The sequence below is a fragment of the Gopherus evgoodei genome, chromosome 4, assembly GCF_007399415.2.
Source record: "Gopherus evgoodei ecotype Sinaloan lineage chromosome 4, rGopEvg1_v1.p, whole genome shotgun sequence".
Taxonomy (NCBI): Eukaryota; Metazoa; Chordata; order Testudines; family Testudinidae; genus Gopherus; species Gopherus evgoodei.
Window position 1 is genome coordinate 65417041 of NC_044325.1, and position 230054 is coordinate 65647094.

The 230054-nt window shown below is 45.6% G+C and overlaps 3 protein-coding genes across 7 annotated transcripts; all 3 read left to right on the forward strand.

Annotated features, from left to right (window-relative positions):
• Positions 1-30421: 30421 nt before the first annotated feature.
• On the forward strand, positions 30422-174177 carry MAPKBP1 (mitogen-activated protein kinase binding protein 1). 4 transcript variants are annotated; one of them, XM_030559546.1, is made up of 32 exons: positions 30422-31000; positions 32181-32542; positions 80514-80605; positions 119311-119373; positions 120179-120236; positions 123617-123787; positions 127251-127388; positions 128254-128436; positions 129181-129198; positions 129728-129888; positions 132531-132720; positions 133408-133554; positions 134507-134691; positions 134817-134908; positions 135318-135443; positions 137322-137392; positions 137838-137959; positions 138688-138763; positions 143247-143358; positions 143980-144043; positions 146181-146306; positions 152371-152519; positions 153069-153118; positions 154223-154459; positions 155969-156138; positions 157752-157897; positions 158392-158571; positions 161056-161134; positions 162654-162964; positions 164044-164922; positions 167955-168040; positions 168661-174177. In XM_030559546.1, exons 2-32 carry the CDS (start codon positions 32426-32428, stop codon positions 168952-168954), a joined length of 4893 nt encoding a protein of 1630 aa, XP_030415406.1. In that variant the 5' UTR covers positions 30422-31000; positions 32181-32425; the 3' UTR covers positions 168955-174177. The 4 variants fall into 4 exon arrangements, with proteins under 4 accessions (XP_030415406.1, XP_030415407.1, XP_030415408.1 ...); XM_030559547.1 differs by lacking the exon at positions 129181-129198; XM_030559548.1 differs by lacking the exons at positions 128254-128436; positions 129181-129198.
• Positions 174178-182271: 8094 nt separating this feature from the next.
• Positions 182272-197121, forward strand: JMJD7 (jumonji domain containing 7). 2 transcript variants are annotated; one of them, XM_030559552.1, is made up of 8 exons: positions 182272-182374; positions 185954-186107; positions 186928-187181; positions 188214-188270; positions 189342-189437; positions 190910-190986; positions 194337-194496; positions 195756-197121. In XM_030559552.1, exons 1-8 carry the CDS (start codon positions 182287-182289, stop codon positions 195842-195844), a joined length of 975 nt encoding a protein of 324 aa, XP_030415412.1. In that variant the 5' UTR covers positions 182272-182286; the 3' UTR covers positions 195845-197121. The 2 variants fall into 2 exon arrangements, with proteins under 2 accessions (XP_030415412.1, XP_030415413.1); XM_030559553.1 differs by having other exon boundaries at positions 182290-182406.
• Positions 197122-198767: 1646 nt separating this feature from the next.
• On the forward strand, positions 198768-211961 carry LOC115650118 (acyl-coenzyme A thioesterase 5-like). Its single transcript, XM_030559554.1, is given in 4 exon segments — positions 198768-198812; positions 198814-199002; positions 199004-199220; positions 211753-211961. Coding segments are annotated over 4 exon segments (660 nt in total).
• Positions 211962-230054: the final 18093 nt, after the last annotated feature.

Genomic DNA, 230054 nt, shown 5'->3' on the forward strand with positions numbered 1-230054 from the left:
CTGCTCAGGGTTTCACCACTATCCATGCTTCTTCTTCGAGTGATTGCTCATATCCATTCCAGTTAGGTGTACGCGCCGCGCGTGCACATTCGTCGGAAAACTTTTACCCTAGCAACTCAGTGGGCCGGCAGGTCGCCCCCTAGAGTGGCGCCACCATGGCGCTCCATATATACTCCTGCCGGCCCACCCGCTCCTCAGTTCCTTCTTACCGCCCGTGTCGGTCGTTGGAACAGTGGAGCGCGGCTTAGCTGACCTCCACTTCCCTAGCTACTCGTTTTCTCGTTATAATTATGCAGTTATAACACTTTTATATATATAGATTTGTATAGTTATACGTGTTTCCTTTGCTAACATGGTTAATTTAGTTAGCGGGGTTCAGGAAGTAGCCCCTTCCATGAGCCCAGTGCCGGAGCCATGCATGGCTCACCGGGTTTTAAGAGGGGCCCGGCTTGCCAGAAGCCGCGGCCGAAGAGAGATCTACATGACTCCTGTTTGAAGTGCCTCAGGGAATCACACTTGACAGATAAGTGCCCCATTTGCAAGGCTTTTAAGCCGAGAACAAAAAGGTGCGGGACTTTCACTTACCCCTCCACCTTGGGCGCCGAGCGATGTTCAAGCGGCGGGCAGAAGCGCCTCCTCGGCACCGGACCCCGCCGGTACCACCAAGGCCTTTCGGCACCGACCGATCGCTGGCACCGATGTCGACTCGGCACCGCTCCCTTCTTCCGAGGTCGAGAGAGTCTACGATTCCTGCTGGTGCCTGGCGGCTCCCCGGCACGCGCCGCGGTTGAGCCCCCTGCTCCCGCTACTTCCGTGCCACCTGCATCGCAGCCAGAGAGCTCGCCTAAGTTGCGTATCCGGCACCGTCACCTGCAGAGGCACCGATGACTTCGGCTCCGTCGATTCCAGTCCCCCAGGACCATAGAATCCGGTGCCTGGCAGCTCCCCGGCTCGCGCCGTGGTAGAGCTTACTGCTACTGCTGCTTCTGTGCCAGCTGCACCACAGCTAGACAGCTCGTCTAAGATGGTTCGCCCGGCACCGACGACGTCGGCACCGTCGATCCCGGTCCCACGAGGGCCGTAGAATCCGGTGCCTGACGGCTCCCCGGCGTGCGCCGTGGTTGAGCTACTGCTCCTGCTGCTTCCGTGCCAGCGGCACCGCAGCCAGAGAGCTCGTCTAAGTCTGATTGCCCGGCGCCGACACCTGCTACGGCACCGATGACGTCGTCACCGTCGATCCCGGTCCCACAAGGGCCGTAGAATCCGGTGCCTGACGGCTCCCCGGCACGCGCCGTGGTTGAGCGTATTGCTCCTGCTGCTTCCGTGCCTGCGGCACCGCAGCCAGAGAGCTCGTCTAAGTCGGATCGCCCGGCGCCGACACCTGCTACGGCACCGATGACGTCGTCACCGTCGATCCCGGTCCCACAAGGGCCGTAGAATCCGGTGCCTGACGGCTCCCCGGCACGCGCCGTGGTTGAGCGTATTGCTCCTGTTGCTTCCGTGCCAGCGGCACCCCAGCCAGAGAGCTCGTCTAAGTCGGATCGCCCGGCGCCGACACCTGTTACGGCACCGATGACGTCGTCACCGTCGATCCCGGTCCCACAAGGGCCGTAGAATCCGGTGCCTGACGGCTCCCCGGCACGCGCCGTGGTTGAGCGTATTGCTCCTGCTGCTTCCGTGCCAGCGGCACCGCAGCCAGAGGGCTCGTCTATGTCGGATCGCCCGGCACCGACACCTGCTGCGGCACCGATGACGTCGGCACCGTCGATCCCCGGTCCCGCAAGGGCCGTAGGATCCGGTGCCTGGCGGCTCCCCGGCACGCGCCGTGGTCGAGCTAAGGCTCCGGCTGCTTCCGTGCCAACGGCACCGCAGCCGGAGGGCTAGTCTAAATCGGAGCGCACGGCACCGACACCTGCTGCGGCACCGATGACGTCGGCACCGTCGATCCCGGTCCCGTAAGGGCCGTAGAATCCGGTGCCTGACGGCTCCCCGGCACGCGCCGTGGTTGAGCTCCTGCTCCGGCTGCTTCCATGCCAACCGAAGCCTCTGAGGCACCGACAACATCGACACCGTCGATTCCAGTCCCACAAGGGCTATCGAATCCGGTGCCCGACGGCTCCCCGGCACGCGCCGTGGTTGAGCGTATTACTCCCGCTGCTTCAGTGCTGACGGCACCGCAGCCAGACAGCTTATCTAACTCGGTTCGCCCGACACCGACACCTACCGAAGCTCTGATGACCTCGGTACCGTGGATCCCGGCCCCACGAGGGCCGTCGAATCCGGTGCCTGACAGCTCCCCAGTACGCACTGTGGTTGAGCCTGCTGTTCCCTGCACGCCGGAGATGTTACCAACGGCGAGGGCTCTCAGTGCCATGACAGAGTCAGTGCTGCCTGACCCGGGCACCGCCGGTACGGGTAATACAGTCTCTTCAAGGGACTGTCCCCTGTCAGTATAGCAAAGCGGCACCGTTCATGATCACGGTCCCGCAGACACTCCAAGTCCTGTCGGCACGCCGGACACCACTGGCAGTCCCGGTGCTGTTTTCCTCGGTACTGGTCACACTCGCTGCACCGGTCGGTATCCCGTTCGCCGACCCGCTATCGGCACCGTTCCGACATCTGGCACCGGGGCAGGTACCTTGACTCCTGTAGCTCTTCTCCGAGCCTCGAGATCTCGGTCGACCTCCCGACACCGTTCTGGTTGCGGGTCTGGATCTCGTTCCAGGTACCGATACGCCTCCTGATGCCGGTCCCCGGTGCCGAGTTGGGCAAGGTCCGAGTGAGTCAGAGACTCGGCCCGTGCCTTCTTTTAGTACCTCCATGGCCGTCCGGACGCGCATCCGTGTCATCCCATAGGCGCAGATTTTATGCTCAGGACCACGATCCTGATATGATGGCCAGCGGGCGCCAGCCCCGACGCAGAAAGAGCCTTGGCGAATGCAAGGTGTACTCTGCAGGGGCCCTGCAGCTCTGGGTAGCAAAGCAACAAGCCTTGCTTAGCTGTGATAGTTATAGCACCTGGGTGAGGGAGTTTCTCCCTCAAACCTCCCACCTGGAGTTCGCTGCCGTCTTGGAGGACGGGGGAAAGAATTTACCCTTTGTTGGTAAAGGCATCTTTGCGGCAGAGACAGCCCCAGACTGCGAAGCCTGCTGGTCAATAAGGTCCTAATGCGTCTTAGCATGTATACGCCAGCGACCAAACGCAGGCCTTTATGGCCCCAGCCGCCATACTCTGTGCCTAGCCAGAGACAGAACTCTGGAAAACGGCAAGGCCAAGGTGGTCGCAGACAAACGTCAGGCCCCCTAAAAAGCCAAAGTCAAGGTCCCTCGCAATTACCACTGGGACCAAAGACGGACCTTCCAAGGTTCGCCGGAGGGCGGCGTACCAGTCGCAGGACGGGATCCCGATCCCGCTTTCTCCTGGCATGGCCCCAGTTACTTTTAGATCGCTGGGCCCTGCGCACGATGGAGCATAGGTACCACCTTTAAATTGCTCCAGCCCTGTCCCCCTTCAGCGGACGAAAGGGGCTAGGGGTTTTACTCCCGTTATGCCCTAGTCCCCCACTCGAACACAGGTCTCAGACCTCCCTGGTTCTGCATGGGCTCAACCGGTTTGGGATAAGGTTGAAGTTCTGCAGGGTATCCCTGGGAACCATTATTCCATCCTTGCCTCCTGGGGGCTACTCTGCCGCCCTGGATAGGAAGGACGCGTACTTTCGCAATGCCATCTTCCCTCCGCACGGGAGATGCCTTCGCTTTATAGCCAGCGGTGAATACTCCCGGTTTACGGCCATAGTCGCCGCCTACCGTAGCTATGTCGGATATGCGTTTTTCCGTATTGGGACGATTCGCTTATCCGAGGAGACTCTGAGACACAAACCACTTAGCCCGTGGGCATCGTCACGGTCTTATTCACAGATCAAGGCCTGATGATTACTATAGAGCAATCCACTCTGGTTCCCACGCAGAGGTTGGGCTTCCTAGGGGCTATCTTGGTCTCCTACCTAGCCGGAGCCTGCTTATCACAACTGCGGTTTTAGGCGATGGCAACAATCATCTAAGGTCTGAAGGCTTTCCCAACGACCTCAGCTCGTTCTTGTCTCAGTCTCCTGGGTCCATGGTTGCCCGCAAGTTTGTAACCAAACACGCCAAGCTCCGCCTCCGTCCTCTCCAAGTCCGGCCCACCTCGGCGTACCGCTTGGACAGGGAGCCAATGGTCATGGTAGTCACCGTTCCCTCGAACGCCTTAGGCTCCCTAGAGTGGTGACTAACTCCCTCCTTGGTGTGGACAGGGATGCGGTTTTATCCGCCCCAGCCCTCACTGCCCCTGACGGCGGACGCATCATCTCTCTGCTCGAGCGCTCATGGTCACCTCCGAGCTTAAGGCCTTCGGTCTTCTAGGGAGCTGGCATTCCTCATTAATGCCCCAAAAATGAGAGTAGTCCGCCTGGCATGCCAGGGGTTCCAGCGGCAGCTGCGAGGCCGTTGTATCTCGGTGTTTACAGCCAACACAATGGCCAGGTGCTTCATAAGCATTCAAGGGGGGACATAGTCCTCCCCCCTTTTTTGTCAGGAGGCCATCCATTTCCGGGTCTTTTGCATGGCCCACTCGATGGAGCTGGCGACGTCCTTTCTTCCAGGCGTTCGGAACGTCTTAACTCTTTGACTCAGCAGGTCTTTCATGTCTTACGAGTCATCACTCTGCCCCATGTGAGGCGTCCCGCTTTCCGGAAGTGGAGTTGGTTCCTCACACAGACCTATTCGCTCACCGCGAGAGCAGGAAATGCCAGGTGTTCTGCTCCTTCCAAGGTCTCTCCTCGGAATCAATCTTGGACGCATTCCTGAGGCCGTGGAACGGCCAACTGCATTATGCCTTCCCACTGTTCCCACTGGTTCGTTAGGTCCTGCTTAAACTCCGCAGGGGCAGAGTGCGCATCATCATGATCACTCCAGAGTGGTACAGGCAGCACTGGCATACCACGTTGCTCGGCCTGTCAGCCCAGACCCCATCACTCAGGGCAATGACAGGCTTCGTCACTCGGACCTGCAGCCTCTTCGCCTCACGGTGGCTCCTGCGTACCTGAGTCGGGGTGACAGGCAGCCTTCCACCTGGTCAACGTACCGGGCCAGGTGGAAGCGTTTCCTTTACAGCTGCAGTACGCTCGATCTTGCTCCTGCTGAGGTCTCGATCCCTCTATTTGGCCTGCCTCTGGCCTTCAGCGGCAGGATCTGGCGGTATCATCGCTGAGGATACTCTCAGCAGCCATCCCTACCTTCCAGCAGGCTAAAATGGACGTTCAGTGTCCCACGCTCTATGGGTTCGAGGTCCCTCAAGGGCTTGGAGCGCTTGCAACCTCGGGTGCGCCGCCCAGCCCCGCCCTGGGACCTCAACCTAGTCTTGGCCAGACGAGTCTCTGAGATCAGAGCTCTTACGAAGGTTCCGCAAAGACAAGGTGCAGTTATGACCGCACCCGGCTTTCCTCCCTAAGGTGTTTTGGCCTTTCATGTTACCCACAGCTCAACGCAATGGGCATAACCGTTGCACTCCTTGAACATCTGTGGAGTGCTCGCATTATATTGTGCTGACAGAATCATTTCCTAAGGTGCCCCAGCTCTGCCCCGGTAGCGGGCCAGAGGGAAGGCTTGCTTGTTTTCCTCTCAGAGGATCTCATCTGGGGTGATGGCGGACATCCCCACTTGTTATGATTTGGCTCATATTCCCCCAAGCCACATCACCGTGCATTCTACCAGGGCTCAGGCTTCATCTGCCGTCTTGCTGGCTCGTGTTTCTACCCACGAGATCTGTCGCGAAGCTCCATTGGTCCTCGGTCCATACCTTTGCTTCGCAGTATGCCCTGGTTCAGCAGTCAAGAGAGGCTGTAGCCTCTGGCTCAGCAGTTTTATTCTGCCACTTTTCACTCCGACCCCACCGCCTTTGTAAGGCTTGGGATTCACCTAACTGGAATGGATATGAGCAATCACTCGAAGAAGAAAAGACGGTTACTCACCTTTGTAACTGTTGTTCTTCGAGATGTGTTGCTCATATCCATTCCGCACCCGCCCTCCTTCCCCACTGTCGGAGTAGCCGGCAAGAAGGAACTGAGGAGCGGGTGGGCCGGCAGGAGTATATATGGAGCGCCATGGTGGCGCCACTCTAGGGGGCGACCTGCCGGCCCACTGAGTTGCTAGGGTAAAAGTTTTCCGACGAATGTGCACGCGCGGCGCGTACACCTAACTGGAATGGATATGAGCAACACATCTCGAAGAACAACAGTTACAAAGGTGAGTAACCGTCTTTTTTTCTTTGTAGCCCTGGGTAAACGAGCTTAGTTTGAGGTGTTCTGTTGCAGTGGTTTTCCAGTGAAATGAATGGTGCTTTCTGTCAATGACACTCCTTTCTGCAACTGGCCAGCACCAACTGCGTTGTGCATTCCTGTGTTAGCAATACATTGAGATGACTGCTTTCTGAATGGGACTACATGCATTTTCATCATCTTGCAGAGAGAGACTGGGGTGGATTGCAGGTGGGAAAGTACAGCAAGAGAATTTTCCTAACCCAGCCAACAAGGGAAACCCAGAACTGTAGTAATATGTACCCAGAGGAATCCTCATGACAGCCTCTTTCAATCCACTATCACATAGAGGCATCCTCTGGATACTGGGTGTCCCTGTCCTATTCCAAATGACCTAGTAAAGGCTCCTTATTTATTTGTCCATCTTGTTGCTAATGGATCTTGTTGCACCCATGTACATTCTTCCCAGTTCCCAGCAATGGGAAGAGTCATTTTAGCCTTTCCACAGCAGGGCTCATAGCAGTGCTAGAAACGGTTGTCAACCACAATGAAAGCCTTGGGCCCTGACTACACTGAGATTTAAAACTTCATTAGCACCTTTCTAGGCACATGGTTCATGCTAGCACGAGGCCATAGGCTTAGAAATGCTGAGCATCTCCTGTGATTCATTTCCCTAGGCTGTGTAGATGTAACTTTAGCGCCCTCGTGGCCAAGATGGAGTCTGCTCCGCAGGCAGCTCTGGCCAAGAGAGAGCGCACACAGGAACGCAGCAGGAAAAATCCCTTCCACCCCAGGGGCACCTGTTCCAAACCCCCTAGAGCGAACATCCCCCTACAGGAGAAGTACAATGGATATAACAAAGGGAGGTATTTATTTACAGAGGGATGAGAGGAGAAAAATAACAAGGGGAAATATAGGGGGAGCAGTAAAACAGGGCTGCATCCGAGCCAAGGCCCCACGGGCCCAGTGGGAGCACAGTCTGGAAGGGCAGACACCGAGCAATGTGTCTGCACATAGAGTTCAGGAGTCCTGAGCAAAGTTCCAGTCCAGTGGGGAGTCTTGGGTGCTCCTGGTCATCTTCAGCACCAGTGAACTTTCCCCCAGCAAACCCCTCCAGTGCCCTCTTCTGCTGCTCCCTGCAAAGCCACACAGAGTGACCACCTCCCCACTTAACTAGCTAGCAGCCTCCCTTCTTGTTCCCAGTGCAGAGTCACAAGCCCCAGTGCTCTCAGCCCCATGCAGCTCTGGGCAGCAGTGATACTGGGTCCAGCTCTGGCCTGTCCTTCTCGGGCGATTTCTCCCTGGCACAGGACTCCTCCTGGCTCCTGTCCTGGGCTGTCCCCGATCAGCCGCCCTGGCCTTCCCAGGCTTCAGGCAGGTTCTCTGCTGCTTCCTTTGTAAGGGCCTGCAGGCTGCTGCCTCTCTCTCTCTCCCAGCTCCAGAGCCACCCCCCACCCTGAGTTTCCCTCCTTTTTCCTAGGGGGAGGGGGAGAGAGAGGAAAAAAGATTCAAAGGGGCCATGCTCTCTAAACCCCAAAGGGTTTACATAGATGTAAGCAAGGTTTGAATGAGCTTTCCCTTGACAGCTAGTGACAGGGTGACCAGACAGCAAATGTAAAAAATCAGGACGGGGTGGGGGCATAATTGGCGCCTATATAAGAAAAAGACCCAAAAGTCAGGACTGTCCTTATAAAATCAGGACATCTGGTCACCCTAGCTAGTGATGAGCTGGGGGTGGGGAAAGCTTCAGAACCAGACTGTATTTACATGAACACACCCACTCTGCCTAGGTATGAGCAGACTGAGCTGTGTTGCCAAAGTAACCAGTTTTGTCTGGTGTTGGGTTACAAACCACTTTTTGAGTGCGGGGGTCATGAAATGTTATCCTTATTGTATGGGTAAAGGGAAGCATAACTGTACATAGCCTGTCCTGATTAAGGGGGTCACCCTTAGCTGAATTGAGCTCGTGAAGCAGGGGACTCAGATGCCAGACGCTTGTGAAAGGTAAGAGGGGGTGGGGATAGGTGTTCCTGCCTGGAGGTGTGGGCTCTGCTTAATGCTATGTCTACACTAGAGACCTGACAGTGGCACAGCTGTACCCCTGTAAGATCTGTTGTGTAGCCACTTTATGCTCTCCTGCTGGCATAATTAAACCAGCCCCACCAAGTAGCAGTAGCTATGTCAGCAGGAAAAGCTCTTCTGCTGACATAGCTCTGTGCACACTACCACTTATGCTGGTGAAACTTGCGTTGCTCAGAGGGGCAGAATATTCACACCCCTGAGCCACATACATTTTGCCAACATAAGTAGTAGTGTAGATATGGCCTAAGAGTCCTGCTCCTCCCCACTGTTCAAAGATAGAGAAAATTAAGGCTCCATTAGGAATCTTTTTGCTTTAAGTGATCACGAGAGCTGAAATCATCTGCTGTGGGGCAGGGTTTCTACCCAGCCTGCGTCAGCAGTGAGATTCCCCCACAAGAGCTGAAAATCACTGAGAGCTGGGTAGAACTTCAAGAAACCAACCCACTGAGGTCACAGTAGAGCAGCAGGTGGCAGCGGAAGGGGATGGTGTGCATTGGTGATGGCCGATGGAGCGGAGAGGCAAGCGGTCAGTGAGGAGGCTGATGTCCAGGTGCTTGTTCTGACAGCAGAGCGAGCAAGGTGCCTTTCCCCCCACCCCGCCAGGGTGGGGGGTGAACTCTGAACTCTGGGACTTCACTGACCAAGGACAATAACGGTGAGTGGGGTGTGGTGTAGGGAAAAGGGAGGGGCACATTAAAGGAATTTTTGGTGGTCAAACTCAAGAACCTGAGGCAAAAGACACTGCTGAATGTACTCTGGGGAGGGTGTTTTGCCCATGGTTTTATGGGCATGAATCCTGCTTGTGGTTGTGGTGTTTTCCTGAATTAAGGCCGAGTTACTTCCTTCCTCCTATTAAAAGTCTCTTTTCTGCACTCAGACTCTGTGTTTGTGAGAGGGGCAGCATTGCCTCTTAGAGGTGCCCAGGGGGTGGTGTGTAATTTTCCCAGATCTTGTTTTGAGTCTTCCATTTTGTGTGCCAACTTGCCAGTTTGTATTCTGTGCTGTAAAACCAGCCTGGCCCTGCCAAGACTGTCTATTCCAGACACAGCCCTATCCAGAAGGGGAGTGGGACACCTCAGAGAAGATTTGCAATGAAAGAGCCATTGACCCTGATTGTCTCTCAGCTACCTACTGTTAGGGGGCTTATTCCTTCACCCTCCCACTTCCCTGGTCGTTCTCGTGTGAACAGAGAGCAGCAATACCCAAAGTCCAAAGGCGCAAACAATTCGATGTTTATTGGGGTGAACGTCCAGCAAGCAGCATTCCAGTTTCCTTCCTCAGTGTCCCCTTCCCAGCTCTGACACCACAGAGCCTTGCCTGTTCCTGTTCCCATCCCCTGTTCCCATTTCCCCCTTTAGCAAATCATAATTTTAATTCCCCCATCCCCGGTCCCTGTTCACATTCCCTGCCCCCCCACACTTCCTGATTGACTTCAGACTATATAGCAAATCCTGAGTTTTGCTTAGCTGTTCCTTAACCAATCATTTTACTGAAATTTAACTAACCAATTCTAACATATTGTAACAAGGTTATTTAATCAATTATACCCCACCACCTTAATTGGTTTACATTCAACAAAATTAATTATACAGTAGACAGAAACAATTACAGAATCAGACAGAGACCATGCAAATAAATATACAAAACAATACAGAAGTGAGGATTTCACAACTACATCTATACAGACATAAGGGTTCTCTAGCTATGTCTATTGATAAGTGAGTTCTTGCCAGACAGGATGCGATCAAACTAAGTTTCCTTTTACATCTTCTAGGCTCTTCCCTTTCTCTGGAGGTGATAGGAATATCAGGACAGGATTGTATTCCTAGTAGCCCAATAGCACCTTATTTCAATGTGACTAGTTTGGAATGTGAGGATGTGACCATACACTTCCCAGCTTATGGTTGCCTAACTACATCTTAGCTGAAGGCCTTAGCCTGTCACAGTAAGAGAAGGTCATTACACAGACAGTGATCTTTGATTCTTTCTTTTATACCTCTATAGCTAAGTGATAAGAATACACTTACATTCTTAAAGTATAGGCCTTTGCAGACAGGCCTGAATATCTATATCCTAACACCTATGCCAAGGTTCCTTCCCCACTCTGAACTTTAGGGTACAAATGTGGGGACCTGCATGGACACTTCTAAGCTTATTTACTAGCTTAGATCTGGTAACTCTGCCACCATCCAGAAATTTTAGTGTCTGGAGCACTTCCTGTCCCCCCAAAACTCTCCCTTCCCTGGATGGCCTTGAGGGACTTCACCAGTTCCCTAGTGAACACAGATCCAAACCCCTTGGATCTTAAAACAAGGAGAAATTAACCATCCCCCCTCCTTTCCCCCATCAATCCCTGGTGAGTCCAGATCCAGTCCCCTTAGATCTTAAAACAAGGAAAAATCTATCAGGTTCTTAAAAAGAAAGGTAAAAATCATCTCTGTAAAATCAGGATGGAAAATACTTTACAGGGTAATCAAATTCGTATAGCCCAGAGGAACCCCCTCTAGCCTTAGGTTCAAAGTTACAGCAAACAGAGGTAAAATCCTCTCAGCAAAAAAAAGGACATTTACAAGTTGAGAAAACAAAATTAAGACTAACACGCCTTGCCTGGCTATACTTACAAGTTTGAAACATGAGAGACTGATTCAGAAAGATTTGGAGAGCCTGGATGCACGTCTGGTCCCTCTTAGTCCCAAGAGCGAACAACCCCCAAAACAAAGAGCACAAACAAAGACTTCCCTCCACCAAGATTTTGAAAGTATCTTGTCCCCCTATTGGTCCTCTGGTCAGGTGTCAGCCTGGTTTACTGAGCTTCTTAACCCTTTACAGGTAAAAGAGACATTAACCCTTAACCATCTGTTTATGACAACCTACCTGTGCACAGAAGAATGAGCTCTGTGCACAGAAGTCTGCCTGGGAGAAGGGGCGGGAGTTTCTCTGCCTGGGAACATGGCCAGTGGGGCCGGAAACTAGGTTTAAGGGCAAATGCTCTCTCTGAAGGGAAGCCATTCACTGCCACATGCCAGGATAGCAGGTAGGAGAGAGACAAGGCAGGAGAAACTCTGCCTAGCCTGAAATGCTGACCAGATCTTAGACTCATGATTCAGTGAAGGGGGGTTGCCTCTTAGGACTGTTATTTTGCAAAGACCTGTAACTCTGGTGATTTCAAGAGTAAAGTGACTGTGGTTAAGGAAGTCCCTGGATAAGCATGTGCTCCTTGCTTGCCTGTCTTCTTGTCCCTGAAGGGGGGGTTAGGCAAGAAGCTCAGAGTGCCCACAGGGAGATGGACTTCTGAGTAAGTGTGTATAAGCAACTAGGGGCTTGGGAGGACCCAGGCACTGGATCTGGGGATTAAGGTAGCTGGGCTGCAGCACCTCATGTCCCACGGCAGACATGAGATCTGTACTTGGGCATGTGCCTTAGGGTAGGTCTACATTTGAGCTGGGAGGTGTGATTCCCATCTTGTATAGGTATGCCCATTCTATCTCTGCTGGAGCTAGTATCTAAACATAGCAATGTGTAGGCAGTGGCATGGGCGGCGGCTTGGGCTAGTTGCCTGAATATGTACCCAGGGGGATGGGCAGGATTGTACTTAGGGTGGCGGCTAGTCCAAGCAGCAGCTAGTGCTGCTGCAGACATACTGCTATTTTGCTAGTGTGGGCATGTCTATGTGAGCTGGGAATCCTCCTCCCAGCTCAAATGTAGATGTACCCTTAGGGTATGTCTACACAGTACAGAAAAATCTAGCAGCTGGACTTGGGCTTGCAGGACTCAGGCTGTTTCGCTGCTGTGTAGACTTCCAGGCTCGGGTTGCAGCCTGAGCTCTGGGACTCTCCCACCTCGCACAGTTCGATAACCCAGGTTCCAGCCTGAGCCTCAAAGTCTACACAGCAATGAAACAGTCCCACAGCCCGAGCCCTCTGAGCCCGCATTGGCTGGCACGGGCCAGCCATGAGTGTCTAGTTGCTGTGTAGATGTACCCTTAGAGGCCCAGGTCTTGGCACAGTGACCTGGCTCTACCTAGACCCAGTTGGCTTAGGATCAAGTGGGATCTAGTGATTGGTTCCACTTACAACTGGTGCTGTCTAGAGATGGGCCCTGGGCCGGGTTGAGACAGGCCAATCTAAGCTTGAATAGGCCGGTGTTGGCACAGTTCAAACACAGGTTCATATATATTTATAAGATGATTTAACTGTTTGCAGGGGGAGAGGACCTGCATTCCAAATGGATTCTCTGATGCAGAGTGTTGTAATATAGACAGGATCTAACACTGTTGTAATCTGAGTAGAAATAGGCTTTTGCTGCCAGGTATGTAGGATAGGGGTAGCATATAGCAAGGGTTTTGCAATAATCATAATAATTAATAATGTATAATACCTATCTTTTATACAATGCTTCCCGTCAGTAGATCTCAAAGCACTTTGCAAAGGAGAGCAGTATGCCTATATTAAGGAAAGCAAAACAACAACTAAAAGCCTCCCTCTCCTCCACGGGTGATCAGACCGTGCTTTAAAGCTGCTGCCCAACTTGACTGTAACTAGCATAATTCAAATTTTATGGGGGAAAAGGATTAAGGCTCTCTGCTGTACCCAGGCCCTCTAGATTTTGTATATCCCAGCGCTGAGATATGTGCCAATCAATTCCAACCAGTCACTGTTTACCTTAGTCTACACTAGGGAAGTTTAGATTATAATTCCCACCAGACCAGCTGAGTTAGTGGGAGCACCGGTGGGAATTGTTTTACTCCAGTTCCTTAGTGTAGACAAGGCCTCATTGTCTGACTCTGACAGGGAAAATGTCCAACTTCACAAACTTTGCTGACTAAGAGGGACAATAATTACACTGAAAACTACCATACAATGGGCACATTCATGATGGAATGAGAAGCTGATTTTCATGCAGCTGGGATGGGCAGAAGGTCAGCAGCAGCAATCAGCGCCCAAAAGCAATAACCTTGGAACAAGCTGTATCACTCGCTGAGGCTACAGTCTGGGGTCAGCATCTTGGCTGTGGAGCACCCGGTGCAGGCTGAAAGGTGTGTGTGTGTGTGTGTGTGTGTGTGTGTGTATGTACAGCTGGTCTCAAGGCATGAGATAGTAGCAGAAATGCAGCTCAGACAGCAGGGGCTAAGCCTAACTGGGTCACTCATTGCCACAGGAACAATGAGAGACACACACACTGCACCAGCAATCTGGTCAGGCTCCAAGGCTCTTATGCCTAGGAATTCACTAACTGGAGCATTTGCCGTAGCAGCCACCTGCATCACCACAATGCCATTGGCTGGAGGCATGCCAGGGTCTGTCTACACTGTAGCTGGAAGGAAATTTCCCAGCTGGGTCCACAGATTTGTGCTTAACAGGGCTTAAAAAACTCTGAAAATAGCTACATAGATGGTGCTTCGATGTCATGGCTTGGGCTGGAGCTTGGGCTCTCAAGCTCACCCCCAGACTTCGGAGCCCCATCCCCATCCCCAACATCTACACAGCTAGTGTGAGTGTGCACTAGCCTGGGAGGCTCGCTGTCTGGTGCAGTGTAGTCACACTGTCCGGAGCGGCTCAAGAACTGAGTGCCAAACTCAGGGCACATGGCTACAGATCAGGGCACAAACCCCCAAATGGCTGTGAGCTCTATACTTAGATTTCACCAACACAGTATCAAGTGTGAACTCCTCAAGCACTGTAACAGCCTTGACATAGTGTCACAGACAGTCCACTTGGGCACTCCGGTCTATCTTGCCACCCAAGCAAGCCTGCCTTTGTGATAGAGGGTCCCTTACACCAAAAATCACAATATTCAGATTATGCCCAGTCCTAAAGGACCAGCCACGTACCCTTGGTCAGTTGTACCCTAGATCTCTCACCAAAGACAAAGCCTGTAGCCAAGCCTGTAATAAACTAACTAAAGATTTATTAACCAGGATAAAGACATGAGAGTTATTTACAAGGTTAAAGCAGAAAAACGCACACACACAAATAAGCTACATCTTATGTTTCAAAAAGTAATAGAAGCTGCTGTAATGAGCAAACACTGTAACTACTTCAGGGCTAACCCAGGTGAAGCAGCTCGGGGATCCCTTGCATATGCTTAGAAATATTTGCCGTCTCTGAATTCTGAGCAGCACAGTGATACAGTGCCTTCTGGTCAGGGATTTTTATTCCCTTCTCCCAGAGTTCAAACTGGGATGGGATGAGGGTTTGTCCCTGCTTCCTAGGTGTGGGAGGAGCAATCAACAAGGTCTTTTGTCCACCGATGTTCCACAATGGCTCATCTGGTGTTTATGGGCGTTTGTTTGTTGGGCAGGAGATGACACCTCGTGTAGTAAGCTAGTGTTTCAGACTTAGTAATGCTTCTCTCCTGACTGGGTGGGTGGGTTTCCAGTCTCATAGCAAGCCCTTTCATAGTTACAAAGCAAACACTTAAATAGTACCTTATAACACAGGCTGCAGATATTATAAGTCAAATTAATGCAGGCTGCAACTCACAAGCATTTCCTAAAGTCCAAGTGCTCAACACATTCTTACAAACCTAATGTCTATTTTCACAATGCTAACACATAGGTGAACCAGACTGGTTTCCAGCTATGCAGTTGTCAGTGTTCAGTTAGACCTAGGGGCCTTGGTATGACCTGACACCAGGCCTGGCAGGCTCACAAGCATGTCCAGGGTCCTGTCCTCAAGCCCCCAAGTACTTCTTGGTTAGTATGAGAGGGAGTGGCTGCAAGAGGTGCTATAGTTCTCAAAGAATCACCAGCACCAACAGAATCCAACTCCCTCCCTGTATGCTTCTTACTCTGGCAAATGGCAGCAGCAGAATGTACAGTTCAGAGCTGGGTGAAGTATTCTTGGGGAAGAGATGCACTGTTAGAAGTTGCCTGGTTTCGAACTCAAGCTGGCAGCAGTTTTGTGACATTTCCACAATATCTGAGCTAAATGTTGGCAATGTTTGTGTCATACTTTTTCACTTATTAAAACAAGGGTGCAAACGTTTGAGTTATGTGTTTTAACTTAGAGCTGGGTTGATTGATTGTGATTGGTCACAGAGTATTGGTCCTCATCCTCTGATTGGCTGAACATAGCTCATGTTGTTCTGAGGGTTAATGGAAGCCATTTTGACTGTGTTTCCTTGAGGATGTAGTTCCTCTTCTTTTGCAAGATACTGGGGAAAATTGCAATGGAAAAAAAAAAGTAAAGAGCAGTGGGAACTAACTGATCTCTTTTTTCCATCAAATCTAAAACTGAGTTAGAATATATGAGTCTGCTAAATCTCGCTCGTTTTGTGAGCATTCCTGTCTGTCGACGTCCTCACTAGCACATTGGCAGTAAGCAGAGATGACGGAAGCAAACAGAATGTTTGATTTGAGCGATTATTCCTAGATGTTTATTAATCTATTAGCCGAGTTCTAAACCCGTCTCTTTGTGCTCCTTCTTAGGCCACTGTTACCGACCAGCTGGCCTTCCTTATGTCATGTCAACCCTTCCAGAAATAGTCTGGGTGCCTCTCCGCTGGCTTTGTTATTTATTTGCTGTGCCCCTTGTTTTTATTTTTCATCTCTTCCATTTGTGTGTATCCTTGTCCCAAGGGCAGCCAGCCTTCCACTTAGATTTTTTGCCTCGCTTCTGAAATGTTAGCAGAGGCCGCTCTGCCTTGCAGAATTCCGTCTTATCAATCTAGTTTTTATGCTCAACACCATGGTGCCTGAGGAGTTCCTCCCCATGAGCAGAGGATCTGGCTGCAGTGTCCTGTCTACCCTTCCTTTGATAAGTCCTCCAGTCGGATGACTACCTGACTACGTTTTCTTGAATTTGGCCTTTATTTGCTGCCTGCCTTGGTCCCAATTCTGGAAAATGTCCCCAGTCCAAACAGCACAGTAGCAATGGCAACAAGCACATGCCTGAAGTTAAGCATGTGCTTGAGTGCTGTAGGGATAGACACATGGAAAGTCCTGTCCTGGATCTGACCCTGGGTTTTGTCACCAGACTCACAAAGGGCACTGTCCTGAGGTGTGTGTCTGTGTCCTCGTCTGGAAGGGCACCCACCTGTTCTGACAGGACCGTACGGTGTTCCATGTTTCAGTCTTCTCCTGCTTGGACCAGATTTGGTATATTGTGTCCTACTGGCAATTGTTCTCCAAGATCTCTCCTGTTCTACTGAAAGGTGGCTGCCAGGGCTAAGCAAAGGTGATGTTTCATGCTGGTAGGGAGTTTTGCAAGCCAGTATAAGATAGGATTGTCTGGGTTTTGAGCATTTTCAAGGAGGAAAAAACAAAAAGGCAGAGGATGAACTGGTGAAAAAATGAGGTGGGATTTCCCCAGAGGCCTCCAGTAATTAGATGCTCAGCTCCCACAGAAAGGTAATAGGAGGTGGGCCCTGCCTCCCTTTAAATTCTTTGAAAATCCCTGTCCCACTGCAAAATAACAGTGCTCTTATAGTGACTATCTCCAAGCCTGGCTCAGGTCCTGGTCTCCTCCGGGACAGATTCATGCTTTGCCTCCCTGGAACTCCTTCTCTTTCTTATGGCTCAATGAGGAGCTGGGGTTTTCCTGGAAGCAGCGGGACAAATTTTATCAGCACTGTTGCAGTACACACTTGTCCCGGATGGTACTGAGGGTATGTCTACACTGCAGTTAAACACCCATTGCTGGCCTGGGCTCATGGGCTCAGGCTGCAGGGCTGAAAACTGCAGTGTAGATGTTCAGGCTGGTCTGGAGCCCAAGCTCTGAGACCCCACAAGGGGGATGGATCCCACAGCCCAGGTTCCAGCCTGAACGTTTACACCACACTTTTACAGCCCTGAAGCCTGCGCCCTGTGAGCCCAAGTCAGCTGACATGGGCTAGCCATGGGTGTTTAACTGCAGTGTAGATGTACTGTGAGAGTCTGACTGTGATGCCTGGCTAGAAAGGGTTAAACATCTTGCAAAATAAATAACCCTCAAAAGACGTGTGGGAGATCATGTTTGCGTTTTTGTGTATTTATATGTGTATGAGTAGGGTGGACAATGCAATCAGCAGTCCCCTTCTATGCTGTATTCTTATAATTCAGAGGTCAAAAGAACATCCTATCCTTTAAATTAATTGTAAACTCGGGATATCTCTGTATTCATCTCTCTCTGAAATGTATAGCAAATGATCTGTGAATGGTGGAGGAACAAGCAAATTGCTTTATGTTAATTCTAAGGCTAAGCACCAGTGATGGACCTCCTTCAAAGTCATGCTAATTACCTTTTGAACTACAACTTGTCAAAAGACATGAAATTGTATAAAAGATCCTTGGGTCCTGATTCTGTCATCTCAGATCTGCTTAAGCTTCATCAGGGGAAGTTTGAGTTGCAAGACTGAGGTCCCAGTTATGCTGGTACACCCTGAATATGAGATTTGGACATTGGACTATAACCTAAGAACTAAAGGAACTCTTTGCAACTATGAAGCTCATCATCTCTGCTATGAATCTGAACCTCAGTGGATTGAACTCATGTCTGTATGTATATTGATCTTTTAACCATACTCTTTTTCTCTTTTGTTTTTTAATAAATTTTAGTTTAGTTAATAAGAATTGGCTGTAGCGTGTATTTGGGTAAGATCTGAAACGTTCATTTACCTGCGAGGTAATGTGTGCGATCCTTTGGGATTGGTAGAACCTTCTCTTTTATATGATGAAATAAGATTTTCAGAAATCATCATATTTGACGTAGGTAGCTGGATGGAGGCCTGAGGCTGGATCAACTCTAAGGGAACTGTGTTGTTTGGACTTCTGAGTAACCCGAAAGGTAATAAAGAAGCTGTTTTATGCTGGCCTGGTAAATCTAAGTATTGGAATATCCACCAGCTTTATGGGGATTGTCTGCCCCATTCTTTGCAGATCTCCTTAATTGAGTGACCACAGCTGGCCCCCACCAGGACCTCAGTCACGCTGACACTGGCGAATAGTGTGCAGGGAAACAAACAGTCCTTGAACGTTATAAGAACCCATTTGTTCTGTATGGCTTGTCCCCACAAATGCAATGGGGGCTTGTGACAGGACTCTGCTTCTGGAGGACACGCACATATCAGTGCATCTGTTCCAAGTCTAGCCCGTTAAGGATGGTGCCTCATTTAGCTTCCACTGAGGTAGTGGGAGTGAGACTCAGATGTCTTACAGGGCTACAGATTATAAAGTGCCTGCAGGCTCAGGCAGGTTGCATGAGTTTGGGGGAGTGCAAGCCTGTGGGGAGCAGGCAGCAGCTACCCAGGGTGGATGGGGAAGAGCAGGTGTCCAGGAGGAAAGCCTCAGCTGGGACCCTGTAAGAGCCCTATGCTGGGGTTTGTGATCCAGCAGAAGGCTGGGGGGAAGACCTGTTATATTTACAACTTGATGCCACTAAACCAAACTCTGAAAACGCCATGTGGAGGTTGATTATGTGCAGAAGAAGGGGAAACTGAGGCAGTGGCAGGGTCCAAAGCCAGCTCAGGTAAGCCCTGCTCTAGTGTGATCTAGGAAACATCACAAATATAAGTTGCCTGCTTTCAACCATTTGATTTTCAGATGTCTGTGTTGGAGCCGTATTACTGGAGCGTGAGATTCTGATGACATTTGTGGTAATTCAGCAAATCAGCACTCAGCTAACTTTGGCTCCTGTGGCTATTGCAATCCTGGTTAATATATTGTGAAAAGTGATTCGAACAAATGTGCTTCAGCTAGTGCAACGTAAACCTCTGATGACACCGCTGTCATGAGCGGTGCCTTGTTTTTGCTTGCCAGCAGTAGGGTTTGTGCAATACTCATTCAAGACATGTTCCAAATGGAGGCAGGGCTGCCGATGGCAATTCAGGTAAGTGAAGTGATAGACAGGCCTTTTATTTTGCTGGCACTAGCTCATAACAACTAAAAGCATTTGGGTGGCTGGAAGCCGCGTAACTTTACAGCCTAAGTAACGAGCTCATAGATTGTCAGTGTCGCAGGGCAGGGCTGGAGTCTCACTCTGCGCTGTGTGGCAGTGCGAAGCACACTGCCGGTGCCAAACAACTAAAGAGGAAGACAATCCAGAACTCCAGCAGCCAGTGCATTGTGTAGTTGGGGTTTATAGCAGTTACGTATGTGCCATTGTTCTCCGTAATTACTGTTCCCTAGACCTGGAAAGCACATGATGAAGGAAAATGGAGTAAACACATTTATTAAGGTCAATTACAAAACTATGGGCTAAGTAGGTACTAGAAACATGCATGACTAGACTGCACTCATAGGAAAACAATGTATGCTATGGCCAACATCCTCCTAGCATGGGCTGGCAAGCAAGGGGTGGTGGAAAATGAGCACACACAAGAAAGCATGTGTCCTGTGGGCTAATGTCCCCATGAAAGCAGGCAGCAAACACTGCAGTATCTCTGTCTAAAGCTGGAGTCCCTTGGAGCCCAGTGTGCCCAGACCTGGCAAGGGGAAATTGCCATGGCAATATCTGAAAAGTTCCGGCTTCTGCTACTGCAGGCCCAGCCGCCCCATTCACTGCAAGAAAATATGCATTTGCCAAGATACTTAGTTGTATAGCTGGGTGCAATGCACCTGCTGGCAGGGCAGAGAATTGGCAGAATAGCAGCAATAGGGTTCAAACCCTATATCTACTATACTCACCAGAGCACAGCTGGCTGCAGTCTGTTCTGACATAGGATATAGTGGGTGTTGTGTTCCGACTACAACCAACACTGAGGGCAAAGGCACATGGTTCAGTGGCTAGCAAGAATGTGGTGGAAGGCAAGAAGGCATAGGTGCTGGTCAAAGGGCTCACACTGCATGATGGACTGAAATAGCAGCATACTCAGGTGTGAGATGGTATTCCTGTGTGCTGGGTGATGAACAGGCATTATGTGTTACACAACCAGTCCACTTTACATACCTCAGCATCAGTCAGAGACCTGCACATCCCCTTCCCTTCAGTTACCATGTGCCGGGGCCAGCCTGTGTGTTTTGAAGCTACCTCTGCCAGCGTGAGGAGCTTTTAAATGCCTGTGCAGCATGCATATAAGTGGGAGAAACACGTCCCGCTGGGCGTTCCTAAGATCTCCACACTTACGATTCAGCTGCCCACCTCCCAGAGGACTCAAGTGAGGCCACGGCTATGGGCTGGCTTTCTGCACAGGGGTAGTTTCACCTTGTAACACAGCTGCAGCACACCCAGGTTCACAGCCCCTGGAAGAGAGCAGAACCCCACTTTCCACACGGGATATCTTCACTGGGACAAAAATTGCATCGCTTTCCCATTTTTCCTGGGATGGACCAACTGCAGACAAGTGGGACAATGAGTTTGTTTGCAGTTGATGCAACCCAGGAAAAAGGAGGAAAAATAAATGTTATTAAATAGCACTGTTAAGTGGTCCTTATGTGCACCTATGAGAAGTTGTCTCCAACACCTCTCACTTAGGGAACAGCTTCTGGCTCTTGAACCACACTGGATAATTTCCTTTCCTTTCCCCAAAGTGCCTGACAAAGGACAGCTCAGCCATAGACCTCCAGCTTGGGGCTGGTATTCAGGAAGCTTCCCTTCTCCCTTACTCAGATGTTATCTCCAGGAGTTCAATTAAACTGCCCTAGAGGCAGTTTTCAGCTCAGGACTCCCCCAGTCGAGCTGGAGACCTTCCCACCCCAGCCCCAGCCTTTCTGTGTGCTTTCCAGCCCTGGCCTCCTTGTCAATGACTCAGTGACCACCTCACCTTAAGCACCACTATTTTGGTCAGTGTCCAATGTCTAAGGTCCCAAATAACCACACTATAAAAACAAATGAGCTTAAGTCCTTAGCCCGAATCCTGAGAGCCCTAGTCAGCTGGCACAGGCCGGCTGCAGGCGTCTAATTGCAGTGTAGGCATACCCTTCATAAATATGGATGTAGGAGCCACATTTTGGGCTCCCACTGTTGAAAATCTTGGCCTTATTTTCTTATAGAAAATGTAAATCTTGCCCCCGCTTGATCATTCTTGTTTTAATGAGCATCACACAGCTGGGGGGAAAGGTAGCACCCATTAGAGTAAACAGGAGTTGCTAGTGCTCAGCAACTCTGACAATCACACCACAAGTGCTTTCATGAGCAAATAGCCAGGGGGAGCTGTGCTCTCACATCCCTTACATGGTTCATGGTGTGGAGGGGCATTTTGGGTGTGTAAGGGCTGTAAGTTCAAGGAGAAAGCTTTCATGTCATCGTATTGATATGAAGTATGTATAGACTTAACCCTGTTGGCCTGTGTTCTCTCTTGAATTATGCCTTGATCAGGATATTTCAATGAGAAAAACATGTTTTGCTTAAAATCATTTACAAAATGCCCCTTTGCCTTCAGTCCTCCTGTGAGTTTACTGAATTATTGGCATGATATTGTTTAGTAGAAAAGCAGGGAGGTTGGGGGCCAATTTACTTACCATTTAAAAAATAATCAAGCATTTTGTTTCCATGGCATCTGTTCTTCCGCATTTATGGTTCTCTGCATTAAACATGCCATTAAAGCAACCACAGAACCCAAGAATAAAATTGCAGAGAGGAAAGAGAGACTCTCATCAGAGTGCAATGTCTGATCTGAAAGGGCTGAATCTGTGACCCCATAGCAAAACTGAAAATTCCACTGCCTCTCATAGTTGTTATCATTTGTATTATTCTAGCAGCCAGTGCCCTCAATCAAGATTGGTGACCCATTGTGCTGGGCTCTGGACAAACATATTGTAAAAGAACCAGGCTCTGTCCTGGAGAGTGCACAGCCCAGATAAAAACAAGATGTAGCACATGGGCATAGCACACAATGGGTGGTGTTAGAAGAAGCGGAGGGTAAAAATCATAGGCTCATGTGGTTTCACAAGCTACACATGTTTATAATTTACAGGCTTTTATATGAGAGATAATTAATCAGTCCCCAACACGCCACCTACTTGATCACTGTCATTAGGCAGTTTACTGTAAGCACCATGGCAGAAATGCATCATAAGGAGCAATTTGATTGAGTGGTGGCTTTGCCAACTGATCCTGGGTGTTCCAAAAGTATAGACCCATTTCACTTAATATCGAGAGAGTTATGCACAGTTATTGGATGGCAGGATTGTGACATCAGAAGTAATGCTCAGACCCTTGACTTTACTTCTGTTTGTTAAAATGCGTGCAACAGTTCTGCATTAGTCTTATATTTTCATACTCTCATTTCACAGTTTTTATGTTAGAACCAGGAAATCCGTATGACACACTAGTTGTGAAATACACCTTTCACTTCAGTCCCTTAAAGACTAACAAGAAGTTGGTGATTCTACTTGTTTCCCTGCAGTAATCCAGGAGTAAGGCTGGTATCCCAGCTGTTTGATATGCTGTTATATTACCAAAACCGGAGGGGGGGGGGAAGAGAGGGGGAGGAACCCTTTAAAAATTAATTTCAAAATTTCAGCAAAATTCTTGTACTTATGATGAATTGGCAAAACCTTGTTAAATTTCACATTGGCTGTTTGTTTACATTTGGGAAAGATCTGCCTTTTTCGGCAAAATATTTGCAAAGCACATATCAGAAATTTCAGCACTCTCCACTCACCAGTCTCTTTTCAATGGACTTAAAACTCCACTACTATTGGAGAGGCAATTCACCTTTAAAAAAAAATCATTTTACAAACACATGCCAGGAGGGTCAATCACAAATTGCATTTTGCATGTGCTCAGCGTTCAAATAAAAGAAGAAAATAGTCTTAATTACATTTGAACAAATTCTCCCAAACAAATATTTCAGCTGTTGCCCATTTTGAAGACATCAGTCAACCTAGTCCCAAACTTGCATATGTTCCACACAAACTGGGCACCCCCACCTCTTTTACTGTTGGAAATTATTTACATCAGAAATAAAGACTCGTGGAATTGAGGTCCTAGAAAAGCATTATGGTGGTAGATGCAATAGCAGGCTCCAGTCCTGCAAAGATTGATGCACATGTTTAATTTTATACTCCCATTGAAATCAGTGGGAGTTGGGTACCTTAATTGCTTTCAGGGTCTGGACCATCGTAAGTAGTCCCATTCACTGCAACAGAATTATTCACAGGGGATAAAGTTAAGCAGATGCATACATCTTTGCAGGACTGAGGCTTTAATTGGTTGCAGCAGCTCTGGTCTTTATTATTAATCTTTTCCTATCCTGTGCAGTCAGGCGCTGTTACTCATACACAGCACAATTATTTACACTAAGGTGAGGAGTTCCACAGCATTTTAAGTTTCCTGCACAAGTCATATTGTGTGTTCCTCATTCTCGATTTTATCACATGTTGTGGGCTACGTTTGGGCCTTTGAAAGTTGAAAGGTATGTTCCCTACCTCCCACTGTGGTACTTTTATATGATTAAAAAAATACTGTCCTATTGCTTCCTTAGCTCTCGTCCCTTAATGCCCCCTCTCTACTTGCGCTACATTGGTGACATCTTTATCATCTGGACCCATGGAGAAGCAGCCCATGAGGAATTCCACGGTGATTTCAACAATTTCCATCCCACCATCAGCCTCAGCCTACACCAATCCACACAAGTGGTCCATTTCCTTGACACTACTGTGCTAATAAGCGATGGTCACATAAACACTACCCTATACCGGAAACCTACTGACCGCTATACTTACCTACATGCCTCCAGCTTCTATTCAGGACACACCACATAATCCATCGTCTACAGCCAAGCTCTAAGATACAACCGCATTTGCTCCAATCCCTGAGGCAGAGACAAACACCTACAAGATCTCTATCAAGCATTCTTAAAACTACAATACTCACCTGCTGAAGTGAAAAAAACATATTGACAGAGCCAGAAGAGTACCCAGAAGTCACCTACTACAAGACAGGCCCAACAAAGAAAATAAGGGAACGCCACTAGCCATTACTTTCAGCCCCCAACTAAAACCTCTCCAGCGCATCATCAGAGATCTACAATCTATCCTGAAAGATGATCCCTCACTCTCCCAGATTTTGGGAGACAGACCTGTCCTCGCTTACAGACAGCCCCCTCAACCTGAAGCAAATACTCACCACTAACCACACACCACAGAACAAAAACACTAACCTAGGAACCTATCCTTGCAACAAAGCTCGATGCCAACTCTGTCCACATATCTATTCAAGTGACACCATCATAGGACCTAATCGAATCAGCCACACCATCGGGCTCATTCACCTGCACATCTACCAATGTGATATATGCCATCATATGCCAGCAATACCCCCTCTGCCATGTACATTGGCCAAAGCGGACAGTCTCTGTGCAAAAGAATAAATGGGCACAAATCTGACTTCAAGAATCATAACATTCAAAAACCAGTAGGAGAATACTTCAACCTCTCTGGCCATTCAGTTACAGATGTAAAGGTGGCAATCTTGCAACAGAAAAGCTTCAAAAACAGACTCCAAGGATAAACTGCTGAACTTGAATTGATATGCAAACTAGATACTATCAACTTAGGCTTAAATAGAGACTGGAAATGGCTGAGCCATTACACCCATTGAATCTATTTCCCCATGTTAAATATCCTCACACCTTCTTGTCAAACTGTCTTAAATGGCCTATCTTGATTATCACTACGAAAGTTTTTTTTTCTCCTGCTGACAACAGTTCATCTTAATTCATTAGCCTCTGAGGGCTTGTCTACATCAGAAAGTTGCAGCGCTGGTGAGGGAGTTACAGCGCTGCAACTTTGAAGGTGTACACATCTGCAGGGCATCACCAGCGCTGCAACTCCCTGTTTGCAGCGCTGGCCGTACTCCCGTTTTGTCTCGGGTGTAGAGGATCCAGCGCTGGTGATCCAGCGCTGGTAATCCAATGTAGACAGTTACCAGCGCTTTTCTTGACCTCCGTGGAAGGAGGAAGCCTCTGGTAATCAAGCTGGTCTCCTTCTCTGCGGTTTGCTGGGTGGCTCCGGGAACGCGAGAGCAAACCGCGGCGAAGCTGGTCTCCTTCCCCGGTTTGCTCTCTCGTTCCCGGAACCCCGAGCAAGCAGGTCTCCTTCCCTGCGGTTTGCTGGCTGGCTCCGGGAACGCGAGAGCAAACCGCGGCGAAGCTGGTCTCCTTCCCCGGTTTGCTCTCTCGTTCCCGGAACCCCGAGCAAGCAGGTCTCCTTCCCTGCGGTTTGCTGGGTGGCTCCGGGAACGCGAGAGCAAACCGCGGCGAAGCTGGTCGCCTTTCCCGGTTTGCTCTCGCATTCCCGGAACCCCCCTTGAAGCCGCCCAACAGCGCTGCAGTGTGGCCACATCTAACACCACTTGCAGCGCTGGTTGCTGTAAGTGTGGCCACTCTGCAGCGCTGGCCCTATACAGCTGTACTAATACAGCTGTAACAACCAGCGCTGCAAAATTTTAGATGTAGACATGGCCTTAGAGTTGGTTGGGCAACTCCCACCTTTTCATATTCTCTGTATGTATATATATCTCCTCACTATATGTTCCATTCTATATGTCCAATGAAGTGGGCTGTAGCCCATGAAAGCTTATTCTCAAATAAATATGTTAGTCTCTAAAGTGTTGCAGAGATATAGGAAGAGGGGGACACACATCAGGGCCCAAATGGGGCTTTGGGTGATCGCTACTTCCCACTAGCCAACATAGATGTAATGAAGTTAAGTGGTGTTCCTATAAAGAAATTAAAACTACTGATTATTTTTTAAGATAAGCCTTTAATGACTTACAGCTATAAATGCAACACAGACAGAATAGAAAAAGGAAAATTAAAGACCAGCATTGAATAAGGATTAATATAAATGACTAATTATATTGCAAACAAGCACAAGTACAGGTAATGTTATGCATTAGCTACTTATTACTCTAAAAGCGTGTTTTTAACATTGCCAGTTTTTACTGATGACAGGCACGAGTACATGCAAAGCTATTACTTATTAACTATTAACTTTACTAGTTTTATTTTTGCCCTTAATAATTATAAGTACAAACAAAGATACTATAAATTGATTAACAACTTTTTAGTATTTTTAAACAATTTAACACTAGTATTAAACCTTTACTACTATTTTTAATAGTGCAGCACTAATATAATTTCAGATTAAATTATTTCAACACTATTATTTTTTAATACTATAATGTTAGTACAATTTGAGATTAAAACAGCTTGAGCAACCCAGACTTTTTTACTTTACCTTATTTTGCATGCAACCAGACTATTTTACTTTAAAACCTTACCCTGCCGAGAATACGTTACCCTTTAGTCAACCGCTCTTTGCACTGGCCAGGTACAGATAGTCGGTGTGATTCACGTTTTCTCGGTTCAGGGGGTGTTTTGAGACGGTCAAAGAGAACAACATCCTAGACCAAGACGCACACACACACCCACCTGAGGTTCTACACATTCAATTTTATTTGTCTGCCATGTTTTGAAGCAGGTTAACCAATTCGGTTAGACCAAATTTAGTGTTATTGCGTTGGCTATATAATTTGTGCTTACTTATTTTTTTGCAGCCAATTATTGTTTTAGTTTATAAGTTATACTTAAGGAGATAGCTTACTTTTAGATAGCCCACTGTCTTGACTGTGTTTTTTCTTAGTTTTTTGGGTAACTTACCTCTAAAGGGGCTATTGGCTTGATTGTGGGTAAGGTTATCTTGATGACCTATGCCTAAATGCCTAGCCCATCAAACCCACATAGGAATCAGTTTTTTGGCTGCCACGTCTTTTAACCACAATTTCCAAAGGTGGTTTTAATAAGCTGTACCCGGGGTTATTACCTATTATACCATATAAGAGTCAACATAAAATGTTGTTTGGTCGTAGGTGTCTTTTGACCACAATTACACCTTAATTTTGCAAAGCTTGTTTTTTTGGTTGTTTGTTTTAAAGATTATTTTGCAAAGCTTACTTTATAAAGCTTCCAGAAGTTTTAGGCCTAACACTGGCAATACTGTTGTTCAGCTTAAGCTTGACAACACTCTTGCTTAAATTAATCACTGGTGCCACAAGTACTCCTGTTCTTTTTGTGGATACAGACTAACACGGCTGCTACTCTGAAACCTGCCCAATTGCAGTTACAAAGTTTCATGCCATGGTAGTCTTGTTTCATCTTACAAAATAATGACAATCTATCATGGTTTTGGGGGGAATGAAAATACAGTAGAAGTCTCCCCCCGATTTCAAAGGCAGAGCTCAGATACAGTGCTCGTCTGTGTATCGTTCACAATCCCCAGTGCACGCACACCTTTACCAGTAGGTCAGGCTGTTATACAAGTGTTCCACCAAAGGAGATGGAAGTAGGGCTGGTTTAAAACTTCCAACTGAATGTGTTTTTCTGGGGGAAAATTGTTTTTTTCAACAATTTCCCCCCATAAAGTGACTGCATTCTGTGGAAAATGTAGATTTTTTTTTGTCAAACTGACCACCCCAAAACTGAAATATTTAATCCAAACTGTAAAATATTTAGATTTAGACATGCTGCTGCAGTGCGGCCTGCCCTCACCAAGGGGGGAAACCAAGGTTCATCATGGAAGATGTAGTCTATCCAGGAAACCCGACCTACACGGGCAAATGGGAACATGAGACATCCACAGTATAACTCCAGTGTGGAGCATTCCCCAATGAAAATATTTAATTCTTTAGATATTTATTTATTTATTTAATTGAAAAAAATAAACTTTTACATGAAAACAGACCTCCATTTCCAACCAGCTTTAGCTGGAAGACTATTATGAGCACTTCTTTGGCTCGCTCTGTTTCAGTAGAAATGAATCTTTCATTAAATAAACAGAGTCTAGCTCTTCTGCTTGTGTAGAAAACATTCTGAATGATACAGGAGTGTGTTTCTTAGTCTGTAGAGACTGAAGCTGCAGCTCTATGATATATGAAGTTCATGGGCTATTCACACTGAAATCTAATGATGGTTAAAAACTTTGTAACTCTTTTATTTTGTGGTTTTGTTCTCTTCAAGTTCTTATACCACATTCATCACTCTAGAATCAGAGCAACTTCCAGTACTGCATTAAGCAATATGACTACACATCTGTCACCCATTGTTTGTTCTCTCATCCACTTCCTAGGGAGAGAGGAATGTGCAGTGGAGTGTGTTGTATTGGTAGGTTTTAGGGTTTTGTTTTGGTTTAAAATATACCTGTTGCTGTGTTTATATTAGAGAAGACAGATCGAGGAAACATGCCTTGGAGTAGAAGATGAGGTGCCTTGTAATGGTCCAGATTTGCTGGAGGAGTTCATTCCACAGTCTCAAACAGGCTCCCAAGAAAGTTCTGTCTCCTGCACAGTAGAGCTTTACCCTTGGGGTAGAGCATTCCATTGTGCCAGAAAGGTTTGTTGTTGACCACAGTCTTTATGCCACAGCTTTAGGTGATCTTTTAGCTGTCATAAGCCCAGGCCATGGCACACTTTGAAGTTAAGGACTGAGACCAGGAACTCAATTCAATATTCTATAGGAAGCCAGTGTAGAGAGTGGAAGACAGGGTTGATGTGTTAAACACAGAAGACACATACGGTCATTATAGCAGAAACGTCCAGCTAATTTGCTTATCCAATGTGGTTGAATATCATAGAAATTAGAGATGGAAAAGATATATTACATTATTTCACTGGGGTCAATGCAGGACTCTTTCCTAAAGTAGGGACAGAGTTTTGACCAGTCCATCTTTAAGACCCTGATCCTGCAAACACTTTTATACATGCATAACTTTACAAGTGTGAGTAATCCCAGGGACTTCACCAAACTGTCACTATTTTTTTTCAGTGACCAGCTATAATTCCCATTAACACCCAGGGTTGGACAGGAGCCACCAAAGATGGGACAAAGCAGTCATCAAGCAAGAGAAAAGGAAGGCAGCCATCAAAGGAGATGGGGAGGGAGAAGGGTGTGGAGGAGCAGCTCCCAAGAGATACGGTGGGGGTATGGCAGGGGGAGGGGTATAGCCATGGTAAACGGGACATTAGTAGAGTTTTATTTTTCCCCTGCTTTCATCACAGGTAATGTAAATTCCCAGGCTTTTAGCTACAGCCCTGAATTGGGAGCAGTCTGGAGGTGCACAGGAGGAGTGAATCCACTGCTATATCTTAAGTATCACATGCTGCAAACAGGAGCTGTAGGAGTGCATTAAAGAGCCACTTGCTGCTACTAAGCCTGAGTCTGAGTATCACTGCCCTAGGTCCACCTCCTTTCATTGCCACTCCTGCAGGCCAGTGCTGGTGGGAGGGACTACGGCTCTCCTGCCTTCCCACCCACTTTTAGGTGATTAGTGCCCCTAGTGCCACCAGCAGGGACTGGAACATTGGCCATGCTCCCTTGCGTACCTGTACAACATGGGTGATGGGTGCAGCCCCCCTGGGAAAGGCTAGCCCCTAGCTCCATCCCTTCTGCCTATGCTGCACAGGCACCAACTACCATCTGGCTCCAGCCCTTATTTTGTGCCGGGCTGAGCCCCGGCACCTCTAGGCTTGGCAGTTCATAACCCCAGCACCTCTAGGCTTGTCACTTCAGTTATGAAAATACAAAACTAGCTTGAGCCCCAGCACCAATTTCATTACAAATGAAGCACTGACTGGTCTAATATTGAGCCTCTTGGCTGCGGCTGGGGCAGCATGATACCCAGTCGGGTGGAATCCCTTCTCTCAGACAACAGCCCAAGCTCCACGGTTAGTTCAGTCCTGCTCAGCTCAATGGGAGGCAGGGAGGAGGCTGGCTGCTGCAACAAAGGTCAGGGTCTGGGACACTGGAGGTAAATAACCACCAGTGACAGATGCACTGCATAGTGCCCTACTGGAAGGTGCTCAGGTACCCTGGGGGTAAACCTTGGTATAAGACCCTATAGAGAACACAACAGACCAGGTTCACTGGCCTGCAAAGGCATCATCAGGCACCCCCAGGGTGAAGGGCAGATTGCTTCTCCCTTGGAAATGTAACAATCGCTCGCTAATTCCTCCTCTGCCAATCCCAGCCCGCTGCTCCCTCCCCCAGCTCTGCAGCCCGCCAATCTCTGCACCAGGGTTTGCTTTTGCGGGGTTTCCCAGCCCTCCCTCTCTGCAATTTCAACCCACTCCTTTTTTTTCGGTCTGTCAGTTTCGCGTTTTGATCTGCCTGAGCCACCATAGCCTAGCGAAGCCGCCTGCTGGGGCTGTGTGTGTGAGCGCTGAGAGGCTGCTGCAGGCACAGTCGGATTCCGCACAGGCTGGGGCTGCCGCGGGGGGTTGCGAGCGGGAGCCAGCCTGGAACTCCGAGAGCGGAAACAGCTGAGCGCGCAGGCGATACACTGTAGCCAGCCGGGGAAGGCGAGCGGCCCCGAGGGGGAAGAATACGGAGCAGGGGGTTGGGGGCACTGGTCAGTTTCAGCCCCGTTACAGGCTGCGGGGAAGTTCACCAGCGGAGCCGCAGATCTTTCTCCCCCATCCCCTCCCCGCACTTCTCTTCCCGCAATTTTAAAAACCTCTCCGAAGTGGTGACGAACTCCGGATTCTCGCTGCAGTTCGGTTCTCGCTCCTCCTCTGCCCGGGTACCAGTGCCGATGCCTGCAAAGCTGTGACACCAGGAGGCGGAGGAGGAGGAGTACGCTGACTTCGGAACTGGGTTTTCTTTCAGGGAAGGTTGGCTGGATGGACAGAGAATTGGATAAATCCTTCTTAATCGCACGTCCCTGCTACCCCCCCGCCCCTTCCAGCAGACACCGCTCCTGCTGCACCAAGGTAATGGAAATCGGCCCGGGCAAGCGCCTGCTTGAAAAGTTCGTTTTATTTTTGGAGTGGAAACGTTCTGATTTAATTAAAACGAACCAAATTACCCGTCCCCAGAATCTCATTTCTGCAAAATGAGTGGGCAATGCTCTGAAAAGGGCTCGCAATCTTGCTGACTCTAGCATTCTTTCCCTTCCTTCCCCCCATCTTGTATGAAAGCGAGGAGGATATTTTAGTGCAAACTACTTCAGTTAGAAACCTGACTTGATTCTCTCCCCCACCCCCTCCAGCTCAGTGGCTTGGGCAAAGGTATAGAAGGTTTGGCTCGAGATCTCTAATCCTTGCCAGCGGTCACGATTCCTTGCTGATCTCCTTTATAAATAGAGGGGTGTGTGTGTAACATTGTATGACTTTATATTTAGATAATGTACAATATTTAAAAAGCAGAGGTAAATTTATGAGAGCTTTAGAAACACCAGCAGTCTGTCTCTTATTTACTCTCTGTACCTTAGTGTGACTTATATTTTGTATTTGTTATTGTTTATTTAAATACCAACAATGTGCTCTGCATCCTGTAAAGCACAGAAAATGAAATGGTCCCTGGCCTCTGCACTAGACTGTGGCACTGATTTCGTAATTGGAGCCTGCTGACTGTAATGGGCTCCGTGTGAAAAGCGACAAGGAGTCCTGTGACACCTTACAGACTAACAGAGGTATTGCAGCAAGAGCTTTTGTGGGTGCGTCTGACGAAGTGGGTATTCACCCATGAAAGCTCATGCGCCAATACTTCTGTTAGTCTATATAAGGTGCCACAGGACTCCTTGTTGCTTTTTACAGATCTGCACTAACCCGGCTACCCCTCTGATACTGTCTCCATGTGGGTTCCAAAGGGCTGCTTGCCTGGTTCCAACTTCTAGATCAGAGTATCTGTGTTTAAAACTTAAATCCTGAAAATTCTCTCATCAAGCACATCAAAATTATGTCTCTCTAGATTTGTAAATTACTAATAAATACAAAATTGTCATTTGCAACTTCTAAAAAACTTCTTTGCCACCACGAATGAATGATACCCCAGCCATCCAAATCCCAGAAAGACTTAGATGGTATCCATTTTTCACTCTGTATTCCCTAGAAATACAAAGGTACAATCTATTGGGAATGGTTTTTTGACCCATGAATCCTTGTTTTTTAGATTACAGCTGGTCTGATGCTCTAGCGTCTGCAAAGGAGAAATCTGAAAACGTGCTCGAGCACCTTGGCCCAGAAGCCCACGAGTTCTGGTGAAGCAGATTGGGGAGTCCGCAGAAAACGGAGTCAGTGAGAGACATGTGAAGGAGTGTGAATTGGCCCTGAGCTCGTGGGTGTGCTGGCCACAAAGCTGGGCTGATTTACTGACGTTTGTTTTTGAGTGGGGTGATACTCTGCCTTCACCCAGGTATGGTGTCGGTTGAAGGATCTACGATAACAAGCAGGATAAAAAACCTTCTTCGCTCCCCATCCATTAAACTGAGGAGGAGCAAGCCTAGAGGCAAGCGAGAGGACATCAGCAGTAAGGTGAGTGAGCGAGGTGTTGGCATCACATTTAACTGTGTTTCCTAAGGCCCTGTCTGTGCTAAAAATACAGCCATATTGGGATGCCTGGCCTACAACGACAGTATCCCCAAGTAGAACTAGAGCATAGCTTTGTTTTGTGTTAAACAGGACCTTAACTGTGTCTCTGAACCTCACTGAAGTCCAAGGCAAGCCCCTCCTACAGAAGCACTGTATTTGCACAGCTTAGATGTAACTGATGTAGCAGCTTCACAATAAGTCATGTTAAGAATGTTTACTTTGGAGAGAATATTAAACGGATCCAGTAGTGCCTACACTCTGGTCAATGGGCTCTTGCTGGCCATTCACCGAGAGCTGCCTGGTTTCCATTAGGCTGGCTCTTCAGTATTTATGAAATAAGGAGAATACCAGGGCTTTGGAACGGAGCTGGAGCGTGGAGCAGCTCTGGAGCAGTGGAGCTGCAGGTTTTTGCCTAGAGCTGGAGCGGAGCCGGAGCACAGCTCCAAAGCCCTGAAAAATACGAATGGAATTGCTATAGGTGCCATAGGGCTTTATGTGATTGCGAATTGGAGGGGGACCGTTTGTAAGATGACAGATCAGAGAAGAGGTGTCCGTGGAATTATTCTCTACTCAGATGTGATCCACGTGCTAGAGAAGTGTGAGAGCCCTTGAACTAACTCTCCCTACTTTGTGTGGTTTTCATAATTAACAGGAGTAGCAAGAATAGTTTTCAGGGATGTTTTAGCTTATAAACAAGTGGGGGGGGGGGGAATGGAGTTTTTCCACATGGCCCATCCTCCTCTTGGTGTCACTAAAGTCAGGAGACTGAATTCGTGACAGAAACAAGCATTCCTCTGAAATTGACTGATGTCATTAAAAGAGGATGATAACTTAATTGCATGGTCAAACAGAAGGCGAAACCAGGCTGGGAGGTATTGCCCAGTGGCTAGAGCAGGGGACTGTGAGTCAGAGGACTGACATTTATTCCTGACTCTGTCACTGAATGACCTTGGGAAAATCACTTAGGCTTCACATACCTCAGCTTCCCCATCTATGAAGTGAGGCCACTTATTCCTCATTATTGTCAGGCATCACTAATAAATGTGAAATTCATTGGATGAAAAGTGTTGTGTTTGTTTAAAAGCAACAGCTTCAAAATGTAGCCACAGAAGTGAAGAAGGCACATACAACTGCAGGTGAAGTAAATTAGTTTAAATGTTTTCTCTCTGTCAAGTTTTTTCCCCAGTTTGAAATCTTGCTCTTAAAAGTGTGGATCAGGGATGGGCTTTCTCTGGGTAGCTGCTGAATACCAATAAGCCCAATTCTGATCTCTCCCCCGCCCCATCCCTATAGGATAAACAGTACTCTTTCCCCTCATCCCTATAGGATAAACAGTAGTCTTCCCCCCAAACACTTTGGAGAAAGTAGAGTCCTCTCTGTTTCTGTATAAGATGCATGTGCTGCATTCAGGACAGCCCAACTGGACTCTGATGCCTGCCAATGATCCACACTTTTTATCTGCTGATGATGAGTTTTTGGTTGGTCTGTGTCCACTGCTAATTTTTCAAACCATAAAAAAGGACACACGTGCTGTACCACATTGGGATTCAATTTCAGTAAATGGAAAAGGTATCCAGGCTCTGCTGAGCACTGCCTGCTCCTTTTCAGAGCCTGAAGCAGCTGCTAGGTAAACCCCTGGCCACGCCCTTGTACCAGTTCAGCCCTTTCAGAAGAGCTTCATTGTATCTGTCTGAATTGAGTATTGTGAGGTACTTTTGCCAATGCACTTGCACTGCAAGTTTTCTGATCCCTGCAGGGAATGACAGATTCATCCCACACCATTAAATTAAGTTTTCATATCTCATTAACAAGTGCATCAATGCAGTAGGTCAGTGAGATGCAGAGAAACAACTGTGTGAGGCAGTAGGGGCTGCTTCTTGTGGCATCTCCTCGATCCGTCCTTGTTCTGGGGAGAACGTGGGTGGAGGCAATTTATTGTCCTGAAATGCTACGTGTTAGTGCTCTGGGAAAATGGCATAGGTGTGTCTGCCCTCTGGTATAATTGAGTTCAAAATCAGATTAATCTCCTTGCCTGACTTCAGTGGGACTGCTGGTACACAGGTAAACAGGATGTAGTCCCTTATCAGAGGTCCAGTAGGAAATGCTTTCCTATATGTATCACTGGAGATGCCTTCTCTTGCCACATACATGTTCTTATGCCTTCCTGAGGTAACTAGCAGCTTCTATCACCATAAAGCTGTATGAGGCACCTTTCTTCTATTGGAAGGCGCAACTAGCATTGAATGATGGTGTTAAACATGTAACTCCTGAATGGGTTCCTGGTTTGTTCACTGTCCAGTGAGTGCCCCCAGATAACAGGCGAGGTTGATCCCAGGCGATCGTTAACTCTCTGCACTTGTATGTTGGGCAGTCTGGAAAGTGTCAGCATTCAAAGGGTTACATGCCATGTGATCATGTGCTTTGTTGCAAAGCTGTAAGTAGCGCCAGAGTATGGTGGCATATGGGCTTTATGGCAGTGATTGGCCATCTCTTTCTGGTGAATGCTGTATGCTTATGTAGGAGGGAGCAGGACTGATGTTCTGGACGCATACCTGAAAGGAGAGACCACACCTTGTATGCTAAGTGTACTATTAGTAGTATCAGGGTGGGTGGGTGAAGGGCTGCCCTTCTCTGGTAAGAGGGCAGAACCATTGAGCCCACGCTACTAGTGATTTCTGGGGACAACAAAAGAGTGAGGTCAAAGCTTAATAATGTGGGATCCAGAGGGGGACACGGAGCAGAGAACCCCTGACAGCGCCCACCGCTCCTCAAAGGCATCCAGGGACTCCATGGATGCTGCCCAGAGGAACTCTGCCTGGAGACATGAATTGACAAGGGAGTGGAAATAGACCCCACGGTCACAGAGCACCCCCCTATCAGTGATGAATGGTGAGGAGGTCCCGTGACTTTGGGGGGCCAGGGAGGGATGTGCATAGAGCAGGAAGTGCAGGGAAAAGTGTAGCCAGACCCTCATAAGAGGTTCTGGAGGAGCTGCAAGAGGGGCTGTAACCTGACGCACTCTATGTAGATGTGCGTCAGGGTCTCCCTCTCACCACAAAAGGGACAGGTTCTCAGGGGAGTTTGTGAACCTGCCAGGTACATGCCTGTACTCATAGTCCCGTGAAAGAGCTATCAACCAATATCCCCGAAGGGCCATGGGACCACCATAGTAGGCGTAGGGAAAAAGTGTGATCCCTTCAGCTCCGCATCTCCTCTGCTGAGTCCTTAAAGCCCATGTCACCTCCAGCAGCTCGCTTTAGAATTGGTTAAAAACCTGCAGCAAAGGGCTGCCTTGATATGCAAGTGCTGTGATCTGCCCTATGAGGGGAGGCTGTACCATCTGCTGAGGATAGCTAGGGCTGTGGGTGAGGCCTCCCAGGCTGGTGTGGGACCTTCTTTGTCTCCAGGGCTTGGGAAGGTGATTAGAGATGCCTGTGCAAGGGGTTTGAATAGGTCAGGGGAGGAGAAGGAGAAGCATTGTGCCAGCTGGCTTCAGTCTGTGGTACAGACCTATAATCCTGTGCTGAAAGCGGGCAGGCTATGAGAGGACTGCTCTGCTGAAACCTGTATTGCTCTGAGAGGAGGAGTGGGTGCAAATACAAATAAACATTTGCAGGAGGGCTATGAACAACCTGCAGAGCTCATTGGGAACTGCAAAAAGAAAAAACTGGATTTGTGACCTTGTTTTGTTTCTTTATGAATGCCTGAAAGGTGTGTGTGGGGGTGTTGTGAAAGGTTGCGTGCACTCTTCTTACATTATATGGTTGTCTATGCTGTATTTTGTGGAAAATTTTATGGACAGCTATCAGAGTAGCAGCCATGTTAGTTTGTATCTGCAAAAAGAACAGGAGTACTTGTGGCATGTTAGAAACCAACAAATTTATTTGAGCATAAGCTTTCGTGGGCCACAGCCCACTTCATTGGGTGCATAGATTGGAACATATAGTAGGGAGAGATGTATACACGTACAGAGAACGTGAAAAGGTGGGAGTTGCCCTACCAACTCTAAGAGGCTAATTAATTAAGATGAGGTATATGTGATGGTACTTATTAGGTTTTATGGGAATCTGACATAACTGGAATATGTTTTGTGCTGCCTGTGCCATGTAACATATCTCTGTAAAGGTTATGGTCTACTATATCTGTTCACCCTATTTGTACACATATCATTTTGTACTTGAGGTTAAGAATATTGGCTGTATACTTGCTTGATTTCTAAGTAAGCTTTGTGAGGCATTTGATCAGCTTCTTTAGGGAGGAATACTTGGGGAACAATGCATCTTGGAATGCTCCAATCCACATAAGAAGTCTTCCTGGAGACATACAAGATACCATGTGAACAATGACTTCTGCCTGTAAAGACTGAGAGTCATGCGTGGACACGTGACTTGCCCAGATGACTCCAGAACTCCATCTTGGAGTTGAACTTTGCTTAGGAGTGAGGAGAGGAGCCATAATGAAGAATCCCCTAGCTACCACCTGAGCTGGAACAAGAGCTGTACCAGGGGAAAGAATTGTGCCCAGGCCTGGAAAGGGTCCAGTCTGAGAAAAAACGTATTGAAGCCTCTCTAAGGGTGAGGCTCTTATCTGTGTTCAGTTTGATTACAGAGGGGGAGGGCTGGCTCAGTGGTTTGAGCATTGGCCTGCTAAACCCAGGGTTATGAGTTCAGTCCATGAGGGGGCCAGTTAGGGATCTGGGGCAAAATCAGTACTTGGTCCTGCTAGTGAAGGCAGGGGCTGGACTCAATGACCCTTCAGGATCCCTTCTAGTTCTAGGAGATGGGTATATCTCCATTATTATTTATTTATTATAGATTTGCACATTTTTTTTATTTTGCTTGGTGACTTACTTTGTTCTGTCTGTTACTACTTGGAACCATTTAAATCCTACTTTCTGTATTTTATAAAATCACTTTTTACTTATTAATTAACTCAGAGTATGTATTAATACCTGGAGGAGCAAACAACTGTACATCTCTCTCTCTCTCAGTGTTATAGAGGGTGAACAATTTATGAGTTTACCCTGCATAAGCTTTATACAGGGTAAAACAGATTTATTTCGGTTTAGACCCCATTGGGAGTTGGACATCTGAGTGTTAAAGACAAACACACTTCTGTGAGCTGCTTTCAGGTAAACCTGCAGCTTTGAGGCAAGTAATTCCAACCCTGGGTCTGTGTTGGAGCAGACAGGAGTGTCTGGCTCAGCAAGACAAGGTGCTGGAGTCCTGAGCTGGCAGGGAAAACAGGAGCAGAGGTAGTCTTGGCACATCAGTTGGCAGTTCCCAGGGGGGTTTCTGTGATCCAACCCGTCACAGTATTATCGGCAGGAGGAAAAAAACTTTTGTAGAGATAATCAGGATGGCCCATTTCAGACAGTTTGACAAGAAGGTGTGAGGATATTTAACATGGGGAAATAGATTCAATGTGTCATGGTTCAGCCATTCCCAGTCTCTATTCAAGCCTAAATTGATGGTATCTAGTTTGCATATTAATTCAAGATCAGCAGTTTCTTGTTGGAGTCTGTTTTTGAAGGTTTTCTGTTGCAGGATTGCCACCTTTAAGTCTGTTACTGAGTGACCAGAGAGGTTGAAGTGTTCTCCTACTGGTTTTTGAATGTTACGATTCCTGATGTCAGATTTGTGTCCATTTATTCTTTTGCGTAGAGACTGTCCGGTTTGGCCAGTGTACATGGTAGAGGGGCATTGCTGGCACATGATGGCATATATCACATTGGTAGATGTGCAGGTGAATAAGCCCCTGATGGCGCGGCTGATGTGATTCGGTCCGATGATGATATCGCTTGAATAGATATGTGGACAGAGTTGGCATTGGCCTTTGTTGCAAGGATAGGTTCCTGGGTTAGCGTTTTTGTTCTGTGGTTGCTGGTGAGTATATTTGCTTCAGGTTGAGGGGGCTGTCTGTAAGTGAGGACAAGTCTGTCTCCCAAGATCTGGGAGAGTGAGGGATCATCTTTCAGAATAGGTTGTAGATCTTTGATGCAGTGGAGAGGTTTTACTTGGGGGCTGTAGGTGATGGCTAGTGGCAGTCTGTTATTTTCTTCGTTTGGCCTGTCCTGTAGTAGGTTACTTCTGGATACTCTTCTGGCTCTGTCAATCTGTTTTTTTCACTTCAGCAGGTGGGTATTATAGTTTTATGAATGCTTGATAGAGATCTTATAAGTGTTTGTCTCTGTCTGAGGGATTGGAGCAAATGCAATTGTATCTTAGAGCTTGGCTGTAGAGAATGGATTGTGTGGTGTGTCCTGAATGGAAGCTGGAGGCATGTAGGTAAGTAGAGCAGTCAGCAGATTTCTGGTATGGGGTGATGTTTATGTGACCATTGCTTATTAGCACAGTAGTGTCCAGGAAATGGACCGCTTGTGTGGATTAGTCTCAGCTGAGGTTGATGGTGGGATGGAAATTGTTGAAATCACGGTGGAATTCCTTATGGGCTGCTTCTCCATGGGCCCAGATGATGAAGATGTCATCAATATAGTGCAAGTAGAGTGGAGGTGTTAGGGGACAAGAGCTAAGGAAGCGTTGTTCTAAGTCAGCCATAAAAATGTTGGCATACTATGGGGCCATGCGGGTACCCATAGCAGTGCCGCTGACTTGAAGGTATATATAGTCCCCAAATGTAAAATAGTTGTGGGTGAGGACAAAGTCACAAAGTTCAGCCACCAGGTTTGCTGTGACATTATCGGGGATACTGTTCCTGATAGCTTGTAGTCTATCTTTGTGTGGAATGTTGGTGTAGAGGGCTTCTACATCCATACTGGCCAGGATGGTGTTTTCTGGAAGATCATCAATGGATTGTAGTTTCCTCAGGAAGTCAGTGGTGTCTTGAAAATAGCTGGAGGTGCTGGTAGCGTAAGGCCTGAGAAAAGAGTCCACATAGCCAGCCAATTTTATCTTGCTGATAATTGCTCATCTTAATTAATTAGCCTCTTAGAGTTGGTAGGGCAACTCTCACCTTTTCGTGTTCTCTGTATGTGTGTGTGTGTATGTATATATATATATCTCCATACTATATGTTCCATACTATGCATCCGATGAAGTGGGCTGTAGTCCATGAAAGCTTGTGCTCAGATAAATTTGTTAGTCTCTAAAGTGCCACAAGTACTCCTGTTCTTTTTATGGACAGCTAGTGAACTATTGGGATTTTGACATCACAGGTACCAAGGGAAGCAAAATCTGAGCCGTTGGGAGAGAGGATATTTTTGTTGGAATGTTAATGAAACACAAATAGCTTGATAACTTTTAAAACTCGAGTGCCTGGCAAACAAGTAGGAGAAGACTTATTTTTTAAATCTGTAGCTCCCTTGTCTTTTCTGTAAAGAGGAAGTGGTTGTACTCTGGTCCCCCAAGGAGACTTCCCACAGAAACAGAGAAGACTGACTGCTAGTCCTGATACGTGTAAGATTAGAAAAATAAAGAGCAACTGTAAAACAACAGAAAACTATTTCAGGCAGAGCTGGTTGAAAAATGGGATGTAGATTTTTTTTTTCCTCTCCAAAACTGTTTGTAAACAAAACCAGAACAGCAGCAAAAACAAAACACCAAACCCTCATTTGTCAAAATCACGAATTTAACATTTAAAATTTTTTTACTAACTCTACTTTTCCGCCTTCTTTCCCATTTCTCCTCCCCTGCTTCCATTTTAGATCCCTTCATTGAGTTCCTTCTTTGAGATTAACAAGCCCAGACCTGGAATATGTAGGATTTCATCTCCAGGTCACTGAGTATAGTAACTGCAAGTCTTTTTATTGCTGGCTGGCTAGTAAGTTATTGGAAATGAGTGCATTGGTCTTACTCCAGTTTCTAGTGGCTGGCTGTCCGCAAGACCTCGCCTGCAGTTGGCACCCTTGTTAGAAATTTCAGCAGAGAGGCTCAGCACTGAATGGGCCTGGGGGTTGAACTCCCACATGTCTCCACTGATGATCCCTGAGAAAAGCATTGGCAGAGCAGTGAGGAAACCTATTAGTTGAACAGGATTTCATTTAGGTCTCTAGGGCTGTAAGAACAGAAGTACATTCTGTCTCTGTGCTATAATGCACTGATCACTGTGGTATCTTAGGGCTGGTCTACACAGTTCTTATACCAATGTATGTGTATCTGTTTAGAAACCAATATAATTAAATTTGGTGAAATCCTAAGTGTGGCTGCAGTTAAACCAATGTGTAAAAGTACTTAAATGGATGGGAATAAGCTATACCAGGATAAGCACGTTTATACTGCTATAGTGGTGTCCACCCTGGGCAAGGAGGGAGTTTCATCTTTTGAATTAGAGCTATTTCTAAACTAATATTTGTAAATTGGTACAAAAATTGCATGTAGGCCAGACCCTGGAAAGTGAAATGCTTAAAAATGTAATCCTTTTTCCAATGATTGAAGTTCAGCTAAGTTCTGGTGGGGGTTTATTTGGGGACAGGACTCCTCTTAAATACTGAGAGACAGCCTTGATCCTGCAGCAGCCCACACTGACTTCTCTATTCACAGTATTTTAGAAAGCACATTGGACGTTGGGGTTGGTCTCTAGTGGCTCTGTGGGTGGCATTGTGTCTTGCAACAGAAGAGAGCTTGTTCGAGACAATCCTGAGCTCTTGTTCCTGGCAGGCATCTGGAGTGACACTGAGCCTGGGTCTGTACATAAAATTTAGATCGATCTAGTGATGTTGCTCAGGGCTGTGAAAAATTCACACTCCTGAGTGCTATAGTTAAACCAATCTAACATAACAACAGCCATACTGAGTCAGATCAAAGGTCCATCAAGTCCAGTATCCTGTCCTCTGACAGTGACCAGTGGCAGGTGCCCCAAAGGGAATGAACAGACAGATTATCATCAAGTGATCCATGCCCTGTCACCCAGTCCCAGCTTCTGGCAAACAGAGGCTAGGGACATCATCCCTGCCCATCCTGGCTAATAGGTCCATCAATAGATTCATGGAAGATAGCCATCTAGCTCCCTTTTGAACCCCATTATAGTATTGGCCTTCATAACACCCTCTGGCAAGGAGTTCCAGAGGTTGACAGTGCGTTGTGTGAAAAAATACTTTCTTGTGTCTGTTTTAAATCTGCTACCTATTTTCATTTGGTGGTCCCTTGTTCTTGTATTGTGATAAGGAGTAAATACAACTTCCTTATTTACTTTCTCTATACCACTCATGATTTTATAGACCTCTATCATATCCCCCCTTAGTCGCCTCTTTTCCAAGGTGAAAAGTCCCAGTCTTATTAATCTCTCCTCATACGGAAGCTGTTCTATACTTCTAATGATTTTTATTGCCCTTTTTTGAACATTTTCCAATTCCGATATATCTTTTTTGAGATGGGGCTACCACATCTGCACAAAGTATTCGAGGTATGGGCGTACCATGGATTTATATAGAGGCAATATGATATTTTTTGTCTTATTATCTATTCCTTTCCTGATGATTCCCAACATTCTGTTTGCTTTTTTGACTGCTGCTGCACATTGAGTGGATATTTTCAGAGAACTATCCACAGTGACTCCAAGATCTCTTTCTTGAGTGGTAAAAGCTAACTTAGACTCCATCACTGGAAAATGTAATCCTAACTATACATATACAGCGTGCATTACTTTGCATTTATCAACATTAAATTTCATCTGCTGTTTTGTTGCCCAGTCACCCAGTTTTGTGAGATCCTTTTGTAGCTCTTCGCAGTCTGCCTGGGACTTAACTGTCTTGAGTAGTTTTGTATCATCTGCAAATTTTGCTACCTCACTGTTTACACCTTTTTTCCAGATCTTTTATGAATAAGTTAAATAGGAGTGGGCCCAGGACAGATCCCTGGGGGATACCACTGTTTACCGCTCTCCATTCTGAAAACTGACCATTTATTCCTACCCTTTGTTTCCTATCTTTTAACCAGTTGCCAGTCCATGAGAGGAACTTCCATCTTATCCTATGACAGCTTATGTTGCTTAAGAGCTTTTGTTCCTGGCAGGCATCTGGAGCTTTCTGAAAATCTAAATACACTATGTCCACTGGATCTCCTTTGTTCACATGCTTGTTGATCCCCTCAAAGAATTCTAGTAGATTGGTGAGGCATGATTTCCCTTTACAAAAATCATCTTGACTATTTCCCAACAAATTATGTTAAGCCCTAGTATAAATGCAGCTACCTCGACAGAAGAATTCCTCTGACCTAACTACTGCTGCTTGGTGAGCTGGGTTACTTACAGTGATGGATGAGGGTTTTCTGTCAATGTAAGAAGCACCTACACTACAATGCTATAGTGATATAGTTGCAGCTGTGCCACTGTAGTGCCCATGATGTAGACATGCCCTGAGGTTGTGCTTTCAGTTCCTGAAGGAGCTTTTTGCATTGCATTCTGTCATCATCACCAGCTCCTCTTCCCTGCCATTGGCTGTGCAGATGATTCTGGAATGTTGTATGGATGGAATAAGGAGGCCTGGAATGAAGTGGGGGGCTTGGAAATCAGCTTCCCCCCCCCCGCAGTCTTTGCTTCAGGAAGGTGAGGGTAAAGCTTGTGTCGTGATCAGGGCTGGCCAGGGAGGATGTGGGTGAGCCCAAGTTTGGGAGCTCATGCTTGTTGGCTGCGTCCAAATACTATAAAGGACATATGTGCCTTTTCAAGAGTGTTGCTTGTTCCAAAATAATTTTTTGCATGTGCATGTCATGGTGATGTCTGTACGTAGAAAGGAAGATCCACAAAGCATAGTCAGCTGTTTCTGAAGCCTGGGCCCACAGGAGAGGTGTAAGGAAATTGTATGTTTGTCTGTCTTTTTGATAAATCTCATAATGGCATGTCTGTAAATCGCCACGCACGGTAGAAAGGTGAGTAGGCGTCGTTTTCCCCTCTTCACTGATGAAGAAACTCAGCTTTGGTGACTTCCCGTGGCTACCGAACGAGTCAACAGAAGAAATGGGAAAAGCACCCAGCTTTCCTGGCTCCCAGGCTGGGTCTTCATCTACTGGCCCACGCTGCCTCCTTTAGATATAACCCATAAATACGTGTTGCTTGCAATTGACAGACTGTTCATTGTGTTAACATTTTTATATGCACATTTCTCCTCTCCTTCTTTTCCTCTCCGTGCTACCTGTTATATACCACCCTGAAATTATCAGCTGGGGTAGAGAGGGTGAAAGCCAAACACAGTTTGTACTTAAAGGGGGAGGGCAAGGTTAATCAATAGCAATGTTTCTTTGCTAGGGAACTCCAGCACCAATCATTTCCTGTTCCTGGAGCAAGGAAGATTTTTTTTTTTTTCGGATGTAAAGTCGTTTGAGGCGATCTCTCAAGATGCACATTTCCAGTGCCATCTCCTTACATAGGGTTGTGGGGAGGTCTTGGGGCTGCGCCTGCCCCTGGGAGGAAGGTCGGTAAGACCCATTAGAGCCTCTTGCTAGGGGAAGAGAGGGATGGCATGTTAACAAGTGAGGTGCAGAGAGCGTAACATACACAAACAGGGTCATCTGCTGTGTGGATTTTAATGATTGCTACGTGCTCTGGGCACTCACACGTTTCTTGTCTGGATTATCTCTTACAGCACTTAAACCATGTATTGTGTTTGATTGTATATCTCCTTTATGTTTGTCAAATGGCATTTGGAGAGAGTGTGGAACTTGGAAATATAACCTTGCTTGTGAGGCAGGTTCTGCTTTGTCCCCATGACCCAGGTGCTGTGTTGGCTGTGGAGCCAGCCAGGTCTTAAATGTTGTCTCTGTGCTATGAAAATGGGTTGTAAAATACAGCCCCTGCCTCCCTCAGTTGTTGTCTCACTGGGGCATGGATAGGTTCCAAAGAGTTCAGCACCTTCAGTTTTGCTAGAGACCTGGTCAAAAAGCGAGATAGTTATGTTCAAGGCCAACTGAAGAAGAGGTGGACTTGGTCATGGTTTGACACCCTTTGTCATACATGGCTGTTGGTCATAGGGTAGGCCAACCTATGTTGTAGCATGGAGCAGTGTCTGCACTTGATTGGAATGAGACTACACTAGTTTTGGGCCAAACTGCTTCTGGGAACAAGGGGTTGGAGTTGAGCTGAGTGCACTATCCCTCGTGATATCGATTCTCCAGCTGTTGAAATGTAACCAGTGTTCTTGGTTTTCAAAGCAGGGATTGGCCGTCACCATGTGTTTTACAGTGCTTAGCAGAATGGCACTTTGATTTCAGTACTATTGCAATACTAATCAAACCCCACTGTCATCTGCTTCAAGCTTTCATAGGAGGCAGATGAATCAGATACAGTGTGGCTTATGAAGTCCTCCAGGGTTGCTGCAAAGCACCAGTCACTAGAACTTCACTCTGCTTATGGAGTTCTTTTCCCCAGACATAGCCTGTTCTATGCACTTTGAATGATTAGAACTCCAGTGAGGCTGGCACACATCCTGGCTCAGCAAATCTCCCACTGTAATGCTGGCATTTGTGAGAACAGCAGTGGGAGCATTTGCAGACAGGGCTTGGAAATTTCATTACCACAAGGCCATATAAACTTGATCACCTCTAGACAGCATAATAGTGAAAATGCTGAAGGCTTGTCTATACACCTGCCATTGGTACAACTGAAGGAGCTGTGCTGTGCACCAGTGAGATATCTCTCCCCCACCTTATCCTATGCTAGTGTAGAAAAAGCTTCATTAATTGCATGCAGTGATGTAGCAGCCATGTTGGTCCCGGGATATTAGCAAAACAAGGTAGATGAGATAATTTTTGTTGTTGTTGTTGTTTTTATTGGACCAACTTTTGTTGGTGAGAGAGACAAGCTTTTGAGCATACACAGCTGTAAAGCTTCATTAATGTTATCATTTGCGTGACAGTAGCAACCCACCGGCCCCAACAGACATCAGGGCCCCATTGTGCTGAGCCTTGTATGGACATATAGCAAAAGATGGTCCCTATCTCAAAGAACTTAATAGACCAGACAGAATTGTTATCTCCACTTTACAGGAGCTAAGACACAGTGATACTAACCTCCATTTCTTTGTGAGATCACAGATGTTTAAAAAAAACCCTCAATTTCCCCCTTTGTTAACCCTGATTCACTGATATTAACAATTTGGGAGCCCTAAATGAGATGAGTCTTCAGCAATATCAGGTATATCAAGAAGCATATAAATTAGACTGGAGGGCCAGAGGTAGTCCCAGGAATCTTGTTACTGTAAGCCTTGTAATGTTGCTAAGAATTCCTTGGCAAGGGAAGCTTTTACAGGAAATGGAACTATAGACAAGGCTCTGGACTGCTCTTGATGCAGTGTTTCCAGGCTAGGAGCTCTAAAAGTCAATCCCACACATTCACCAACATAGTGTGGCATTGGTCAGTGAAGCCAACATGGTTTCTAACTAACATGGAATTTCTAACTCAATGGAGTTTGACGCATGGCATTCCAGCTGCAATAAAGGGTATTACTTTTGCAAGAATGAAAACAATTTTTTATTTAGAAAATAATTATGTTCCTAACACCCTGTTGGATTATCCTGAAACCTCTCCCAAAATTCTCTTCTGGCAGGAGAGGACTCATGAGAAATGTCATCCAGAAAGCCTCTTTCCTCTGGAAGTAAAAGGGTGAAATTTTGGTTTATAATGGAAATCTAGTCACAACATTAACTAATGTCTTGATAACAGACACATATAATAGTTTCTGATAAAAGAACCACTGGTCAGAATCAGTTCAGTCTGAGAGCAAACTGTTTTCTGAAGCTCTGAGATGAATAAAAGGAGGAACCCATTGGTTTAACCTCTCTTCTTGTATTTGGTTTTGATTATAAGCTGTGGAGAACAATGCCTCCCAACCCTTCCAAAAACCCCTCCCCGCTCTAGAGCCCGAGAAGCAGAGGGCAGCCAGCATTGAAAGTGGTTGTGCTTAAGATTTCCTGTGCATAATAGTGTTAGAATTTAAATGTTCCCGGAAGGCTTTGAAGTTGACACTTGATGAAGATGAATGGCATAAGGGGCCAAGGCCTCTAAAGGTTTGTTTATAGAAAGGATGTTTTGGTAAAAATTTCCTATTGGTGGATTGGGCAGTGTTTTTAACACCATTCCCCAAATCCAGTTGGAGCAGGTCTAATTAGCAACCTAGTGGCCGGGAGAGCCTTGCCTGTTCCAGCACTCCCGGTGCTGCTACCACCAGTGACTCTGCATACGGGCTAGCAGTGGTCTTTTAAACCCAGATCCTGCCAGGCTTTACACGTGTGTGACGTTGCGCCTTGTGAGTAATCTGAAGCCAATACAGCTACTTACAGTGCATAAAGTAAATTATGTGCGTGAGGTATTGCAGGGTCAGGGCCTTAGACTGACCCTTCCCTAGGAACCTTACAGTTAGTGTGTTTTGACAATGCCTAGCATGACTTAACTGAGACCCTTAGGCACTGTCATCATGGAAATGTTAAATAGGATTTTTTTTTTTCCAGAAGGAACAACCTACTGTTAGTCAGGTTTGTCTCCTTATTTGGTGGCAATGACTTGTTCTCAGTATCAAAGCAGGGCATACTTTGTCCTGTGTTTCAGCAGTAATTTTGGAATGCGCCATGCACTGTGGTGTAAGCGTGCGATGATGGTACTAAAGTATACAGAGTACATGGATGACGCTGGAAGATGTGGTCATAGACCTTATCTACGCTAGAGAGGGGTTCCTGGTATAACTCTGCCGGCAAAGACTCCTAGCAGAGACAGAGCTTGTGCTGGCAAAAAAGTGCTTTTTCCAATATAGTGTATTGGCATGAAATAAACTACTGGCAAAATGACTCTCTTTTGACAATATAACGGTGTCTACACTAGCTGCATCTAAATGTTGTAGCATAGACCAGGTCTAGGGCTTTTGTCAGTTGTGGGTGTGGTTATTTTTCATTCACTCTGAGCCAAAAGATCTCTGCTGGCAAAACTTTAAAATGCAGCCCAGCCATCAAAATTATAGGACAATGTCCGTTTCTCATATGGTTGTCCTATTATTTCCTTAAAATGCAGGGGGGCCACCTAAGAGTGGGAGAGTTGATATTATTGTTTTTTGCAAGGATGGATTAAATAGGAGAGTATTGTATTGGTTTAGGTTTCTTCTGTGCTACAACTCTTAACGCAGTCAGGGGACCTAATTACAATCTGGTTGTCCTGTGGTTTGCTTACTACATAGTTTTACTGTAAATGGGACCTAATCATGTCCCTGAAAACCATAAGCTCAGGCCTTGTCTACACTACAAAGTTGCAGCGCTGGTGAGGGGGTTACAGCTCTGCAACTTAGGATGTGTACACACCTGCAGGGCATTACCAGCGCTGCAACTCCCTGTTTGCAGCGCTGGCCGTACACCCGGTCGTGCCTTGGGTGTAGAGGATCCAGTGCTGGATCACCAGTGCTGGTCATCAGGTGTAGACACTCACCAGCGTTTTTGTTGACCTCCGTGGAATAAGCAGGTATCCCAGCATACCTGAGGAAGCCTCTCTGGTAATTAAGCAAACTCCACTGCCCTCCAAACAGGTCTCCTTCCCCGCGGTGTGCTCTGGTGTTCCCCGACCCCCCCTCCAAGCAGGTCTCCTTCCCCGCGGTGTGCTCTGGTGTTCCCCGACCCCCCCCTCCAAGCAGGTATCCAGCCCCGCGGTGTGCTCTGGCGTTCCCCGACCCCCCCTCCAAGCAGGTCTCCTTCCCCGCGGTGTGCAACAGCGCTGCAGCGTGGCCACATCTAACACCACTTGCAGTGCTGGTTGCTATAAGTGTGGCCACTCTGCAGCGCTGGCCCTATACAGCTGTAACAACCAGCGCGCAAAATTATAGATGTAGACATACCCTCAGTCATCACCACCATTTCTAACCAATTTTAAGAAGTATCCCAAGCATGATTATAGTTGCATTACAGATGGGGTTTCAGGGGCCCTGTCTAAAGTGGGATTTGAATCAAGGGAAGCAGCATAGTCCTATGGATTGAGTATTGATCAGGGAATTGGGAAGTTTGTTTTTTTCCCCCAGATCTGCCATTGGCTTGTGCCCCCGTGCCTCAGTTTCCTCACCTGTAAAATAGAGATGGTACTTTACTGCATCTTGCAATATCTTTCAAGGTCTATGAATAAAATGCTATACAAATGCTCAGTATTTTGTTTGATATCCAAGTTCTAAATTGGTTTACACCTTGCTCCAGACAAAGTAATTTCAAATATTGTTTGGTTGCCCAACACAGATGAAGCCCAGCTGTTTTCAAATGGGCTGTCAAAAATTGTGATTGAACCTCAGTTGGGGTCACTCATTTTTGAGCCTATATCTGCTGTCAAACTACACTGGAAACCAGATTAGCTGGAACCATGTTTAAACAGTGTCTAAGCTGCGTTTTCAAAAAATGGTTCAAAGCTCCTTATAGCTGGGGCTGTGGACGCTGTTAGAGATGCTGGGGATAAGGACAAAATCAAATGCTTTTAATACAATATCTTGGCAAATATTTCCTTCTTGTACGTGTGTGCAATTTGCCACTGGACACAGTTGTTCATGAAACCTTGAGCTTCTTTTGAGAACTGGGAATCCATCTCTTTCCAGCACTGGGAGGATTATCTTCCTATCTGATAATCCACAGATTGTGCTGCTTGACTCTACAGTTAAGCTGCTGAGAAGTATTTTATGTGCAATCAGCAGTGCAAATACCTTGCACTCTGGCTGAGAGGGGAGAAGGGTACAGGCAGGGCACTTTGGTTATGCTGGGAATGGTTTTCTGGAACTTCTTTATAGCCAACATCTTGACTTGGGTGTGTTGTGAAATGTTCAAGAGACCATGTAAACTTGTACAGGCCTTGGTTTGTTCACTTACCTCCGAATCCCTCTATGAGCAGTTTGACTCTAGTTTAGATCTGAATGATAAGCCTCACTTTGTGCTGCTATTTCCCCCTCAGACCAAGGATACAAGGTAAATAATTTTCCAACCTATGCAGCAGACTTGTTGCTGACAAATACAGCAAGTGAACAGGTCTATTTGCAAGTGTAGTGTAGTGTAGAGAGCATAGTGTTTGTGAAAGTCTTAGTTGTGACCAGGGCCTATCCAAGGTACTCAAAATGAATGGCTGTACCCAGGAGCATAGGTGTAAACACAACTGTCAACGGAGTGACTTGTGGTCTGATTTATTGTTTTATTTTCCCTGACTACTTGGGACAAATGTGAGGGCTAGTAGCTGACATAGCATTAAAAATCCATGCAGCCTATCCACGCTACAGCATATTCGAATGTTAGTAATGCTACGATAACTGCTCCCATGCTACATACCTACTAAATGTGCTTACAGATTTAATTCCTGTCTACAGTGCAAGTCCAAGCCCCCTGGGGCACTACTTTATTGTAACTGTGGCCCCCACCATGGTAGCATCTACTGTGCAGATGGGACTATAGGGGAAAGTACTTCCTACTAATTTGTCTTACATGTTGATATTTTTGCATGTGGTTATTGCAAATGACGTTTCCCAGCTGGTGTTCTCTGGAATACCTGCTGTCCCAGAAGCCTTCCTCCCCGCTTCTGCGGTTGCCGCCTCGGCTTATAAATGGAATCATATATAGTCCCTGGATTTGTGCCATTATAATCTGTTGTTGCAGAGACCATTGTACCCTGACCAGTCTGGGGCTGCGTTGTTTAAATGGGGAGGATCCGGGACTTTAAGGGTGTGTCTGTGCTGCATGCTTCTTTCAGTGGTGTCTAGTGCACATACTGTGTAGTCCTCCTAGCATGGGTATAAATCGTAGTGTAGACAGTGAGGCATGTCTTAGGCAAGTAGAGTAAAGAGACACCTGAAAGGCTCTCTACTCGCCCAAGCCCTGCCTCCCCATCTACACTGTGATTTTAACAGTGTTGTGTCCAGCTGCTGGAGCCTTGCCCTGGAAAAGACTCAGGCAGCGGGCAAAGGCTCTGGCAGGGGAAAGCAATGAGCAAAGGCTCTGCCAGCTCCCAGCTTCTTGAGCCCTTCCCTGACACAGGGAAAGGCTCCAGCAGTGGGGACGTTCTGGGACACTGGACCTTTCACTGCTGCCAAGTTGCCTCTGCCAGAACCTTTCACTGCTGCCAAGTTGCCTCTGCCAGAACCTTCACTAAAACTGGTAGCTACACACCACAGTGTGGATGCAGACTGCTTTTCGCTGCTGCACATGGTTACACATACCCTACATGCCCCTGAATATAGTCTGAATGTGCTTTTTTTTTTTCCACAGTGGAACCTGGGAGCAGTGCCACAATACTGAGCTGCACAGGCTGGGGGATACATGCACACATGGGGCTGGCGTATTGTGAAGTGATTGTTAACTACCAGACATTAATTGGCAAGTTCGTGAAGTCTAGTCTGGACACTTTCCAGACACTTGTCCCAGAACATACAAGTTTTGTGGTTCACCTTAGCTATCAGTTAATTCCAGGTAAAAAAAAATGTTAGTGTAAACAAGCCCATTAATGTGTCCTACTCCTTCTCTTCTTCCCTACTCTCCAGCAGGTTTGGATGTTGTGTGGAGGGGTGCTCTTCCTGAGAGAGGCTGGCCTTATCATAACCTAGTCCCAGATTTGGACCTTAGCGTCCAAAATATGGGGGTTAGCATGAAAACCTCCAAGCTTAGTTACCAGCTTGGACCTGGTAAAGCTGCCACCACCCAAAAAATTAGTGTTTTGGGGCACTCTGGTCCCCCCAAAAACCTTCCCTGGGGACCCCAAGACCCAAATCCCTTGAGTCCCACAACAAAGGGAAATAAACCTTTTCCCTTCCCCCCCCTCCAGGTGTTCCTGGAGAGATACACAGAAACAAGCTCCGTGAATCTAAACAGAGGGAATCCACCCTCCCCGTTTCCAGCCTTGGAAAACAGAAGTACCGAGAGCTAATCTCTCTTCCCCCCTCACCCAGAGGGAATGCAAAGTCAGGCTAGTAAATCTAACACACAGATTTCCCCCTGACTTCTTCCTCCCACCAATTCCCTGGTGAGCACAGACTCAATCCCCTGGAGTTCCCCACTAAAGAAAAACTTCAACAGGTCTTAAAAAGAAAGCTTTATAAGAAGAAAGAAAAATACATAAAAATGGTCTCTCTTTATTAAGGTGACAAATACAGGGTCAATTGCTTAAAAGAAATATGAATAAACAGCCTTATTTAAAAGAATACAATTTAACACATTTCAGCAACTATACCATGTAAATACAAAAGAAAAAAAAACAATAACCCCTATTGTATTATGATCTCTGTACTTACAACTTGGAAACAGAAGATTAGAAAGCAGGAAACAGAAATCCTCCCATAGCCAAGAGAGAGACAGGCAGAAGACCAAGAACAAAGGACTTACACACAAACTTCCCTCCACCCAGATCCGAAAAAGTCCTTTTTCCTGATTGGTCCTCTGGTCAGGTGTTTCAGATCACTTCTTTCCAGGTGAAAGAGACGTTAACTCTTAGCTATCTGTTTATGACAGGCCTAGCTGAAGGTCGCTTGTGAGAGAGAGAGCAAGCATCGTAATACAAGAATGGCCATACTGGGTCAGACCAATGGTCCGTCTAGCCCAGGATCCTGTCTAGCAACAGTGGCCAATGCCAGGTGCTTCAGAGGGAATGAACAGGCCAGATAATCATCAAATGATCCATCCCCTGTTGTCCCCTCCCAGCTTCTGGCAAACAGAGGCTAAGGACACCATCCCTGCCCATCCTGGATAATAGCCACTGATGGACCTATCCTCCATGAATACACGTCGGTGCGTTTATTTGCGTATACACAATATATTTTAATGTGTATATAATCTCTACACAATATATTTTAATTCTGTTAACCCCGGCTCTGTACTGAGCAGTGTGGAATGAGAGCCGAGGTGAGCTCAGTGTCATGATAGACAATGTTATTAAAAAAGCTGTGATGCTCTTGGAAACAAAGGCTAAAGTTGTAGCAAAATCACTTCCCACCCACTGTCTCTGCCATCTTGACTTGACAGCTGAGTTTCCCCCTCAGTGAAGTAAAATATTAAAGGAAGATATGGGGAATTTGCAATTGAGGCAGCTGGGGTACTCCTGAGGGAATGTGGGGTTTGCAGGGATATTACTTGACCATAGAGAATTCTGGGGCATCTCAATGGGAAGAGAAGGGTTGCTCACTGCAAGGAGACTTATGGCTTTGCTTATGGTACCATTTCTAGAAGACTTAAAGGAATCGGGGAAACTCCCCAGTTTGTGCCTCACTTACACCCTAAAGGTCTGCTGGCAATCATAGACTCATAGACTCTAGGACTGGAAGGGACCTCGAGAGGTCATCGAGTCCAGTCCCCTGCCCTCATGGCAGGACCAAATACTGTCTAGACCATCCCTGATAGACATTTATCTAACCTACTCTTAAATATCTCCAGCGATGGAGATTCCACAACTTCCCTAGGCAATCTATTCCAGTGTTTAACTACCCTGACAGTTAGGAACTTTTTCCTAATGTCCAACCTAAATCTCCCTTGCTGCAGTTTAAGTCCATTGCTTCTTGTTCTACCATTGGAGGCCAAGGTGAACAAGTTTTCTCCCTCCTCCTGATGACACCCTTTTAGATACCTGAAAACTGCTATCAGGTCCCCTCTCAGTCTTCTCTTTTCCAAACTAAACAAACCCAATTCCTTCAGCCTTCCTTCATAGGTCATGCTCTCAAGACCTTTAATCATTCTTGTTGTTCTTCTCTGGACCCTCTCCAATTTCTCCACACCTTTCTTGAAATGCGGTGCCCAGAACTGGACACAATACTCCAGTTGAGGCCTAACCAGCGCAGAGTAAAGCGGAAGAATGACTTCTCGTGTCTTGTTTACAACACACCTGTTAATGCATCCCAGAATCATGTTTGCTTTTTTTGCAACAGTATCACACTGTTCACTCATATTAAGCTTGTGGTCTACTATGACCCCTAGATCTCTTTCTGCCATACTCCTTCCTAGACAGTCTCTTCCCATTCTGTATGTGTGAAACTGATTGTTCCTTCCTAAGTGGAGCACTTTGCATTTATCTTTATTGAACTTCATCCTGTTTACCTCAGACCATTTCTCCAATTTGTCCAGATCATTTTGAATTTTGACCCTGTCCTCCAGAGCAGTTGCAATCCCTCCCAGTTTGGTATCGTCCGCAAACTTAATAAGCGTACTTTCTATGCCAACATCTAAATCGTTGATGAAGATATTGAACAGAACCGGTCCCAAAACAGACCCCTGCGGAACCCCACTTGTTATACCTTTCCAGCAGGATTGGGAGCCATTAACAACTACTCTCTGAGTACGGTTATCCAGCCAGTTATGCACCCACCTTATAGTAGCCCCATCTAAATTGTACTTTCCTAGCTTATCTATAAGAATATCATGCGAAACTGTATCAAATGCCTTACTAAAGTCTAGGTATATCACATCCACCGCTTCTCCCTTATCCACAAGGCTCGTTATCCTATCAAAGAACGCTATCAGATTAGTTTGACACGATTTGTTCTTTACAAATCCATGCTGGCTATTCCCTATCACCTTACCACCTTCCAAGTGTTTGCAGATGATTTCTTTGATTACCTGCTCCATTATCTTCCCTGGCACAGAAGTTAAACTAACTGGTCTGTAGTTTCCTGGGTTGTTTTTATTTCCCTTTTTATAGATGGGCACTATATTTGCCCCCTTCCAGTCTTCTGGAATCTCCCCCGTCTCCCATGATTTCCCAAAGATAATAGTTAGAGGCTCAGATACCTCCTCTATTAACTCCTTGAGTATTCTAGGATGCATTTCATCAGGCCCTGGTGACTTGCAGGCATCTAACTTTTCTAAGTGATTTTTTACTTGCTCTTTCCTTATTTTCTCTTCTAAACCTACCCTCTTCTCGTAAGCATTCACTATACTAGACATTCCTTCAGACTTCTCAGTGAAGACCAAAACAAAGAAGTCATTAAGCATCTCTGCCATTTCCAAGTCTCCCGTTACTGTTACCCCCTCCTCATTGAGCAGTGGGCCTACCCTGTCCTTAGTCTTCCTCTTGCTTCTAATGTATTGATAAAAAGTCTTCTTGTTTCCCTTTATTCCCATAGCTAGTTTGAGTTCATTTTGTGCCTTTGCTTTTCTAATCTTGCCTCTGCATTCCTGTGTTATTTGCCTATATTCATCCTTCGTGATCTGACCTAGTTTCCATTTTTTATATGACGCCTTTTTATTTTGTAGGTCACGCAAGATCTCAAGGGTAAGCCAAGGTGGTCTTTTGCCACATTTTCTATCTTTCCTAACCATCGGAATAACTTGCTTTTGGGCCCTTAATAGCGTCCCTTTGAAAAACTGCCAACTTTCCTCAGTTGTTTTTCCCCTCAGTCTTAATTCCCATGGGACCTTGCCTATCAGCTCTCTGAGCTTACCAAAATCCGCCTTCCTGAAATCCATTGTCTCTATTCTGCTGTACTCCTTTCTACCCTTCCTTAGAATTGCAAATTCTATGATTTCATGATCACTTTCACCCAAGCTTCCTTCTACTTTTAAATTCTCAACAAGTTCCTCCCTATTGGTTAAAATCAAGTCTAGAACAGCTTCCCCCCTAATAGCTTTTTCAACTTTCTGAAATAAAAAGTTGTCTGCAATGCAGTCCAGGAACTTATTGGATAGTCTGTGCCCCGCGGTGTTATTTTCCCAACATATATCTGGATAGTTGAAGTCCCCCATCACCACCAAATCTTGGGCTTTGGATGATTTTGTTAGTTGTTTGAAAAAAGCCTCATCCACCTCTTCCGCCTGATTAGGTGGCCTGTAGTAGACTCCCAGCATGACATCACCTGTGTGTTTTACCCCTTTTAGCCTAACCCAGAGACTCTCCACCCTTCCGTCTCCTATGTCCATCTCCACCTCAGTCCAAGTGTGTACATTTTTAATATATAAGGCAACACCTCCTCCCTTTTTCCCCTGTCTATCCTTCCTGAGCAAACTATACCCATCCACACCAACATTCCAGTCGTGTGTATTATCCCACCAAGTTTCAGTAATGCCAATAATGTCATAGTTGTATTTATTTATTAGCACTTCCAGTTCTTCCTGCTTATTACCCATACTTCTGGCATTTGTATAAAGGCATCTAAGATACTGGTTTGATCTCGCCTCCCAGCTTTGCCCTGACCCTCCTTCCTCTCTGCTATTATAGCCCGTGCTCCCTCCTGTTTCCAACCCATCTCCCAGGTCTTGTTCCCCACTTACCTGTGGGCTTTGCTCACCTGTCCCCGTCGAACCTAGTTTAAAGCCTTCCTTACTAGGTTAGCCAGTCTGTGCCCAAATAAGGCCTTTCCCCGCTTCGAAAGGTGAACGCCATCTGTTCCTAGCAGTCCTTCCTCAAATAGCATCCCGTGGTCGAGGAAGCCAAAGCCCTCCTGGCGACACCATCTTCGCAGCCAGGCATTCACCTCCACGATGCATCTGTTTCTGCCCGGACCCCTACCTTCAACAGGAAGAATTGAAGAGAATACCACCTGCGCTCCAAACTCCTTAACCCGTACTCCCAGAGCCCTGTAGTCACTCTTGATCTGCTCAGCATCACACCTCGCAGTATCATTTGTGCCCACATGGATGAGTAGCATGGGATAGTAGTCAGAAGGCCGGATAATCCTCGACAAAGCCTCTGTAACATCTCGGATACGGGCCCCTGGCAGGCAGCATACCTCCCGGGATGAACGGTCAGGGCGACAGATGGGTGTCTCCGTCCCCCTCAGCAGAGAGTCTCCAACCACCACTACCCTACGTTTCTTATTATCAGTGGTGGCAGCAGACCTCCCAGCCTTAGGGGTACGAGGCTTCACCCCCTTAACTGTTGGGGGTGATTTCTTCTCTCCTGTATCAAGAAGAACATAATGGTTCTCTTTTACCACAACAGGAGGGTTCGCAGCAGCGGTGGAGCACTGCCTGCTGCTAGAAGTAACCAGCTGGCTGTGTCCACCCTGAGCCTCCTCCTCCACTGGTGTGTCAGATACACCCTGAGGCATCTCCTCCTTCACTGGAGTGTCAGTAGTCCTGTCAACTGGGACAGCACCATCAGCTGTCTCCACATGGATACTGTCCAGGAATTGCTCATGGATACTGATGTTCCTCAGCCTAGCCACCTCCTCCTGTAGCTCTCCCACCTGCTGCCTGAGAGATTCCACCAGTAGGCACCTTTCACATTGGATGCCACCCCCAGCCTGGATATCAGTAAGTGGAAATTGCAAATTACAGTCTTTGCAAGCCCACACCAGAATCTGGGTAAAAGCATCCATGCTTTGGTGATCTGTCTGGCTACAGGCGCAGGTGGAGGAGACAGAAGCAGTGCTGGCACAGGTGTTGCGGGTCCTCCTTACCATTGTAAGCCTCCCTCTGTCAAACACTCTCAAATTCCTGTCTACAGCTCCCTATCCGCTCCTCTCTGCTGTAAACAGAAAGGTTTTCGATGTGGCTCAGGTTATGGGTTCAGGGGACCAATGGGTCACAGATGAGACTGACAAGGGACCCCCCCTTCCTACTCCCCTTCCACACTCCCTTGCAAAACTCCCTGTTAGCAGCTCCTGTTCGCTAAGCTCCCTGTTCGCTTGTGCGCAGCTTTATAAAGCCCTGGCCTGAGTGAATGCCCCGCCCACTGGTTAAGGTTCAGCCAATTACCAGAGGCTTCTAGCTTTCAAACCTTCCTAGTAGCTCCACCTCCAACTGCCAGCTACAGCACACGGTCCTTCAAACAAACAAACCAAACAGACTGACAAACACAAGCTCAGCACACAGCAAGTAACCCCCAAACACACACACAAACCCAAACACTGCAGACAGTCATGGGGGAGTTTTTTTTTTTTTTTCTTTTGTGCATGGTTGTTCTCACACCAGGGTTCCCATCTTACTGGGAGGAGTGGCCCGACACGCCTTAGCCAGCCACCCTCTCAGAGGTGAAGGCAGTATAAACAGTGCTGTAATTCTCCAGGCAGAACAGAGCTGACATTGCTGGCCCAGGCTGTGAGGAGAGGAGCTCTGGGCCTGGAGCCTGTTATCTGTGTAGCATTAAGCATTTGGGGTTATTTGTGCCTGGGAGCTCTCATGCTGGGGAGACGGCAGAACTGTAAATCATCAGCGATCAGTGTAAGCCACAGAAGCAGTTAGGGCAGAAGGAAGAGCTTAGAAGCAAAATCCATTATCAGATGTCAAAGTGGATGATTCTCCTTACTGGGGAGCATGGATTTTCCTGAAACGAGGGGAGTGCTGCGCTCAGAATGAACGCCTTGTCTCTTGGAAGCAGAAAGAATGCTTATTATGATGCAGTCCCTCGTCTGGAAGAGAGGATTTATTTCTAGGTCTCCAGGTCTGTCTGCCTGCCTGGGTTCTGTCCCACATGCTGCTCTCCAGTATGATTTAATTTAGATGTCTCTACCCAGTTCCCCAGAAAGGAAAGAGCTGTAAACAGCTGCCAAGCAGGATCCTGGATTGTTAAGGATATTTAAACAGTGTTGCTGTTCTGGGCGTTGGGTGGATGATGGGACCAGAAAAAAAGTATTTATATATAAACTCAGAGGAAGTAGGTCTCTCTCTCTCTCTCTCTCTCTCTCTCTCTCTCTCTCTCTCTCTCTCTCGTATTTTAAAATAGACACACAGATGTGCTCTCTCACTCTTACTAACTTGCAGAGTGGCTTATAATATTGTTGCATGTATGTAATGTATACAAACTTATTTTGGATGGTGATTATGATCCCAGTTTAAAAAAGAAAAAAAACGAGATGCAAACTGTGGCTCCAGTCCTGCGAACATTATTCACATGTGCTTAGCTATGTATGTGAGTAGTCCGTTCAAGCTGATGGACATAAGGTTAAGTACGTGCAGAAGTATTTGCAAGATCAGTTCCTGTACAAGATGATAGCTCATTTAATCCACTTTGTGTGTATGTGTCATACATATATATCCATTTTTAATTCTTCATCTTCATGTCATCTTGACTGTTTGACCTGTACCCTGCCTACTGATCCATCTTTCTTGCGACTGTTCCTAACAATCCATGAGCAGCTTGGAACAGCCGCCATTTTAAAAATAAATAAACTGATACCTGGCAAGGGTAGAGATGGGAGATTCATACTCCTGAATAGGGGAGATACGTGGCTTTCTGGTGGGATATGCAGTCCTTGCTTCTAGCCCTGGGAAGTCTGAGGTCTCTGACCTTATGATTGTAACATGGTATAGACAAGATTATTTTAAGGTAATTTTTAGAGATGACCAAAATGTGTTTTCTTTTTCATGCAACTCACCTTCCTTCCTTCCAGCTTCAATGGTGGAATGCTTTCAATATTGAAAGCTCTTCCCCAGCGCCTCCAGAACCTTGGTAATAGCCTTTTGCCTAAACAACCAGGCTGTCAAGTAACCACTTTGTCACCTTTGTGGGCAAAGGTCCGAAACATGCCCTATGTGAAGTGCTTACTGTAACCTTGTACAGAAGGTTGGCTTTAAACCCTGTCATAAAGAGATAGCCAAGGGTTAATGTCTCTTTCACCTATAAAAGGGTTAACAACAGTAACCTGAAACACCTGACCAGAGGACCAATCAGGAAACAAGACTTTTTCAAATCTGGGTGGAGGGAAGTTTTGGGTGTGAGTTCTTTGTTCTTTGTCTTGGGTCTGATCCTCTCAGCTCTGAGAGTGATTTTTCTATCTCCTGGCTTTCTAATCTTCTGTTTCCAAGTTGTAAGTACAAGGATAGTGACAATAGGTTTATATTATTTTCTTTTGTATTTACATGTGTGTAGTTGCTGGAGTGTTTTGAATTGTATTTTTTCCCTTTAAGCAATTGACCCTGTATATTGCCACCTTGATACAGAGACTATATATTATGTCCTTTTTTCACTCTTTTTATATAAAGGTTTCTTTTTAAGACCTGTTGGAGTTTTTCTTTAGTGGGGACTCCAGAGAATTGAGTCTGCAGTTCACCAGGGAATTGGTGGGAGGAAGAAGTCAAGGGGAAAATCTCTTTGTGTTAAATTTACTAAGCCTGACTTTGCATACCCTCTGGGTGAGGGGGAGAGATTAGATCTCTCGGTACTTGTGTTTCCGGGACTGGAAGCAGGGAATCTCCTAGGGTCGTCCAGGGAGGGAAGCCTGGGAGGAAGTACCAAGGAAACAAGGGGAGGGGGTTATTTCCCTTTGTTGTAAGACTCAAGGCATCTGAGTCTGGGGGTCCCCCAGGGAAGGTTTTGGGGAGACCACAGTGAGCTAGGCACTGTATAATTCTTAGCTGGTGGCAGCGATACCAGTTCCAAGATGGTAACTAAGCTTGGAGGTTTTCATGCTAACACCCATATTTTGGACGCTAAGGTCCAGATCTGGGAAGAAATGTTATGACAAACCCATCTGGAGAAAACCAGCACAAAAGGTGAAAAGCAAGGTCTAGCCTTGCCCGAACAACATGGGGTGCGGGTATGCACACACTTTGAACAGTAACTCTAGCGCTGCTCTGTTCAGCCACTGATTATTGTGCACTGGTCTGGGTGGGCAGCTCACATGCCAATCTCTGGATGTGTGGCCTAATGCCATGATGAGAATCAGACCTGGAATGGTAAAATCAACACCCGGTCAATTGGTGCTCACTCTGCCACATATACCCCTCATCCAGAATCCAGAGAGAGAGACACCCAGGTCATGAGCACAATTGAACCATGGCTAGCTTGAACTGAGAACTGCCAGCACCTTCCGAAGACATGTCTGAAATCTCATGAGCCTTTTTGGGATCAGGCTACAGCATCCTCATTCCATCCTGAGGCACATTGGAAAGAATTCTGGGATAATGCTAATGTCCCACACAAACACCTGATTGCCAACCCCACAAAAGCACTTCCAGGCTTCAGCCTACCCTGGAAAAAATGGTCCCCATTGAATCATTTTAGAACAGTGCCTGGCAAATGCTGTCATCTCTTATACCTTATGAAGATGAGCAACAACGCACAGTGTGACTGTGGACACCAGTCGCGTACTATGGACCACATTGCAAAGCCATGCTTGCTTCAGTCATTTGCCAGTGGCATCTCAGACTTGCATCAAGCCACTCCCAAAGCTACCCACTGGCTCACTAATCTGGATTTGACTATTTGAACATTGCTAATCACCCCTCTTGCCCTACAAAAGAAGAACGCAACTTTCCTCCTCTTTGGAGTCCTGTACTATTAGACTCATATTAACTGGCTCTTCAGGGAGAGGGATGTGCAAAGTACCGATAAAATCTGTAAATACTTTCCAAAACTCTTCTGAAATATGTTTAATATGCAGAGTACATGATGATCTGGTAAAAGGGCTTTGTTGGCTTCCTTTAGGATGATCTGCATAATAGTGCCACTGATGGCTACTTCACTCCAGCTGTCTGGCAGACAGTTGCCCTCAAGTACGCTGTGCCACCATGGAACTGGGCTAGAACTGGATGTCTGGAACTGGCTCCTCCCTCAGCTACACCTGGTGGAGTTAATGGGAGCAGACTTAAGCCTATCCTGAGTGCTTTTGAAAAGCCCCAAGGTTTTACTTCTCCTATTAGTGGAAATTTAGAGCTATTGAGCTGAATTTTGGTTCCACTGAAATAATGGTAGTTTTGTCGTTGACTTCAGTAGAATCAGGATTTGGCCCATAATTAGCTGTGTAAAGCTCCTCATTTCAGTTTGCCTGAGTCTGAAGTGTTTAGGGTTACTTTAAACATTTATGCACTGCAAATCTGCCCCTCTGTGGTGTCACAACCTGGCCATCCCTGCTTGATCTCTTGGTGTCACAGACTCACAGGTCATGCCCACTCTTGGCACCATGCAGTCCCTGGAGGGACCCCCCCCCCTTCAGTGAGACCGCCCTTCTTGGGGGTCGACTCTTGGGGATTAAGCCCCTCCACCTCCTGGAACCGCACCTCTCTGAGCCTTAGCAAGCCTGTTTCTCGCCATGGGCCCCCTCAGGGAGTCCACTCGCTCTGGACCCCTGGGGCCTCCACTCCCAGAGGGAATAATTCAACCATGTTCTCTAGACTGGAGCGACTCTCAGCCAGCGTAAAACAGGAGGTTTTATTGAGTTTTGAACACAGCATAGGTAACTCTCAGGGCCCTCAGGCCTGGCCTCCCTCAGCACAGCACATCCAAGTCTCCCCTGCATCCAGGTGGGCTCTGCCTGCTTTCCCTCTCCAGTCCCAAATCACCCTGCTTCCCAGCTGGGCATCTGATATCACTGGCCCCAAGCTCCGCCTCTGTCCATTGTCTTATATCCCCGTAAACAGGGTCATCTGGACCACCTCTCCTCTCTTCTATTCTCAGATCACCAGGGTCCTCTCTTCACAGCCCATTGTCCTCCCACTAGCCAGAACCAGCTGTGACTCCTGAGCTGGGCCTCCCAGTCGCTGGGGTATCCATTCTCCAGGCCATTGGCTGGGGTCCCAAGTTCTGTCATCAGTCCTCTGTAACAACAAACTTCCTCTACCATCACTTTGTTAAACCAGTAACACCCAGGGAAACTGAGTCCCACCCCCTCTGCATGCAAGCCATTTTGGGGGGTAAAAAGGAAAAACCAAGAAAACTCCCCACTTCATTACTCTTGGCAATCAGAACTTGGTTACAAATGACAAGAACTGACTTAACTTCTATGTTGTGAAACCATTGGGGCTGGAGTAGAAATCTGTCAGTGCTGTTCAGGCAAGTGACTTATTTAGCTTCTTGGTCCAGTTCTACGCTAAAAAGTTAGGTTGACCTAGCTATGTTGCTCAGGGTGTGAAAAATCCACACCTCATAGTGATGTAGTCAAGGTGATCTAGCCCCTGGTGTAGACAGTGCTAGGCTGACAGAAGAATTCATCTGTTGACCTTGCTACTGCTTCTTCGGAATGTAGATTAACTCCACTGATGGGAGAACCACTTCTGTCACTGCAGTGATTTAAGTGTAGATAGAGACTTGGACATGTTGTTTTCTAACACAGCTTATATTTCTGCAAGGATAGTAATCGTACCAGTCGTAATAGGACTGCAGAGTAACAGCCTTTATGTGACATTCTTTCCAGTCACTGTGTTGGAAGCATATGTACACCAGCATTGGGTTACTTCTGGCTGGAAATAAACCATGGAGTCTTTTTTATATACTATAGAACCGTTGCAATAAAATTGTTAGTATAAATAGTTCTGGCTCCTTTGCTTCCTTTCACTGGGATGCATGGAGGGATGGAAAAGCCCCCAACTCAGTGTGTTTGGGATTGGGGGAGTAAGAGAGGGGGTAGCACCAATATAGTAGACTTCCCTTGCCAGGTGTATGAAGTCCCTCTGGAGTCAACTCCACTTGCTGTCTTGTGGGGGAGGGGGAGAAAGCATTGCCAATAGCAACCCAGTTCTTTGGAATACCATGGTGCCAGGCTGAGGCCTCAGAGAGCAGCATAAAGGGTAGGCTCTCTGGGGCAAGAGCTTCTGTTCCCTGTGGAGAAATGTGAAGATGCACAAACCCTTTTCCCCTAAGGGAGAGGGAACTTTGTCAGGAATCTCATGAGGTTCACTGTAGAGTTTTGTATCCCACAACCTGCAGTCTGTGCTTTGCATGGCTCTCCTGGGGCTCTCTCATTCTAACCTTGCAAATGAATTATTTTTGAATTCCTCCTCACAGTAGCCTGAGACATTTTCCCATTGCAACCAGAGGAATCGCTAGACCACTAAATAGCTCAGTGGTTAACGTGCTCACCTGAGATGTGGGAGACTCAAGTTCCTAACTGTCCCAAAGACGGTGTGTGGGGGTTGTGGAATATGCATGACACAATTGAGGTGATCTCTAAAATTGGAGTGGCTGACCTCCTAGAGCGTCTAATGTCATCTAGTGTGTCATGCTAAATGATGCAGTAGAAATGTCCGCCTACATAACCGTCCATGTGGCAGCCACCCTAGAGGATACCAGCTAAGCTTGCTGTCATATGCTCCTGTGGTCTCTTGTACTGCGTATAACAGAGCAAAACTCAAAGATAAATATCTTGCTGCCAAAGGAAACATTGGAAATGGCCTCCACAGAGACAGCAGCAGAGACAGTTAATGCGTAAAACTAGGGCTGCTCTTCGCACCTGGCACATACTTACCTAAGCCTCAAGGCGCAGAAACATGTCCACCATTGACTAACTTGCTAATGAGTGTTTCCAAAGTTCAGTCTGGCAAAGTGTTTTGTCTATAGCTTCTTCTTATCCTGCTTCAACACTTACAATAAATGCAATATATAATTTGCACTTTTTAAATTTATTCTGACAAATAATAAGCCATATTCCATCCTATAGCTGTTCCCTGGATAATCAACTGAGCTACAGAATTTATGGAGGAGCTACCTTTGCACCCTCTCTTGTCTCCTCATTCATGAACCAGTACAAATAAAACCAGTATCCCACCATTTACTGTTGTCTAGGCATTAAGGTACAGTGATAAATATAGAAACCTGGACAGAAGATCTATATGCAACATGATTCTAGAAATTGTGAAATACAGCATAAATATGATCACGAGAGCAATTAATAGGTACAGCTTCCAAAAGATTGACGTTTTAACTACAAGCATTGTTTAGATGTCACAACCCAGATTTACAATGTGTTCTTTGAATATCTTTGCCAGCGCTAATGTTCCTTATTTTAAACAGGCAAAACAGCCCTGTGACCAGTAGGAAAAGTATTTACAAATATGTATATTGACCAGAGCATACCGTTTGGAAACCCAGATTCCCTGACAAATAAATGTCACTATGGAAATGTGTATCTAAAATATTTATAAGAAAATGATGCTTCAGGAATGTAAGATGCTTTTAGGATTGCATCTCCTGACTCTGCCTCTTTCTACCTTCTGAGCAGAATAATTTGGCTGAGAATTAAAAACTGAAAGCAAAAATAGTGATCTGCCAAGGAGAGATGGAAATTGGGCACGTGCCCATTTTTTTTTCCCCTTTCAGCTGTATAAAGAAGACCTGAAAATAATGGGGTTTTTCCTAACCATAGAAATATCAGGAATTGGATGTTAAAAACAAACAAGTTTTTGAAAAAGTTTAAATAAAAATCACTTCCTCTGGGTCAGGTTTCACTTCCTCAGTATTTGTGCTTCATAATCCTACTATTTGTCTAGTGATCCATAGTCTGGATTCCTGGGTAGACAAGACCTGTGTTTATGGTGTTAAAAATACTACATAAAGCAAACAAGTGGAGTGAAGAGGAAGCCTTTTCAGGCTACCTTAATACATCAGTGAGATGGGGACTAGTGCATTTTTTCCCTTTGTAGGTCACCTTTTAAGTCGTTGTGTAAACTGACTTGCTTGAACTATTGTGCCTGTCATTTACTTACTCATTTTCATTAAAGAGAACAAACTCAAACACATTTGCAAGAAGTCGTAGGAGGAATTAATCTAATGCAAAGCATGTGGGGTGAAGTGGAATAAACAAGCTATTCAGCAAGTCGAGAATGATCATTTGCAATTGATTTGTGGTTATCTCTCTCTAACTTTGTCTCCCTTTATTGTGTATTCTCTATTCATATTTGCCTATCTGTTGGCATTTGAACAGATGATTTATTTCTGCTGATTTGTAAGGAACCATTTTGAGATGATGGATTCATTTGCCCAGCAAAAATTTAGACTATTCAGCAAGATCCACACCAAATCGAGAGTTCCAGATCGCTGCTTTGTGAGTAATGGCTGTCTTTTGCTTAGGGCAAGTTTAAACCTTTGAACAAGAGAGAAGGCTGTGTAGCATGTGGCATAAACAGAATATTCTATGAAGCAGAGATTCACCCAGGTGGTTCTCAATTCAGCAGCTGTGCCTGTGTACCTGCTAAGTTTCCAGCTGTATTCTTCCCTGGTCTTGAAAATTATATTGTCCAGCATGCCTGGAAGAAAGTACACAATTTTTAGATGGGGCAATGAAACAAAACCTAAACCATCTGATTCTGGATTTAAAAAAAAAAAAAGATTTCCCACTTGTTCTTGGGTTCTGATCCAAAGCCTCATTGAAGTCAACGAGATGATTTCTATTGATTTCAACAGACATTGGATCAGGGCCTGCCTGTTAGACATGTACGGTTTTTGGAAGAACAAAATATCACATACTATATGTGCCTGGTTTGGCACGTTGCGATTTTGTGGAATTTTCTACGCCTGGTAGGGGAGCCCTCAGGCTAGAGCAATCTGGGCATTGTGCTTCAGGTGAGGAATTTGGAAAGCACTGCTGGGGATGGTGGTGAGGGACCAATGGAAGTCAGTGCTTGCTCCATTCTTCTAAAGACATTTTCTGTATCTCTAGTAATGCTTTTCCTGTAGCACACAATCTCCTTCCTAGCTGACAGGAGAGAGCTCTGTAGTGCTCAGTGTGCATGTTGATTGAAAGACAGGAAGAGCTCCTTAATTCTTGGACGTACAAAGGGCACTTTATTATAAGTTCTCCTCTGTAAGGAGCTTATTCTGGAGGGTAAAGGGCAGAGAATGAAGGAGGGGATTGCACAGAGCCAGGCAAAGTAGGTGGAGGCAAAGCTGGTGAGGGTGGCGGGTCCCCTTGAATATTCCAGGAGGCAGAATGTAATACTAAGTGGTGGTATTTGTCCAGGACACTGAACAAGATTTTTCAAACCAACTGCATTCTTGGGTATCTAAATAAATGGGCTGGTTTTTCAAAAGTGCTTAACATCTTTTAAAGTCAGTGGGAGCTGCCGAGGACTCCGCACTTTTGAAAACCATTTGTTTAAGTACCTTCAGTGAACTTAAGTGTCTAACTTTAGGCATACAGGTTTGAAAAGAATGGCCCATGGGTACTTGGGGCTTCTTCACCACACATCTGAAAGATGCATGGAAAAGTGAGTGGCATTGAACTCTCTCCTATTTTCCTTTTGATTTTTGCTTGGAAGCATTTTTCTTATACTTGTCTTGGGCCTGGTTTTTGGTTGAAGGCAGGGGAAGAAGTGGTGTATGTAAGACATAGGGGGTAATTGTCCCGCTCTACCCAATGCTGATGAGGCCTTCATTGGCATATGTGTCCAGTTCCAAGCAGCATACTTTAAGAAAGATGTGGACAAACTGGAGAGAGCCCAGGGCAGAGCAACAACGATGATAAAAGGTTTAGAAAACCTGGCCTATAAGGAAAAGTTTAAAAAAACAAACCCCAAACTGGGTGTGTTTAGCCTTGAGAAAAGAAGCCTGAAGGGGTCCTGGTAACAGTCTTCAAATATATTGAGGGCTGTTATAAAGAGAATGATGATCAATTGTTCTCCGTGCCCACTGAAGGTAAGGCAAGAAGTAATGGGTTTAATCTGCAGCAAGAGAGATTTTGGCTAGAGAGTATGTAACCGGGTCTCTTCCTCTGCCCCCCTTGCTGCAGCTCCCTGCTGTCTCAAAAAGCACTCTGAGGGCTTGGCTACACTGGCACCTTACAGCACTGCAACTTTCGCGCTCGGGGTGTGAAAAAACACCCCCTGAGCACTGCAAGATACAGCGCTGTAAAGCCTCAGTGTAATCAGTGCCGCAGCGCTGGGAGCGCGGCTCCCAGCGCTGCAAGCTACACCCGTAAGGGATGTGGTTTACGTGCAGCGCTGGGAGACTCCCAGCGCTGGCGCTCCGACCACACTCACACTTCTTTGAAATTTCAAGTGTAGCCATACCCTGATCCTCCTGGATGCAGCACCCGTGGCTTTTTATTTACACACAGTTCCCACTACCAGTGATTCTATTTACAGGTGTTACTCTCCTCCTCCTCCTCCTCCTTTACGGGGAGTCTACCCCAGCCTGGAGACTGCTGTGCCTCTGGCTGTTCTCTTCCCCCCTTCCTCTGGCTGCCAGCCAGCCTTTAAGGCCCTTAAGCCTGCAGGCCCACAGGTGCAGCCCGTTCAGAGGCCAGGCACCAGGCTTCTCCCCAGCCCCAATCAATTTCACCTGACTGGGGCTAGCTGAGCAGGGGCTAATTAGCTTCCTCTGCAGCAGCACCCTGCTACAGAGTACGAAAACCTTTCTAACTAAAAGGGTAGTTAAGCTCTCAAACAGGCTTCCTAGGGAGGTTGTGGAATCCCCATTGCTGGAGGTTTTTAAGAACAGGTTGGACAAACGCTGTCAGGTGGCATAGGTTTACTTGGTCCTGTCTCAGTGCAGGAGACTGGACTAGGTGACCTCTCAAGGTCTCTTCCAGCCCTACATTTCTGTGATTCTAAGTGCTGGAGATGAGCAACTTGGCCCAACAAATGGAGCGCCAAATTGGGACTCAAGAGTCCTGGGCTCTATTCCCAACTCTGCCACTGGCCTGCTGGGTGACCTTGGGCAAGTCACTGCAGCTCTTCTTATATTTCTGCTCCCCCCTCATCTGCTCTTTTTCTTGTCTACTTGAATTTCAAGCTCTTCAGGGCAGGGGCTGTTCCTTACTACGTGTGTCTATAGAGCCTCACGCAGTGACCTTAATGGGAAACATCTAAGTGCTGCTGTAATACAAATAGTAACTAATAATTGTGCACACTGTCTTTATGGCAAGATTCAGGGCTAACTGGAAACAAATACCCCTTCCCCCCTTGTGGTGCTATCCGTGTGATAAATGGCCTTCTCCGCACATCTTCGATTGCCTCACCTGAACTCTGACCACTGATCTTGGTATTTTTATTCCAGCTTTCCCAACCCCTGAGAAACTTTAAGCTGCGGTCACTCTTTTATTTTAAGTTAACCTGGTACATAAAATGCCTCTAATTCTCCCCTTCCAGATATGGATACAGATGTAAATTTCCTTCCCCAAATCGCACTGGACTGAGGTGTAGTGCAGGTGACAGTCAGTCCAGGACCAGTTTAATTGTTGTATCAGTGAATGAAGGCGAGCTCTCAGCTTTCCACTGGGGACAGAGAACTTGCCTCTGTTCCTGGAAGGTCCTGAGATATCGGGTTTTAAATCTGTGAGGTTTTTGTGTATAGTAAAACTGTTAAGTTGCTTCTAGAGATTTATTAAATGGATTCCTTACAGCTCTCCTCTTCTCTGCAAGACCTGATCAGTTGGCCTCATGGCAGTTAAAGCACCTGGCTTGATAGGATAGATACAGTTGTTCCACTTTTTTATTTTATTTCTTTTTTAAATCTCGTGTGTCTCAGAGTTTTCATATACCACACGTGATAGATGAGGACACATGGTGAGTGTCGTCGTATGCTACCGGTATAGTGCTCTGCTCCGTTCAATGTTGATATCAGTTGGCTGCATGCATGTGTTTCCTCTGTGTGCTGCCCCAGCTCTGCGCAGATAGCTGACACAGCAGACCTCGAGAGAACCCCCAGTGACCACAGACTCTAGTAAGGTACAAAGGCAGATCGGCCAGGTTTATTGTCAAACGAAGCACAGTAATAGTTCCCACTAGACTTTATTCTGCAGGACATACTACGAATATGTGTCCCCTGGTAATGGACTCTGCTCAGTCAGTGGCTGGGAATTTCCACTGCCCCCTAGGCTGGACAAAGACATCCACTCAGAGGTGCATTCTTATACAGAGGTACAAGCAAGTTACACATCACTCCTGACGTACTGAGGTGCAACCCCTTTACGTAGCAAGATACAACCCCTCTACGCAGTAAGGTGCCGCCTCTCACCTTGTACATGTTGGTTTGAACAAACCAACTCTATCCATCATATTACCCTTTTGGCCCTGTCATTGGGATGGGTCAGCTTGTTCCTTGTTATCTGTGTGGCGTGTACAAGTATGCCAATGTTTTGATATCTGGTATCCAGTACCTTTTAGGTATGTCTCTTTTTGCAGCAGCAGCCCTTTCCTTGCCAGCGTCTGTGAGCAGGGCCTGCCTCTGGCTCACAGCTTAACTTTGCTTTGTGTTAGCAAAGTCTTGACCATTACTTTAGTTCAGGCCTTAGGTCTCATACTGGGCCTCTGATACCAAGGTTTATATCTTAGGGCCTCCTCTTACTACAGTGAGCTGTGCGGGCTTGATTGGCATGGAGTTGGGATGGCAGCATTATTCATTAATAGGGAAGCCAGAAATTAGTTATGCAGGTCATCCTAAGTGAGTGCCAATAGCCCCTTTTTGAATCACCCCATCCGCTGCAGTCATGTATCTTCTCGTTCTCCCTCGTCCTTGTGCCCACAAAGTTCCAACAGTCAGTTACATCCCACCAAAAAATTGGTTCATAGCAAATAGTGCCCTGGTTCTTTAATGGCTAAAATAAATGTGGGGAGGTAAGGAGGAGCCCTGGGGAAAGAATAGTTTTGAATCTCAGTCTGGCTCTTTTTTCCAGGGCTGGGACTTTGTTCTCTTTTTTTCTGATTTCACTCTGGAGTATCTCCGCTCCTTTCAGTCTCCTTGAGCCTATGCAGGTTGTTTCTTACTGGTGTGGGATGGACTTTTTGGACAGTGTACTGAGTCAGTAGTAATGAAGGCTTTCTGAGCACCCCTCAGTGTGTCCTCCTAGTCGTTCTGTTTGGGAATCTGCATGTGTATGGAGTTTGACATGTCATCTTCTGGAATTGAGCCTTGATTCATAGACTTTAAGGTCAGAAGGGACCATTATGATCATCTAGTCTGACCTCCTGCACAATGCAGGACACAGAATCTCACCCACCCACTCCTGTAACAAACCCCTAACCTATGTCTGAGTTATTGAAGTCCTCAAATTGTGTTTGCCTCATCAAGGTAGCATGAGGAGTAGATGCCAGTAGTCTTTTCCTTTGTAGAGGCCTGTGTTTTAAAATCTCTTATCACAAGTGAAATGAGTTGCTTCTCATTGTGGCCTGCAGTTGATGTCTGTCTCCATAACAAACTTTTAACTATCTTTCCTCTCTGTTTAGGAGTAGGCCCAGGGCTGGGATTGGGATGGGGGATGGTGCATTTGCAGAACTGTGGGTTGATAGAGCCTTGTGCAGCCTTTGCTTAAATTCTTCCTGGCTGTTTTTGTGTCCTTTTTTCCTCCCTTCTTGTGATGACTAATGTTTGTATGAAACAGAGGAAAATGATTGTGGAAAGAGCCTTTCCTTCCTGTGAAGTGATGATTAATGATGATAAACTGTGCCTCCTTACACTTTCAGACCTGTTTGTTGCTGAATGAATCCAAATCCCTTTGAGTAATTGAAACATTGCCCTTAGGAATCATGGTTACTTCCATTTTGTTCTCTCTCCAAAACCACTTTCTCTGCCTATCTCTGATCTTAGTAGTTGAATTTGGAGCAGACTGGTGGTTAGCAGCCCTGACCTACTTTCAGCAGGAAGTGGTTCCAGGCATATAAGCTGCTAGAATGTGGACAGTCAGGGGGACACTGGAAGTACTCAGTTGCACTTTGCCCTCCTGGAAATGGTTTGCCAAACTTCAGACTGCTGGAAGGCTGGATCAGTTCCTTTACTGGCTCCACGGATAGATCAGACATCAGTGGCAAAGAAGCACTATTGCACTGTGGTGGCTAGCTCAGATGAATGGATGAGTGCCCACCATACTGCTTTACAGCCAGAAATTGAAAAGCCTGAAACCTAGATCTGTCCCTGTCCCCTTTCTCCACCATATGACAAATAACATAAAAGGAGCGGGGGTTTTTGTTTGTTTTTTAATTGGGAAAATAAAATATTCCTGACATTAAGTGACTCTGGAACCGTGGGTCCCAAGAGTTTAAGAACTGTCTTTTTTGTAGACTGCCTAAGTCAGTTCTACCGCTCTCTCTCCTTCCGCTTAGGACTTGTCCATCCCTGATTAACTCCATGTGTGGACACACTTATTCCAGAATAAGGGAGCCTTGTTCCAATTTATCTTAACCGACTGAATAGGTGTTCCAGAATAACCATGTGTAGATAAGTCCTTAGTCAGTCAGTGTTGCTTTTTCAGCTTCAGCTCTGAAAGTCCTGAGATTCAAGAGGCCAGTATGAGGGCCTGACAAATCCCACAGAAGCTTGAGACTCAGGCCCCGGGCCTGCAGTTAGGCAGATAAGGACTCTAGCTGAGTGGGAGGAGCAGAGAGAGAACCTGGAGCTCGCCACGTTTTTTCAGGAGCATAAAGGCTGCAGGAATGAGGCAGGGCACTTCTATTTAAAGGGAAATTAAACCCCGGGCATTAGTGTGAGGGTGGGGAGTGGAGAAAGATGGAGATTTCAGCTTTGTGATAAACGGAGAAACTCAAACTTGTGGGCAGCAATTTAATGGCAGCTACACTGTGCTTCAGAAGCCAGTAGGGAGCTGACCCTCATGTATCCTCTTTCGCAGAGCAATGGGAGACAGCTGCTTGCTGCTACCTGTTCTGAATGCCCTATCAGGTTCCTGACACAGGTGCTTTGAATGGATTCTCCCTGTTGCCTCCCCTTCCCAAGGGCTGGGAGACTCTGTTTATGGGATTGTTTTTAATTCAGGTGCCTCTTGGGAAGGGAAGTGCAGATTCAGCAGTGGAGCCCCAGACAGCTGGGGCTGGTGGGTCAGGAATGCGATCCTGACAGCTGGATTGGGACTGAAACCGCTAATGTGGTGTTTGGGGAGAGCAGGGGAGAAAGACTGGGAGGGCGCTTGTAGAAAGAAAATCCATAGGGAACTAACTTGTTCACATTTCCTGCCCTCCGCCTCCCTCTCTCTGCTGTTCTCCGTTCTATAGCCTGTATGTATTCTGTATAACACACGCCCACACGCACACGTTGTCTTGGCACCTGGCAGAGCCATTAAACTGAGACTCTGTCAGCGCTTCCATTAGAAGCCCATCTCCACCTCCACCCCCTGCTTTTTTGCAGGATTTATAATATAATGGCTTTATGCATTATAATGATTCAAGCCTCCAGGCAACTTCCCTGCAGCCCCTGCCTCGGTGGTTCCAAGGTGCGTCAGGCATGTAATTAGACTGTGGGAGTGTGTTCCCTGTGGTTTTAAAAACAAAAAGAGCATTGTGGCTATTTTGGTAACCAAACAAATTGACCTTGCAAATCGCCATTGCTGATTGCCGGTGTCAGTGTCCTGTGTGCTTTGAACCTTGCAGAATTATTATTCTTGCTTGGTAAGGAAACAGAAGGTGGAGACTGACTCAGTGGCTTGGAAGTGGGGATAAGAAGCTTTTCATCTCATGAATGCTGCTCAAACAGAGCAGAGGTTGGAAGTGTCCAGTATTTTGCAGCAGGTCGGCATGGTGGCCTGCGTGAAACAAGTTTGATGGTTCCAGTGTGACTCCTAGAGGCTCTGTGTTCACAAAGAGTCCAGCAGAACAAACAACAACCATGACAAACGACCAAGGTTTGAATGGGCTGTGGAGACTGGTCCACCCTGGGAAGGGCTGAGATATATTAGTAAGGCGGGTGTGTGGGAACTTGCCCTGCTGTTCAGCCTTTCAAGCTGGCACATTTCACCAACACTGAACTCTGAGAGGGAAAAACAAGTTAAATTGTAGTCGGGGAAGAGGAGGGAGAAGGCAAAAGATCCTCCAGCTTTATAGAAGTAAGTATGTTTAAAATGGCTCTAAGATGAAGCTGTTAAAGTTAGAGCACATCAACAAAGGGGGTGGCTGGGAGAGGAGGAAATCAAGTGGAGCAGTGTGGGCTTTTGTTTTGCATTCTGATAACTTGGAAACCACACCCTCCTTAAATCTCCCCCCAAAACAAACAAAACAAAAAAAACCCTTGAGACCAAAAACAGAAACCTCAAACCCCCAACAGCAAACAAACGGACAAACCTGGTCTGCAGCCAAACCTTTGCACGTCAAGCTTCAGCCCAAAGAGAATATTTCACAGCTGTGCTGTAAACCCCTGAAATGATGGCTTTACAGTGGAAATGCTGATGACCCCTTAAGCAGAACAACGCACTGTAATTAGTGTTCCATGTTTAATGTGCCAAACGAAGCACAGCGGAGGTAAATGGAATACCTCGAGCCTTTGTTGTTTTGCAGCAGTAACAGGAGATCAGAACATGTGTTCAGACAGTAGATCAGAGGCTGTGTGGTATGCACCAGTCCCGGATGGTTACGCACACTTGTAGTTGTGCATTGTTTGGTGGGCTGGCGAGAAAGCGGGTGGTCTGAGAGCTGGGCTAGCTTTGGGGCTTGGGACTCGCCATTTGAATGTCGCTTGTGTAGCCCACTCCTGCCTGTGCATCCTCACCTCTCAATTGTCCATGCATGGCCAAGATGCATCTTCACATATGTCATTACACCCCTGAAGTCAACAGCTTCATGTCACATTGCTGTGTTGCAACATTCCAAATAAATTCAGGACTGTAATGGTGCTGAAAGCTACAGTGGCAGAATCCAGGAGGAACAGTTATGTCAACTGGGGCTGTCATGAAATCTAGCCTTGATCTTTTGTAAGGGGGGAAAAAAATCATTCTATATTGACTCTTCAGACAAAACAGTAACTAGTTATTGACAACTGCTGCACTGTTGGTGAAGATGCTCTAGTCTTTCCAAAATGCAATGACCAAGTTCCGTCACTGCTTTCTTAACACTGGGTTTTCTATGTCCGCTTCTCTCATGAAGCATGTGGCTAAGTGCATTATGTGAGCATGTGATTTATTGACGGGGAGGGATATTGTCTTGTCTTGCTCGCTTGATGTTGTTAGCTAATGAAATGGACTAAAACATTAATCGTATTACTGTATATCTCTTGGCCTACGTGAGGCTTTTAACTAAGGACTTGTCTACGTTTGAAAGCTGACAGAAATAGCTCTTCTGGAATGGAATAACTATTCCAGAATAACTTGTTGCAGAAGAATTACTCTGGAATAGCTCTTTCAGTTAATTTCCAGGTATAGACAAACCCTTAGAGCAGTTGTAATTCTTACCCATTGTTTATCTTTGGGCTGCCCTCTCGGAATGGCTGAGGTATGTGATGGACTCTGTCATACCTGGGAATGGCCTTTCTTTACTATCTCCTATAAGCTGCTGGTTGATGTTGCTTTAGGAATTCGTTGTTGGTGTGTTAGCTGCACTTACGTGGTTGTGCTGATTTCATGATGTTCCTCTCTTGGGAGCCGTTTTCAAGTACTGAGGTGTTGGACAGAGTTCCTCTCCCTCTTCTTAAATTCTCCAGCTATTTATTTCTGCACTAGAATAGCTCTGCTCTCGTGGGGAATGTGTAGCTCCCTGGGCTTCCGAAGATGTGGATGGCACTGAAAGGCTAGAAATGGGGCTAGCCTGGTGGGCTAACAATTAAGAGTTCCATTTGGTGTTTGGGGGGATGGAGATGGGGAGAAAAAATTGCACTTGGACTCCTCCTCAGTTCCCTGCTTCTGTGTTGGGATGAGTGATGTGACACGCACCAGCTGTGTTGCTTCCAGACTGGATAGAAATATTACAGCAACATCAGGCATTGTCCAACCTACAGTTGAAACTGTGTGCTCAGAGTGTCCCTTATTACAGATGGTTTCCCTGACCAGGGTTCTGTTTCCCTGAGAACTGTGGCTGTCAAGGTGTGCTGTGGAACCTTCCCATTGGGTGGATCGCAATCTGATCCTAACGCAGCTCTTGCCATCCTGTGACCTAAGAGGTGCAAGGAAGGAGGTAGGGATTCAATAGCATGGCTTGACTTATATGGTTCTCGGGGTGAGGGGGAGGAGTCTCTGCTCACAATAGAGAGGAAATCTCTCTGCAAGCCCCAGCTCAGAAACATCCCTCTCAAGTTCAGCCATAGTATTGGCTGCTTTGGATCTACACAACAGTGCGTACTGTGGTGGAGGAGTGTGTTATAACGGTAGGGTCGCAGTCAGAGCCTGTAACACCGGCTGATGCCCTGTATAGAAGCAAGAGCACACGTTGTGCCTCTCCCACCTCTGGCCATAGATGTTGCTGTGTACACAAGCCCAAAGGGAGAATGCCATGCTCTTCCAGGCTGGCACGACACAACGTGTGGGAGAGTGGGGTGGCTGGGGGTATTCTTAGGGCTTAACAATTTTGTTCTAGCCCTTTCATGCAGCAGCAACTGCCGGTGGTAAGTCGACCTACATTACGCAACCCCAGCTACGTCAATAACATAGCTGGAGTCGACATACCTTAGGTTGAGTTACCATGGGAGGTTGATGGGAGAAACTCCCCTGTCGACTTACCTTACTTTTCTTGTCGGGGGTAGAGTGGCAGGGGTCGACTGGAGAGTGATCTGCTGTCGATTTGACAGCTAAATTGACCACCGATGGCTCTTTCTCAGAGCTTTGATCCGTGTGGTGGTGTAGACCTGACTTTGGCTTCCCCAAACTAGCACAGAGCCTGAGCCGGTGGTAAAATCCCTCACTGGGAACTGTCAGTTGCACTTCTTGTCTGTGATTGTTCTTCCTGTTCGAGGCAGCCGTTAGATCAGTCTTTCTGAGAGGTTTGTCAGTAATTGAGCAGGGGGGTCTGGAGACCACTTGGTCACATACCTGAGTGTCTTATTGCAGTGTTTGTCTGGTTCTCCCTGGTCAGGAGAACTGGGAAAGCTCTGGCTGCTCTCTGCAGTGCCCTGAGAGTGCCAGCTATGGCAGGACAGCAATGGGAGCTTCCTCTCCTGGACGTCCTGCTCGTGTTGAATAGGGTTCCGGCAGGTGGAACTTCCTTGCAGCAGTGCCATATTAGCACTGAGATGACCGCAGTGCTGGCCTGCTTACATTACTACTTTTCCGGCTAGTATAGCTCTGTGAGCTAACCAGTCATAGGGCCTGAGGAGTCCGCAGAGACAAAGGATGAATGTGTGGCCTGAAGCACAGGATTGGCAGATGGGAGATCTGGGTTCTGCCACAGGCCTGCTGTGTGACCCTGGGGCAAGCCACTGAGGCAAACTTTTTCAAACTTGGGTGCCTGAAATTTTGGCACCTGAAGAAGTGGGCCAATTTCTGATGTACTGAGCACCTGCAACTCCACAATGAAGTCAGAGGTGCTCAGTACATCTGACAATCTGGCCACTGTTTTAGGTACCTGCCATCCATCTCCATCAGAGGATGGAGATGGATGGCAGGAGAGAGATCACTTGATCATTGCCCGTTAGCTTCACTCCCTCTGGGGCACCTGGCATTGGCTACTGTCGGTAGACAGGTACTGGGCTAGGTGGACCTTAGGTCTGACCCGGTACGGCCGATGTTATGTTCTTATGTGTAGATTTAAGTGCCTAGTTTTAGGCATCCACACCTGAAAAAATGGACTTAAGGAAACTTCTCGGTCTCTGCAACATGGGTGCAATCTAACCTGAACTCCATAAGAGTGTTGCATGTGGCTAAATTCAATAACACTTTTAAAGCACTTTGCGATCCTTGGATGGAAATGCCCGGTATTACTAGAACTCCACAGTATGATGTAATGACTGCAAAGGGCCGGACTTCAAAAGTTCAGCCTCTCCTCTGGGGCTGTAGTTTGAGGGCACAGATTATTGCAGGCACAGCTTTGCAACTCAGTCTTGTAATTATCTGCACGTGTTAGTTAGGTGTCCACTACCTGATACGCAGGTACCAACAGGGGACTGATGTGTCTAAATGAGAAATGTGGATGCAAAAAAGGAGGTCAACTTGAGGACCCATGGAAAAACTACACCCCAACTTTCAAACACTGAAATGCAAAACTCTGCGCCTCCTTAACTCCCCATTCTTCTATCTTAGGTTCACCTCGCTTCCACTTTCAGTCTGTTTGGGACTTGGAGACAGGTGATTACAGGCTTCTTTTTGTCGAGGGATAGTGGAGTGTTGCAATAAGTGAAGCTGAACAAGGAAAGGTTAAGGCTGAGTAGAATCTATAAGATTCTGCTTGTTAAATGAGTTTGTGAATTCTTGCCTTGCAAGTCATAGTCATGGCAGCAGGCTTCCTACTTGCAAAGGCTTTGGATCTGAGATGAGAGGTGAGGTGAGAGGAGTCAGTTTTTAAAAATAAGCGTTAATTGTGGAGCTTTGAAAATTGGGCGTATGCTTCACGCGGGATGCTCCTCTTGTAGCACTAGGTCTAAATACAATGGTAAAAAGACCAACTATCTCCCCTCAGCAACAGTTCTGCCTTTATAAAGCAAGGAGCAGAGTTGGGTGTGTGATCAGCTAGAGGGGAGAAGATGCTTTCCAGCAGGAAAATAATTTCCTGGGCGCATGTGGACTGGGCGTCCCCTTTGGGCCTGAATCGTGCTACAAGCTGCAGGACAAAGTGGGCATTTGTTGCCTGCAAGCATTTTCAAGCCTTCCTTATGTTACACAGCTGCTTGGGGTGTCTGCAACACTCCATGTGGGAGAGAAGACCCGAGGAAGTGCAGTGTGATGCTACAGGGCTGTGTGGGAGTGAGAGTTGTGGGGGGGGCGGGGAAGGAGAGTGAGAACTAAAGGTGGCCGAACAGATCCGTTAAGTAACACTTTCTCCTGTTAATTTTTTCCTTAAAAGCTGGGAGTGGGAAGAGTCTTCCAACTCCATGCTCCCCAGCCTGTGAAGCTGAGTGTAGTTTCTTGAAGAGCCGATCGACGTACTGCTCAGAAACATTGTCTATTTTGGGAAAATTACCCATTGCTGACAACATGTCCTGCAGCAGGTACTGCTGAAGTGCAAGCATGGCGTCGGACAAATAGTGTGTCTGCTGCCTTTTTGGAAACCGTGGTTAAAAGCAGCCTGGGCTGCACCTGGCACTAAGCTGTATTGCACAGTTGATGTCCATTATCAGCAATGGGTAATTTTCATAATGAGACAAGGCTGGAGTGTTGGCCAGATGGGATCACTTAAGAGAGATGTAAATTGCTTTCCGTTCACCATCTTTGGGCTGAGAAATGCTCTACTTGGGATCTCAACCCCTGTTAGTTGAGGGGCAGAGAGCTGGGGATCTGTGCTTCATGGTGTGTGTGTGTGGTGTGTGTGTGTGTAATTACTTTCCAAACAGAATCTTTAAAAAACATTTTGCCGTGTATTTGAAGCCACTGTAACACACCTGAACAAAGCACAAGTACCTTTTTTTTTTTTTTCTTTTTTAAAAAGAAGATAGAATTGGAGCTAAGCTATTTTCTTGCTTGCTAGTGGATTTATAAGATGCATTTTTAATAGTCTGCTCTTATTTTAATAACCATATTGAGTTACAGTTTTTTGTAAAAGCCACATTTCCAAGAGAGACCTCATTTTGCAAGAATGAGGATAGAATGACTGTGGGATTGGAGATGTATGGATTGAAATCTTCCATCTCTAGGTCACCAGCTTGAATATAGGGAAGAGCCATGAGTTTACTGAACCGCTGCCTTTTGGTGGCTTGTGTGAAATGAAGTGATGAGGTCTCAGTCCAGTTCCTTGTGAAAGGAGTAGCTATATATCAATCAAACCCACCATTACTATTGGCACTCTCTCTAGCACCTGAGTCAGAGACTCAAGGATAATGATGCCATACATCTCCATCATGTAGGTAATTCCTTGAGTTCTGTGTGGGGCACATTGGCACTGGAAAACTTGCCCTATCTGTCTATGTGCCACCCTGCTGTCTGGATGAACACAAGACATCGATCTCCTGGGAAGCTACTGATGATCATAGTAATCGTTGCAATAATAACTTCTTACGTGGCACCCATGCCTGAAGGCTTCTGGATATTTAACAAAATATAACTCAAACTATGTTAATCAAAACCAGAAGACAACATGATCCAACAAAATCAAGAATTAGCAGGGATGGTGGTGCGGGGGAAAACACATGCATATAACATGCAATAAATAAAACCATACTGCATGAACTGTAAATGAAAGAGAACAATTTTGTGCCTCCATCAAGAGAACACCAGGGAGGACCGCAGGCTTAAGTTTAGCTGAAGTGTTTTCTAGAGTCCTCTCTGGCCCTTCACTGAGAAGGCTCAGCCTTCAGCATTGTGTCACTTTGTCTTCACAAGCATGAAATTCACTTTTGAAAAGATTTCTAAAAAGGAAACCAGTTTTAGATCTAATATGCCATGTTTCTCAACTGAAGGGTCATGACTCCCCAGGGAGGGGGGTTACCAAAAGCAGTTGGGAGGGTGGAGGGTTGTGAGGTATTGAAAACTTTATTATAGTTCTATAGCAAAGAAAATCAAATGTCCAGGTTGACTCTGGGGTGATCAAAACCTTCATAGTTTGCGATGTCAGATGAAGTAGTTGAAGTCAAAGAAGTTTTATATTTTATATAATGTTTATCATTATCATCATGGATACATCTTCTATAAAAGAGTAAGCCCACGTCCAGACTAACCCGCGGCATCGGCGGGTTAAAATCGATTGCTTGGGGATCGATATATCGCGTCTAGTCTGGACGTGATGTATCGATCCCCGAGCGCGCTTACATCAATTCCGGAACTCCATCAACCCGAACGGAGTTCCGGAATCGACACGGAGAGCCGCGGACATCAATGCCGCGCCGTCTACACGGGTGAGTACCTCGATTTTAGAAATTCGACTTCAGCTACGTTATTCACGTAGCTGAAGTTGCGTATCTAAAATCGATTTTAATACCCTAGTCTGGACGTGGCCTAAGAAATGTAAGAGAAGGTCATATGAATTTGATTTCAAATAAGGGGTTGCCACCCTGAGAAAGTTGAGAAATACTTTTCTAACGGTTAGAACACAGAAGTGAGAGCTAGTTGGATCTTGGGTTCTGTTCTGCATGATCCCCTTATGACCTTGGGCAAGTCGCCTTGTGCCTCAGGTGAAAGCAGAACCTCAGTGAAGCGAATCCCAGAGTTTGACTGTCTTTTGTTTTAGTACCAGTGGGAACCTGCAGTACAAATGATTAGAGGAGGGGGCGGATGGGGAGGGGCAGTAAGGAAAAGCTCTCTAAATGCTTCAGAACCTCAAAGAGGGAGGTTCTGCAAAAGGACAAAGGCTTAGTGGGTTTTTAAAGCCTTCAAGCATCTGTTTCTTCCTTTCAAACCCAATCTCCTGGTCTGGAAAAAGCAGATATTCAAGCAACTTATAAGGTGGACATTTGCATTTGAAACCCATTTATGCTAGCTACGGATCTCCCTTGGGATCCCTGAAAGTGGCAGTATTCTTCCACTGGATGTTGCCTCAGCAACTTTTGATGTTCTCTTCATTGTCCTCTGGGAACCATGTTTCTGAATGCCAGTATGAGGTAATCCATTGGCACCCACGTATGGACCTATCTGTGAGTGCCGCTCATGACTCTTTCTGTTTTTCTTTTGCACTAGGTGACATTGGAGAAAGTGTTAGGAATAACTGTGTCGGGAGGCAGAGGATTAGCCTGCGACCCCAGGACCGGCCTTGTCGCATATCCAGCAGGGTGAGTCACTGCACACCTCATGAAAGGCCTTAGCTTAACCCGAGCTGATACATCAGTGTAAAGATACAGTATTTATCAGATACAGTCTTTGGTGGGGAGGCTGTTAATTTTCACTAAGTAGCCTCCTAACATGTGAGGATGACTCCTCTCAACAGCATTGGTTTAATAGCTTGTTAAAGGGACTGCATTTTTGCTGTCATCTTTTAATTAGATTCTTTTCAACTCTTCCTCCTTGTGCTTTCAGTTAAGAGTTGAATGCCTTGCATTTTTAATTCGATTCTCTGATGTTCTGAACGTGCACATAACTCAATGGATGTTCAACTCTGTGTTCCTAATAGTGATGCTCTCTAAGAGATGGCAACTGTAGCACGGAATAACCCTCTTGCATGTATTCTGTGATGTCTGGCATTGTGCTTTTCACCCAGACATGGGCAGAGAAATCCAGTCTGACTACACTGGTAGTTTCAGTCCAGGCATCCTCTAGAATACACTCCCCCATCCTTTTTCCCTAACCGCTCCCCACCCCACGATATTACCCTGAAAAGGAGGTCAGGTCTCTCAGGAGCCTACAAATGCTGCTCTGAAGGTTGGTCACAGTAGGTTGCTCAAGAATAATTAGACATTTTCTTCCTCTGCACCTGGGGATTGCGTATTCTGCCTTCACATCATCACATCTCCTGCGAAACTGAGCTCAGATCCCCTGGGAAGCACACTGCCCCCGAACACTGGGTTGGCCTTTTTTGTTTATGAATATTTACCCAATAAAGCAGCTTTTATCTTGTCTTGTTGGCCACAAGAGGATCAGTAAATTTAAATGGAATATGGTTATTGTTGCTGGGACCGAGGGATCGGGATGGTTACGTTCTGACTCCTAGCATTAGTTATATCGATCTTATCCATTTTATAATGGCTGTACTCTGGAGTAGACCAATGGCAGACACAATTAGCAGAGGATTTCCCTGAATGTTATGATCTGGAAACACAGAATACTTAGTATTTTCTAATTGGAGTGGTTACTCTGTTGTAAAGGTGACCCATCAGGACAAAGCTCTAGTTACCAAATCCCTGTCTCTGTTGAAATTTTAGCCCATATTTTGATAACTATCCCACACATTTCTAATACCTCTAACCTCATTTGCCAGAGTTCTACATTAGCTGCAGATTAATTGTGTTTTGTGTGAAGATATAGATGACCTCTGACATGCCCAACTAGCCTTCTTTGGTAGGCAACTGCCTATTTGGCTTGCTGAGATAGCAGTATTTAGAAACTTGTGCCTCAGAAATAGAAAAAGAACCTGATGTGGATGGAGTCATGAAAGCCAAGTGAGGAAAACATTTCAAGGAGGACATAATGAACATTGTCAAATGTAACAGAAGTACCAAAGAGGATGAGGCCTGAGATTTAGCCAGGAAGTTGCAACTGGAGACTTTGGTGAGAGCAATTTGTGTGGAGAGAAGAGGGTCTAAGTCAGATGAGGGGACCCGGAGTGGAGCTGGAAAGAGGAACTTGGGAAAGCAGTTGTAGGTGGCATGTAGGAGCATGCAAGACACAAGTCAATAAAATTTAAGAGTCCTCTCTCTGTCACTGTTGCTTAAAATAATAGATGGAGGCAATGTATCTGACCCGAAATTTTGCGCTTTCCTATTCTTGCCTTCTCACAAGAGTTTTCTGTGTGCCATTGGCAAGTGCATTTTTAAGTTTTGGGTATGGGTGAGTAGAAGTATAATTTGTATGATACATAAAAATCTGAACTCCTACTATAAATATATTGTATGGACCCTTCAAGAGCTAGGTGTGCTGGGGAATCGGTCTCTGCTAGATAAGATCTATCTGTTCCACTGAAGCCTCCTCCTGGCTGTAATGACCACTACTGCTCTATTTGTTCTGTGCCGTACTGTCATTCATGCCCTTTAAGGCTGGGAGCCCTTGGGGACTGGGATTCCATTCTGTATTTAGTGCTTATTATCTTTTGTAAAACACCTTGTAAATGTATGCTGCTATATAAATAATAAGGCAAAAGAGCTTTCATAGGAGCTTCGCTTGGGTATGAGAGAGGCAGGCCTGAGGGCAAACGCAGATGAGTAAACATAAATTGCCTGCCTTCTCATGGTGTGAAGGCCATCTTGTGATGCAGAAGTCCTGGGGTTGCTCTGGAACCTGTTCAATTCTTGTGATGTCTCTTCACTTGATTTAAAAAAATGCTTTTGTTTAAACTGACTGCAGTTTGCGATCTACATCCAAGTACAGATCTGTGTCCTTCACCTTTAAACCCACAGAACCCAGGCAAATCGATTCCAATATGTATTCTCTCCCCCTAATGTTTTCTAACACTGGATACATTGGCATTAGAAGAGGGCGGGGAGAGAGAGAGGGGGAGCAAGCTTAGGTTTTTTTGGCTCTTCTCCAGCTTAAAATAAACTGATTTTGTTACTAGTGCTCTCCTGTGAGAAGCTCATGCATGCCAAGAATCAGCCTACTCAGTGCTATCAGACATGTAAGGACACGTGGGGATTATTCTGGGTAGTTAAAAGGTTATTCAGTTCTTTAGACCTTTGCATGGGACTCCTTGTTCTTACTATGGTAACACCATAGGTCCTTAGCAAGAAACGCCTGGCCTATGTCAGCTGTGTGTTTAGCAACGTGAATGGTTTATTTGCATCGCTGTTTGTATGCCATGGCTTGGCTGTTTTGTGATGCTGATGTGATTTGGGGCTGTCAAGACAATCTTTTGTGCTTAGTTTGCCCTAGTGCTTGTTCCAGGTTCAAAACACACAAGAGGGCTAGTCTGCAGACCTAACTGGACTGCGAGTTTAGTTTGTTTCCATTCTCATTCCCAGTGGATTTTTCCTTTTTGGGCGGTTTGCAGAGAGCCTGGCATCACTATCTTGATCTTATTTTTATTTGTTTTGAATTTGTCATGTTACTGCTTTGCAAATTGACATTGAGCTCACTAGCTAGAGCCATGCATAAAGCAGCTGGTTTGCACCTCCAGTATGCACTCACCTGCACTCCAGATATTTCAGTGGTGTACTCAACACTGTACAAATGTGCTGCTGTATCCCAGGCCTGAGATGCAAATCCCCTGCTCTTCCAATGTGGCCTACCCAAAGAGACCAATTATGTAGCAGCTTTGTGCTTTCACTAGGGAACACATTGGAAGCACCACACTTTTCCAATTCTGACCAGAACAGGGTGCTGAATCCTTGAGGAAGCCTAACCCACCCCACCATGTCTGCTGCACTCGGTCCAGTTGTGTTCCTGTCCTGCCATTTGCTCCCCTTCCTTTTGCCTGCCGGCAGGTCCTTCTCACTGCTGAATCTGAATCCTTGGCCTTTTGTCTTAACCCATCCCAAGACCTACTGAGCCTCCTTAACTCACCACTGACCTTCTAGCCCTAGTGCTCATGTTTGATTTCTTTCTGATCTGGCTCTTGTTAGGTAGGATGTTTTCACTCCATTCCAGAGGCTGGCCTATGTGTAGGGCCTAAATGCACTGAAGGTGGCAGATATTCTAGGACAGCCCTTTGGTAATGGTCTGGCTTGGGGAGGCATGACATATAAGATGGAGATGTCTTATCTTGTTTCCTTGGAAGGTCTCTCATCTGCCCACCCTTGTCTTCCTGTTCTTGTGCTGACAAAGTGTGAGTGAAAGAAGCCCGGACTAGTTAATTTGACCAATATCTGTGTGGTTTGTCTGCGGTGAGTGGCCGTTCAGCTTAAAGGGGAAAACTTGTTGGATTTTTTTTTTTGGCAGGTAAAACCGCGTTTTTTGGTCCCCCCCTTTTGGTTTGTCAGTTTCCTCTGCTCTTTTTCATTCTGGCTTCTCTTTTTGCAGTAGCTTGCTGTGGTTCTGTCTCCTGGAAACAAGAAGGGAAACAAAGCTAAGAAAATCCTCTGAGATTACTGATTGTTAGTGTAAAAAAAAAAATGTTTTGAAAGGGGGAAAATATATCTGTCCATTTGAATTCCAAGCCAGATGCTCTGATGACTTGAGTCAGCTTGTTGGTGTTTATTTTCAAAAGCTTGTAGGGCAGCGTGACTGAGTGACTCGTTTTACTGCTCCTTTTTTAAAATTCACTTTTGAACCCTCTTCTTGGTTCACTCAGTCATGAACCTCTGCTCCAGTGAGACAACTCAGTTACCTGCTCCAGGGAGCAGCCACGCTGCCAGGGAGCGTGCACAGCACTCTGGTAGGCTTGTGTTTTGCCCAGGGTAGCTTGTGGCAGAGGTTAGTAAAGTGCTGTGCTGTTCAAATTGCTGTGGCTTTTAAACACTGTCTCCTGATAAGTAAGAAGCACTGCTCTGATCTAATCTTTCCTATTACCAACTGGCTACTGCTGTGACAGAGGTTAGTGGCACATGGGTTAACACATTACACTGTCTCTTTGGGGAAGCTGAGTTCAAAGCTGTATTGAGTAACAAGTGTAATGAGTTAGCGGGTCTCAACTTGGACATGTTCTCACATCTACCATCCTCCTGACCCAAATGAGTAAAAAAACAGCCACCACCAACAAACAGGGTAGCTCTGTATGCTTGACAACTTCTGTTCAAGAAAAGATGCAGGACTGGAACAGTGAATTATTATCAAGGTGTATTGAATGAGTTACCCTGGGAGCTTTCACAGAATCTGTCTTAGCTAATGCAGACATAGACTCTTGGTTTGTGAGATGCACGTGCACTAAATTCACTAAACAAATGATCCAGAAATCTCATTTGGAAGCTGTGCAGATGGTGAATTACCCAGGTTCCTCCGCGCCCAGTGACGGGAGCAGCAGGGAGACTAATGGCGTTTGCCAGCAGAGAAAGGCAGGGAGATAGGGTTTTAGCTTACAGATACTCTGTAAGGATGAACGTGTAGTGGGAGGGAAATGAAACATTGCCAACAGCACTGCTTGTTCTTCCTCTGCCTGCACTGGTGGGACCCTGGCCAAACAGGGATCCTGCCCCTGGAGGCTTCTACCTGGTCTTGACTTGCTGGGAATGTGGCCTGCATGTCTCTGCTGAAGAAAGCCAAGTAGGTGTAGCCACCTGGTGTGGGAGGTGCCATAGGTGGAATCCCTTGTGAAGCAGGTGAGAGAGCTGCAGGAGGAGGTTGCTCTTTGGTGTAGCATCTGCGAGTGTGAGGACTTCATTGACAGGATGCACATGAAGATGTCCGGGATGGAGGATGCTAACCGACTATGGCAGCACCAGGAGGAAGGAGAACTGGCTGATCTGTGTGCAGGAGACTGGTTGCTGCCTGAGGTGGTTACTAGACAATGATTCACACACCCTCCCAGGTCCCCTGTCCATCAAGGTCAAGAACCAGTATGTTGTACTAGCAACAAGAGGTACGGAGCCCCAGTGGCTGAGGAAGAGGAGGCACCTGCCTGCAAGGCTGGAGACTCACAGCCTGCACACCCAAAAGAAGGAGACATAGGGTGATGGTGGTGGTGGTCGGGGCTCCCTCTGAGGAGGACAGAGACATTCATCTGCTGACCTAACCTGATGTCCTGGGAGGTGTTACCTGACTGGAACCCGCATCCAAGGCATTTCAGAAATATCGTTGGGGCTCATTTGTCCCTTTGTCCACTACCCCATGTGTCTCATCCCCATGGGCATTAATGACACTGCCAGGTATGACCCTGAGCATATTGGTAGTGACTGCAGGGCTCTGGGACAGAAGCTGAAGGCATCAAGAGGTGTAGGTGGTGGTCTCGTCCATCCTCTCAACTGAGGGAAGGGGCGCAAGCAGCGATGGACAAATCCTGGAGATGAATGCATGGCTGCACAGATGGCATTGACAGGAAACCTTTGGTGTCCTCCACCATGGGATGCTATTCCAGGAAGGAGGCCTGCTGGGGAGAGAGATGGTCCACTTGAGCAGGAAAGAGGAAGCCTAACTTACATCTCTGGAAAGATACTGGAACAAATTATCAGTCAATCAGTTTGTAAGCTCCTAGAGGACAATAGATTTATAAGGAATAGCTAACATGGATTTGTCAAGAACAAATCATGCCAGACCAATCTAGTTTCCTTCTTTGACAGAGTTACTGGCCTAGGGATAATGAGGAAGCAGTAGACATGATACATGATTTTTAGTAAGGCTTTTGACACAGTCCCACATGACACTGTCATAAGCAAACTAGGATTATGTGGTCTAGATGAAATTACTATAAGGTGGGTGCACAGCTGGTTGAAAAACAATGCTCAGAGTAGTTATCAGTGGTTCCTTGTTGAACTGGGAGGACTTGTCTAGTTGGGTCCTGCATAGGTCTGTCCTGGGTCCAACACTAGTCAATATTTTCCTTAACGACTTGGATAATGGAGTGGAGCGTATGCTTATAAAATTTGTGGATGACACCAAGCTGGGAGGAGTTGCAATCAGTTTGGAGGACAGGATTGGAATTCAAAATGATCTTGATAAATTGCAGAATTGGTCTGAAATCAAAGTGAAATTCAATAAAGACACATACAAAATACTACACTTAAGAAGGAAAAATCAAATGCACAACTAGAAATTGGAGAATGACTGGATAGGCAGTCAGTTTATGAAAAGGATCTAGAGATTATAGTGGATCACAAATTGAATATGAGCAGCAATGTGATGAAATTGCAATTAACAGAAATGTTTTATGTCTGACATGGGAGTTAATTGACCTGCTCTGGTCGGCATTGGTGAGGTGTCAGCTGAAGGACTATGTCCGGTTTTGAGTACCACACTTTAGGAAAAAGATGTGGGGAAATTGGAGAGAGTCCAGGGAAGAACAACAAAAATGTTATAAGGTTTAGAAAACCTGACCTAGGAGGAAAGGTTAAAAAAAAATTGGGCATATTTAGTCTCGAGAAAAGAAGACTGAGCGGGGAATCTGATAAGTCTTCAAATATGTTAAAGGCTGTCACAAAGAGGACAGTGATCAGCTATTCTCCGTGTCCACTGAAAGTAGGACAAGAAACAATGGGCTTAACCTGCAGCAAGGAAGATTTTAAATTGGATGTTAAGACACACTTTCTAACTATAAGGATGGTTAAGCACAGAAACAGGTTACTGTGGGAGGTTGTGGAATCCCATCATTGGAGGTTTTCCAGAACAGATTAGACAAACACAGGGATGGTCCTGCCTCTGTGCAGAGGGTCTTGAGGTCCATTCTAGACACACATTTCCATGATTCTGTGTTCACAGATGGGAAGGAATAAATGAGGGTGTCATGTGATCAAAGATTTATGATAAGAGGAAAATGTTAAGACTTCTCTGCTGCTGCTTTTTGGCAAAAGCTGTTTGGATAGAAGCAAAGTTGCTTTTGCTTCAGCTTTTTCACCTTAGAATTATATTGCATGACAATTACTTCTTTAGAGGTGGGAGCTGGTGTCCCATAGTTAGCAATGGACTGCCATGTGCTCTCCTGGATCAAATTTCATTTTGTCACTGCTGCTCCAGGCACATCGGACTCTGATGGTGCAGGATTTTCTGGCTAGATAAACTCACATGCCAGACTGGGCTGTGCAAGGAATGAGCTGGGCAAAATCTCTCTCCTTCTTGCTTGGCATGGATTACTCTGTGCAAACCTCCTGAACCTGGACAACCCACCCTGGGTCATGGCCATGCAAGTTCTGCTTCCCACTAATTCAGGGAGGTGACTGACAGTCTATAAACCAACAGGAAGATGACAGCAGTCTGTGTCACAGCTAAGGGGAGGGAGGGTGAGTGAATCAGCCACAGTCAGCGTTTCTCCAGCCAGAAATCTGCTCAGCACGTGTGGAGCTGTCTCAGATGACTGAGTGGTAAATCCCACTGGAAGCTAAAAGGGTGAAGTGTGTTTTTTTTTGTTTGGTTTTTTTTCCAGCAGTGGTTATTGGTTTGCTCCCAAATTCCTGTAAGGCTGAGCAGTTCCCAGTGATCCCCATCTGGAAACCCTTGGAATAGTTTAACCATGATTTTCCCTGGTATATAGATAATTGTACAACAAGCAACACATAGTAGAGAATCAATCATACAGGAAAAAATGCCCTTTAACCAAATCAAAGGTAACTATTGCATAACCTTGATGGGGACTCTGGCATTGCCAGTACAGGGATTTTTGGAGAGGAAATGGATGGAGTGACAGTAGAACACTAGCAAGATGTAATCCAGACAAGGCAGATCCATCACTGATTGGTGATTGGCTAGGGAGACTTCATTCCCCCACTTCAAATTTGGTCCAGGTTTGTCATGATAGCTGTACAGGGGTCTGAGTAGAGTTGATGGCTTCCAATGTGCACAATGCACACTGCCATCACAGTTGGCGTTAATTGGTAAACTTGTTAGCAGTTAATCCTTGGCCTGTCTGCTTAAATGGGTTTGGAGACTGAAGTATCCTTATCCTCTCTCTCGAGGGGTGCTCCGGGAAGATCAGACTTGAGGCATCTCTGTATTTCTGAATATATGCCCCCGTTCACTCAAATCAACTAGCAATAAGGCCAGACACACTGGGGCATGTGTCATAACCCATAGCTATTTCTGATATCCCAACATTTTGTTATATCTTCTCCCCAGTTTGCAAGCGTAGTCTGGGAACAGACCATTTAAACTCCAAACTATGAGGTGACCATCCTTCCTCTTGCGGATAGGTTCCTTCAACAGTGCTTGATTGCTGAGCTTAGACAACACCCTGAGAGGAGCCTTAGAAATACCTTAGGCACAAACAAGGGGGCTGAATCTCTCTAGCCCTGCACCTTGTGTAATCAGTTACACACGTGCAGAATGCCACCATTCTGATGTGGGAGCATTTTGCACTGGTGGCAATGACAGCACAAAGTGCATGGCAAGGGAGAATCGGGCTCAAGGTCTCAAACAGAACTGGGGCTGCCCTCAAAGGTGCAGAAATTCTCCTGATGTGGCCTGTGTGCTGCCAGCAGTGCTTCAGGGGCTGACCTCTCCAGTTGTTCTGTGCCCAAGCTCCTGAGGCAGGCGGTGCTTGGCCTTAGGTTTTAAGATTACAGGTCACCATGTTCTGCTCAGAAAGTAAAGACCTGAGTAGGAATGCATTCCAAGATGGCAACAGCCCCGCCCTCCAATATTCAAGGGAATGCCAGTCACAGTAGAGACAGGCTTCATCCTCTTCCCTTGAAGAGGATTGACTTCTCTGGAGAGGTTAGACCCACCTGCAGGGACTCTGGTCTGCTGTGAAATAATTCCCTGCATTGGGATGCTGTGCTCTTAGACGCCATCTGAAGAGACTCAGCTGGCACGATGGAGGGGTTGGGCTAATAGATGAGGAGGCCCCTTTTGTTCAGACGACTAACGCAGTTTGAAACAAAGAGTTGTTTCTGCAGCTGGGCTTGGGGTTCACCTTTGTTTTTTTTTCTGTGCCAAGAAGCTACAACCCAAGGTTTCATAGTCTGATTCTTGGCAAGAAGATGATGAAAAATGGCCAACAGCCCCTCTTCCCCCCCCCTCGGAAAAATAGATCTGTTGGAATGAAGCTGGAACATTTGTTTTCCACCTCCTCAGTTCCCCTCCCCCACCCATTTTAGACAGACAGTGGAGAAAGGGGAGTGAATTCATGCTGAAGGAAAAGGAACTCACAGTAAATTGCCTTGGTCTGCTTTCCTGTCCTCTACCCTGCCCAGGGGTGGGGGTAGTACTATCTCTAGTTCTGCCCACTAGCCAAGCTTGACCCCCTTGGGATACCGGAATGGGTCTCGACTCACAATGGATCTTTATAATATGATCATTCCAGAGAAATAATTAAGAATCTTGACATTTTAAATTGCCATCGTTAGACTTCTGAGTGGTGACCTTGTTATGGGGCGTGCACCCCACATCAGTCTTGGTAGGATTAATGAGGGTCTGAGAGGCCAGTTAGATCACCTGGCCTCACCTGAGAGGAGGAGAACCAGGGGTAACTGAGAGTGAAGCCCAGCTTGGGAAGGGCTGGGCCAGTATTATAAAGCCAAGAAGCTGACAGCAGAAAGAGGTTACAGGGAAGGCTGCAGGCAGTCCCTGGTATGAGGGAGGCCATTAGGGACAAGTCCAGGGGGAGTGTAAGCCCTAGATCCTGCCCTGGAGCAAGGAGTTTGGTAAGAGGGTAGGAGGGGCAAAGTAGCCAAGGGGAGTAGACTTGGATTGCTGGTTATAGGGTGCCTAGGCTGGAACTTGGTGTAGTGGGGGCCCTGGGTTCCCTTGCCAGCCCTGGGGATAATGGCACAGAGCCCAAGCTGGGGCTTAAAACCATCTGGAGATGGCATTTGGACAGTTGTCTTGATGAACGTTGTGATCCCAGAAGGGGTGGACTAAATGGTGATCTGGCCAGAGGGTCAAGGACCAGAAGAAAGGTTATTGGAGAGCAAGGAAGGAATAAGGGGGCACCTGACCTAGACACAAGGAGACATACTAGTAGTGAGTGGTTGCCTCCTTAGATCCCTTTGAACCAACCAGGGACAGTTTCACACTTCTCTGAGCTATTGTTTCAGCCTGTTGGCAGATGTTCCTGCCTGGGTTTGTGCTTTGTTCTTATTTTTATCATTTCACAGCCTGAGTTACTACACTCATTTTATTTTTAAAATGGAAGCTTAGCTTCTGTATCACCGTAAGTTAGCCCTCCAGAAAGAAGTACTGCTTTGCTGACCCACTGTGAATTGATCCACTTCAACTGTTGTCTCATTCAGTGCGGAGTTTAAGAAGCGCAGATGTGAAAGAAGCAATGGGATTCACCACTTAATGCTGCTGGAAGAACTCATCACTTTGCCTGCCAGTAGGAGAATGGATTCCAGTCAGGGCCGGCTCTAGCCATTTTGCCACCCCAAGCACGGCGGCACGCCGCAGGGGGCGATCTGCCGCTTGCCGGTCCACCAGAGCTGCCTGCCGCCCTCCTGGCAACCGGCAGAGCGCCACTCGCGGCATGCCGCCCCAAGCACGCGCTTGGCGCTCTGGGGCCTGGAGCCGGCCCTGATTCCAGTCTTTAGAATCAGATTCTGTTTTTCCATCAATCTCCCATTGTTGGGTGTTCCTTTTTCACTTCTGGAGGGCTGCTTTATTTTAAAAATGTATAGTTAAGCCAAGCACCTGGGTGCCTTAAATTGATACCCCATTCTTTTGTAATTTAGTGTTTATCATCTTTACAATTTAAAGGCCAGAACAACACCCCTACCGCACAACAGAAAACCGGGGGGGGGGGGAGAGGAGGAAGAGGGGTTCAAACCACTTAGTAAACTAAACAGACAGTCAGAGCTTGACCAAAGAGGTTGTTCTTTGCACTGTACACTGAAGCTTCTTGAACCTGGGTGCTGTCACGCTGCTGGAGGGAGCATGTTCTAGGGGCATGAACTCTTCACTGAGAATTCACTGCTACTGGCTGTATGGAGACATTTACCCTAGGAAGAGCGAGTACGGGCAATGGCATGGAATGTGACTGCTATGGTGGGACAGAGGTGAATCTCGTGGGTGAGTGGGTTTCAGAGCATGTAGGGCTTTATGCCTGGAACTGCATACAGAAGTGAAAAGCTGGTCAAGGCAGAGTTTAGATCACTAGTATTTGGAACTCCCGGTTCCCCACCTCACTTGACAAGCTGCTGTATTCTGTGCTGCCTGGAGCTCCTGGATACTTTTTCAAAGGTAGCAATGCAGTAATCCAGCCTGAGGTTATAAAGGCGTGGATCGCTGTTGTGAGGCCTTCATCAAAGAGGGACTATTGCAGCCTCAGGCCAAACATAGATGAAAAAAGGCACTACGTCCCATGGTTACTGTCTGAGAATCCAGCAGAAGCAATAGTTCTAATGTGGCTCCTTCCCCGAAACTGCATGGCGTGTGGCACGCTTGAATTCCCCTCCACCACTCCAAGTAAAAGGCATGTTGTGCCAGCATACTTTTAAAAAAAACCAAACACTTCCTCTGCCTCACTTCTGTCGTACCTGGAGTGAGCCTTTGCAGGTTCACTTCCATCCTCCTCCTCATCTCTGTTAGGCACTGGGAAAGCATAGGCATTCCCACATCTAGACGCAACAACTTGGAGTGTCCTCTGCATAGTAGGCAACAATATCACACTGCCAAGGAGGCCATGTTCACACTACACACTTCAGTATAACTACATTGCTGATGGTACCTGAGGGCACATTACACTTAAGTGCCTTTCTCTTCTTTCAGTTCAGCTAATTCCTATTGCTTTAATTGAAACTATGGATAAAAACTATTCAGGATGCAGTCAAAAGTTAGGAAATGCCAGAGTTACAGTTTCCGGTACAATCTTTGTTTGCCCTCCTGGTGTATCCATCCTATGTGGTGAAGGAGGCAGGGGTCTTGTGGAAAAAATAGTGTGTGATCAAGTAAAGACAGTCAGAATGTATACGCACCAGGAGTCCAAATCAAGGCTGTACAGGCAACTTGAATTCTGCATTTCCCGAGTGCTTGACTTTGTACCCTAAACAATATTCTTTAAATATAGGGGGTTTTGTATGTAATTTCCTGGTTCTTTTTAAAGTAAAAAGGTAAAGGCGTGTAATTGTAATAAACTCCTCCATGCCACATCATGCATCATTGAACCTTCAGAACCGCAGTATCAGAGGGATAGCCATGTTAGTCTGGACCTTTTAGTAAAAGCAGCAAAGAGTCCTGTGGCACCTTATAGACTAACAAATGTTTTGGAGCATGAGCTTTTGTGGGTGAATACCCACTTCGTCGGATGCATTTAGTGGAAATATCCAGGGGCAGGTAGGTAGGGGTATGTGTGTGTGTGTGTGTGTGTGTGTCTCTCTCTCTCTCTCTCTCTCTCTATATATATATATATGTATATATATGTATATATATATATATGTATATATAATATAATATTATGTATGTATATATGTGTATGTATGCAAGCAAGAAGCAGGCTAGAGATAACAAGGTTAGCTCAATCAGGGAGGATGAGGCCCTCTTCTAGCTGTTGAAGTGTGAAAACCAAGGGAGGAGAAACTGCTTTTGTAGTTGGCAAGCCATTCACAGTCTTTGTTTAATCCTGAGCTGATGGTGTCAAATTTGCAGATGAACTGGAGCTCAACAGTTTCTCTTTGAAGTCTGGTCCTAAAGTTTTTTTGCTGCAGGGTGGCTACCTTAAGATCTGCTATTGTGTGTCCAGGGAGGTTGAAGTGTTCTCCTACAGGTTTTTGTATATTGCCATTCCTAATATCAGAACCACAGCACAACTGGTCGAGCAACAGGACTAACTAGTTAGCTGGTAACTGAAATAGGTTGTTATCTCAGAGGGGGATGAGTTGTTGGTGACATGTTCTGGGTCTAGGGGTAGTGATTGCAGGGAGCCTGGTCTGGTGCACTCTCTCTGTCATTTCCACCGCTGGTGGGGAGGGAAACTCATGCCCAATGTATTGCTGCCAGAGGTGGGGGTGAGCCACACACTGGGTCTGGAAGGGTAGTTGGGAAGAGTCCAGTTTGGCTTCCTCTGTCCCCTGTTACAGCTATTCTGGCAATGGCCAGACATTCCCAGTACAGTTGTTGGCGGTGTGAATCTGACACTCTAGAATTGTTTATTTGGGCATAAGCTTTCGTGGGTAAAAAACCTCACTTGCATCTGAAGAAGTGAGGTTTTTTTTACCCACAAAAGCTTATGCCCAAATAAATCTGTTAGTCTTTAAGGTGCCACTAGACTCCATGCTGTATTGGTGGATACAGACTAACACGGCTACCCTCTGATTCTAGAATGTTTGTGTTTAATTATAATTTTATCCTGCTGCCAAAATGTGGCAGAGGAACACAAGTGAGAGAAAGCAAATGGGGATTTTTCAATTTCATGAGACAAAGAAAAGGCACTTCTTAAGCCTGAGGGCTTTCCCCTTGCCACATTTCAAAGGCCTGTTGCAAACAGCAGAGGAGTTAGAGCTTCTAAAATTAACAGTAAAAACAACGAGTAGTCCTTGTGGCACCTTAGAGACTAACACATTCATTTGTGCATAGGTTTTCGTGGGCTATAACCCACTTCATCAGATGCATGGAGTTGAAAATACAGTAGGCAGGTATAAATTATACAGCACATGAAAAGATGGGAGTTATCTTACCAAGTGTGTGTGGGGGGATGTCAGTGCTAACACGGCCAATTCAATCATGGCGGATGTGGCCATTCCCAACAGTTGAAAAGAAGGGTTGAATATCAACAGAGGGAAAATTACTTTTTGTAGTGACCCAGCCACTCCCAGTCTTTATTCAGGCCTAATTTGATGGTGTCAAGTTTGCAAATTAATTCCAGTTCTGCAGTTTCTCATTATAGTCTGTTTTTGAAGGTTTTTTTGTTGAAGAATGGAGATTTAAGTCTGTTATTGAGTGTCCAGGGAGGTTGAAGTGTTCTCCGACTGGTTTTTGAATGTTACAATTCTTGATGTCTGATTTGTGTGCATTTATTCTTTTGCATAGAGACTGGCTGTTTTGACTAGTGTACATGGCAGAGGGGCATTGATGGCACATGATGGCATATATCACATTGGGGGATGTGCAGGTGAACGAGCTCCTGATGGTGTGGCTGATGTGATTAGGACCTATGATGGTGTCCCTTGAATAGATATGCAGACAGAGTTGGCAACGTGGTTTGTTGCAGGGGTTGGTTCCTGGGTTAGTGTTTCTGTTGTGTGGTGTGTAGTTGCAAGTGAGTATTTGCTTCCAGTTGGGGAGGTTGTTTGTAAGCAAGGACTGGCCTGTTTCCCAAGGTTTGTGAGAGTGAGGGATCGTCCTTCAGGATAGGGTGTAGATCCTTGATGCGCTGGAGAGGTTTTAGTTGGGGGCTGTAGGTGATGGCTAGTGGTGTTCTGTAATGTTCTGTAACTTTCTTTGTTGGGCCTGTCCTGTAGTAGGTGACTTCTGGGTACCCTTCTGGCTCTGTCAGTCTGTTTCTTCACTTCCCCTGGTGGGTATTGTGGTTTTAAGGATGCTTGATAGAGATCCTGTAGGTGTTTTGTCTCTGTCTGAGGGATTGGAGCAAATGTGTTTAACTATGAAGTGGCTAGTTCACTACAAAAAATAATTTTCCCTCTGTTGATACTCTCACCTTCTTGTCAACTGTTGGGAATGGGCCACATCCACCCTAATTTAACTGGCCTTGTTAGCACTGACCACCACACTTGGTAAGGCAACTCCCATCTTTTCATGTGCTGTATATTTATACCTGCTTACTGTATTTTCAACTCCATGCATCTGATGAAGTAATGGGTTATAGTCTACGAAAGTTTATGCCCAAATAAATTTGTTAGACTCTAAGGTGCCACAAGGACTCCTCCTTGTTTTTACTGATACAGACTAACACGGCTACCCCTCTAAAATAAACAGAAGTCACAAGAATCTTCTATAGTGATAAGTGACAGACAACCCAAATATAGAGATTGCTACTTGCTCCCCCATGAACATTTGATATTGTTTCCATTTGACCAGCTGGGTATGTATCCTAGTTCACACAGCATGTGGTCTTGTATATTATGCCAATCACAATGTCAGAATTTGCACAGTTTTTATTGTAGTCTTTTTTAATTATCACTTGGGTCATTCCTAAGCTCCTATTATATTCTCCCCCCCCGCCCCAAATTTGTCATTAAGTAAATAGGAATAGAGACTGTCCACTCACATCTACTTCCAGTGATTGAAACTGATTAAGAAAATTTGGTGAGAAGTTATATTACTTTTAACACACATAATTTATTACCTGAGGCTTTGACCCAATTAGTGAATGAATGAACTAAATGGAAGGTTCTATATACCATCCTCCTGCCCATCCCCACTAACAACCTGCATTGTTTTGCTTTGTTTGAGTATCTGTACAAATGGATGGCAGCGAAAAAACAAGCACAGCTGTTTTGTTTAATGAGGATACTAGACTCTCTGGAGTGAAGCAGTGCAGGTAGGAAGCATTGGCAGATTTGGAAAGCTATTGCAAGCCCATGTGCATATCCTTCCTCTGGCTGGAAGAGCAGCATTTGCAAAGCTTGGACTGTCTCAGCTATTTTGGAACAAGAAGCCGTTTCTCAGCAAGGCAGCTGATGCTCTGCAGTCCCCGAGGGTTTTTTAGCTGCTTGTGAAAGGAAAGGTGAGCGGGGGTGGAGTTGAATAGGAATGTCTTAAACTGCCCGCTTACAAGTAGCGGCCCGCTTTCTCCCCACCTGGGAAGAATTTGGCATCTTCTGGGTATTTATGCCTCCTAGCAACCAGTGCCTGGTGCAGCAACGTGACTTGCTTTTGAGCCAAGTTCTAAGCTTGCATAAGACTGAAGAGAGAGAACCTGACCAAGTCCCAGATAAAACTCGGAGATGCCAACTGCCTGAGCTGAGCTGCCACGCTCCCTCGAATCCCGTAACAAGCCCCATGTCTCATTGCAACATTCACATAGATGGCAGGCTTTTAATGTAATGCATAAAGCCCAAATCAAGTATCCCCCCACCATGTGTGAACAATAGAGTCTCTCTCTTTTTCTTGGAAGATCTGGCACTGAAGCTGGTAGTGGGCTTTCCCTTGCTGCCACAAGGGGATGTCTGTTAACAGGATGTTTTGGGAAGCCCCAGTTGCTAACAGACGTGCTAAGAAGTTGTGCAATTTATTTATACTCTGTCATAAGCGTGCCTGCATGTGACAGGTACGTATATGCTACAAGGCAAAAGCTGGTGTCTTGGATAGCGGAGCTTCTGACAAAGCTCATCCCATAATACAGAAAGGTATCGCTGCATCGGGGCTGCTTTCTGATCCTCCTCTTCCTCAGAAGTCATGGGCTGTTCTTAGCCAGTGGCTCTATGCTTTTGAGGAAGCGGATCCTCTCTGCCTTTGATGCTGGGGCACAACTCCTGCAGGAATAATGCTCACGGAGGCTTTCAGGGGGAAGGGCTGCTCTGGTTTCTTTGCTGCAGTGGGGTATTCGTTGTCTGTCTCAGAGTGTGGACTGAAGAGCAAAGGAGGGTGATTGGATGCTGCAGGGGACTGCCAACATACATTCATTACTCTGCCAGTGAAGGCTCTTGGAGGGGAAGAGGGAGACTGATGAAGGGGACTCCACGCCAGGCCTCCCTCCCTAGCCATTTCTCTGCATGGGTTAATTAGATTAAATTAGGGAGAGAATTAAATTGTACTCCTCTTTGTAAGTCGTCTTTTGTTTGATGCCAGTTTAATATTGACTGCACTGCTTGCCAGTGGTAAAATGATTATGGCTGGAGACACCTGCAATGAGATGTCCCCTCCCCCACACCCCGGTTGATCTTTTTTGCATAGAAACCTTCTCCCTTGTGTCCCCATGCTGATAAATCACAATGCCCTGGCAATGCCTGCTGTTGGAGCAGGAGAGGCGTAGGGTCGCTATTCACAATTGGGATGTTTTCCTTCGGGATTTCAGTGCAGGGAAAACTCTAGCTTGCAGATCTGTGCAGATTGATAAGAAACCCACCCTGTCCTGTTCTATAAGGGAGGAGCAGCGCTGACCAGAAACCCAAAGCCAGATGTGCAAAATGGGAGCCTCCTCTGTGCCTCCCTTCAGAGAGGTGGCTGGGACTCCATGTGTTTCCCTTTGGGGAAAAGTCACTTTGTCTCCCAGGGAACTCTGAATTTGGTTGCAGCCTGGTGGTAGATTTTGTTTTGTAATTTTTTTTTTTACACGGGTTTATTCATAACCCTCACCCCCTTGCCACTGTCTCCCCTCTACCCCAATTTTAGTCTTTCCTTTTGCTTTTTTCCCCTCTTCCACCATATCATCCACCCTAGTTCTGCTCACTTTCTCCTTCCTTCCCCTGGGCACTGCCACCTTTGGAGCGTCTCTCTCCCTGAAACTGCATTTCCAGTAGTTCTGCTAAGAGCATAAATTCTGACGATTATCTCTCACTGCACTATAATTGTGAAAGATGTGGTGGGGGTGGGAGCCAAGAGATCTTTCGAGGGCCCTGAAGTGGATATCTTGGTACGTCTGTAAAGGCTGAGGCTTGTTAACCTTGTGTGTGATGCGTGTATTATAATTTCAACTCTGGGTGAAATGGTCAGTGAATTGAGGCAAGCAGGTTTCCAAGTGATCTGAAAACACAATGCTCTATCCAACCCACAGCCCTTAGAATTTCTATATGAACCCTCCTAGAAAGGGCAGAGGGTGGGAGTCTTGGCACCGAGCTCATCAGTGCTTTGCTTTCAGTCACATCCTTGCTGTTTGTTCCTAGTGGAGCTTTCTTCCTTCTCAACAGCATCTGAATCGGTACGGGTCTGCATGAGACTCCCTTTCTTACCCTCCGAGTTCTCTCTTCTATAAGCAAGTTGCTCAGTCTCCCAACAGAACACGTGGGTGGTCCTCCTTGCCTTGACGCTTGCTGTCTTTTGGTTGTCCATCACTGTGGCTCCCAACAGTGGCCCTTCCTTGCAATGGCCCCATGAGTGGGTATTCTGAAGCAGCACTTCAAGTGGGGGGGGAGTAAGTGTTGCACTAAGTTTTGAAAACACTTTTTTGCACATTTTATTGTTGATCTTTTCCCTTCACCTCTGGGCAGGAGGGTGTGTGTGTTTTTATGTGCACGTGCATGTGTAGGATCATTGTCCTCTGTCCTCTGGAATTATGCAGCCACAAAAATTGCCATGTAATTCCATATTTAGGTTTATGTAACTCCTACCATTTCACTGTCTCCGTGTCTGCTTCGTGTGGTTTAACAGTTCCACAGGGCAGGTGGCTATTTGAGAGTTATGTGCTGCTGGATTCTGGGGGAGCAGGCAGTGATTTCAGAGGTGGGGTATTCTGCAAGCAGTATGAGGTGGCCTGCTCCAAGCTCCACTAGGGAAGCATTTTATTCTGCAGGTGGAGGTCTGCAAGAGATGGGGCTAGGACTGGGAGAAAGAACAGCAGTGGGACTTCTGAAGGGAGAAGAGGTGGTTTGAGGGGTGCCCTGGTGGACGCGTTCAGATTGAAGTGATTAGGCTGCCAAGAACCATTATAATTAAAACCGGGTGGTTTTCCGTGTTGAAAACTTTATACACACAAAGTTTTCAGCTTGGTGTGAATTGTAATGGCAGTCAGCTGCTAAGCTGCTTTAAATTTCAGTGCCTTCCCCAAGCTCCTTTCTCTCTTTGCTCCTCTGGTCCCCACCACTCCTTATCCATATCCCACACAACCCCAACCTGGTACAGACCTCTGCCTTCTGGAGAAGGCGCCTATCTATCTTGGAGCCAGGGCCGGTGCAACCATTTAGGTGAACTAGGCAGTTGCGTAGGGTGCCGAGATTTGGGGGCGCCAAAAAGCACCCCCCAATTTTTTTTTTAAATGGTTGACTGGCCGCTGCTGCCAGCGGTAGCCGGCAGCCCAGGGTGTCCCCTGGGTCAGGGCGCTGCCGCGGCAGCCCGCAGCCCAGGGGGTTCCCCCGGGTCAGGGCGCCGCCATGGCAGCCGGCAGCCCAGGGGATCCCCTGGCTCAGGGAAATCCCGGGCTGCCGGCTGCCGCAGAGGCGCACTGACCCTGGGTCAGTGTGCACCGCCACGGCAGCTGGCATCCCAGGGCCCCCCCGGGTCAGGGCGCCGCCACGGCAGCCCGCAGCCCAGGGGGGCCCCCGGGTCAGGGCGCCGCCGCGGCAGCCGGCAGCCCAGGGAGTCCCCTGGGTCAGGGCGCCTCTGTGACTGCCCAGAGGTTCAGGCTGCCACGGCGCGCTGACCCAGGGGAATCCCTGGGCTGCTAGCAGAGGCTCAGAAATCAGAATCCCTCTCCCTCCCAGAGCAGGGGCTTCAGCCTATGCAATTTTTCTCATGTTGAGGGGGGGCCTGGGCAGAGCTGCGCAGCTCTGCTTAGCGCATGTGGTAGGAGCCCTGCGATGGCGCGACACAAGGGCTTCTGGAGGAAAGCAGGGGCTGCCCCCTGGCTCAGCCTCCACATCAGCCCCAGCGAGGGGCAGGAGAAGAAAAGAGCCTCAGCGGTGGTCTGGTGGAGTGGAGGAAGAAAGAAGACTCTGACGCTCATGTGCTGGGCAAGGTAAGCAAGTGCTTCCCCACAGCTCGGCCTCAGGCGCCTGTGCTCCTGCCCCCTTGTTCCTTGGCTGGTCCCTGCTCCTGCTCCCCTTGTATGTGGGCTGCTCCAGAGAACAGCAGCCTGCAGAGCTGAGCTGCCCCAGTGCCCCCAGGCACCCCCCCTTGACCCCATCCCCCCCACAGACCTGACCCCCAGCTCCGAGTCCAGCCCCTCTGAGCTGGATACCACCCTGACCCCATCTCCCCACATCCCTCAGCCCAGCCCCTGTGAACTGGGCACCCCTGAACCCAGAGCCCAGCTCCCCACCCAGCCCTGGGCAACAACAGCACCACCCCCAGGCAGCGACAGCCCATTGGTACCAACCATCACAATCACCCATCATCTGCCCATTATGTAATTGCAAATGTATACAGACCATTACAGCTTTTAATGTTTTTAAATAATGTATTTAATGTATTTTCAAATTATTACAAGTTAATTTTTGAATGTGTTTCACTAGTTATTTTTTACATTTCCTAATACACGTTACTATAGTATTGCAAATGTTTTATGGAAGGGGCCCCCAATTTTGCTTTGCCCAAGGCCCCCTGAATCCTCTGGGCAGCCCTGTCTGAGTTTTAAGCCCTGCTGCTGTGTTTTGCCTGAAACAGGCAGGCCTAAGCCTGTGAGTGACCCCCATAGCAGCTGTCTGAAGAAGTGCTTGGGAGAATCATGCAGAAGGAGCGTGATATTTTTTTGAGTTCTCTCCTCATGGAGGCTGTGCTCCACTTGGTGCAGGACAGCAGTCTCAGCAGGACTCTAGGCCCAGCACCTTGCCTCAGTTTGTGGACTTGTACTGCACTCATCACCGGGCTCAGTCTGGCACTGTTACCCCTCACCAGTGCCCAAGAAGCAGTCAAAAAAGTTGGATGGACTGGTTAGGTTAGTCGTCATGCTGTTGCTTGGCCAGTATAGAGACCACTGAATGCATAATATTCCTCTGTGATGTTCTGTTCTGAGCACAACTGGCATGTGTCATAACCTATTCCCAGATTTGGACCTTAGCGTCCAAAATATGGGGGTTAGCATGAAAACCTCCAAGCTTAGTTACCAGCTTGGACCTGGTAAAGCTGCCACCACCCAAAAAATTAGAGTGTTTTGGGGCACTCTGGTTCCCCCAAAAACCTTCCCTGGGGACCCCAAGACCCAAATTCCTTGAGTCTCACAACAAAGGGGAATAAACCATTTCCCTTCCCCCATCCAGGTGTTCCCTCCCTGGGTTCCTGGAGAGATACACAGAAGCAAGCTCCGTGATCTAAACAGAGGGACTCCACCCTCTCCTATTTCCAGTCCTGGAAACACAAGTACTTCCCTCTTCACCCAGAGGGAATGCAAAGTCAGGCTAGTAAATCTAACACACACAGATTTCCCCCGATTTCTTCCTCCCACCAATTCCCTGGTGAGTTACAGACTCAATTCCCTGGAGTTCCCCACTAAAGAAAAACTCCAACAGGTCTTAAAAAGAAAGCGTTATGTAAAAAGAAAGAAAAATACATAAAAATGGTCTCTCTGTATTAAGGTGACAAATACAGGGTCAATTGCTTAAAAGAATATTGAATAAACAGCCTTATTCAAAAAGAATACAATTCAAAGCACTCCAGCAACTACACACATGTAAATACAAAAAAAACAAACCTATTTTTGTACTTACAACTTGGAAACAGAAGATTAGAAAGCAGGAGATAGAAAAATCCTTCCCATAGCCGAGAGGGACAGACACAAGACAAAAAACAAAGAAACTCACACACAAACTTCCCTCCACCCAGCTTTGAAAAAGTCTTGTTTCCTGCTTGGTCCTCTGGTCAGGTGTTTCAGGTTACTCCTTTTCAGGTAAAAGAACATTAACCCTTAGCTATCTGTTTATGACAGCATGTTATGAGGTAATGCCTGTGAGGGACAGGTGTCTATTTATGTCATCCAGCCATCATGTCTTAGGTCTTCTGGGGGGGGAGCTTTTCCATCCTGCTTTCATTGGATCAAAGTCAAAGATTATTTTCACGGGAAGTTAGTAGGCATTTAGAGCAGATGAACATACCACCACAGAGAGCACTTGGCAACCATTTGAGTGTGTGTGACCTATTTAGTTAGAAAATGGAATTTTTCATTCAAATTGAGTTTGTACCATTTGATGTTTTTAATCATTTGGAGGTGCATGGCTAGTTAGGCAGAATGGGTTCCACAGCACTCCCAGTCAGATTTTGATATGAAGGAAGGACGTATACGTGACTAAAAAAGGTGTATTTCTGATTACAATCAACATTGCTTAATTTTAAGGGAAAGTCATCTTGATCTCTTAATCAATATTTAAGTCAAACAGTTGAGGAAATTCAAATAGTTAATTATAGTAAGTGACATGCATTCTCTATCCTTTACTTTTAATAGTGAACAAGAAAAAGGACTGATAGGAATAAAATTTCATTTTTTTTCGTTTACAGTTGATGCAGCCTCATGGCAGATTAAAAAAAAAAAAAAAAAAAAAAGGTCTGGGGCACAATTTCGTGACCGTGTGTTGTGTATAATATATGTGATTTTTTTGGTGGGGGGGGGCGCAAGATGGAAGTTTCGCCTAGGGCGCAAAATATCCTTGCACCGGCCCTGCTTGGAGCTCTGCTAGAGAGGCAATTTCTGGTACAAGCCTCCCCCTCACTAGTTTCATGCCAAACGGGTACAATGGACCATACAGGACACAGGGCCTTGCAACTGTCTAGCCTTGATTTCTTTCGTGCATCTGGGTGATTGCTATGAAAGGGCTAGTCTACACTGGCAATGCTAAAGTGCTGGCGCTGGTCTTCAGGTCTGGGGCACTATTTACACGGGCGCTTTTCAGCGCTGAAACTTGCTGCGCTCAGGGGGGTGTTTTTTCACCCTCCGAGCGAGAAAGTTGCGGCACTGTTAATTGCCAGAGTAGACATGCCCAAACTCTCACAACCACTTGGCATTATTGTCTTACAGCTCTGTTACTACAACAGCATTTGTTTATAATAGGGCTGGAAGGGAGACTCTCTCACGTCTGAATATCCATTACCCGTTGGTTGTGGCCCAGAGGTCAGATGCGGAGCTGCATGTACTTAGAGCCTCTGATGGATGCATTTCATTAGGGACTGCTAAGAACTGTCAGTGGAATCCGTTTGCAGTGCACAAAGGGAAGGTTTATTGGTCCTGCAAAACCCAGGAACTATGTTACATATTCTTGAACGCCATCTTCTAGGATCTTATCTATGGCTAGCTATTTACTTGTGTACAGATTTTAAACACTCCAGCAACAGGGGCAATAGTAATTTTGATGGCCCTCTCCATGGGGAGTATAGCTCTCAGCTTGACTGAACTTTGCAGGAACACCCAGGCGTCTTTCATTTTTTCAGCCTCCTGGCTTTCCTGAGGGAAACAGTTGTTGTATTGCATGGTGCCTTTATTCTGGCTCAAATTGCTTGGCAGATGAGGGAAAACGGAGCAATTTCTATTCCATTCGCCCTGCCTAAATTGGAGGGAGTCAGCAGAGTGCCATCCTGTGGTCTGGCGGAGCAAGGAACATTTCATCAATGGGCAGGGATGGCATTTCAGATGGGGAGTGAGGAGGGGACAACTTTAACCATGATTCCAGGGGCTACTTAAGTACCTGAAAACTAGTGGTGGTTTTTTTGTTTTGTTTTTTTTTGCAGATAACTTAGAAATTAGCTGATAAGAGCACTGTATCTAATTCCTATATATTTTTTAAAATAGAGAATTAAATAAATATTAAACCCACTCAGCTCTAATACTAACATGTTCTCACATCTTGTGTCAAATCACTTAAGGGACTCTGGTTAGGTTTAAAACTTAAATGTATGTTCTTACTTCGTTACTAACTCTTGAATACAACAATTGTAGAAAAATCTATATTATTTTCTCTCACTTTTTGCAGTTCACCACGCTTGGAATAGATCATTTAACTTGGGAAACATCCTACGAGGCCAAGGCCCTGTGAGTTTATACTGCACTTGCCTGGGACTCCATGGGTGTTACCTCACTACAAATAGACCAGACACTGACCTTTAAATAGGAGTGAAATTGACACTTTCAAGTCACTTTCACAGTATTGCCAATTTCAAATGTTCAAAAATCATGAATCAGTCTCACCAAAAATCATGAGAATGGCTTTAAAATCATGAGATTATGTAAAAATAATAGATCTGGTGTTCTTTTTATTTGCCTTCTGCTTTTCGAGCCTTTCGGGTGTACTGGGGTCACATTTTGAAGCTTTGTCCACAGCCAAAAAGGCTAGAGCAGGGGTCGGCAACCTTTCAGAAGTGGTGTGCCAAGTCTTCATTTATTCATTCCTAGTTAAGGTTTCATGTGCCAGTAATACATTTTAATGTTTTTAGAAGGGCTCTTTCTATAAGTCTATAATATATAACTAAACTATTGTTGTATGTAAAGTAAATAAGGTTTTTAAAATGTTTAAGAAGCTTCATTTAAAATTTAAATTAAAATGCACCCCCCCCCCCCCCCCCCCCGGACAGGTGGCCAGGACCCAGGCAGTGTGAGTGCCACTGAAAATCAGCTCTGCATTCCGCCTTTGGCACGTGTGCCATAGGTTGCCTACCCCAGGCTAGAAACTTCATTTTTCTTTAAGAATGAAGGCTGAAATCATTACATAGCCACTTGACTCCAGGAACTGGGGCTTTAATGAAAACCATAATTATCATGAGACTCACGACAGTTGGCAACGCTGTTTTTACTTCTATTTAAAGGCTAGTTACTTTCCAGAAGACTCTTAGACACAACACTACAGTGATTGAGTTGCATTTCTCACAGGAGAATATTCAAAACCAAATACCAAGAAAATTCCACATTTTAAAGTTGAGAAAAAAAGACTTCTGAGGTATATCAGGGTCACTGCAGCCAGGAAAGGAAAATAAACAGGTACAGGAGCTCTGGGCAGCTCTTCCTCCTGAAAGAAAGTTGGAGGGTCAAATCTTCTAGTCCTTAATCCAGTAAAACTTCTATTGCCATCATTGCCTCCACTCATAGATATAAACGTGCTTAATAACTATACACTTTATACTTAAATAACTGAGCCATCTTATCCAGGGCATTGGCTCAGGGACTATATTTTCTGGCATATTCTGAACAGCGCTGAGCACACAGATGGTAGCCAGTGAATAATACAAATCGTGACAATAATTGTCAACTTTATGGGCTCTGTGGATGCAATTTCTGTTCTTTGTTCTGGAATTGGCCTGGATACTGCTGAAACTCTAAGAATGTGAGGCATAATCACATCTGATACTTATGACACTTTTCTGATTCCTTCCTTTTCTTGAACTCAGAACAAAAAATGACATGATGTAAAATGGTTTTCCGTTAAAATGTAAAATTGCAGAGCAGTGACTGCTCTACAACACAGCATGGGGCAGAGCCTGTCACCCCTTGGGAGTTAAGTGGTCTCCTCTCATCTGATTCTCATTCTCCATCCTTCCTGATCTCTGTGCTGCTTTTCGTTCTGTCAACCATGACATCCATCCCAATCTCCTGAGACCGTTTGCTGTAGTCTCAGAGAATTCGCCACCTTGGTTTTGCTCCCATCTACCAGAGTCCTCTTTTTTGCCACATGCAGCCGAGAGATAGGCTGGCCTGCTGGTTAGGGAGATAGCTCTGAGAGACCTGGGTTCTATTCCCCTGCCATGGACTTCCTGTATGACCTCAGGCCAGTGCCTTAAGGGCAGAGTTTCAAAACCTTTTAGGCACCCAAAGGTGCAGCTAGGCATTTAGTGGGGGTTACAAAACACCTAATCTAGGCACTTTTGAAAATCCCACTAGGTGCCTAAATACCTATGAAAATTTGGCCTTTAGTATGTGTGTGCCTCAGTGCCCCATCTATACAATGGGGATAACAATATTGCTCTACCTCACCGAGGGGCTGGGGAGAGAAATAGGTTAGACCTTGTGAGGCGCTCAGATACTACGGTAGGGCCACATAAGTACCACAGGTGCAGTGGTACAGAGAAGTTCCCACTGCTACCCCTTCCCTTGGTTTTGGGCCCTTCTTTTCACCTGTGCCCCCAAATCTCCACCTTTTCTGAAGGTAACCTTAGCTCAGAGGGCTTGGCTGTATTTTTTTTTTTCTGAGTCTGGTGTGTTAGCTCTAAAACAACCGCTCCTCCCTCTCAACCACCCACTTCCCCAGGGATTCCTGTTTTACAGGCGAAACTTCCAGATCCTTAATTCAATCACCAGCCCTTTCTTATCTTAATCACCCTGCCTCTTTGTAAACAAAATACTGGGGACCATCTCTGCAGAACTTACATTTCACACTATGGCTATGTCTACACCAGGGGTTCTCAACCTTTTTCTTTCTGAGGCCCCTCCCCAACATGCTACAAAAACTCCATGGCCCACCTGTGCCACAACAGCTGTTTTTCTGTGTATAAAAGCCAGGGCAGACATTAGGGGGTAGGAAGCAGATTGATTGCCTGGAGCCCCACACCACAGGGTGCCTCGTGAAGCTAAGCTGCTCAGGCTTCACCTTCAGGCCTGGGTGGTGGGGCTCAGGGCGGCTGGGCTTTGGCTTTTTGCCCTGAGCTCTAGTGAGTCTAATGCCAGCCCTGTTCCACGGACTCCCTGAAATGTGCTTCTGGCCCCCCAGGAGGCTTCGGACCTCTGGTTGAGAACTGCTGGTCTGCACTAAGCAGCTTTTAGTGACATGGCTGTGTCGCCACAGCTGTGCCGCTGAAAGGCGTGTAGTGTAGCCGCTGTTTGTCCACCTCCAACGAGCGACGTTAGTGTTGTTGGCAGGAGAGAGAGCACCTACTGACAAAACGCTGTTCACACTGGCGCTTGTCGTTGGCAAAACTTCTGTCTTTTGGGGGGAGGGGGGTAATTTTTTAACACCTCTGAAAGACAAGCGCTTTGTTGTTCAGTGGCCAGTGTAGACAATGCCTAATACAGTGCTGTAGTTAAAGCTCCACCTGGGAGCTTGCACACCTCCTGTATGAAACTCGGGGGCAGGAGGGTGTCCTGCTTCCCCCCTCAGATGGTGCCCCTGCCAGTGTGGGTGAAGAGAGAGAGAGACCATGTAGAGTCGTCCTATTCCTCCATTACCCCCGTGCTGGAAACATCTGAACTCACAGGGAGAGGGGATGAGCTATACAGATTCTGCAGAGGTAGGGAGGGCGGAAAGAGGAGAGACAGCCCTTAGCTTTGCAGGGATTATCCCTGCAAGGCCTGTAAATCAGCTCTGCTCTGTCTTCTCCTGGAACTAGTTTATAGAGTGTGCTTTTTTCTTCTAGCTTTCCTTTTACCATAGAGACTGGAAGCACTGCTGAGAGAAGCTCTTTGTAGTGGTAGGGCTGGTGAAGGAAGGGTGGTGTACATGTGTGGGCATTGCTCAGGAGGGTCCCTGCAAGGCTGGAACAGCCCAGAGGAGAAGGGAAGGGGGTTCCCAGGACTGCTTCTAAAAAGAGAGTGTTTTATGCAACTTTAAAAAGTCATGTCACTCAATGGGGCACATCTCCTGTGTTTGGTCACGTATTGCCTGGTTATGATGTTGGGGAATGATGGGATGGTGGGCTTGCCACCTTCAGTTGGATGTATATTGTGGCGATACATAGTGAAGTTCTGACTGCAATCCTTCCGCCTGTTGGACCCAAGTTGTTTGGGCCAAGAATGGCTGATATGGGTGGACTCTCCCTTTCCCTTTCCAGGTAGGAATGGTGGGGCTTTCATTATGCTTGGTCATGAGGAGTAGTCTGCAGACCAGTTCACTGCAGCAAAAGTGGATGGTGCTGCTCTGTGGTTGCACGGCTCTTCTCTGAGCATTCTCAAAGGGAGTTGTGGGGCAACTGTCCCTCTTCCCCAATGGCATTCTTATGTGGAGTTCCACAGCTTTCCATCTTGGCTTCCCTTCCTGCCAATGTGTCGAAGGCGCTGTCAGGAGAGTTCGAGCTTTGGTGCTGTCAGTGTGCTGAAGACTCCCAGCTCTAGACTGCTACCTCACCTGCCTTAGTCCAGTGTCTGATGGAGACTGGGGCATGGCTGGGAGCCAGCTGCCTGAAGCTCAGTGCAGGCAAGGCTGAGATGATACTGGCGGATTAAGAGAAGCAACCGGAAGATATGGCGAAGATGAAGCAGGGCCTGCTCTTTGATGTTCTTTGGCTCTTTGTCCTGCACATTTTGGTGTGCCAGCCAGGCTTTTAAAACAGGGTGGATCTGATTTAAATCAGGAATCCATGATTTAATCATGGATTTCTACACAGAAGTGCATTCTTGTTGGTTGTTATAAGCTTAATAGACATTCTTCACAACTCAGAGATAGATGTAGGTTTCATTTTTAGAAGGTACACGCTATACATTTTTAAACAGTGATTTATTTTGAAAACTTTTCAGGTTAGTTTTACAGCTATATCAGAAAATGAATGATTGTTTGATTATTTCATTTACCAGAGGTAACTGAAGCAGATATTTATGAAGTCCTTGGGAGATGAACTATCTCCAATTCAACAGGTTGATCATCAATATTTGGAGGTGTCATAAACAGATAAATAAGAGTTAATAAAATAGAAGTACTTCATACCTCTTTTGCCTGTAAAGGGTAAACAGTGAGCCTGGCTGTCACCTGACCAGAGGACCAGTCAGGGGACAGGATACTTTCAAATCTTGAGGAAGGGAAGTTTTTGTGTGTGCTGTTAGAATTTGGTGGTTGTTCTCTCTGGGTTCTGAGAGCGATCAGACATGCAACCAGGTTTCTCTCCAATCTCTCTGATACAGTCAGTCTCTTATATGTCCAGAATAGTACGTACTAGGTAGATAGGGTGAGTTAGGCTTATATTTCTTTTCTTTATTTGCAAATGTGTACTTGGCTGGAAGGAGTTCAAATTTGTATTTTGTTGAAAGGATTTTACTTTGTACTTGTATACTTAGGCTGGGAGGGTATTCCCAATATCTATAGCTGAAAGACCCTGTAATATATTCCATCTTAAATTTACAAAGATAATTTTTACTGTTTTTTTTTCTTTCTTTAAGTAAAAGCTTTTCTTGTTTAAGAACCTGATTTTTTTTTTTTTTTTTTTTTTTTTTTTTTTTTTAATTCTGGTGAGACCCCAGGGGACTGGGTCTGGATCCACCAGGGAATTGGTAGGGAGAAAGGAGGGAAGGAGGAGAGAGAGGTTAATTTTCTCTGTGTTAGGATTACTTTCTCTCTCAGGGAGAGTCTGGGAGGGGGAGAGAGAAGGAGGGGGGGAAGGTGAATTTTCCTCTCTGCTTTAAGATTCAAGGAGTTTAAATCACAGTAATCTTCCAGGGTAACCCAGGGAGGGGAAGTCTGGGAGAGGCAATGGTGAGGGAAAGGGTTTACTTTCCTTGTGTTAAGATCCAGAGGGACTGGGTCTTGGGGGTCCCCGGGCAAGGTTTTGGGGGGACCAGAGTGTACCAGGCGCTGGAATTCCTGGTTGGTGGCAGCGCTACAAGTACTAAGCTGGTAACTGAGCTTAGAGGAATTCATGCTGGTACCCCATCTTTTGGACGTTAAGGTTCAGATTGGGGGTTTATACCATGACAGGAGGATTTTCTTGCCATGCTGTATTAGGAGGAGAACATCACCAGACAGACATTTAAATTGTTTTATTTAACTAAAACAACAATGTTAAGTATTCTGGATTTTTCTTCAACAGCAAATATACAATATTTTAACAAAATAAGCATATGTTCCTTACTTCTCCCATTTATCTGCAGACTTCTCCTTGTCCAGATCTATTCTGCCCCCAACAATCTTCTATTCATTGAACTTTTTGAAACTTTGCACTTTTAGAGAGAGGTAAGGGATTGATTGTGTATACAAATTTGCAGAAGGACAACAGGGTTGAGATCTGTTAGTTCTCACCTCTATATATTGTTTATTTATTCAAAAACATTTTTGCTGTTAACAAGCATGTTACCCCTGGAGACACAAATCCACAGTTGGAGAACTGCAAAACTAAGCATCTCTGATGGTATCTTCTAGACTGAGCACTGAGTCACATTGGGTAGATAGAAAGATTAACCTAAATAATCTGTACAGAAGCCCCTGGAACCCCATAAAATTGAGTCCCTAATCCGTGAAGTATTGGAACTCCTTTACAAAACTTTTCTTAAACATTATATGAATATATTGTCTCATACTATAGAAATAGAATTTATAATCCCTATTCCATGATGGGAGATCTTTGAGCTATCATGTATCTTAACTAAAACTATCTTTAAATAGGTTTTTTCCTCAAAAAGCATTTTATCAAAAAAATCTGATGTAAAAAAAATCCGTTTTTTTGTTTTTTGTTTTTTAAATCATTGGTTTTTATCCACCCTGTTATAAAACAATAAATTCCCACTGGGAGCCTTACTGCCCTAGGTTACACAGTGCTTATGCTTAATAACATGTAATCTCCAATTTATGAGTTTAGCAACTTTTAAAATACAATTAATCCCTTTGTTTTGTGCTGGGCTTCTTATTTAGCTGTTGTTTCCTGCTAATCTATTTTGGTCTCTCTGAAGTGTGCAGCATGAATCTAACTGTAGCCCTTCTGTGGCTGCAACCATCCTGGTGGTATTCTCCAGCAAATCTCCCTGGCCGCGGTATGATGCCACGAGCTCCAGGGCTCATGGTGCTCATGCTTTGACACCCATGTCTTAATCTCTCCATAGATCTGCCCTTCTCATCCAAATCCATTTCATTGACATAGATGAATAAGTATTTCACATGTGAGGTGCATGCACATCCTCCCCACTGACGTGTCCCATCACAGCTAACCCCCGCACAGCACTGGCTGTGAATTAAAGAAACTTGTTGGCAGGGAATGTTGCCACATGGAAAATTATCACCAGCTTTTACTGACACCATCTTAATCTGATCAAGATTCCCCTGACAACTAGCACTGGGTGAAAAGGTTTGGTTCTCATCAAGGCTTGGGGATGTGTTTTGTGAATTTGGAAACTATTCTGCTTTGTTGGAGTGAGGGAAGATGGGCATGACTGGAAGAGTGGTGAATGAGCAAGAAGTCATGGAAGTGACCAGTGAGAAGTTGACGGGGCCACTTGTTCTCTTCATTTACTCTTGCAGGAATGTGCAAGGGCCCAAGGGGGATAATATTCAGAAAGAGGAGCCAGGATGAGCCAGGGTTTGAATGGTGTCCGAATAGAGCTTGTTTTCTTCTCTGCCACCTCAATTTATGGTCCAAATTTAGAGGGACTGGAGAGGAACTTGTCCCATGAACTCTGCCTCTAGTCATCTGTCCTGTGAGATAAAGCAAGGCAGAGTTGATGAATCGCTTTGGAAAGAAATACATAATTGTCTCTTAATCTTTTCATACCCCGTAGGGAGGGTGGGGGTGGGCAGGAAGGGAGGAGGAAGAAAACGGACTTCTTACAAAATCTGCTTTTTATTAGCTTACTGGGGAAGGGGGGGAGAGTTGGGGGAAGGAGCAGCAGAGACTAGAGAGATGGGTTAGGGGAACAGATATGAGAATAATGAGGGAAAGTGAAATACCAAGGGAGACAGGGATTTGGAAAGAAGAGCAAGAAGTGGCACTGGTATGAGCAGAGGAAGAAGAAAGAGTGTGTGTGAGAGAGAGAGAGTGTGTGTGGGGGGGGGAGGGAGGAGGAGAGTGCTGGTGACTTAGGGAGTCAGATGCTGTGTGTAAATGTGATATTGATGTCTGATTCCTTTCCATTCCACTCCTAAATTTAGCCTAGGGAAACTGCCTCCTTGTTTTTTCCCTTTGCCAGAGGTGCTTGCTTCTTTGTAGGTTTCCTGCTAACCCTCCTTGCACTGATCCCCAGCACACATGGAGTGTGCACAGTGCTAAGGGGCCTGTCTGCCACATGCTGATGGAAAACTCTCCAAAGTCTCTCTCACTTACACACCCGCTACTCCAAAGTGGCTCCCTGCCATCCCTGCTGGAGAAAGTTCAACTTCTCTGCAAGAGCCTTGGAGGAGGGTCTGATGGTAACACAGATGTATTGCCTCCCCTTTGCATCAAGAATCAGTTACTACTCTGCACGTGGGCTCCTTTGGAATAAAACAAGGCACCTACATAACGCCTTTTGTCTGAAGGTCTCCAAGTGCTTCACAAAGAAACACTAGATCCATCAGAGATTCTAAAGCCAACTTCTAATGTCTTTCTTTTTTTTTTTAAAGCCACTGGGATGGTCTAATGCAGGGTTGAGGATAAGGCACAGTAGCCCTAGAAATAAAATCTTTACAAGAGCATGTTGTTGCCAATAACTTCAGTATGCAAAGGAGCTAAATACTAGATCAGCTAGGACATCACTTAGGCAGCAATAATCCTATCACTCAGCAGTGAATAGTTTCATAAACGTCTTTGACAGCAAAACAGAGTTCAGACTGGGAGGAAAATATGACGTAGTTAATCTATGTGAGCCTTGCCCACAATCCCATAGTGGCTGGATACTTCTGCTAAAATGATCAGCGGTGAACTAGTTAATAATGTTGACCTTTTAAACTCTCATCAGACACCGGAGCAAGTACTCTAGTGCATGGAAACAGTGCAAGCCCCTTTCGGAACTATTGTTTGTTTTGTCTGTATTTGTAAGCTGTCATTGGGACACACCTAGAAAGTTTTCTTCAGAAATATTATTGGTTGGGATTTTTTTTTATTTTAAATTTCAAGGCTTAATTTCTGTAAAAACTGATGGGAGCTCTAGAAAAAGGGGTGGTTTGATGTACTTGGCCCAACTGAATTGGGCTCAAAATGTGAAAATATCGGCACTATTTTTTCTACCCACTGGTAGCACAACACTGAACAAACAGAACCTTACAAAAACTAAACGTGCAGAAGGCTAGATGGATGCTTTTCTGTATTTAGTAATAAAAAATGTTCATGTAAAGCTTGTTGTGAACTGTTGACAGAGTAAAATTCACTCAGGCAAACTTGAACGATGTATCTCAGGATTCATGATGTCCATGTAGTCTTGTATGGGTTAGAAACAAGATAGTGCACTAGGTGAACCAGTGATCTGTCACAGTATAGCAGTTTCTATTTTCCTATATTGACTTGAGCAATATATTTTACTAATACATTGCACAATCCCACAGTACCTTCTAGGCTCTCCCACAAACCCTGCTTTGGGAAGCTGTTTCAGACACTGTTGAATGTGGACCTCTGCAAAACTGTAATGCACTGCACTCCAAGGGTTGGCAGGACTGCAGTGTGGATGCAGACTGAATTGGGTAGCAGAAACTAGGAGGGTAAATGTGGCCACAGCGAACAGTTAAACTTTGCTAGCACAATTATTCTTTTAACTGTAAAAAGAACAGGAGTACTTGTGGCACCTTAGAGACTAACAAATTTATTTGAGCATAAGCTTTCGTGGGCTACAGCCCACTTCATTGGATGCATGGACTGGAACATATAGTAAGAAATATATATATATGTACAGAGAACATGAAAAGGTGGAAGTAGCCATACCAACTGTAAGAGGCTAATTAATTAAGATAAGCTATTATCAGCAGGAGAGAAAAAAAACTTTTGTAGTACACTTTGAAATGATGCAGCAATCTAGCACCGAGAGGGCTAGAGAAGTTCCCAAGAGAGATTCAGAATGAGAGCCAGATTAGAATTCAGGAGTTCCTGGCTCCTACTCTTTTGTGTTTGTAGCATGCATCATATAATTAACTTTAGTTTATTTGCATACTGCAATCCTATTGGTTAAAACAACCTAAAATTTGGGTAGAGTCTTTATAAAACTAGAACAGTATGACAAGATTGCCATGAAACGTAACTTCTGTGAAATTCAGTGGCGGTGTAGCAATGGGTTATGTTTTGTTCCTTGTTAACTGGCAGTGGTGTTTTTGTGTGGGTGGAAGGGTGTGGCATGTATTCATATATTTTCATGGATTACATTTAAGAGTTATTTTTAAAAAATCTGCTTGTGACTGGCAGTCAGGTGTTACACCCTTGTGTGAAGGTCCGGAACTATTTGTCTGACTCCCCCTGGCAGGCTGACATGGTGGTGGGACTTATTAACCTCAGCACAGGAGTTTGAGCCTCTTTAATGAGGGAAAAGAGCTAGAAGGAGTGACAGGAAGTCCTGCAGAAAGAAGCCCTGGGAATAGCCAACTCTGGAGGTGTAAGGCCTAAGTTTGTTTGTAAATAACTGTGGGCTCAGTTGCTTAAGGTAAGAATACCTGCAAAACCCAGGATCCTACCCATTTGCTGAGCTATTCTAGGAAATGCTTTATTTATGGATTTGCGTGCTTGGTTTGAAGACCATTACGTCTTCTTGCATGTCTTTAATTTTTAGTTTGTTTCTTTGAGAAAATAGCACAAAGTGCTGGTCTACACTGGTAATGTACATCAGCATAGCTGCATCTCTCAGGGGCACACCACTGAGAGACATAGCTATGCCGACCAAACCTATGGTGTAGAAAGTGCTATCTTCTGTCAACCTAGCTACCACATCTCAGGGAGGTGGAATACCTGTGCAAATGGGAGAACCCCTCTTGTTGGCATACAGGTAGTGTCTATGCTGAAGTGCTATAGCCACTGTAGTGATTGAAGTGTGAACATACCCAAAGGTCCTGTTTTCATGCAAATTTCCCTAATCATAAAACACAGAGGAACTTAATATTAAAAAACCTGCTGTACAGAAATTATTCTACCTGGATATTGCATCTACCCTCAATTCTCCGTATTGTTTTCTGAAGATTTAATGGACCAAAATTCTCCCGGTTGTAATTCTTCTAAGTTGCACGAGGGACGACTTTGGTCTATTAAGCCTACCTTGCTTCATATAGTGGGATTTCTCTTTGTTTTTTCTGATTGCCTGGAAGCTAAGGATTACACAGATTTTCCCATCTGCTAATGTACTATTTCATAGCTCATGATTTGAGGGGCTTAACCTTCCCTGAATTGTTAATGGATCACAGACCACCTGCCTCTTTTTACATGAAGCCTTCGGAGGTAAAATAGAGTAGATCAGACCTGAAATTGGAGTGACTGGTCATGCTAAATTAGATCCTTCTGTGTTTTTTACTCTTAAAAACACTTACACTGCTGGATAACCAGGTTACCTGTACCATTAGAACTAGCATACTGGTAAATGTTGTTGAATGCCTGTATGTTCAGCACAGCAGATGTATTTTACCTGGGCATGGGTAGAACATTTAGCAGGCACACAGCCTACCTTTGGGGAAAACATTGAGGGGAAACTTGTGCTAGTTCTAACGAAGGAAGCTGGTTTTTGTAAGCTGGTGAATTGGAGGTTAAAACTTCAGTGCCCTATGGTGGTATCTGCTATGATGCAGTGATGTTAACTGAGTGTGACAGCGTCAGTCAGCAGTATTGGGCCTGAGGTGTTGGAGTGTCTGCGCCTCTTTATGGTGTCTATTCCATTTCATAACTTGTATTGTTCCTGGCGGGCAACCCTGTCAGACCAAGTGAGAGGCAATGGTGTGAGTCGGACAAGAGTTTGTTACGTGTCAGTGCCTGGAGAAATGTTGTGGCTACAGGCTTTTCCAGTTGGCGCTGAGCTCATGGCAGGGGATTTCTTACCGCTGCTGAGGAAACTGAAAAGAGAAGAGATTGGAGGGACACCCCTGTAAAGTTCTTCTTGTGTGAGCCCAATAGTGTGACAGTGAGGCCTGATTACTTCTGTTTAAAAGCTCATATGTGAGAACTTCTGCCTTTTCTTTTGGATGAGGCTCTTGGTGAGATTTGTAGCATGTAGGCTTCATAATGAAACAGCAATATCTCTTCAGCATTTGGTACTGTGCTCCCTACTCCAATTTGTAAGCCTTATCTACCCCAGGGATTTCCCCCAGTGACAGACATGGATGGCTGGTCATGTGCTAGTGCAAACCCCTGTTATAGGCAGGATATAAGCTGTGATTTGCACTAGTGTAGTCAGCTCTGTCTGAAGGCCTTGTCTATACCAGGGATTTTCTGAACCTCAGAGTCCTGTATTGCCCAACATCTTAATGGCACAGCAGTGGAGGGGGGAGCTATAGGGTATGGCACAGCTAAGTAGCAACACTGCAAAACTGGTGAAGCTTTTGAGGTGTTCCCTGCATGTCTCTGGGGAGGGGGACTCTCTCTTCGTGCTGTGATGCATCCTCAAATACTAGAGAGGAGCCGCAGTCATACCTAGCCATTGTAGAGGATGCCAGCTTTCCCCAAGTGTTTCCCTCTTCTACAGCTGCCACTGCTTGTGCTTTTGCCCAGAGACAGTGGGAGCGATATATTTCCATGTCAGAAGTCAATGTCACTCCTCTCTTTAAGACAAAGGATGTCACAAGTGCTCTTTTAGCCATCTCCAGCAAGTCCCTATAGCCCTTGAACTGGGTCTCCCTCATGTTGTAGCCCAATGTGAGGAGTATTCATATGGGGAAGAGAGAAATGCAGTTATGAGGAGCTGCCCTGCTGAGCCTGAGTTCTTTGAATCATAGAAGATAGAGTTGGAAGAGACATCAGGAGGTCATCTAGTCCAATCCTCTGCTCAAAGCAGGACTAATACCAACTAAAGCATCCCAGCCAGGGCTTTGTCAAGTCAGGCCTTAAAAACCTCCTAAGGATGGAGATTCCACCTCCTCCCTAGTTAACCCATTCCAGTGCTTCATCACCCTTCAAGTGAAATAGTTTTTCTTAATATCCAACCTAGACCTCCCCACACTGCAACTTGAGATCTCCTTATTCTGTCATCTGCCACCACTGAGCACAGCCTAGCTCCATCCTCTTTGGAACCCCCCTTCAGATAGTTGAAGGCTTAGCAGCCTTCAAATGCCCTCTCACTCTTCTCTGCTGCAGGGTAAATAAGCCCAGTTCCCTCAAACTCTCGTTGTAAGACGTGCCCCAGCCCCCTAATTATTTTGAAGGCATTGATTGTACAGTTCCATGCAAGAAATGAATTTGCTTACCAGGTGGGAGGGAGGATCATCTTGTCGCTGAGAACTTGTTGTCTTTCCTGGGCAGGAGCATGTCCTTCCACTTCTGAGACTGAGTTTTCACAGGGTTGGTTCCTTTGCCCCTGTGTTGTGTTATGTGATGGGGCCCTGGCAGAGATGCGTTCTCTTCCTCCCTGTATTGAAAATGACCCATAGGGTTTTCACTGATGGAGGGTGGGGAAGGGGAGAGACTGTGTTCTGGATCATACGCAGACTTGTGTGGCAGCAGAGTCATTGCGGCATGATAAGAGTGAGACTTCTGGCTTTGTCAATAATTTTGGGGGAATCTCGCCTTTCCTGCTCCTCCAGAATGGTGGACCATAAGTTTTGTGGTGGAGGTGATTATATTGATTACCATGGGGAGGTGGTCACAACTGTTTGTTTCTAGCAGGGGTGGGCAAACTCCGGCCTGGGGGCCACATCGGGTCCTTCAGATGTTTTAATCTGGCCGCCGAGCTCCTGCCAAGGAGCGGGGTCCAGGGCTTGCCCCATTCTGCACGTACTGTAGTTCTGCGCAGCTCCCAGAAATAGCAGCATGTCCCCCCTCCAGTTCCTATGCATAGGGGCAGCTGGGGAGCTCTGCACACTGCCCCCACCCCAAGTGCCGTCCCCACAGCTCCCATTGGCCGGGAACTATGGCCAATGTGAGCTGCAGAGGCAGTACCTGCAGAGGGGTCAGTGTGCCAAGCGACCTGGCTGCACCTCCGCGTAGGAGCCTCAGGGAGTGACATGCCGCTGCTTGAGGTAAGCGCACCCTGGAGCCTGACCCCCTCCCCCACCCTGACCCCCCCCCCCCGGTCCCAGCCCAGAGCACCCTCCTGACCCCCCAACCCCTCATCCCTAGCCCCACCCCAGAGTCTGTATCCCCAGTCAGAGGCCTCCCCCGCACCCAAACCCATTGCCCCACCCCTCCCCTCCCACACCCTGAACTCCTCATTTCTGGCCCCACCCCAGAGCCCACACACCCAGCCGGAGCCCTCACCCCCTATCGCACTCAACCCCCAATTTCATGAGCATTCATGGCCTGCCATACAATCTTCACACCCAGATGTGGCCCTTGGGCCAAAAAGTTTGCCCGCCCTGGTTTCTAGAGTTCCTCCTCAGGCTGATTTCTAGACAACCCCAGAGGAAGCTATTTATTTTTTCATTTGTCTCCAAAGTGAATGGGCTCTTGCACTGTGCCTCTTGTTTTCTGACTGGCTAATGACCTCTTGGCCCAAACTGAGGCCTTTTCTGTCCTGTCTGTGCTAGAGGCAAGAGCTGTACCACACAAAAGATAATTCCTGTCTGGGTCCATGCTGAGGTAGTTCCAGTCATTGTCCTGACATTCAGGGCCTGGCTGAAGGTGCAGGGGTCAGAGGAGGACAGAATCTCAACTGTTGATGGCAATGCCCGGCAGGATACGATTGATGGAAAGCTATACTGAAAGTCACTGGAGAGGAGATGCCCAGCTCTTTTCTCGGAGAGTTACTCCTCTTTCCTGGCTCCCTACCTTCCCACTCAGGTCTAGACATCCTGTTTTGGTGCCCAGAATGTAGGGTCATTCTTACGTCTGGGGAGAGGGGACAGAATCGTGGGGCTGTTACACAGACTTTCCTAACTCACCTTTCTTTCTGTCTAGCTTGTGAGTGGTAAGAGATTCAGGGCTAACAGCCCCTGGAAAGATGATTATTTATGGCACTCCACAAGGGAGTGATTTGTGATTATCCCCCAACCTCCCTTTGCGTTTTCCAGCTAGCTGGGTAGGGGTGGGACAGATGTGCCAGGCTGTCATTCATTCTTCTGCCAAGGACAAGGGGATAGAGCATGTTATGATACTCACAGGCTGTTCTGTCAACTTCTTTTTGTTCTTGTTCTTCTAGGTGTGTTGTCGTGCTCTTCAACCCTAGGAAAAATAAGCAGCACCATATTCTAAACAGCTCCAGGTGAGTGAAACTCAGAGATACACAGACAGCTGGCCTCGTATTACTTGGGAGGTGAATTTAGAGTCTTCTTTCTGGCTCTAGCAAACTATAAGAGTTGCTGGGGATAATGGTTCCCAAAGCTAGTGAGTCCTAAACTCACTGGTGTGGGACTAGTGGCTGTGGGGAGAAGTTGCCTGCTAATTTAACCCTAGCTCCTCCTTAATATGAGTTACTGTGAGGAAAGTTGTAGCAATGATGACTAGGGAAAAGCTCATAAATTCTACATTCCCATGTGGCACTGCTGTAAGGAATGACATGGAGGATGTTTTACTCGAACTCCGTGGGACTTGCATTATTCTTTCCCTGAGGTTGTAGCCTTGGTTTAGAGCAGGACCGACTGACACCTGGTCCTCTAGTTGGCAGGCAGGGGCCAGAGGACCATAACCCCATAGCTGTGAAACCCTTTCTGTGCCTCAGACACACTGTAAGGGGCTTGGGCTACAGGGAATCCATGTGTTCAGCCTGTGGGGAAACAAAGCGATTGTCAAGTTATTACATGTGTTGTGGGCCTCTTTCCAGTCACACCCTCCTCCTCCTCTCCCTGCTCCCCCCTCCCCTCCACCTTCGGGTGATCAGATAGCAAGTGTGAAAAATTGGGATGGGGCAGGGGGTAGTAGGGTCCTATATAAGACAAATCCCCTAATATTGGGACTGTCTCGATAATATCAGGACATCTGCTCACCCTCTCCATTCTCCAGTCATGACAGACTGAACTGAAACCAGATACCAGGCACCACCTCACAGTGTCCTCCTGCCTCTCTTTTAGGAAGACAATTACAGCTCTTGCTTTCTCCCCTGATGGAAAGTACCTGGTTACTGGAGAGGTAAGTGCTGAAAATTGTTTAAAACAGGTACATGTCTGCAGGCCATCCCACTGTAGGCCGGGAAGAAGTGTGGCTGCTGTAGAACAGGAAATGGGCAAGTAGGGGGAGGTAGAGAGGACTTGAGGTTTTTAATTAAATCCTGTATCCTTTTTAACAGGGTTTTGGCCCATAGAATATCCAAAGAGAGACCCTACCTGTGCCTCTCCACTGCCCTTATATGGGGAAATGTGGTTTTTGCTCTTACCCACTGATTCATCTTAGCATCAGCCAGCCTCGTTACTGGTTATCTCCTTAAGCTCCTATTGAAAGGGTTTTCCAAATGTTCTGTCTGCCCAGATCGAGGCAGGTGAATCTCCTGGGACAGACTCCGTTTGCCAATGGCAGGGTGGAGATTAGCTAAAGATATTGGGCGCTGCTCTACCTATTAACATAGGGGAAGGAGTGAGGGATGGAAACTGGAAGTTTCTAGTGGCTGGGTTGAGTTTAGGGTTGCATCCCTTAGGATTTCAGGGAGTGAGCCAAGACGTAACAATATAGGGGAGAGTGAAAAGTGCCTATGGAATGGAGCTTCCAGAGTAGTGATAAAGGGACCAGTGCCCGTGGGTTTGGCAGTGCATGCTTCATTACTGGCGACATGCTTTCTCCTTTCAAAGGTGCTTAAAGGGAGAACAAGGCTGGCTGTATTGTGGGGTCTGTGCTGCATTAGAAGTGCAAGGTGCATACTGTACATGTAATGAATTTGCAGTTGTTAGATGCTAGAAACACACACAAATGTCTCCCTGTTTCCTTTTGGTCATGCTCAGCTTGCTGTCATGTGTCTCTGACTACTTGTCATCCAACTCCAGTATGTTGTAACTTATTAGTGAATGTGTATGTCACCAGTCTCTCTGTCTGTCTGTCTGTCTCTCTCTCTCCCCCTCTGCCCGCCCAGTACGTGGAGGATATGAGTAGAAGTTGGCAAAAAAAAATTCAGCTAACAATTTATTTGATGGACAAATTCAGGGTCGGGTCAAATTCAGCTAATAGTTTCAGACCAAAAAAGAGGGGAAAATTCTGAAAAAGTCAAATCATTTTGATTCTTTGCTTCAAAATGACATTTCATTTTGAAATGTACCTAATTAAAATTATACCACAAAAGGGTGAAATGCCCTATTATGAAATGTTTCATTTCAGGTTGAATTAAATATTTTGACTTGAAATGATTCCTTCCTCCTGCCCCTGAGAATTTTTGAGGGTTTTTGTTGATTCGGTTTGGTTTAGCCATCAAACTGAAAAATCAGTTATTTACCCAGTTCTAAATACAAGTCTGTTGAACCCTCTGTTGCACCCTCAACTAGAGCCCTCTGGCTTAAGCTGTAGCAACTCATACTTTAAGCTCTGTATGACCCTGGTTCAATCCCCAGTGTGTTGACCAAGCTGGTGAAGTTAGCTTGTTAGGCTGTGACAGGCTTCTCCCTTTATGCATCAGGCACAGAGGAGGACCTGTAAGAGACACTTACCAGTGGGTTATGCCTACAGAAAAGAGCTGGCTGAAAATTATCCTTATGGGTTTGTTTTTTGACCAAAATAATGTTTGTTTTGGTTGAAGTTTCATTTTTCAATTAAAAAATTTCAAAATGAAAATTGAGATTTGTTTTGAAAAGATTTTTTTAATTTTTATTTTGGTGGAGAAAACACCATTTTCACTCCTCTCCTCCCTCACCATTAAGGGGTGCAGTGGCAGAATAAAAACGTTAGTGGTTATTTTCCCACTGATACAACACACAACTTTTTGTTTAGAAACTTTTGTGCTGCAAAACTACAACAGAACTGGAAAATTCAGAATGAAATGGCAAATTTTCATTTCATTTGAGGAGTTTTGCACCATATAACTTACCTTTTTTGACCAGCTCTACAGCCATTTCTGTGGGTTCTCTCAAAAGCATTAATTTTGAGTGTTCATCTTGTCATGTAGTGCCCCCTGCTGATGGCAGCAGTTAATCTTTTCTTAGTACTGATCCTGAAGTTCTGCAGTTAGTATAGACTGGTAATAGCTGACTAAAGAGTGATCAGCTTGTGAAGTCTGAATCTTGCAGGCTCAGTGTACCAGTTCCGCCTAGTGACATTAAATTGGTGCATGGCTGGATTTTCTTCAGTGAGAGCACGGAGGCTGACCCTCATCCCTCCGTATGTATTAGCTCTGGTCTGAGTATCTCAAATGCTGAGGAGATGGCGGCTTTCCATATAGGAATAAATTGCTTGTCCCATGGGAGTTGATAGACCTGTCTGGTGGTAGCGTCTGTTCAATTATTTAAAGTGTATTGAATTTGTTAAAGTCTCCGGGGGCTGAAGATTTAGAGGTTGGTTTCTTAACTAGTGTAAGTGCTTTGCAAAGTAGCTGTGCTGACTTTTGTACCATCTTGACTGTACCTTGAGAACTGAACTCTGTCAGTCGGGGTGAAAGCTGAGCTGAGTAAATTAAAATCTGATCACTGTGCTTTCCCAGGCCAATCACATTCTAGGTAAAGCTGCAAAGCAAGACAATTAAATGTCTTGCATTCCGTGTTTCTGAGGTTTTGATTTTCAATCAAGCATGCCACTCCTTCAGGTGAGCAAGTGACTTGCTTTACCCTGACTGGAAAAGACACCATTTTGCCTTGTTGCCATGGAGATCTTATCTTGCAGGGTTCTTTCTGACAGGCTTCCAGGTGAAATCTTGAGGAAGCTGTTGAGTAGAGTTTCTCTGTTAATCATATACTTGGCAAGGATTTTGGCTGGTCTTGTAAAATAAGGAGTACTTTTAAATAACTGAATAAATGATTTTTCAGGGAGACTTAGTGCTGGCAAAAGGTGCTGCATTGACATCAGTAGAGACTGTTTATCCACAGAACAAGTGCAGCAAGAAGGGGAGTGCATTTCACCCCCCAACACTGCCCTATCTATGTGCCTTAAATGTAACATGGAGTGATTACCTTTGGAATGAGAAGATTGCTAATTTCCAAAGAAATTGCCATTGAGTGTGACAGTGTAAGTTTTTGTGTTGTGAACACCTGGCCATTGGGACCTGTATTGAGAGCTCTAAAGGTCACCATGTGTTACTGGTTTCCATTACAGAGAATAGAGATGTGTGCAAAATGTTGATCCACTTTCTTGTTTTTTGGATTTTTTATTATTGTCCCTTTCAGTTATCTGCTGAAATCAGCAAATTCATTAAACTTCTGTCTGACTTCTGCTGTAAATGGCCATAGAATGCCTGTGGGTTGAGCTGTGATCTAGTCCTGGATTGACTTCCAAGTTGGGTGTGCTTGGAAAAATGTGTGGGGATGTTGCATATCTGAATCCATCGCCGCTAGCCTTACGAGTTATGTTCACTGCTCTCTGTCTCCGAATCACCCCTTCAGAGTGGGCACATGCCAGCTGTTCGGGTGTGGGACGTGGCTGAACGGACCCAGGTGGCTGAGATTCAAGAACACAAGTATGGCGTGGCCTGTGTCGCATTCTCCCCCAGCTCCAAGTACATTGTCTCAGTGGGGTACCAGCACGACATGATTGTCAATGTGTGGTCATGGAAGGTAAGTGTGCAAGAAGATCAGCTTAATGGTAGGAAAAGCCACGTTGTGAAAGGTCAAAGATGATCTGGGGATAAATTGGGTTATAGCTCTTTCATTCTCTGCTCCTTTTGACATTCATACAATCAGACAAGTTAGAGATGGATGGAGATTGGATCATCTAGTCCATCATCAAGGAACCAGTGCAAGATTGTTCTCAAGAATATGTGGTATCTTCCTGGCCAGTCAGAAGGCTGCTAGGCTTTGTCATACTCTTTTTTCGTGTTTTTTCCAGAGGACTGTTGAAAACTGATTCAAACTAAGATTGTGAAGTGGGAGTGGGAACTCTCACAAACTAGGAATCTGTTTTACTTTGGTTGAGGGATCCATGTTACAAACGCTGGAGAACAATTTGCTTTTGTTGTGTTTGAGATGGAAATATCATAAACCGAGGCAAGAAGGGGGAGACTAGATACTCACCTAAAAAGTACCGTGAGTGCGGTTGTATGGAGGTGATTAATTATGACTGTGACAGTGGCTATAATAGTACTTGAGGGGCAATGTTTATGTTCAGGGGTGGCTCTAGACATTTCGCCGCCCCAAGCACGGCGGCATGCTGTGGGGGCGCTCTGCCGGTCGCCGGTCCCTCGGCTCCGGTGGACCTCCAGCAGGTGTGCCTGCGGAGAGTCCACTGGTCCCGCTGCTCCACCGAAGCCACGAGACCAGCGGACCCTCTGCAGGCATGCCGCCGAAGGTGGCCTGCCTGCCGCCCTCCTGGCGACCGGCAGAGTGCCCCCTGCGGCATGCTGCCCCAAGCAAGCGCTTGGCATGCTGGGGCCTGGAGCTGCCCCTATGTTGGAATAAAGGCCGTGCTTTAAAGCACTGTGTGAATTTACAACATTAGATATTCGATGATGACAATGATAAACATGTATCTGCTAAGGGGACCTCCGTGTTAGTAATAGAACTGGACAGTCACATTCTCACAAATTTGAGTCAGCTTCCTGTACCTCTGCAGGTAACCAGTCCTCTCTGGGAGCCATCTTACATTTATTTTTTATATCCATATCTGTTAATCTCATGTTATGCAGCTGTAGGTCAATGTTCCCTTGAAATATTGTTAACCATTCCATCCCCTTTCTCATTCTACAGTTCAGATTCTGTCTTTTCATGATCATCTCCTATATCAGCTAGTGTTTTTGTCCTGTTTCTAATCTTGTAGACAAGTAACTTAACATTAAAACATTGGTGTCCTTGTGGTCATTGAAAATCCAGTGTTCAGTCTTCAAGTTCTTCTTAGTGAGGCACACAGAAATAATGATTTGAAGACGGATGTAATGTAGAGTAAGGCTGGGATTTAATGCTTTACCTCAACAATCAAGATTCTTATGGTCTCTGCTCTCCTACTATTATTTATGTTACAGTAGTGCCTAGAGATTCCCCCGGACAGCAAGGTCCCATTGTGCCAGGCGCTGTACAAAAAACAGTTAGTGCCTGCAACAAAGAGCTTACAGTTTAAATGGGCAAGACAGATGGGACAGAAGAAGGGAAGTATTGTTATCCCCATTTTACAGATGAGAAACTGAGAGATTTTTTCATAAGATTCATAGTTTAAGGCCTGAAGGGACCACTAGGATCATCTAGTCTGACCTGTCTATCACAGGCCATTAAATTTCCACTGTTACCTTTTTATTGAGCCCAATGCCTTGTTTGACTAAAGCCTAACTTATGTTTGACTAAAGTGTATCTTCCAGAACCCTTGCCCAAAGTCACAGGGGAAATTAGTGGCGGAATCAGGAACTGATCCCAGATCTCCCAAGTCCCAGTGCAGTGCCTTAACCATAAGACCATCATTGACCTATGAAGGAAGGCTGAAGGAATTGGGTTTGTTTAGTTTGGAAAAGAGAAGACTGAGAGGGGACCTGATAGCAGTTTTCAGGTATCTAAAAGGGTGTCATCAGGAGGAGGGAGAAAAGTTGTTCACCTTAGCCTCCAATGATAGAACAAGAAGCAATGGGCTTAAACTGCAGCAAGGGAGATTTAGGTTGGACATTAGGAAAAAGTTCCTAACTGTCAGGGTAGTTAAACACTGGAATAAATTGCCTAGGGAGGTTGTGGAATCTCCATCTCTGGAGATATTTAAGAGTAGGTTAGACAAATGTCTGTTAGGGATGGTCTAGACAGTATTTGGTCCTGCCATGAGGGCAGGGGACTGGACTCGATGACCTCTCGAGGTCCCTTCCAGTCCTAGAGTCTATGAGTCTGAGTCTATTCCTGAGGCATAGGGTCATAGGAATGGCTGCTGTGATATCCCCGTCTTCCAGTCTGGGAGACTGACCCAGATGTTTGGTCAAGCTGAAGCAAACAAGTGTTGTCTGAAGTGTTCCCTAGTTTCCAAATGGGGAAAGGCCACAGCAGCCACCCTGATGGTGAGGACGGGGAGGGCTCTGGGTGCATTTGCTGTTTGGCGGAGCTGTGCAAGAGGCCCTGGAGTCTGGGCCCAAGAATGCTGCTTTGCTGCTGGTGGCAGAGTCTAGCCTTCTTTACTCCTCTACCCCTCTGAGAGTGCTCTGGTGCTGACCTCCAACAAGCCCTCTGGAATGAGACAGTTTCTGAGCCGAATGAGATGACTTCTGAGCTGAGGGCGGGCTAGTTTGGAGGGCTGCTAGTAGAAGGAAGGGGGAAGTGGGGCTCGTGACTTTCTGGGGGAGGAATGGGAAATTGAAATGTTGATCAGAGTGAGTGTCTGGTTGACCACTGAGTACTGCAGGAAATAGATCAAGAATTTAAACCCACGAGGGAGAGAGGCAAGATCTTTGAATCCACTCTCTGCTACTAATCCTTGGAAATACCATTCCTGCACCCCCTCTTCCCTCGGTTATTTGATGTGCATGAAGGGGAGATTCACCACAGGTGTAGCTGCTCTGTTTCTTTTCCCTAGGGCTGGACAGAAGCAGCATGTTCACTTGTCCTCTTGCCCTATGACTTCTCTTCCACTCCCCAGGTGGAGAGATTTATGGTATTTCCCTGTGGAAAATACCTACTGCTCATCCTGAGCAGTGCCCCCCCCTTGCTGCCGTGGTGCTAAAAAAAACAATAAAAAAAAACAAACAAAAAAACTCCAGCCAATATTGGCCTACATGTGCTTTCACTGTTTAGAAAAGGAAATATGTTTTGTTCTGAGTGCCCTGTGATTATCAAATAGGCAAGGTGCAGATGACCATGTTACTATAGGCACTAGTGACCTGAGAACCATTATGTGGCTGAGATAATGTAGTAGCAGGACTGAATGTAAAAGTGTGATATCCAAACTGCCAGAGCGCCATAAGTAGTGGAAGGTTTGGCAGATGACTGACCCTCCCAGCCTGTGTTCAGATAGATGTTGAATCTGTGCCTGCCATACATAATGCCTGTAGCTGAAATGAGCCTTCTTATACACAGGCTATTGAGCAAGACACCTGAACTATTGAAACAATTGTCTTTCCAGAAAAACATTGTGGTGGCGGCCAACAAGGTGTCCAGCAAAGTGACAGCAGTGTCATTTTCAGAGGACTGCAGTTATTTTGTCACAGCTGGCAACCGACACATCAAGTTCTGGTACCTGGATGACAGCAAAACCTCCAAGGTGAGAGCTGGGGACAGAAGTAGTATAAAGAAGCAGCAGTGAGCGGGGGCCTTTGTGGCTTCTATAATGGCATAAGCTAGTTCCACAGCCTGTGGGGAACAGGAGCTTCCGGTTCAGAATTGATCTTTGATTTCCTGTGTGAAGCGGCTTTAGTCTTTGACTGGCTCTCAAGATGTAACCTCCACTGTCTCATTATCCAGTGCCTGCTGTGTCTGGCACCCAAACCCAGGTTTCCTGTATGCCAGTGTAGGTGGTTCATGGATTCTGTGCATGGCAGCCAAATCAGGTTCTGTTGTACCCTGGCACTGGTGCTATTCAACAGCATGTCCATTTCTTCATGGCAATGGTTCTTCGCATATGTGGCTGCCATCGCTGGGCCCCTCATAGTGCAGGGACTTGGGGCTCTTTGATTTGGATGTGTGTGACTTGAGATATTGAGGGGCATGTTTCAAAGCGTCATGTAGTGGCTTCTGTTGCTGTTGTTGGGAGGCCAACTCCTCATGTGCTAGTTTGCCTGTCTGTATTGCAAAGGTGCATCCACTCAAGGATAGCCTTTCACATTTCACACCATGGATCTTCCATTGATGCTGATATGTCAGTGCAAGTCAGATCTGTTTTGATCATCAGGGAAAACCAGACATCACTATCCCCAAGGTTTCTTCCTGCGATTGGCTAACTGGCCTGTGTCAGCCAATGACAGACACATAAGTATCTCTGTCTCATTGATTTGCTTCTTTTGATGGTCCTGATACATTTTACAAGCAGTGGAGTTGCAACAAGTGACCCTATCGCAGCCTGTCTCTTTAGATCACTCATAACTCCAGTGTGGAGTTCTCTTTCCCTAACAGGTTATTTCTTTTGGTAGGTAAATGCCACAGTCCCCTTGCTAGGGCGCTCCGGTTTGCTGGGGGAGCTGAGGAACAACTTCTTCACGGATGTGGCCTGCGGAAGGGGTAAAAAAGCAGACAGCACTTTCTGCATCACCTCCTCTGGCCTCCTCTGTGAATTCAATGAAAAGAGGCTGCTCGACAAGTGGGTGGAGCTGAGGGTGAGTTCCAGGTCTGCTTTCCATGTACATCAGTGCCCACTGACCGAGGGGGAGGAAGGGGTGGGAACATCCTGAGGTCACAAGCTGCTGCCAGCAGTGAGAGCTGCGGCATGTGCCAGCAGTGAGAGCTGGAGGCGTCTGCTTCTTTATGATTTTTAATGTTTTCCGTTAAAGCGTGGCACAAAGCAGTGGTGTATGCTAGGGAAACCAGAGCCTGGGGGTAGAAATGGAGTCATTTGCTTAAAGGCCAGTTGGGAAGGGATTTTATGTAGGAGATCCTCTAATTCCTGAAAAGCTTCTGCCCTCAAGGCTCAACATTGTGATGTGTCCTTGTGGCTGTGGGACGGCTGGATGTGCCTTCCTTTGGGAACCCATGAATGTCACTCCTGAGTTGTACAGGAGGGGGGAGGGGGTAGCAGCAGAGTGTGGGAGGCACTCCATCCCCTCAGCGGTTGCGTAAGCTGCTTCTCCAGTGCCCCTGCCCTCCTAGAAGCAAAAGTCTCTAGCAGAGTCTCAAGTTCAGCTCTCCCCCTCGGGGTGGTGTATTGTGCTGCTGCAAGACCACCAGCCTGGACTGTTGGCAAAAATTTTAATATTCAATTATAGGGAAAAACCCAAACTGTAAAGCAAAATGGATCCAGGGTATTCACACCAGGGCAAAATCTTTCCATGCTTGCCCAAGTGAAATGTGTCTTTTCTTCTTTCCTTTCTGCGCTAAAATCTGCCTTTTTCACTCCTGCTCAGAACACAGACAGCTTCACAGTAAGTTAGAATGAAGTGTTTGCCTTGACCTCACCCCATTTCTCCATCATTTTCTGCCATTTGTACAAATCTCAGCACTGAGCAGAATAATTCCATTTCTCCCACCGTTGCCCGCTCTGTACCAGGAAGCATGCTGATGCCCTTGTATGGGGCTAGTTGCAGTGTCCCACTCATGATGCTGAACATCTCCCCTCAAGGGTACAAGGTAATCAATGTTCAGGGCCAGATCCCCAGCTGATGTAGATCCACATAGCTCCCATGAAATCTATCGAGCTGCGTGAATTTGCACCAGCGAGTGGAACGGGCCTTCGGCGCTGTTTCCTGACTCTGACTGAGTGGACCCTATAGCAGACCTTGGCTTGGATGCTCCTCAGAAAGGAAATCCAGATTTCAGGCTTTTCCTTAAACTGCGTGGCTTCATTTCACTCCACTTCATTTCTTTCTGATCTTGAGCGCTTCGTGCTCTGTCCTTTACATGGCTTCGGAGAGAGAGACCCACTCATCTTGGTTGATTTTGTGTCCTTCTCAGACTACTGTGGCGAACTGCATCTCTGTGAACCATGACTACATCTTCTGTGGCTGCGCTGATGGCACGGTGCGGATTTTTAACCCTTTGAACCTTCACTTCGTCACTACGTTGCCAAAGCCGCACTTCTTGGGAATGGACGTTGCCAGCGTCACTGAAGCCAGGTACCATAGGAAGGGTGGTAGGAGACTGGAGAAGCTTGGATGGGCAGAACAGGTGTAGTAACAATGTATGATTTGTGATCCTGCCCTTGCCTTGCACCCTAGGGTTCTTCCTCCAGCATACTTTCCTCTTTACTGTAAAGTGGCATTGATAAGAGATACATAGGCTTTCATGGGATGTTTTGTTTTCCACCAATGTCCTTGGGCACTCAACTCTCCTGCCTGTCCCTCTAGTCTTTCTTCCCTCTGTCTTGTGCATTCTGTTTTCTCCTGTCCCCGTTGCTCCCCCATCTCCCTCCTGCTGTAAAACTGGCTAAAAGGAGTATCACTTTTTGAAGTGCAGATGTTGGCCTTTGAGTGGACCCTTCCTAGGTAAATCATTTTATTCATGATTATCACTTAGTCTGTGGAGGCTGAAATTTGAGAGAGCCCTTCACTCTTCCCTGCTTGCAAATGCTTGAGCACAACCAAATCTTCTGTTGCACTCCTACATTGCTGCTCTGAAACAAACATCTGCTGGGATCCATCCCGAGGAAAGGGACGTTTCCACAGCCCATACGCTTTTCTTTTCTAGATAGATTAGGCACGTCGGCGACTGGCTGTCTAATGAACCACTCTGACGCACAGTGGAAGGGGTTCATACTGGACATGTAGATGTCAGAATGAATTGTTCCTTTGTCTGGTGATGGTGTGCGCCTTTAATTGAAATGTGATTCGCTGCTCATACACTCCCTCTTGGTCTGAAAGCAGATATGTTTCTGTAATTGGGGATATCAGTTAATGACATATTGCTGCTTGTGCTCTAGGGAGTGCCTGAGGTATTGGGGTAGCCCCACTTTATTTTGAGGTCATTGTTTTACATGGATTTTTCCCCACACAGTTGTGCCATTTCCCCTCTCGTCAAGACTGGCACGGTCGTGTTCTCTCCTGCGGGCTCTCATTAACCCTCCTTCCTGGGGGGTTCCAGCGGGGACACATGTCTGTTTGTGGTGGGGTTTTTGACTCAAACATGCATTTCAATGGAAAGCTGCCTATTACTTCCATTGGCAGAGCAGTTTGATCAAGTGGTTAGTCAGACTTTATGGACTCCAATCCTAGCTCTGCCAGTGACTTCTGGCCTTGGCTAAATCACTTTAATCTGTCTGTCCCTCACCTTTTCCACTTGTAAAGATAGGATAGTAGGTGCCCACCTTTATAAAGGTGTCTGCAGCCTCCACACACTGTGCAAAAACTCTTCACAACACCTCTGTGAGAGCAGTATGGGTGAGCTCCATTTTACAGATGGGGAGAATGAGGCACTGATAGCAGAAGCGACTTGCCCAAGGCCAGATAGCAATTCTGTGGTCGTACTCAGAATAAAACCCAGATCGCTTAACTCCCTGTCTGCTGCTCTAACCACAACATGACAATTAATGAATTTAAAGGGCATCTCTCTGGTCTCTCCAGCCTTAAGTCTGCACTGGGCTCTGGTTTTTAATGAGATTGATGGTAGGTGAGGTTAATCTTATCCTCACCTGGGTTTTAGAGCTGAAACTGAGTGGAATCTTTTACTTGAGGTTTTGCAATATTTACATTTTTTTTAAAAAATAATTTTTCCTAACTTCAGGCTAAGAGCTAAGTGAGCCTGTTTTCATGTGACTTCCAGCCCAATTTTGCAGAGCAAAGAGCCTTGTAAAAATAACCAAACTGCTGCCATCTTGTCTGATGTCAACCATTTGAGGTTCTCTCCTCATTAGCTGGCACCCTAACCCTGCAATCCAGCTCCTTCAGTTTCCACAACATGGCCCTGGTCTCACAGAAACATGAATACATAGCACGGGAAGGGACCTCCTGGGTTCTCAAGTCCAGTCTCCTGCTGTCACAGGCAACCCAGTGAAATAATCCTGTTCATAAACTCACCAATCTCCATTTTAGAACTAGCGAGGCTGGTTGCCCCTGCTCCTCCTATGGAAGGTGGTTTCAGAATGTCACTGAAACAGGAAGTCTCCCTGGTGCTATAATCTCAGATTATTTTGCATGGCAGTGTGATGCACCAGGACTCCTCCATCAGGAATTTTACTCCATTTAATTTCAGCTTTTATTTTTCCCTCCAGCAGCTGGGAGACTAGAATATAAGTAGGACTTCTTGCTGCCTACACTGCTACCTCTAACTCCAGCTGTTTGTGCTTGAGACCTTTCGCTGCCAGCAGTACCATTCTCTCCCTTCTTTGCTCCCAGGTGTCTGCACTGGGAAGGACTAGGAGTCCAAAGATCTGATGGCTCTCTTGTCTTGTCTACTTCTCAGCATGCTGCGGAGCGAGAGTCTGAATTGAGCTGTGAATGGAACAGCTGGAGAGTGAAGTAAAGGAACTCAAGCCTTGCAGTCAGTCCTACTGGCCCCTCCACCGTAGGAAGTTCAGGCCCCTCTTGGGACTTTTATTTTTTATGTAGAAAGAGGCTGCTATCCTGGCACAACAGACAGATTCTCCACCTCACAGATTGTGGTTACCTCCCCAACTACTCACTGTACTCCCACACCATTGTATACTCCTTCCTCTGGCTAGCACCAGACTCTTCCCTCCTAGAGGATTTTAGCTTCAAGTTTTGTGTCCACACTCTCACCCTAGTGCTACAGAAATTAACCCGACTGTTCTGTCGTTGCACAGCCGTCTCTTCTCTGGCATGGTGGATGCCAAGTATCCAGATACAATTGCCTTGACCTTCGACCCTACCAACCAGTGGCTATCATGCGTTTACAATGACCACAGCCTGTATGTGTGGGATGTCAAGGACCCGAAGAAAGTGGGCAAGGTTTACTCTGCCTTGTACCACTCTTCCTGCGTGTGGAGTGTTGAGGTAAGGACAGGCTAGGAATGGTGCCCACGTACTGGGGTGAGGGGCAGCGTAAGATGGGGGCTGCCTGTATTTCCCAGTAAGGGACTCTGCCTCCAGTTCGTGTAGTTAGGGGGGTGTTTGTGATGGGGAGGTAGGAAACTTTATGGAGTTACTTACATCATGCAAGTGCATATGTCTCTTATGCCTGGTCAGAAATGGAGGGAAGACGATATGAAAAGGGAACAGGCAGGGGCTTTTCCTCTGCATTTTGTATATCTTACTTTTAACCTCTCCTCATGGATCAAATCTTGAGATAACTCCAGCCATGTTCCAGTATCAAATGATTATGGCAACAGTCCAGTGCTGCCCTCTTATGCTCTGTGTTTGAACTCCGTTAAGTGATGAGGGTTTCTGGCTCTCTCCCCTCCCATTGGGCTAGAAAAAAGCAGAGGGTTTTATTCAAGGGACCGTCTATGTCCAGGTAACTCCACTCAGCATTTATTTGGAATGAACATGAAGCTGTGATTTGCCAGCCAGTCTGTGACTGAATTGATTCTAGGTATGCTGAGTTCCTGTTGTCCTCAGCTGCCTCCTCTGTATCAAATAAGTGGAAATCTGGTTTGCCCTTGTTTTGGAACTTGCTTCTGGTAACTAGACTACGAGGCACAATGATGTCTCACTTACGGTTTGTTTGTTATGTGCCTCTAGGTGTATCCTGAAGTGAAGGACAGCAATCAGTCTTGCCTGCCCCCAAGTTCATTCATCACCTGCTCTTCTGATAACACCATCCGTCTGTGGAATACAGAGAGTTCCAACATCCATGGCACAGCTCTGCACCGGAACATCCTCAGCAATGTAAGACCCCAGACTCTGCAGTGGCCTTTGGTTCTCTTCTTCCTCTTACACACGAGTGTCCTCTTTAGGGCCCACAGGTTACATAAGGGGCGATGTGTGTCTGGGAAGTTACTCAGACTTGGGGAAATGTAGGGGCAGACCAACTGCAAAGATAAATAGTAGCATTTTGTAAGAGTCTTAGGACTTAATATTCCAGAACAGATCAGTGTTTCACCAGTGCTGGTCTCTTCCAGAGGGTCTCATCCCAGATGCTTCAGAAGACAGTGTAACTGTTTCTCTCTGTGGTCCCAACTCTGTAATGCTTCTAATTGTTGGGGTTGATAAAAGGGTGTTCTGTGGAAATCGGGCATGTGGATTCAGAACCATTTGACTCTCATTTCCTCACTATGTATAAACAGTGACGCTAAAGTAGAAGAATCTCATGCAGTACAATGGTTGGTTCAAGCAATTTGCTTCTGTACCAGTTATGTAACCTAAGGGAGCTGCTACACCAGCCAACTCTCCAGCTCCCTTTCTGAGCAATCTGCATTCCATGTAACAGACTCCTGCCTATTTTGCAATAGCGATTCCTGATGACTTGGCTTATCTCATGTTATCACTAAAGAACACCTGAAGTCATTTCCACCACACCCCATTCTAGTACTGTCTAGCTCTCAGGTGTCTATCAGTGGCACAGGAAATGCAGCTTGTTCCCAGCACCAAGGTTGCTTGCTTTGTCCAACTCCTACTGTAGAAGGGCCATAGTATGACATTGCTGTGCTGACTCCCCTTCCACTTATCTCTCCCCCCTCATTACTGAGTGGCTTGCTGCTGTGGGCTTCACTCCCAGATGGGACACATTGCCTATTACTGCCACTGAAAGTAATACATTGGCTATTGCTCCAGTTTCATGAGGAGTATGCCTGCCTCTGCTTCACTTGGATACTTCACTGGCCCCTTCTCTCTTTCCAAGGACCTGATGAAAATCATCTATGTGGATGACAACACTCAGGCCCTGCTGGACACTGATTACAACTCTGGCGGGAGCGCAGACAAGGCTGACGTCCAGGCCTTGGACACGAAGGTGGGGATTCGCACAGTGTGTGTGAGCCCCAGTGGAGAGCACCTGGCCTCGGGTGACAGGATAGGCACTCTCAGGTAACTCTAGGGCTTCTGGAGAAGTTAGGATGGGGTGGGGATGGGCATAAAGACTAGTTTGTGTCTCTCATTTTTCACTCTGTGGTTCCACTTTCACACTGAAATCCATCTGTGTCCTGTTTCAGGATCCATGAGTTGCAGTCCCTAAGGGAAATGCTGAAGGTGGAAGCCCATGACTCGGAGATCCTCTGCCTGGAGTACTCCAAATCTGACACAGGTAAGATAGGGCAGAGCCTTTATTCCCATTGATAATTTGTGCACCCCTTATGAGGTACTGGCTCATGTATGTGTTGCTAAATGACTCCATTCTGACCACCATGTGTAACAACCCTCTACTGATGACCTGCTCTGTTAGCTCGCAGAGCAGAAGCCTGTTGCATTGCAAAAAAGGTCTTAAGTTTGAAGCAGACTTCCTCATCTTGCTGTTGTATGGATGCAGGTAGACACAGATCATTACTTCTCCTATCACAGTTGGAAAGCCCGGGGACATTTCCTTGTGCACATCTGTTTACTTGCACTAATCTATGATGATCTTCTGTAGCCTAAGTTGAGAGGATGTTTAAAACTATGACCAAAGGAGCAAATTACTTCTCAGTGGTTTCACCCTCTTGTAAAATCTTTGGTAGGGTTGAAGCTCCTGGCATCAGCCAGTCGGGACAGACTGATCCACATCTTGGATGCTGGGAAGGAGTACAGCCTGCAGCAGACACTAGATGAGCATTCATCTTCCATCACAGCTGTGAAGTTTGCAGGTAAGAGATCCAGTACTCCACTCTGTACTGGCGGGAGTGAGATCCCAAGAACAGCAGCAGGAATACTGCTCCTCTCACATCACAGCTGTGAAGTTCGCAGGTAGATAAGTTTAATCTTTTAATCACATGGACAGATCAGGCTACCTTTTTCCTCCCCTTCCATAACTAGAAAGGTCAAAATCACCTTATCCTTTCCCTCCGTATTTCTTTGGAGAGTCACATTCTCTAATGATCTTATTTTTATTTTATTTTTTTTAAAACCATCTCAAATGCCTACAAGCCACTCCTGTTCTCCTGACTGAGAGAGACTGGGTTGAGGCTCTCCAAAATATTGGCCAGCATTAATTGGCCTAGAACGTAGGGCAGGTGGTCACTGTGGGGGAATGGAGTACCTCGCGCTGCTCAGCAGCACAGCGTTGTGCCTTCACAACTCTCTTAGTTACTGATGGCTGGAGCAGTGGCAGGCAGGGACTGAAAATTGTACTTGAGTCTCTCAGATGGCAGGGCAGCGCAGTGCACTAACCGATGACCACCATGTCAGCTCTGTGGCCAGGTTCAACTCTGGTGCATGTGGGTGCAATTTCATTGACGCTGAAGTTATGTCCATTTTCTACCAGGACTGAATGTGGCCCCTTTAACTAAATTTGGAAAGATTGTCATTTTCTTCACGCTGAGCAGAAAGCAAATTCTAGGCTCTACAGTTGGTTTCTAAGGAGGTTATTTTTTGGCAGTGCAGGAAAGTCTGGTCTTTCAAAGGCAAAAATGGAAGTGGCAATAAGAGAGACACCGTAAATAGGATTGTCAGTTAGTGCAGCATATGTTTATGGCAGGGGATGGACAAACTTTTTTTGGCCTGAGGGCCACATCAGGTTCCCAAACTGTATGGAGGTCTGGGTAGGGAAGGCTGTGCATCCCCAAACAGCCTGGCCTGAGCCCCCTATCTGCCCCCTCCCACTTCCCGCTCCCTGACTGCCCCCCTCAGAACTGCTGACCCATCCAACCACCCCCTTCCAGGACCCCTCACCCCTAACTGCCTTTCCTGAGACCCCACCCCCTATCCAATTCCTCTGTTCCCTGACTGCCCCCTTAACCCCTATCCTCACCCCTGCCCCCCTGACAGGCCTCCTGGGACTCCCATGCCTATCCAGCCGCCCCTATCCCCTGACTGCCCCCCACCCCCAAGAACCTCTGCCCCATCCAACTGCTCTCTGTCCTCTGACTGCCCCCTGGGACCCTCTGCCCCTTATCCAACCCCCTGCTTCCCGCCCCCTTACTATGCTGCTCAGAGCCCGGCTGGAGCCAGCACCACCGCCATGCTGCCTGGCAGGAGCTCACAGCCCCACTGCCCAGAGCACTAGTGGCATGGCTAGCTGAGGCTGCAGGGTGGGGGGGACAGCAGGGGAGGGGTCAGGGGCTAGCCTCCCCAGCTGGGAGCTGAAGGGCCGGGTAGGATGGTCCCACAGGCCATAGTTTGCCCACCTCTGGTTTGTGGGCTGTTCTCAGCTCCTCAGCAGCAGAGAGCTACCTTTTCCACCCATATCAGAAGGGAGTGCTGTAGCATCCAGAGAATAAGGGCACTACAATGATGCTGAAGTGTTGAGGGACATTGCAGAATCCAAATATCTACCTGCTGTGTGATGGATCTGCTTGCTTACTGAGGCCTATGTGGAATTCATTGTGGGTGCCTCTGGGCTAGTGGTGGTGGAGACTGTTCCTTCTCTAGGAAAGAGAGGGATTCTGCAGTTCTGTGCCTGTCCTGCAGGGCTGATGTACAGGAACAGAGGGCAGGTATAGGCAAGTAGGAATGGGGTAAATAGAACCTAATCTCCTCCGTTGCTTGTTGGGTTCCTGTTCATTTGTGTTTTTTCTCTCTTCTAGCCAACGATGGGAAGGTGCGAATGATCAGCTGTGGAGCGGATAAGAGTGTCTATTTCCGCACTGCACAGAAGGTAACTTAGTTATAGTCATCATATGCTTCTCTAGAACCGCTGCACTGAGGAGCTCCTTCAAGGAATGGTGTGGGGGCACTGTTTGTTGCTATTCCAGTCCCAGTCTCTCCTAATGTGACAATGTAGGAGATTGTTAAATGTGCTAACCACAAGGAAGTGCACAGCTGCTCCAGTCCCAGCTTCTCCTAGCAGCAGTCACTGTAAGGAATGGTTAGGGAACCCATTCCAATTCCCAGCAGAAGTCATTGTAGGAAATGGTGCAAGAGCATTGGATGTGGGAAGAACTTCATTGCACCTCCAATCATCGCCACTCCCAGCAGGCGTCACCATAGGGTGTGGTTTGCTTGTGCGGGCTAGCTGCTTGGGAGGAAGTCATGCACATTTAAAAGATTGTTATGACTGGTTCACTACTTGGCTTTCACTAATTTTTAACCCCTGTGCTCAGACGGGCGACGGGGTCCGATTTACCCGGACACACCACGTTGTTAGGAAGACTACTTTGTATGACATGGATGTTGACCCCAGCTGGAAATATGCTGCTATTGGCTGTCAAGACCGTAACATCAGGTTGGTTCATATGTGGTTGGATTTTGGTGTGCTCCTAGAATTTGGGCAGTGATAGGTGGTCTGGGTCGCACTGCTGCTTAAATGGAAGCTCTGCTCTCCTACCCCTAAATATAACCTGCCTTTTAATGAATGGGCCACAGCCATAGGTACTGGAACTAGGGGTGCTGGGAGTGCTGCTGCACCCCTGGCTTTAAGTGGTTTCCATCATATACTACAGGGTTTACAGTTTGGTTCAATAGCTCTCAGCACGCCCCTCCTTGTACAAATTGTTCCAGCATCCCTAGTCACAGCTGTCTTACTGCTGGGACAGCTGAGTAGAGTTTCGTTAGTGCCACTCGTAATATATGGCCAATAGCTCTCATTAAGTGCTGGGAGGTTCATTTCCCTCTCTTCTGATTGCTCCAGACTCTTCACTTTATCAGTATGAGAATCAAGAAAGAGTGTTAATTCAAACCCAGGTCTTTGACTTGGTACTGAATAATGTGATCTTTGGGCCACCGTCCTAGCTCCCAGGCTGTTTCTTTAACCACTTAATTCATAAAGCTCATAATCATTTATGGCCAACATAGTGCTCCCCTTGAAGTGGCCACCTGCCCTACATCCTGCCGCTCCATTCCATACAGTGACTGTGCAGGGAGGCCTGTCATGGAGAGAGGGAAGGGAGGTTTGTGAGAAGAAACCGAGAACCATGCATGGATGTGATGAGTTCTGGCTTGTGTCACCTTCAGGATTTTCAACATAAGCAGTGGGAAGCAGAAGAAGCTGTACAAGGGATCCCAAGGTGAAGATGGCACCCTCATTAAAGTAAGAGCTCCAGAAATTCAAGCATAACACCCCTCCATCCCCGTGAGTCGTCCCCTCCACCCCCCCCACATACACTTGTTCTCTTTCTTTTCCTGGCTCTTCGGAGCTGAATCTAGTACTCCGGAAAGTGAGGGATGGATGCAGAATATTTTGGTGTGAACTTTTTCCCTCTAAAGTGCTAATGTGGACTATAGATAGCATTTATTAATGAATTTCTTGCTGTTTGATATCTAGTACCTATTAAAAACTGCCTATCCTAGTCTCTGGCTACCTAAGACATTCATTTACAAATTCATTTGTGTCCAAGACAAATACTCAGGCAGCAGCTACTCCTCACCCCATGTGCATAAAACAATTAGCTAATGGTGAAATCCAATTCAAAGATCCTTCCTAGCACCTACCCACCAATACTAGCTCTTATCATGCCCCACCCACAGTCTGGGTAAATACAGATGGGCTAATTCAGTCCAAAGTGGGGTAAATGAATATATGTTTGTTTAATTTCTCTCATTGTATTTCAAGTGATACACTGGGCCAAATTCTCTGCAGATGTAAATTAACCACACTCCATTGAATTCAATGCACCTGCACCAATATACATCAGAAGAGAATTTGGCCTATGTGGTGCTTCTTACAAGAACCAAAGGCATTTGCTCCTGTTGGCTCTGGAGGCACTTGCCAGCAGTGTCATACTACGTACAAGGCAGTCTTTGGACTCCTGCCTTGGCTCTGTTTTTCCTTGTAGTCCTTGGCCATTGCTGAGACTTCTGGATGCAACTGCTTTTTCCCCGAGCTCCATTTGGAAAGAGCTCATTCCAGCCCTTGTGTTTATTTGCTTTACGATTACATGCTGCAGCTGCTGGCATTCAAGGTTTATGAGAAATTTGTGAAACCAAGGAAATGAGAGGGTGCTGCCAAGGAAGAGATCTTCAGACAAATGGGAGGCTTAGGGATAGATTAAACCCAGCCATGCTCCTGCTGAAACACCCTGCTATCCTGAGGGACTTGGAACGCCTCTAGAGTCCAGTGCTGTGTAGGCAGGTTCTGTGCATGCTGGTCTGTGCACCTCCGCCCAATACACCTCCACCTTGGGATACCATGCCCACTTGTTTCCTAGCCCTGTGCCTCTCCTGACAAATGGGGTGCCTCCATATTCACCTTTTTCTGCTTTTGTTCACACAGGTAATTACACTTTATCTGCAATTACTCTAGTTTCCCCTTCCCTACTACACTTACAAACCAAGGCATCAAAAATGAAAAATGGCTGCTCTGTCTAATTAGGTGCTCAATTCTTTGCAACCCCAAACAATGAAATATTACTGATGTTGGGTTTTTGTTTCTTTGTTCGTGTTTAAATATGCAGCATGTATTTGCTTTGGCTGACCTGGAGGGAGCACTGTACTACTGAGCACTAGTAGAGTATAGCAGCATAAGGAGTTTTCCGTTTTTCAGCCCGTTCTGTACTTTTTAGAGGGTAACTGAGTAACCAGGCAGTTGTGCTTGGCTCTGGAATTTAAACGTGTTTGATGTCTGAGATCACATATAGATTGGAATTTTAAAAGAGTACCCCATGAAAAATACATCGACCAAACCAGAATAACCAAAATCATTACCAGTAGTTAAAAAAACACAACCTCCCCCAAACCAAGATTTTTGTACTTTTACTTCTCTAAAGTTTGTCAAAGCATGCATGTAGTAACAGCTCCAGAACCGAGAATGCAGAGAGGGTAACATAGCAAATGGAGAAGTACAGCAGTTGACATGTTGAAAGTCATTTGAGGTATTTTTATCACATTGCTTTTTATCAGGCAATATGGAATTGTGGAAACTGGAGGTTTGATGGTGATATCAGCTAGCACAAGTTGCCAACAGCACTAAACTTATGGCTCGTTTCCATATTGAAGGCTTGGATCTTGGGTGTTGGAGAGATTTGGTATTTTATGTAACTTTCCTAACTATAATTTCTGGGCCTGGAATAGGCTTAAACCTTAAAGGAACCAGGATCAACCAAAAATAGTGGATCCCAAATCAGTAATTAAAGGGGGTTGGTGGTGGGGGCCTTCAGAGACAATCAACTTTAGTCTTAGATTGAGTTTGGGGTGTTGTGGGGGATTTTGGCATTTGGGAAGTAGGCTAGATGTAATTCTTGGGAGAGTTTTGACAATTGGTTGATCACAGGATGACTATGAGCCACGAATGTGATATGGCCGTGAAAAAAGCTAACGTGGTTTTAGGATGCATCAGGCAAGGTATTTCCAGCAAAGATAAGGAGGTGTTAGTACCGTTATACAAGGCACTGGTGAGACCTCATCTGGAATACTGTGTGCAGTTCTGGTCTCCCATGTTTAAGAAGGATGAATTCAAACTGGAACAAGTACAGAGAAGGGCTACTAGGATGATCCGAGGGATGGAAAACCTGTCATATGAAAGGAGACTCAAAGAGCTTGGCTTGTTTAGCCTAACCAAAAGAAGGTTGAGGGGGGATGTGATTGCTCTTTATAAATATATCAGAGGGATAAATATTAGGGAGGGAGAGGAATTATTTAAGCTTAGTACCAATGTGGACACAAGATCAAATGGATATAAACTGGACACTAGGAAGTTTAGACTTGAAATTAGACGAAGGTTTCTAACCAGTAAAGGAGTGAAATTCTGGAACAGCCTTCCAAGGGGAGTAGTAAGGGCAAAAGACATATTTGGCTTTAAGACTAAGTTTATGGAGGTACGATGGGATAGCCTAATTTTGGCAATTAATTTGGCAACTGATCTTTGATTATCAGCAGGTAAGTATGCCCAGTGGTCTGTGATGGGATGTTAGATGGGGTGGGATCTGAGTTACGACAGAGAATTCTTTCCTGGGTGCTGGCTGGTGAGTCTTGCCCACATGCTCAGGGTTTAACTGATCGCCATATTTGGGGTCGGGAAGGAATTTTCCTCCAGGGCAAATTGGCAGAGGCCCTGGAGGTTTTTCGCCTTCCTCTGCAGCATGGGGCACGGGTTACTTGCTGGAGGATTCTCTGCAGCTTGAGGTCTTCAAACCACAATTTGAGGATTTCAGTAACTCAGACATAGGTTAGGGGTTTGTTGCAGGAGTGGATGGGTGAGATTCTGTGGCCTGCATTGTGCAGGAGGTCAGACTAGATGATTATAATGGTCCCTTCTGACCTTAAAGTCTATGAGTCTAAGTGGGTTGGGTTGGGGGCTTGTCATACGGTGGCTGGATGGTTTAGTGGCTGAGTAGGGGCATGGGTGAGAGTCATGTTATCTATAATTACTATAATGTTGGTGTATAACTGGTTAAAAGACTACTCAAAGAGTGGTTATCAATGGTTTGCTGTCAAAGTGAAAGGAAGTATTTAGTGGGAATCTGTCCTGGGTCTGATATTGTTGAATATTTTTAATGATGACTTGGATAATGGAGTGGAGACTATACTTACAAAATTGCAGTTGACCCCAATCTGGGAGGTATTGCAAGCACTTTGGAGAACAGGATTAGAATTCAAAATGATGACCAATTGGAGAATTGGTCTGAAATCAGTGAGATGAAAAACAAAGAGAGTAAAAACAAGTATAAATTACTAAAGATAGGAAAGAGAAATCAAATGCACATTACAAAATGGAGAATAACTGGCTTGATGGTAGTACTGCTGAAAAGGATCTGGGCATTATAGTGGATCACATATTGAATATGAATCAACAATGTGATACAGTTGTGGAAACAGGCAAATATTCTGGGGTGTGTTAACATGAGTGTGGTATGTGAGAAGTGGGAGGTATTGTCCTGCTGTATTTGGTATTGGTGAGGTCTCACCTGGAGTACCGTGACCACTTCTGGATGCCACACTTTCAGAAAGATGTGAATAGATTGGAGAGAGTCCAGGGGAGAGAAACAAAAATGTTACAAGGTTTAGAAAACCTGATCTGTGAGAAATGGTTTAAAAAAACTGGGCATGTTTAGTCTTGAGAAAAGAAGATTGAGGGAAGACCTGATAAGTCTTCAAATATGTTAAGTGCTGTTAATGAGAGCATGATGATCAATTGTTCTCTGTGTCCACTGAAGGTAGGCGAAGAAATAATGGGCTTAATCTGTGGCAGGGGAGATTTAGGTTAGATATTAAGAGAAACTTTCTAGCTCTGTGGATAGTTAAGTGCTGGAATAGGCTTCCAAGTGAGGTTGTGGAATCCGTGGTGTTGGAGGTTTTAAATAACATGTTTGCTAGCATCTGTCTAGTTTTACTTGGCCTACCTCAGCTCAGGGAACTAGATGAAAACCATTTCAAGATAGTGGGTGCAGCAGCACTGCCAGCACCCCTAGTTCCAGCACCTATGCTGATGCCCTTTTGGAGTACAGGGCTTAAAGTGACTCTAAACCTTTCTTTCTGTGGTGTGTGTGCCCCTCTTTCTGGCATTCTGGGCATTTCTTGTGCATCTGTCTAAGGTACTTTCTCACCAGCCCTTTCTGCCTCCTGTACTCCTCAACCAGGTGCAGACTGATCCCTCGGGTCTCTACATTGCAACTAGCTGCTCTGACAAGAACCTCTCCATCTTTGATTTCTACTCCGGCGAGTGTGTGGCCACAATGTATGGGCACTCAGGTGAGTTACAGAAGCTTCAGTAAGTGCCTTTTTAGCTGCAGGTTATACTGTGGCATGTAGTGCTGGTCAACATTTTTTCTGACGCTTGAATGAAACTTTTAATTGGTGATGCAATTTTCAATTAAAACACAAACCAAAAAGCCCACCTTGGAAATGTTTGGGTTCTTTTGACCAGGAGTAGACCTGGCTGAAATTTTGACAATCCAAAAATATTTATTGAAATTTCAACTTTTATTTAAAAAATCTCATAAAAATTCTGTAAAACATTTTACTGTTTATCAGCCACTTCAAGTGGACTATAAACCAGCCACTCCTTTTCCAGGGAATCATAAGCCTCTCTATAATGCATCTCAACAGTACCCTGAAAGATCGCTTTCCAAGGTGGGCAGATTGCTCATTCTTCATGTTCATTCAGGTGTGGGCTTTCTCACATTATTATACATCAATAAATTTTAATTCTGACCTAGAGGGACCACCTAGATGTGTATCTCTGCTCCATGCAAACATGCTGGATCTGATCATTATTTGAGTACAGAGCTGAGTCCAACTAATCTATTTTGCCAATGATCTGTGCTGCGCAGTGGCATGTTTCAAGAGGCGCTGTTCTTCTGTTTTACACAGAGATTGTAACTGGGATGAAGTTCAGTAACGACTGCAAACACCTGATCTCTGTCTCTGGTGACAGGTAAGCCCGGGGTTTGCTGTTGGGATATTAACTCCCTCTCCTCCTTCAGTAGAGTGTCAGTCTATGGTTTTGTGCCATTTCATGCAGGAGTTAAATGACCTCTGCAAAGCAGGCGGAGCACACACATGGCATCGCAATTTGTGATGGGTGTGTTGTGATGTCCAAAACAATCTATATGCTTCCTGGATCCCAAATAGGTGCTGCACAACCCAGGAAGTCTTAGTAGGTAGAGCTGTGGAGAAGATTGGAGCTGAGTAGCTGGCAGGGCAGGATTATGCAGAGCTTTGTGTCCCTAAAGTCTGTGATGTTGCCCATGAGTTATCTAAACGTTTGACCTGCCCTGATACTTCATGAACAGGCTGGGTCTGCTTTTTCAGTTGTAATTCATGCTGTTGATGTCACATCCAGGAATTATAACAGTTGTTACTGTGTGTGAGAGAGAAAGCTGCCCTGTGAAGAGATGCAGCTGGCCAGCCCAAGGGTGCCTTAGCTTCTGGCTGCAGCATCTCACAACTTTGACTCTGCTGTTTAAAAAACTGGCTGGGGAAGTTTCCATTGTTCAGGAGAAGTCTGTGTAAATGTGTATGGTTTCAATAACTGGGAACAGTGTTCCTGAATCTAGTCACCAGTAGGGCTGGCCACAAAACTTCTCCATTTTGCAAAACATTCTGAGGTTTTGAAATTTGTTTTCATTCTCCTGTGGAACCAAAATGAAATATTTTTTATTTTTTTCCATGAAAAAATTTGAGTGAGTGAGTCAGACAGACACAAATGCCCACCCCAACTCCAGAATAGGGCACTTCCCTGGGAGATGCAGGTTCAAGTTCCCAGTCCAAATCTGGTAGAGCAAGGACTTGAACCTGACTCTCCCACATCTCAGGTGAGAGTCCCAACTACCAGAAATTCCACTGAGGATCTGAGAAACTTTCCTAATGAAATTTTTGTTGAAAACAATATGTTTCTATGGGGAAAAGTTTTGTCAACATTTTTTCAACCTAATCACTAGTACATAGAAGTACCAAGATTATTTTATAGGATCGTGTTACCCTAATGGTGTCTACATGAGGCTACACTCAAGGACAATTTGGAAACTTCAGGTTGTGTAGAATGGGGCTCCCCTCTTAGCAGTGTTTCTTGCATCTTTCTTGCTTGTTACATCTATGCTCCGTAGACTGTACTGGCTTCAGTTCATTTTCAGGTGCATCTTAATGTGTGTTTGGATCCTGTGTAAACTTTGGGGAAATTTTAAACTAGATCCAAACTTCGTAGGCTGGGCTCCTCTCTACAGAGCTTGTACTAGATCATAACCGTACATAACTAAGTGTAACATATAGTGCTGTCACTTTAAAACTATGTCCAACTTGTGCCTCCAGAAAAATCATGGGGCTCCAGTGCTTGCAGTGGTGGTTGCAAGCTTCTCTGATTTGAAATACCAAGAAAAGGATTTTTTTAAAAAAAGTCATAGTTGAACAGTTCAAAGCAAATGCCTTTGTAGCCTGGAAGAGGAGGCTGCAACCACCACCTTGGAATACCAGTTTGCAGGCATTTGATGAGGTTTAGGAACCCTACTAAATCCTGTTTGGGGCCAAAAGGAGTGCAGCCCTTTGGTAATGACAGTACCATTACTTCCCTGTTTCTACCTCGGTATGATTAGACCCAGTGGATTAGTTGGGGACAGGCCGGGAAGGAAATCATTCAGCACTGAGAAGAGGTTGAACATCAGTGGACATGCTGTGAGGATAGGATGCTCCCCAACCTGAGGAGCCCTGTAGTTTTTGTGTTTTTAAAGGTGTTTTTTTTTAGCACTTATGGCCATAACGTCTAGGTGCTATATACAAAATTTAACAAATAAACAAAATCTATGTCCCCAGAAGAGGGGCTTCAAAGCATCTTTTGTCAATAGAAAAGTCTCTCCAGCCAGAGAGCCTGCATGTGGTCAGGCCTGTGGTGGGATAAGAGATTCCCTAAATGTCTGTCTCCAAAGTACCATGCATTCTAGTTGTGCCCACTGGGCTCTCTTTTCCCTTTAGGTTGGCTCCCAAAACCAGAAAAGAAATTCTTAGCCTCACTGATGGAGAATATTAATAACTCTGGACTGACAGGAAACTTAACTTGTTCACTCTTTCCCCACTTCCAGCTGTATCTTCATTTGGCGCCTGAGTTCTGAGATGACCATCAGCATGCGACAACGGCTAGCTGACATGAAGCAAAGAGGGAAGCAGGTGGAGAAATCACCACCACACAAGACAGCTGGACTTATCAGGTAAGAGGTGAGGGGTGCAAAGAGGGAGAACTGTTGGTGGGGCTAGATATTAGTTTGTGTGGGCCATTTAAACGTGGACTTGGGTTAACTGCGGGAGGTTATTATCCCTCATCAAGAGTGTTTTTGCAGCTTCTCTTCCTTTTGTTGTTTGTTGGCTTTGCACTGGTTTCTTTTGCTGCTTGTTCTGCATCTCTGCATTTTTGGATTTAAAACCTGTCTCTATGATCTAATGGCAGGGTACATCCAGCATCGCTTCATTCTGTGTTGTAATCTGTACTGAATGTCACAGCTCTTTAATTAATGCTGAACATGGTGTCAGAAATCTACTTTTCAAAGCAATACTGAGACAGGTACATAACATCCTGTCAAGGAGAACTTGGTAATTTATGGCTAGAGATCTCTGGGTCTATGTTAAAAACCCACCCTGTCAAAAACTGGCAGCTAGATTTATGCGAAGTATGCACTGAAAAATACCTGCCATTTATATGTTTTTTGCAGTGTTGATTTTTTTTTTTAATTTATTTTTTTTTGTGAAAAGCACTGGCAGGTCCCAACAATGAACACAGCAGATCTTTAACTTAGTCCTAGGAGTGGAGGTTTCAGAGAGGGTCACTTTTTAAAAAAATATAATGCCAAGGGAATGACTTTTGCTGGCTAGTCAGATTTTTTTGTTGCTCTTACAGTAAACAAAACATGTCTAAAAATAAACCGCACAAACTGGAAACTCTGGAATAGATCTAAATTTATCCAGTGATCCTCCTCTGAACAATGGTACTCAAGTACTGAGCTTTGAGTTTCAAACAGAACAAACTCAGCTGGGAGGACTGGCTGGGCTTTTAGGGCCGTGGATCAGTTCAGTGTAAAATATGTGGCTTTATATGCTGACATTAATTTGGGAGAGGGAGGTGGAGAGGGGGAATATCTGCAGCCCTGAGCAGGCTCACATGGTATCAAAATGAGAACTGGATCCATAAATATTTTTGGGTTTTCCCTCCTTTTCCTCCTCAAATGACCTTTGAGTTAAAATCTGGATGTAAAAGTGCCAAAGTGATGAAGGTCTTGCCAGACTGGTGGTTTGAAAGAATTACAAGAACCTTCCCCTCCCTTTGGGAGCAGAGTCTGCAGGAGGAAAGTCTGTGTGCATCGTTTCACTGAGCATGGACTAAGGTTTCCTTTCCTTGAAGTATCTCCTGTCCGATATGCATGCAATAATTATTCTGGGATGCCTCAATATTGAGCCATGAAGCAGCCTTTTCTAGTCAAAATGCTAGAGCTGTAAAGCAATGTGCTTTTTATAGCAGACTCTCCATCATTCCAGCAGCTGCAACTTTGCCTTATTGAGGCGCAGTCTGGGACGGACGCTCCCAGTTTCATTTGGCACTAGGTGAGACTTGTCTCTGTCACATTCTCTTGCTGGAGGCTTGAATGGGTGCCACACCAGCACAAGCAATTTGGAAAACTTGTTTGGTGAACTCTTTGCTAGTCTGGAACACTTTAGGTTGGTCAGCTTAAAGCTTGTTTTCAGTTTCGACCTGTCACTGTGGTCACTGGATGTCGGCAGACAGTTCCAGAGCATTTTGGATTGCTAGCTGAATTTGAAGGAATAGCCGATTTGGTCTGGAGCAGAAGAACTGAGGATCTTGAGTAAGAGTCCATGTTTTATAGATGTGTAATATCTGCTTTTGTTTTGCCTTCAGAATCTGTGCATAAGCCGCTCTATAGAATTGGGTTGCTTCTTGAGGTGTAAGAGTATTATATTGTGAGTGGTCTAGGTATAAGGTCCACAAAAGCATTAAGATGCTCCATCCCCAGAAATATGTATGTATTTTGTGAGGCTCCTTTCAGAGCTGTATTGTTTACGGTTTCAATAGGAAGCAAGGGAGGTGATCTGCTTCACCAGCTAATTGGTGCAATGCCTTCATGTTCTGAGTGTGTCCCAAGGTGGATGAGCAAAAAAAGAGAGCTTCAGAAAGTTGGAGAAGCGAGAGCACTGATTAGGCAGTGGGGAACTGAAGATTTATAATCCAAAATAATGCCGTGTCTATCCAGCTGTGACTGTCAGTGTGTGGACTGGCCTCACTGACTATTGTCCTGGAATCTTATTGTTCTGCACCCCAACTTATGTAATAATGAATTCCTTTGAGCCATTTTATTTTTATGCTGCTGTTGTTTTCTCCAGTGCATGCAATATCTCTCTGGGTTCTGCTTCTAGGCATGAGAATTGCTGATGTGTTCTCTCCATTTAACTTGAGCTGTTTGTTTGTTTGGGAGAATGTAGCACATGCTCATTTCATATCGCTGGTGCATTATGGGCTTTTCTGAGGTATTTTTGTTTTTCATACTAGGAGTTGCATAGAGGCTTATAATATAATTTTGATTGTTGGTGCGAACACACTGTTTTATTGTTTGGAAAGCACTAGGTTCCAAGTTATTTGGAAGAGAGGTTTTACACTGATCTCACTGTGGAAAGTTTCAGGGATTATAGATGCATGGGTTGGCAGAGTGTATTTTTAAATCCCCTTTTTGTATGATTTTATTGAAGCTCTATCTTTAATAGCAGGAGATAAACTTGATTTAATTTTGGCTAGTGCTTCTAAAAGCAGTGTAAAGAGTTTGTATGTGCTCTAGAGAAGCACTGTTTGTCCTTGGATTTATTCTAAATTGATAACCCCTTGTCAAATGTTTGATGAGGCAGTGGTCCATTCCAGGAAAGCTGGGTATTTCCTGTGGCTGGGAATGTGACTGGCGTTTGATGTAAAATCAAGACTGGGGCCTGATTCACTACTGTTACTCCAGTTTTACACCAGTACAACTCCATTTCAATCAGTACCATTGTGATAATTACAAAGGAGTGTGCTTTCAACCCACAGACCTTTTGAGAGAGGAAGTACAGAACTGCCAGTATGTTCTGCATCCATCACCTCTTAGAGTGTTATAACAGGATTAATATGTCCTTGAGCTCTGAGGGGGCAAGCAGCACAGGCGCAGTGTTAGAACATTTGTAAATGTGTCTGTTATAAGAACAGTGACTGTTCTTAGATTCCCTCCCCCATATCCTTTAAGTATGAATTAACTTCAGAACACAAAATGGCATAGTTACAATGATGTATTAATTATATGGCATTTTGCAGACCAAAGACTATGTCTTTACCCAAGGGAGCTTATAATTGAAGCCCCAATCCTGTAACTAGCCCTGAGTTGGTGGATTTCTACAGCTGCAGGGAGCCCCATTAACATCAGTGGGACTTCAGATGGGCACAGGGCCACCCCCAGGGAAGGAGTTGATGCATGATCAGGACTAGGGTGATCAGATGTCCCGATTTTATAGGGACAGTCCTGATTTTTGGGTCTTTTTCTTATATAGGCTCCTGTACCCCCATCTCCTGTCCCGATTTTTCACACTTGCTGTCTGGTCACTCTAATCAGGACCCAGGATCAGGTGATAATTTGAGAGAAGGTAAATGCTGATTTGAGGGGAGCAAGGGAGGAGAGCAAGAGTTGAAGATAATAAAATAATGTGGTGATTTAAGTGAGTAACACATGTATCTTGAGATTTGTTTTTACTGTTACTTAGCAAGGAAAACTAGGGTTCATATAGGGCTGCTGGAAGAAGAGTGGGAGGAGGATCAGGAAGACGGTTCCAAGTTCATGGAAGAAGGAATGGAGAGCAAAATGGGTGAAGGAAATAAAGGTTGTGATTCGGTATGTGGTTTGGACAAGTAAAATAGACATTACAGGGTATAATTTTTCCAAAGCACCCAAATGACTTGGGAGCCTATGTCTCATTTTAAAAGCACCTAAACTTCAAGTCAGTGAGACCTGGGTGCTTTAGAAAATATTACTTACAGTGACCAGGCATAGGAGTATATTTTGAAGAACACACGTGGCCGCATCAAGATGGGCACAGAGAAGGGTGTCCAGAATGAGGTTTGTTGTGATAATGTAGGACCAAGACCTAAAGTTGCATTAGACAGAGCCAAACTGATAGTGTTTGATAGCTTGTGTGCAGTTTGCATTGACCTCTCTCATGGTTCTAAAATTTTGTTTACATCCCATTATTCAGTTCTTCTGAAAAGGTTTGAATATGTCCTTTCTTTCCCTACTAATTTTGTCAGTCCATATTTGTCAAATGGAGACCTTCTTTTGCTGTACCTTTCTGTGTGTAAATTGCATCCATTCTGGTTGATCTGCTAGCCCTTCCCCACTCCCACCAGCTCCAGTATGCCCAAGAATCTCCCAAAAGGTAGCTGTGACTTGACACACAGTATAATCAATGAAGTTTGAAATATCTGACTAGTAATGTTATTAAAAAACCTGATTAAACAAAATAATACCAACAAAACCCTTGATGGACCAAACAGAAAAACCACCATCAAACCTACCAGTGCATCAAAGGTAGCATTGTTTCATGTGGTTTATACCATAAAACACAATTTTTTAAATATACAGGATAGCCACTTGGGATATGTCTACACTGCAGCTGGGAGCAGGTCTCCAGCCTGTCTGGACAGACTCCTGCTGGTGAGGCGTGAGCTAGCATGCTAAAACTAGCAATGTGGATGTTCTGGCTCAGGCTGGAGCTTGGACTCTTAAGCCCACCCACCCCACTAGCCTTCAGAGCCCAGACTCCCAGCCAGAACATCCACATTGCTCTTTTTAGTGCACTATGTTGAGCCCCGCTGGTGCTAGTCTCTCTCTACTCAGGCTGGGAGACTGGTGCCCAGCTGCAGTTTGGACATACACAAAAGGTGTTATAATGCATGAGTCCTGGCAGGATTTCACTGCTTAGGCACAAGAGGCACAAAGCCTTGAGAAGGACAGACTGGAGAGACATGGAGACCAATAGGAAAGATGCAGAGACTGACCAGCACAGATGGATAAATCAGAGAAGGGCAATCTGCAATTGTACCATTTTGCTGGAAGACTCTACTAAGAAAACTTTCAGTTCTATTCTGTACCCTTCTCTTAAAATATTGAAAGTCATCTGAAAAGGTATGGGTAAGATCCCTCTACACTTCCATATAAAATAGAACTTAAAAGTGCCATTGTAGTATAGAGGATCCTATTTTAGTACTGCCTGAAATTTGTAAATTGCAGGAGAATTTGGTCCCTAGCCAGATGCTTCTGTATTTGATAGATGAGTTATTTTTGTCTCCTGAATGTCTTGCACTTGACACCCACCCACAGCCCTCTGTAAAGGTTGCTAATGTTACACTGGGTTCTCTTGCCCAAGGTCACAGCATGGGTGCTGTGCTGACTGATTTGTCAAAGGCTTTTAATTTATTTAATTGCACTTTGTTACTTCAGCCGATTTGGTTCAGCTCTAATTTGATTGAGTGGGGAAAATGTCTCTTGTGCTCATAAGTCCTTTGATGATGGAAATTTATGCTTGGGGTGCCTCTGGGATCCATGCCAGAAATGCCTCTCTTATCCATTTTGATTAAAGATCTATCCAAGGTATGTTTGACATCCTTTAGTGTGCCCCAAGGCTGACACCACCGCATGGTGATGTTATGGTGCATGGGCCATGCACGCGAGGTCACTGGGGTATAATAGGTTTGCATCCAGGAATCAAACTGGTCTTTCTTACAACAGTGGCCATCTGTTTCTCAAATGTCAAACTGCCATCAAAAGGAACATCTTGTGATGTTTATGTTGCAATAAAATGCTCCAACAAAGGAAATTGTTTCTCTCTCTTAAATAGGTCCTGACAATCTTGACCTTAAATTTGGCTATCTACAGTATTACTGTTGAATATTGGTTTAAATTGAAAGATGAAACTACAGTTATATTTCGCTCAGCTCTAGTGAATGCAGTTCTATTCATGATTCTCTAACTCTTCCTAACACATGAACATGCTGGACTGTCGCTGGTCTGGTCTATTTCTTTGCACCTTTGAACGGTGGCTCAAAGTCAGGTTTTGCAGGAGGATCAGGGAAATGTTTGGAGAAATTGGTACACATTGCTAATTGTGCTGTATGATGGGTATAAAGTGGGAGTACGGGGGGTTCTTATGATATACTGTAATGTTGTCCAAATGTTCCTTCTGATTTCTTCATTCCAGGCACGAATCCACCTCTGTTCTATCGCCAGTGCCAGTGCTTTCATCAGATAGCGACAAAGATGGTGAAGATGAAGGAAATGATGAAGACGAGTTAAATGGGCTACAGTCTTTCCAAATTCAATCCCGCTGCAACCCTGAGAGAGACTCAGGTATAAATGGGAAAGGATAGGGGCATGGACTGAGAAAAGGGAAGGGGACTTGAGCCTCGGCAGACTTGTGAGGCTGTATGGGGCAGGGAAAGGACATAGGAATAGCAGAGATGCAATCAAGTGCAGGCAGGAAGGGAAATACCAAGAGAATATTTTGGGGATGGGAGCAGAGGGGAGACCAACAGCCATACTTACCTATGCTGAGCTGGAGAGAGGCCAATTCTGACTTCCCTAATGAGAATTTTCAACAGGTTCTTACTGATTCTGGTTGGCCAAAGAGATTTCAATCAGAGCTATTGGGGCTATTAGTCTAGTGACTCCCCGGGCTTCTGATTCTTGAATAAAAAGCCACAGAGGTCAGTGGAAGCCTGAAGAAACCAGATCCAGGCTTCTAATGGTGTCTGCCATACGTGCTTCTAGGAGTTCTCATTACTGGGGACAGGTCAAGTGAAAATGCAGTAGCCATGAGGCTTTAGAGGAAAGAAAGGGGGATAAAATAGCCTTACTGGCCAGGATGCCAACTAGATATAGTTTTGTCTCTTTTTTCAGATCCAGGCCTTTCCCTCTCAAGAAGCCTCTCCCATTGGGAAATGAGGAGGGTGAGTCACTAATTCTTCAAAATTTTTCTTCTCGTCATAAGGAAGAGTATCTATGGAGACCAGAAACTACTAATCCTAGCTGATGGTAGGAATACTGCAGTGAGAAATCTCCCCGTGCAGGAATCCCATTGCTGTGGCCAGTCTATGAGGAAGCATTCAATTTGGGAGGAAGTGTCCAGTACTACCATGTGCTGATTGTGGCTAGAGGATAAGAACAGCCATGCTGAGTCAGACCAATGGTCCGTCTAGCCCAGTATCCTATCTTCCAACAGCGGCCAATGCCAGATGAGTCAGAGGGAAAGAACAAAGAACAGGGCAGCTATCGAGTGATCTATCCCCTGTCATCCAGTCCCAGCATCTGGCAGTTAGAGGCTTATGATTTTGTAGAACATGATCATCATAAAAATTAACCCTGGAATAGATCTAACTGTACTGGATCATCTAGTCAGTCAGTCTCATTGTTGGTGGAGGATAGGATGTGAGAGAGAGGTTTTTTTTTTTTTTATTAAATGTTAAAAGGATCTGGCTGGAAATCCTAGTCAATATAATAAAACCACCTCTTTACCCATTGTTACTATTGAGTGCAGCAGAGTCTTGGTGTCTCAATTTACGCTAATAGCATGAGACCCAGCACTCATGGGCTTTCACACTGCCTTACACAAATACATCTAGTAGCTATATTGCAGAGTCTTGGGGTTTCTCAGCATCTCACACAGGCTGGATATTCTTCCATATATATTTAGGACCCTTTGGGGCAATTCTTTACCTCTGATATCCTGCTCCTTCACTTCAGTCCTGAATAATGAGCCTTTATGAGGATACGTTGCTTGAGGTTGAAATTTAACTGAACCACTTTGTCTTGACATGAAAACTTTTGAATTGGTTTCTTTGGTTAATTAAATTTAGTTACAATGAGGGTGCACTTGGATCATCTTCACATTATGAGGCTCTTATAACTAAAGCTTTCTGTATGACTGAGGGTTTTTGGGTTTAGGAAGATGCATAGATGACTATTTTGACTTGATCCTAGGTTTTCTCTTCTATTTCTCCATAAGCAGAATTTTATCTCCAATACTCTTATCTTTTTCTTTCAACTTCCTCCAGGCAAAAGAGATTGCAGAGATCCAGCGTTCAGAGACTGCAATGAATAAGATTCCCCGGCAGCGGGGCCGTTGGTCCCAGCCAACCAGTAACATAGAGATGACGGTTAAATCCATGCTGGACTTGCGCCAGCTGGAGTCTTTCTCAGTCTCTCGATCCCCCAGTCGAGACTCGCTGTCCCAGACCAGCAATGGAGATGACAGAGAAGAGCATGCTGATCTCTCTCTGCACGTCAACAAGGTAACAATGGCTGTGGATTCAACATATAGGCAATAGGAAACCCAAGGCTTTCCACAGAAGGCTTCCTGGAGCTCTTTGACCGCTGCTGGCCAATGAGAATTGAGCCTGACACAGTAAATGCCTGGTTGATTTCCTGCACTTTATTTCACTTGAATCTATTACTGGTAGCCAGGTGACCTCTGTCTAGAACACTCCTCCTCATTGAGCCATGGTTCCTCAGTTCCAGGAATGGCTGACCTGCATGTTGTCTGAGGCCAACAGAGTTCTAGTGCAGTCTGTGATTGAGTTTATCTTTAACACGGTGCTGTGGCCTGTGAAGACTACTTAGCTCAAGATGGATCATTCTGTGCTGATACTAACTTCTGTGGAGTGACTCCTGCTTTATGTTGGTATAAGTGGACACACTAAGCTGAGGGGAGAGGTAGATATGCTGGAGGGTAGGGATAGGGTCCAGAGTGACCTAGACAGATTGGAGGATTGTGCCAAAAGAAATCTGATGAGGTTCAACAAGGACAACTGCAGGTCCTGCATTTAGGATGGAAGAATCCCATGCATTGCTATAGACTGGGGACCGACTGGCTAAATGGTAGTTCTGCAGAAAAGGACCTGGGATTACAGTGGACAAGAAGCTGGATATGAGTCAACAGTGTGCCCTTGTGGCCAAGAAGGCTAACGGCATATTGGGCTGCATTAGTAGGAGTATTGCCAGCAGATCGAGGGAAGTGATTATTAACCTCTATTCAGCACTGGTGAGGCCATATCTGGAGTAGTGTATCCAGTTCCCCTCCCCCTCCTCCCCCCGCTATAGAAAAGATGTGGACAAATTAGAGAGAGTCCAGTGGAGGGCAATGAAAATGATTAGGGGGCTGGGGAACATGACTTATGAGGAGAGGCTCAGGGAACTGGGATTATTTATTCTGCAGAAGAGAAGAGTGAGGGGGGATTTGATAGCAGCCTTCAACTACCTGAAGGAGGGTTCCAAAGAGGATGGAGCTCAGCTGTTCTCAGTGGTGGCAGATGACAGAACAAGAAGCAATGATCTCAAGTTGCAGTGGGGGAGGTCTAGGCTGGATATTAGGAAACACTATTTCACTAGGAGGGTGGTGAAGCATTGGAATGGTTACCCGGGGAGGTGGTGGAATCTCCATCCTTGGAGGTTTTTAAGGCCGGCTTGACAAAGCCCTGGTTGGGATGATTTAGTTGGGGTTGGCCCTGCTTTGAGTAGGGGGTTGGACTATATTACCTCCTGAGGTCTCTTCCAACTCTAATCTTCTATGATTCTAAGTGAGAGGAGAATTAGAGTCAGTGTGTGTAATAGCTGGTTGACCTTGTCAGATGGGGGGGTGTATGTCTGTGTGTGGGAGGGGAGATGGGACAGGGCCAATGCAAAAAGTGCTATTTTCTAATTGCACCCTTTGCTGTAGTGGGCACTATATAACTCCCACACTGCCCTGCTGAAGTCAAGGAAATGCACTAGTAACCTATACTATTTCTGTATTTCTGCACCAGGTTGGAGACTCCATAGCTCCTCAGGATAGCCGGCCTTGCGTCCGACCTCAAATGATTCGGCTTGTGTCATGTGAAGAGGGGGTTTTCACTCAGGAACTGGAGCCCTTTGAGAGTGAGGAATGTGTAATCTACCCTGAACAAGATGAGATCCACCCCACCAACAGTAGCAGGTTAAAAAAGCCAAACAATCTCTTCTGTATATGGCTAAGCCACTGCTGCATCGTTTTTCTTGTCTGCAGGTGTGGTAACTTGGGTGAGGTGATTTACTGTCAGCTCAATGCTGGACATATTTAGTTAAGGACTTTACTAATGCACTCCTGATTCTAAAGGGAGCTAAACCTAGGGTTCAGTAAAACAATCTCTGCTTGCGAGCAAGTCATGCATGTCGGCAAACTCCTCCAATTTCTCCTTGAAATAGACAACATGGAAGAACCTCTCTTTTCCTTCCTCCTTCATACGAGTTGAATTTAAGTAATGGAAAATCTTATGCTGGAAACCCTCCTGACGGTGGAGGTGTATTTGGCTGTGGAATGGCTACCCTAGGGATGTGGTGGAAACCTGCTTGTTTGGGACATTTTAAAATTAGGCTGGATGAAGCTAATGAACATGCATGCGATGACTGCATCAGCTAAATGGAATCAGAGAGACTGAGAAGACCTTTTGTCTTCCATTTTCTCTTCTTCATTTCTATTTTAGACCATTCCACTTTACACCTTCACTTCCCCCTATTTCCTTTTCTGAATAACACTCCCTCTCCTTCCACTTAGAGCTGTTTAATTCCCCCACCCCCCATTCCAGTACAGGGTACCGGTTGTGAGTTTTAGGTGAGCTCTCATAGAATAGTGCATGCCAACTTTATGTAGCTGAAACTTCTAACCTCCTCCATTTCCCCGCCCCCCTGCAACCCAGTTTCTCTTTATTTATGTTTTTAATTTTATAGTAATAATATTTAGACAGAGCAGGCCCATGTGCAGTTCCAGCATATTAGAAAGGAGGGGGCCTTTGGTGGTGTTGGATACAGATTGGACATGGTACAAAGCACACACAGTTTGCAAGCTGTCAGGGCTAATCTCCCTCCAGTTATCTTACAGTAAATATCTGTCATAGTGACTTTCATGTTCCAAGTCAAATCTTAGTGTCTGAATCCGAAGTATTCCATGAAGTGGAACACTGTAATCTTCACAAATAAGGCGAAAGGATACCGTTGGCCTTGCTCTTTGATGTGGAGCTGGGACAAGAGCAAGGATTCAGATCTTCTAATGCTGACTTCCATGCAGTATTCACTGATGAAAATCAGTCTTCCTGTCCTCAGAATTTGCTTTATTTCACAACACTAAGACCCTCAGAGAAACAGAATATGAGTGTGGAAAGACCCTGGCTTAGGCCTCAAATTGTGGAAAAATTGAGTTTACAAAATCTGCGACTAGGAATGTTTTATGGAAAATACCTCTCTTTTTTTTTTTTTTTTTCTAAATGGACTAGTGCATTCATTTTCTTGCAGTATTGGAAATCCAACCACAGCAGCTCTGTTAGTGCCTGAGAATCAAAATGTGAAACTGAGTATAATCAGAAAGAGAAACAGACCAGTTTGATTTTCCTGTCCAAGCTTAATGAAATGCAAAAATAAACTGTATAAATGGTAAAAGAAATAAACTTAATTTTTAATAACTTTGTTTTTAAATAATCAAAGGTGTTACTAACACAGGTAAGGACTCTACAAATTATAATCTTAAACTGGACAAAGCATCTCTTCTAGTTTGTACTCTTCCTGTCTCTCTTGTAGTGAGTTCCAGGTAAAAGCACTGCCCCACGGGAAGCTAGTTAGAGGTTACCACAGCAACGGATGCCCTGATAAGCAGAGTCCTGACAGTGCTTGCTCTGTAGATTACAGTAGCAGTCGCCTCTCCAGCCCAGACCATCCAAATGAAGGTGAGATGTGAATACGTGTTATGAGCCCATTTTCACACCACATGGAACACTGCAGAAACTTACTGAGATCGTTCGCTGCCAGGCTTGGTGGCAAACTGAACTCAAAGATGTGATGTGATTTTTGGGGAGCTGGGATGATGCTACTTTCCTATTAAAGTAAAACTCACCCTGGTATTACCATAAAGACCCAGATACTTCTGAATATGCACTTTCCTGAGTACATTTGAGAGGGGTTAGAGGGTGGATTGCTGCCTGCTCCCTCAACTACCTGCAGTCAGACCACTCTATGCTGTTGTCCTTGTGGGCTGTGCTGCCTGTGTAATATTGTACATCTGGAAATTGCATCCTAATGGCAGTAATGCTGATTTGCTGGTGCTCTGACCTTAGTCCTTAACGTGACACCTTCATGAGGAGCTTCTTCTAAGAGTGATGTTCAGTTGTGGCCAGGATGTAGACATTATTGTGACTGTACATTATTTTCCACATGCTTCCAGATTCTGAGAGCACAGAGCCTCTCAGTGTGGATGGCGTCTCAGACCTGGAGGAACAAGTGGATGGAGAGGACGAGGAGGATGCGGGCACTAGCATGCTGGAGGGAGAGGTCCCCAAGACTCCAGATCAGGAGAAGTTCCTCAAGCAGCATTTTGAGACTCTGGTCAATGGTGGTGAAAAAGGTACACCTTCAAACCCAGTGGAAGAACTTTCTCCCTGGTGAGATTTTTATAGCTCCAGACCCATCTGCTTTATAAAACCAAGTAGACCCCAAAAGGTTCTGTCTTGCTGTTGCTCACACTTTACAGCTGAACCTTGCCTGTGTGTGGTGGGGAGGTGGTAGAGGTGAAGCAAAGCAGAAAGGCCTAAAGAAAAGGGTGTCTGATAACTCCCACAATGTGCAAATGAGAATGTGTGTAAGGAAATGTGGCTATAAAAAGGAATCCTTGTTTCTTGGGTTACTGCAGTGTCTTTCAACTTGGGGGTTGCGCCCTCCAGGTGGGTCGCGGGATGAGTTTAGGGGGATTCTGGGCTTGGGCTCTCAGGCCCAGGCAGCAGAGCTGGGGCTCAGTAGTTTCAGTCCCCTACCTTTTCAAGGCTTAGAGGGGTGGAGAGTCAAGATTTTTTTCAAGTCCAAAGGGGTCACCAGCACAAAAAGGTTGAGAAACACTGGGTTAGTGAAACTGTTCTTGTTGACCTGGTGAAGTGCTGTTCTTGGAATCTGGGAGTCGCATTCTCTTGTCCCATCTCTAGCTTCGCAGTGTAAATTAATTACAGTGTGTCCATCTGTATCAGGGGTTGGCAACCTTTCAGAAGTGGTGTGCCAAGTTCACTGTAATTTAAGGTTTCGCGTGCCAGTGATACATTTTAACGTTTGTAGGTCTCTCTCTATGTCTATATTATATAAATAAACTATTGTTGTATTTAAAGTAAATAAGGTTTTTAAAATAGTTACGCTTAATTTAAAATAATATTAAAACGCAAATCTTATCAGTTTAGTGTGATCCTTGCCTGGGGTTCCAGCCACCAGCCCCGCTTAGCCCGCTGCCGGTCTGGGGTCCAGCCACTCAGCTGGCAGAAGGCTGAGCGGGCCAGCGGGAGGCTGAGCAGGGCCAGCAGGGGGCTGAGTGGCTCAGTCCGCTGTGTCTGGGGTGCCGGCACCACTCAGCCTGTTGCCGGTCTGGGGTTCCAGCTGCTGGCCCCGCTCAGCCTCCTGCCAGCCTGGGTGAGCAGAACCCCAGGCTGGTAGTGGGCTGAGGGGGGCTGGCAGCCAGGATCCGGGCTGGCAGGAGCTGACGGACAGAGTCCCAGATTAGCAATGGGCTGAACTGCTCAGCCTGCTCCCGGTATGGGGTCCCAGCCCCGCTCAGCCCGCTGCCAGACTGGCAGAATGGAACCCCAGGCTGGCAGGAGGCTGAGTGGTGCCAGTGGCTGGGACCTCAGACTGGCAGCAGACTGAGCTGCTCAGCCTGCTGCTAGTCTGAGGTCCCGGCCACTGGCCCCACTCAGCCAGCTGAGTGAATGGAACCCCAGACCGGCAGCAGGCTGAGCAGGGCCAGCAGCTGGACCCCAGACCGGTAGTGGGTTGAGCGGGGCTGGTGGCTGGAACCCCAAACAAGGATCCCAGGCCCTGCTCAGCCCGCTGCCTGTCTGGGCTGAGTGAGTCCGGTGGCTGGGACCCCAGACCAGGAGCCGGCTGAGCTGCTCAGCCCGCTGCCGGTCTGGGGTTCCGTCCGCCAGCTCTTGCCAGCTGGAATCCTGGCCACCAGCCCGCTACCAGCCTGGGGTTCTGTTCACCCAGGCCAGCAGGAGGCTGAGCAAGGCCGGCACCCCAGACTGGCAGCGGACTGAGCCACTCAGCTTGCTGCCGCCCCCAGTCAGCCTGCCACTGGCTGAGTGAATGGAACCCGAGGCTGGCAGCAGGCTGAGCAGCTCAGCCTGCCGCCACTCTGGAGTTCCATCCACCGGCTCCTGCCAGCCGGGGTCTCAGCCGCCAGCCTGCTCAGTCTGCTGACAGCCCGGGATACCGCTGGCAAAAGGGCACAGCCAGAACCCTAGAGAGGTGGTGGGCTGAACTTCTCAGCCTGCCGCTGCATGCCATCAAAAATTGGCTTGCATGCCACCTGTGGCACGCATGCTGTAGTTTGCCGACCCCTGATCTATATAATAAGATGGGGTGACCTCTAGTGGTGCATATTTGCATAGCAAACATCACAAAAGACAGATGAGAAGTGGGGCAGAGGGAGAGAATGAGGACATCAAATTGGAAAAAGAGATATTTAGTTTGTATCAGTCATTTCAGGGATCAGTGTGTCTTGCTAGTCATGAGAATGATTGTACCTAGCATCGTTCCTGCATGCTGTCTTATTTTTCTCCCACAAGTCTAGATACAGGATAATAATCTATGGGGAAAGGAAGAGGAATATCCTTAGGGAAACCCTTCTTTCTTTTAATATAGTTTGAGGCTGGGGAATTGAGATGTGCTGAGTAGAACAGAAAAGGGCAGCAGGAGATAAAATTATTCTGTGTTGTCTTATTGCCTCAAGCAGTTCTTACATCTCCTCTGAAATGGAGTAGTGCCTGCTAGAATTCATCTGAAGAAACTTCATTTGTCCTAATGTTTGCATCTTGTTATATAATTTACATATTTCCCCCTGAATTCATAGGTGGATCATGTAGGACCCTAGAGAGAACTGAAAATATCAGCATTTCTTCTCGCTTTCTCTCCCAGTCCCCAGCTCTCAGGTACAGCTCTGCCTTTTTTTTAGTAATGTGAATAGATTTATTCCTGGACACTGGTCTAAAACCTGCCAGCAGCCTTTTGGGTTTCACATACTTTGGCACAGTGGTCTCTTGGATGGGGACCTGACAGGCTGGCTGCAAACTGTCACAGATCAGATTGTCCATTCTGTATCATCCTAGCTGCTCTACATCGGCCTAAAGTGACACTGCTTCTTATCTAATTTGCTTTTCACCATTTACGCTCAGTTTTATTTTCTGCATTTCATTCAGCTTGGACAATGAAAATGTGCTAGTCAGTTTTGTTTTTGTTTATAGTCAGTTCTTAATCAGCTTCATTTCTGGTTTCTATTCAGTGTCTAGGTTATAAACACGGCAGGGGAATTTATTTCCTCTAAAATTAACTGTTTCCATTGAAATTAAAATGAAACAAAAATAATGAAAACGCTTCTACTGATAGGTTTTATAAAAGCTTTATTAAACACAACATCTAAACTTTGGGTTCAAATTGACTTGACAGCATCATTTTAAACTGAGCAAGGTTCACCTTTAGCATTCACAAGTTGTGTCCACATTAAGGGTTTTAGAGAAACTTGCTGCCATTGCTTTAGTGGCAGTGCAGGTTCCACTCCAGAGATAGTGCAGACTGCCTGCTAGCGTTTTTGCCACTGTGTTGTGTACTCTTGCTCATCACAGGGTTAGTCACCATCTACTGGCATTTTGCCACCATGGTTGATACTAGCACTTCTACTGTTACGAGCTTTAGGAGAACTGCAGTGATGCCACAGCAAAACTGGGAGATTTCCAGAAAAGTCCAGTTTAAAGCAGCTGTAGGGTAAGCTGCATACACGCATGAATATGTGATAGAATTTTTATCTGCCCAACTGCCAATCCAGCCAAGTGGAGCAGAGACTGTTCGGGGGTTGGGAGGTAACCCTACTTTCCTCTGCCTTAGAAGAAAAATGAAAATGATGGTACTTCTAGTGCCTTTTACTTAAGGAGAGCAAAAGATTTTCCAAACATGCAGCCCGTAAGATACTGACCAGTTTGATTTGTGTTATGTTAGGACTGACCAATTGCCAAATGTGCTGGGGGATGCTCTGGGGAGCAGTCTAGTGGAAGGAGAGAGGGTTTTTGGTGTTGACAAACTGAGCTGGGAGGGACCAGTCCTGACCTGACCCAAACCAACCTATTCCTCCCCTGACAGAATCTCTCCTTTTCTCCTGGCTTGCCTTCCTGCTAAGTCCCTCCATGAAACACATGACCCAGGGCTATTGGTGGTACTTAGTGCTCATCCTACCACCCAAGATAGGATGGTTTGAGACCAGTGCTGCCTTAGGGAAAAATAGAACCAGTGTGGTGACAGCAAAGGTTGATTTGACATGACAATCTCCATTTGCTGAGATCTTTGCCCCTGAGAAGCTGGCTTAATAATTTTGTACTTCTTCTTTACCCAACACCATCTATTTATTTGTGATTCATTTATTGCAGCCTTGAGAGTCTTATCTCTGCCTTCTCTCTGCAGGCATTTGTCACGCTCCTCATCAAATCTGATACTGGATCAAAAGCCCATTGAGGCTTCAGCCCAGTCAAAGCAGGTTTCTGTTGACCTGCTGAAAAATGGGAACAGCCATCATAATGCTGCCTTGGAGAATGACAGCCTTCTGGATGGTGTAAATTCCTACCGGTCCATTTACACCCAAAGAAAACGGAAGTCAGCAGTGGAGACCAATAGACTTGCTGTGGGACCTGGAAGAGTTATTGCACCCTTTCCAGAGGGTACTGGGAATGCGGGGATGAGGAAGTCCCAGTCAGTTCATGACCTCCTTCATGACGGTAAGGAAGTGGATGGGACTGCAATGTAACTCCAAGAGTAAATGGGGGTGGGGGGACTGAGTTTGAGTAGAGATGTAAATTAATCATAGTTCTTGTGATAGGTGAGCTACTGGCTCTGGGATCCTTAACTCTTAGTCTGCCAAGGAAAATATTCTTAATTACACAGCAGACTAGTCGGTGGCTCCCATCATCTGTTGGCTCTGGCTAGAAATCATTGGCTTAGCTGGCCTTCCAAATGAGTGGGAGGAATAGAGGAGGTGATGAGGATAGAGTTCAACTTTGATTTTGCCTCTGAAATACTGGAAGCAAAAAAACCCAACCAAACAAAAAAAGTCAATGTTTGCCATCGTTGTTGCATTCTGTCAAGGGGTGCCCTGTGGCAGTGAACTGGAAATGCTGAACTAATGACTTTGTGGGTTGGCCAAGCTGCAGTAGCAAAAGCTGGACATCCTGAAATTGCTATACTCTGTGTCCAGTGTGAAGTGAGTCAGCATTCTTGGCCAAGCCCTCAGTCCTCAGCATATGGCTGCCATCCTCATTACTAGCACTCTCTGACAGTCTCAGCAGGGAGGCCAAGGATGGAATGGGCAGTGAACAAAGAACTCTCTGGTCAGAGGTGGTGCAGTAGGTCAGGATTGGTCAGGAGGAGGTCATGATTGAGGCACATTGGCTGGGCAACATCGTGGCCCTTTCACCAGCACTAAATTCACTATTTTTTGTTAAAACCATACTGCTCTATGTAAATGAGTAGGCTGAGGAGAGATGAGAAATGAGGACTTTCACCTGCTTCCTCTGGTTTCCTCTTTCACTTAAAAATCCTAGTTTCTAAGGTCTTCTAGCCTTAGACCTTATGCGAGTGTCTTCTTAAGGTAAGCAACAATGCCTCTGGGGAATGAAGGAGGGGCAGGAGCTCATCTTTGAGATCTGTCAACATTAATACTGTTGCAGTTGTTCTAAATGCCTCTGTTCCAGAAGCTGAGCTGAAGTTAACAGGTTGGCGCAGTTGTGGTTCTTTCTGATTGGACAGTTCACTGCAGCCTTTATCTAGTTTTGTACATTTGTCTATTTAATTTTTGCAGATAAGAATCCAGGAGTGATATCCTCTACCAAGCAGCGTCCTCAGACACTAGTGGTGGCTGAGAAGGATCCAAAACCTAATCATTGCAGGCCATTGTCTGCAAGCCTGCTGAAGATGGATGGGTCCAGCTCCCTGCTGGTCAAAGACAGTAAGATTGTAAAATCAAAGTCCTACATGAATCCCACAACCAGCTTCATGGCCAAGATGTCACGCAGCATCTCTGTAGGGGAAAATCTATGCCTTGGTGACTCTGTCGAAACACTGACTGAGGAGAGGACCAGCCTACAGGGGCCTGAGAAGACACAGATAACTCCCCCAGCAGAGACTGAGAAGAACAAGCCACCTACAAAAGAGAATGTCCCAGGAAAGCCAGCCCTTCAGCAAGTTGTAAACTGCTCATCACCCAAGTCCTTCCACAGCAAGTTGGCATCATCAAACCGAGCACACTTGATCCTTGACATCCCCAAACCCTTGCCTGACAGACCCACCTTAGCTTCTTTCTCTCCCACTGCCAAATCCAAAACTTCACTCGAACTGGAGTCTCCTCAGTCACCTGCTGGGGTCTGTAAAAAGAAATCTCTTCTTGAGGGACGGGCCTTTAAGAGGGAGAGCCCAACTGCTGTGTCTGTTGCTAAAGAGAGCCCAGTGGAGAATCCAGCACTGAGGATAGATCGTCAGGATGATTCAGGGGTCACTAATCCAAAACTGAAAGAGTTTTCAGAAGGCTTTCACCCAAGGTCTCCTGAAAGCACAGTGCCCAGATGCAGAGAGAGGTTCTCCAGCATTGGCTGTGTGCTAGACAAACCACTTGGACTTTGCCCACTAGACCCCATCAGGCCAAGGTCTCCCACAACAGTGTCTGCCTCGGCACAGAACTCAGGTGTGCACAGATACCCATCTCTAATCTTCTCCCTTCTGTCTCCTGTCTTTGTGAACCGCTTCACGATTCCATCACATTTCTTTACGTCCAGCTTCTGGCCTGTCTCGTCTTGTCTGCACCTGTCTCGTTCCATAAGTCACCCCCTCAATGGTGAGACATTTCAGTCTAACATCTTTTACTCTGACTTGAATTTCTGTCTCCTTACTGTCTTGTGTCTTACATCATGTTTAGTCAGATAGCAGGCAAATGTTCTGCAGATTTTGTAGCATCCAAGTTTCCCTAAAGTGAATGGCAGGTGGAATGCAATACACACGTATAGACACCATGAGGATTCTTAGCTTGCTAGCTTTTGAGGTTGAAGAAAAAGGTGTGGTGTTAATATACTATAACTTCTGCATTATTTATAAATGGGAGAGTGTCAGCTGGAGAGTTACTCTCCAGCCCAAGAAAGAACTAGTGCCATGCCCTAGTCTGTTTCCGGCCTTTCCCTCAGGGCACAATCTGTTGATTCAATAGAAAACTCGTGGGTAACATCAAAACAAAAGATTTCCGTGCTCCACAGGGCTGCAGTCCCCAGTGACTTTTCCCTTGCCTCTCTGGTATTCTCCAGAAAGAAGGGATACTCTTCCCTTGAATCCATTGCTATGTCATGTGACAGGTGGGGTAGTCCTTAACCCTTCCCTGGCCGTTTTAACTTGTCATCGGGGCCAGTGTATAGGGCATTGGACTGTTTGAAAGGTCAGACAAACTCATCTTCTTTCCCAGTATTGTCAACCAAGTTGTGTAGGGAAATAAGTCACCTTTTATTATCTTCTGCTTGTCAGTGGTGAACTGTGAGGTTACAAACAATGGGTTGTGACCCCTCTGATGGAAGCAGTGGATTGCAAAAGGAAAGCTTCATTTCTCATACACACACACGGAGCTTGGCAAGCAAAGAAAAATGCAGAAAAAGTGTGTCCACTGAAAGCTTCTGAAGAGAGGTTTTTATCTAGATGTGGGTTTTTTTTTGTATTTTAGTAGTGCCTAGATGCCCTGATCTAGATTGAAGCCCCTTGTTGTACTAGGCACACTACACACATCTACAGTAAGACACATGGTCCTAGGCCTGAAGAGCTTGCAGTTTAATACTACACTCATTGTTCTGAAACTTAACTACTGTGTATCTGGGCTTTTCAAGAGCTAGCACCTTCTTGGAGCTATGGAATCTGATTCTACAATCATAATGTCACAGACCAGCTGTTTTCACTGTTTTTCTCTTAGATTTGAGAGTCAGAGCAAAAGTCACATGACATTTGGAGTCAGTTCACAGGAAGTTTCAGCCCAAGATCTGTAAAAGAGACACAGATCTGCAGCTAGAAATCCACCACCACCACCAGGAAATGATAAAAGGTTCATGAAGCCACATTTTTAAAATTTATATGTAATATACAGTAAGCACTTTGTAAAAGCACGTTAATACAGCAGGAAAGTTTGATCTAATCAACAGGGAATTAGAATGAGGGTTAGAGACCTGAAGTTTCTATCCTTATTCTGCTACTGACTCACTGTGACATTGGGGAAGTGACTTGACTTCTCTGTCTCTCAAGTTACCCTTCTGTAAATAGAATCTATACAATGTGGGGATAAAGATATTTACCTTTGCAAAGTACTGTGAGATCTAGAGATAGAAAGTGTTACAGACGTACTAAATATTATTGTCATTACTGTGTTAACTGACCTATGTCTGTTTTTGAAGAGGTACTGTCTCCACCTCTGAGCGCCTGTAGCTGAAAATACCCATTCATCCAGATATTTTTACAGCCTCTCTGTGCTGGTGGTTCACAGAGCAGGACAGCATAAGTTGAAGATCATGGGAGAAATCCAGAAATGGTGCTGAACAGAAAAGGTTTTGCTGTGTTCCTAATTTAGTAAGAATCATTGACAAGAAAATTGAAGCCACTGTGTTCAGACTATTGGTGATTCAGGAGGTGAAGATTGCATGGATCTGAGATGCTGTCTGGGAGCATAAGTATATGCCACTGGCTCATCTGTTCTTCATGTATTTTTGTTTTTTTTTATCTTGATGCTTGGGGCTAGGTTCCCCTTCAGCCTATCAAAGGACGGCATCTCTAGTCAGAAGTGCAGAATTACAATGTTCTTATGACCACTTTTTATTTTCCAGGTAACTAAAGGAGTTTGACTAGTACTGTCCAGTGCCTTTCAGAGCAGGAGATAATAGCTGCAATTATGCCTGTGTGTCTGTCTATTTGTGTTGTGTTTAAAGACTGCCCACCTTCAGCTGTTAGACTGCTGGGTTAATAGGGATATTAAGTGTATAGCTGAAGTTGTGCTTTTCTGATTTTTTTTATTTTTTTTTAATAATTCTGATGTAATGGCAGTAAACATCATGTATTGTTGAAAAGTACAGTTCCCATTCTCATGGGTGCTGTTTGACAGCTCTACCTTAGTCTCCAACTGCAATACATTTTGATGGTTTAAAACCATCTTCATTGTAATTCATCTTCATAACACATTAGATGCTTGTCTCATCCTGAAGATGGTGTAGAGAGAAATGCATGGAGTTATAGAGGAGTTGGGGGCTGCTTAGTGGCACTTGAGGTTAGTAATGCCTTTTACCTTTGGAGACCTTGTCTTGGGTCACAAGTGAGAGAGGCTTTGATGGTCTCAGCTTATCCAGAGTTACAAAACCACACTGAGTGACAGAAATCAGGGCAGTTGTTAGTCTCTGCTTAGCAGAGGCTGAAGACCAGAAAAGTGCGAGTGTGGAATGTTAGAACTGAGGACCATCTCCAGAGAGGTATGTGAGGGACGCTGGTGTAGCTCTTGCTTACACAATGTGTGGCTCAAGCCATTCTGGTTAGCCTCTTGTTTAAAAGTTGAGTGAAACACACGCGTGACCTTTAAAATAAGTATTAGCAGCTGTATTGGAGAAGTGGTTATTCTACAGATGGATTTCCTAACAAATGTGCGGGAGCGGTCTAGGACATTGGGATATGTTCATGGCTTAGTTCTTGTTTATTCTTCCTCTTCAGAACGTCACATCAGCATTGAGCAGTGTGAACATGTTGTATCTGAGCTCCAGGACAGCATGCGCAAGGCCATTCACCTTTACCACATGGTGAGTGACCTCAAACATTGGTCTGCCAATCAGTCAGCTTGTCTCTAGATCTCAAGAGTTAAGTACACACATAGACACTGGATGGACTGACGCATTCTTCTGATCGAGTTCTAGTGACAGAGGCAGCATGGTCTAGTGGGCTGCATCTGAGTTTGGGGCTGGGAGTCAGAAACTCCTGGATTCTAATTCTGGCTTAACCAATGGCTTGCCATATTGCCTTGGGCAAATCATTTAAACTTTACACCTGACTGTCCCTTTGGTAACCTGAGGGTAACAATTAACTCCCTCACAGGGGTATAGAAAGGATTAGTTAATAATTTATACAGGGCTTCAAATATAAAGCACAATTGAAATATTATATTTTATTATCTTCTGATTTTTCTCTTAAATCCTTTAATGCCCAGGGAAAGGATTAGCAAATATGATATACAGTGGGAGCTGGGTTTTTTATGTGAGCACACATGCACCCTCCAATACCTCTTTAAGGCGGATCCTATACTTAAAGCAGTGTATTGTACCCTTTGCTTAGACACATTTGTGGCTTGCAATGGCCCTAAAGGGTTGAAAACACCTTCTTTTTGTCTTGTTTAAATATTAACTGCATTTTTTAAAATTCTCAGGTATCAATGGACATGGAGTCTTCCACTGACAAAGATAAGATTGCTGGCCTCCTAACGGACACGTTCTCCGTGATGAAGAAAGAACTGGACTCCCTGAAGGAAGGAGAAGAGCTCCAAAGGGCCAAGAAGGTGCTGGTGAAGCCACAAGATGCCATTAGGTCACTGAATGAGAGAAGTGGTGCCACCCTGTCCAGTCCTAGACGTTTTGGGGATGAGCAGACTCTGGCTTTGCTGGAACAGTACTCGGAGCTGTTACTACAAGCTGTAGAACGGCGCATGGACAAAAAACTGTGAAAGGGCGGTGGTCGGAAAAAACATGTTTTGAGTAAAACTGATAGCTCCCTAGAAATAATCCCAGGAAGACCACCATAGTGGAAGCCTCAGAGAAGTGCTGTTGCCACCCTGATCTATGGAGGGAGAGACCTTTTCAAACTGATCTCCTCAGCCCCATAGAACAGGTGTTCTCCTAGTTTTTAGCAATGTGCTGGCCACGGTTTTAATCACTTCCCCAGTACTCTTCCGCATCCAGTTTGTGAACACAGCCTGGAAAAAGGCTGTAGAGAAGTTGCTTGGAAATCTCTCCATGGCCAGATGTTTGGCATCTCCTGTAAGAACAAAAAATAAATTCAGTTTGCCCAAGAAGCTCTGAACTGTTAACAAAAGGGGCCTGGATGAAGCCAATCACTCCCTCCCAGGGCTTCATCTGAATCCAAAGGCAGACTTTTAAATGTTCTATTTATTAATTTATTTTTCCAACGTTTGCTCTGTTTCCTGAGTATTTGGTGGCCATTTCGTTCCCTTTTCAAACAAACCATTTTTTCTCCTTTGCCATATCCCAGCGAGAGACAATCTCTGTATTATAGTAAACCCTAACAGCAGAGGCAGGCTGGAGTGTCTGTGCAATTACCAAACTGGTCTTATCTGTTGCAACCTATCTTGCTGATCTTCCTTTCCCCATCCCTAGCTTGTTTCCTGCAGTAATCCTGCTGTTGTGATGACGACCCTGTTGGCTTTTCCTTTTGTTTCAAAGACCGTCTGAGAGATAATGTATCTCCACTGTCCTCTGACGGGGGAGGATTTGCTATCCCTTGGATCAAGTTGTGAGGATTAGGTAACAAGAACATCATGGCTTTTTAAATGAGCTTTGGCGTTTTTTCTGTGCTCAAATACTTGAGATTGGGTTTTCATCAGACATTAAAAAGAAAAGGGTTGAAATAATGTAGGAAAATGAAAAGGCAGCTGCGAAGTTCCTTTTAGCCATGTTCTGAGAGTGGAATTGGATACTGATCTCTTGATGCTAATGAGAGTGTGGTGAAGAGGGTAGGTTGGAGGTGAATGATTTTATTGGGAGAAATTAAGTGGGAGGCAAGGCCTCCATCTCTTTTAGTGAAGCCCTTGTTCAGAGTGATCACCCATGCAACTGCTGTTCCCTCTCAGTTTGATGCTTTCATTGTCCTGGTAGGAAAGACAGTCAATAGGTTCCACTTTCTCTACATGGAAAACAGAATATTCTTCTTCTTCCAGGGGAGCAGAGAATAACTTACCTGTTCTAACGAACTACAGAAAATGATCTCCTGGGAGTGCTGAGCAGCCAGTATCAGATATTGTGGGATGTAATTATCACCATCCTTCCCCTACCCCTTCATGGGTCTCTAAATGGAGAAATAGAAAACCTCGCCCCTGTGAAATTCTGTGTGCAATAGCCTTCTTGCCTTATCAGACTTCTCCAAGCTGGCAATAATGTCTTTATTGTCATGGCTTACAAGTATCCAGTGTTGCTATTGGTCAGTATCAGTAAGCTAGTAAAATAGGATGCAGTGTAGGTGGATCCATATTAAAGGAGTTGGCTACCCAGGGAGATTACTTCATTTTCTTTCTCTGCCTTCAGTCTTCCTCTTAAAAAAACAGAGCAGTACAGTCCCAGCTTGTGAAACTCTAGTATCCAGCCTAGCCCTGGATAGAAATGTTGGCTGGTATCAGCAAAAGCCCTTTAAAGCTCGCCAGCCTCCAAAGATGTGTCCCATGGTCACAGACTTGAAGCAGATTTTTCTGTAGTTGGTTTGGGGCAAGCTGGCCATCATTTTGGTCTTGTGGTTCTCTGGAATGGGCCTGGCCTTTCTTCACTGCACTTGGAAACTGGGGACCTGCAGTGCAGCCTTTTCTCTACAGGGATGACTAGTCTGGGGCCAGTTGGCCCATTTCTTCACTGCACTCCAGGGCTGGAGACTTGCAGTGCAGCCATTTCTCTGCTTGCTGGCTGGCCATCAGTTCACTGATCTACAGGACTGGTGACTTGAGATGCAGGAAGCCCTTTCAGAGCCTTTCAGCTGATTCTTCCTATCCTCTGACTATCTGTCTAAATGTTTCAGGTGTCCTCTCAGACCTCTAGTTCAATACAGTTGTACTGTACTTTACTTCAAGGTTTAAACCTCAGATTGCTGTGCTGCTAATCCCCTCCCACTATTGTGTTGTGCTGAATAGTATGGTAAACTGGGATTTTGTGGGCAGCATCTATGGCAAATGGAAAGGAACTGTTTGCATAGGAATGAAGTTAAGAAATTGGAAGAAATCTCTGGGAGCTTCCTTGGGTGGAGGGGGTAGGGATGCTCACAAATGGAATATGAGATGGCAGTCCTGTTGGTTCTCTGATGGGGATAGTCTGGGTGAGGCTGACTGTGGGTCAACCAGCTGTTCTCACTCCACTTTCAGACTGTGAAAACATATGTGCCAGTCCACAGGAGGTTTCTTGCTGGTATTGGGGCACAGACACTCAGGTAAAATAGCAGTATCTTCAGCCCAGGAATCTTCTGGTACTGGAAATACTGGTTTGAGGGTTCTTTATATGCCTTCCCTTGTTGAATTGATTCCATTTTATTATTATTTGTATTTAAAGTATGAGGTGGTGATACTGGATTGGAAAGAATGCTGCAGAGCAGATGGTTGGAATGAATAAAATATTCCCCAAAGCCGTTCCTGTTAGATACAGTAATCCAGTCCATGGTGTACCTTGGACTGTCATAGGTGAAAAACAGCAGCTATCAGGATTCACAGTAGTGTCAAATAGGACTCCCTCACAGTAATGCACAGGGAGTGAGTTTTAAAAAAAAAAAGGGATTTTTATGCGTGCTGGATGTGGACTTTGCCTGGGTCATGCGAGTAGGTGGGAAAACAGCAAACAGGGGCAAGTGTGTAGTTAGAACTGTGGTAGGGGTAGGCTCAAGCAAGTAGATCAAGAGGGGAATCTACGGGGTGTTAAGCTTTAAAGTAATTAGAAAGCAGAGTCAGGGCTTCCAGGAGAATAGTGTTAGGAATAGAAATAGGCTTGGCATCAAGAACATAGGCTGGCCAATAAAAGCCTTGAAGGGGGCTAAGAAAGATGTAGTGCAGCAGAAGCAGGGCTTCAGGGAAGTAGAACCAGGACTGAGTTTAGAGGTGTGAATTAAAGAATAGGTGGGGTAGTTTTGTTTAATGCCTTTTTATTGAGCCCCTTTTTTCCTACCTGCTCTCATGTAAACAGCTGTTTCTTAGAAGGTGTGGGAAGGCTAAGGGATGTAACCTCAACCATTTGCTTAAGATTTAGCATTAACAGGTGTTGTGAAGCTAAAGATCTATAAATCAAAGTGATATCCCAAGTTTGGTGATGAGGAGTGGTGAAGGGAGAAAGTGTTGCAGAGAGAGAAACTGATTTAGTTGATATATATGGCAATTCCCTCATGATTTCCCATTGCTGACAGTAAGAAGTGTGAGGAAAGATTCCAGTTTTGAGAACAAAGGGAGTCCTCAATAAGATAGTGCAGTTGGCAGCTGTAGATCACAATGCTTACATTTGACCTGCATGTACAGCATATGCCTTCATCATAGATTATTCCATAGTCTGGAGGGAGAAATCCTGAACAATGATTGGTGGCTGGCAAGTGAAGAAGATTGTGGGAGGAGGCAATTTTGGAGCCTGGACCCCTTACAGATTTGCGCAGGCACGCGCGTGTGTGTGCAGATGTAACATATTAAAGGAAATTATTGTTTAGCAAAACCTTTTAAAGAATTTGGGTCTACCACTGTGTCCTCTTTGCTTAACCACCATCCCTATCAGGACGTTCCTGGTTAAAATGACGATAGTTTTTTTTTTTTCTCATCTTGATGTAGCTTGTGTTACTTTTCCTGGGGGAGCTCTTAAAACAATGCACAGAGACCTGTGAACAGGGTGGTGCAGTGAAAAGTACTTGAATCTGACAAGACGACAACCCTTTTGTGTTTTGTTCCCTCTAAAGCCAACTCGTGTTTTTTGCGGAACATTGAGACGCACAGCTGGTGCTCTTACATGAGTCTGCATTTCTTTCACTTTCTCTCTCAGGTAGTCTCCTTTCTGAGGAATCTCCCAAGTAATGGTTGGGGTAGGTCTTTTAGCGCTCTCCTCACTCTTCTGATCTCATCGAATCTCTGAGGAAGCAGTATAAAGAGTTGAAAAATTATGAACTTTAAATTTTAAAGTACATTTTAAAAATAAAAAACAGAAGAGGAGGTATTTAAATGCTGTTGGTATACTCCTGCATTTGTAAGTTTTTTTTTTCCACTTGGGGTGCAGTATCCCAGATATTAAATGATCTTCTCATTTAGAAGAAAAAAACAAAAATACAGGACTTCTTGCAGCCCTGGAGTGCTGTTGAGCAGATGTAGATAAGACTAGAATGTCCAGAATTCCAGACTGCTTGTTGTAAATAATAAACCAGATTGGATTGCATATTCGTGTGGGTACCTGCTGTTAAAGCATGGACAAAGATGCATGGGGCAACGACTTTAGGAACAAGCCATGTCCACTCTGCATGTCTTAGTTATGCCATAGGCACCAGACAAAGAACTCTTTACCTGTGTTTTTCAACACTACCTTTTTTCCTCCACTGTTTTAAAAACACAAAAAGAAACAAAAACAAAATCTTTTTATTTATGAATGCGTGTTTTTTATACTTTGGCTTTAGGTAAAAACAAATCTTTAAAATGTCTTTTTTTTTTTTTTTAATTTGGAAAGAAACTGTTTTATGTTTGTGGGATTTTTGCACTGTGAGGCACCCGTCTGGGGGCTGTTTTTAACTCTGTACTCATTTGTACTCTGTGTCTTAAACAGTTTCAATAAAAATGTGATCATTTGTTACAAAGTCGTCTTTAATAGAGTTTATGGCCAAAATAGACCAGGATTATCATCTAGTCTGACCCGCTTGTGAGAATGAGCTAGGGAGGTGCTTAACTCCACACAAAACAGCCTGAGGAAGAGGCGCTGCTGCTCACCTTGCAGCCTAGTGGTCAGAGCACTCACCTGAGATCGGGAAGACTCCTGTTCAAATCCTTTTCCTACTTTGCCTAATGGGGGAATTGAGCCTGAGTCTCCCACATATCAACCATGTTCTCTAACCACTGGGACAGAAGTTAGCGGGGGGGGTGACACTATGTTCTTCTGCCAGATTTTGAATGGGACCGGATTCTTGGATCACCTACTGGATCGGGCCTAGGGTTGATAAGTATCTGGTTTTCAACTGGAATGCCCAGTCAAAAAGGGACTTAAAAAGGGCTAAGGCAGGTTCCCTGCCTGCCATAGCTCCGCGCAGCTCCTGGAAGCACTGGCATATTCCGCCTCTGGCTCCTATGCATAAGGGCAGCCAGGGGGGCTCCGTGTGCCACCCCGTCCCAAGTGCTGGCCCCGCAGCTCACATTGGCCTGGAACCATGGCCAATAGGAGCTGCAAGGGCGGTGCCTGCAGACAGGGCAACGCGCAGAAGCGCCTGGCCACATCTCCATGTAGGAACTGGAGGTGAAACATGCTGCTGCTGCTGCTTGGAGCTGCCTGAAGTATGTGCCGCCCAGAGCCTGCACCCGTGACCCTCCTCCCACATCCCCAAAACCCTGCTCCAGCCCTGATCCTCCTCCCACCCTCCGAATCTCTTTGCCCCAGCCCAGAGCACCCTCCTACACGCCAAACCCTTCGTCCCCAGCCCAGAGCCTGTACCCCCAGCTGGAGCCCTCACACCCACCCACACTCTGAACCTCTCAACCCCACCCTGGAACCGCCTCCTGCACCCCAAATCCCTCATCTCCAGCCCCATCCCAGAGCCTGCACCCCCAGCCGGAGTACTCAGACCCCATGCCCCAGCCCAGAGCCACCACACACACCCTGAAACCCTCATTTCTGGCTCCACCCTAGAACCTGCACCTCTAGCCCAGAACCCGTATTCCCTCCCACACCCAGAGTGACTAGATAGCAAGTGTGAGAAATCGGGACAGGAGGTGGGGGGTAATAAGCACCTATATAAGAAAAAGTCCCAAATATCAGGACTGTCCCTATAAAATTGGGACATCTGGTCACCCTACTCACACCCCTGCCTCAGCCTGGAACCCCCTCCCATACTCTGAACCCCTTGGCTCCACCCCCCAGCCTGGAGCCCGCTCTTGCACCCCCACCCCCTGAGCCAGCCCACTGAAAATGAGCAAGTGAGTGAGGTTGGGGAGAGTGAGCACCAGAGAGAGGTGGGATGGAGTGAATGGAGGCAGGGCCTTGGAGGAGGGGTAGGGGAGGACATAGGTGTTCAGTTTTGTGCGAGTGGAAAGTTGGTAACCCTAATCCAGTCCCATACACAAGATGGGAGCAAATGCCTATATTTCTAGGTGTGTAAACTGCCCTGGGGCTTAGGTGGAAGGTAGGAATCCAGATGCCTATAGTAAGGCAGCTGTATGCATGCCCAGAGGTAAAAATTTGGGTGCCTAGGTAATTTTACTCTGAAAATGCAGATGCTGAGTAAGTTTAGGTGCCTAAAGGGTTTGGTGGGAGTTTTGGCAATTGCAAAGGAGCCTAAAATTGGGATTTAGACACCTAAACCTTTGTTAATCTAACCCTAAGTCTCTATCATGTGGCCATAATATGTAGTGTACATGCCTGGTTTCTTCAGATCTTCATAAGAATGTTGGCATCCTCCTTTTTCTCAAACCATTTCGCAGAATTGTCAGTAAAAACATCCCTCACAGAAAACATGTGCATGTTCTTGCCAACAACCTCTGCATGCAGGGTGGATAAAAATAAATGATTTAAAAAAAATCAAGAAAATCAGATTATTTAAATTTAAATCGGCTTTTTTTTTTATAAAAAGGTTTTTGAGGAAAAAACCTATCTAAAGATAGTTTTAATTGAGATACATTATAGCTCAAAGATATCTCATGGAATAGGGATTATAAATTCTATTTCTATAGTATGAGACAATATATTCAGGTGTTTAAGAAAAGTTTTGTAAAAGAGTTCTAATAGTTCATGGATTAGGGACCCAATCTTAAGGGGTTCTACAGGCTTCTGTATAGATTTAGGTTAATCTTTCTATCTACCCAATGGGACTCAGTGCTCAGTCTAGAAGATACCATCAGAGATGCTTAGTTTTGCAGTTCTCAAACTATGGATTTGTGTCTCCAGAGAGAACATGCTTGTTAACAGCAAAAATGTTTTTAAATAAATAAATTAATATATAGAGGTGAGAAATAACAGACCTCAACCTTATTGTCCCTCTGCAAATTTGTGTACACACAGTCAATCTCTTACCTCTCTCTGAAAGTGCAAAGTTCCCCTCCGCCCCCCCCCCCAATGCAATTACTAGAAGATTGTTGGGGGCGGAATAGATCTGGACAAGGAGAAGAAGTCTGGAGATAAATGTGAGAAGGGAGGGACAAGCAGTAAAAACAAAACTGAAATTGTTTGAGTAGCATATTCCAGAAGTCTTGAGGTCTAAGTGTAGCCTTCATTGATTTGAGATCTACCAAACCATTCTCTCACTAGAAGGGAAAACCTAGAATGGCAGCAGGCTGTAAAAGAGACCCAGCTTGGGAATATTTTAATGATGTTCCTCTACCTGTGGGTAAGATACGTATGCGTGCAAAATGCAAACAGTGCAACAAAGAAATGCAAGGCCTGGTTGCCCAAATGAAACATCATCATGAGAAGTGTTCCTTCTCAGGAGGAAGCTGCGTTGAAGATGATGAAAGGAACATGTCTGAACATGCAAGATCTTCAGGTTGGTAAACTTTTATTTCATACTTCTTTCTTAAGGACTGCCTGTCTTCCTTCTGGACTAGTCTTGAATTCTCATGTTTGAGCAAAACATACAGTTGTTACTCTATGGTACTATAATTTTAGATGCAGTTGTGATAAAAAATAAATAGCTGAAATAGACAGATCTTCCTTTTACAATTTCACCTTTAAAGTAGTACTGAGTGTCAGCGAATGCAATGAGTAATACTAAATGAGCAGTATGGTAATAATAATTAAATAACTGCACTGACTTATTTTGTTTAGGAGAATCCATCCTCAACATACAGGATTCTGAAGACTATCCACCTTCTAGATCACCATCATTTTCTATAGTTTCAGAGTTATCTGCCAATGATAGTGTTTCAGTCACATCATGTATGTCACAAAGCCATAGTAATATCACCTGTAGCAAAAAAAAAAACAAAAAAAACCCCAAACCCATCACCCAGAAACAACCATACATAGTTTGTGATAACAACCAGCATATTACAAAAAGAGGCAATTGATGAAAAAATTGCCCGGTTTGTTTGGCAAAAAACTCTTTTCCATATGATTGAAAACCCACACTTCATTTACATGGTTCAGTCATTAAGACCAGGATTCAGTCCACCCAACGGAGCAGATGTCGCAGGCAAATTGCTGGATAAAGTGTATGAAATAGAAATTGAGCAGTGTGCAAAAGGTCTAGAGGGTAAAATTGTTAACCTGAGTCTTAATGGGTGGAGCAACGTCCACAATGATCCTATTGTATGTGCTTGTGTGACAACAGAAGAAGGGAATGTCTTCCTTACAGAAACAACTGATACTTCAGGAAATGCCCACACAGCAGAATACGTACAAGAACTAGCAGTAAAAGCTATAACAAATTGAAAAAAATGCAAATGTCTAGTACACAGCTTGGTCACAGACAATGCTGTGGATGTATCCAAGATGAGATGAAATTATTTAGAAGAGAGTCCCAAGCTAATGACATATGGTTGCAGTGCTCATTTGATGCACCTCCTAGCCAAAGACTTCAGTGTTCCAGAAATAAAGGCTAATGCTGCTGAAATTGCAAAATACTTCCATAACAACCACTTTGCAGCAGCTGCTCTGAAAAAAATGGGAGGAACCAAGCTAACTCTCCCACAAGACGTGCGATGGAACTCAGTAATGGACTGTTTTGAGCACTATATCAAGAACTGGCCTAATCTGATGACAGTTTGTGAATAAAATTGTGAAAAAATAGATGGCACTGTCACAGCCAAAGTTCTCAACGTTGGGCTTAAGAGAAATGTTGAACACATGCTGAGTACCCTGAAGCCTGTTTCTGTAGCCTTGAACAAAATGCAGAGAAATAGCTGTTTTAGTGCTGATGCTGTAGAAATTTGGAAGGGACTGAGTGAGATCTTAAAAAGAGAAATATGCAATGACAGAGTTAAATTACAGTCATTCACCCAAAAAAACCCAAAACACACGAATGGCACAAGTACTATCTCCAGCTCATTTTCTTGCAAATATTCTCAATATTTGGTACCAGAGTCAAACTTTAACTGCTGAAGAAGAGGAGTTGGCTATCATGGATCCAGCAGTCATCCCTCCATAATACCAATTATAATAAACTTCAGAGCTAAGGGCGAACCATTCAAGAAATATGTGTTTGCTGATGATGCTTTAAAGAAAGTCACACCAGTGAACTTGTGGAAGTCACTTAAGCACTTGGATTCAGAGACTGTTGAAGTGATAATCTCACTTTTAACAGCTGTAGCTTCTTCTGCTGGTGTAGAAAGAATATTTTCTTCCTTTAGATAAATTCATTCCAAATTGAGAAATCGTTTGGGACCTGAAAAAGCCGGAAAGCTTGGTTTTTCTTTTCCAGATTATGAACAAACAGGAAAATAAAGGTAAAGATGACTGAGTTAGCTGCAGAAGCCAATATTTTAAGTTTCTCACATTGACCTGGATGATACAGGCAATTAAATTTTTTTCTTAAAAAAAAATTTCATTTAACAAATTTTAGTTAAACAATTTTAACAAAAACAAACCTGATTTTAAAAAACTTTACTTAAACATTCAATTCAAAAACTCATATGCTTGTTTTGTTAAAATATTATGTTCGCTGTTGAAGAAAAAAATCCAGAACACACAACATTGTTGTTTTAGTTAAATAAAACAATTTAAATGTCTGGTGATGATCTCCTCTTAATACAGCATGGCAAGAAAATCCTCCAAATATTAGTGATTAACCTGTTGAATTGGAGATAGTTCACTTCCGAATGACTTCATCAATATCTGCTTCAATTACCTTTGGTAAATGAAATAACCAAACAATCATTTATTTTCTGATATACCTGTAATTTAATCTGAAAAGTTTTCAAAATAACTCACTTTAAAAATGTATCGTGTGTACTTTCTAAAAATGAAACCTACATCTATCTCTGAATTGTGAAGAAGATGTATTAAGTTTATAACAACCAACAAGAATGCACTTTTATGTAGAAATCCATGATTAAATTGAGTCTTCCTGACTAGTGATTTAAATCATGAGTTAAATCAATCTGATTTAAATCAAATCCACTCTGACTGCATGCACTACAGGATCCTCCATGATGCTATCAGGCCTTCATTTTCCTACTCATGAAAACTGTCCTGACCAGCACAGAGCAGAGAGAAGGAGCAAGTTCACATTAAATGTTAACCTTAACTCATATGTTGAAACTATGTCAGGCCAAAATTGATAGCTGTGAAATACTGCAAAAGCTTTTCTACACAGGGTATCACTCAGGGAGTTGAGACCTCCACTGCTTTGCTCCTTCTCTTTGGACTTAAAACACCAAATGTGGGTAACACCTTCACTCTACAATACTTAAAAAGACAGGTCAAGGCCGCAATAGTTAACAGTGTTTGGGGGAAGGACTCCTGCGCTCTTCTATGGTCACTCTGACTGATATTGCCAAAACGAAGGCAACTTTACTTCTGAATGAGAGTATCCATGTGGGGTACGTCTACACAGCAAAGAAAAACCCCATGGCTGGCCTGTGTCAGCCGAATTGGGCTTGCAGGGCTTGGGCTGTGGCGTTGTTTCATTGCTGTGTAGACTTCCAAGCTCAAAGATCCTCCCACCAGGCCAGGTCCCAGAGCTCGAGCTCCAGCCTGAGCCTGGAACTCTACGCAGCAATGAAATAACCCCATAGCCCAAGCTCTGCAAGCCCGTGTTAGCTGGCATGGGCTAGCAGTGGCTTTTTCTTTGCTGTGTAGCTATACCCAAAGAGACTTAATGCACATAAGTTAGAGAGCCCTAACTTCACACATTTAGTGTCCCTCCATGTAGACCAGAGGTTCTCAACCTTGGGCCGCGGCTTGTTCAGGGTAAGCCCCTGGCGGGCCGCAAGACACTGTGTTTACCTGAGCGTCTGCGAGTTCAGCCGCTCGCAGCTCCCAGTGGCTGCGGTTCACCATTCCCGGCCAATGGGAGCTGCAGGAAGCAGTGTGGGCCGGGCCACCGCTTCCTGCAGCTGTCATTGGCCGGGAACGGTGAACCGCAGCCACTGAGAGCTGTGAGCGGCTGAATCCGCGGACGCTCAGGTAAACACAGTGTCTCATGGCCTGCTAGGGGCTTACCCTGAACAAGCCATGGCCCATAGTTGAGAACCCCTGATATAGACAAGCCCTCAATAAGGGAAGGGAACAAAAGAAGTTAAGGGGTGGGGGAGCCTCTTAATTCCTTGAGTTTAAAATGTTAACTAGTTTTCCATGATTCCCATGCAAATGGGGGGCGGGAGGGGGAGGAACGAGGCATTCAGCTGCAACTATCATTAATGGTGAGGTGATGTTAGCCACACAATCAGTATCAGAGTTGTCAAGCTATTAATAATAATAGTTCATTTAACATCTAAGTCAGCATTATAGTCTCTGTCCTCAGTGCGAAGAAAATGTGTGTTTTTACTGTAGGGTAAATAACATGCATTATCTATCCCTCTGTAAAAACACAGTGGGGACAAGGCACTTTAGTTTCACCAAAAGGCAAACTCAATGAGGTCAGCACTATGCCTGCGCCGCCGCCTCCCCCCGCCCCCGGCCAATGAAGGCAAAAAAGTAATAGGATCATGATGTGCAGTTCACAGGAGAGGGAGTTACTTGCAGAAATAAGGATTTTAAATATTTTTTTCAATTACAAAGCAAGGAGGAGGAGATTCATATGTTACTGGAAAAGTCCAAAATGGTATTGAATATTACAGGAATGTACAACCATTTTAGGCATATATGGATTCTTTCATCAAGGTAAGAGCAAAAGTATGAAGTTAGTGTGCCCTAATGGCTCAGAAACAAAAAGGCAAAGTTTGTTTATTATTAATTTAATGACTTTTGGATGCATAACTAATGCTTTTTTAATTCTTCTGGTTCTTAAGCTATTTTGGGGTTGTGCACCTATATTTAATAGAAATTTGCCTCTGAGAAGGATTTCATACAAGATTTCCCCTAGAACCAGATTTCTAAAGGTCTTTAGGTGACTAGCAGGATTTTCAAAAGCATCCAGGTGCTTTTAACTTTTAAAAATCAGGCCTGTAGTAAATATTTAGGAACCAAGTTCTATATACAAGTGGTGACATGAAAAAGCACTACGGTGCTTGATAAAGAGGCTAAATAACAATTGACAAAGGCAATTCCTATTGGTGGACCAAATGAAACAGAAGGTGTTTTGACATCAAGCAAGGAAATCAGTCAGCCTTGATGTCGTATGATCCCAAAGAATAAATTTGTGTACAAGAAACTTCCCTCCAAACTTTAGTCTTAGAATTAAAAACTAATATAGCAATATAACCAGGCAGCATTATAGTAGAAACACTATGAGCTGTAATTGCTGAGGCTATTAGCAAGCAACTATTAGCAAATACTCATTGAAAATATTATCAAAAATATAAGTTAAATAGCACAATGACATCTCTCCTCACAATGTTAACAAAGGTAAATGAAATGCTCAGAAGTGGCAATAAAAACAACATTTGAAAAAGTAATAAGTGAAACCACAGTCTGTGGTGGATTACAAGGACAAGGCCGTTTGGTTCAGGCAAGCAGAACAGTAGCTCAGCTCTGTGACCCCCCCACCTCCCCGGGGCTTTATGCGGATACATGAACTGCTAGGGGATTTCGTTTAAACACTAGAACAGCCATGTGTGACAATTATAATGTTTAGGGGTATGGCCGCTCTCCTTCAGCAGCTCAGTCCGAGGCACGAGGCTGCACGCACCGTGCCTTTAACAACACAGCCCTGGGAAACGGCTGCTGAGATGCGCCCTCCTTTTGCAAGCAGAGCAGAGGGCTCACCCAGCTGGGGTAACTTTATCCCCTCTGCCCCCGCCTGCCAGCCCATCCCCAAACCCAGCACCTGCCCCTTGGCCCCGGTCCTTCACCTGCCTCCAGCTGTTTGACCCGCGCGTGCACGCTGTTGATCCTGCGCAGGGCCTGCCCCCTTAAGCACGTGGAATCTCAAGTAAGGGCAGAGCGAGCGTACCGGCTTCAACAGATGTTATCGAGCATGCTCAGTAACCGACGAGTGGTACGTTGCGTCGAGGTGCGTGACAGCTGACGTCATGTGCGGCCGGCTGGCGGCCGCGGCCGCTGAGGGATGGCTGGTGCGGATGGGGAAGGGGAGGCGCTGGCGCTGCGGGCGGTGCGAAGGTGCCTGGCGGCGTTCCCGGCGGAGGCCCGGGGTGAGCGCGAGGGAGCCGGGCCCTGACCGGCTGCCACTGGCCTGAGGGGGCTGGGAGCTCCCTGTGGCTCGGCCCCGCCACCCGGGGGCTCCTGCAGAGGGGGAGGGGCGTGGCCGTGCCGTGCTTCGCTTCGCGGGGACTTGAGAGGGGCGGGCTGTGGAGCCCGCGAGGCGGGGGGGAGGGAAGGGGCGGACCCCAGCCCAGCCCAGCCCGGGCTGAAGGGGTTTGAGTCCCCGCGCTTGGCGGCTGTGGGGTTTGTCTGTCACCCGCCCTTCGCCTCAGTGCCCGCTTTGGAGAAAGACAGTTAGTGAAAGACTCGGACTTGGTGACCGTTGCGATCCCTTCCAACCCCCATGGCTCTGTGATTCTGTGGACACCCCCGACCCGTTAGTGAAGGTGTGAGAGCCAATAACAAACCTCCCCGAGGCCCCTCTCAAGTTCTGCAGCAATCTCAGGAAAGTCCAGACTTTACCTTCCTCATGCTACCTGAAGTACAAACTTAGCAGGAAAGGAAAAGGGAGGGGGGCGGAACTTTGTGGCCTGTGTCGTACATCATAGAGAAGCGAAGCAATGCACAAATCCAACTGTTACAAAATCTGTTGCAGGACACTACTAAAGATCCAATGGCACCATGTGGGGAAATTTGAAAAACATTGTGTTTAGACCTGTTTCTCCTATGTTCTGCTTGTGGTTTAGTATCAGAGGGGTAGCTGTGTTAGTCTGGATCTGTAAAAGCAGCAAAGAATCCTGTGGCATCTTATAGACTAACAGAAGTTTTGGAGCATGAGCTTTCGTGGGTGAATACCTACTTCATCAGATGCATATAGTGGAAATTTCCAGGGGCAGGTGTGTATGTGTGTGTGTGTGTGTATGTGTGTATATATATATATATATATATATATATATATGCAAGCAAGAGATAATGAGGTTAGTTCGATCAGGGAAGATGAGGCCCTGTTCTAGCAGTTGAGATGTGAAAACCAAGGGAGGAGAAACTGGTTTTGTAGTTGGCATCTAGGACCAGACTTCAAAGAGAAACTGCTGAGCTTCAGTTCATCTGAAAATTTGACACCGTCAGCTCAGGATTAAACAAAGACTGTGAATGGCTTGCCAACTACAAAACCAGTTTCTCTTCCCTTGGCTTTCACACCTCTCATGTAGATTGGTCCAGGCTGAGGTTGATGGTGGGGTGGAAGCTGTTGAAATCGTGGTGGAATTTTTCCAGAGTCTCCTTCCCATGGGTCCAGATGATGAAGATGTCATCAATGTAGTGTAGGTAGAGAAGGGGCGTGAGTGGATGAGAGCTGAGAAAGTGTTGTTCCAGGTCGGCCATAAAAATATTGGCATATTGTGGGGCCATGCGGGTGCCCATAGTGGTGCCACTGATCTGGAGATATATATTGTCATCAAATTTGAAATAGTTGTGTGTGAGGATGAAGGTACAGAGTTCAGCAGCCAGTTGTGCTGTGGCATCATCAGGGATACTGTTTCTGACAGTTTGTATTCCATCTGTGTGTGGGATATTTGTGTAAAGAGCCTCTACATCCATGGTGGGTAGGATGGTGTTTTCTGGAAGGTGACCAATGCATTGTAGTTTCCTCAGGAAATCAGTGGTGTCACGGAGATAGCTGGGAGTGCTGGTGGCACTCTCACTGAAGGACTGTCTGGATATGTGGACTCTCTACTCAGACCGTATGCCACCAGCACTCCCAGCTATCTCCGTGACACCACCAACCTACACAGGATGTCCACTTCCTAGACATCACGGTGCAAATAAGTGATGGTCACATTAACACCACCCTATACCGAAAACCTACCGACCGCTATGCCTACCTTCATGCCTCCAGTTTCCATCCCGGGCAGATCACATGATCCATTGTCTACAGCCAAGCACTGAGGTACAACCGCATCTGTTCTAACCCCTTAGACAGAGACCAACACCTACAAAATCTCCCCCAAGCATTCTCAAAACTACAATACCCGCACGAGGAAATAAGGAAACAGATCAGCAGAGCCAGACGTGTACACAGAAGCTTCCTACTGCAGGACAAACCCAAGAAAGAAACCAACAGGACTCCACTGGCCATCACATACAGTCCCCAGCTAGAATCCTCTCCAACGCATCATCAGGGATCTACAACCCATCCTGCACAATGACCCCACACTTTCACAGGCCTTGGGTGGCAGGCCAGACCTCGCCCACAGACAACCTGCCAACCTGAAACATATTCTCACCAGTAACTGCACACCGCACCATAGTAACTCTAGCTCAGGAACCAATCCATGCAACAAACCTCAATGCCAACTCTGCCCACATATCTACACCAGCGACACCAGCACAGGACCTAACCAGATCAGCCACACCATCACCGGTTCATTCACCCGCATGTCCACCAATGTAATATACGCCATTATATGCCAGCAGTGCCCCTCTGCTATGTACATCGGCCAAACTGGACAGTCTCTACGGAAAAGGATAAATGGACACAAATCGGATATTAGGAATGGCAATATACAAAAACGTGTAGGAGAACACTTCAACTTCCCTGGACACACAATAGCAGATTTAAAGGTAGCCATCCTGCAGCAAAAAAAACTTCAGGACCAGACTTCAAAGAGAAACTGCTGAGCTTCAGTTCATCTGCAAATTTGATACCATCAGCTCAGGATTAAACAAAGACCCTGAATGGCTTGCCAACTACAAAACCAATTTCTCCTCCTTTGGTTTTCACACCTCAGCTGCTAGAACAGGGCCTCATCCTCCCTGATTGAACTAACCTCATTATCTCTAGCTTGCTTGCATATATATCTGCCCCTGGAAATTTCCACTACATGCATCTGACGAGGTGGGTATTCATCCACGAAAGCTCATGCTCCAAAACGTCTGTTAGTCTATAAGGTGCCACAGGATTCTTTGCTGCTTTTTTGGTTTAGTGTAATCTCTAAATTTAAAAAAACCTAAAGATTTGTTTGACAGTGGCGCATGTATTATATATTTATTTGTGTAGACAATAATGATATTTAGGCACCCAATTTGGAAAAAAGCCTTAAAGGCAGGTCTCTGCATTACATTTAGGCACCTAAATGAAAGTTGCCTGATTAGAGGTGCTGAGTGTTTCAGAAGGTGAGGCTATCTCTAGGCATCTTTGTTGTATGAGCCCCACTATTGGAGCTGTTTCCTTCCTTCAGCTTCACATGGTCTTTTGTCTATATGAAGTATTGTCACATGGAAGATGAATCACAGCAACCGATTGGCCACTACTTGTTTCAGCCTGTTGTGTGGCTTTGCATATGCGGAGTCTGACAGTGAAGGCCACGTCATCAATATATAGGGTTTTGACACCTGGAGACTACAGGTTCCAGCATACAGCGTGACCGTACTAAGCTGGAGCACTGCATGTAGGGATGTGTAGTCTCCATGGTCCTTTCTACCCTGGGGAAACTTTCTAACTTGTTTTAAAATGGTTTAGAATAGTGTAGAGAGATTTTAAAGTGGCCTGAACTGCTTTCAAGACTTCTGTAAGATTTTTTTTTTTGGTCTGGTCAGAGTTGGGACTGACGGAATCTGTGCCATACCTAGATAGTCTTCTGTCTCCGCTGGAATTTTATCGGGAATGGGTGTGTCCAAACAAGCCATGTATAATTCAGAATGCCTTCAGTCATTGGCCAGCTCTGAAGAAGTGGACATTAACTTATCTCAGGTAGGAATCAGCTTTAAAGCTAGGCAGTAGCTCAGCTAAACATTACAGACCATCAGAAGAGAGCTTGTTTGGTTTTTTAAATTATTGATCAGACTAGCTTAAATGAACCTGGGATCCTGTGTGAAGACTTCTATCGGGCATCCCAGTTGCAATGCCCAAAATTCAGAAGTTACTTTCTTCCCCTGCACCCCCCCCCCAACTACTGCCCTGTACTTAGCCTTTAATGGAACTATGGGAGATTTGGTTTTGTGTGCCAGAACTTGTGGGGCGGGGGGAGGGAGGGGAGAAGGGGAGGGGAGAGAGAGAAGGAGTAGGGGGAGAGAGAGAGAGAGGAAAAAAAAAATAGTGTTTGCAGGCTTGTTAAACAGGAAGAACATGCAGAGTGCCCCAGTCAGAGCTGCAATAAATAGTAATGTCTTGATTCCCCAGCAAACTCAGATTTTCACTGCAGCACTCATTCAGCACAAAGCAGTCCATGCTGCACACCTTGTAACTGTGGCGCATGAGCAGAAACATGCTGGCATTTCATTCTATTCTGATTGGGGTGGTTTTTCTGTGGCTGTAGGTTTGGCAGCATTGCCTGAACCGCACTGGTGCCATTAGCTTTGATTATTTAAAAAAACGCAAACACCTAAGCACCTCTTCTTTAAAAAAAAGACAACTGCATGTGGACATGAAATAATTCAGCGATTGAAACTTTTATGTCAGAGAGAGGATTTCTCAGTGCATCCACACAGCAAAATGTGATTTTAAAAATGCTATCTAAAGTATATGTTTGTAGGTTCCTCGATTGGCTCTGAACCTCAGATATATTTTGCAGGAAGGTAGCAGGCTCCAAGGTGGTGAGTGTGGCAGTGACGCCAAATGGTTACGCCGATGCTGTTTATCAGGACCGGTTTGTCATGCCAGAGGAGCGGCACATGCTTTTCGGCAACTTCCTGGACATTGTGGAGAAGAAAGTGATCTCCCCAAGTGTGTTCTATGTGCAGAAACAGTGTTCAAACCTGACTGAGGAGTTCCCTGAACTTTTAGGTGATGTGGAGCCTGAAGTACCGTGGATGAGTGAGGCACTTGGTAAAGACCCCCTGCAATCAATGAATACTTGTATAGCACTTTAAACTTCTGTGATGTTTATATGCTAAATATTTTTGTTATGTTTCTAATTGGCACAAGTTAGTATGGCTTTGTCAACTCGGGAAGGAGGGGGCTAGTAAAATAGCTTAACCTTGCAATTTGGTTTGGAGGACTCCAAAACAGCTTGCTTGCTTGCCGGGTTCATAGAGTGTGAAACTGTGCCATTGTATACATCACTGTCATTCACAGGTGGCAAAAACGTTGGTGGCTTCCTGGGGCCCTGTCTACACTACTGCTCATGATGTTGCTACCACCTGTGGAACTAAACTGATAGCAAAAGGGGAATTTTTTTAAAGCCTATTATAGACAGTACTCTAGAGTGCTGCTTTAATATTACACCTCTACCCCGATATAACGCTGTCCTTGGGAGCCAAAAAATCTTACCACGTTTTAGATGAAACTGCATTATATCGAACTTGCTTTGATCTGCTGGCACACACAGCTCCCCCCGCCTCCAAGTGCTGCTTTACCACATTATATCCAAATCCGTGTTACATCCGGTCATGTTATATCAGGGTAGAGGTGTATGTTTCTGCCCTGTGTGCAGTTGAAGGTGCTTTCTTATGGTAGTAAAGGATTATTCATTACACTTGACTTTCCTGCTAGAGCATAATTCATTCCTTTTAATGTGGTTTTCCTGATCCCTTGGGGGTTTTGGTACATGAAGTGCTAGTTTGTGATTTGAGGTATGTACTGGGGACTCAGGTCTCCAGAAATTGTGAACTGGAGGTCATAAGCACAGCCTTGGGGATGAATAATGCTCCATCAGTTAGTACGATCGGTCACTGCGACAGCCTTCAGTCTAGAAGGAGCTCATAATTATTAGCTATTAGCAATCAAGGCTGACATACTTACTGAGGCAGGTGGAGAATATAAACAAACTGAGTTGGCAGAAAAATCTTCATCTGCGGCTCTTTAAACATAATATTCAAATTTTCTGTTGAAAATTACTTCCTCTTCCTCCCCTTGCAGGAAAGAAGCCCGATGCTGTGAATTTCTGGCTTGGCGAGTCTGCTGCTGTGACATCCTGTGCGTAGCATATGATGCTGTCAGGTTTTGTATGTGCCCTCAGCTCAGATTTTGACATGTTTTGAGGGGCAAAAGGGTGGGTCTCTTTGTGGACTCCCTAATGGATAGGTTTTACTTTAACTGACGTCTTCATAAGCAATGATCTTTCTTCCTACCCACCTTGTCCCAGCACTTGGCTGCTGTATCTGTATGTGCATCTGGCTTATTGTTTCAGGTGGAATACTGAAGATTTCTGTCCCATTAATCTTGGACCTTGGTTTAAAGTAAAGCAATCAAATTTCAGTCTCGTGCTTCATAGCTCAGACTAATTGCTGGAAGGGTCAGGTAGGATTCTCCCTTCCCTAGTAAAACTTTTGCACAATTAATAACATTAGGGGAGTTTTCCTCTTCTTCTGAAGTTTCTTAGCGACTTCCATACAGTACATTGAATATTGGACTTGGTAGATCATTGGTCTGAGGTGGTATGGCGGCTCTCATTTTTCTCTGTTTTTGTCCTAGCCATCTTTTTTCCGTGAGATTTTGAGTTTAGAGCAGAGCAGAAATGGATGGTTTAGTGGTGTAGTCATCAAGTTTGAAATACATTTACTCTCTGGAATCAGTTTCAGTTCCTGGAACGGTAGACTCAACCCTTTGTTCTTCTGAGATAGATTGAGTACCTTGCAATTTGCTCTGTGAGGGGTATTTTGGATAAGACTTTAAAAACTGAGGTAATGTCTGCTCTCCTTGAACATTGAAGATCTCAGGACATGTTCGGAAGAGGAGGCACTAGCCAAAATCCTGCCTGCCCTCAAACTGTTATTCAATGTGTTTCTGTGCAGGTTGCTTGCCAGGTTCCACCCCAGAAGTGACTGTTTTTCTGTAATGCTCTCTGTATGTTGCTGGTGAAGTGATTTGGAATCTTTTTGGATGAAAAGTGCTGCATACTTATGAAATATTTCATTATTATTTCTTCCTCCTCTGGCCCAAGAGGAAGAAGCAGCCTACCACTGCTAATAAGAACTGTCACTTTCAGCTTGCTAGTTTGTGATCCAGCGTTTGTGATGTGATGCTTTTCTTCTTTCTCAATCTTAGTGCATAAAGATCACTATGAGAACTTGTATTGTGTGATTTCTGGCGAGAAACATTTTCTGCTGCATCCACCAAGTGACCGCCCCTTCATCCCCTACGGTAGGGGATGCTTTAGAGTGTGTGTGTGTGTGTGTGTGTGTTTAGAGAGGAGAAGTGACTAAAATAATTAAAGGTAGAGACAGGAATAATGTTCTGATAATTTTTTCAGTGTTAAATTTTGCAGTGTGAATAGAAATATCTACTACTCCACATAGTAAGTATTTGGTGGTAATTTTCTATTCCTGGGGCTGGATCCTCTGCTGGTATAAATTATTGACTTCAGTGTAGTTGATCTGATTTATACCAGCTGAGAATCTGGCACCAGGCTCTATGCTCTTAATTGTGGGACTGGCTGGAATTCCTCCAGCTTTAGAATTATTAAAATATCTCACCTGCAGTGAAGGTTGCAGGATCCTCATGCCCAGTAGTTCTTGATCCCTCCTGCTGATTCTTTCTTTCTGGAAAAAAACAGGGAAATTAAATACAAACATGTACATTAATGAAATATTAAAGTTACAAATGTAAATGCTGAAATCTAACAAAGAATAAAATAAGGTTCTTATAATAACATTAGTTTGACCACAATACCCATAGCTTCTATTTCCTATTTCTATGTTACTTTTACAAGTGCACATTAATATTGATGTTTGTTAAATGCATACAAAAAAGCCCATCTTGTATAGCATATGTGAACCTGTTCACAAGAACCTTAATTTTTTTTAACTCTCTGACTTTTGAGCTTTTAGATTTGTAACCCTAATGTAAACTAAGATCAGTTTGTGTGTGTTATTTTTATATATGATCATTTTTCTCATATTGCTCCGGTATTGTCTGAAACTTGCACTCTTATAAAACCTGTTAGAGCTAAGACTTTGCTGAAGTTTCTTAATCTGTGTTGGAAGGCAGATCGTGATATCTAAAGATCAGCAAAAGAACCATTTGAGTGCAGAGTTAGAAAACCACATGTGCAGAAGCAATGAAAGAAGAGCCGCTCAGGTTTTCTAAAATGGCTGATAACCCAAATAAGATAAAATTAGAAGTGAAAGGTTAGCCACAAGTCAGTAAGAACTTAAATGAGAGCTCTCTTGGTAGAATAACCAAAGCAGAAAGGATAGAGAACAGAGTGCTGGGTAAGATAGGGGAGAAACTGTGACCTGGAAAAGGGAAATGGGATGGTAATTGGAACAAAGTAGGATCAAGAGTAGGTGAGCGTGCGTGTGTGTGTTGAGGAAAAGGAAAAAATAATTCATTTGAAGGAAGAGAAGACAGAGCCCAAGAAAAGGTAGGCATTGGTGAACGTTGTGATGGAGTGCAGAACTGGTATTAAGGAGGACAGAAATTGGAGGACTTGTGGTCACGGAATGAACAAGGGGAAGAAGGAAGCAGAGGAAAGAAAACTAGAAATGGTGGAGGGGTGATGGTGTCTTAATATTTGCGTCCATCTGTGAAAGTGTCATGTACTATGCCATTAAATACAGAGAGTCTTATTAAGATTATTGCCATTTAACCGTTTCTGTGCTCTACACTTTCAGAGCTCTACCTACCTGCAACGTATTGCATAGCAGAAGATGGTTCGTTTCAGGTTGTGGATAAGAAGGCTGCAGACAAGGTACTTAGATATCTTTGTATTAAAAGAACACCATCAACTCCGACTATATAATTTTTTTTAATTGACAAAAGTAATTTCAGGTATTACACCATACCCTGTGGACCCTTGCAAGTTTGTGGTTATTATTTATGAGTATGTCCTGTTTCTAGGATGACTCTTTAACTGCGCACTGGGAACCACTGAAAGGAATAGCCTTTCAAAATAATGTCTTCTGTGCGCTGAACACAAACAGATCCATTAAAAATCTTTTAAATAATACCAGATAAAGGAATTTAGCTCCTCAAGGGTGAATTTCTCTGCTGTGCATACCTTGTGTTGGCCCTCTGCAGAGGGGTGAATTTCATCCTAGAAAAATATCTTCTGGTGCCATAAAACATAATAGTTATCTTTATAAACAAAGCATGTTTTCTTCATAGTAGTAATTATTATTTGGTCAGAATGATCGAAAGGAGGCACCATACAAAACATACAAATACTAAGAGAAGTATGGCCCAGTGCTTAGGGTGTTAGCCTGGGGTTGGGAGGCTTGGGTCAGTTTCCTGTTCTACCACAGATATTCTGTGTTACCTTGGGCAAGTCACTCAGCCTCTCTGCACCTCAGTTCTTCAGCTGTAAAATGAGGATAGTAATAATACACAGACATGTTGAGGGAAAATATGTTAAAGATTGGGAGGTGTTTAGATATCATGGTAATGCAAGCTAATAAGTAGATAAAGCTTACAGTTCAGTTTTAGACATGACGAAAAGGAAGATAAGAAGGGATAAAGATTGCAGTTATAAAATTATGCAGTTATTCTAAACTTACAGATTTTTAAGGCCAAAAGGCACTATTGTGATCATGTAGTCGGACCTCCTACACATCACTGGCCACAACTTCACCAACCCCATCCTGTAATAGAACCATAACGTCTGGCTGAGTTAGTAAAGTCCTCAAATCATGATTTAAAGACTTCAAATAACAGAGAATCCACTATTTACTCTAGTTTAAATCACGGGTCACTTGGTGATGTCCCATGCTGCAGAGGAAGGCGAAAAACCCCCAAGGTCTTTGCCAATCTGAGCTGGGGGAAAATTCCTTCCCAACCCCAAATATGACAGTCATTTGAAGTGAGTATGTTGGCAAGACCCACCAACCAGTCCCCTGGGAAGAATTCTCTGTAGTAACTCAGAGCTCTCCCCATCTAGTGCCCTGTTTCCAGCCATTGGGGATTTTTACTACTAGCAGTTGCAGATTGCCTACAATGGCATGTGGCCCATCTCATTATCCCATCCCATCCCATCCCATCCATACATTTATTAAGCTCAGTCTTGAAGCCGTTAAGTTTTTTTTGTCTCTTACTGTTCCCTTTGTAAGGCTGTTCCAGAACTTCACTCCTCTGATAGTTAGAAACCTTCATTTAATTTCAGGCCTAAACTTGTTGGTAACCAGTTTATATAATTTGTTCTTGTGTCAACACTGGCACGTAAATACTGGGGAGGCAGAGGAGTTATCCTTGTGATGTAGAGAGCAGTGATGTAGAGAGCAATCAATCTCCCGTCCGCCTTTATTTGGTTAGGCTAAACAAGCCAAGCTCCTTGAGCCTCCTCTCATAAGATAGGCTTTCCATGTCTCTGATCATCCTAGTAGCCCTTCTCTGCATCTGTTGCAGTTTGAAATCATCTTTCCTAAAACATGGGAGACCAAAATTGCACACACAATTCTCAATGAGGTCTCACCAATGCCTTGTATAATAGCAGTAACACTTCCTGTCTCTACTGAAAATACCTCACTTGATGCATCTTAGGATTGCATTAGCCTTTTTTCCACAATTATATCACACTGTTGGCTCATAATCATCCTGTGATCCACCAATACACCAAGGTCTTTCTCCTCTGTCACTTCCAACTGATTCATCCCAAGCTTATAGCAAAAATTTGTGATGATGGGCTCTCAGCACGTGATCTTTCATTTGCATTCTTAAATTTCATCTCATTTCTATTATTTCCATTTTGAAGGTCCTCCAGATTTTCTCGTATGATATTCTGGTCCTCCTCTATATTGGCAATACCTCCCAACTTTGTGTCGTCTGCACATTTTATTTGCGCATGCACACTTTTTGTGCCAAAGTCATTAATAAAAATGTTAAATAAGATTGGTTCGGGGGAACTCCACTAGTAATCTCCCTCCAGCTGGACCAGTTCACCTTTCAATATGGCCTATTGTTGTCTCCCCTTTAACCAATTTATCCACCTTTCAGTTCTCATATTAATCCCCATCTTCTAATACTTTAACTAATAATTTCCCATGTAGAACTGTATCAAATGCCTTACTAAAATGCACAAAGATTAGATCTGTATTTCCTTTGGCTAGAAAATCAGTTATTTTCTCAGAGAAAGAGATCAGTTGGTCTGGCATGATCTACCTTTTGTAAAACCATGATGTATTTTATCCCAATTACTATTTACCTCTGTGTCCTTAACTACTATCTTTTAAAATTTGTTCTAAGACCATGCATTCAATGAGGTCAAACTAAAAGGCCTGTAGGGGAAAAGACTGATCTGGGGAAACTTTCTTAAAAATAAGTGATATATTACCAATTCTCCAGTCATAGCTACTAGGCCCAAGCTTACATATTCATTAAAAATACTTGTCATTGGGCCTGCAATTTCATATGTCAGTTCCTTTAATATTCTTGAATGGAGGTTATCTGAGCCCCCTGATTTAGTCCCATTAAGCTGATTGAGTTTAACTTCCACCACAGATGTGGTAACTTCTGCTTTCATATCCTTGTTTCCATTAGCCACCCTGGCACTGCCCCTAAGCTCCTCGTTTCCCTTATACAATCTGAGGCACAGTATTCAATTAGGTGTTGGGCCATGCCTAGATTATCCACTCCATCCTCATGTTTTGTGGTCCCACTTCTTTCCTTGATTTGGGCATATGTGTATCACCCAAACAATTGTAGGTTATCCAAGCTCAACTTATCTTCTGCTTTTGTTCGCCTTCATACTTCCTACCAATGAGCTAACCATGTCTTACTTCATTCAGCAATCCTTCAAGTGTGCTCTTTTCCCCCATCCATTTTCTATCTCGGGTCCATTCCCTGCCATGTAACCTCTGTCACAATCCACAGAGTCTGCAGTTAGTACTTGATAAATGTAAGGTTCCAACACCATGTCTTATAGAAAGGAGCATTCTTGTAATATGGTAAAGTGGATTTTACAGGATTTACAACTGTATATTTTCTGGTACATTTTATTTACAAGCTCAATAAGTGAATGTTTTTGTTTATTAACTCCGTTTTCAGGGTGACCCTAAAATTTTATATATTGTTAAATGCCACATGTACAACATACTCTTCTCCTTGCAGGTACCGTGGATTCCGCTGGATCCTTTAAATCCAGATCTTGAACAATACCCAGAGTATGCCCAGGCAAGGCCTTTGCGGTGCACAGTGAAAGCTGGTGAGATGTTGTACCTCCCTTCCCTCTGGTTTCATCATGTTCAGCAGTCACATGGTTGTATAGCAGGTAAGAAGAGCTGTTGGGGACAAACATATTTTCAGTCCATGATGGCATAGTCCATTTTCTCCAGCAAAACATGGTTGGGTACAAAGGCACTTTCACATAGTCTTTTCTTCTTCACCCCTCGTAGAGTTAGCTATCTTGGCATATGACTATAGTGTTACCTCCTTGCAAAGACTGTTCTGACCATATCTTGTATAGAGTTGCTAATGGGTGAAGAAGGTAGGAAAAATCCACTAGTCTTCGATGCTGCAGAGAGAGCCATAACACAGTCACCCCTGTAGTAATATGTTTAATTAGAGAGAGCTAAGCAGGTTATTTGATTGCTGGCTGCAAATTGGCTGACTTCACGCCATAGGCAGAGAAACTGCACAAGGATGTTTGGGTTCTAAGTGTCCGTTATTATCAGACCAGTAAAAATTAGTCTTTAATGCATAAAAGAAAACAAAACAAATATACAAGTTACTTGTTGTCTCTGCCTTTTTAAACAAAAATCTCCTCCTCTGCTCATAAGATATCTTGTGTCTCTCCCTCCCGCTCCCCCTTGGAGAGTTCCAGACTTTCAAACCTTTCTTCTCTTATATGCCTATACCATTATTGTCTGTATTGCAGGATGCAAGGAAGGGCTTTACTGTATCTGTTCTCCCATAGCCAGAGCAACTCCTTCCATGCAGAGAAAAATTAAGTAACAGATTAGCGTTGAATAACATCAACCCAGTTAGGAAAGCAAAGATATAACACTGCTTGCAGATAGTGGAGGCATTTATTTTAGTACTTGCCGTAGCATGGTAAAAAGACCCATTAATTTTCATTTTAATTAAGAGGCAAAATTAAAACACTTTCTATATGATGACCAAGGCAGGATGGTGGGTTAATGCATCATCCTTTAAACACTGGGGGGAGAGAGAGGTTCAAATCTAGAGTAGGTCATAAATTAAAATGAATTTGTATTCTTGGCCTAGATCACAGCACACATTTTCTGTTTCTAAATGTTTTGCAAGTCTGCTCAGGAAAGTCCCAGGACTGGCATTTTGGGGGGTTAATGTGAGTTAGGACTGAGGTGCATTGGCAGAGCTATGTAACAAATGCTGACTCACTGCCTGCCTGCATTATGCTTGGCTCTTGTCAGAGCTGGGATTCTTTTAAAGTTCATCCAGTTTTGAGAAATGAGTGCCTGCATTACTTTCTAAACCAGCATATGAATATGTCCATAAGGCATTTCTAACACCAGACTCTAACAATTTTCCTATCTCTTGTCTCCTCAGTGAATTATTGGTATGACATGGAATATGACCTGAAGTACAGCTACTATCAACTTTTAGATTCTCTCACAAAAGCTGTGACACTGGTTTAGCTGAGACTTGAGACCCAGTCATAAACCTTTCTGATGTGACTGAATTATATACATCTGCCTGGAGTACAAATATGCTTGAGTCGTCAGAAGAACTAAATATTAAATTATCCTCAGCAAATGTCTGTCAGAGGATATTTGTCTTGCTTGCCTTTGAAGATGGTATCATGCAGACGTTCAGTGAAATTCCAGGCCAAGTGGCTATCTTTTTTGGCTTGACAGGAGAGGACAGCATTTTGAAGCCTTCATGCTTAGCCTCAGATGCCTCAAGGAAGGCAGAATTTTAATGGAGCCACTGCAGGTTTTGGAAACCTCAAATATTTAAACCATGTGTGTTCCTTTCCCTTTGCTAGACTCTTTAGAGCAGTGGTTTTCAAACCATGGGTCGCAACCCAGTACTGGGTCACGGAATGTCGTGGTGGCTCTGATCAGCACCACTGACCGGGCTGTTAAAAGTCCCATTGGAGGTGTTGCCCGGCTAAGACAGGCTAGTCCCTACCTGTTCCGACACCGCGCTGTGCCCCGGAAGCGGCCAGCAGCAAGTCCGGATCCTAGGCGGGGAATGGGGCTTGGGACTCCATGTGGTGCCTGAGCACCGGCTCTGCACTCCCATTGGCTGGTTACCAGCCAATGGGAGCTTGGTGGGGGATGGGGCAGTGCCTGCAGGCAAGAGCCACGCAGAGTCGATTGTGCGCATCTGCTTAGGAGCCAGACCTGCTGCTGGCCGCTTCCAGGGCACAGCGCCGTCTGCAGTGCCAGAACAGATGGGAAGCCTGCCTCTGCTTCCCAGCTGCACCACTCACTGGAAGTCGCCGAAGGTAAGCCCATGCCCGAATCCCCAGCCCTGAGCCCCCCTCAAACCTGGAGCCCCCTCCTGCAGCACAAACCCCTCATGCCTGGCTCTACCCCAGAGCCTTCACTGTCAGCCCAGAGCTCCCTCCCACACCCTGAACCCCTCATCCCCGGCCCCACCCCTCATCCCCAGCTCCATTGTGTTGCGGGCATCAATAATTTTCTTCAACTGAGTCGCCACAAAAAAGTTTAAAAACCACTGCTTTAGAGAACATGCAAAGCTGTAGCCCACAGATCAGTTTGATAACTGGCAAAATAATGAGGCAAAGCCAGCTCTGCGGTAACAATGTAATCGGCCCATGACTCCCATTCCTTATGAGACAACAATACTTTCTGAGTTTTAATTCACTGTGTTCAGTGGCTGTGTGTAATGCTTTGAGAATTCAGAATACAAATTGTGCAATAAAATATCTGTGTTTGTAAGCTTATTTAGAGTATGTCCAGACTACGCACCGGATCGGCGCGTAGCAATTGATCTATTGGGGATCGATATATCGCGTCTAGACGTGATATATCGATCCGCGACCGCACTCCTGTCGACTCCGGAACTCCCATCAGGGCGAGAGGCGGAAGCGGAGTCGACGGGGCAGCTGCAGCTGTCGATCCTACGCCGTGAGGATGAGAAGTAAGTTGAAATAAGATTCGTCAACTTCAGCTACGCTGTTCCCATAGCTGAAGTTGTATATCTTACATCGAGCCCCCCACCCCCTTCCGCCCCCCAGTGTAGACCAGCACTTAGACACGAGCTATGGGAACCCTCCAATGATATGGGGAAGGGGAGTGATTAGGAAATCATAATCTAATTGTGATGATTTTCCATGTAAAAACATGTCTACATTTCATTGTGCAGCTTGCCAATGGTTGTGTGGGATTTTTTGTAGTTGTGCCTTCCCACTTTTAGTGGCGGTTTAAGAGTTGCTTTTCTGGGTTCATAATAACTGAGAATCAAATCCCATCTGTTGCATCAACAGAAAATTCGACTTGCTAAAGTCCATTTACCATAACCTATGACTTTTCTAATGAAATTCTGCAATTCTATGGCTTGAGTTATGGAGGTTAGACTAGATAATTGTGTCTCTGTCCTTAAAATGTATGAAACACATGGTCAGTGAGTTATGTGAACCATGGGCCTGATTCTGCACCCCTTGTATGAATATTTTCATTGAACTCAGTGAAACTACTCCTCTGAGTATAGAACTGCAGGGTTGAACCCCATGACAATGCTGTTAAATACATACATATCACAATAGATATGTCCAACAGCATTGTTAATATACAAAATGCCAAATTTTATTTACTACAAATCTTCAAAGGTACATACAAGCATTACTCTATCAGGGCTTAGTGGGAGAAACTTGTATTCATATATTAGTCAGGAAAATGCATAGAAACTTTAGACAGTACTGGTTATTGCAAGAAAAATCCTTTCCAAAGAAACACATGAATTTTGAGTCTAAACCTATTTTTCAAATCTAGCTCTTGTTTAACAGTTACTGAAAACTAGAGATGGACTCGAGACAGAATTCAGATTCATAATTGGATTAGAATCTGTTTGTCTGGGGTATTCAGGCTTATTTGGATTCAGTGTGCCTTAATAGAGCCCAAGCCATGAATTTCCAAGTTAATTCTATGTTTAGATCTAAATTTCCCCAGAGTCTGGAGACAAGACAGGGTTTGGAACGGTTTTTATAGTTTGGCCCCATATATATGAAACACTGTCAGGTCCCAAGGACTTATTATTCATTCCAGGACTATTGCAATTTTATTGTGTGTGTGTAATGTCAATCTCTATAGCTATAAAATATTAAATCACTAGCCCTGGAATGAATGAATTGGTAGTGTTTCAGTACAGCCTCTTCAAACAAACTTCCTCGTTTGGAGTTGTGCTTTCCTTTCCTGATATTTTGAACTACATCTTCCAGAAACCTTTCCAACAGGGCTTCCAAGACTGTAGTTCCTTTTGGACTCTGGCATTGGCAGGGATTGCAAGTCTCACGAAGAGCCAAAGCTTCTGACAATTCCTGTGTCTCTCAGCTGGTATTTTGCAATAAGCTGAATTCCTGCTCCAACACTCATGGTAGTGAGTGTAAAGGTCTTGCCTTCTCCCAAGTGTGTTTTTGTTTGATCCCATTCAGATTACAGTGGAGGGTCTCTCACCGCTGCAGAAGGTCACTCTGAGGGCATCCCTGACTGGTGAGAATGGGGAATTTTTCCAATCCTTTGCCTACTACAGGGCTGAGAGCAATGGAGAACTGGACCTGACGTGCTCCTCAGCCCTGGCTGGCAGCTACTCTGGGGTAGAACCCATGGGGACTGCTGTGGTCACTGGAATCTGAGACACCCTTCAAACGGCTGGCAAAGAATGTCCTCACCCCATTCTATGTACACGTGGAAGTGTTTGAGGGCCACGATATCACCAACCAGCTCGTGGGCAAATGCATTAATGAGCAGAAATTTTTGGGAGAGGGGGCGAAAAGGATTCTGGTCAGAGAAGGTCGGCTCAAGGCAACTCTCTTCCTGCCTACTAGTGAGTTTTAATTTCCTGTTAGTTTTTCAACTGTTTATTAGATCATGTAATGTGCACTATAGTCCTTGGATAGACTTATGGGACCCAGAGCAAGGTTTCAATTAGCTGGTCACCGGGGCTGCATGTTTCTCCTCTGCCCCCCCAAAAGGAATGGATCCAGTTTTTGCATGAGGAGCATAAGTGTTTATTGCAGAGGCAGTGCTGGCTGATGCTCGCTGAGGGGAGTGAGAGTAACATGACATGCCAGCTATTTTCTTCTAGGTGCTGCTCCGTTCAGACCAGAGAAAGCAGATGGAGGCAGGGTTGGGGGTGGAGTGAGGGCTTTAGGGTAGGGACGGTTGTTTTTTAAACTCCTCTGTGCAGTCCTAGCACAATGGGTTCCTGAGTTTTGACTGGGGCTTAGGTGCTATTGCAATACAAATAATAGAATAAGAAAAGATTGTCCTGTGGAGAAGGCATTGGACTGGGACTCAGGTGATGTGAATTCAATTCCAGGCTCTGCCACAGTCTTTCCCAGTGACTGTAGGCAAGTTACTTAATCTCCTGTGCATAAATTCTCCGTCTGTAAAATTGGGAATAAAAAGGATAAATTCATCAATGCATGTGTCACACATGTATACTGTGGTGATAGGGTGGGCTGACAGAAACAGGTGGGAGAGCCTAACTGACTATGGCTTACCTTCCCCACAGGAATCCTACTTGCCATCAGTGGAAAACCTTTTAACTCCTTTGAAATACCTGACTAGGAAAGCTTTTTGAAGGGACAGTAGAAATGTTGAGAGGGAAGTGCAAAGAGAAAGGGCTGGGATAGGGAAGGCAGGAAAAAGAAAGTAAAGTTGTGGTTCCCAAGAAGAGAAGAATTTAGAATTCTGGGAGAACTGAGACTTGAGGGAATGGCTGGAATCTAGATTTGGCAGAAGTCGAGAGAGGCGTAAGGGAGGTGAAATAGACTTGATGGAGGCTGGGAGTGTTTAAGGGCTGCCAGCTGGTTGTAGTTTGAGAGATCAGAATGAGGATGTGGAATCAATACAAGGGGAATCAGAAATGTAAGGTACTAGAATCATAGCATTCCCTCTCAGATCTGAACCTTAAGAGTTCAGAAAGTGAGATACTAGCACCTGAATCCTCTAAGCTTAATTACCAGCTTAGATAGCAAGCCAATCTGATAGCACTGCCACCACCCCAAAATATAGTGTTTTGGGGCACTTTGACCTCCCCAACCTTCCTGGGGACCCCAAGAACCCAGATCCCTTGGGTTCTTAAAACAAGGAGAAATAAACCATTCTTCTTCGAGTGATTGCTCATATCCATTCCAGTTAGGTGTGTGCGCCGCGCGTGCACATTCGTCGGAAAACTTTTACCCTAGCAACTCAGTGGGCCGGCAGGTCGCCCCCTAGAGTGGCGCCGTCATGGTGCTCGATATATACCCCTGCCGGCCCACCCGCTCCTCAGTTCCTTCTTACCGCCCGTGTCGGTCGTTGGAACAGTGGAGCGCGGCTTAGCTGACCTCCACTTTCCTAGCTACTCATAGTTCTCGTATATAGTTATGCAGTTATAATCCTTTTATATATATATATTTGTATAGTTATACGTTTTTTCTTTGCTAACATAGTTAGTTTAGTAATAGTTAGCGGGGTTCAGGAAGTAGCCCCTTTCCTGCACCCGGTGCCGGAGCCCATGCACGGCTCACCGGGTTTTAAAATGGGCTCGGCCTGCCAGAAGCCGATGCCGAAGGGAGATCCACACGACTTCTGTTTGAAGTGCCTCAGGGAATCACACTTGACAGCTAAGTGCCCCATTTGCAAGGCTTTTAAGCCGAGAACAAAAAGGAGCGGGACTTTCACTTACCCCTCCACCTTTGGCACCAAGCGATGATCAAGCGGCTGGCAGAAGTGCCTCCTCGGCACCGGACCCCGCCGGTACTGCCAAGGCCTTTCGGCACCGGCTGTCGCCGGCACCAAAGTTGACTCGGCACCGCTCCCTTCCTCCGAGGTTGAGAGAGCCTACAATTCCTGCTGGTGCCTGACGGCTCCCCGGCACACGCCGTGGTTGAGCCCCCTGCTCCTGCTGCTTCCGTGCCAACTGCACCGCAGCCAGAGAGCTCGTCTAAGTCAGATCGCCCAGCACCGACACTTGCTGAGGCACCGATGATGTCGGCACCATCGATCCCGGTCCCACAAGGGCTGTCGAATCCGGTGCCTGACGGCTCCCTGGCACGCGCCGTGGTTGAGCTTACTGCTCCTGCTGCTTCCGTGCCAACTGCACCGCAGCCTGAGAGCTCGTCTAAGTCGGATCGCCCGGCACCGACACCTACCGAAGCTCTGACGACCTCGGTACTGTCGATCCCGGTCCCACGAGGGCCATCGAATCCAGTGCCTGACAGCTCCCCAGTATGCACTGTGGTTGAGCCTGCTGTTCCCTCCACTCCGGAGACATTACCAACGGCGAGGGATCTCATTGCCATGACAGAGTTGATGCTGCCTGACCCCGGCACCGCCGGTGTGGGTAATACAGTCTCTTCATATGACCGTCCTCTGTCAGCACAGCAGAGTGGCACCGTTCATGATCACGGTCCCGCAGACGCTCCAGGTCCCGTCGGCACACCCGACACCCCTTGCAGTCCCGGTGCTGTTTTTCCTCATTGGTACTGGTCGCACTCGCCGCACCGGTCGGTATCCCGTTCGCCGACCCGCTACTATCGGCACCGTTCCGACTCCCAGCACTGCGACAGGTACCGTGACTCCCGTAACCTCTCCCCGAGCCTCGAGATCTCGGTCGACCTCCCAGCACCATTCTGGTTGCAGGTCTGGATCTTGCTCCAGGTACCGGTACGCCTCCCGGTGCCGGTCCCCGGTGCCGAGTTGGGCAAGGTCCGATAGAGTCAGAGACTCTGCCCATGCCTTTTTTTAGTACCTCCATGGCCATCCAGACGCGCATCCATGTCATCCCACATGCGCAGATCTTATGCTCAGGACCACGATTCTGATACGCCCCCCGACAACCTGAGGTGGAGGAGGTCCCAGAGGTAGAGGACCCAGTATGGTGCCCTCTAAGGGGTACGACTACTCGTCTGTCCACTCTCCTCTCTGCTCACTAGTCTTTCAGTCTGTTAAGGAGAGGTATTGGCATGGCCAGCGGGCGCCAGCCCCGAAACTGAAGGAGGCTTGGCGAATGAACCTACTTGGCCGCCAGGTGTACTCTGCAGAGGCCCTGCAGCTCTGGGTAGCAAAGCAACAAGGCTTGCTTAGCTGCTATAATTATAGCACCTGAGTGAAGGTAGTTTAGTTTATGGAGTTTCTCCCTCAAAACTCCCGCCAAGGGTTTGCTGCCGTCTTGGAGGAAGGGGGAAAAAGGTACCCAAAGCGTCCCTCCAGGCCTCGTTGGACGCAGCAGACTCAGCAGCCAGGACTCTGGCCTTTGGTGTCGCCATGAGGTGCATCTCATGGCTTCAGGTTTCAAACCTCCGGCCGGAGCTGCAGTATGCCATTCAGGACTTACCCTTTGTTGGTAAAGGCCTCTTCGCAGCAAAGACAGCCCCAGGCTGCGAAGCCTGATGGACAATAGGGTCCTAATGCGCTCTCTCAGCATGCATATACCAGCAACCAAACGCAGGCCTTTCTGTCCCCAGCCGCCATACTCTGTGCCTAGCCAGAGCCAGGACTTTGGCAAACAGCGAGGCCAAGGTGGTCGCAGACAAACGTCAGGACCCCTAAAGAGCCAAGGTCAAGGTCCCTCGCAATTACCACTGGGACCAAAGACGAACCTTCCAAGGTGCACCTGAGGGCGGTGTACCAGTCACAGGCCGGGATCCCAATCCCGCTTTCTCCTGGCATGGCCCCAGTTAATTTCAGATCGCTGGGTCCTGTGCACGGTGGAGCATGAGTACCACCTCTAATTTGTTCCAACCCTGTCCCCCTTCAGGGATCCCTCTCACGAGCAATTCCTCGTACAAGAGGTGCAGACGCAGACGGACGAAAGGGGCAAGGGGGTATACTCCCGTTATGCCCTAGTCCCCCACTCGAACGGAGGTCTCAGACCTTCCTAGTCCTGCGCGGACTCAACCAGTTTAGGATAAGGTTGAAGTTCCGCATGGTATCCCTGGGAACCATTATCCCATCCTTGCCTCCTGGGGACTGCTATGCCGCCCTCGATATGAAGGATGCGTACTTTCACAACGCCATCTTCCCTCCGCACAGGAGATACCTCCGCTTTCTAGCCAACCGTCAGTACTTCTAGTTTACAGTCCTACTGTTTGGCCTTTCTGCAGCCCCACAGGTATTGACCAAGTATATGGCCATAGTCGCCGCCTACCTTTGCTGATGTCGGATATGCGTTTTTCCATATCTGGACGATTCGCTTATCCGAGGAGACTCCGAGACACAAACCACTCAGCACGTGGGCATCATCACGGTCTTATTCACAGGTCTAGGCCTGATGATTGCTATAGAGCAATCCACTCTGGTTCCCACGCAGAGGTTGGACTTCCTAGGGGCTATCCTGGTCTCTGACCTAGCCGGAGCCTGCTTATCACAGCCGCGGTTTTAGGCGATGGCAACAATCATCCGAGGTCTGCAGACTTTCCCAACGACCTCGGCTCGCACTTGTCTCAGTCTCCTGGGTCCATGGCTGCCCGCAAGTTTGTAACCAAACACGCCAAGCTCCGCCTCCGTCCTCTCCAAGTCCGGCTCACCTCGGCATACCGCTCGGACAGGGAGCCAATGGTCATGGTAGTCATCGTTCCCTCGAGCACCTTAGGCTCCCTAGAGTGGTGGCTAACTCCCTCCCTGGTGTGGGCAGGGATGCGGTTCCATCCGCCCCAGCCCTCACTGCCCCTGACGACGGACGCGTCATCTCTCTGCTCGAGTGCTCATGGTCACCTCCGAGCTTAAGGCCTTTGGTCTTCTCGGGAGCTGGCATTCCACATCAATGTCTCAAAAATGAGAGTAGTCCGCCTGGCGTGCCAGGGGTTCCAGCGGCAGCTGCGAGGCCGTGGTATCTCGGTGTTTACAGCCAACACAACGGCCATGTGCTTCATAAATAACCAGGGAGGGACATGGTCCTCCCCCCTTTTGTCAGGAGGCCATCCATTTCTGGGACTTTTGCATGGCCCACTCGATGGAGCTGGTGACGTCCTTTCTCCCAGGCGTTCGGAATGCCTTGGCGCTTTGATTCAGCAGGTCTTTCCTGTCTTACGAGTGGTCACTCTGCCCCATGTGAGGCATTCTGCTTTCCAGAAGTGGAGATTTTTCCTCACATAGACCTGTTCGCTCACCGCGAGAGCAGAAAATGCCAGATGTTCTGCTCCTTCCAAGGTCTCTCCTCGGGATCGATCTTGGACGCATTCCTGATGCCGTGGGAAGGCCAACTCCTTTATGCCTTCCCACTGGTTCATTAGGTCCTACTCAAACTCCGCAGGGGCAGAGCGCGCATCATCATGATCACTCCAGCGTGGTCCAGGCAGCACTGATATACCACGTTGCTCGGCCTGTCAATAACCAACCCAATTACCCTGCAACCGCACCCAGACCTCATCACTCAGGGCCACGACAGGCTTCGTCACCCAGACCTGCAGCCTCTTCGCCTCACGGTGTGGCTGCTGTGTAACTGAGTCGGGGTGGCAGGAAGCCTTCCACCTGGTCAACGTACCTGGCCAAGTGGAAGCATTTCTTCTACAGGTGCAATATGCTCGATCTTGCTCCTACTGAGGTCTCAATCCCCTCTATTTGGCCTGCCTCTGGCCTTCAGCGGCAGGACCTGGCGGTATCATTGCTGAGGGTACACTTGGCAGCCATCTCTACCTTCCAGCCAGGCTAAGGTGGACGTTCCGTGTTCTCACACTCTATGGGTTCGAGGTCCCTCAAGGGCTTGGAGCGCTTGCACCCTCGGGTGCGCTGCCCAGCCCCAACCTGGGACCTCAACCTAGTTTTAACCAGACTTATGTCTCCCCCGTTCGAGCCGTTCGCGACCGGCCCTCTGCTATACCTGTCTCGGACGACAACTTTCCTCGTAGCTGTTACATCGGCCAGACGAGTCTCTGAGCTCAGAGCTCTTACGGTGGTTCCGCCGTACACTAGGTTTCACAAAGACAAGGTGCAGTTATGACCACACCCGGCTTTCCTCCCTAAGGTGGTTTCGGCCTTTCATGTTACCCACAGCTCAACGCAATGGGCGCAACAGTTGCACTCCCTGGACATTTGTAGAGTGCTCGCATTTATATTGCGCTGACAGAACCATTTCGTAAGGTGCCCCAACTCTGTCACAGTAGCAGACCAAAGGGAAGGCTTGCTTGTTTTCCTCTTAGAGGATCTTATCTTGGGTGATTGCGTACATCCGCACTTGTTATGATTTGACTCATATTTCCCCAAGCCACATCACCGTGCATTCTACCAGGGCTCAGGCCTCATCTGCCGCCTTGCTGGCTCGTGTTCCTACCCACGAGATCTGTCGCGCAGCTCCATTGGTCCTCGGTCCATACCTTTGCTTCGCAGTATGCCCTGGTTCAACAGTCAAGAGATGCTGTAGCCTCTGGCTCAGCAGTTTTCATTCTGCCACATTTCACTCCGACCCCACCGCCTACGTAAGGCTTGGGATTCACCTAACTGGAATGGATATGAGCAATCACTCAAAGAAGAAAAGACGGTTACTCACCTTTGTAACTGTTGTTCTTCGAGATGTGTTGCTCATATCCATTCCACACCCGCCCTCCTTCCCCACTGTCGGAGTAGCCAGCAAGAAGGAACTGAGGAGCGAGTGGGCCGGCAGGGGTATATATCGAGCACCATGACGGCGCCACTCTAGGGGGTGACCTGCCGGCCCACTGAGTTGCTAGGGTAAAAGTTTTCCAACGAATGTGCACGCGCGGCGCACACACCTAACTGGAATGGATATGAGCAACACATCTCGAAGAACAACAGTTACAAAGGTGAGTAACCGTCTTTTCCCCCACCTTTCCCCCTCCCAGAATTTCCCTCCCTGGGCTATCCTGAGAGATAGTGATCCAACCTCTTAAATCACCATACAGCGAAGCAACTTCCTTCCCTTCCACAAAGAGGCAAACAGATTCAAGGAAAACAGAGAGAGATTCTCTCTCCCTCTCCCGTCTCCCCCACCCGTCCTGGTGAGTTATCCCAATCCCCTGGAATAAAACAAGGGAACAAGAAAAAAAATCAATCAGGTTCTCTAAAAGAAATCTTTTAATAAAAGAGAGGAAAAAGTAAAGAATTATCTCTGTAACTTCAAGATGTAAATATTACAGGGTCCTATAGCTTACAGACACCAGAAAGAGACTTCCCCCCCAAGTACCAATACAAATCAAAATATTCCTAGCAACTACACATATAAACATTAACCAGCCAGATCCACAATTGCAAATAGAGTAAAACAATCAAAAAGCCTAAACCGCCTCTTTTTACTTACTATTTGAAAAGAAACTTAGAGAGCCTGTAGTAATGTCTGGTCTCTCTCAGACCCTCCGAGAGAAGAACACACAACGGACAAAGAACACACACAAAAGCTTCCCTCCACCCAAATTTAAAAGTATCTTGTCTTCTGATTGGTCTTCTGGTCAGGTGTCCAGTTCCCTGCTTGTAACCCTTTACAGGTAGAAGAGACATTAACTCTTAACAATCTGTTTATGACAACTAGGTGTTTGGTGTTTCATGGGACTGGAGTTGGAAATAGGAGGTCAGTAGTTGTGGGATTAAGGAAGACTGGAATGGGAATTGGCAGACTGGGATGAGATGTGCTAGAAGAGGGAATAAGGAGGATAAACCTCTCTGCTGTATGAGGGTCTTGGAATACAGATGGAAATGGGGAGGAATAGCTAAGAACACAAGAGGTCCTAGTCCTGCAGACCAATAAGGCAGCCTAGGAGCACTGACGGAGAGGTGGAATCAGGACAAACGAAAGTGGCAAGATTTGAGGATTAAAGACCTTGTTTCAAGGCTGTGTACAGAGATACTGATGAGACTAAGCCCTGGCCTACACTACTGGGTTAGCTCGAATTTAGCTGTGTTAGGTCAATTTTATAAGGAATGCATCTACACAAGCAACCCCATTCTGTCGACCTAAAGGGCTCTTAAAATCAACTTCTGTACTCCTCCCTGGCGAGGGGAGTAGTGCTGAAATCGACCTTGCTGGGTCGAATTTGAGGTAGCGCAGATGCAAATCGAAGTTATTGGCCTCTAGGAGCTATCCCAGAGTGCTCCAATGTGACCGTTCTGGACAGCACTTTCAACGCCGATGCACTTGCCAGGAACACAGGAAAAGCCCTGGGAACTTTTGAATTTCATTTCCTGTTTGGTCAGCTTGGCGAGCTCAGCAGCACAGGTAACCATGCAGTCCACCCAGAATCGCAAACGAGCTCTAGCATGGAGCGAACGGGAGACACTGGATCTGATTGCTGTATGGGGAGAAGAATCTGTGCAGGCAGAACTCCAGTCAAAAAGAAGAAATGCTAATATATATATATACCAAAATTGCACAGGGCATGATGGACAGACGCTACATCAGGGACACGCAGCAGTGCCATGTGAAAAGGAGCTCAGGCAAACCTACCAAAAGACAAAGGAGGCAAACAGTCACTCTGGGTCAGAGCCCCATACATGCTGCTTCTACGATCAGCTTCATGGCATTCTAGGGGGGGACTCTACCACTACCTTACCACTGTCCGTGGACACCCGCAAGGGGGGAGTCTCACGAAACACGGAGAAGGATTTTGTGGATGATGAGGAGGAGAATGCGCAGCAGGCAAGCAGTGAATCTGTTCTCCCCGGCAGCCAGGACCTTTCATCATCCTGGAGCCAATACCCTCCCAAGGTGGGATCCCCGACCCTGAAGGCAGAGAAGGCCCCTCTGGTGAGTGCACATTTGTAATTACAGTACAGGTTTCAAAAGCAATAGAGTTTAATGTGTGATTTGCCCTGAAGAATTGGGATGCATTTGGGGCCAGTACAGCTACTGGAAAAGTCTGTTAACGTGTCTGAGGATGGAGCAGGAATCCTCCAGGCATGTCTCCATGAAGCTCTCTTGGAGGTACTCTGAAAGCCTTTGTAGGTTTCTGGGGAGGGCTGCCTTATTTCATCCTCCACGGTAGGACACTTTACCACGCCAACCCAGTAGCAAGTAGTCTGGAATCATTGCAGCACAAAGCATGGCAGCAAATGGTCCTACGTTTTGGTTGCATTCAAGCAACATTCGGTCTATATCTTTCTGCGTTAGCCTCAGGAGAGTGATATCATTCATGGTCACCTGGTTGAAATAGGGGAATTTTTGTAAGGGAGCAGTAAAAGGACCCCGTTCATGCTGGGCTGTTTGTGCTTCGCTAAAAGGGATCATCTCTGAGAATAGCCACATAGCAGGGGGAGGGGTGAAGGGATCATCCCTAAAAGCCACGCGAAGGGATGTGCTGCACATCCACCCGAAAACCGCAGCCCCTCTTTTTAAATAGCAAACCCAACCAGCATTGCTTGCTATGGGAAGGGAGGGCGCTGCAGTTTGAAAACATTCCCACATGTTATGAAGGCATTAGAAGCCAAACCTGCGTACCCTTTGGCTTACCATGGCTGTCTGGAAACCAAATTCTGTTGCCCAGCCATGTGTGATAATATATTATATGGAAAGATACCTCTCTCATAGAACTGGAAGGGACCCTGAAAAGTCATCAGGTCCAGACCCTGCCTTCACTAGCAGGACCAAGTATTGATTTTTGCCCCAGATCCCTAAGTGGCCTCCTAAGGGATTGAACTCACAACCCTGGGTTTAGCAGGCCAATGCTGAAACCACTGAGCTATCCCTCCTGTAAAAGACAAGCTGGCAGAGGATGGTTGTGTCACCATACTGGCAGGCACTCAATATAAAAGGCAAAATGCGACCTTGTACCTAAAGCACATGTGCGATCTGCTGTGAATTGCTTGATTCACTGTGAAAGAGTCTCCCTTTTGTTCTCAGAAATGTACCATCTTAAATTTTACTTTTTATCCTCCCGCAGGTGCAAATGTTTCTGTCACTCCCTATCATGCCCGTCCCTGTGGTTATCGCAGATTAGAAGGCAAAAAACCCGCACTCGTGATAACATGTTTTCCGAGATCATGCAGCCTATAGTTGGAGCAAGGGGTAGGCTGGGTCTCCAAGGATAACTATTGGCATTTCAACCTCCCCAACAGTAATTTTCTGGTCTGGGAAGTGCATCCCTTCTTGTAGCTGCTCTGACAGCCCAGAGTTCCTAAAGATGTGACCGTCATGCACCTTTCCCAGCCATCCCATGTTGATGTCGGTGAAACGCTCCTTGTGTTTCACCAGTGCTTGCAGCACCATTGAGAAGTACCCCTTGCAGTTTACATACTGGTTGCCAAGGTGGTCCGGTGCCAAGATAGGGATATGGGTTCTGTCTATTGCCCCACCACAGTTAGGGAACCCCATTGCAGCAAAGCCATCCAGTATGACCTGCACATTTCCCAGAGTCGCTACCCTTGATAGCAGAATGTTAGTGATTGCATTGGCTACTTGAATCACGGCAGTCCCCATAGTAGATTTGTCCATTCCAAACTGATTTTCGAATGACCGGTAGCAGTCAGGTGTGGCGAGCTTCAACAGGGCTATCGCCACTTGCTTCTCAGCTGTGACGGCAGCTCTCATCTTGGTATTCCAGCTCTTCAGGGCGGGGGAAAGCAGAGTTCCAGGAAAGTGGCCTTATGCATGTGAAAGTTTTGCAGCCACTGTGACTCATCCCATACCTGCAACACTATGCAGTCCCACCAGTCTGTGCTTTTTTGCCGGGCGCAGAATTGGCGTTCCACTGTATCAACCAGTCCCACTGCTGCCATGATGTCCCAATTCCCGCATCCCATGCTTTCAGGAGTATCTGTGTCCATGTCCTCCTCACAAGTGTCCTCGTGCTGCCATCTCTTAGCCAGGTTCTGCACATATTGCAGTATAATGTGTGAGGTGTTTACAGTGCTTGCAACAGCAGTGGTGAGCTGAGCGGGCTCCATGCTTTCCGTGCTGTGGCGTCTGCCCGGGTAACCCAGGCAATAAGGTGCAAAATGATTGTCTGCAGTTGCTTTCACGGAGAGAGGGAGGGGAAACTGATGACATGTAACCAAAACCACCCATGGCATGTTTTTGCCCCATCAGGCATTGGGAGCTTTACCCAGAATTCCAATGGGCAGCAGAGACTACGGGAACTGTGGGATAACTTCCCACAGTGCACTGCTTCGTGAGTCGACGCTAACCACGGTAGTGAGGACGCACTCCGCCGACTTAATGCGCTTAGTGTGGACATACACAATTGATTGTATAAAATCGATTTCTAAAAACTTCTGTAAAATTGACCTAATTTCCTAGTGTAGACATATCCTGGGATGCTGAAGAAAGCTGTTGCTAATTTTTAGTGATTATTTGCCTGGAGCTGTGCTTAAAGAGAGCTCAAAGTTGATCACAGTTTTTAATTTTGTAGAAACAAGTTTTTATAATATCAAAGCCCATTAGAAATGTTTCTACTGTGTGGCTTGTTTTTTTTTTTTTGTTCATTTTTTTTTTTTTTTTAAGTTTCCTGGTGAAAGCAGTTGGGCATGACAGTGATTGATCAGATCATAGAACCATAGGAAAGGATCCCAGAAACTGTGGGATCGTCACCCAGAAGTGAGTAGAATTGGTTTAGGTCAGTGATAGTGTCTGTCCAAGGCCAAACGTGCCCAGTTCTGCCTGGCTAGTGTGAATGCATTGAATAGTTTGTGCTTCAGTTGGTTCAGTACAACCAACTGAAGTACAAACAATGTAAGTCTTTAATATGGACAAGGCTTTAGGCTAGGCATCCTAACCAAGGTGCTGATGTATGTTAAACAAGCATGTTACAAATGCCTAGATCAGATTCTAAACTAAGGGAGTTCTCATCAGTGACACACAAGGAATATGGAATCCAGGAAGGAGAATCTGTTAATTATTACATAAACGTATCTTCTGAGAACAACCATCACAGGTGTCATTTTTATCCTTCTTCTTACTGAAGGACATATAGTACATATTGTAGGAGAACCAGACAAAAAAGGAGGTGTGGGCTTTTTATTTCTTATCATTCACTCCAGAAGTCCTTGGTATCTTGCTGCATATTAATCTCTCTCAGACTTCACTGCTAGAAGTCACTTGTATCTTGTGGTGGGAGCATAGGGCCCCAGGATTGTTTTAGGTCTCGTCTACGTGGTAAAATTGATCGGCATAACTCCAACAGTATATAACTAATAACTTCCAAAGTGGAGTAAATTAATCTGCAACAAAGTAATTTTTATTGCAAAATAATGTCCACACTGGGGAGTTATGCTGTCACTAGTTATTCCACTGTGGCTATGCCAGTCTTTTCCCCCCATCTAGACAAGCCCTGAGAGAGAGAGAGAGAGAGTGTGTGTGAGAACCTAGTTTAGTTGACAGAAAATCAGTTGTTTTTTTTTTAAGACCTAGTGTATGACTTTGTGCTGTGGAAATATTACTAGACAGCTGTAAGTCTCCTCCACAATGAATGAGCTCTCCTTTCTTTCAGGATCTGGTCCATTCCCAGGACTTATCGACTTGTATGGAACTGGAGGAGCTCTTCCTGAGTACAGAGCAAGTCTTTTGGCTAGCAGGGGCTTTGTTACACTAGCTCTCACTTATTTAGTCTTTGAAGATATCCCAGCTTTCACAGACATCCTCGAACTGGACTATTTTGGGGAGGCTGTGGAGTTTTTGCAGAAGCAACAGCAGGTATGAGACAAATTACAGTGCCTTTCCAACTGGAGGCTGAATCACATTTCCCTAAATTGAGATGTATGTGTCAATAAATACACTTAAGTTTCTGAGAGAGGTGGAAGGAGACCTTGCAGTCCGAAAGACTGAGCACAGTATGGAAAGCCAGGAATGCACGAGTTCTAATCCCAGATTTGATACTGATTTGGTGTGTATGTTATATCTCTGGCTTTCATTTTCCCCAGCTGGAACAAGAATGACTACTTCACAGGGAGCTAGGAAGCGTAATGAATGATTTGCACAGCACTTTTTGATCCGTGGCAGAAAGTTGCAGAGCAACAATTATTATATAAAGTTACACATTAGAAAACACAGCTGGGAGTTATAGGAATGCTAAATTGCTTAAGACAGGCCATGTTTTAATTCTTTGTCTCTTATTAAAGCTTAAGATACTGGAATGGAAAAAAAAATCCATTCACTTGCTGTGCTAAAATACCCTTTGGTTGGAATCTTACACAATTTTGGCCCCAAATAAAGTTTTAGAAGCCAATAAGAGTACTCTAATGGAGATTTATAAGATTGGTTCTTAAAGCTTTAGTGTCAGAGAGTGCCAAGTTACAAAACACACAGAGGCCAAACTTAGACAGCAATGATTTGATGGGGCTGGCATAAACAGCAATGTATCATCATGTGTGACAAAAGTTCCTCCTCTACCTTGGTGGGTCCTGTGCTTATTGGCAGATTTGCTCACCTCAGTGATCTTCCCCTCAGTCTGGGTCAACTCCTCCTGTGTCTGATCAGGAGTTGGGAGGTTTGGGGGGAACCCGGACCCGCCCTCTATCCGGGTTCCAGCCCAGGGCCCTGTGGATTGCAGCTGTCTATAGTGCCTCCTGTAACAGCTGCATGACAGCTACAACTCCCTGGGCTACTTCCCCATGGCCTCCTCCAAACACCTTCTTTATCCTCACCACAGGACCTTCCTCCTGGTGTCTGATAATGCTTGTACTCCTTAGTCCTCCAGCAGCACACCTTCTCACTCAGCTCCTTACACCTCTTGCTCCCAGCTCCTCATAGGCACTTCCTCTCCTCTGGCTCCCCCCTGCCTGACTGGAGTGAGCTCCTTTTAAACCCAGGTGCCCTGATTAGCCTGCCTTGATTGGCTGCAGGTGTTCTAATCAGCCTGTCTGCCTTAACTGGTTCTAGCAGGTTCCCGATTACTCTAGTGCAGCCCCTGCTCTGGTCACTCAGGGAACAGAAAACTACTCATGCAGATTTTGAGCAGAATAATTTCTATAGCTGAACTGGAATCAAGTGACAAGAGTTGATAAGTTTGTCAGCATCTAATTAAAAACTTTCTGCACTTATCCAGTCCCTGAATTGCAAAGAGGAGAATAAAGAGTTATGAGGAAATCTGATCTCTTCCAGGGAACTTAGACTGGTACTAAAGGTCCTCTGTGGATGAGTGCTTCCATGGAATGTCTTTTCCCACAGAGGATCACTTATTTTCCTGAAGGATTATGAGCTTGTAGTGGGGCTAGAGTGGAGTTCGCCCTCTATGGCTAGACCTGGCTAGTCTGACATTTTTGAAACATGATCTAAACCAGAAGTGGCCAAACTTACTGACCCTCCAAGTTGCATATGACAATCTTCAGAAGTTCAAGCGCCAGGGAGCAGCTGCTGGGGCTCGGGGTTTCAGCCCCATGCGGCTGGGGGGCTCGGAGCTTCATCCCCATGGGTGTTGTCTGCTCAGGTTTGGGGCTTCAGCAGGAGTGAGGCTGACGCCCCAAGCCCTGGCAGACTCACTCTGTAGGCCCCCTCCCAGCAGAGGAGACGTGGGGGGGGGAGGTAGGGGAGCACATGGGGTCACAGATTTTTGCCAGGGTTTGCTGGCTCTGCTTGGTCACATGGTGCTGCTGGGCCACCTCCCTGCCTAGCAGCTGCTAGAGCTCGCAAGCTTGGAGCTGTGGCCATGAGGAGAGGCAGCGGCAAACAGCTGGGAGCTGCAGGGAGAGCCACTGCTTTTGCTGCTGCCTCTCCCCGCTGAACTAGAACAGAGGCCCTTCCCCGCAGCTCCCAGCTGTTTACTGCTGCCTTTCCTCAGGGAGGGTCCACAGAAGGGAAGGGGTGTGAGTAAACCTTTACATGGTACCTTCCCTTCTCAGCAGGCACCAGTCATCACTGGCAGAAGCCCCGAGCTACGCCTCCTCAGTCTGGTAAGCAGAGAATGGTGGGGTGGAGAAGCGGCGAGCTGCACTTTAACTATAAAAGAGCCGTGGGTTGGTCACCCCGGTCTAAACAAAGATGTATCAATTGGGTATTGCTTGAAATGTGGGGACTATCTTGTGCTTTGCAAGGCCCCAGTTAAGAGCTTATGCAAAGGGGTGTCAGATGTATGAGTTTTTTTCTCCTTTCTTCTCCCATGGGGGAATTAGGTTGAGTTGTTGAGATTATAGGAATATACTGAAGTTGGTCAATAAGGTCCAAAAAGTACAGGGCCAAAACGGTTACTTGAACAGAATATAAGGCTTCTCTGAGTCAGTAGGATCCAGGTACAGTACAACTATCTATTAACTGAAAGCACAGAATAAAAATGATCAAAATATAAGCAGAGCTTTATTAACTATGGGGCAGAGAGGGCAGTGAGGCACCGAACTCTCCTACTGTAAACCTGCAGGACTTGGGCACCTACCTCCCATTTGTGCTTTTGTACATCTGCCTATTCTAATATTTTGCAACTATATAATAAGCTGTAAAATCATACTTACAAAATCCCAGTCTCTAAAAACAGAAACCTCTGGCTAATTCACTCTAAAATACAATAATTGTGTCAATTTCCCTATGCCCACAGAAATTGCAATTTCAGGTAGGGCTGTTTAAATATTTTCCAAACAGAAACCTCTGATTTTACTAACAATTTTGTGACTAAAGTCTAAGTACTTCAGCTCTATTATTCTTGTAAGTAATCTTCAAAATATGGAAATAACCAAAGACAGGTTTGTTTGGGTTTTTTTAAGACATGGATAAATTTAGGGGGAGAGTGTCTCCTTTAGCTGTTGAGAAGAGGCACTGATGGCTCACAACTAGATGCTCTTTCCCTTCTCAGTGAAGTTTGTGATTGTGCCTTCAGCAGGGAGAAGTGAAATCCTTGGGCGTCTGTCTGAGCCCATACTCTGCAAGGCCTAGACACCCTTCAGTGCACTTCATGTTCCTGCTGCTGCTCTCGATTTCCAACAGGAGGAAGTAACCCATGCCCTATCTATTCCGGTCTCTTTCTTTCTCACCCTTTTATTCTTCTCCAACCCCCTCCTCAGATGCAGGCTAAATCCAATTAGTGGCAATGCCCATACCTGAGTGAGAGAGAACATACATGAGCTATGGGCTGCGGACAGTGATTGCTTGGGTAACTTAAGTTTCCCCTACTTAGTATTCAGGGAGCAGGAAAGCAGTGGAAGACATTTGAGGATAAGGGGGAGAGAGGAAGATGGGAATATGGGGGTGGGTGGGAGAGAGAGGTGGGATTTGGGCAGTTATAGAGGAGTTTTGGTGAGTAAAAGGGACTATGGGCAGCAGGCAAGGGGCATTTAGGGTATAGTGGAGGCATATAGGGGAAAGAGGCTATTTAAGGGGATGTTTAGGAGGAAAAGCTATCCCTCATTGTCTCTCATCTTAGGGGTCAGTGTCTCGCATGGTTTTGTTTGTGGGGGAAGAGGCTGTATCTCACATTGTGACTTTTGGGAGGTTTGAATGGATGCTTCCTCCAGCAAGTTGTAGCAGCAAAGAGCTTAAAAATCTAGTGCTCTCCTCCAAATACATTGTATAAACACATACATTCTTATTACATCACACCCTTATAGCACGTGCCTGGCCTTACAGAGCCTTATAACTTAGAGACACAGTTATACTCTCAATGCCTGAAGACATTTTCTCTTTACCCCACTAGTCAAGGAGTAATTAGTGAGGGCGGGTCATGCTGGCCTTCAACAAAAGCATGCAGCTAAACTACATCTCAGCTGTAGGGCATCATCCTATAAGCTATACAATGAAAATTGTTCAGCATTCTAATGTTTAATGCTTTTAAAATGCAAACCTCATTTTCAGGAGTTCCAGAGAAGCTCTTGTGGTTATACACAGGCTAATGCAGAAGCCTGTTTTTTATCTCATAGCCTTCCATTGGAAGTGAGTCTTGCCACTGCATCTCTTTTTGTTTTATTTCCAGTTGTCGCCTGTGTTCAGCTTCTTTGAATTGTTCTTCCGCCTCAATTTTTCCCTTGGTAGGCATGGTTCCTGTTTTCTTGTGTTGGGGTGCCCTCCGGTGTTTATCTTTTGAACTGCAGGCTCTGTTGCCTCCTGGGGTCTGCCTAGCAACAGTGCCTTTTTCCCTTTCTTCCTACCTAATTGTTTTCAATGTAAAGTAAACCAGAAAAACCACTTTATTTGCATGTATATAGTGCTGGTAATGACTCTCAATGGGAGTGCTATTGTCACAAAAGACCTGTTTGTCACAGCTTAATGGTTCCTTGCTTAATATGCAAGCCAAAAACTCCAGAGAGAGCAGAAAAAAAATTCTCTCTGGGTTCCCTTTTAAAACCAACTGTTTCTCTCTGCTAAAAAGCCCCTAGCAGAGAAAAGAAAAATATAATATTCCTACTGGCTTCTGGATTCTATCTTTCCCATAAACGCTGCCACCATGTCATAACCTAGTCCCAGATTTGGACCTTAGCGTCCAAAATATGGGGGTTAGCATGAAAACCTCCAAGCTTAGTTACCAGCTTGGACCTGGTACTGCTGCCACCACCCAAAAAATTAGAGTGTTTTGGGGCACTCTGGTCCCCCCGAAAACCTTCCCTGGGGACCCAAGACCCAAACCCTTGAGTTTCACAACAAAGGGAAATAAATCTTTTCCCTTCCCCCCTCCAGGTGCTCCTGGAGAGATACACAGAAGCAACCTCTGTGAATCTAAGCAGAGGGACTCCACCCTCCCCGTTCCCAGTCCTAGAGAACAGAATTACCTCCCTCTTCACCCAGAGGGAATGCAAAATTAAGCTAGTAAATCTAACACACACAGAGTTTCCTCTGACTTCTTCCTCCCACCAATTCCCTGGTGAGTACAGACTCAATTCCCTGGAATTTCCCACTAAAGAAAAACTCCAACAGGTCTTAAAAAGAAAGCTTTATATAAAAAGAAAGAAAAATACATAAAAATGGTCTCTCTGTATTAAGGTGACAAATACAGGGTCAATTGCTTAAAAGAATATTGAATAAACAGCCTTATTCAAACAGAATACAATTTAAAACACTCCAGCAACTATATTTATGTAAATACAAAAAATATATATAAATCCTATCTGATCTTTTTGTACTTACAACTGGGAAACAGAAGATTAGAAAGCAGGAAATAGAAATCACTCCTCATCTGAGAGAGCATACAGGCAGACAGGCAAAGAACTCTCACACAATTCCCTCCACTCAGAGTTGAAAAAAATCCTGTTTCCTGATTGGTCCTCTGGTCAGGTGGTTCAGATTACTTCTTTCCAGGTGAAAGAGACATTAACCCTTAGCTATCTGTTTATGACAACAGGCTAATGCAGAAGCTTGTTTTTTATCTCATAGCCTTCCATTGGAAGTGAGTCTTGCCAATGCGCTATGCACTAAGGGTCAGATGGAAGGAGGGGCCCAGGACACAGTTACTGATGATACCCCAAATTCCTCTCTCTTCACCCCTCCACTCAAGAGTCGAGATCATGATTTTTGGCTTTCATTTTTGCAAGAGTGAAGCACAGCCCTGTGGAGATGAAAGAAGGGGAGGTAGATCTTCTTAGCTTAATGTCACCATGTACAGTGACAAATCTGACCTATAGTGAGGATGTCTTTGACAAACTGCTAAAGTGGAGTGACTACAGCAGGGTTCGGCAACCCTTCAGCAGCGGTGTGCCAAGTCTTCATGCATACGCTCTAATTTAAGACTTTGCGTGCTGGTAATACATTAGCGTTTTTTATAGGGTCTCTCTATAAGTCTATAATATATAACACAACTACTGTTCTATCTAAAGTAAACAAGGTTTTCAAAATGTTTCAGAAACTTTATTTTAAATTAAATTAAAATGCAGATCTTATTAGGTTAGTGTGATCTTTGCCCTACTGAGTTTTCCAGTGTCTGGTGGCACCTATTTAGATACTTTAAACTTCACACAGGCTTCTGAGTTACAATTTGATAACTAGCTGGCAGGAGGTCGGCGGCTGGAATCCCAGAGCGGCATCTGAGGTGAGTGGAGCTGGTAGGGCTGAGCAGGGCTGGAAGCCTGGTCCCTGTCTGGCAGGGGACCTGCGCTGGAAGCAAGGTGAGTGGGGCTGCAGTGGGGACCCCAGCTGGTAAGGGGCCGGCAGCTGGAACCCCCAGAGCAGCAGCGCTCCGAGGTTTTGCCTGCTGGCTCCTGTCAGCTGGACTCATAGCCCGCTGCTAGCCTGATGTTCCTTCCCTCAGGCCGGCAGCGGGCACTGAGTGGGGCCGGCGGCGAGACCCTGGCTGGCAAGGGGCCAGCAGCGGGAACCCCAGAGCTGTGGCGGGCTGAGCGGCTCAGCCTGCCCCGCATGCTGTCAAAAATCGGCTCACGTGCCACAGGTTGCCGACCCCTGGACTAGTGTCAGGAATAACAGAGCCCTGATTCTGCAGGCTTTCCGCACAGCCAATGACTGGAGAAAACACCGAAGACCAGAACATCAACAACCTGAATCCATCTTGAGGGAAAGTTTGGATTAATATCTATCCACACACAAGCACCCAAATGCTCTGCCAATGGCAATATGACAGCAGAAAGGGCTGCTTGGCCAACATAGGGCTGTGAAATAGAATACTCACTTTATATTTTCAATTACAAATGTTGCTTGCCTATTTCAGATACTTTAAATCTTCTGTTAATGAGATTGCTGCTTTACGGAATGATACGCAGGAGGTTCCTGAGCCTTTTGAAAAGCAATGTTGTCTGGAGGATTGACTGCAGGGCTGGAGACAATGAGGTCCTGAGTTCTAAAGTCTCTAATGCTGGGTGACCTTAGGCAAGTAACTTCATCTTTTTGTCTCAGCCTCCTCAGTAGTAAAAGAGGGATAAGAATTCTTATTTTGCAGGGCTGTTGTGAGAATTAAATGAAGGTCTTCATAGTGCTTTGAACATGCGAACAATTATTAAAATGCTGATTATTGCCAAAAGACCCTGCTGTTGTGCCCCAGCTGATGGATCAGCTGTCCAGACATTTTCCTGAAATTGCCTTATAAAAATATTTAAGGCCCTAATTGCCATACTATCTGAGGGTCTATCTACACTATGAAATTGTCAATTTTATAGAAGTTGATTTTTAGAAATTGATTTTATACAGTCGATTGCGTATGTCCACACTAAACGCATTAAGTTGGCGGACTGCATCCTCACTACTGTGGCTAGCATCAACTTGCAGAGCAGTGCACTGTGGGTAGCTATCTCACAGTTCTTGCAGTTTCCACTGCCCATTGGAATTCTAGGTTAAGCTCCCGATGCCTGATGGGGCAAAAACATTGTCATAGGTGGTTTTGTGTACATGTCGTCATTCGTCCCTCCCTCTGTGAAAGCAGCTGCAGACAATCATTTCGCAGCTTTTTTCCTGGGTTACCCCTGCAGACCTCATACCATGGCAAGCATGGAGCCCACTCAGCTCACTGTCACCACTGCAGTTGTGGGCAAGTCTACTGTGGGGGCTGCTATGATCCAAGTAGCCAGTGCAATCACTGACGTTCTGTTATCAATGGTAGTGACTCTGGGAAATGTGCGGGCCTTTTTAGTTTTTAGGTGCATCATATTCCTGTCCTTTGTTGCTGGTGTAGAAGTCTTGCAGCCGTACAGTCCAGTCCAGTCAGTGCTGTAACACCCTATTGCACTTCTGTGGTTGACACATGTAATGGCTCCAGGGCTCTTGCTCTTTTACCTTGGCCGAGGTACCTTGATGCAAACTCATCCCCTTTGTTGATTTTAATGCCCTGTAGGCCAACCACCCTCCCCCCTTCTAAATAAAGTAACTATTGTTTTGAAACTGTTCGTTCTTTCTTAATTTAAAAAAATTGAGATAATGGACAAGGTAGCTGTGGTGGTGTGGGGGAGGAGGGAAGGACAAGGCCACATTGCTTATTGTAGCCACTCTAAAAATCAAACTGTTTGAATGACAGCCTTCTGTTGCTTGGGCCATCCTCTGGAGTGGAGTGACTGGGTGCCCGGAGCCTCTCCCGCATTCTTGGGTGTCTTGGTGAGGAGGCTATGGAACATGGGGAGGAGGGTAGGCGGTTATACAGTGGATGCAGTGAGGGCCTGTACGCTTGTTGTCTTCCCTGCAGCTCCAACAGATGCTTCATCATGTCTCTTTGCACCCCCATTAGCCTCAGCATTGCGTCCTGCCTCCGCTCTTCGTGCTCAATTAATTCTTTCCTGGCCTTTGCCACTGAATGCCTCCATGCATTAAACTGTGCCCTATCAGTGCTGGAGGACTGCATGAGCTTGGAAATCATGTCATCAGGAGTGTGGTTTTTTTTTCACCTTCTAATCTGCAATAACCTCAGGGATGGAGATGATAGGGGGAGCATAGAAACATTCTTCGCTCTATGGTTCTGGGGGAAACTGCCTGGTCACCTGTGCTGCTGAGTTCGCCACGCTGACCAAACAGGAAATGAAATTCAAAAGTTCCCAGGGCTTTTTCTGTGTACCTCGCTAGTGCATCAGAGTTCAAAGTGCTGTCCAGAGTGGTCACATTGGAGCACTCTGGGATAGCTCCTGGAGGCCAATACCTCCGATTTGCATCTGCACTGCCCCAAATTAGACCCAGCAAAGTCAATTTTAGCACTACTCCCCTCACCGGGGAGGAGTACAGAAGTCGATTTTAAAAGCCCTTTAGGTCAGCGGGACGGGGTTGGTTGCGTGGACGCAGTCATTTTTAAATGGACCTAACATGGCTAAATTCGACCTAACCCCATAGTGTAGACCAAGCCTGAGGCTCCACTTACATAACTCCAATATACAATAATATTTCTCAAACATAACCTTTCTCCTCCCTACACTCTAGCCAAGCCCTCCATCCCCTGCTCTACTGGGTACTAGAAAGCCACATTCTATGCTGGAAAACCTCTTTCTAGAGTCTAAGTGTGAGACTCTTTCTTTCCCTCAAACACAGTGAATTATAGAATGTTTCTAGAAAAATGTTTTGTCCTAAAAATGTGTTAGTACATTTTTTGCCGGTGAAAATGAAGGACCAATAGCACTTCTGAGCCAGCCATGCTCAGAGGAATTCTCAACTGCACAAGCCTTATAAGGGCTCCCCCCATGAATATCCCTGTACAGGTGGGCCTCCTTGAGACACAGTGTGTGCAAACTTGGCTTACACCTCTTCCTCCCATCCCTTGCCCACAGCCTCTGTTTTAGGGAGTGTTCCATAGGGGCTGGGAGTATGTCAAGGCAGGGCCAGGCCAGGGCTATGTGTGGAGATAGCTGAGGTATTCCTGTGCCTGGATCACTGGTTCTCAACCCATGGCCCAATCAGCACAGAGCTGCAGCCCATGTGACATTCTCAGGGCCATACAGGTAGTAAATCTATTGTGTGGATGTGGCTCACAGAGAGAGGTGCATATGTGGTCCCCAATGGTAAATAGGTTGAGAACCACTGCCCTGGGCTATTCCCAAGCTGCTATGAGTCCCATAGCAGTCCTGTCATCCAGCATGCAAGTGAGGGAAGTCCTAGATGCATCTTGTACTAAAAATGCATCATGTACTGGCAATACTGCAACAGCAACGTTCCCCATCACATGAGAGATAAGAGTTTGATTCCCAGTGTTTTGCTACTCAAGACATTAAGGGCTGAAAAATCATTTGGAAGAAGCATGCTTGGTCCATAGTGTTGACTCACATCACACATACTGAATAATAAATAGTGTTGATCAGCCTTTCAGACCAGGAGGATTGTGTCTATGACCAAATGGTGAGGGGTGGAAAAACACAGGTGTGTATGTTGGAAGGGCACCTCAGATGTTTTACAGGACCATGGAGCATGCAGAGATACACAAGGTGCATACAAACATTTCAGTTGGGGATGAGGGGGAGCAATCTCTGTAGCTGAGTAAAACACATTGAACCAGAAGATGGCAGTATAACCAAAGAAATGAGAGTGCTACTGTAACAAACTTTATTGCAGTCTACATTTCATCAACCTCTAAACTCTGCATTTTCATTGTCAAACTGACAGACTTACTGCTCAATAGCTGAACCGTCCAATGTTCGAAACCATTATATAAAAGAAGTAACAAACATAATGTCACTTTCTAAACTAGCTTCTGTAAATTCATCGTCGTCATTCTCATAACCGCACTGGTTGTTGGGTCACCATCACTGATAAGCAATCAACCAGTTGTCTCCACCCCTGACGATTGTATGTCAGTGCTTGAGTCTCTGCGAAGTCCATTCCTGTCCACTTTTTTATTTTGTCAATCCATCTCTTCTTATTCAGGCCAAATTTATCTGTGGTGTAACTCTGAAGTGAATGGATGAACTTGGCCTGTCTGCTTGTAAGATAACTAATACAAAGCAACATCGTATTTGTATAGTAAATGCAAAAGCAATGTTAATGGAATTATACAATTTTAAACTTTCATACCTTGTAAAAGTCAAGAAATTGTAAGTTAAGGAAGGAATTTGAAACATCTTTTTCTGTTTTTAATGTAAAAGCAGCAAAGAATCCTGTGGCACCTTATAGACTAACAGACGTTTTGGAGCATGAGCTTTCATGGGTGACTACCCACTTCGCTGGATGCATGTAATGGTAATTTCCAGGGGCAGGTATGTATATGCAAGCAAGAAGCAAGCTACAGATAACGAGGTTAGTTCAATCAGGGAGGATGAGGCCCTGTTCTAGCGGTTGAGGTGTGAAAACCAAGGGAGGAGAAACTGGTTTTGTAGCTGGCAAGCCATTCACGGTCTTTGTTTAATCCTGAGCTGATGGTGTCAAATTTGCAGATGAACTGAAGCTCAGCAGTTTCTCTTTGAAGTCTGGTCCTGAAGTTTTTTTGCAGCAGAATGGCCACCTTAAGATCTGCTATTGTTTGTCCATGGAGGTTGAAGTGTTCTCCTACAGGTTTTTGCACATCGTCATTCCTAATATCTGATTTGTGTCCAGCAAAAAAACTTCAGGACCAGACTTCAAAGAGAAACTGCTGAGATTCAGTTCATCTGCAAATTTGACACCGTCAGCTCAGGATTAAACAAAGACTGTGAATGGCTTGCCAACTACAGAACCAGTTTCTCCTCCCTTGGTTTTCACACCTCAACTGCTAGAACAGGGCCTCATCCTCCCTGATTGAACTAACCTCATTATCTCTAGCTTGCCTGCATATATATACCTGCCCCTGAAAATTTCCGCTACATGCATCCAACGAAGTGGGTATTCACCCATGAAAGCTCATGCTCCAAAACGTCTGTTAGTCTGTAAGGTGCCACAGGATTCTTTGCTGCTTTTACAGATCCAGACTAACACGGCTACCCCTCTGATACTTGTTTTTAATGTGTTCCTTTCCCACCTTCTTAACTCTGCCCCTAGTGTGTATCTATGATTTATTATTTTTAAACATCATATATATTAGATCTGAGAAAATAATTTTGCTAGGAATAACTTATTCAACAAACTCTTCTCTTTCTACTTGTGGAATATGTCAGTGATATATCTGTATATCAGCAATTTCTTTATCTATATAGCTATAATAATTTCCCTGCTATTATTAGTCTACTGATTGCAAACAGTTCACTGCTAGTATTTGTTACTTTATGCTGAGAATCTGAAGTGTTGATTAGTTGTGATTGGTCACATCACTCATGTTGTTTAAAATTTTTCCCATGCCTGGTTGATCATAACTTTTGCAGAGAACATGTCTAGTATGAATATTTGCACATGAAATTTCCAGCTCCCTTTTTGTGATTTTTTCACACAGTGAGCTTGAATCTTCTATTCATGAACATCTACGAGAGTGAATTTGGCTACTCCCAATGTCACTGGAAAACAAACACAAGTGGGGAGACCATGACAGGAATGGATTCACTTTAAAATATGAATGCATCTTTATGGAAATTCTTTTGTGGTATTCATGCAGACCTAATTTATATGAAGCTGTATGTTTACATAGTGCTCTGCAAATACAGATCATCATGTTCCATGTCCAGATGAGTTTAAAATCAAAGGCGTTGATCATGTAATCTCTTGCACATGAGAAATTGCATAGGAACTTGTTTGCATATGCAAATACAGTCTCATGACTGAACGATAGAACCAAATTTTTCATCGGCTATGTTTTTATATACCAGAGTTTAGGTACCACAGAATTTTTTTAACAATTATTGATCTGACTTTACTGCCAAACAATCGGCATAGAATGTTTCAATCTGAATAGCCAAGAACCTATTTTGCTAAGACAACAAATTTCAAAAGCTTTCTATACCCGTTGTTACTATAGGAGTGTACCATTCCTAGTGCTAAGCAGTTAGCCACAGGGTGTCGTTGTGATTTAAGACATCAGAACTGTTGCTAAACCTTTAGCACTTTTCATTTATACAGAAAAATGACCCACTGACATTCCCTAAGGAGATAATACAGCTAAATGACAAGTTCACTGAAGTTTTGCTATAATAATTGTTGAGGAAACTCTTTCATTCAGCTTCTATTTTCAGGCACTTTATATTTTTTTTTGCAAAGTATTTTACGTGGGGTTGGAATCTGTCATGTTTGTTTTCAGCCCAAAGTTGCTGGCTCTCCAGGTATGTGCATATGTACGCATGCTTAAATGTGGCAAGACTTAGATTAAAAATGTAGTGTAGAATGGCTCTGGACTCCTCCTGCAGCCTACACAGCTGCCCCTCTAATCCTTGCAGTTTTTGCATATCTGAATGTGCAACTGCATGTAAATTAAATAACAACTTCAAGACAAATGTTGTTCACCTGTGGGTTGTACTGACCAGCATGTCCTTTGCCACATCAAGCATGTAGCATTTGAAATGGCAGGTCTTGTTTGGGCCAACAATACCATTCAATTCCTACTATACTTTCCCAATTTGTCACAAAGCTCCGGCTTGGGAGAGCTGTGGCTGAAGTGGATTGTGTGGTTCAGGAATTTCATAATGCACTGCTGTAGCAACAGTTCTGGGGCTAGTTGTGTATGAACATAGCCCAGGCACTCATTGAAAAAATGATTTGCCATGTCAATGCACTACAACATTGCAAGGTCACATGTTGTAACCAGTACTTATGTTCCATGTTTCTCTATGAAATGGTGTATTGTCCTAGAGTAGCAGGCCCTATGCTACATCTTAGTAGACTGTGCTTGGATTAGTTTAAGACCCCACTTAACTTATAAGTGACGGCATCTGACACTTACCTACTAGCCATGTGCAATGCTATATTTTCATTACTGTTTTCATTTTCAGTCACTTGTAACCTTTTTAGATTTGTGAAGTGCTGTGGTAGGTGGTGTCCAGCTAGGTCAATATGAATCATAGAATCATAGAATATCAGGGTTGGAAGAGACCTCAGGAGGTCGTCTAGTCCAACCCCCTGCTCAAAGCAGGACCAATCCCCAACTAAATCATCCCAGCCCAACCTTAAAAACCTTGTCAAGCCTGACCTTAAAAACCTCTAAGGAAGGAGAGTCCACCACCTCCCTAGGTAACACATTCCAGTGCTTCACCACCCTCCTAGTGAAAAAGTTTTTCCTAATATCCAATGAAGTTTACTTTCTTTGTGGGAATTTTAGAATGTGCATATTTCTCAAAGTTATGTGGAGGGCTCCTAACCCCGCCACTGGGAGATTTGTCATTGACTTCAACAGGGCTAAGATTTCACCCATATTTTTTTTTATCCTAAAGCAGGCTGCATGTGATGGTCTTAACTACTCTTGTATGGTTGATAATGAAATGCTACTAAAGGTGCTGCTTACTCATTAGGCCTATAAAAAGCAAATTTGTGTGCAACCTTGGAGCAGAGAGGGAAATGGGGTATTGCTATGAATAGATGAAACGGATATTTATTCATGTATGATTTAGGTAGGTAGGGACATGAATCAGACAAAAATGATATTTCAAGAAAAAATGGTTTTGTCTTATTAATCAACAGCTGCTCCTGAAAGGAAATAACTACGTAGGTCTGGCCTGGAAGGTGATGTAGTGATAAGTGCTCAGTGCAGTTGGGAAACTGCGAAAGCCCATAGGCTAGAGGACACAGACACTCTGAGGCATGTGATTGGCTTGAACTGACAGACACACACAGCCTGTGAGAAAAGAAATGCATTTTTGGGCCATGCTTTAGTTTAGGTAATGTCCATATTCTTAACTGAAACCTAGTCATGCTTTCCATGGTATTTGTCTAAAAACACTTAATTTGATACCTCTTTATTCTGGGATTCCCCCCCCCCCTTTTTTTTTTGTAAAATTATCTTAAATGTAAGAATATTTTATTGACCCTCTGAATTGGTGTCTGACTATGAGATGGGGCAGATATGAAGAAGTGTTGGACAGTGAAAGTAAATTCTGATCTTGGGGGAAGTAGATACCAGAGTGAATAATGACTTGAATGAAAAAGCTAGAGGTTGTGATATTCTTCCCCAAACAAAGCTGCAGAAAAGCTGCTAGGTCTATTATGGATAAGGGTAGAACTAATTGACCTGAAAGTTAATAGGCAGGATTGCAACCAAGATTTAAATTAAAGCAGACTCTCTTTTTTTTTTTTTTTTTTTTTTTTAGTTATCTGGATGCAAAAAAATGGTAAATAAAAGCTGAATGTACCTGTATCATGGTGGCATGAATCTGACTGCTCAAATTATTTTCTTCAAATGTTGCTTTTAAAAAAAGTACATCTGGCACAAGACTAAGTGTGAGCAATGTCAATGTTAGTTTTTTGTGTATGAAAAAACCTAACCATGCATGTCCAGTCTTTTAGATTAAGAAAAAAACAAAAATAAGGAAGAATAGCAGTAAAGTTTCTAGTATCAGAGGGGTAGCCATGTTAATCTGGATCTGTAAAAAGCAACAAAGAGTCCTGTGGAACCTTATAGACTAACAAACGTATTGGAGCATAAGCTTTCGTGGGTGAATACCCACTTCGTTAGATGCATGTGGTGGAAATTTCCAGAGGCAGGTATAAATATGCAGGCCAGAATCAGTCTGGAGATAACAAGGTCAGTTCAATCAGGGAGGATGAGGCCCTCCTCTAGCAGTTGAGATGTGAAAACCAAGGGAGGAGAAACTGGTTTTGTAGTTGGCAGGCCATTCACAGTCTTTGTTTAATCCTGAGCTGATGGTGTCAAATTTGCAAATGAACTGAAGTTCAGCAGTTTCTCTTTGGAGTCTGGTCCTGAAGATATTTTGCTGCAGGATGGCTACCTTTAAATCTGCTATTGTGTGTCTAGGGAGGCTGAAGTGTTCTCCTACAGGTTTTTGTATGTTGCCATTCCTAATCTCTGATTTGCGTCCGTTAATCCTTTTACATAGGGATTGTTCAGTTTGGCCGATGTATGTAGCAGAGGGACATTGCTAGCACATGATGGCGTATATTACATGGTTCTGATGAAGTGGGTATTCACCCACCAAAGCTTATGTTCCAATATGTCTGTTAGTCTGTAAGGAGCCACAGGACTCTTTTGTTGCTTAGTAAAGTGTCTGTGAGAGATCTGGGTGTGTTTCTCCCCTGTAACAGACTACATTTCGAACTAGATGGCTGCTTTATCTGCAGCCATGCAGAGCTCTCGGAAACTTCTGAAAGGGGTTGCAATTTCGAGCTCCACACATTCCCAGAAGGAAGCATTCTGAGGTAATTATGAGGGAGCAAAAATACAGGTTTGGAATAGACTCAGTGTTGTTGATCTCTTTACTTGTGCCCTGCCCTGCCCTGTGCCTGTCTTGGTGGTAAGGGAGAAGGATATCATAATTGGATTAGCCATATCATTATAATTATCCTAATTATACTGCCTACGCACTGATGTGTTAGCAATGAACAGGAAAGTCAGAAACCTGCTGAGCTAACCAGACAAGAATTAAGACAGGAATTGTGCCCCTCCCATGGAATACCCATGGAAGAATGGCAACTGACCCAGGAAACTCTGTGAGGTTCACCACCTGCTATTTCCTCCAACTGTTGACTCAGGGAGGAAGGGCTTGGGAGCATATGGGAGAGGCAGGGGCTGTTTCCTCCTAACCTCATGGCTCCTAGGATCCACAGGGAACTGAAGCCTGGGCCTACTCAGTAGGACCCTGCACGTGTCCTCTGTAGTACACAACCTGAGAAGTTTTGCTGTCACTGACCAGACACTTCATGCAAACCCCATATTTGGGTGAAGTGTGGGGAAATACATGTATGAAGCCTAAGTTTATGATGCTTCTAGCAGACTTACTTTAATTTTAGATACTCCTTGTGGCAACAGAAGCAGCAAAGCTCTTCACCTGAAGCCCTTCCCTCCCATATAGCTCATGGAGACCCTTCACTGCCCACTACCATTGGAACCAATCTCTGAACTGTTAATACAGGCAGGGTGAGTGGGTGGGTGAGTTGGGGGCTGGGAAGAAGAGGAGATTGATTGATTGATAGATTTTTAAGGTCAGAAGGACCTACTATGATCATCTAGTCTGACATGTTGTATAACTCAGGCTATAAAATTTCAGCCCATGATTCCTGTCTGATGCCCATGTTGTTGGGTTGAGCTGGAACATGTCTTTAAAGGAAAAATATCCAGTCTTTATTTCATTGTAGATGTCTAGTGAGAGGGAAGTATGGGGAGGAGGCTGATGAAAAGGTCAAGGTCACAATGTGAAGGAGGGTATGGAAGGGAGAGAATACATAAAGGTCATCCTGGAGAACAAATAGACTCAATTTTCAATGACTAAAAATAAAAACAATTATTGGTTTTACCCCAACAGCTAGAAACCTCAGCTGGGATCAGGGCCCCACTTTTGTAATTGCTACACAAACAGTGAGGGACAGTCCCTGCCTGGAAGAAACTGTGTCTAAATAAATAAAATAAAAATCAACCCCAAACAGATCAGTAAATAGGGGTGAATGGATAAAAGTTAAACAAAAATAACGAAAGCTAAGCAGCGTTGTTTGAAGAAAAAAGTCACGGCAGGGGGAGAATTGTGTTGATATCTCTTGTCAGTCTGTCTATTAGTGGCCTGGTCCTGCAAACACTTATGCATGTGAGTGATTTTACTCATGTTAATTGTGCAATTGAGTTGAATTAGACTAGTCATCTGAGGAAAGCTGTTATGTCTGTAAATATCTGAAAGATTGAGGCTTTAGACTGTAAGTTCCTTGAACCTATAAAATGGCGGTAAAGTGTCTAGTACAATTTTGGGTGCTCTCTCTAACTAGGATTAATAATAAGCCATCAATTACTACAGGAGAGGAGGCTGTGTCAGATCTGTTCCTCACTGCTTGTCCCCAGCACTACACCCCCAAACCACACACAGCTTCATCCTCATGTATAGTTACTATGGCAGACTCAAAGGCAGGGAGAGAATGATGTGGTGGCAGTACATATAGTTAGAAAAGCTTGTATTTTCATTACATTTGTCCTGGAAACAATAGACACACCCATTTATATCCACACTGCACTGATCCAGGAGCAAGGAAACCCTATTTGTTTCTACAATCATTAACCTCCTGCAATGGATACAATGTATTCTTACCTTGGAGCAATTGTCTCATAGAGAACACTGCAGCATTCATGGTAGATATTAGAGCTGGTTGAAAATTTTCTGAAGGAAAATGCTGATTTGATAAAATCAAAATGTTTTGTAGGAACATTTTTTGAATTTTCAACAAAATTGATATCAAAATGTATTGTTTCAGCAACCAAGCGCTTTAACATTTTTTACTATTGTTTTGATTTATTATATAATTAATTATATGGTAAAATAATAAGTGTTTCAACCTTAGAGAGAGAAAATCTTTAGATGAGGTTGTTCTGATATTTCCAACCACAATTTTTCCGAAAGTTTATTCTGTGGGAGATTTCAACTTTTCATCATGGTTCTGGATGAGTAGTTGAAATCTCCCACAGAATAAGGTTTTTATTTTGGTTCA

Coding starts and splice junctions, on each gene's coding strand:
- JMJD7 (XM_030559552.1), top strand. CDS start 182,287: ATGTGCGGCCGGCTGGCGGCCGCGGCCGCTGAGGGATGGCTGGTGCGG. Junction 186,108..186,927: donor TGGACATTAACTTATCTCAG/GTAGGAATCAGC, acceptor TATATTTTGCAG/GAAGGTAGCAGGCTCCAAGG. Junction 189,438..190,909: donor CCGCCCCTTCATCCCCTACG/GTAGGGGATGCT, acceptor CTACACTTTCAG/AGCTCTACCTACCTGCAACG.
- MAPKBP1 (XM_030559546.1), top strand. CDS start 32,426: ATGGTGTCGGTTGAAGGATCTACGATAACAAGCAGGATAAAAAACCTT. Junction 153,119..154,222: donor CCCATTGGGAAATGAGGAGG/GTGAGTCACTAA, acceptor AACTTCCTCCAG/GCAAAAGAGATTGCAGAGAT. Junction 154,460..155,968: donor TCTCTCTGCACGTCAACAAG/GTAACAATGGCT, acceptor TTTCTGCACCAG/GTTGGAGACTCCATAGCTCC.